Source organism: Lonchura striata, chromosome 3 (assembly GCF_046129695.1).
Source record: "Lonchura striata isolate bLonStr1 chromosome 3, bLonStr1.mat, whole genome shotgun sequence".
NCBI classification, from domain to species: domain Eukaryota; kingdom Metazoa; phylum Chordata; class Aves; order Passeriformes; family Estrildidae; genus Lonchura; species Lonchura striata.
Genome location: NC_134605.1, coordinates 62,170,655 through 62,459,012, shown reverse-complemented (window position 1 = coordinate 62,459,012; position 288,358 = coordinate 62,170,655). Strand labels below are relative to the sequence as shown.

General features: G+C 41.0%; 4 protein-coding genes, 2 long non-coding RNA genes and 1 other non-coding gene across 14 annotated transcripts; 4 read left to right on the top strand and 3 right to left on the bottom strand.

Annotated features, from left to right (window-relative positions):
- Positions 1 to 23,774: 23,774 nt before the first annotated feature.
- LOC116183478 (uncharacterized) lies at positions 23,775 to 25,105 on the bottom strand. Its single transcript, XR_004148113.2, has 3 exons — positions 25,020 to 25,105; positions 24,852 to 24,893; positions 23,775 to 24,044 (listed from the first exon to the last, which is right to left on the bottom strand). It is a non-coding gene; the product is annotated as an uncharacterized LOC116183478 (long non-coding RNA).
- Positions 25,106 to 105,670: 80,565 nt separating this feature from the next.
- Positions 105,671 to 117,022, top strand: HEY2 (hes related family bHLH transcription factor with YRPW motif 2). The gene is made up of 5 exons (XM_021547116.2): positions 105,671 to 105,906; positions 107,098 to 107,176; positions 107,280 to 107,363; positions 109,970 to 110,051; positions 114,815 to 117,022. Exons 1-5 carry the CDS (start codon positions 105,824 to 105,826, stop codon positions 115,495 to 115,497), a joined length of 1,011 nt encoding a protein of 336 aa, XP_021402791.1. The 5' UTR covers positions 105,671 to 105,823; the 3' UTR covers positions 115,498 to 117,022.
- Positions 117,023 to 128,332: 11,310 nt separating this feature from the next.
- On the bottom strand, positions 128,333 to 128,404 carry TRNAE-CUC (transfer RNA glutamic acid (anticodon CUC)). Its single transcript has one exon. It is a non-coding gene; the product is annotated as a tRNA-Glu (tRNA).
- Positions 128,405 to 128,728: 324 nt separating this feature from the next.
- NCOA7 (nuclear receptor coactivator 7) lies at positions 128,729 to 212,571 on the top strand. 6 transcript variants are annotated; one of them, XM_021547146.3, is made up of 16 exons: positions 128,729 to 128,752; positions 153,599 to 153,730; positions 172,088 to 172,341; positions 188,518 to 188,597; positions 189,378 to 189,485; positions 190,241 to 190,339; positions 191,361 to 191,486; positions 193,655 to 193,839; positions 195,272 to 196,305; positions 197,705 to 197,873; positions 204,244 to 204,391; positions 207,626 to 207,757; positions 207,891 to 208,043; positions 208,547 to 208,642; positions 209,345 to 209,418; positions 210,284 to 212,571. In XM_021547146.3, exons 2-16 carry the CDS (start codon positions 153,681 to 153,683, stop codon positions 210,417 to 210,419), a joined length of 2,844 nt encoding a protein of 947 aa, XP_021402821.2. In that variant the 5' UTR covers positions 128,729 to 128,752; positions 153,599 to 153,680; the 3' UTR covers positions 210,420 to 212,571. The 6 variants fall into 6 exon arrangements, with proteins under 6 accessions (XP_021402821.2, XP_021402820.2, XP_031360240.2 ...); XM_021547145.3 differs by lacking the exon at positions 128,729 to 128,752 and adding an exon at positions 130,812 to 131,046; XM_031504380.2 differs by lacking the exon at positions 128,729 to 128,752 and adding an exon at positions 130,812 to 131,050.
- A 2,089-nt stretch (positions 212,572 to 214,660) lies between these two features.
- HINT3 (histidine triad nucleotide binding protein 3) lies at positions 214,661 to 221,224 on the top strand. The gene is made up of 5 exons (XM_021547099.3): positions 214,661 to 214,833; positions 215,195 to 215,312; positions 216,587 to 216,656; positions 217,445 to 217,571; positions 219,499 to 221,224. The coding sequence occupies exons 1-5, from the start codon at positions 214,690 to 214,692 to the stop codon at positions 219,544 to 219,546; spliced, it is 507 nt and encodes a 168-aa protein (XP_021402774.1). The 5' UTR covers positions 214,661 to 214,689; the 3' UTR covers positions 219,547 to 221,224.
- A 1,132-nt stretch (positions 221,225 to 222,356) lies between these two features.
- LOC110479668 (uncharacterized) lies at positions 222,357 to 229,306 on the bottom strand. Of its 2 annotated transcripts, XR_002466968.3 has the most exons (4): positions 228,995 to 229,306; positions 228,439 to 228,652; positions 226,539 to 226,844; positions 222,357 to 226,258 (listed from the first exon to the last, which is right to left on the bottom strand). It is a non-coding gene; the product is annotated as an uncharacterized LOC110479668 (long non-coding RNA). The 2 variants fall into 2 exon arrangements; XR_013339722.1 differs by lacking the exon at positions 228,439 to 228,652.
- A 72-nt stretch (positions 229,307 to 229,378) lies between these two features.
- On the top strand, positions 229,379 to 253,680 carry TRMT11 (tRNA methyltransferase 11). 2 transcript variants are annotated; one of them, XM_077782231.1, is made up of 13 exons: positions 229,379 to 229,489; positions 230,874 to 230,939; positions 231,670 to 231,743; positions 232,944 to 233,025; positions 233,124 to 233,216; positions 234,276 to 234,410; positions 236,064 to 236,220; positions 240,803 to 240,883; positions 241,529 to 241,693; positions 243,043 to 243,112; positions 243,820 to 243,951; positions 247,746 to 247,866; positions 253,099 to 253,680. In XM_077782231.1, exons 1-13 carry the CDS (start codon positions 229,391 to 229,393, stop codon positions 253,228 to 253,230), a joined length of 1,407 nt encoding a protein of 468 aa, XP_077638357.1. In that variant the 5' UTR covers positions 229,379 to 229,390; the 3' UTR covers positions 253,231 to 253,680. The 2 variants fall into 2 exon arrangements, with proteins under 2 accessions (XP_077638357.1, XP_077638358.1); XM_077782232.1 differs by lacking the exons at positions 229,379 to 229,489; positions 230,874 to 230,939; positions 231,670 to 231,743; ... (1 more) ...; positions 233,124 to 233,216; positions 234,276 to 234,410 and adding an exon at positions 234,707 to 235,944.
- Positions 253,681 to 288,358: the final 34,678 nt, after the last annotated feature.

Genomic DNA, 288,358 nt, shown 5'->3' with positions numbered 1-288,358 from the left:
GTCACATTCCTACCTGGGCTGGCTCTCTGACAGAAGCGTGGCCTGAGGTCTGCAAGTGTCTTGAATACTGTGCATACCACCAACAAACTCTGAAAATGTTAATGCTCCAAGGGTTAGGAAGATTTTTTTTCCCCTTGGTTTTTTGGGGGTTTTTTATTTTTCTCTTTTTTTTCTTTTTTCTTTTTTTTTTTTTTTTGTTAGTATTACGCTTTGTAAATAAAATTTCAATCTTTGTAGTTAATATCCAAGGTTTAGGGTCACTTCTTTTGCCTGTAATTATAAGATGTCCAGGCTGGGAATATATTACTTGAGGAATGGGGGTGGGGTAAAATATCTGGTTTTTCCTTTAAATTCGTAATCAAGTTTCCTGTTGCTTAATGCTAAATACTGAGCAAGGTGGGAGCCAGTATCTTCTGTAGTTCGATAACAAGGAACTTTTCTCATGGTAAAAGTCGCCACAGCTTTCCCATGAAAGCAAGCAAGCTTCTTGTTATGGGTAAATGGGTGAAATTCCTCTCAAGTCAATGAAAATCTGTCTTTACAGAATTGGTTAGCGAGTGGCTCTTGTTTTGAGTATTTTCCTTTTTTAGACCATTTGTCACTACTGGTCAGTCAAACACTTCCAGCAAGCCAGGAACACTCTGTTACGGAGCCACAGATACAAGTACCCTTGTCCCAGCTAATGCAATATTAAATGCAAAAGAACTTTACAGTTCTGGGATATGTTTTCAAGTCTGAAAGAAGGCCATTTTTGTTAAGGAACATGCCAGGGGTCTGGAAACTGTTGTCATATGAAACTTAAAAATATGTTGTACAACAAGGATCTTGACTTTTCAGAGTTTGGGATGTTTTGGAGAGTGGCCTAGTACTTGCCTGGTTTTTTGTTTTGGGATCAACTACCCTTTGTTTAGTGGGCTTTCCTTCATTTCTAAAGCTACTTCCAGTTCCATAATTTTTTTCTTCAGATCTTCCCACGTTTCTAAGACCCCAAGATACATTATGTGCTCCTGACTAAATTTAGGATATATGTGTGGGGCCAAGCCTATTCTCTTATATGCTACTGTAAAAAAGTCAGCTTTTTGTCATTCACTTCTTCCTTTTCTTTTCTGTTTCTACATGAATCACTTCATTGGCAGGCTATAATTTGTAGTTTTCTCCCTGTAATATAAGGGCAAATGGTTCATTTTAATGACATAAATTATATGCAAAGGACATGCTTAAAGCTGATCGGGCTTACAAGCCTGCTCTTACAGCTTTAATTTGTACCTTATACAAGAAGAAAAATAATAAATTTAAAATCAATGGCATAAGGAAGTGTGACAATTAAAATGGGTGGGAAGAGAGAAGGGAGATCTCATTCTTGGAAACATTTTCCTTGGAAATGTGATTAACTCTAGATTAATCCCACACAAAATAATTTGTGATTTATCTCTCATTGTGTTAACTCTGTAATTTTGGTGAAATAGAAGAGAAATAAGTATATAGCCTTTAATAATTATATAACCACCCTTCTGGACATGAAATGAAAGAAGAGAAAAGAAAACCAGTCAAAAAACCCTAAACAAAAAGAAGTGGAGTTTATAAAATGAGAAGCACTGCGTATTGAAATTTGGGATAGGGAGCCAGCAGCAGTGCAGCAACATGTCTGGGTAAAGCAGGAAACCCCAAATCCAGTGAGCTGCTTTGTAATTTAAGATCTCGATCTCAGTGCCTGTAACACCAGTAATGTGTCATTTCTGGAAGCTAGGATGACACAAAACCTGTGTGGGAAGGAGGGAAAGCAACCTGCAGTGTGGGATTGTTTGCCTTTTAATGAAGGATAGCTGAGAAGTTAATTGCACCTACAGGTTTTTGATGAATGCAAGTAACCTGAGCCTGTGAAATCTGTGGATGAAGTTCACCCTCCAGCTTCCTGTGAAGCTTGGCATGGGGGCTGCTATTGTGCACAGAATCACAGGAGACACCAGTGCCTGGGAGGCAGCAGTCAGCCCTTGTTTGCTTTCATCAGTCAGTTCCAGAGCTGTGATTAGGGTTCTCCCCAAATCATTCATGCTTTCCATAGGAATAACCAGCATCACTACATGATACATCCTTCTGTTAGTAGACTAGCATTATTGAAATTCAATTATTTTATTTTAGGTATTGCTTGGAAACTTCAACTCATGTGCTTTAAGGAAAAGCAGCCACTGCATTCCTCTACCAAAATGAATGTACTGGTGTTAGATTTTGCTGTCTCCTTCAGTGACAATCTGAGTAACACCAGTAACATCAGTCCTCTTAGGACAAGGATCTTGGAGATCTTGGAGATCTGAGAATCATCACAGTGAAAAACACTAGGGACTACTTCTACCAAAAGCATAATTTGCTTGACAACATAATCTGGTTTTGTTTGTTTGTTTGGTTTTTTTTTGGTTTTTTGTTTGTTTGTTTGTTTGTGGGTTTTTTTGTTGTTTGTTTGTTTTGTTTGTTTTGGGGTTGTTGTTTTTTTTTGTAACCTGACTGATTCCTTAATTAACTTAAAAATACCTCTGGCAACTCCTTCCTGGGTATTTTAAAACAGGGAGAAAAATCTTAATTGTCTAGCATAGTATGTTTTCCAAACATCAAATTGGAAAGTAGTGGGTAATTTGAAAAATAACTACCTTGACAATAAGAAAGAAATTAGTGCTAATTATAAGCATTATATACAACAATTTTCTCTGAAATAATGCTCCCAAATATCTACTGGAAATCTAGCAGCTTCTCCAGTCATAATGGACTCAGGTGCTCCCTGGTGCTCATACCCTTCTATTCAGGTTGGTGGCCATGAGATTTATGACATGAAGGTACTCTGTCTTTTCCCATTATATCTCAGAACTAGGAAACTGCAGCAATGGAGAATATATTAAAAAAAGCACTCACATCAGAACCTGCCCACTTAGTTGCCAGAGTCAGAAAAACGCTCTCAGACCATCAGTTAGCACAGCATGTCTTGCAGCAGCCTGCATTTGAAAGACTACCATTAAATTGAGGAATCTGAAAAGGTTGACTTAAAGCTGTGGAAAACAAAGTCTTTTTTCTGCTCTTCAAGACTATACCTGTAGCACTATAGAAGCCAAATGGTGTTTCCTGTGAGCAGTTCCCTCCCAAGTGACCCCAGCCTTCTGACTGTGCCTGTTTTGCCCTAGAGCATGACGATGAAGCACAGTTTCTCTTTTCTGTAGAAACTCATTAAAATCCCACCTACTAATGCTGTTTAAACATGAAAACTGGACAGTTATTCTTCTGCAATTTCTAAAATTTCACAGTCCCAGCAACAGGTTCAACTCATCTGGGTTTCCAAAGGCTGGCTGACATTGGCGTGTCATGTCTATAAAGTAGATTATATAACTCCTGCTTAAAGGAGTAACTACCATTAAAATAGTAGGGATCTTCATCTTGTAATATCAGCACTGTAATGCTTTCCTTCATTTTTACTTCTGCAGCATGAATGAAGAAATTCCTGTGAATTTCTGATCTGTTTCAGAGCCACTGTAGACAGAACATCTGGATGAAATCTTGGACAGACCTCATCAGTAGAAAAACTCCCAAAACAGCACAATATTTAACTTAAGATCCTAGTTTCTATAATCTTATGAGCTCACTGTGGATGGAATATAGGTACTGTAGCTCTGAAGCCCTTTTGTCCTTTTTCAGTTTTGTTAGCATGGATCAAAGACAATCTTGACACAAGTTAGTTTTCTTTTGTCACCCATTGATCACTCATACCAGCACAATGATGTTGTGCTGTGAAGCCAAGGTCAAAAGGCAAAGAAGAATAAATTACAATCACTTATACTGTAAATTAATTCAAAAGCTCCTTTGTGACTCAGTGAGGTATACTGCTAAAGTTCACAGCCAACTTATTTTTTTAATTTTTTGAGATAATTCTATAAAAAGTAGCTTAAAATAGCTTTAAAAATTTCCAGCAAACAACCACATTCAAAGCACTGTTTTGGCTTAATATAATATTTTTAAAGGAAATTGAGATCTTTCCTTTACAAAAAATTTGAAGACAGTTTATTCAGGCTGAAACACAAATCTAGATTGAAGCTAACTGAACAAAAAAGATGAACTTAATAGAATCAGAGAGGGAGGATTCATACTGAAACAAGTTGACAACATAAATAATAATTCATTAAAGATCTTAGTTAACCTGAATGCACTTTTGTTTTAATCACAGATCATTGTTCGCTTCCATACTGATGTTTATATTCAGATTTATTTCAGTAGTCTCCATGGACAACTCCAAAAACAGCACGTTTCTTTTAGCCAAGGGTAGAATAACTGAGTGCAATCCTCTCTTGACTTACATGGAGCCACAACAGTGATGTTAGATTAAGTTAACTTGGAAATTTAACTTATTTAGTAGTGGTCAGCTATGTGCATTGCTCTGCTCCACTACACTGTTCATGATTCAAAGGAAATTTAAACCACTGGTTCAGTTGCATACTATTAAAAGATTAAGTTTCACCCTTCCTTCCACTAAACAAGTATTTTCAGTCAGTTCTTATTGGCAGTGAAATCATACCCTTTGCATTTTACCAAATAGCAAGTATTTTCAGTCAGTGTTTAATGTGCTTTCTGTTCTAACTGCTACAAACTGTCTCATTCAACCAGTCAAAAATAGCATTCAAATGATGCTATTTGCTTTCTCCAGTTAGCTCAGGAACTCTTTCTCATTATGGTGGGATGTTATGTGCAGCTACACCTACCCTTGTCACTTCTTAACATTGCCAGAGTAATAGCCAGGAACACAGGAAAGGACGTTCCAAGTAAAGCTTGTCCTACTGCCCTCTGGGAATGCCAGCCAGTGCTGGCTGTTAAAGCACAACCAGAAACACACCATGCCCATCCACTGGTGCTGGTCCCAGATTCCCACCAGAGCACACCTAAATGCACTCACATATGGCATTAAGTCTTCATGCCAACAGATCCAGTTCTTGGAACATGGGCAAGGCCACAAAACATACTGCTGATAGCTCTAGGCTGAAAACCTTCTCTTGTAACTGGGGTGCTCGTGGTCGTCCCAGTGCTCCACATGAAGAAGTCCCTCTAGGCTTCTGTGCTTTTGCAAATACACTCGTGACTCCCATGGCTTTCTTTCCATTCACATCACACTTTAAAGGTGAGAAAATTTCTTCCAGGAGTACCTCACATTATAATTTAACAGTTTAAAGACCACAGGTATGGCTCAGACCTGGACTTTGATTTTGATTTAATGTCTAGTGTGATCTTATCCCAAGACCAAAAATTGCCTGCCTCTGATAGTTATTTCTAATGTCATTTTACGTATATATGAAAAGTACTTGTTTATCTGAACCTACACCAAGCCAAATTCGCCCCACCACTGAAGTGGTGTCACATCCAAAAGCAAAAATCTCAGGGTATTATAGGGAAACTTTCTACTGACTTCATCCTGTGCTAGCCTGAGCCTTTATTTGGCAATTTTCCGGAATGATGAAAAAGGGACAAAAGGCATGTGTCTTCTCCTGGGAGACAGAAAGCATCTCGTCTGCTCTCATTCAAGGTTTCAAACAATAATTCTCCTTTATAACTATGTATTGTTTCTGGCAATAATTATGGATATAAAGCCAGATAAGTTTGGTGTAAATTAGCAGCACTCTGTGAAGTCACTGGACCTGTGCCAGTATATACCAATTGAAGGAATGGCACATAATGTGATGCTCTGGAGCTGTGCCAACATATACCAGCTAAAGGCATGGTCCATAATTCTCTACATCAGTATCTTTGTGCTGCACTCCTTTATCAACAGTTGCTACATATTCTAAAAACAGTGACTCCTGTCTCTCAAGGTTTGTGAAGCACAGGCAGTTTTCTTATTACAATTATTTTACAGGGTCTTTGAGAAACAGACACCATATGTGATTAAGATTTCTGGGCCCTTTCCCAGTGCACATTAAAAAAAAAATGCATTAGATCCATGCAGTGTTTTTGCATGTCAAAGGTGGTTTGGTCCAAGTGATCTGGTATCCTTCTAAATGCTAAAAGATGCAGACAGCTGCTCCCTTCAGTTCCTCATACACAGGCATTTGGTACACAGGGAGTTCTGACCATTGTACTGCACACAAAAGGCACAAGAATCTCCTACCCACATCTGAGGTCCACTTGAAGACAAGTGCTTGGGCATAAGGCATGCTTATATTTATTCAGGTATTAATATAATTTTGTATGTAAATGTTTGATGAATTTGTGTATGTATTAAGATGATTTAATGCGGTTTTTTTCTTGCTTAAAGGTAAACCACCAAATTTTAAGCTCCTGAAGGTATAATTAATAATATTTGCAGTCTGCAGTTATGGTGTTCTGCCCTGTATTCTAACACAGGACATGAGTTTTGCTCCAAGGTATTTGCAGCTTAATGTTGCAACAGGTAGTAAAATTTCCTTTTTTTTTTCTGTCCCTCATCTATTTTATTCTAGAGTCAGCTATATAGCTAAAGCCTATAGCTGCTACCCCCAGACTAGTACTTGAGCTAAACCACCTAAAAGCACTTCTCTTACACAAATACAAATGAGGACAATTGCTAAGGATCTGTGTTTCTCAGCAGACAATAGAGCCTTTGTTCAGTTGATATGTGCTTGGGTTTTGTTGGGTGGTTTTTTTTCACCAAAAGAGTGGTAGCAAAAGTACAGCCTTCCCATTTTTCCTTGGAGCCTGGGATCAGTAGACTGTTGAGTGCAATTTCTTGCCTTATCTAAACCTCTCAGTGATGGTCACTCGGGAGCAGACAGGCAATACAACAGACGTTCCCAGACAGGAAAAAGTGGCCCCAGAGGAAAAGATTGAGCAGGTCTCTGTTTAAATGGATGTGACAGCTTTGCTTAGGGAAAGATGTTTGTCCCTGTTTATGGACGTGTCCTTTTCCCCCGTTACGATTCCCAGGCCCGGCATTACATTTACTGTGTGTCTGACTGTCTGGTGTGGGAGCCGGAGGTCGTGTGTCCCACAGGCAGCGGGGATGGGTGAGAAATAAATCCACCAAGGCTGCTATTCGCAAGGGGCTTGAGTCTTTTCCATAACATTTCCACTATCCTATTTAAAATTTAATACCCCAGTGACGGAAATCTCTCTGTTCATGCCCGTGGAAGTACTGTCAGTGTCTGTCTTAACCTGCACATGTACATATATTTTCACACGAGCCCTGTATGTCAAAAATGTCAAAACCATTCTACTGGTATTTATGTTACAAAATGAAATCTATTGGTAACCAACTGTTTGTACTGATTCACAAATTTGTTTTTCCAAGCTGCATTTTATATTATTTTACTTGTCATATAAGATAAAGACTATTATTTTTAAACAAAAATATTCTATAGACTTTTTTTTTTTTGCTGTCAATATTTGCATTTTGAGGACATCTAACAGAAGTAAGAGAATCTTCAGCCAGAGTTTAATTTTAGAAAGGAAATATGGTATCATGCTTGAAGATTTTCTTAATCAGTCAGATTTGTCCTGACTTTCAACTTTAGATAAGAAAATGAACCATTTTGTCACAAGGTTTTAGTGTGTGTGAGGTTTAGTGCCAACCAAACATGGCTCCCAGTATCTTAGTTATTAAAGTCGCATTTGCTGGTGATTATAGCTATTTCCTGCATAAAATGAAGCTTCCACAAATACTTAATAAGTCAAAAGAAGTCAAATATATTACAGGCCTCTGGAAATATGAAATAAATTATTATTTTTCTGAGATTTGAATATCCCATCCACCAAGTTAAACATACACAGGAACTTACATTTATTCCTGATAATGTCTGAAACATCCTACATGCAATAAACTTCACCAAAGCATTGCTTTTATCTTCCAAGATGTTGAAGCTCTCTTTGTGCTCTTTCCTCTTTGGTGCAGAGGAGCCAGACACTCTCCACAACTAGACAGAGTTAAAAAATAGCCTTCTGCTGTGATCACAGTATGAACTCTGACCTTTCTTTAAAAACCCAGAGACTTTCATAATGTTTTCAGTTACTTTAGTCAGTGGTTTTGGTGAGATTTTTGCTAATAAACTTCGAGAGAAATATATGTATACATATATACATACATATATATATATATATCATAGGTAAGTTTTTTTAATGCTTCTCTAATAAGTTTTTTCTAAATTGTTATCTAAAAAGTACTATGTTTAATAATGTTGCTATTAATCAGAGAAATATGGCTACTGTAATATTATTGATATTGAATTCCATCCACATATTGAATGAATAATCTTTTGAAAGCACACTAGGCCAGTCAGAGATAAAAGGAACTTTAAAAAATGACAAAACAATACAAAACAAAGCAAAAAAAGTTGTTCCAATGCTTTTTCTCCTATTTCCCACAATCTTGTGTTTCTGAAATAATTGCCTGAGGAGCTTGATCCAAACCTCTCTGAAGATTAAGAGAAAATGTGCTGTGGAGCTTTTGTCTGAGCCCTGTAGGTGCTCCTGGTGCTCCAGGTTTCGCAGCCCACCGTGGCTGCCCACGCAGAGTGGCTACACTTGGTGTTTGCAAGGCATTGATTAGCACAGTGCATTGATTTGTGACCATTGGTCCTGATAGTCCTGTGCACTTCATCTTAAACTACTTCCATAAGCACAAAAGAGGGTGTCTTTCCTCTGACTTCAGTGAATGTGAGTAAAGTCAGATATAAGAAAAGTATTTTGAAATAGCCATAATGGCTGCCAAAGAAGGCACAAAATCTAGTAAGATGTGGCACCATTGCAGTTCACAGAATAACAGAGAATGGGAGGAAAGCCTAAAGTCCACAGTCAAAAAAATAAAAGTCTAATCCTTGATGCAGACAGAAATAATTATTTGCCTGTAGCTGTTCACTGGAAGGAGCCATGAACTTGTGAACACTGACAGCTCATGATCTATTTAGTCATTGGTGTACACACTCCACAAAATAATGGCAGGGTGCTAAACATATTCAACCATATACTAAGGTTCTAGTTAATTTTCAGCTCTGGAAAAGTGTCATGAAATTAATTAAAGGTAGAAACTGAAGGACTTGGTCTGTTTTAGCTTACAAGCAGGCCTCTACCACATAATTCTCTGGCCAAATGGGTTTGGGCAGCTGCAAATTAGAGTTTTGCTGGTTTGTTTTCCTTAATGAAAATCTCATTAAAAGCCCAGAGATACAAACTATTTTCAAAAGGCACCATAATCAAAGCCCTTAGTGTCCACCTGACTCATCTTTCACATCTGAAGTCTTTCTTCACAATTCAACCAAGCTTTCAGCAAATGCTACTGTACACAGTTCAGTTTGATGGTTACTCCCAGGAGTGCAACTAAACTGGACATCATCTTGTCTTGATGACAAGATGATGTCAAGATGATCACATGCTTGCCTTGAATATCAGTAGAAGGAATATAAAAGTTTCTTGTGGTCACCCCCAAATTCCAGCATTTTCACAGCTGCTTTCCTGCCCATATATAGTATCTTCACAGCACACATATCACTGCTTCTTGTTGACTGCAGGAAGAAGATAATGCCAGATGGATTTCCTGCACCAGGTTGCTCTCTACAGAGAATTCAGGGGTTGAGGGGGACTCCTAAAGAGTACAGGCAGGACTCTTTGCCCTTTGGCTACAGTTAACTTTTCAGCTGATCCAAGTATGATTCATCAGAAAACGCTGGACTACTAACTTTTTCCCTGACCTTTCATCCAGCAAATAATCTGAATGTTTGTCTCACGTTCACTCCTGGTGAAGAAATCCTGTATTTCTAAAATGCCTTGTACAAATGCAAACATACCTATTTGCAATGGTATCCTTCACCTCTGAAAATGGGAATGAGGCAGCTAAGCTCAGTTGCTCTCCTTTCTCCTCAGTGCAAGCCTTTGGACTATTGGGAAGGTAAGAGATCTTGAAGACCTCTGGCATTGTGACACTTACTCAGTTTCCCTCCTCGTTTGCTCACAAACATACCTTTAGGTTTCTGAATGGCATACCATTGCCTTCAGTGGGTGTTGGATTGGGCTTGCAGGTACAACTCCAAATCTATTCCCAGTGAGGGAGTGTTTCTGGCCCCTGTAAATTGGTAATTTGAGATTCTCTGCTTTTTTCCAAACCTAAGAGCTACAGCTATGGCAGACAAAGTGCTTGAGCCACACCAAGGAACCAACTAGAATAATTTTCTTCTTGAGAACTAATTAGGTTAAATTGGGTGCTCTGCTCTTAGGGATTCAATCACAGAGATGAGAGTGAGAGAAGCCTGGCGGGTTTGGCACAGGCGACACTAAGGGTTGTGATTGTGCTGGTCTGTGAGAAACCTGGGGCTGGCGAGCAGTTTTCATATGATGTCACCTTTCCCAGATATGTGAAAAGGTTGCAAGGACCTATGGCAATCCTCCCAGAAAGGCTCGGTCTCGTTGCTCCTGCATGCAGAGTGCGTGGCTGCCTGGGCACACACCTCATTAGGAAGATCCGTGAAAGGCAAACAAGCCCCACTCCAGAGGGTTTATCTCACGGCACAGAATGCCGCATGCCCCCGGATCAAAGCTGGTGGGAACAGATGCTGTTAGCAGAGCAGCAGCTGCACTCAGATCCTGTCCACACCCTTCCTGTTTGCAGTGGCCTACCCAGGGACTATTATGTTCCCAACAGGGCGATGATTGCCCCTCCTTCCCACCCCTGCTGCCACTCTCCAGGGAGGGTGTACTGGCGCTCGCCTCGCTGTCTGCCTTTGGGTTCTCATTGTTTCTCTCGGAAGGTGCAGATAGTGGGCTAGACACTCCTTGGCTGGTGCTCTGATAAGGGTCTGGAAATTGTTCTCATGTTCTGCACAGAAGCTCGCTTGAAAGAAGGAACTCTACCCAAAATAACAAAACTGACCTTAGGGCTCATTTTTTTTCTTTCAATTAAGGAGCTTGAGCCTGTCCAGACTGGAAAAAAAGAAAAGGTCAGTGTGGCCAGACTGTATCTTTGACTGGACTAAGTAAAGTGGCATGCAGTTAGTGATGTTACCATTCTTTCTTGCAAGTGCACTGGAGACTACATTCCAGCTCTGCATGCAAGGAAATCTCTATTTCCTCAATGCCCTGCAAAGACTTGATTGTTGTCCAAGTCATTTATATAAAATTCAGCTTAACCAAAAAAGCCCTAACTGTGAGCAGCAGTAGTGTAAGGGTTCTTCAGTAGGGTGGAGAGAGCTGCACTCACAGTAAAAGGAGGTGACTGGAAAGCAGAGCTTCACCAAGAGGACCTGGGCAAGAAGGGAGAATGTTCCTTTTCATTCTGGCTGTCCCAATAACCTCTGATCCATCCATTAGTTTATGATGGGTTCAACATGTAAAACACAGCAGATATGACTCTGATTTTCACTTGTGAAAAACAGGAATACTTGCTAAAGATAATAAATGGAATTTGGATTTTAAAATGCCTTCTGATTTGCATCTGTAGCAAAGAGACAAATCTTCTGTCAGCTTTGGTCTGGCATTGTCAAGTAGTAACACAAATATTCCTACAGGTAAAACAGTTCCTGTCTTGTGTCCAGTGAAGCCTAATTAGTTCAGAAGAGTCATCATCTTCAAAGACCATTTAAAATACACTGCTTGCAGGTACCATTTGTGGTTTATTTTTCTGTGGTGCTTGCAAGTTCAACAGCAAATCTGATACATGTGGATATAATCTAAAGCCATTTCTCTCAGAACAAATATGATTTTTCCCCTTTACTGAGCCATAGTGGGGTCACATTTGGTCTCAACAGTTCAAGAAAGACAAGGAGCTACTGGAGAGGATCCAATGGAAGGTCACAAAACAGAGGTCCATAAAGATGATTAGGGTTCTGGACCTTGTCTCTTACAAGTAGACACTGAGTGAAATGGACCTGTGTAGTCTGGAGAAGACTGGAAGAGGATCTTATCAATCCATATAAACATCTCAAAGGTAGGTGCCAGGAGGATGATGCCAGTCTCTTCAGTGGTGTGTAGCAACAGGATGAGGAGCAATGGCCATAAACTGAAACACAAGAACTTAACATAAGGAAGAACTTTGCATTGAGGGTAGCAGAACACTGAAACAGGCTGCCCAGGGATGTCAGAGAATCTCTCTCTCTGGAGAAATTCAAAACCCACCTGGACTCGCTCCTGCATAACCTGCTCTAAATAACCCTGCTTTGGCATGGGTGTTGGATTAGATGATCTCCTTCCAACTCTAACTATTCCGTAAATCTGTGATTATACAAAAAAAATTAGATTGCCCACTAACTTAACTTCTTGAGACATCTTTGTTTGCTGTCTTGCTACATCACAGAGGTGGAAAGAAAGCAGTACCCACACTAATGACAAAAAAATCAATTGCACTCTCATCAAAGAGAATCACAGGATGCTCCAACTGACCCAGCCAGTGAGTGAACAGACAAAATAATGATAAAAATACAATTAGCTGATAAATATTAAGATGTTTTGCATTTTAGGATCTCTTTAAGGAAGAGGAGATATGAACAACTCTTTAAAAACCTGATTTGTAAGGTAACTCATTCAGAATTACAGAATTACAGTAGAAAGTGACAGACACTTGTGCACTCTCAGAGCTTTATTGGTCTATGGGTCACCTATGCTCTTATAAGCTTGTCCAACCTCCTCTCAAAGTTCTGGCCTTTGCCTACTCTTTAGTACAGGATGTTGGATCAGAGAGAGAACTTTTGCCATTTCCCATGTCCCAAACATCTTTGCATCATACTTTTCCCAATTCAACTTCTGTCCTTGCAACCACCATCAAACCCTCTAGATGATGCTTCCAATGGGAGTGCAAAATGTACTGGCACCCATGACTGTATCTGTAATGACAAAACATGCTGAGATCTGGGAATGTATACTCAATCGTGAACATTTTTAACTTTCTGAAATGTTCCTGGCACAGTTTAGTCATGCCAATTAGCAATTCTCCCAAGGCATTCCTGGTCACAGCTCACATGGGGCCTGTTCCCAACAGGCAGCTTACCCTAGACACCCTGCTTTGGTGGTTAACAGAGTTCAATAACTACAGATGTGGCCAGGCTGTATCTCCAACTTTGGAGCCAGACAAAGGGCTGTTTAACTTACTGATATGGATGCAGCCAATGGCTTTAAAAAGCCTCTCAATGTTTCCCTGATTAACCTTTCCCTGAAATAATACTGCAGAGGGAAACTCCCCGCTTACAAATCCTAGATCAGGCTGTCTCTTTCCTGGGTGTTTTCTCTCAATTTGTTATGTTCCCTGACAGCTTATTTGTTTTCCCAGTTGTGCTTTCCTATCTGCCAATTTGTGCAAGTTGCACTGTCCTTTCCTACTTCCTCTGTCTCTGGTGTTTCGTCTCCCACCATCATTTTACACTATGGCACCTGTGGGAGGGGCTTTCCTGTCTTCTCATTGCAGTTCATAAGTGCTGAATTATGGCTCCACAAGTGGGAATGGGGAGGAAGGAAGGCAGCTCTGCCTGGTGTTTGGTGTTGGTCCCCCTCCTGTGCAAGGATTGTCCCATGATGCTGCCACACTTAAGATGGGATAGATTTTGATCTCTGCTGTCAGCCTTTTTCTGGCTTTGTGTTTTTTCATCCAAAGTCTCTGTAAGGCAAGAAGCGAGTCTCTGTCCTTCCTTACATAGTTTGCTCGTCTGCACAGTCACAGCATTAGCAGGGCAGTGCAAAATATCTCCTGGGCACAAACACAACAGGCTGCCAGGATGGTATGTCCAGTTTCAAATGCCTTGAATCCCTTCCCACTGTGGAATGAGTCCCCTGGTTTCTTTTCTCTGAGCAGTCTGAGTAAGAGGATCACTTGAGCAATAGAATTGTCAGATCTAATGCAGCAGAAGCCACAATGTGCCCATCTAATTTTGATCATAGGAAATGTCCCACAAAGGGACAGATTGTCTCTCCTCTCTGGAGGAAGACATCTTTGCAACCTTAACCTTGTCTCTGATAGCTGGAACTGGACAGGGTTTCCAATGCAATTCCACATTTTTTGTTTTCTATTAGCTGACCATAGATGGCTTTACAGTCAGGGTAGGCAGGACACTTTGCTAAAGCAATAGAGGGATGTAACTCTGACCTTCAGATTACATTCTGGGGGCCAAGTACACAATTTGTAGTTGTGTTGTCTTTTTCTTGGATCTAGCTCCAAACAGCTACTAACTGTGAAATACAATTCAGGGAGCTAAAAGTCACAGAAGGAAAGAAATAACACAGATATTAATGGAATTGCTGCCTTATGACTTCTGTCTCCACAGCTAGCCCAGGTCAAGAAACCAACAGGAAATAATGTGTTTACAATACAGCACAATCGAGCAGTAACATCAAGATATTTTGGAAGACAGGTGACCATTGTGTGCATGGCTGAACATGTATGCACAAGCAGCAACTACGGGCAGAAGAACACACACACTGCAGGAGGCATGAAGTGTCAGAGCACTGCAAAGTCCACCTGCAGAGAAGGTGCTTGGTTGTGTTTTCTGCCTAACAAATTTCTAAGTGGTTTGTTTTTTTTGGTTTTTGGGGTTTTTTTTTGGTATTATTGTTTTCTTAAATATCTTTCAGGGCCCCAGCATAAGCCAAGAGCCATTACATATATGTAACTGTGTGTTTCATCTTGCAAAAAGCTCTTCCTGGCAGCTTGGCAGAGAATACTAAGGTGTACAAGAGCTCCATATTGCTCTTTTTTTCTTTTTTTCTTTTTTTTTTTTTAACAGTAATTAAGTGTTTCTGGATAACATACAATACTGAAGAAGTTAAATTTTATCCTAGTTCATGGCTATGCTGGGACCAATTTCTCCTAGATTTCCTAAGAACCACTGCTGCTTAGTCCGTAGATTCCAGTAAGTTCTGTATCCAAGGAATAAAGAGTTGGATACAAAAAGCACCTGTGTTTACCAGTCACAGTATTACTATCATGGGAAGTGATGCTGAGAAACTCCAAGACTGAGCTGATATTTGAAGACATTTCTGTGCTACTACAGGATGAAATAACAAGGAAAGCGGACCACAAGGCTCTCTTCATGACAAGAGAGCTGGATGCTCAGGGACCTCACCTTCTGCTTATCTGGATCCTTGACCCTGCCTGCAGCATTTAATCCACATGCCTACGACTGCTGGAGACTTATCTCTCGCAGGAGGAATTTGCCTGTCCCTCATGCACCCATCTTACAGCCCACTTACAAAGTGGATTATGGGACTAACACTTCAACGCTCACAAGTGGGAAACCTGAGAGCAGGTCATGGTCTCCATCACAGGCGAGGTGTAACAGAGTCAAGTGGGAGGTCAAGCAGACCTAACTGGGTGAGGCTCAGCATGTTTCATGGATCTCCCCAGCCACAGAGGCTCTAGATGTTATCAGTGTAAAAGGAACAACAAAATAAAATTAGTAGCTAAATAATTACTTATTTCATTGAATGTAAGTAATTTTGTCCTCCTGATCTCTTTCCCAAATTTGATCTTTTGAAAATAATTTTATATAGGTAATGGAATATTCCTTCCCAGGGCATCCTACAGCAAGCAACACTGCTTGCACTAGGGAAACCAGGAAGAAAAGCCTTCTCCCAAAACACTGGCAAGTTGCAGATGAGGAGGGAAGGGACACAGTGTAAAACTACAAGCTGTTTGAGAGGAGACATGTCTTCCATCCTAAGAGGAAATATGAGCTAGATGATAATTTTTTTTGTTTGTCCAATACACTGTATTTTGGTCCAAAATTATTTAGTCTTCTTCCTCTCCCATACTGGTATATTAGTAATTTTCTGTATATTCTATATGTGGCAGTTGTAGAATGGTATTTAGGATACATTCATTTTTCAGAACACTTGTTGTACCTGAACATATTGATTCTTCCCACTGCCCCACTACACAGTATTCCATTATTCTAGGGAAAGCTGATAGCTTACTTTTGGTTATGACCTTCTGAGTTTTTTATGGAGCACACTTTCTTAAGGCTTGTGCTGGGCCAATTGTAACTTCCAGCCTCTTGGCGAACTGGCAGCCAGTGAATAACATTTCTTTAAAATGGTGGACTTTCCTGAGGAACTTCTCTAGCAACTTCTTGAGTCATTAAGTACTGCAGGGGAGAGAAGCAGGAGGCTGTGATCACTGCGAGCAAGCATTCGGTTTTGCCTGGTGACACATGGCTTTCTAAATTAGAGGGCTCTGAATAAAATAAAAAATATCAAAGCCATGTGTCTGCTTGTGGGTGCCACATTCTTTAGGATCACAGTGGCCGTCCTTCTGCACGAATGTCACAGAAACGGGTCGGTTTCATCCCACTTGAATGATGTGGCTATGTTGTGAAACAGAGTGGAAAAGTATCCCAAAAACCGTCAAGTGAAGAAGCTGCTGGAGAGCTGGAAAGCAGCTGTAGAGACCCAAGTGCTGTCACTTTAAAAGGGTGATCGGCCTGTGCGCCTTTGAAATCATTTATCACAGAAGCCGTAACATCTGCCACCATCTTGGATTCATTCGAGAAGTGCGTCTCAGTAGCCATTTTAAACATGTTTGTTTTCAATTCAAAACACATAATTAAATACAGGCTGGGGTAGAATATATGCCTTGAGCTGCTTTCTCTCACCCTGGTTCAAGCATGGCTTTTTCACAAATATGTGCTTTGAATTGAAAGCTTTTTAATTTTTTTTCCTTTTTTCTTTTTTTTTGGTTTTTTGTTGGGTTGTATGTTTGTTTTTGTTTTTTTTTTCCCTGCAGGGCCTGTTGTTTCTCAAGAATAAATTGAAAGTAAAGCTGCAGATTTAAAGGAGCCCATCTGATAGGAGTTGGAGCATCCTGAGGCCACAGGGGCTGCCTGGTCTCCTGTGGCACTAAGCAGCTCCCTCCTCCAGCATGGATGGACCTTGGCCATCACAAGCTGCAGCTGAAGCCTTGCTGTTAGAAGATTAAGCTATGCCTTGTGTTTAATTTAGCCATTCCACTTCTCAGACAAGGGACTCTCAGATGATCTGTTGTGATGGAAGGAATGAGCAACCTTGTTACAAGTCTCCAGAGAGGCTACCAAAAAGGTAGTTATGTCCTTAACATACTGTCCTTAATAAACGATTCACATGCCTTTTCCCAGACTATTAGGAGGCACTTCAGAGGGACAGCATGAAGACAGTACTTGGCTGTTAACATTGCATTCAGTTCAGCTGACTTTTGTCACCATCACTGACACGTTGCAAACAAGCCTGGGGAAAAGACGAGCAAAAGCTCAGGAATGAGCCACTCCAGACAGGCAGGGGATGGGTTGAACCTGCAGTTCTAATGTTATCTCCTAAAGAGACAGGAAGAAAAGCAAGTTGGTAATTCAGGAATGAGTCAGACATATAGGTAGTGCAATTCTTTGTCCACCCTCCCAAAGAAGAGGGTTTTGTGTGAGGCTGGGACAAATCCATCTATCTGAAAATTCAAGTCACATGAGTTTCCTGAATGACCAAGGTGCTCAGATATGTGCTGGTGCAACATCCCCTTTTCTCATTTCAGGCAGGCAAAAGAAAATAGGTGGGTACTTGGAGATTCTTAATAGAGACCTGCTCCCCACCTCTCTGCATACTGTGGTTCCTGCGTTGAGGAAAACCAGGTCTGAAAGTGAGCCAGGATGTGCAGCATGCTTTAACCACCAAATTTTGAACTGAGACGGCTTCTGAATGATGGGTGAACTGGGGCGTTGCAATGTATCATAGTAAGCAGGTATGTGCAGCTCACACTAAAGAAATACAGAAATAGATTTTCTCAGATTTCAGTAACTCCATGCTTTTGAACATGACACCTTAATTTTAAAACACAGTGTATCTGAGGCAGTTTTTCTTTCCTGAAGTTGCCTGTTAGTTCACCTGAATTCAGAACTATGCAATCAGAGAAGACCCTGTCATATGTCTGCAGTGAAACAAAGAAGCAGAGAGCATTTGCATAATTTATACTCCAAATTTCTATAGGAGATACCTATAACAAATATGTTCCTTGCATGATGAAATATATTCACTATTCTGTCAGTGTTTCAACTGAAAGAGAAAAAAAAATGGAGGAACAAAGAGGAAACTAATGAGATTACTACTAATAATAGAGTCCCTGCAAGAGACTTCTGTCTATGGTCACATTCTTGTACAAAGGAGATGGGATGCATCTGTGTTGAAAGTATCTGCTTGGTATGCACTTCTAGTGTGTGTTTGGGAATAGATTATAAATCTGATGTGGGGAAACTGAGAGCAGAAAAAGCAAGATACCTGCTGCTACTTGAAACTAGTGCTTCCGAAACATGAAGCCAAAGCATGCTTTTAATTTTCTACTACACCCATCTTTTTGAAGTGTCTCATATCCATACAAGAGGTGGTGTTGTTATAGATTTCAAGGAGGAGGGGATTTTCTTTCTTTTTTCTCACTAATCTGTTTCTCATGGGCTTTCTCCTTTGGGCATGCATTCCAGCAGTACAGATGAGTGCTGAAATTACAGGGGTGAGAATTCAGCCAGGAATGAGTAACATGCAGCCATACGCACAAAACAGAAAACATCCTCTTTGACTAGGTGATAATTAGAAAGGCTGCCACATTGCAGTGTACACAAACAAAGCTCATCCCCTTTGGGAATGTGTTTTCTTTCCTCTGATGTGAATTTTTTTTACTTGGTGAAGGACAGTTCTTCAGCCGCTCACTGACATACTTTTAAACATCTTGTTGCAGCAGCTGCTTCCACATTTACGCATATGACCACTACCTAAATGGGTCTAGCTGTGTGTTGGAGAACAGAGCTAGTGTCTGATTAGGAAGGGTTGATACCTTATCAGTGCACCGTGCTACCAGATGAAAGCCAATTAAAGGTATCTTGGGAATAAGCTATCGCCTCATCTTCAGCAGAAACACAAACTGATAACCCTGTAGCCACAGCTGGTGACTGACAGACTGAGCCAACTATGAGCAGCTGACTTTTTCTTCCACTAAAAGGCTCATCATCTTCTCCTAATCCACTTCCCTTGAATTCAGTCCAGAATGCAGGGGCTTTCCTCCAGATCTGACCCACCCTCTGCATTTCCTCATCATGGTCTGACTGTAACCCCAGCAGCCTAAAATGGCCTTCCCAGAAAAGCCATATCTCCCCATGCAAGCTAAAAATGAATAATTTATGAGTAGCAAACAGATGCAAACATGAACTTTTTGGACTAAAGGTATGACAGGCTTGGATATCTGCCAGTGACACATCACTGAAATCTTTCAGGGAAAGGAAGTAATATACTTTATCTGAAAAGGAGGGAGGGAGGGAGGGAGGGAGGGAGGAAGGAAGGAAGGAAGGAAGGAAGGAAGGAAGGAAGGAAGGAAGGAAGGAAGGAAGGAAGGAAGGAAGGAAGGAAGGAAGGAAGGAAGGAAGGAAGGAAGGAAGGAAGGAAGGAAGGAAGGAAGGAAGGAAGGAAGGAAGGAAGGAAGGAAGGACTGTTTTTAATAATATCCTTCCTGTTTGCATTGTCTGCTTGAAGAAGCATAACCACATTCAGAACCAGCCTCCTCTTGCCAGAGTGCCTCACAGGAAGGCTGATGATGTTGACCCTCTCCAGCTAAGCTTGGCTACTCTTCTGGTCTACATGGAGGCAAAAATATCACAACAACACTTACAGTGTCAGGGAAATAATATCTAAATTAAGCTAAGAGATGTGTAAATAGTTGCAGTTCTTTCTGGTGGATAATTATTTCAAGTTCTGTGTGATCTTCAGGAAAAAGGAGTCATGTGAATTCAAAGCATTACTCATTAATTAGCATACAAAGGTTCATACAGTGAGGAGGATATTAAGGTCAAAGCTGAAACTTGATTTAGGTTTTATGTTTTTATTAAGACTTACTAGACATTCTGCCTTGTATTCTACAAAGAAAAAGACATAGCCCCATAAAAGTTAACAAGTCTTCTTATGGTTGCTATGATCAACCAGGGAAGAAACTGCAAGATATAATTTGTTTTCAAAGTACTTTCAATATTTGGGTGTGATTTTGTATTCAACTAAAACCAAAATAAAAGATTGTTTGATGAAAAGGTTCAACAGAATTTAAATGCAAATTGTGTAAGAGAGCAAAATGTTTTCTGGCTTCCATGTACAGTGATAGCAGCAGGCCAATACTGATGTGTTTAAATGTATTCAAAATGTGTAAATTACATTTTTATTCAAAGTTTTAGAATATATACACACAGCTTTCAAAAGGGGTTTTTGAATGAGATTTGAGTACTCACAAAAGCCACTCCTAAATGAGCGCAGTTGAAGAACTAAAAAAAATTGTGCACACATTTCCAAAGTGGCTGTAAGGCTCTAAATGCCATTATGTTCCAATGCCATTGCATGTAAAAATATTCATGTAGGAAGCAGGTGGCATCTTTTAAGATATAAGAAGGTGAAATAGAGGTCAGGTTTCCAACAGGTTTTATACTTTATAATGCACATATATGGTATATGCAGCAGCACTTCATATTTCTGCAGTGAGACAGTTTCAGCACGATCAGGTCCTGGTTCAACAAAATCTGTGATAATATACCCGAATTTTGGTATCTGGCAGAACCCACCAAGTCAAACTTCAGTCACACCACACTCAGTAGGTCTCCACCATATATTTAGAGTCAAGCTCAGGCTAAAGTGATGTATGCAGGATCAGAGACCCTTCCTCACCTTGTATGGCTGGGGTTGGAACTACCTCCCTGCCTGCCTGGCCCAGCTCTGCTGGCTGATGTAAGTCCTCAGGCAAAGGGCTGGGACCTCCTTTGGCTCACCATGGAAGGCAGTCAGGAGCACAGGGCAGCCCATGCCCTCTGCAGAGGCTGTCAGAGGCCATGGGGCAGCAGGGCAGGGAAGGTTGCCCTGCCCCTCATGCAGCCCCTCCATCTCAGACCCAGCTGCAATTGGCTTTAAAGGGCTGCAAGAGCACAGCGTTTTCCATAGATAGACAGGAACAAGGGAAACAAAGCATATGGTTTCATCTGAGTCAGAGCAAAATATGCCACAAAAATGCCAGACCTCTTTCATCTTAAATGTGTGTAAGTAAATTTTGGCTGATATCTGTGTGTGAAATAGAGTTCTTCCCATAGTAATGCCCCACAGTGGTAGTTTTAAGTCATAGAGAATCCAAGGGCTTTCAGGAGTTAAAAAAAAAAAAAAATCAAACAACAAAATAGAGGCAAAGCTGTGTCACTGAGCTGAAATTCCTTTGACAGATGCAAAGGTCTTGATGACAGTTATTTTCCAGGTCTGCAGCTCGGCAGCCCTGCCCTGAATGGTTTCCCACATGAAGTGTTTGAAGAAGCGGTCGACGTGTGACTGATCTCCAAGGCCCATTGCCTGGTCTTCTTTAAGGATGGGGCAGGGACAGAAGGAAAGGTGATGCTGATAAGGGAATCTGAACCAAATGTTGTCACATGCTAGATGCGATTAGATGCCCTTGCTGTGACTTATTACACAATCTGAAAGTGGAAAGGAAAAACCTGGGGTGAAATGCAGCCACAAGAGGGGGAGATGATTTTTCAGCAAAGAGCAAAAGCCAAGAAATAAATTGTTGTAGATACCTAAACCAGGTCAGATATCAGTTTCTTCTGCTCTATGGGATAGATGTGATGCTGCAGTAAATTTTCCCCCAATCAGGCCTACTGTCATTTGCATTTTTACTTTCACAAGCTGCTGATTATATTTTTTAAAAAAGGCTTGTCTTTAATAAAGAACAGGACAATCCTAAAGGCCATTTTTGATAAATCTGGGTTATTTCAGGTGTTGGTTTTTACTTGCATGCTTGGACAAATTAAAGCTTTGAAGCCTAATATATGTAATAGAATTAAGAGACTTAAAATTGGAATGCTCTTTAAAATTCCAGAAAATGTTTGTATATTTTCTTCTAAGAAAATTTATTTTCCTTATATACTTTCATAAGTTTCACATTCTTAATATTTGTCATGGCCTGTGAAATAACTAAATTATACTCAATTTTTCCCGAAACATTTTTTATCAAATATCAAGGCTTTGAGGCAAGGATTCCAGGATTTAATATGTTATCACTATGCATTTTTAGGTACATATTATTTGTACATATGCACTGTTTGTAAATATATATTATTGTATATGTTGATAAAAGAAATTGTTGTGCAAGTACAAGGGAAAGTGCAAATTTTCCTAGTCTAAAGAAAAAACTGTCAATCTCCTTCTTAACCAAGTGACACACTTCTCTCCAGCCTCAATAGTTATCACATATAGCCTGTGTTTGTTCAACTTCTGAATGTGACATGGTGACTACTAATTGTTCCCCGGCTTATTATTTAATTGTTGAAATCCTGACTGAGGATGTGAGGGAGGATTTTGTCTAAACTGGATTTTAAGTCCTGTTGACACCTATCTGGTCTGGTTTCCCATGTTCAAAATAGGCCTGATACAACACAAGTCTGCCCTGCTTGGTGAGGTACCTGGCTGCCCCTGAAGTTGAAGAGTAATCTGAAGAACAGCCCAGGGCCAGAAAGACCTTGCAGGGGACACCAGCTGAGCAGGGACAGCAGCTCTGCTGTGACAGTCTCAGCATCCTGTTGTCTTTTCCTGATGTGTCTGAATAGCCATTTTAAATGCTAGCCTTTAACAGGCCTGCCTTTGCCTAAAGTAATATCCTGTGGTGATTCTAATGAACAGAAAAAGATTCATAGTCTGAGAAAGATTAAAGTATGGGCTCTTCCTTTTACCTCACTTTTATAGCTAAATAGGAGCCACGATGAGACTGAGGTCTTAACACAATGTAAATTATTGGTGTGGGTGTCCCAAAAAATGCATATCTGGAGGCAGCCAGGTGGTGAGCACTGCTTTGAAAGCAGCTGCAGGAGTGCTCTGTGGAGCTGAGTTCAGCAGGAGTTTGGGTCGGAAGCGTGGCTGTGGCAGAGAGACTCTGTGGCTCAAAGTTTCCCATCCCTCTGCCACATATTGTGACTCACTGTGTCAAGCAAGAGGTTGTAGGAAGGAAAAGAGCAACAAAGGGACAAAGAGAAAAAGAAATCCTTTCCCCCTGGTTCCTATCTCCCCCAGTGTTATACCTTAGCCATTTGAGAAATACATCTATTTTATCTCTTTCCTCGAGTTGTGGAATTTTAAAGGCTATCCATGTTCTACCTTCATACCTTCTTTTATTCTCCTATTTCCCTTCATCGCAAGCACTTGCCCTCAGATAACTCTGGCACATTTGTATTGCAGGCACTGGCAGAGGAGGACAGCTGCCTTCAGCATACCCTCATTTCATGCCCATTCTGCCCTTCACCAGGTCTTAACCCCTGCCTGACCATGTCTTTGCTGACAGTCTCACAGGGGTTTGAGTGTCTCATTGTTAACTTCAGGCCAAAATACACCTGGGACACAATGAAGGGTGCTGCCTTTTGTTTATTTTCTGTTCCATCAGTAATCAGGAGTCTTTACAATATAGCGTTGCAGCACAGATATTTAGTTTGCAAACTCTTGCCACATGTTCATAGAGTGTCTGCCAACTAAGAGTTCCAGATCATAATAATAACCATACCAAAGCCTGTATGGGCTTTTTCAAATATATCTAGATGCAGAATGAGAACACTGGACCTGCAGAAAATGTTATATTTCTTCAAAAGATGATTTGGGCAGCTTGCTTAGGTCTTTGTGTGATGAGAAGAGTGAGGCCCCTGTCCAGATGTCAGGAGGGCCTGGCCGAAGTCTGAGCCCAGCAAAAAGCTGAGAAGGACACAGCAACATGTGACAGCAGGGTGCTGCAAAAGCTCTGCTCATAAATGCACTATAAGTGGGGTTTACCCTCTTTCTCTCAGCTGCCAGCTCATTTAGGTACATGGCGTCATCCTGCTTTATTAAATCAAGGTTTCAATCTTGCTTTGCCAAGAAGACTAGCTCGGCCCTGTTTTCCTCCTCAGACATGATATCCAGTTGTCTTTCTGATTACTTGACATAGTCTCATTTCTACAGACACTCTGTTTAGCAAAGAAGTCTCAATCCCATTTTACAAGTGTGAATGTGATGCACAGACTGTGCTGAGAGACAACACCATGCAAGGAGCTTTCTTCTGTTTCACCAGCTCTCTTCCATCTGTTAGTTTGCTCTTCCTAAAAGCAAGAGGGAATGCTAAACTTAAACGGCAGTAGGCACAGGAGGAAGCAAGTAAAGAGGAGGGGGAAAAGGAAGATCTGGCATTGACTGAATGGTGATTTCTTGCCATGCTTTGCTGTATCTAAGCATAGGGGGAGCAGCTGAAGGTCCCAGTCCAGGCTGTCAGAAAGTGATGGAAAAGAGTACATGATAATCTACAAGGGGAAAAAAACTTGGTCGGGTCATTGGTGAAATCACCCCAAGTAAACACATATGGTCTGCTCCATATCCCCCACAATTTGTGCCATAAACAGGTGCAGAAGTTTTCCCACACAAAAATCCCTTCAGCAGAGATGGTGGACAGGGACAGGAGAAACTCTTTTGCCTCTCTCTGTCTCTTGCAGCTTCCTTTCCTTTTTTATGCAACTAGGTACACCTTGCTAAAGGGTTAGAGCCTGCTCTGCCCTTCCAGCTGCTGGTTCAAGCCTCACTTTTGGGGTCACCCTATGCTGTAGTCTGGTCTACCTATGGAGATTATTTTTACTTCCAAGCTTGCAAAAGGCATACAGAGTGAGAATGTCAACAGCTCCTCTGATTGTTGCTGAAAGATGAGCTACATGGCCCCACAGATGTCAAGGCTGGGGAGGAGTGGGGAGAGATGAAAGATGAAAAGGTGGGAGGGAAGATTTGCTGTGTCTGAGGAAACTAGGACTTTACTCAAATTCAGGTTTTTGCATCCCTGACCCGAGAGTGACCTGCTGACCTCTCCTCCCTGCCTACCTCCATCCCAGCTGTTTCTCCTGAAGGAAAGAGGCCAGACTCACCTCCTGCACTCTGCTTGACAGCATGTCCAGGCAGACTGCTTCCTGCCAGAGTAAACACATTTACAGAGTGTCATGCACAGGGTTCAAGCCACCTAATACCAAAGAAGTCAACAGGATAGGTGCCCCAGAAAGCCCCAAAGTGGTAGTGCCATCACAACAAGTAAATACCTGCACATGTGCAACTCTTCTAAGTTTGTTGATTGCGTAGGTAAGAATTGTTGACGTTGCTCATTCTCCACACAGATGTAAAAAACTGTAAAATAAAGGTGAAGCAACCCATGAGGTTATGCATACAGCTTACAAAATATGTTAATTAATCACTTTCCTAGTCAATAGACCCTAATAAAAAAAGCAGTGGCAGCATGAAGCATGAAGACTACACCATCATGAACTAGTAAAGAATCAAGAGATGTGTAGCTAGCTCCTGAGAGAAAAATTATGTGAGAGGAAGATGCAATATTTAAAAAGCAGTCGAGAAATAACCTAGTCTACAACCAGGACAAAGCAACTACAATTATGTGTGCTTGTAATAGGAAGGAGCAGTGATTCCATTACTAAACTCCTTCCTCAGGCAAGAGATCAAAGGAAATTACACCCGTAAGAAAAATTTCTACAATGCCTCGCTAATTAAACAGCAGTTGTTTCATGTAATATTGAAATCAAAAACCATGTAAACAAACCTTGGGACAGGTCTGAATATTTTCCATTCAGGCATGAGCCTGAACAAACTCTATCTTGCACTATTCCTGACTTTTGGAGAAGTTTGAATCCAGAGATGGATGGATTCAATTTTTGTGATCTGGACTCATCTTCACTTAATATTAACAAAAGTCGAATCCTTAGCAAGGAATATACAGTAGCTGGAAAGAAAATGCAGAACACAACCAATGACTGATAAGAAAATGTCAAATGTATCCAACTTCAGTAATGTTTCAAACCTAAAAATGAGCCTGATATGTCACATATTAGATGCAAGTAAGACATTCAGTAATTTTTAAGTGGTTAAGAAAAGGAAAATTACAGTAACAAAGTAGCAGCACCTTTCAGTATGACTGAGAAAGTTCTCAGGCTGGTGGCAAAGCAGCAACAAAGATCAGCAGCAGCCTTCTTTCACACTTCCCCTCTGAGTCTGTTTACCTCCTGTAAAGTATATGAGTGCTGCAATGTAGGTGGTGCTGAGCTGGTCAGAAAGGCACAGAATAATAACCAGAGTCCATCACAGCTTGTTTATACCAAAGTCTGTGAACCCTGGCTCTGTAGAACCTACAAATCAAACAGAAGTGTTTTGAAGGGGCTATCCCTACAACGGCACCTAAATTAAAAAACTGATACCTAAAACCAGACAGCTGTGGATTGACTGGCTCTCTTCCTTTCCATTACCATTTTCTTCTCATTGATTTAAGACTTATCTGCAACATTTCTGTCCATCAGAGTTCCAACTGGGAATACTGTGATTGTTTCTCCTCTTCATGACAGAGATCTGTCTTTTTCAAACTAGCTCCTGCATGCCAGTTTTTCTCTGGCTATGCCTGCTCCGGTGAATTCAGCAAGACAAGGCAAAAGGCTTAAGCACCAGCCCATGACTGCCTCTGACATTTGGCTGTCAGCAGGCTCCTGGGAGCCGTGCCCACAGCTGCCTCTGAGCCTGCTTGCATCGCTTGGGCATGGCTAGCAAATGCCAAGAACCATTTTCTCACACTAAAGGTAGCCCTGTAACCTCCCATCCCTCTAAGTCACTGCTCCTTCCCCATATTCAAGGACCACCGCACCTCATTCATGATCACTTTCACGTTAACACAGTGGTCTGTATAGGTCTGTACATATTCACACAGTGTAATACCACAGTCCACTGCTATTCCTGTTTTTTCCTTTGAATCATAACCCTGGAGCCCTGCAGCTCTAGGCAGCCAAGTTTCTTTCAGAAAGAAGATTTACAAAATGAGAATTTCCTTCTCAAGAGCTCATCTGTTTAGTCCCCACCTGCACTCCTAATCCTACCAGTGACATCAGTGGGAATGGGCAGACATTTGAATTTTCAGTAAAAGGCAAAAGTGAGTGGTCTTATATTCATTGTATCCACCCACACCCATTTGTTTTCAAAAAAAAAAAAAAAAAAAAAAGCAGAGAAAGAAGTTGTTAAAAAAGAGAATAAGTAGAAACAATAGCAAAAAGACATGCACACACAGAAAAATGGCAGAATCTAAAAGCAAACACTTCTGAATTTCCCGTAACAACAAACTGGATTCACAGTTCAAGCACCCTTTGGATGTGGTAACCAGGAGCTGGAACAAGCAGCCAAACGTTCAGTGCGGATGTGGCCTCTCGCCAAGGGCAGGGTAGGAGATTCACAAGAGCCACACTTTCTCTCTCTGAAGGCAGAGCACCAGGAACATCTCCCTCTTTGGGAGCCAGGGTGGCCACAGAGCTGGCCCAAGTTCATAGACAGCCTCAAAAATCCTCCAGTCCTTTATGTTTCTACAGAAAGGATATTCCTTTCCCAGCTCACCTATGCCAAGTGCTTCTCGGGGCAGATCAGAGCCCTGCTGCCTGCCACAGACATCTGCAGAGGCTCCTCTGCAAACAGCTACTTCCAAACAGCTTAACCCGGGCAGATTTTTGCTTTGCTAGGAAAGGACATCGCGTTTAACTGCGCATTTGAAAAGACCTTGCACACGCAGGGACCCTCACACATGCATTCACAAACGGTGGGGTTAACAGCTGCTGCCTGGGGAAAAGTACATTCAACACTGGCTTAAAGCATAAACCCACTGCATCCCCTCATTTGATGAAAAAGCTGAACAGTGAAATGTCTCAGGAGAAGAAGCCACAGGCCTGTTATAGCTTTAACAGAGCCCGAGTGCTTATCTCAAGCTGAGAGAGTGATTTCATGGCAATAATTTGTTTAAAGTGTTGCTGATTGCTTCCTATTTCTTCCCAGCAAATGACTTTTACACCTTTCTACTGTCGCTTTTTATACGAACTGCTATGGCAATTACGCTGCAGGAGGCTGTGTAAACATCACACAGACTCTTTTATCTTCCTACCAAAGGCCATAGAAGACACTCCTGAGACCAGATTAAAAGTATTTTCATACCTTTACTCCTTCCTTGAAAAAAAATATTGTTATTAAGTTGCTAACAGAGTTTTCTCTTATTCTTACAGAACCCGTTCAAATGTACTTCCAACAAGACTGCTAGATCCCTGTATGTAGTCCCTTTGAAGGGACATTAAACAAAGTAAAAAATAAAATTACTGAGAGTTCATGGGGGCAAGGAACCACCCTTTCTCTGCTAAAAGAAAAACACCTCTGATAAAATGATTTCAAATTGAATTGACTCTTTCAGAAGATCTGTGGCTATACAGGAAATGATCAGGACTAATCTGATCATCTGAGGAATCTTTCTCTGGTATCTCTGGTGCATCCTCCTATTCTCCAGTGCCAGCCCTAGGTGTTAGCTGTCTGTTTCTCTCAGCCCTGCAAGGAACAGGTTCATGCAATGACTTTTGGAATCTGGCAAAGGCACTTTGCATGTTTGACCCAAGCTTTAGCCCAAGGATATGGTTTGGCCCATTAAAGTTTTCCTCTCAATCCAAACTTCAAATTTTCTGCATTCTGTGGTCAACAGTGCTCAGAGATATGCACACCATCAGATCACCTGTGAAGCCCAAGCTCCATCCCCATCTCTGTCCAATTAAGCAGAGCTCACTACAGAGTCTGTACCAGTTTTAGGCCTTCTCCTGCCTGTTTTGTTCTGACTTTAAGAGGACTTAAAATAGCTGAACCAGCACAAAGTTAGAGCAGCACAGAAGACAATACAAGATCTGGCATAAATCCTCCTGGTGCACAGTTGGGTGGCCAGTGGGTTTTGGCACACTTATGCTGATGATGTGAATTTCTTCTTACTCGGTGTTTTACATCATGTGACCATAGTGGTAGGTTTTTTCTTGTCAAGAAAATCCTTATATTATCCATGAAGTATAAGAAAGACACCCTGATGGTAATGACAGAGAATGACAGAGAATTAAAGCTTACAGAATAATTAACTCAATAATTCCCTATTTTAGCTAGGATTGTAATGCAATTTCCATTTTAATGCTTAATTTTTAGTTGTGTGGGGGATTTGATAGTTTCACTGCCACTTATATAAAAAGAGTGATTGAAGTTCTACATGCTTAGCAATATATTATCTTCCTTTCTATGATTTAATGCAACATAGTCTAATATGATATTTCTTTTTCTGATATTCTGTGTGAATGAGATGCTTCAAATGTCTTATGGGTGAAGTTCCAAAATCAAAAGGAAAACTTTTAACAATTACACAATCTCTGAAGTTGTATGTACTTTGAGACAAGGTAAATTTGAAAGCAATCACATCAATTTACTTTTAAAAGCTGCCACTGCCATTGTCTCAGAGATGAAGAACATGTACAGTGTTGTGAGGGGTCACTCTTAGTTTCATCTAGTTGTATTCTTTACCTTTTCTGAATTATGGGTCATATTGGTCTTTCAGAGCATTCACTGCTCTGCTGGTCTCTGTGCTGCTCATCCACCCCTACTGATACAGGCTTCTTACATTAGCCTCCCACAGCAAGTTTTGGGTGGAATTTTTTCAGTGTTTAAAATGTGTCATCAATATTATTAGAGAACAGGACTCCAGTAGATAAATTCATTCAAGAAAGGGAATAAAGAGTATTATGCACAGCCTTACTTACAGACAGTTCACTTCTCATCTCTATTTGCACTTCTGGGCAGCAGAATAACTCATCAGCTTTAAGAAAAAAGCAGATACTCATCAATAGGCTCTACAACATCTGTTGAAAAACATGCTGTGTGCATCATGATGTCAAACAGGGGAGCATGAACTCATTAGGATAATAGGAAAGGAGTTTCCTTGCTCCTTGCACTGAAAGCCCATTGCTGTCTCCAGGTGGTAAAAACATTAAAATAAGACCAACTGTGAAACTCTGCTTATTTCACACAAGCATGAATTGGTCTGGTACAAGAACTGTCTGTCAAGTAAATGAAATGAGATAAGCAGGACTAACACAGTATTATGCCCTTGGCATAACAGTAACTCCTGTAACATTATCTAGATGGCTCCATAAATCGTTCTTAAGTACTCCAAGTGTTTTTACATACTTTTTTTTTTTCACAAACAGCCTTGGTAGTATTGTTCTTCCTGACCTTTGCACACCCCTGTACAATCCCCTTCAGCACTCAGAAAGGAGAACTCTAACTGTGTGAAACAAAAGCTGAAATGTTTATTTACAGCAGTACTAGTAGAAGTAAAGTCTTCTGAGATCTATTTGCTGCATATGCCCATGGTACATGAAAATTCAATGCAATACTGCCCCCTATTAAGTGAATATTCTTTTGCCCAACATGGAAAATCCTGGTTCAAGTCCCAAGATGTCTGCAAGAATACCACTTAGACCAAACAAAAAGGAAACTGCTGTACAGTATCTGATGATCTTTTACAAGCCAACACAGAGCTAACTAATTAGTTCCTTAATATTATCATATTCAGTCCAAAAGCCTGGATGATGGTTGGTGTGAATGGTGGCACTATTTCACCACAAGAACTTATTTCAGATTAAAATAATACAGTGGCTGTATCTAGTCAAAGTTGCTTCCCAAATACAGTCCCTTCAAGCCACTTTATACAAATGAGACTATTTCTAAGCTGTTTAAGTGGAACAGGAGGAGTACTCAGAAAAACTCCCACTTTCCCAGCTACCTTTAGCAACTTAAATGCCACCTGGCATGATTACAGAGCTCTGGGAGAGGTGCAGGGCCCCCAGGCTCCCTTACCCACTCTGGGTGTAAGGGACATTAGGGAGAAGATTTCTGTGAGGGATGCCCCTGGATGCCTGCCCACGAGCACAGAGAGATCTTGGAGTCCCCAGGACACTGAAGACAGAGTGGGAGGCAGGTGGGACCTGTGTGCTCTGGACCAGCAGTGTGAGCATTCCGGCTGTCACTGAACATCTTGTGCCATGCAGGAGGTCCCAGGGCAGTGTCTGGGCAGCATGGACAGGGACAAGAGGAAATGGCCTCAAGTTACCCCAGGGGAAGTTTAGATTAAATAGAAGGAAAAATTTCTTCACCAAAAAGTTCATCAAGCACTGGAACAGGCTCCCCAGGAAGGTGATTGAGTTACTAACTTCAAGGGCTGAAAGAAATCCCTGGTTCTTTTTGTTCACTGATGTAGGTGTAGCCCTGGGGGTTCATGAAGGCATTTCTTGAAGAACTTCACCCAAAGGGAGTGAAATAATAGATACCAAATTGTATCTTACTCTAATACACTAATGTAATTACAGCTTACTATAAAATAAATATCCAGATGTCAATTTTACAGCCTTCTTTAATCACATCTGACTAATCACAAATCTTGCCTTAAAACAGAAAAAGAAAGGAAAAAACAGAAAAAAAAAGAGCACACAGAGAATTCAATTTTGTCTAACATTTCTGTCTAAGATATTTCTAACAGTTCTCTGAGATGTTTAGGATTTTCTGTTCCTTGCTTGTCCCTCTCCAACTGTCCTTTCAGAAGCTCTGGGAATTGTGGGATGAAAACTCCTAACAGGTTATTGTCCCCAGGAACTCTCCACCCCTGCACTCAGACTCAGCTGCCATCTGCCTCACAGCCTAAACCAGTTCAGGTTAACAGGGTTGGCTGAGAGCAGCTAAAGAGGGGATTCTTCAGATTTCCTCACACCCCTGAAAGAAATGCAGTTGCTTGTTGCTTCTAACCCAAGGGTGGCCACAGGGAATGCTCATGGGACTTGGGCTCCTAAATCATTACTGTGAAGGCTTGACCCCAAATCTGGAGCATGATGTGTAGCCACTAACTGCACTGTGAAGAGACTTGGATCTCTCTATTCTTAGTGGTTTGACGGTGGTTCGTGCTGAAACAAACTTTGAAACAAACTTTTTAACAAATTTTTTCTGGAAGCCTTTGGATTTATTATCCTTGCAATGTTTGTTCTTAGAATGGCCTGTTGCAGGAAACAATATTTTGTTTTTTTTTTTTTTTTTATCTAGTAACGCACAGACTTTAGGCATGTAATTCTATTCTTTGGAGTAATTGCAGATCATTACATCTTCTTTCTCACTTCCATTTCTCTATTACTGCTCAGATAACAATTGTTATAACCCACAATTTGTGAGGTGAAGTGCAGATGACAACAGCAGAACCAGCAACATTGCTCCTCATGCATCCTTCTAGTCTGTGCTCCTCTTCCATTTGGAAAGAAGCAGCTAGTTTTTTATATAGGTTATTTTGTTAGCTCCACCCAAATGATGCAGTGATTGCCTACCACGTGTGAACACTTTCCTCTGAGACCCCATGGAACATATGGTCTCCAGAGAAGTTGTTCTAGGAGATATTTGCCTTACTGTCTACTTCTGCAGAAAACTACAAACCTGAGAATGGAAGAGGCAATAATGAACTGTATTCTTGTTTCCTGCTATCAAGAAAGATAGTCATGAATTCTCCAGTGTGGCAAATTATCCAACCTAAGAGCATCTCCTGTAACATTTTATATCACTTTCTACTAAGGTACTTTTCAATTTACTAGCTTCAATGCAAGGCTTTCTTTTCAGTTTAATAATAGAAATTTGCATGTAAATTTATTTCCTATTATGTAAGAATTTTTATAACTAAAGCTTATTATCACAGGGTCAAAGAATCATTTAAGCTGGAAAAGATCTATAAGATCATGAACCAAGCACTGCCTGGTCCACTAATAAACTCTGAACCTAAATGCCTCCTCTACTCCTCTCTTAAATACCTCCAGGGCTGGCAACTCAAAAACTTCCCTGAGCAGTCTGTCCCAGTGCTTGAACACCGTTTTCATGAAGAAATATTTCCTAATAGTCAATCCAAACTTTCTTGGCAAAACTTGAGGTTGTTTCCTTTTCACCTATCGATGGTTACCTGTGGAAGGAGATTGACATCCTTAGTGTAACTATCTTCATCCTGGAGTGATTCTTGACACTGCATATTTCTAGTCCTTGGAGGCAAATCTATTAGCTCCCTGTCATCTTTAGTCACTTGATTTCTCACCACATAAATGTATGGCACAGCTGTCAAAATGGGAGCATTTTCTGTATTTCTATATTTACTTACATTCTCCTGTCCCAGTTTTCTCAGGAATTAATATCATGCTATAAATCTTTATCTATTGAATATCTTGAAGTCATCACATGCTTTTAAACTGGATCACGGCAAATGAAAAGTATGTGTAGCACAGCACGGCCAAGTTAGTGGCATTTCTTGATGATGCCTCATTCTAACTTAGGAAAAGAAAACACTGGAAATTATCCAATCTGCTTATCAATGAATATGGTAACATAATTCTTACCTTTATTAAATGAAGAAACTTCCTAATTTTATATTCAGTGCTGTTACTCTGCAGATTGGAAATAGATATCAGTTGAGAAAAAAGTTTTCTTTTAAAGGCACAAGCTCTAGAGGATTCAGACAATTTGGCAGTATATAACACAACACCTATTGTTCTTAAACCTCTTTGAAAGTGAATGAAATCCAACAGAGAGTTAGCAGCTCGACTGATTTCTCTCATCATGAGTGGTATCATATAACCCAGCAGCAGTCAAAGTCTGAATCCTGCTCCTGGAAGGAAATGCCAGCTACCTCGAGGCAATTCCATTCCTAACAAAATGGAAAGCTCCCCCAGTTGCAGGGATGCAAGGTCACAGTGAGTGACTCTATGGAGAGCAGACAAAGACATTAGATCTTAACTGAAAGAAATGAAATAGGAATAAAGAAACAAAAAACAGGTGAAGGATTTCTTCTGCTACACAAGTTTCCCCTCATAGCTGCTGTTCTCCATGGAAAAAAAAGAGGTGGGGCTGAGCTGGGAGGGTTGGAAACCATATGTTAAGAATGAATGGATTATCAGCTTTGGCCAACACCTGACCAGCACAGTGATACTTATGGAATTGTTCTATCAGAGCAGACTGACTCTTGGCTGCTTTAAGTGACATCAGAAGCTGGAGTCTAAAGGCTTAGGGAAGCAGTAAGTTTCTGCAAAGCATCCTTGCATCCATGTTTGCTCTCTAACTCTTCAGGAACCCAGCTCAATCTATAGTTTTTTTGTCTACTTCAACATGTTCTGACACATTCTGACTCTTACTCCTCTGGCATATTCAAGCAGGAGATCACAGTTATCACAGTAGCATGTGTCATTTTGGGATGGATTCCATCTTCATAGATCTTATTAATTAAATTATAGGCCCTCATCTGTTCAGAGATCAATTTAGAAAACATTTTCCAAGTGCAGAAACATATTACATTACTCATTCCACATGATACAGCAACTTTAGCATCCTACAGTAAAAGTTTCTCAGAGATGATCCGCAACTTATTGCCCAGAACATTAACTAAATATTTATAATTTGTATTTTATCACTATCTAGCTTTCTTTTTCACCTTTCCCTTTTGTGTCTTATACTTTTGGTAACCTAGGCCAGTAACATAATACTGAACCTTATATGCAGAGGAGCCTCCAGCATCCTGTGTCTAAATTTGGATGGGAGCAGAACTGATTTGCAATACAGTCCAGTTACACTGCCTTCATGTGCAGCTGGGGAAAAACAGGGAAGTTACTCTTTAGCAAGGGATCTCTAAGAGTTCTTTGCTGGAGTTTACCACTGACATCAGTTTTTAGAGTGCAAGAGTCAGTATCTCACAGAAAAAAGGTGCCTTCTATTTTTTATATACTAGTATGGCATTTTCAAATGGGTTAATAACAAGTTACATCTGGCAGGACCTTCACCATAAGCTTTCTCTATGTTTCTGACTGCACAGCTCTGTTAATCAATTTTACACCACTAATGTGCCTGATCTACTACCCAAATGTGCCCTCAAGAGTTTCTGTGATCTGCTGTAAGTCTGATAGTATATTTTTTAAATTAGTTTGCCTTAGAGGAGAAAAGATTAAGGCCCTCTAGACCCTTGACTACCTACTTTTAGCTCTTTGCCAGAAGATGTATCTCTTTTATCTCTCTTGCAGAGAAAATTTCTCTGATTTTGTGTCACTGGAGGTAATACTTCAAAGCCACCCAGTATAAATTGAAGGACAGAAACCTGAATATCATTAGTTCATGGAAGCCATGTTATTGGCTCCAGGGGGGAGAACAAATTCTGATACAATCACAGGTGCAGCTTTTCTTTGCACTAAATCTGGGTTCGCCTCAGAGAATGTTTTTTAGTTACTTCCACTGCTATTACTTTTAGCATAATGTGCAACAGGTTTCATCTCCCAGAATGCTTAGTTATCTCTTTATCTCTGCCTTGAATTTTCAGTTTGCATGGAGATGCAAAATGCAAATGGTCACAGATATTTTCTATGGTCAATAAGTCAGAGAGAGCTCACAATGTATTGTGGTGCTTTCTGGAACAGGTTTTCTCCTGCAGGATAACCCCACTATTTTAAATAAATATTTCACTGAAGTCACATTAGCATAAAGAGATGCAAAGCAGAAGTCAGCATTTATTTGACTGTATTTGTGCATAAAGGTCCTCATTGTCTCTTTCTCTTGCAGCTTAATACCTAAGTTCTCTGCAGAACAGCAAGTATTTGTAATGCTTTTCATTGTACTGCTCTATTTTTTTCATTGAGTTCTCTGCTGCAGTTCTATTCATGTAAATCTCCATACAGGCACTTCAGAGAAAACAATTGTCTGCACACAAATGAAAACAAAACAAAAGCACTGATCAAGAACTGTTTTTTCTGTCTGCATGACTTGAAAAACAGAAGAGTTTATCTCAAATATGAAGTCAAAACTACATCTTTAGTCTTAATTCATCAACTATGCCAGGCTGTTAACAAATTTACTAACTGTGGAAGCTACAAACATACAATTTGGAAATAAATAAAATTCATTTTAAACCATATTTGCAACTACCACAGAGTAAGAAAACAACATAGCTTTTGAAGGTTGATACATTGTTCTATGATATTAATTTTAGATTTATATATATTTCTGGTTTAATTTTTTTTAGACGGGAATTTACCCTTTGTTAATGACATCAGAATTTCATCTCTTCTACCAGGATGCCAATTATTTCCAGAAAATCTATTGGAAAGCTGACCCATCATGACTTAAAAAACTCAAGTGAAAAGCAAGAGTCTACCCCGGTAATGGACAGCCTATGATGTACACCCATTACATGCCCCCAGATTGTCAAGTAATGAGATGGCACCCTGCAATTATTAGTGGAAATATTATCAGTATTGCCTTGCTAACAACTTGGGACACTGAGAAAGCGAGGCCAAAATTCTGTCTGATGCAGGTCGGGCATCCTCTTCTTTCTGTAGTTGTTCTGTATTTCTGTAGTGTTTCTTCATGATCTGTCATGAAAAAATACTCAGCTTGCAAGAATTAATATCATTAATTATTAACCCAAATAATTTAATGAAGCTTTCTAAAAAAAAAAATTATATATTCCATGCTCCATCTTATGTTCCTTTGAAATATCTATTATTATGAAGGAATTCCAGAATTCATCAATACATTATTATTCCACATTATATTTATTATTTCCCAGGGAAAAAAAACCAGGATTGATTGCATAAATTTTGCTGCACAAAACACTGGTAAGATATCAGAAAGCCTTTTGGAATTTTTTTCTCAAAACTGCCCTGTGCCAGACTGGATGAGACAGCTGAAGGAAGTAAACTTTGTTCTGCTCCTGGTATGCCACAGTGACCCAAGAGTATTGCAAGAGTGACCCAAAGCCTTCACTTCTGTGTTTGCCACAGGGGTAGCTGAGAGGCATTTCAGGAGGAGACAGCAGCCAAAATAGTTTTATTCAGGGCTATTGAAGACCGGGGAAAAAGCATGTTTATAAATTAAACCAGAACACTTTACCTATTGATCTGTTTACATTTAAACTGTTTCTGATCACATTTAAACTGTTTCTGTTCATAAGCAGCTGTCAAAAGAAGCTATGTCTTTCTACTTCTGATGTTTAGATTGTATTTTCACTACAAATTTGACCCTAATACTTATGTTTAGTATCAAGAGCTAAAAAAAAATCAATATATTCAAGAATATATGAGATTAGATGAAGCAAGTAAATGCTCCCAGGCTTAAAACTTATTATTTATTCTTAGATAATAACTTTTTTTTTTTATTTTACAGGTTCACCTTATATATATATACAAAATAGATATTGCTCTTCAATATTTTTCTAATCCTATACTTTGTTGGCATACAGCTCTTTTATCCAGAATTAGATGAGGATTTCTGGCATGCAGCTATAGTAAGTAAGTAGAACTGAAGATGCGGTTTTGTCCACTGAGACCACAGACTCACTTAGATCAGTGACAAAAATACAGCACAGATCTACAGAAAAGTATTTTCAGTGAAAGTTTAGATACAAGGTTTTAGACTTGGGAAAGGATTCCAAGAGCTTTTTGAATGATAGGCCTGACCAGCATAGGAAAGCTTTTGAGATTCACCACCGATATATGAATGTTTGGGAGCAGTATTCATTAGCAGATATTTATTAGTCAGGATTGAGTCATTCACTACCTTACACGAGCCTAACAAATACATAGATGAATAGGAGCTGTCTACCTTGTGCTTCTCAGGGAATAGAAACCACAGCCTACTGTCTTCTCATTAATATCTCTATACTGCAGGCTTACGAAATAAAGAAAACCTCATAAGCAAATGCCCAGCCCACTTCCAAGCTCTTTTAGCAATCTCTCCCAAACACATCTCAGCTCGCTTTTCTGCCCAGTGTTGCCAGAACCTGACCAGGAATTTCCCTAGAGAGAAACACAAAGCTCTATACTCTGCTTTTTAAGCTAATTGTGCTTACTCAAACCTGTCTCAAATATCAATAATATTTACAGAGCTACCAAGAAAACAGCTCGGGCTGGGGCCAGCGCCATGTCATGCATGTATCCCTCACTGCAGGATGAGGGTGCATCCTTTGCGAGCCAGCATTGGCTCAAGAGCACTTTGATTCTCCTTTACCATTTCCTTGTCTCAAATTTATCTACTCAGTTGCTCTCCTCACTGTGAAGTAGAAAGGAAGGAAAAAAACCATTTGCCCTTTTTCTCTATTCATTACAGTCATGGTTAATCTGTGTAATCTGTAGTGCTCCAGTGATCTACGAGGTTTTTAAGTGTAGAGGCTGAAGCATGACAGTATTAATGATGAGCAAAAGTCCTTCTCACCGTTCTCCCTGTGCCTACCAAGGTGGGAGACAGAGTAGTCTTTTTCTTTCCTTCCCAAAAGTTGTGTACTGGTAGGAGAGGAGAGGGAGGGAAGATGAAATGGACAGGGGGGAGGATAGAGCTAAATGGCAAGAGATAAACTGTGGAAGAGGGAGAAGGGCCTTGCATACCCTTAGGACTTGGTGCAGCCTAGTCACACTTTTTTCAGTTGCAAGCTTTGACAACTTGCTAGACCATTCAGAAAATGCTCCCACAAAAAAGGGAATTAAACTCCTAAAAACCTCTTATTTTTACTCTTGTTATACCCTGGTAATTTCTAGGATTTCTGGAATCCAGTTTCCATGGGAGACATAGAAAACCATATAAGAAATTATTAAAATAAGAACATATATAAGCAATTAATAAAACACTTGCTGTTTCCCCTCTTGCTTCCTCTGATAAAGGAGGTAATTAGCATCTTTCAGCTGAACAGCTTCCACCCAGTTCCTGTGTATGAGAGCACACATCGTAACCATGTCCACGTGAGACTGGTATGTTCCTCAAAACTCCCAAAGGACGCACAGTGCACCATTTGCTGGTACTGCAGGCTTCCAAGATTGCAGAGTGAAAACTAATTTTATGTAGTGAACAGTAAGCACACAATACAATAGTCTACATTATATAAATTAAATGGAAAAGTCCTGATCCTTTTTTGAAAAGAGAAGTCTACTCATTTCCCATGTATAAAACTCTACATCAAGAAAGTCGTGAGTCATGGATTAAAAATGGCACCTTTAAAATACTTCAATGCTTATGATTTGAGGACCTGTAGCCCACATCAAGCCACTAACATGTAGAAAAAATGCTTGTACCTCAACACTTGTATGGCACAGCCTCTAAAAATCAACCTCTGTCCTTCCTCGACAACATATTTTTTGTTTTTATAGAAATAAAAGCAAAGCCGTGCTGGATTGTCTTTCCTATTCCAGCCCCCTCCCCATCTTTATTGTTCTCAATTATTGGTTAAAACATTCATATCTCTTGATCCAGAGCTTTAAGCATAAAGAGAGTGAAGCAGAAGGGAAGTGAAGAAGGGCATGGGAAGCCCCAGTGAGCAGACATCATCTTCTGTAGTCTGTGAGTTCTGTGAAGAAAAAAGCAAAGATGGAGCCCAAGCACACCATGGCGTGCTCTCCCTGTTTACTCTAGAATATCCCCAATTTACTGACAGCACAAAGTAGTACCGTATTGTTTATAGTGTCATTTCTCAGGAATGCAATGTCCCACCCTCTCCCACTCAGCTTTAAACTTGTTTGATGAACACAGTTTTCCAGTAAAGACAACATGATATTTGGCCAGAGTGGTGGAATAAGAAACATGATTCTTTTCATGTTGGACACTTGTGTAATGTTTCTCAACATCCAAAGCTGGGTTTATGCAGGATTACAGCAATCCTTTTATTATTCATGAAAGATGACAGCATGCCGTGTGATAATGTTTAGGTTAGTCATCATGCAATTTTCAATAGCTTATGTGGAGGGAAATATGAAATTTTAGTTAGTAAAGTGAAATCTTTAATTAGTTTCATCTGTCCAACATTTGGTCTTTTATTTTTTTTATTCAAGCAGTAAATATCTTTCAAAAGATTCACAGAGCAGAGACTTGTCTTCCAGCAACAGTTAAGAAAAGTGCTTATTAATGCCCTGAGCCTGCCATGTATGACACAGCCAGGTTTGTCACACTGTGGATCTCAGACCTGTGTGAGAAAAACAGATTGCACACAACCCTTTGCTGCTCCTCCAGACCTGTGAAGGCTTGCATGTCCTATGCTGGAGAACAGCATTCCTCCAGTGGAAGAGGAAAGGAGACAACCCTCAGCCCATCACCACCACCTCCTCATGTAGGAATTGCTACTCCCTCCAACAGAGTAGGAGAGACATCTTTCCAGGAAGAGGTGAGGAAAAAGCAGGGAAAACCACATATGAGATTTGTTGAGATTAGCTTTTCCAAAAAGTCTCCATCTGACCCTCTGGGTGCTATCAGTAATGTTCATCGTAGATGATCTTCTAAAGGCAACGGTCTGAGGCATGGACGGCCTTTATTGCAGCACAGCCATAAATAATTAAAAACAATGTCATAAATGAACCTGTCAAAACCAGCTGGCATAAAGTTAGACTGACTAATCTGATCTGACTGCCAAAATCAGCACACAAGAAAATCTCCATCTGTGAGCTGAATGCCCAAGGTGCTCAGGGGGCCTATTGTGCATGCCTGTCTCAGCTACGCAGAGCGAAGATGATGCTCAGAGGTGCCCTGTGAGGACAGGCGGGTGTCCCATAGGACAGAGGAGTGGGAAGGACAGTACTTAATTGCTAGTGCACGTGTCATACACACAGCCTAGCACTGGATTGTTTTTTCTTTTTGAAGTAGGATAAAACACTTCAGGGAAAGCTGACCCTCCAGTGTAATCTTTTCTTGCATGTACGCACAATTTTACCTACATGAACTATATTAATAAAATGTCTCTGGTTGTGTGAAGATTTACTCAGAGCCAAGAAGTTAAAACTACACTCTTACAGAGAGGCTTGAGCATTTTTAAAATGTGACTTTTCTCCTCTTTTTATTGTGCTAAAAAAAAATTAGTAAAAAGGAAATTAATCTGCAGCTGACCAAAATGCACTTCAAAACACATGCATCATAAAAAAACTGGCATTTTTTGAAGATGACTGTTGGCCACACATTGGTGATGTTATTGGAGTTTTTCCTTTATGGTCAGACATTTAATCTAAGTATTATTAACACTTAAATAATTTGCCAATTTTTTTCCCTTACTAAGCTTTTTTTATTATGGTTATTTGGTTTGTTTCCTTTGAATTTGTGTTTCAAGTGTGATTTTTAATGTCATTTTAATAACAATATCCCTTTAAAGTGTCAAATACATTTTTGGGAAATGAAAAATATTTCAGAACAGAAACCTTACCATTTCAAATCAGCTTCTACACTTTCTATGCTGAACTCTCTTATTTATTGCTGACTGTCCATTTCATTGAAGCCAAAAAATCAGCCAGTGAGATACTTTTGCTGTGTCTGTACAAATATATATATATGTAAAAACATATATAAATACACACACACGTATACTATTTGTCCAAGGCCAATTCAGATAAACAAAAAGTCAGAAATGCCTGAAAATGATCAGGTGATCTCTGGTGGAATAACTCAGTAGCTACAATAAGTATCAATGTTACCAGGAGTTTGCTTTCTCCATCTAAGTGCAATTAACATGCTAGCAGGACCTGGAGATGTTGTTGTAAGTGCAATTATTTAGACTGGGACAATGATTTCTTGTTAGTCTCTTTGCTGGGGGAAACATAAACACTTTTTTAGTGTTTATTTATTTATTTGTTTGCAGTTCAGTATATTTTTGAGAGGATCCTCCACCCCATTACAAGACCAGAGCTAAAGGCAATGAAAAGCACTTCTGTGTTTGAATTTTTTTTGTTGTTGCTGTTGTTGACACACATCCTCGTCTGCATCTCTCTTCCACATCAGGACAATAAAGAGAAAGGGGATATTATCCTTGCACGTACTGATACAACATAAATATTTTGAATTTACTCGCATAGATAAGATAAAAATGTTGCTGTTTCTGCCTCCCTTTCTGCATCACATTTTGCCAACAGCTGCTTCATTGTCAGGCATGATGCACAAAAAAAAATGCGTATGCTCTGAGCGGAGCTTATGCCCGAGTGACGTTAGAGCAAAAAGCTGTCAGATCGGATGTGGGTACAGCGAAGCTGTGTCACTCTCTGCCACCCGAGGCCCTGCACGGAGTGCCGTCTAACCTTGCCGTGTAACCAGCGGCAGGAAGGCGTGCAGCCTTGCCTTAGAGCGGGCGCGGAGCAGGTGCCAGCCCACCGCCGCCGCCCTGCCCGCCTGGCGTGCTCCTAATCAGTCTTCCTGCAGGAGCGACGGGGCCGGGGCAGACGGCGGCACATTTTTGTGCTGGGTACCTGCCTCAGCGGAGGCCTTTCCCTTGGAATGGCAGCCCACAGGCAGCTGGCCAGAGTGGCGAAGGAGCTGTCGGGGCTCGGCGGGGAAGTCTGGGAGGAAGGCAGCCCCGTGCGGAGAATGGCAGGAAAGCCGGCCCGCTTCCCGGCGGCTCTGTCTGCTGGGAGGCAGCGCGGCGCCGGGAGCCCGCCCGCCCCGCAGGCGCGTCCCGGGATTTCCGAGCCGCAGCCGCGGCTCCTGCTAACAGCCAAATATTTCACTCTAGAGACATACTACACTTCCTGATATAGGATGCACTTGCATGTCTCCTGGTGACCTTAAACACTAATAAAGGAGTCATAATACGACCTAGACAGGCCTTGAGAGCCAGCCGACACACGGGTGACTGAACGGGAGGCTCGAGGGGTGGGAGCGCTTTTCTGCTCTTTGTTCGGCAGCTTTCGTGTCGTGTTCCTTCCCTTTTGATTATACAGAGGAAGGGATTTTAAAATACATTTGTGTTGCCCTTTTGCCAACAGCAGGAATTAATCCAATGTGCTGCGAGAAAAAAAGCTCCATGTGCTGATGGCTGGGGCTCTCCAGCGTCTCCCGGCAGTTTGCATCTGACCGAGGAACACTCTCGGCTCTTGCTGCCCCCAGCTGTGGCCCACCAAGGAAAAGGGCAACACAGTGCAAACCCTGATCCTCCTAAGGATCCTGCTCACTTATTTCTACTCCCTGGGCAGGCAAGAAACTGTCATGCCTGTGCATTGTGGACATTTTAAGGCTGCCTTGCAGTTGTAAACTCAGACATCCATCGCCTACCCAAATCACAGACCAAGGGAATGGTGAGGTTCTCAATGTTGTTGGGCAAGAATTTCTTCTGCTGACCACAGACTTACCTGAGTGGAGGATTTAACGCCTTCAGTGTAGGGAAATACAGAGGCTATTACACGCTGCCTCCTGCCGCATGTGGAGTTTTGTACTGCCTTGCCCTACAGCTCAGCAAAAATAAGCAAAGAGAGGTTAATTTTGGACCATGCTGGCAATACAGCTATCAACCATAAAATGTGCTCAGACTTGCTAAGTAATGAGTGAATGATGACTTTGTTACAGGCAAAATGGTACAGTGTCACAGTGTTACAGATCAAATGCAAGCAGGGGAGAAACAAGAGACCACCAGGATAAGAGGCAGACTTTCTCATCAGCAGAGAAAACTATTTTATGCTTTTAATAGCTCTAAAAATACTCTATTTGACCACGAACCTATGTTATTTAGATCTGTTTATTTGTAAAAGGAAGGATAACAGTCTTCAACTCTATATTACATAAGATCAGCTGACATTTGCTATGATATCATAAACCAACAAAATGAAATAACTTGCAGAGAAAATATTGACTTTCTTTGTCTGAATTTAAGCCAGCAGACAGAAGAGAGATGAATATAAAATGAAAAAATATTACAGCAGTCATATCCAAACTAAATTTAGGTACAAGTGATGCATGTCCTAATTTAGGAAAGTGCAAGAAAAGATCTTAAGCATTATTATCTCTAATATAAAAGCTTTAAGTTGCAGAAATCAATCCTCAATAATATCATCCCACAACAATTTCACAGAATTCACACTGATTTTGGCAGGACCTATGCACACATTTTGGAGGCAGGCCTTCAGCTGCGTGGAGAAATAGGAGGCTGAACCTGTACACATGGCAATCCATAATGGTCATTTTCGCTACACTCCCAGTGACTCAAAACACTTTAAGTATGCTCTCAGCTAAGAGACTAATCAAATAACCTCACATCTGACATGCCCTTAGAGTATCAGTCTGCCTTCAAGACTCTTTCCCAGGATCTGACTGACAAGCACAATTAATCAGGGCTGGGTCCACTGTAGCCAACAATGTGACATCACTGCAAAGTTGGTGAGAAGTCCACACCAGAGCTCTTTTTTTGCATCAACTTTGTTCTTAACATAGTGCTGTTGCTCACTGACACCTCATTTTTTAAAATAAATGCACATTTTTGAAGCGTCTGGTAGAATACATTTCTCGACTTGACTCAATTCAGTTAACTTTAACAGAAATTTCTACAAAATCCTATTCACTCACATTCCACTTTTTGCAAAGAGGAACGAAGCAGTCACGACTGTCTGAATGTCTGTCACAGAGAGTTTTCTAACATTTCTTCTGTACATTGAGAACAGTTTCCTGCATAAATTTTCTAGGGTCTGATATGCTCACTTGTTTTTTTGTAATTCACCTTCATGTGCATGGAAAATATTCTCCTGATTTTTTCCAAATTCTTCCGTTTCAATCCAATGCATCTAAAAAGCAACTCTCTCCCTAGTACTAGGCTTGGAGGGGATTAAATGTTGTCTCCTGTGTGCTCTAGGGTTTTAGGACAGCAGAAGCTTTAAATGTCAATCTTTCTTTAATATTTATAGGAATTGATTCATTAACTACATCCTTGCTACCGAGTTTACACTTGTGTTCATAAATCACTCCAGGTCAAGAGCTGTATTGAGGACCTCATCCATTCAGCATCTGGCCTTTATGTATCAAAATCAGATTTAGAAGACTTTGGAGACCTTGCCACTTCTTAGAGAATTCTGGTCTTTTGCATTACTTCTGTTTTCCTGTAGCCCCTTATTAAGCAATACTTCTATCTCCTGTTACCCCTTACCAGTTCTATTCTTGCAGGATTGTTAACATCCCCCTGCAATGCTAAAGGCTTCTCCACCTCTTTCCTTCTTCCTCTTGGCTTTTTGTCTGCTGTTTCCATCAAGAATTTCTGCACAGCATTTCAGTTTCTTTAAAGGCAACCCTATTGGTGCCTCAGCTGATCTCAATTTGTACGTTACACAAGAAAGAAAAAAAATAAAATAAAACCAGTCTGAAATCCCATTTGCTTTTTACTGCGTAAAATACACCATAAGTTCACCTCACGCCATGTGCGTGTTCCCGTTCTCCACATCAATTTTTCCATGGAAACTTGCACCAGCGTCACACAGGACAGGAACTCCCCACACTGGGCTTGCCCTTGGTGAAAGGAGGGCACTGCTGGGAAGGTGAGTGTGACTGACAGACAAAGGGCCCGAGGCTCTTTGGCACATGTGTTTCTCAAGCTCCAGTTGTGAGTTGACATGTTTACATTGCAAACCACTCACAGATTGCAGTGGGTGCAAACAGGCATCTTCAATTATCCGTGTGGCCTCTTCCCCATAAATAAAGTATTAAGAAAGAAAGAAAATTGTCTGCTAGCCTGTTTACTGCCAGGATTTCTCCCATCTTGTGGTACTCAAGTAGAGTGCCTGGGACAAACTCCTTGGCTGTTGTAGAAACAAGAAATTATGACACATGAGCCCAGACAATGGTCAGGTGAAGGGCACTGTGATGATGGGATGGCTCTGCAGCAAGGCAGAGGTCGGGGCCTGGCTGACATGCAGGCACACTTCAGCAATTCATCCCAGACCTGCTATCCCCCCGTGGCAGGGAGCTGTTGGCCACATCAGTCCTGCTTGCCCTGGAGGTGGAAGCAGCCCTCTCAGCCTCCCCAGCTGCTGAAAAACTGTTATGTCACCAGAGTTACATAACAGTTTAACACAGGTGGCATCTCTGTCACATCCAGCGCCTATGTACCTCAGCAGGAGTCCAAATCAATGCCAAGGGAGCTTCTTTCGGGCCATAATGCATGTTCATGTGTTCATTCAGACTTTTTTCCAACATGGTAACATGGCACAAACAAAACCACAGGCAGATATGATGTCCCTCAAGAATCTCATGTAGATGTAGGAATAGCTTTGGTTTTGGTATATTTCAAGTGGCATTTTTTTCTAAAGAACCTGTTTGAGTTATAATCTAAACACCATTTTTCAAAATGACCTTACGGCTTGCCTCTCTCTAGCTCTTTGTCAGGCTAACAGCTTCTCCATGCTGGCAACTGGATCACTTCACATGTGGTGGGGCTTTGCATGTCTCGATCCATGGATATTCCTCCTGTTTGGCACATGGCAATGAAGACAGGAACACAAGGTCACGGGTACTGCAGGGCACTGCCTGAGTCCTGTGTCACTGCCTGGCTCACAGGAGAAAATAAGAGCTTCAGTTCATGCTGGGCATATAAACAAAGAGTGCAGGATCAGTTTTGCCAGTATTTTATAACTAATGAAAAAGAAACTTATAAATAAATTAATTAATCGAAGCAGAGAAAATACACACATTTTGGAAAACCAGTCTCCAGCAACAATCTGTGAACAGTATGGTTCAGCAACACTTGGTTTCCTTTCCCACAATTTCCTAGGAGTCATATTCCTCCTGCCTTCAAGGATTGGTGCCCCTGCTTAATCAGATTTATAGTAAGCCTAATATTTAGGTTCTCAAGAACAATTTGAGATTTCCTTGCAGTGAACATTAGAAAATGATACTGTGATTAGCCATGATATCTCTCTGACTGGGACTGTTAAACAAAACAAGCAGTTGGCACAACTATTTGATTTGGGAAGAAAGAGAAGCAAGAGTAATGACAGCCAGTTTCCAGGTTTTTAATAGAGGAAATGTTTTTGATATAGAAGTCCCATCCCAGTTGTATTTAAGTTCACATATGAAGTAACACAAGTTGTTTTTCGAACATGGAAAAGTACAGAAAAGCTGATTAAAAATATTTATTACAGCCTTCTATTCACCTTTTTCTTTATGCAGTACCTGAAAGTTAAAAGAGTTATGGCATGTAGGATAACCAAAGGGTCAATCCTGCCCAAAAATATATTAGTCAGTTAAGACGAGCATTTTACTCAGCTTTGCCTTTAGACCATAAGGACTTTGTTAGCATAAAAAGAGACATTATTTTTCAGAGAAATATGATGTCAATGGAGCTCTTGAAGAATAAACAAAATCTTTTTCTTCATTGTGCATTACAATCCTAGAAAAATAGTGAACTGACTTTCTTCTCACACTTTTTACCATGAGTGTTACACAAGGCAGAAAAAAAACTTCTCAATAGATTCTGAAATTTCAAGCTGAACCTAAAATTCTTGGAAAAAAATTTTAGATTTAACCACTGTGACATTGAAACAAGTGGCAGACCAGAACGCTGCAACTTTACATTTTTGTTTTCTATGATTCAGTCTAATTCCTTCCACAAGCAGAAGACTATACAAGGCATTGACTAGAGAGCTGTTTCTTTTTCTTCAAATTTCAAAGTGCTTTTTTCCCTGGTCTGAATATGTCTTAAAAGTAAACATCTGTCTTTCATCTGCTGGATGGCAATTTAAGAACATCTACCATTAACCCCACAGGCACCTCTGCAGATTTGAGGTCCCTCATAGCAAGGGATGCTTGGGGCTCTTAGCAGTCCTTGGCTGCAGAGCAACCCAGAGCATCTATATCTCTTGCTGGGAAGAAAGAATACAGCATCAGGGATCCCTTTCTGCAATACAGCTGGGGCATATGTAAAAAAGTCATAAAAAGGTCCTAAAACAAAACATCACTTACCCTATATGTCTGTTCCTACTTGTGTTCCCAATAGTGTCTTCAAGATAGACCTGCTTAAAAAAAAATAAAAAAGAGAAAGATTAACACCTATTACAACTGAAAAAAAAATGCACCCTGTGGGATTTTTATGTCCAAAAACACAGTCTTTTGCTCTCAGCTTTAGCACCCAAGTCTATCTACTGCTCTCTTCTGGAGCAGCTTTAACAGTTCACCTCCTATCAAATACTTGTACACATCCAAGGTGCAGGTACTTGACACTCTAGAATATGTCTAATTTCTTAAATGGGAAGAAAATTCTTTGCCTCCTTTGTTTGATATGCCACCTAATATATTTCAGGAAATATGAAGTCAGATTAAGCCTGAAATGCCATATCTCACCCAGTGACTCCTAAGTGGCATTTCCCGGTGCTTGGGATAAGCATTGGATACCATTTCCTGATAGACAAGCTGAGCTTTATCCCATCCCAAACTGGCTACACCAGGACTTGGAACAGGCCTCCTGAAATTCAAACTGTCGTGTGCCAAATGGCTGCTTAGCCACCAGAGCAGTGCTAGTCTGTTCTGGAGCTCCTCAGCCAGGACCTCTTTGACCAGGGAGTAAGAAAAAAAGTGATGGTGGCTGGGCTGGGGGAGACCCAGGTGCTGTGGCACACTGCTAGAACATTGTGTGTGTTGCCTCCAGCATTTAACACAAAGCATAAGTATTCAAGGGACTAATGCCTAAATATCATTCAGCTATTCTGTTTTGTTTCATAGGGATTACTGTGCCTTGCATTTCACCACAGCCTCCAAGCAGTGTGCTTCCAGTGGTCTACAAGGCAGCCTACCACTAGACCTGTTTTTAAAAAATGGGATTTCACAAGACAGCTAGGCACTTTTGAAAATTACTCCCAGTCAGACTAAGCTCTTTGGGCTTCCCCCCAGAAAAGCTGCTGGGATGCCTGGGACCTACCAGCACAGAAGCAGTTAATTTCTATGAAGACTCTGAGGAAAAAAAAAGCCAGCCTAAGAACAGCCCTGTGTTGGGAGGAGAGCTGGAAAACGAAGCTGTTGCTGTTGTTTTCATTGTGTGCACTCTAATCAGAGAGAGTAAGAACAATAATGCATGTAATGCTGATTTTGGACCGTTTCCATGCAGCTTTTCCCAGGCTAGGCAGCCTTGGGAACCACTGATAGTGTGGCACACCAGGGGCACAGCCTCAATCACCAAGCACAGGGCAGGGCAGCCCTTTCTGCACATAAAATATGTGAGGGATGACAAGAATCTTCCCAGCATGGGAAGTGGCAATAACAAAAAAAAAAATATACAAGGGGCTAAAGCTGAGTGCAACATCCACTGCAGAGCGTGCCTGCAGGCAACACTCAGATTTGAAAGGTAGACTGCTATTTTTCATTTCCTCCCCCATTTTGTGCTTGTTTGTTTGTTTGTTTGTTTTCCCTTCTTTCATTAGATGCCCCCCTCCCCCTCTCAGCACCACTTTGAAGCCAAGATGAAAGAATTACTGTGGCTGCTGGCACAGAGCACACACAGGGAGACTGACTGAAGTGTGCTTTAGTTTAAGATGGCATGGCTTTTTTTTTTTTTTCCTCCTAAGTAGGGGAGGGGCAGGGGGAGGGGAGAAGACGAGAAGAAAGTTATTCAGCTAAAAACAATATATTACACTTCATTGAAAAGCATATTGTACAGCTTGGATTGAAACATGGTCCTAATTTTTCAAAGCTTTGCTCTTCAAGGACAGAGGGTTTTGGGTAGCTAAGATGTGGCATCCTCCCAGACAGCAACTGCCCATATTTTATTCATAAAACCTGCCACATCAGTATATGATGAGAATTGACACAACAAGCTGCATGACCTGTTTTGAATAAGTCGGTCAAATCAATGATGTTTGTCCCTTAGTAGCAGAAATTTATGTAGCCACTGAGGGGTGGAAAAAAGTCACTTGCTACCATTTTTGTTCATAAAACAAAGAGACGCTTTTGAACAGTAACAATAAAAGGATCAACTTGTTTTCTTTTCTTTTCTCTAGCAATTGATTTCTTCTGACATCCACTTTGAAAAAAGAAAAAAAGAAGAAAATTTGGCAGAAGAAGTGATAGAATTGACACACTTCTTTCTTGACACTGGAAGATGTGATTATCTGTGAGTGGCTGAAATATTCAGTTATTTGGGGAAATCCTGGTGTCAGTGACATCAGCAAGGGACTGTCAATGACTTCAGCACATCAACAAGTTCCAATCCCACCAAGTTCATCATGTGCTGTCCAAGCCTGCAAGGACAAGGCCCTTCCACCAACTCGGTTTTGTCCCGATGATGGGAAAGTTGTATAAAGATTCTGTAATATCCAGGGAAAAGGGAAGGTCACCATGGATGGTTGCAATATTTTCTCCTGCCTTCAACTCCCAGCCCTTGCCCCTATAAAAGTGTCATTCACCACCAAAATTTTATGCTTATTTAATATCTGTTAGTCACTGTTAAACTGCCAACAGCTAGCTAAATTCACACTAATGTTCTTTTAATATGCAGCAGTCCTACCATTTACAATCATTATGGAATTAAACTATAGAATTAAACTCTCAGGTCAAATACCTTAACATATATCTAAACCAACATTAATTAGCATGTCCAAGGATTTTTTGGAAGCCCTTGAAGAGAGCAATTACAGCAATTGGTGAATATCCTTTGAAGGGTGGATTGCATGCAGCTTAGCAAGTTAGAACTTCTGACTATTAATTTATTTTGAACTAATTCTGACCCTGCTTCTGTCTGCTAACTGCAAGCCAACTTTCAAAGGCCAAATATACTGGTGTACAAAGTAAGCCAAGTTTTGTGGAGAATAGAGAGCAGCAAGCCAGCTTCTCAGAGGGATGGGGCTGATTCCGGATCAAAGATTAATAGAGAGACAAAAGAATCACAAAATAGGTGTTATCATGACCTGTTACACAGAAAAATAATTTTATAGCAATATGTTTTGTATATGAACAATCCAGGGCTGGTGTCAGGAAACAGCACAGCTATTGAAAGAATTTCTTGTCACAGCATTAACAGAGGGGACTTGTTACAAACTAAACCGTTTCCAAGCAAGTAGCAAACAGGATTTTTTGACAGTGGTATCACAAGAGAATCATTAAGAGATCTTTAAACAACAGACTATAGGACTTGAAAATTTTTCTGACTTGGCTCCAAGGACAGATCAGTTATGCCTAAACTATTCCAGGCATGTTCATGGAATCTTGCCTTTCAGATCTCAAATGATGGAGATTCCTCAGTTTCCCCAGGTAACATAATTCAGTGCGTAGCTGACTGCACGTTAAAAATCATTCCTAAGATCTTCCCCAATCTCCTTTATTACTGTTTGGCATGCATGCATCACATTCTTCTGGAAGGCAAAATGCATTACAGTTCAGCATTTTCATTTGGTCTGCCTTTATCCTTATCATGAATATGTCCAGTCAGGTCCATCTTCCCTCCTAATGGCTCCAGGATGGTGAGATTAAAGCTGGAATATGCTTCATTACTCGCAGCATTTTGCCTAGCCAAATTCTAATTGTAAGACTCCCTTTTGTGAGTGCTGTGATACACTTCCTATCACTATTGTTTTAAAAGAAATAGCCCTTTCCAAAGGGCAAGCAGGAGGGAGTTGGAAAAGGAAATGTCCAAAATTTATTTCAATTGCAACAACGGTAACAAGACAGTGGACAATGAATTTTGCATATCAGATAACCACATGGATCTCTCTCAGTCTGAACTGACAGATCAATAATAATCACAAAAAATTAATTTTAACTGAAAAATCAAAATAATCAAATAGAACAATTCTGCATATGGTTATTCTCCTGGTACTATACAAATCCAGTTACAAATTAAAAACTGCAGAGTGAGGAAAAATCTAAGATCCATAAAGAGTTACTTTTCAATGTCTTGGTATTAACAATATTCTACAAAATTCTGTCTTCTCAAATCAGTGGATTTGATGTTTCCTTGAGATAATTGCAAAGTAGTGACACAGGAAAGGCAGAAAAAATTTTAATTCTTACCTAGCATTCAAGAAATGCAACACTTATTTTAATGACCAGAAAGAAGATTCAGGTAAATTTTGGAAGACTTCAGTAAAAGTATCCATTTGATATTCCCCACAGACAGAAAATTCAAACTGTTAGTGCTATGAAAAAGAAATTGGACACCTATGTGAAGAATAAAAATATAAGAGAAAATGCTGAAAAAATCCAAAGGAAACATTAAACCTTTTACTTTAGGATTTAGATGGCTTTGAATATTGGTGGTAAGGAATACATCTGAAGAGGGGGGACACAAATGTGTCTACCTGTGCAAGGCAAGGTTTTCTCACCAAGTGTCTACTGCTGACTGTGTTTTTTAAGGTAGAATATTGAACAGGATGAGCCACATACTGGTCTGAGGACAGCCATGACCCTAAAAGGAAAAGATATTAGAATAATTCTAAAATTAGCCTCAGGGTAGCATCTTTTGCCTTTTCAACATCACATCTGGAACAAAAATATTTAGCAGGGCTGATCACTGCCAATCTTATTAACTTATTCTTTTTACTAGCTGAGCTGCAACACTTCAGCACTATATTTCTGGCTTTGGATTTTAATGACAGCATCCAACTCCTACTACATCTGTGTGCTCCCAAACCATGAGATTTTCCTGGTCAAATCTCTGACTATACATGACTCTCTTTGCAGGATCCCTTAGAAAAAAAAAAAAATGCAGGACCCCTGCCTTTACCAATTCTAGGTAAACCACTACACTGTTCCCATAGTTACAGCAACCACAATTTCCTGGATCCTTGGGTTTTGTCTAGTTTATTTAGCCTAAAACACCATTTGTTCTGTCAGTGAACTGTGAGCTACATTTAGTATCCAGCAAATGTTTTTTTGTCTCTGCTCCATAACCAAGTCAGGAGCCAGACACAGCCCGCACACTTGTTCACTTGGGGATCACTCATTAATGAATACATGATTGAGTGTCTAAAAGGAAAATTTCAGTTGAAGACTTTTTTTTTTTTTGCATTAAATAATTAAATCTTTTTCCTGAGACACTAGGTTGACACTGACATACTAGGTTGATTTTTCAATCCTTATGAATGCCTTTGACAGGCATTACTGACTCCTGCAGTATAGGGCAGAGCCTTTTTGAAAGGTTACAGAGGAATCCTGATATTGGTTAACAAATTCATCCTCTCCCATGTGTGACTGGTATAATAAAGGGAAAATGTGCCATGAAATACCTGAAAGAAAAAGAGTAGGTGTGTTTCAAAGCACAAATAAATCTCTACCTTTGCAGTCTCTCAGCAGATCACAGCAGGCAGATCAAGGTTTTGTGTCACTACTGGTGGGCCGCATGTAACAGGCTTGAAAACTTACTACCCTGACATTAGTCCCAAGCTAAGGCTTATTAGCCAGACCAAAAGCAGCTGTGTTGCCATGACCCACAGCTTTTAAGGAAACAAAACAATTAGTATAGTTATAAATAACTGCTTTTGAAGAGCATAAGTCATATATTTCTGGTTTTCTTTTGTGTCCCTTATAAACAAACCCTTAAAATAATTGTGTTAAGAGCAAAGAAATGTGAGATATATGACTGTGACAAGTAATAACCTCTTACAAAAATCTGGATGTTTGGGGCTTTTACACTCCTAGAATAATAAAGAAGATCGTAAGAGTTTTTTTTAAGGACTGTAATGACATCTGAGAGGAGAGTTTCAATTGCCATTGACATTTGAATCTCTCAGTCAATTATGTGCAGACATATTTCAAAGTAATGGCTACACTATCTTCTGATTTTGCCAGGAGCAGAGAGAAGCTTGGAAAGCAGGGTGGCTCAGCCTCTGGCCTCCTGAAGACAGGGTTTTTACTTCCAGCACGGCAGGAACAGCAGCAAGCAGGGGCAGGGAACAATGTGGACCTGATCAGAAGGAAAAAAGGTAGTGCCACCAATTTGGTCAAGAGGTCACATCCTTGCAGTCTTTCCCAACTGCTTCCACTCACTGTAAATTTTCTCTTCTTGTATTTTTCTTGTGTTGTTTAATTAGACCTGCTACGTCAGATGGAGTACTTATCTAAATGAAGGCTGCAATGCTTTCTGTCATGCTACTCTTCTTTGTCTGAAGCTCCCACTAAAATCACTATGTTACTCTGGAGAAAGTAAGAGGTTTAATAAAGAAAAAAGGGCTTCTCTTACCCCTGAGTCACAACATGGGCGTGATAGAGGTAGAATAGTGGTGCAAGAGACCAGAGACCAGACCCTTTTCCAGCAGCAAAACAGCAAAGATACTGAAAGGTTTCTTGAAACTGGCATCAAAGAGTTCCCTACATGTGCCCCAGCATTACTGAGAGGGGTGCTGTGTAACACCAGGTTTCTAGAGAATGGAAAACTTTCTTTTGGCTCTTTGGGTTTGTTGACTATGGGAATGAGAGACTCCTGAGCAGGTACTAAAAGATTAACACTGTACTTTCCAACATAACCTTGTAATAAAACTTTGGGCCTCACCTTACCTGTAGATGACACTGCTGCTGTGGGAAGCGCCCCAATCATAATCCAATATCAATCACATTTTTCTCTCTTCGCTGGGTTACCGCTATGGATTCCAGCATGGTGTGAGGCAGGGATGTTTTTTTGGGTTCCAGAAGGTGATTAATCCAAAGTGCAAGGCAAAATGTAACATTCTTGCTGCTTGAAAGCCACCAGGGCAGAGATGTTAATTTTAACAATCTGTCACAGATGTTAGAGATTGCTAAACTAGGGACTTGGCTATGAAGTCTATTTTTCAGTTCACAGAAATAATTTAGTTAGCTCATACAGCACTAATCAGCCTACTGCTCCTCTCCTCAGGAAGAAAGCATAACAGGGCATAACAGTCTTAAACGTGGGGAGACATTTTCAGCTCCATCAGAGACATCTGCTCTGAATTTGAACAGAGCATTTGGATGTGTATTAGAATGACATGATGCTAAATATCTCAGCCCCCCAACCCAAGGCTGGTCATGAGATCAGTGACAAAAACATTTTGGGCCCAACTTTGCTCAAACATACGTTTCCCACTAGCTGTACATTCCCATTTCAGGGCAGCTGTAAACCCCTTGCAACCATGGCTAGCAGCCCTGGGAGGACTCAGCCAGGCTGGAGCCCTCTCTGCAAGACTAGAGGTGCCTTCTTCTGCTCAAGGGGCTGTTGGGATGATCCTAGGGTGATGTTAAACTGATCCATCCCCATGGCCTTTCATGTGGAAGGTGACAGGTTCTACGGCAGCACAGGAACATCCCAGCAGCAGCATAATGGACTGCTCTGCTTGGACCATGTAATCTGTCCCTCCTATGCTCCTCCTCAGATTCTTACATGGACGCAGCAATGACAGTAGGGACAGTGGCAGATCCTGCTTGGCTTGCTGTCAGTCTGAGAACAGACAAAGCTTGTCTAGTTTTATTACACCCTTTTGCCATAGTAGGTCATGGAACACATATGTGGAGTGGAAATTTTCATCCTAAAACTATACAGGCTATTGTCTTGCATAAGAGAACTCTGTTACTGCCTTTGCCTTCAGTTTGGACAGTCTCAAGAACAGGAGAGCATCCTCCTTTGCTGATGTGCTGGTGTGTGTTTAACTCTGTCTCCCTGGCATTCTTGCTATGAGCAAGAGAGACGGTGTAGGAGAGTCTGGGGCACAAAAGAGAAGAGGTTTTCTGATTCAGTGTCTCTGTGTCTGCCTTTGTTATCACACAGAGATTGAGTTACAGCAGTGCAAAGGAGGCTGTGAGAACATCTCCATCCACTGGCCATAGAACAGAGAGGCCCCTCCAACCAGAGCTGAAGTGATACAGATCAGCAAAGGAACCCTCTGCCTTTGCAAGCCCAGATAGGCTCTGTAGAAGCTGTTATACATGACATGCCATTAGTCCTGGCCTTCTTGCCTTCATGACCCTACCCCAGGAGATAAAAGTTTTGCCTTTTCTTCCTAATCTGGTTTCTCACATATCACTTCTTTCTGTGGCATGGCTTCAGTGGTCCACAGTTTTCTGGTATCTATGTCAAAATATATTAAAGTAGCCAGATTTTCAAGGAGGTTTTACTGAGGCCTGTCACTAGTGGTGTTCCTTAACGCTCAATACTAGGCCCAGTATTGTTTCATTTATTCATCAATGGCTTGGATGAAGGAGAGATGCCTCCTCAGCAAGTTTGATGATTACACTAATTTGGGAGGAGTGGCCAATCTCCCCAAGGGCTATGCAGCCCTTCAGAAGGACCACAACACGTCAGAGAGATGAGCTGCCTGAAATTCAACAAAGGTAAATGCAGGGTCCTGCACCTTAGGATGAATAATCCTGGGAACCTGTAGAGGCTGGGGACTGATCTGCTGGAAAACAATTCTGGAGAGAAGGACCTGTGGGTCCTGGGGACAGCAAGCATCTGTGAGTCAGCATTATGCCCTGGAGGCCAAGAAGGCCGGTGATATCCTGGCGTGCACTAAAAGAGCATTCCCAGCAGGTCGAGGGACATAATCCTGCCCCTCTACTCAGCCCTGGAAAAGGTTGCCCAGAGAGGTTGTGGAGTCTCCCTCACTGGATGCAATCCTGTGCCATGAGCTCTAGCATGAGTGTGCTTGAGCAGGGAGGCTGGACCAGGTGACCCACAGTGGTCCCTTTCCACCAGACCCATTCTGTGATTCTGTGATTTGCAGACTAAATAAATCAATTGCTTTTACATTTGTACTCAGTGTGTCAGGCAACCGTAAAAGCCAGACTGATGGCTAGTCTGGAAAAAGAGTGTATCTCAAACTCATAGGACCACTTCAGCAGAATGTAAACACCCTAAATTCCATTATGGTCACAACCTCAGAGGCATGTCTTCTGGATTCTATAGTGATCATGTAGCCAAAACAGAATAGGAGCCTGAGGGCTGTAGGTCCAGCAGCACTCTGTCCACCAGTGCTGAAAGTAGAGAAAGAGTGTATCTGATCCAGCCTTGGTGGTGCCTCGTGCTGGTAAGTAGTCCCGGAACATGGTGAGTTTTTAGGGTTAGACTGAAGAATACTTCAAGAGTTTGGGTATTTGGTAGTTCTACAGTCAAAAAACTATCAATTCACAAGGTTTTACATGGCAGTCCTATAACAAAAAACAAATACCAAACTAACAAAAAGAAGCAGTACTATAAAAACATAAACCATTTAGAAAGATGCTAGTTGTTCTTTTTTTTTTTTTTTTCAGTTCCCCTGTGATGAAAGGTCTGTCAGTTTGCAACCTGGCATAATATGCCTCTTGGCAGCTCTTACTCCTCTCACCTAGCTGCTCTGAATTCCTCCTACTTTTTCAATGTATGTGTTCTCCATTGGCTTCGTCATGGAGTCTCACCATCTGTATCAAGTCAGTAGCACTACAACCTTACAAACTGGAGAAAAGGCCTTTCTCCCAGCCTATAATTTCCTTACCCATTGCTAAGATTGCTTTTTTAAGACTCATTTAGGAAAACAAGAAAATAAAAGGGAAAAAAAGAAGAGAAGATGTGAGAGGAGGGGAGATAAGATAGGAGAGAAGAGCAAAAGGGAAATAAGTCCTTGTAGTATACCCATGAAACATATCTTCTGAGATCTGCTTATCTGTACATGTTACCAAGGGAAATTTCTCTCTGTGAACTTTGATGTATTGAAAAGAGGGGAAAAAAGAAAAGAGGAAAAGAAATAGGGGGGGAAAAAACCCTGTGGTGTAATCCCCATGAGAGGACCATGTCCAAGAGTGACATTCTTGAGGCTAATCTTCCCATATGTCCTCTCTAACAAGCACGGTAAGAAATAATTGCAACCATTCCTGCTCAAGTTGCATACGCTGGCAAAAATTATTTCACCAAAAGAGCATTCTTTTGTACAACTCCCCGAGTCCCTGCACGAGGCTTCAAGGCTCTTTCTCTCTCCCCCCAGCAGCATTCCTGCTCTCAAGAGTGTGGCATTCAAGTACGGTGCGGGTTGTGCTTTCGGGTATGGTGAGTAAAGGTGACTCTCACTGTTACTGTAAATTAACCTGTCAACACCAGCCTAAGAGCCGTGGCCAATAAAAATAATGGGCTTGTGAGTGAAGAGCTGTTGACACAGCATTTCAGAAAGACAAGTTCAGCACTTGGGGTTGCAAGGGCACCAAATGTTTTTGTTTTGGTTTTCGGTTTTTGTTTAGTTTTTTCCCCCCCAAGTTTGCTTGGAAAATACAGAAAAGTGGAGAGCATTCAGCATCATTTCCATACTGCTAGTGTAAAGGGATGATGTGGATATCCTGAGGATTTTCAGCCCTGGAGGCCACTTGAGACTGTACACTTAGCTTGAATATCTATATTGCATGAGAAAATTGGTAGCCAGAGGGTTAAATGTGTTACTAAATAATTTTCATCCTTGATGCTCCTTAAAGTGAGCTGAAAATATAAAATTGAGCCCTCAGATTTCTTGGCCTTTGTAAAATCATCATATATATTCACACCATGTCCCTTGGGAGAGGCACTCATGTATCTTCATAAAGAACACACTGATATCTTCCTTTTCTCTTAAAACTACCTTTGCTACAGATCAGAAATACAGGTAGACTTGAATGTGGAAGAGCATAAACACTTCTTTGTTCAGAGTGGTTTTTAAGTAGGCACTGGTCTTCAAAGCTGTTTGAGTTCCAGCAAATTGAGTTACAACTACTGTGAAGTGATTTTGTAAGCATTGTTTCCAGTACTCAGGAACAATTCATGCTGTGCTCCTTACCATTTTCAATTACACCAGTACATGCAGAGCTTGTCCCACCAGCTTGATCAGGGCAGTCCCTTAACCAAAGGGAGCAAGTACAAAGGAGCCTGTGAGCAAGCTGTGTGGTGGAGTGTGGGAGGGAGAGGAATAATCCCCTGTGCCCTGGTGGTTGGGACAGAAATTTTCTGTGGAGAGACTTTTCATTCAGTCATTCTTGCTATTCTGGTGTTCCTCCGAGTCTTCCTGACACATGGCTGCAAGTCAGAGCACTGATGCCCAGGTGCTTTAAACTCAGTCTCTGCCTCGGCTAGAGGCCAAGTGAAATGCTGGGTGAGACAAGAAATCTAACACAAGAGGAATGAAACCACCCGGTATCTGTGCTATTGTGTGTCATAGCTGTGGGTCCCCAGGCCAGGAGTGCCTCTTTCCCTACGTTTATGCAGTGCCTTCCCCAGGGACAGCATATCTGAAGGCTGTATGGGAGTCCAAAAAAAAAACAAAAACAGCCAGAGATATGCCCACATACAACTTACATATTTTGTCTTTTAACAATAACTGCTACCGAGCTCAGCACTATCACTGTGCTGCCATCCTCTCTGGACAATTGCTTGCTATGAGACAGCACTCTCTTGCTTCTTTTTGTTTGGTTTGGATTCCTTTGGTTTCCTCCACAGGAGTTTGGCAGACTCACTATCACAGGCAGAAGTACAGCTTTTTCCATAGGCCAGAAACATCCTCCACAACTCATTAAGGTTTTACAACTGTTTTACTGCAAAAGAGTTGCTCAGCACTCACGCAGAGCTCTACACCAGTGAGGTGCCACCTGTTGTAGAGAGAAATGAAGTAACATTATTTTCATTTCAGAGAACCTGCTAGCTCATCCTTCATACAGTGCTAACCCTTGCCTCTGCTAGCCTGTAGTACAGCTTCCTTGGAAATTATTTTAAATTCAATGTTTGACTCAGAGCTATTTTGACTTTTTTTTTCCCCAGAAGCATTATTTGATTTTAAAGGACTTTAACGTAAAGAAATTAGGAAATTTAAGGCTGGATTTACCAAACTAATTTAAAAATCTCGAGAACATGTTCCCTGAGCCTATATCCCTAATCAGCAAAGTTTTCTTGTTGCAGTATTTACCAAGGAGAAAAGAATTCAACACTCCTCCTTGTGACTCTACTGCAGAGAGCAACATGCTTCTATTTGGGCAGTTTACCTCTTAGGAACTTGTCTCAACACTCAGAAAAGGTGAACTGGAGTGCAGCTCACCCAGTATTCCTAACTGAAACTTCATACCAAATTATATAAAGCAATTAATTATCCACTCAGACAAGTGCTGTAAACACCAAAACATAGTTGCAAGGGAGGGATGTGCAACCTTCTCCCTCTTCTCTGCTAAATTGCTAAGTTGCCCCAAGGATCGAGCCTTCCAAAATTCAATGTTTCCTTCTGAAAATGTCAAAATGAACCAGTTGGGCATTTCCAGAACTAACTTTGTTCATTTTTGTTCAGCTGAAAGTAGCTGTCCTGCTTGACCCAGTGTCACAAGCCTGAACTTTTGGGTGATTGCTTGATTTATTGGGGAAAAGAGAACAATTGCAAAGTCCTGGTCTGTGGCAGTTCCTTCTAAGCCAGGTCGAGCAGCTGGGGAGCAGAGCCCATGCTCTGGGCACGGCGGGCAGCCTCTGACCGGCTGCAGGAGGTTAGCTACTTGTGTGGCAACATGTGGCATTTCTTTTTAATAAAAAAAGAAATCACCAAAGCAAAAACAGATGATAGAGAGTAGCCGTTGCTGAGATACTACAAATAAGTAAACAATCCTTGGGCTTTGTGCTGTTGTTATTTTTCTTTAATGAGGACTCTGGGTGGGAGGCCCTGGCACCTCTTCAGTGCACCCAGCCTAGAAAAAGAGCTCTCTCCTACCCTCATCAAGTTGACAATGCAACAGGAGTGGTACCTCCTGAGCAACTCAACCCACAGCTGGAGAGTAGTCCTCTACTTTGAAGGTTTCTGTTGCTGACATCAGAGTAAAATATGAAAACTCTGTCTCTTCCCCTTCATCAAATTGTGCAGTTCTGCTCCCACAAGAAGAAGCTGCTGTCAGGGACTTGGCAGGCTTCCCAAAGCTCAGTGGCTGAGTGACAAGGAACAGAGAAGGGCACTGTACCAGGGCTAGTTATGATTTTTTTTAGCTTATTATTAAGTATTAAAAACCATAGAGAAGATGTCCTCAGAGGTGCAAATCATCTCAATTGTAAGCTGATGGCAGAGTGCATAAAATCTCATTTTGAAGACAAACCAAACCGCACCACATCTGTCAAAAACCTTTTAGGCACACTTGCAAAATCTTTTTTTGCACTCTTCAAATATTATGTTTGTCCACAATGAGACATATTCATAAAAATATGAAGGTGCAAGTGGGCATGAGGTACAGGAGCTGTCCCTGGAAACATCTTCAGCCTTCAACTTCTATATTCAAGTATTCTCCTACTTCAAGAAAACTCATTCTATTTTTTTTTTTTGCCAAATGCAATTGCACTTACACATGGATTTAACAATTCTTCCCTCTCTGGACCTCTATGTCTACTTTTTTGCCACAAAACTGGCCCTGTTACTGGAAAAGAAAAATGAGATGGTTATTTGAGATTCCAGCTGGACACCGGATGGATTGTTCTTCTCCATGATACAAGCCCAGCCTCATGGGAGCCCACAAAAAAAAGAGGGCAGCATTTCTTTTTCATTCCTCCTGTACACTGGGGCACTGCTACTTCTTGTGTGTCTTTCTGCATGTATTGTTCTGATGTCTTATGGATTTTTTTCAAACTATCAATAATGCTGCTTACCCTCATGTGGTGAGAGACAGAGAATTTTGTGCCCCTTTCAGAAGAGGAACTGTGCTGTTTAAGACCTGCTTTCCTTGTCAAGCACGAGTTTGAATGTGAAGGTTTGTAGCTGCTCCTTTGGCATCCTGCATTACTTGCATTGATTTCTTCCTCTTCCTGATTTCTCAATAAAACCTGTTGCTGCTCTTATTCCTTTCCTAACAAGTAAATATACAAAAAGTACAAGCTGCAGACATTAATGAATAATGAATGTACCTTTATGTTCGAGGGAAAAGCAAGAACAATGTGGGCTGACCAGACCAGTCGGCTGCTCCCAGTCAGCTGCTGCCAAACAGGGGCAAGGGGAGAAAACTGAAGTGCCCACCAAATGCGTCACTCCAGGTGACAGCTCAAAGGGCACATGGTTTCCCACAGAATTCTATTTCAAAGCCAGTGTCCTGAGAGGAGTAAAGTTTCTTCTTTGGAAAACTCTGTCTCCAGCGGATTCTCAAGTGTCTACTAGAGCTGTGTTTCCCCAGCAGTGTTTCTCTCAGCTGGTGTTATGCAACAGGCCTGTGTGATTTCATGAAGCTTGCAGGAATGTCATTAACACCTTGTGATGCCTACCAACTTAAGCTGGCCAATTGCCAGCTGGTCTGAAAATTATCAAGGGGTATGAATATGAACAAACACATGCACGCCACATTGAGTGGTATGGTGGGAGCCTTATTTTCTAGAAGACCCATCTAGTAAATAAAGCAAAATCACAAGTAATGTTGTTGGCAGTAGTGTCATGGTGCTAAGGTCACCCACAGGCCTTACTGTTCCCAACAAGCCTCTCTCAGGACTACCCCTACCCTGCACACAGCCCAGGACTCCATTTCAGTTCAGCCTGGGATGGTCAGTCCCTGCCCCAGTGGTGCCACAGCAATGCTGCTTCCAGCCCCATCTCCTGAGAGCTCTAGACCTATGCCATAAATAGCCTGTCTCCTGGAAGTGCGTGGCAGCTTGTCTCCAGTCCTGTCTCTGGGTCTGGATGGATTTGGGAGCCATGCATTAGGCCAGTTCCATCTCCTCTTGCCTCTGACAGAAGTGTCTGGATGGTTCCTGGCCTTGTTTTGTCACTTGCCATGTTGGGGTCTGTTGATGGGTGCTGTCACAGCCTCCGGACCTGCCCACCATGATCAGACACTGGGACAGCACCCACTGGTGAGGACATGACCCACGCTGGGGTCCCCTTCACTCCTCAGCTCATCCACCTACAGGAGCCAACTCTCTGCACACTGATGTTACCCACCAAACAATAGGGCACAGGGTGAAGTTCTTAAAGTTATTGAAAGACTCACATTAATTAGGCACCATAAAGCATGCCTAAGAGATAAAACTCAAGACAGTGAGGTGTACAGGAGTCTCATCAAAACCATCAAGATTATAAAATTACAGGACATGTTATAGGAGATAGGGAAACCTGACCATCTCAAGCCAGGAGAAAGAGCTCCACCCATTCTGTCAAAGGAGATTTCTACAGAGCCAGATGACATCCTTACATGTCTAATGTGGAATATTTAGCCAATTAAAGGTAGATCTGTAATATCACCTCTTGGAAGTGTAAAACTTTATGAAGTACATATATACAACCACTCAGTAGGTAATTTGGGACTTACAGGTTTGAGACTAATGTCACAAGCTTTGGGTGGAGGAGATAGAGGGCAAAAATGAACAACGATATCTCTGCTTGCAAAGAATTTGACACTTCACATGTTCAAAAAGTACAAATACTTTATATGACCTTATACAACAAGCTGATATTCCTTGGGGCATCTTCCCTAGTGAGGAACTACTGAAATTGATTTGTGTGATGGGTAGGAGCCTTTAACACTAGGATCTCCTATGAAAAAGGCTAAATAGTTTACAAGTAAAGTAATGACTCTATTTATACAAGTATTATCAAATTAATTCATAAACAATGAAATATTTTAGCAGAAAAAAAATTCAATAAGAACTACAGCATTGTGGCATGTGTTAGCAAAATAATTACAATATTAAATAACTCCTACAAGGCTTAAGGTCATGTAATAATCATCTTCTTTGAAATGGAGGCATTTTAAATGTGTTCCTCCTGCTGCAAGCAAGATCACAAACCCTGGAGTATTCCCAAGAGTATGTTTATAGTTAACTGCCTATATGATGCTTTAGCTTGGCTATTTGGAGCCATGAAGAAAAGGAGGAAAAGCTGAAGTCTACAGTTGATAGCAAAGAAAATGAAAGGACAAGATCTCAAAATAATTGAGTATGGAAGGCAAAAGGTAACAAAGGATGTCATGAGGAAGTGTCAAGTGCCAGTGAGGAAGTATTTGATAATTCAGCCCTGTTATGAAAATTATGCAGAAGGACAAGTTGGAGCTCCAGTAGAAGTGTGCTTGGAAGTACAGTTCATAAGCTAAGATTCATAAGCTAAGGCTGCCACTACCCTGAGAAACCAGAGCAAGATTTTTTGCAAGGGTAAGAAACATGGTGTTCTTTATATGGTCAGAAGCCAAAATATGATGGGATCCTGCCGTGTGCTCATTCTCCAGTAAAGTGACAAACATCATATCCTATTTTGTTAAGACAAAATCAGTGAGTTAGTATTTGGTTTGTTTAATCATTGCACAAACATTTGCCTGAATGTCCTCAGTAGTGCTATTGTCATATTTTACTGTCTGTTCTTTGACATTTTGCAGACACATCCTTCAAAAACCCCTTGGTTTTGTTCTCTGCATCAAAACCCTCTGTAAGACCTATCAAGGTCACCTGTGGGGCAAGCTAGAGGGCAGCTGCTTTTTATGGCACCTTCTTTCCTGGGGACATTGGAGCTGTCAAGATCCACAAGTTCAAGCCTTGTGCCTGTCTAGCCTGCAACATCCAGGATTCAGCTGCAGCATGTGATTGTCAGCAACTGCAGAATGGCTCAAACATCAACATTCACACCTTTTGAGAAGAAAATGTAGAAATATGGTGCACCCTTAATACTACAGCTATTCAGAGCTCAGAATTAAAAACTCAAGAGAAAATTTCTCTAAAAAAACAGAGAACGAGAAAGATGCCGAAATCTCCTTCTGTTCTTGGGGGATTCTTTTACAAGTTGATGAGCTCTTCAAAACTTGAGATGAATAGCATAGTAAAAGAAGCCAGGAAATGACTGTCAGGTTATTTTCACAAAAACACAATCAGATCCTGCCCTTCTTTTTGAAAAAGAATTTCTGCTGTCATTAGCTATAGATGATGAAGAAAATCTGTTCTGCAAACCCGTGAAAAAGGCTAGAAACAGTGTCATATTCCTTACTTGACATAATAGACTAAATAATAAAAGTCAATTCAAGCATGCAGCTTGCATTTATCCAACCAGCCAGGTACCTCATAATATATATCTAGATAGATCTAGTCCTTGATTCAACTTTTCTTTTAGTGATCTCAAGCTGTAAAAGTTGAACAATCTCCTTCATGCAGCAGGACTATCACAGAGACCCAACATTGTGTTGAACAGGCAACTGAAACCAGTGCCTAATGTGTGAGCACCCTGCTCTCTTTCCTCCTGGTGTAGTGTTAAATGACAATTTCAAAGTACCTCTGGTTTATGCTGCAGAAACATTTTACCATTGTTCAGCCCAAATCAGTGCTTTATTGTGAATGTTTTTTTTGTCTTTTTCCAGCCAGAGCAAACTAGTGATGGCTTAAACCAGCTCTCTGTCCTGTAGAGTGTGGTGTGTCCTTTCAAACCAGCATGTCCGGAACATTAAATTAATTTGTGAAGCCTTCCACTCCAGTGCTTCTTCAGGTTTTTGGGGTTTTTTTATGTATGTGCTTGGCTATTGTCTGTGTAACATACAGGAACCATACATTCCAGTACTGCTTTGAGCAACCCATAGCCTTGAGACTGGAACTCTATAGGTACAATTGCAGCTCCCAGTTCAGGTCTAAGACCTGGTACTAAGGAAGGAAAGAATGCAATGATTGCTTTCAAATGTATGTACTCAAACACCCAGAGCAGCCAAACATGAATGCTTCAGCTTTCATGCTTTGCAGGCTTAAGCCACTCAGATCAGGACAGCATCTATGGATGTATTTAATTAGAAACACATGCTAGAAACATGGACATCAATTACACTAACTTCATTGCAACTTAATTGAAAATGTGCTTAAACATTTCCTGTTTGAGGCCTAAAAGAACAAGAACACAGCTCTTCAAAATACAGGACATTTCATTGTATGGAATTTTAAAGAACTCTATGTGCTGCATATGCTGGCAGTATTTACCCTGAAAAGCAGCTGTTTCTGAGGTGGAACATTTTGTGTGCTATGAGAACAAACAGCAACACTGCAACAATGATTATGTCATGCCCAATAAAACCAGTGTAGTAAAACAGACAACAAGAGCATAATATCTCAGTTTGAAATTTAGAGAAACTAAGTGTTACAAAAAGCTGTACTGAAGCTACATCAACAAGCGTGGAGATCTGGAACCCTGAGATTCATGCCAGGACACTGGCATTCCTCCCTTGCAGGGAAGAATGACCTCTTCCTTAATTAACTACCAGGAGAGTGTCATTCCTTATGTAGCATTTAGTCTTCCTGCAAGGGGCCCATGCCAAAAGCCATGCTTAGCTTGCAAAAATGTCACAGCCTGGCTATCTTGGACATAGGGAAAAGGCTGCCTAGCAGTCAGAAAATGTCATAAAAAGTTTTGTCACTGTTATTACTCCTGTTGTTGCCTTCCACTTAGGACACTTAATCCTTTGCACTTATTTTTAAAAGCCATTCTGTGCCATCACTTCTTCAACAGTGTTTTAAAATTGATAGCACGATATGTTTCACAGTTATGTGCTTAGCCTCACACACAGCATCTGTCTCATTTGCTTTCAGCAGCACACGCAGCAGCTGCACAGACACGCAGCCCGATGCATGTGAGAGGTTCCTGGAAATGCAAGGGGCACCGGCAGAACAAAGGACATGCGCTGCCTTCGTGCACACACAAGATACAGTACTTAAGCTGTTGTAGTTTGGTAAAACCTCCAGATACAACTCCATTAGCCAGAGAAGTATTTTTGGCAGTAGAACTTTCCTACATGGCTAGCATATGGTGATGTCAGTTGCCTTTATACTGCTTAGATATATATGCAGTAGATCCTGTATCACACCATTCATGTTATTTCTTTAAAGTCACTTTGTTAACTATCACCATACTGCAGTCCAAAAAATCACTTCTCTGAGATCTTTGGCTCAAAAAACCTGCTTGCATGATCACAACACAAATTTGTTCTGGAACATATATGCCAAAAAGTGTCAGTCTAGAAATATGGAAAAAATCTGTTAACACCATGTAATGTTAAGAAGAACCTAATTTCTTCTCAGTTCTGTCTCTGTTGTTTTTCTTCTTCTATTGCTTGATGCCCTCTTTGATGAGTGATACAAAAGACTTTTTAAAAGGACATTGGCAGAAGATTAGACTATGATGTGGATTAATCCCACTCTGTTGTTCGTAAAACATTCGTCATGTCAGAATTTACGAGGCAGCTATGCAATAATCATACAAAAGATTATTACATGGCTGAAATTACAATTCTACAGCATACACACACCAATAGACATAAAAGACAACAAAAATACATACTCCAGTTACATTATTAGTAAGAGGACATGAAAAGAGCTGGACTGCCATGCTGTGTGGAAGGAACTACATCATTTGACCACAAAAAGGCAAAGTATTGAACCTTTGCATCTTCCTTTGATTCAAATATTGGGTGCAATCAGGCAAATAACAAAAGCCACAACAGAATTCAGCTCTTAGGCTAAGAGCACAGCCCGATACTGGGTAGAGAATATTTAGAAAAGTTAGCTATTTAGTTTTGTTGTTTTCCAAATCAGCTTCCTAATTAATTTTATCCTCTGATATTTAAAGAATTAGCTGAAACTATCCTTGAACATCTACAAGGCTCAGATGGGCAAACACAGAATGGACATTCATGCCACCCAGTGAGGATCATCCAAAAGTCACACATCATTAACAACTTACATTGCACAGTCATTGGAGATAAACATCTTCTCCGGAATGCAATTTCCTCATCTTAAAATGGTTCCTAAAATGAGTCAATCGAGGCACTCATCTCTCCCATAATTGCAGAGGAATCCTTGACAACTATTTTAAACTGGACATTTTTAGATTGGACAGTATCCAGTGCTCCAATATCTCACATCATGTAACCTGAATTGCCTTTACACCTTCAGGAAATTGAAAAGTTATGGGATTGTAGGGAAATCACATTATCTTCATTGTAGGAAAACCACTAGAATGAAGAACCAAATAAGCTATCTGTGAGTCACTGCAGGGTAATGAGGAAAGGTGCACAGTCCATTTGGATTTCAAACCTATGCGGAGAGTACTGTGGCTGCTGGGTACAGCCTGCTGTGGGACAGGTTTTCTCAGCCCATCCTGGTATTACATCTATAGTAAGAGGCTAAGAACTATTATTTTCCACGTGCTCTAACTAAGGGCAATTTGTGAATGTAGCAGTGACAGCTGGATGTGCGAGCAGCCCTTGTGGTCCCAAGGACTCCCTGGTGTCTGCTTGAGCAGTCTTCTCTGTCCCCAGTGCCATACATTAGAGGTTAGGGGAAGATGGAGCAGTCAGCAGCTGGAGGGAGGACATTGCTGGTGGTCCTGGCTGCTGCAACACCTCCTCTCAGGCAGCCAGCTCTATTTCACCCCTGCTTGGTTTTTGGCTATAGAAATTTATCTCACTGTTTTGCTGTGTTGAGAGAGAGCTCAGGCACAGCAGTGGATGTGGCAAAGAGCTGAAAAAGAGGGAGTAAAAAGAGTGATGCTTCTGTCAGGGAACAGTATGAGTGGTGTCATAGGAAAGAAAAATTATACAGCAACCATACTGTCTCTTACTCAGACCTTTCTTGAGCAGCAGCTGCATTAAATGCCCATGATTGTTCACTTCATCCTAATGTTTTGATATGGTACCTATGTGAGCCACCTAATACTGTCATAGCTGTGTTAAAATTGCTCTGATAGTAGATAAAATTAGTGGCTGGCTTTATTTGACACCTTTTTTTCAAGCACTAACTTTGGAACTTAAATTACTTTTCTATTCCTTTTGCCTGTGCTTTCCAGATTATTTTATTTTCAGTCATATTTTGGCCAGGCATGCTGCTGTGCAGTTGCAAAAGAAAATACTCCAAGTACATCAGAAGCAACCTGCTTCCAGCATGTTGTGTATTTTAATTTAGTTTTTTAGATCTTCTGTAAACCACATAATTTTCCCACAAGGTGAAACAGATGTAATAAATTTTCAGCATTTGCCTTTATGAAGGGATTTCAATCTCTTACATTTTGTGCAGTGTCAGGTCAAATATTCCCCAGAGAAAACAGGGCATAGATTACATTTAAAGCTATGAAAGGCACATGCCGACATACCTCCAGCATTCATTTTGAATATACAACACCTTGAACTTCAAAGAAAAGATCCTTGCAACAGATACAAGAACATACAGGGTAGTGAAATACAGCATTTACTTTTCCAGTTGTTATGTAAAAAGCCATCAGTGTTTCCACCACTGTTTAGTGGTGGAATATTTTTACAATATGACTATTGTAAAAAGGAAGTTTTTGTACACTTATAGGTGGTAGAGAAGCATAGTTATATCTCATTATACTGAAGAATGGGATAGATAACTTTTTCTATTAGCTGTGGGTTTTCTTCTACTAGAAACTGAGACTTTCCTTTTCTTTCCCAGAAAGTGGTCAAGTTAAAAAATAAATAGATGAGCAAATACAGATGTGTGAATAATTTTATATTAAAAAATCAATATAGTATATATATTATATATACTTTATGTATGAACTTCTACTTTAGTACCTTGCCATCACTGGAGAGGTACTCTGTGCTTTTGTATTCCAACTAAACCCTTCCCAACATTCTTTCTGGTACTTTGATGGAGAAAGCCAGAGCTTATTGAGATAATGCGTGTTTATATCCCACAAGCTGTGTTTCCTGCCCATTCAAAACTCTGGTGAAAGCTTCTCATCTAAAACAACTAGATCTTGTCAGTTCACTAGTATCTCCCATTCTTGAAAGTACTGCAGAACATCTTGGGTTTAAAAGAGAGAATAATAATACTTTAAAAATATTTTTTCACGGTTCTAATAGGGAGGTAACAATGTGATTGTATTGTTGGCAAAGGATTTCACAAATAAAATGCTGTAAAGATAGCCCAAAAGGGGTAGGCAAAACCAACATAATGTGATTGGCACCAGGGATACAGGACATTGCACCAGTGAGACAAAAGATCCTTTAGAAGGGTATTTTAAGCCTCTAAGGTTGATTTAACAGAGACAAAGTTTACTGTGGCACAGAGAGCAGCCTTACTCCATGGAGGAAGCAGAAAGCAGTCATCAGGTCTCATCCGAGCTGCTGGTAGGAATGCAAGGAGAGGCAAAAACCAGAATCAGTATATTTCCTGAAATGCTCTCTCTTTCCACTTCTGGTCTTTAGTTAGTTTGTGAAGTTTCATGCCAAAATAAGACAATGATTTAGAAGAGCTGCACTAAGCCTGGTGTCGCCAGTCCCTGAGATAAGCCCAGGGAAGCTGTCTGGGGACCGTGCCACGCTGAACAGCCTGGGAAGGGAAAGAGATGCCTGAGCGATCCCCAGCTGCACTACTACCAGTCTGCAGCTGGCCACACTCAGGCTCCCATGAGCCCTTTAGATGTTGGCACTTGTGGGGAGTTCTCCTGATACTTGTAGGCTTGAACTAATCCATAAATATGGGGAAATAGAGTTTTCCTCCCTTAGGACTATTCCCCACATCAATTCTCACATTCCAGTACACAAAGACTTAGAAACAAAGTCCTAAGAAGGTTATGGGGAATAAAATCATGAACTCAGGCCAAGAAAAAAACCAAACAGGCACCATACTGAAATACAGCAAGTACTCTCATACCTTTCTTACCTTTTTAATGCCCTTGGTAAGAACTTCTCTGACTCCCTTTTCCCTTGAGTTGAATATTGTCCCACAGCCATACCAGGGTCACCATCTCTCACAGAACGTGTCAAGGCAGGGCAGCAGCCCAGGTTCCTCTTGTCAAGTCTGTCTCTAATCCTTGGAAGACCATCTTGCTTAGACTACTTCATGAGCATTACTCCTTTGCTCAGTGTCCCAGCTTCCCTGAGGGGTGGAAGAGGTGAGGAAGCCTGTTTGCTACATCCCTCTGCAAGGTGGTTCCATCACCTACCCATAGTTCAGTCCATTGCAACAGAGACCCCAGAAGTGGGATCTCTGAAGCAACCTTGAGCAGAATGTCTTAGAGCACAGAAATGAAGTCTTTGCTACAAGAATACACTTCTGTTAAATTCCAAGCACGTGTACAACTATGAACAGTTACCTCTCAAATTTCTCTTCTGCCAATGAAGCTGTGCATGACAGAACTTTGCCCTTTTCATAAATCTTTTTCCACCCTAAAATTTCTGGCCATGGGGTCATAGTTAGTTTACTGAAAGTAACATTATAGCAATCCCTAACACCACAATATAAAGATAGATTCTGACATGTCAATCAAACCTGAAATTATCTTATGTTGTGCATCTTGCCAATCCTTTCGTTCCTGGCTTGACCAAAAGCTGTACCAGTACAAGGATCACAAGGATCACAAAGCCAGAGGTAAAACCTGTGGAGGGAATCCAGTGTTCACAAAAGCCATAATTTTTGCTCAGCCCTTCACAGCATAGCTCATAAAGCATGACCTAACTTCTTCATTATGGAGCAGCAATATTTAAAAGCACTTGGTACCTATTTTGTCATCCTATAGCAAGGAGTACTACTTTCATTTCCATCAATTCTTTATACTTCCAGAGAAAAGGAAAAGTGTCCTTGTTTTCATTGATGAGAACTATGCAGCATCCTGAATTCAGTCATACTAAGATGGAGCTCTGTTAAAGAAGAATGCGATGAGCCACATGCTGTGGCTGTACAGACACTCTTAAGCATCACCAGAAGACACCCGGGTGTTTCTTACTGTGAATGATACATAAAAATCTCTGTCAAACCAATGGGTAGATCCCAAAGCCAGGCAGCCATGCAGACCATCAGGAAACACTGTCATCAGCTTCTTAATTCAAAACCTCATATTGGTGGGACAGTTCCATAGGCCAGCTCCAGACAACAAGTAGTCACACTTGGTTTGTAAATCACTGGAATAAGAAAAATGTTAGCCTCCTCAGTACTCATAGCTTTTGCATTCTTTATTTTTTAATCCCAGAGTTTTGAAGACAGAAACTCTGTGGGACTGTCCTCATTAAACAAAACCACCAGCAGGTCTCCCCATGCAGCCAAAAGAGTGGAGTTCAGAAGAAATTCCATCCTTAATTACAGTTCTGCACATACTTATCTGTGAGACAAAGAAACAGATCTGCATTCCTCAAAAAATATGGGTATTTCAATGCTTTGCTGCTCATGTACAAATGCAACTATAACCTTATGCTTTTATACTTCTTCTTATCAGTTGTATCTTTTTTAGTTTCCTAAGCATTGAAAATAAAATTCTTTGGTCACAATTTGTTGTCTTTATTGCAGCCAAATACTCTTTGAAATATGAGAGATCTGAAGCACATTCAAACTTATTTTGACATTGTTTTTCCAAGCATGGCCCAAACTTTGCCATGACTCAAGCGAAGTTTAAAACATACTGGTGCTGAACAAAAAATAAGGCATCATCCAAGAGTCTGAGGTAAATATGAATATATGAGGTAAATATGAAATTAGATAGTGCAGGGATCAGTAAGAAAGATACAACCATAGCCAAAGTTTTGAGAAACTGACAGAGACCATCAGAGTTTTGCAATGGGGAATAGTCATGTGGTTTTCAGTGGTGTCAGAGATTAAAGAAATTGTTATGATTTTCAGCTGTTAGTAGTGGAAGCCATTTCACAAACTTATATCAGCTCAGGAAAGGATACAAACCTGTGCCAAATTATTCCATACAAATCTTCCTATGCAGTCTGTACATCTCTATATGTGTCTACCAGAAGCACAATGAGAGATTATCAGACAGATGGTGATTGCCTTTGCCACAGAATATCAGACTCCCTGAATGTACTCTGTGTGTTTGGCCCAAACAGCCAAAGACAGTATTTAATTCTGAGGATTTTTCTGTCATAGATGGTAAACAAAGCTGATGACCTTCAGCTTGGAGATGGGTATGGGAGGGGTAAGTCAAAGCAAAACAAAAGGTTGTATTAAACTTCAAAATGTTAAAGACAAAATTTTCTAAATATGGGAGGGGAAAATGCTAAAGTCACATGTCAAATCAAGATTTTGCATTCAGATATGATTCTTATCAATACATGTTGTTAATGCTTTCTTCATCTTCATTAAATATGTCCTAATTTTCTTCCCTAAAGCTCAGTAGCACTGTTTCATGCTGGTGTTTCCTTTGTCTTGATAGTCCCAAAATTACTCCATCTCTGCAGCAAGCCTCTCCCACTCTACATTATCCAGTGTTAGTAGTAATCCAAACAACTCCTAGACTTCAAATATTTCTGAAAAATTGGAAGAGCATTCATAGCTCCATTCTGCAGTGGGAAGGACTGCAGAGAGATAAAATCATCTGTCCTTGGCAGGAAGCCACCTACAGAATACTTGCTTTTTGTTCGTTTTTTACTCCTGCCTTTATAATCCAGATGCTTCTTAGATATTTTTGCTATTTTGTCTTGCTAGTATTCCGTTTGATTTTCTCTTTTTTTAATCTACACGTCATTTATTGAGATGCCTGTATTTTTAATTACCTCTTCCTACAGGCTATTTTGTAAGAGAAAACCTCCCCCGGCTGCATAAGTCTCTACTGAAACATCCAGTGGGACCAAGACTAAGCATACTTTCCTCAACTTTTGTCCCACTTTTCTCTGTCCCTTGGATCCATTTATCCCTAGTTCTTTCCATTTTGCACTACACTTCTAACTCTCCCCCGCATTCCCTGCTGCCGCCTTCCTATTTTCCTTCTGTCTTTCTCTCCTCTTTTCCCACCAGCTGGACATAAAGGGACCAGGATTTGAAATACCAAACAATAGCTTTTCAGATCTTGGTATGTTTCCTAAGGACTTCACAGGACTGAAGTCTATGGGAGGGGGAATAGCCTTTAAAAAAATAAGTAGATGTTCCTAATCATTGCCAGGAGATGCACTAAGGGGAGCCTACAAGGACTCAGTCACAAAAAGGGAGTGGTATTTTCCTTGCCATGAGCCCAGGATTGTGCTAGCCAGCACTCTGAGTCACTGGGGGGAGCTTTGCTGGGAGAGGTCATGCAGGAAGTTCAATCCAAGAAATCAATCTCAGAACAGCCATTGCCCTGGTTTGGAGAATATCAAAATATCAATGCAGAATTTCAGGAAGGTTGTTCAAAGTAAAGTTCTTGTTGTGTTGGAAAAGTGTCAGCTATGCCAAAGCAGAACAGTCCCCCTTAACAGTACCTCTCTGATGTCCCTCTGATGGTCATTGTGACCCAGGGTCATCTGCACGCTAGTGATTAGTGGCATATGTTCAAAATGTCCATACATTCTTTTAAATAGTTCAACAAATATTTCCCTAATCACTGTGCATTTTGGAGATACCAAGTTGGTAGTTTATGTTAGTTCCTTCCACATCTTTCCCAGCTCACAGCTGTTGCTGTTATGTGTAACACAGCATAGTTTATCCATTTCCACTAAAATTTCCTAACAACAATCAGTTAAACAGAAATACTCCCAGGTATCTCTCTATATCCTGCAGCCTGTAGCAGTGACACAGTTGGAAGCTTGAGAAAATAATATTTTTCTCAGAATGCTCCCTTCCACAGAAATAGAAAATAAGAGGATTATAGAAAATTTTGGGAGGGCTTTTAGCAAACTGGCACAAAAACTAAGAAACAAACTATGGATGTTTTCTAGTCTCAGATGTCTATAATGGATTTCAAATCAAGCATTAACCATGGTGTATTTGTGTTGGAATAGATGTCCCACAGACATTTGAGACAGGTCCTTTGTTGCAAGAAATGCGGAAAATAAGAGCCAGCTTCCAAAAGACCTCTTTTATTTATATTTGTATATCTTGCATGGAAAATGAAATAATTTGGTACAGAGTCACCATTTGTCATTTAAAGTGTGATGTGCAAAGCAATTCACAGAAGAGTGACATAACAGTGACCATGGGCCAGCTTGTGACCTATTTACATAGGTATTGTTCCTCACTAGCCCTGCTAAAACATCACATTAGCTAATATATGTGATACAATGAGAAATAGCACAACAACCAAGGGCATCTTTTCATATGCCTAATCATGGTAAGAGTTTCTTTTTCTGAAATCCCTGTGTGGGTTTTCATCATGTAGCATGCAACATACAAAAATGAAGAGTGGGGAGACTGCATGCTTGGTCACACAAAGGAAAAAATATGGAAAAAAATCTCGATGTCAAATGTGACATTGATGAGTTCATTGCTTATCTGACTTTAATTCTAGATCTGGGGTTAAAGTTTCCTTAAGTCTTTCACCAGACCTGCTACAGTTTTGGGTAAAACAGCTGTTTTCTCTGTACTTCTGATGTTCCACCCTTAAAATGAACTGAACAAACTTAAACAAACAAATGATAAATTGACACTACCCACCGGTGAGAACTTGCATAGCACCAGGCTATGCTATTCGACCAGTCCCCCAGTACCAGCTCCATGCCTGAGGCAAGCCCACAGTTCTCACTCTGACTGTGGGGGCAGCCAAAACACGACTGAGAAACGGAGCCTCCTTTCCTCCCTCATGCCCCAAGTGCCAAGGTGAGGGAAGGCACATGCATTTGCACAAGACAGTTCCAGCATTTTCCAACAGATCCCATGTTTAATGAACTAGCAGACCGGGACAGAAAGGGAACAGAGATCATTCTGTACAGAGTCATCTCTCTCTTCAACAGTCATTTAAAAGAGACCACAAAAATGGCCCTATAATCCCATTGAAAAAAAAAAAAAAAATCTCAGAATCTTAAAAGAAGGACCAGTAAGCAACCAAGATGATCTGACAAAATGTAGATGTACCTGATCATATGGCCCTGGACAGAAAGGAGGAAGGCATTTGAAAACCTTTTGTTTAGGGAGTGTTGTGCCCTTTTGAAATATCTCAAAACCAGCCTTGTGCAGGCTTCACAATTAGTAAGGAAAAAAGAGGATTGTGGGGGAAAAAAAAAAGAAATTAAGGAAATGGAAGGAGAACACGAAGAGCATTTTAAGAGGTTGAAGGCAAACCCCCCACCACAGAGAGTGGGCAAAAAGAGATCTAAAAATAGGCAGCATGAGACAAGACTCTCCGAAAGAGAGCGGGAAGAACACTGTGTTCTGGAAACTAGTGCGACCAACCACAAACAAATGTGCCAAGACTCTTGTACATTTTGTTGGCATTTTGCTCAAGGCTGGCACATAATCCATACCAGGAAAGGTATCACCAAGTAGTCAGTGCCCTTCTCTGGGGTTATGCATTTCCAGTTCAAACTCCTCAGAGAGACAAATGGCTCATCAGCCTGTGACATAAAACTGATAAAATAATGACTTTTCTGAATTCTCCCTTATCACCAGAGGAATTGACAGAAGTGTATTTTTATGTATTTATCTAACTCCAGGGAAAAAAAAAGTTTGGCTTTTTTTTTTGCTACCTACTTACAGTAAGTTTATAGCCATTTGTTCTTATGCTTACATTGGTATTTAGTTTCTTTCTAAATTAGCTTTACTTAGCTTATCTTCTCCTCTCCCGTGTTTACAGAGAGTAACCATATCCCTCCCCACAAGCTAATACACCAGCCTCTGCTATTTTCTTATTGTATACAAGATTTTCTATTTTGTGATCATTCTCCTTTTACACTTCTGTATGTATTCTGGTCTATTCTAGTTTCTCTTGAAGTGGGGTAAACAGAGTGAGAATGAAACTTCAAATACTATCTCACAAACACCTTGCAAAATAATACTTCTCTACCTCTACTGGAGTTGACAGACCTGATAAAACCTGTGAGCATAAGCATTTTTCACTTCCAAATTACATTCATGTTTCTAATTTCTATTACCTCTACAGAGATCCAGCTTATAGTAGATGTTTCAATGACCTCCTAAATGCAATGATTATCTATTTGTACTATTAAATTTTATCTCATTTCTGCTCAAGTCATTGACAAAGTAGTCTTCAGAGTCATATTCATGTAATGGTCTGATTTTCATCTATATTGACATGCTTCTCTTTTTATTTTTCACTGGTAATTTTCATCAACTTATTCCTGTATTTTATTCCAAACTCACAAAACAAACATATTGAATGGCACCAGTGCCAAGACAGGGTCTCAAGACACCTCCTTGCAGCCTGACAGGTTTCTTTTCAGCACAGCATGTTGTTCTGTCCCTTTTATGTGCAACTCAGGTTTCTCATATTAATCTCCGTTGTTTCAAATCTCACAGTTTCTCATCTGGTACAATATAAAATATTTCAGTACAGACCAGGAATAATCAAACTGTCTGCCCAGGAAAGTGTTGGGATTCACAGCCCTGGAAGTATTCAAAAGATGTGGAGTATTTAAAAGATGTGGAGACACGATTTAGTGATGGGCTTGGCAGCACTGGGTTAACATTGGACTCAGTGATTTAAAGAGCTTCTCCAACCAAAACTATTCTGTGATTTCACTATATTTTCTTCAGTTAGAAAATCACTTATTTATCACAAAGAGACATTTTGTGATGCTTTATTAAAGATAATTTTTAATCATGCTTTCTATTTATCTCAATTTGCTTAATTATTCTGTTTGTCAGCAGTGTGCTGTGGTAAAAATCCTTGCTAATAGTACTAACACGTCTCCAACTGGTCTCACGGGTGAAGATTGTCCAGTGCCTTAACTGGAGTACATGGAGAGGCTTTGGAGACCACATGTTTCTCACTGTGTCTTCCAATCTGAGGAGCAGGAGATACGTTCGAAACAAACACAAGAATGTTGTACTTCAATCAAGCTGCAGGTAACCTCTGGAATTCCTTGTCATGAGATGTTGTGAATGGTTAAAGATAAAAACAGGGGAGGGGGTACATGAACAAGTAAATGAAAGAGGAAACGACTGAAGGACAGCACCTATGACCCTCCCCACGTTTACACCAGGTATGTGAGTCCCTGGGCTACAAACTGCAGGGGGCTCAGAAACAAATACTGTATTGGGAAGCATGGTGAGATGGATTTTCAAACAAACCCAGTAAACTGACCCATATATCTATGTAATGTACTGTATCTTATTTGACTGTCTTATTTCCTGACACTTTCTCTTTTCCTTATTTCCTGAGTCCTATTTCCACCACACTCACTCTATGATAACTACTCCCATTCACTTCCCTACTTTTTATCTCATGGCCAATATCATCACTATTGAGACAAAGTGTTTGTTTAGCTTTTACAGGATATACAGGTTATTGTAAACCTTGTAATATTCTTGGGGCACATTAGATAAACATTCTCTTTTTCTTGTTTTTTTCTTTACATTTTTTGCTTTAGCTGTCATCATTTTTTGTAATTTCTTTTTTTAAGAGTTCGATTTCTAGAAATTCTCACTTTGTCCCTACATTTTCTAAGATCAGTAAAAGGTTTATTTCACGATCAGTCTTTTTTCCATTCCTTTTAGCCCTCAAGTTTCATTCACAAGTTTTTGTTTGACACAACAAATCACTAGGCCACAAGTGGGACCCTTCCTGCAAGTTGCCCCTTGCCAAAGATTAAATAGGTTTTACATCTAGATTATATATGTTTTACACATAGATATAAGTATGACACCTCTGAATTGAGAAATTCCAGCCCTCTGCTGCCTCTCAATTCTTTGTGTTGTCTAAGCAATGAAAGTAAGGAGAGCAGCTCAGGAGAGAATGGAATGTAGATTTTGGCATCTGAGGCTCCTTTCAAGAATGTAAGGTACTTACCTTCAACAATTGCAGCCATCTAGTGGACAAATACCAGAAACAGTCCCCCGTCAGTACAAATGTGGTCTTCCCTTGCTTGCAATTGTTCATGGAGTGGATTGGTATTTGGTGTTTCATGGTTAAACAGGCAATACAAAGTAAGTGTCCCAAAATCACTTTATCATGAGCTTGTATTGCAGCACAGTTGTCCTGGCCACTCTGCTAAGACCTTAGGAATGAGCACACCTTGCTACCACAGAACATGATAGTCTAGGGAGTCCCTTGGGAATACAGATTTATTCTCTTGCATTTCCAATACCTAAAAAAGTTATGACTGTGGTACACTGATAGTGATTATGAATACATAACCAGAATGGTTTCTACAGTGGGACACACCACTGACTCACTTGGATACTTGACAAGTGAGTGTGGAGGCAGCTTTTTGTGTGTCAAGGCCTTACCCTACAGCAGGGATTCCCAGCCTGTGCTACACCTGCCTGACTGATGTATTGATGACTCTGCCAAGGGGAGCATCAGCAGCTGCTGATTATCCTGGGTGTAAATGTTTGCCTCCACAGGAGACTACTTAGACAATTACCACTTTTGCAAGCTCAATTAGCTCAGTCAGCTAAGTAATGGCAATCCAACAGCATCTGCCTTTTGAAGTGTGGGACTTAGGGAAGAATTTTTTTCACAGAAAGGGAGATTGGGCTTTGAAATGGCTGTTCAGGAAGGTGGTGGAGTCACCACCCCTGAAGGTGTTTAAGAGTGGTGTGCTACTTGGTGCCATGGTCTAATTGATAAGGTGATATAAAGTCATAGGCTGGATTTGATGATCTCAAAGGTCTTTTCCAACCTATCTGACTCTCTGATTCTGTGATAGGTCATCTTTTAAACTGCTGATAACTTTAGGGCAAAGCATGACTATTCCATTTTGTTCGCTAGGAACTCACCAAAATCTTGGTGACCACTGATACATATGTCTAAGGACCCTGAAGGAATGACTTGTTGGAAGCCTAGACATTTCATATTTTTTTAGGTATTGCCACAAAAACTTAATTGAACCCTAGCCAGTATTGCCAACAATGAACGCCTACCATTATTACCAATATACAGTGCAGGTACAATACAAAAATCCTGGCTTTTCCATATTCTGCACACATGCTGTGGGTGTTTCCAGGTGTCATCATTGTCATTGTATGTCTGTGGTATGCCTGGCTGTTAGGAATAAAAAATTGTAAACAGCATTTTTCTAGTGACATTTAGTTATTTTGCTTCCTGAAGATCACTGATGTGAAGCTGCATACAAAGGGAAGAGACAAGAAAGGAGAGGATCAGGCCACAGGAAATGCTATGGTCTACCCAGTCCTCCATTATGTTTAGCAAAGCTGCTGAAGATTGTGGAGCCAAACACTACAATAACTACCTGCCTGATTCAGCACCTGAGTTAAGCAAACTGTTTATAGCCAACACCATAACAATTCCAGCCATTTTTCCTATTCATAATTTAAGCTCTGCATTGTTTCTATTTTTTTTTCACTTGCAAGAAATTCACTGCAACACTTTATTGAGGAATATGCTATTTGTTTTATACCTAAGTCATAGGATATTATTTCTACAAGAAAATGAAACCATCCATCAATGGACAGTGGAACTGAAGCAGTCATTTCTAATTGAATCTTTGAGAAAAGACAGACTTACTCACACATACAAAAAACAGCAGCCAATTTGTGCATGGCCTAGGGCAGCAGTTTTCAGTACTGAAACCCAATGAGATAGGACACAAGAGATAGGAAAACAGATGTGCCATGAAACTCCCAGTATTAGCAGAGCATCCTCAGCTACACATTCTAATGATCAATTCACCTCAAAGGGCTGACGTCAAACTGGTGTTATATTTATTTCACATTCCAGAACAGCAGCAATAATCCTAAAATGCAAAGATCTACATTGGACTTTAGCACCTGACAGTCACTTGTCAGCTGCAGTCTTGCTCTTCATGCACTCAGTCCCTGCATGTTGCCTTTTGGAAAGATTTGGGCACTGGACGCCCCCTGAGAAAGCCATGGGAAATACATATTGGTCTTATGGTTAATTTAACAAAGCTCTTGATGTCATCATTATATAGTAGAAATGTAGTCAAACACTTACTAAGCAGCCGAAATTTAAATAAATTCCCATTTTTTTAAGTGGTCATTTGAGTGTTTGACATAAAATGTACATCTGTGTTTAAGACATGACATACACACATGAACTTACACATCACTGTGGGTTTTAACATGCTGAAACGATTTGCAAGTCTGCTTTTAAGTTATTGGCTTCCAAAACCAATGATAAGTAAAGTGAGATCTGGAACAAATTAATATATTTCCCAATAATCTGCGGGTTTCTTAGGGACAGCTCACAGTACTTAATCGCCAGCCAAGAGCTCCCCATGACAACAAAATGTAAAAGAAGAAAAATGCTATGAATATTGATAAGGTGCAAAGCCAGGTGCTTAAAATTTAGGAAGCATAAAACTATGATTCACCACACAATGCTGAGATTCTTGTATACATTTATTCTGATACAAACCTGATATTCAACTTTTTTCCACAGGATTTCTCTGTGGCTAGGGCAGACTGGCAAACCAGGAAGCAGAAGCAAAGTGCTGCTTTCCAAGCAGGACAGCTGGCTGTCAGCAAATGCCATGACAATGCCAGCTTCTCTGCCAGAGAAATAGAGGACTCCAGAGAAAATATAATGCCTGACCAAAGTGCCTGTGCTTGTGCAGAGGCATTGAGCATGCAGGAAACAAGTTACATCCTCTATTTCCCACCTCTTCGTTAGGCAGTTAGGAGCATATATAACCCAGCTGGGTTGCCCAAGAGAAGCAGTTTCACCCTGCTGCCTTCTTCTCTTCCCTCTAACACACAGCTGGATTTGTCACCCGAGTTGGGGGATAGACAGACCCATGCCTGAAGGGACTGCCAAGCAGTCCCTTGAAAACGGAGGCTAATCAGGAACAGATGGCCAGAATTGTTCCAGGAGTGCATACGTTTCCTTGGCCCTCATCTTCCCAGCCCAGGGATCTGTGGAGAAGTGCCAAGTTGACTGGGCTAGTTCTGCCCCCAGCTGCAGAACTGTGATGGGAAAGGAGCTGCTCTCAGCTGAGCTCTTCCCAGGAGCAAGGGTACAGACACAGGAAACGGGTATCCCAAGGCACAGCCTGCAGAGATCCTCAAAACACTTATAAGTTAGCTACTGCAGGGAGGGAGGTTTAGACTGGATATTAGGAAAAATTTCTTCATGGAAAGGGTTGTCAGGCACTGGCACAGGCTGCCCAGGGAAGGGTTTGAGTCAGCATCCCCAGAGGTACTTAAAAGACGTGTAGATATGGCACTTGCAGACATGGTTTAGTGATGGGGTTTGCAGTGCTGGGTAAATGGTTTGACTCTAAGATCTTAGAGGTCTTTCTTTTCCAGCCTAAATGATTCTATGATCTTATGATTAATGCCATACTGCACCCAGACTAATGAGCTCTACTTCTTAACCTTACAATTCCTTTCCCCTCCTGTTTTTCTCCATGTGTCTGTTATATATTGGCCTTTTTTTTTTACACCAATTTAAAATTGAGAGAAAAGGCTTTATAATTTGCACCTATTTTAGTCTTCTTTTTTTCTTCTTTACAGATGAACAAAAAACAAATGAAACCAAACAAAAATAAAAACCAACAAAAACTCCAACAAACAAGCCCCCCAAATCAAAACAAACAAATAAAACCCCAAACAAAACACATCAACAACAACAAAAAAGCCCAAACAAAACCACCCTCCAAACAAACAGGAAAAAACCCCCAAAGCCCAGCTCTGCCATTCAGTTTATCCAGTTTTGTACTTGGGCACTACAATGGCTCACATTTACAAGCGTAATATTTTTATTGGAGTTAACTGGAAGTTCAGAGACACTGAGCAACCTCTCCATGCAGGAATAAACCAAACCCTTTATTTCCAGCTTCCTATTGTAACAGCAAAGCTGCTCTCCCACACTTCCTACAGTTTACCAAAACTTGTCCCTTCTCTTTGAAATGTTTACTCCAAAATACCACAATGTGTTTTGGATTCCCACAAAGCTCAGAGCAGCAACACAACAGATCCCAAATCTGTCAACACAGCTTCACCTCAGTATTGTTGCTGTAGTTGAGATTTGGATTGAGGCACCTCAAGAATGAGGCACCACCTATATGGAGCACCCAGCCACTTGCAAAGGAGGCAACAGTTTGTTAGTTTGTTATGGATGACAAACTGGCATGTGGATTTAGGGACATGGGAGGACTAAGCTATAAAATCGCAACCTTGGGAGAGAAGAATGAAAAAAAAAAAATTGAAATTACCCCATACCTAAAATGTCAGAGTATTTCTTTCAGAGTCTCATTCAAACAATACTGCTGCTTATGATTCAAATTTTCCACAGCCTCCACATTCCTAAGTACTTATCTGACTTCAGTATTTTTTAATGTAAAGCCAGATCAAGACTTCTCAGCAGCATAGGCAAGAAGCAGTTTTGGAAATGGTGGTAGAATATGTCTAGGACAGAGAAGACAAAGAAAAAAAAAAAAAAAAAGGACTTTGATATATGCTGAACAGCAAACAGCAGAACAGCTGAACAAGAGCAAGCTTTTATTGCCCAGTGAGAAGTGTGAGTCAACTACTTTGAGTCTGCTCAGAGCCTGATGCCAGGAATGCCAGGAAAGCATTTTTAAAATCTTCCAGTTGCTGAAAAGGAAAGGCAGGATTTCTGCCTCTTGGAAGGGTGTACGTAAAAAGGGGTACAGAGAATGGTTCTCCATCTTGAAGAGGGTATTTGCCTAAGTGGGACTGGAGAGCACAGGTTTTAATCCCTTACTATGTTGAATTTCCTAGCCTTTTGCTAAAAGTGGCATCCAAGTAGCTGTGGCACACATCATCCCAATGCAGGGACAGTGTTGCCACTGCCCAGGATCCTCAGGGGTGACACGGGAGGCTCTGTCGCTCCAGCTTCTCACAGGGTAGGAAATGGAAGCTCTGCCTCTTGGGGGAAATGGCTCACCAGGGCCAAATCTGCAAAACCAGCAACTCCATAGAGTGCTCTTGAGCACTGCATTCTGGTCAGAATTTTGGCTTTGTGCTGCGGACGGTTTTCTGTGTTTTACAACAAAAGTTTTACAACTCAAATGAAATTATTTGGTTCACTTCATGAAAACTGCAAACTCAATTAATATTTGCTTGTAGTGGATATGCCTTGCCCTAGTGCCCCACCACTCATGTCCTGCCAAACATCATGTGGAAAGCAGGAAGGAACTTGGGCTCAAAGGCTGACTACTAGACCCTCTGCTGATACCCTAAGGGAGATTGCAGTGTCCCCTGGTTGGCAGAAAAAGTAAAGTTAGTCCATTTCCTTTGTCAAATGTGTTAGTAGTCCTTCTACTGCCCCAGGAAACTCAGTTTTCCAGGACTAGAAAGTGCTGAATGAATCATCACAGATCTACAAATCCATGGCTGCTTCTGAATAAAGGTGTCCTTCATGCATCGTGTGCATGGGGGACTCCTCCTCAAGAGGCTTATGCAACTCTCCAAGTAATTTGCTCATGTCACAGAGTTTCCATGAGGTTAAAAATCAGCTTTTGCATAGCACTAATACGAGCAAATATTTATCATTCTGAGCTGAACTAACATGTAACTGTGCCTACCCCAGTTCAACAAGGATTTTAACCTGCTGCCTGCTTAAGGTGAGACATAGGCTTAAACAGCTTGCTGAATAAAAGCCAAAAGGAAGATAGATTTAAAAATTAGGCAGACATATATGATTGCATAGAATTTTCAAGCAAACTTTAAAATTGTTTCCCCTTTAATTCTGATGTTTTATTGGTATTGCTTTCCTGGTAGAATTTCAGGGCAGCTCTCATAGTTACAATAGAAAAGAAAAAAAACTTAAACAAAATTATATTTTTCCATTTAACTGAGTGAGTACCTGTTTTTCATGGGTGGAGTCAGGTCCAAATACAGACTTTCTCAGACAGACTCTGATTTTTTTATTTAAAAATAAAAACCTTCAAGTTGTTCTGAAAATGTTTTACCTTGTAGTAATTAAATAAAAATCAATAATTTCAATATAATTCAAATGATACATGGAACATATAGGCTTATTGTAAACACAGAAGAACATTACAACATCTGTTATTATTAATGCTCTTTACTTTCTGCCAAGTTTCCTGTCAAGTGAGGAAATCCTTCTGCTGATGCAGGAATCAGGTGATCAGTTAGGCTCACCAGGGAAGAGAAGACACAAGGATTTTGGATGCATTTCAAAACAGTGTAAAGGTCTTGTTTATAGTCTTCTTATCAAAGTGTAAGAGTGAAGGAGGTGTTGCCTGTGAATATGACCAAAAGGACTGACTGCCATGTGAATCTCTTCACCAGCGTGTTGTGATCTCCTGGGTAGCCTTAACATTGGTGGATTTAATGTGATGCAGTGAATATTCATTAGTGATCCTCAGCGGCTTGTGAACAGAGGCAGTGTGTCCTGCATCACCCAGCTCCTGTTCATCCAAAATGCCACAATCACATATATTTATCCCAGAGACAGCACTGTTCAAGCACACTATCTATGATGATGCTTCAGACAAGAAAAGTATTTTTACAGTGTTGAATACCTGGAAGTGACAGGAACCAAATAAGGAATCATAGTAATGGTGCAAGATGAGACCAACAAGATATTTGCATGCCAGCATACAAAAAGCAGGGCTGTAACATGCCATGAAAATATCTACAGGAATGAACTGCAAGGTTTGAACCTCATGTTTCTGAAGGCTCAAATACATTTTCTGTAACATTGATAAAGATCAGAAGAAAAAAAATTGTCACTGAAATCTCCAGGAAAAATGCATTTAGTACACACACACACACACACACACACACAAATTTTGCACAGTCTAAATCGGTTCAGACCTATCCCAGAGGGAGCTCCTCATCCTTTCTGCCTATTTCCACCCCATTTGTTTTATGCCATCTCTTTCTAATACAACCAGGGAAACTGATCAAACACATTCTATACATACCACCCAGCCCACAGTCTCAGCATCCCAGCTGTATTCCTAACCTCACAAATCCACAGTGAAACCATCTCCAGGGTTTCAAAAGCATAGCAGCTTTCATGAAGGGAGGCAGTGGGAGCTCTCTTAATTAGCTCAGCTTCTTTGTGCGTTTCTAGACATGTCTCCCTCTTTGTTCACCTTTAAGAGTTTCATGTCAGGGTAGAAAGAGATTTGTCCTCCATAAAGTAGCATCACATTCTTCAGGGTCTTCTTCTTTTCCTTACAAAAGTTCTTACACTTAGAAAAACAGTCAACGTGGGGCCAAATATCTAAACAGAAAGAGGTGAATTTCAACCAGTTTGTGCATTTAATGAGGACTAACAGAGGAAAATCTAGAAACACAGACAGTTAGGTGAGTATTTCATTAACAAAAAGTCCTTCACATGCTGTCCCTGCAACTCTACAAAGCAAAATTTACACATGAAACTGTCACTAATGTAATTCAATCCTTTCTGGAAGTACAAGAAAAATAAAGTCAGACTTGATAGCTTTATTATTTTAATATTGCCACTGGATAAATAACTTACCAACCTGACAGTCATTTCTAGAATGCAGGGAAGGCAGCAGAACCATTAATTTTCTCACAAGTACTTCAAATAATAAGTTTATACAGAAAAGAGTGTTGAGGACAAAGCCATGGAAAGATGGGTTCCAACTTTACTGTGTCCCTGATTTCATTATTCAAGATTTGCAACAAGGAAATCACATGATTCTCTAGAACATTCAGCATGGTCTGAGAGGCCCTGGGACAGCAAACCACTCAAGAATGTGTCTAAACTACACACAGTGAGTTTTTCTAAGGAGATACCACATAGATCAAGTTAGATAATAATTTAAATTGTTGTTAGCATTCCTCTCTGGCTACTTAAAAAAGGTTTGAAAACTGAGATTCCCCATTAAAATCTGCATGAATTCCAAAATCTGAATTAGTACACAGCTTAATAAGACGTAGCAGTCAATTAAATTTGTATCTTCTGAGAATTGTTTTGTCTTACACACTGCAATATCTCTATTATTAGGGGACTGAAACAAAAAAATTTAAAATCTCAGTACTGTCTCATTTTTACGCATTACCATGATGGCTTAAAAGAAAATTGAAAACATTAATGAAATTGTGCCTTTAGAAGAACCCCAAAAATGCACCTCTTCCTGAAGTAAGGAGATTACATCATTTTGTCTCCAGAAGTTTACTCATTGCTATGAAGAGGCTATTCTTCCTACTAAGTAGGCTATAATTAAAGTATTTTGTACAAAACCACTTCAATATGAAGAAAAGTAAACTAATTCTAGTCTCAAAATAAATTTAAAAATAAATAAAGAATAAATAAAGAAAAAACCCTAACTCTACCTCAGTTCTACCTCTCCTTCAAACCTCCCTGGACTAATACAGGCAAAATATTCTGATCCATCTGACCAATATCCTCACCAATTTCCCTTTGAAGCTCTTGCAGATGTCTCCTGATAATTAAAACATTATTTTTCTGCAAAAGACGAGGCAATGATCTTACTAAAGACTACCTACCTTTTCAGTACATGCACATATGTACATTGTACCTGTGTACATTGTTCATCTTACTCCATCTTGTCCTCTGTTTTTCAGTGTAGTCTATCTCTTTTCTCAGAGTCAGCAAAGTTTAAAGGGGTGGGTGTTACCTAAAATTACATTAGAAAATACATCAGCATTGCTTAAAAAAACCTATATTAATAAATTACTTCAATGTCTGGAACCACTGTACAACTCTCACTGCAAGGTCTTTGGTGGTTTTATTTTTCCCGTGTAAAAAAGGTCCTAGTTTTATACAAAAAACTTAAACAAGAGTTAAGTGTAACTTGCATACTGTACACAATTCTACTGGTTTATAATTCTACCATTTCAAAAGAGGCATTTTGTCTGTTTGGAGCTTTAATGGTCAGCAAACCACCTTAACAACTAGAAATACATACAGTTAATGCACAAAGTGAAGCATATATAACATATTCATACTCATTGAACCCAAGGGCTCTGCTCACCATCAAGATACCTACTTTTACAAATCAGCATATTCATCCACATTTTAAAATCATTATAGTAAATATTTAGCTATTAGAATGTTGCTGCATGGAACAGGATGAGAAAACGTCCACAGGAATATATCCACAGTCAAGTTTAGGCCACTAATCACATCTGCTCTGCCTGGATTCTGCCATTCATGGTAACTGAACATAGTCCCAAACCTCATCTCGCAACCATTCTGTTGAACAAAGGCCACACACTGCATTCACCATGGAAAAAATAGGTTCAATTGACTATTTGGCCATCTATTCATCCTTATTTCTTTTCCATTTAATATCTAATATATATTTAACAAAAATTGAATTAATTAATACATTAGTCAATATACCAATATTGTTTGTTTATTAATTTCTTGGGATTTTTCCCCAGTCATAAAGTGATCAAACTAAATCTCAAGGATTTTTTTCAATTGCTTTACATTCTCAGTGATTTTTTTAAACTATAATTTTTTGTAGGTAGTTGGGTTAAAGTCTTCTGTAATTTTTTTTTTTTTTTTTTGGATGGTATCTTTTATGTATTCTTACTAGACCATTTCTGCTGTTTGAAGAGACTGTGACCATCCCTTCTATTGAAGGGCAGTACTCAAAGAAAACAATGAAAAACACAGTTCTACAACCACCATGTACAGACTTCTCTTTATTTGTCTGAATAGGGCTTGGTCTGTAGGATCCTGGAGGGTAATTTTATGACTTTTTGGACATAACTTCACTATCCTGCCTAAGCATAGCAGATTGTGGGGCACAGCTCAGCTACATTTGTGCTATCAGACAATGGCTCTGCTCCTGCTTCTAATGCAGTCACTGAGAATTTTGCCATGAACTCATATTACTATAATTCAGATGTGCTACTGAAATAAATGTGATGTATATTTTCCATGATATGATTACTGGATTCAGTTCTGGTCAATTAAAGCTGCCTGCCCAGGGCTATCAACAGGGTAATGATTAATGTCAATAAGCAACCCTTGCTCACATCTGCTGGCTGCCTATTAAAAAACCCAAAACAAACAAACCAACATTAAAAATGGGCAGTGACATTAATTTGTTGCCTTCAGCCACGTTTAGACTAAGAATACCCAGCTGCGTGGAACTGAAGCATTGTGTCCATAAAGAAACTGGCAGAGGGAACATGTATTGCTAGGAAAGTGTCAGACCTGAATGACACTGTCAGTGAGGCCCTGGTTCACGATGGAGAGTTCAGCTGCAGCACTGCCCACATCACCTGTGACAGGCCATGCAGCAGCCACTTCACAAGCTAGACAAACTAGATGAAAGCCTCACAGCACAGCAAGAACAGACACAAAATGTAACAGGAATAAAAGTTTCTCTGTGTGTGTGTGTCTCTGTGTGTGTATGTGTGTGTGTGAGTCTTTGAATGAGCACAATTACGGCAAAACACCCCCAGTGCCACCCAGGACTTTGGGGTGTGTGCAGCAGGCCCTGAGTTCCAGCCCCACAGAGGACAGCATAAGAGCAGCTGGGCTTGGTCCCTCCTATGGAGCTAGAAATTCAGAACAGAAAAGCTCCTGGTGAACTTTTTGCGGGTCCCTGGTCCTCTCTGCTCTCCTTCCAGAGAACCTGATACACTCACACTGACCCTCAATGCTCCAGACATGAGGGATCCTAGCTGAGTTTTCATCCCATGGGTTTCATCTCTCAAACAAAGACACATCCTCACACTCCAGCTCCTCTCCTAGTTCGTTCTCCCATGGTTTTAATGCCACCCTAGGGACTGGGCTAAGCAGTTCGGGGAGCAAAGATGGGCATCTCTCATGCTCCATTGTTTTGAAGCGGGAAATGGCTGCAGAAAAGCCTCTTCTCAGAGCACACAGGCTGATGACATAGGACTGGTGGGATCCCTTCTGGTCAGAATGTAACCCTCACTGGAACAATCAGCAATTTGGACATCCGAAAATTATTTTATTAAACAACAGTTGTTAATCAGTAGGAGGTCTTTTTCCACAGCCATTCTTTAAAGCTGAAACATTTCCATGTTTCCTGTAATACTTGTGCTTAGTCATATGTTGACAAATACAAGGAAAAAAACCCAGATCTGTATGACAGATTTTTGGAACTGCCAAAATAATCTCTGAATTCTGCAGCCCCTTGACAGCAGGAGTCCAGGAGGAGAGCATTGAAAGCAAAAACTTGTATTTATTCACTGAATTTTTCTCCCAGAACAGGATACCTATCATATTCTGCAAAAAAACGTTATCAAATGAACAGCCCACAGGCCCTGTTAAACTTTAAAACTTTCCAGGTGTACTTTTTGCTACCCATCCTGTAAGCCTGACAGGGATTGTACTTTACATTCCATGGGAATTAAACATGCTCAGCCAAAGGTTCTGCCAGAGGACATCTTCTGCAGAACATCCCACCATCTTGCAACTTGCATATTCAAATGTGCAAAAAGTCTGGCTGTGTCTGCTCTTCCCTGCTGTAATACATCAAAAGAAAAGAGATTCCTGGGTCAAAATTCCCTAAAATTTAAACACTTGAGAAGTATTAAGTACTCTAATTAAAAGTTATTACAATTACTTTCTAAATCCTGGAGAGGATGGATTGTGCTGGTTGGGCTCAAGGTCACAGTTCACTGCGTCATGAAATTTTCCTCCTCCATGCCACATGCCAGGCTGCTCTCATTCATGCTGTCCTTGCAAGACAAGGTCTGCTTTTATTTTTTTGGTCATCCCAAAAGGCCATTGCTTCAGTGGAAGTGCAACTGAATATCCTCTCCCACATCCATCAATTCTGAAGCATGGAAGGAACAAGCACTTCATCTCTAAGTAGATTTGTAGAGAAAGAGATAAGCCAGGGCTGGCTGCAGGACAGGGCTGGGGCTGCCATAAGCAGCTGAGAAGAGCCCTGGCCTGCAGAGGATGGCAGCACCTTGCTCTGCTCTGCTGGTGGCACGGGCCTGAGAAACTGGGTTTGCTCCTTTGCCTTGCATGACCAGCACCTGCTGCTGGGGCCCTTGCTCCTTACACCAGGTATCCACCCCTGAGCGAGAAGAGCAGGCTGGGCTCTATGGCAGTTCTCTGCCTCCTATTTGCACTTTCCTCCTCCTTCATCTTTTTCCGGGGCAAGCACAGACTCTCCATCACTCACCTCAGACCAGGCTGGCTGTGTTGTTGAAAACTTTGAACATGGGGTGGTTTGGGGTCTGCCTTGAAGGGAGAGCTTCAGTATGTGTCCCACAGCAGCCCAGCTTCAGTATGTGTCCCACAGGAGCCCATCACCAGAGATCCAGAAAGGCCTGGAGCATGGATATCCCCATGGTGTGTCCTCCTAGCCTGCTAAGCAACACGTACACATCCTTTACACCCACTGCACATGACACTGCACATGCCAGAGTGCAACTGCTGTTAGGGTGCTGTGCTCTCCCCATAACATGCTTGCATATTTTTGGGAGCCCAGTGCAAAGGCATGGGCTTTGCCAGCCAATGCTGAGAGCCAAAACTTCAGTATCCCATTGTGAATCTATTCCTAAGGCCGGCCCATGCCCAGCTGTGTAATACAAATAACATTTTGCACCACAGAAAACATTTCTGCGTCTTGGAGGCATACAGTAAATAAAAAGCACATTAAAATACTTAATGTGCTTAACTCTTTGTGTCTTTGGGGCCATTTTATTATGATGGAGTTATAGGTGCTATACAGAAATGAGAATCCCTGCTGATAATCTTCACAGTGTACTCTCAGGTGGCCTTCATACATTAAATTAAAAACAACCTTCTCCAACAAATACAGACTGAGAATTGAAACTTCACAAAATCTAATCACTAAAATCACAAATAATCTCTCACAATAAAGACAGTGTTGGTGCTAAAAACTGTGTTTTAAATTAATTTTAGCCAGGAGAACATAGTGCTGGCCACAAAGTATAAAGCCATGGAAAGAAATCTCCTGGAGATCAAATAACTAAATGTGCATGGTGGTGAAGCTGGGCACCACTGAGCTTTCATGGTGACCTCAGCAGGATGAGTAAGCTCATCCAGCATTTTCCATGAAGCGGAGAACAATATTTTTCACTTTGTAGCTTTCTTCTGAGGCTCCCAAGAGAGCGATTCTTTTTTCCAGGCTGCTTGCAACTGCCATAGAGCTTCCCCCCAAAATCCTGTGACTCCTGCTTTATCAATACAAAAAAAGGAAGAAAACATGATGTGTACAGACAGAGTGAGACGTTCAACCCTTTTTCTTCTTAACTAAAAATGTGGGAAATCGGTGGTGGTGGTAGTAGAAAGAGGTGAAAACACGTCAGTGTGGCAAGGTGACGTGTTTTTGCAAGCCTCCTGCGTCTCACTCCTCACCCTCTTCCATGGGCATAACCAACCATCAACACTGTGGCAGGTTCCCCAGCTCACCCCATTATATCTCCTGGTGGTCCTCTTGATGCAGACCCCTTTGATCAGCGATACAGGGAAGATTAGATCTGAGCTGATAAAGAGCTCATTGTGGGACAAGGCACACGTGGCTCCTGCCGGTCAGCGTTGTGACGTTCCGTGTCCACGGGGATGCTGCACGTACGTAAGAGTGGCCATGCTGACCTCCCGCCATGCACAACACTCATGTACTGAATTTTCTCTCTTTGCCTCCAGCCATCCCTCTTCTGCCTCTTGCTAAGTCAATTGATATCTACCACACCAGCAGTAAAGGGCCCTTGGGAAAAAGGAAACCAGGGAGTAGGCTGGTTGTTCCTGATCTAGGCGTGCTCTCTGCCAATGCAGCATATTTTCTAGTGTGTTTTACAATTCAGTTTAAATGACTCAGCTAAGGGGTTTTGTATAACTTCTAACCACAGCCTAACAGTTCTCACAGGAGGTAATATTTCCTAGTGTTTGGCATGAGCTTTCCTCCTTTTCATCTAAGCTCTTGGGCTCCTTCAGCAATCCTTACCCACTTCTATCCTGTCCTCATGCTTACAGGCTACAACTTTGTAAGGGATTACTGGATCCCTCTACTTCCACTAAGCCCTTCAACATGAAGCACTGTATACCACATCCATTACTGTTATGAAAGTATTTAGACAGGCAGACTTTATCTAGCTGTCCTAATCTTTCCCATTAACCAGTCTTTTAAGTCCAACAGTGGGTTGAGTTATTTTATGGGAATTCCCTCCCATTTGTCGACATCAATCTGCAAAGTTCTGATCTTTGAATCACTGGATTGTCGCAGTGCTGACAAGGCTCTTTTTTATAAGTTATCAACTGCTCATTTGTTGCATGTTACTAATTGCACTTAATTCTACCTCTGTTTTTTTCCCAGTTTCATTATACTCTCCATATTACAATGCTGTGGTAAGCAGCACCAGACACAACTGGATTCCTTAGCCTGTCAGCAGCAAAGGTAATTGACATAAATATTTAAAACACAGCAAACTGTGATATATGAAACAATTAAAACCCTTTCAGGAGCATCCTCTCTCTAACCTAGTATCCTGGTAAACTGAATTTAAGTGGCTGCAAAGCAAACAAACCAAAATATTGCCTTTCATTTCTATCAATGGGAAATATTCCTCCTCTCTGCTCTACATTCTTGTTCCTCACAGAGTGAGTAGATATTTGATTAGGTACAGATTTAAACACAAAAAAATTTTCCAAGCCTTGGATCCAGTTTCAAGCAATTACACATTGGCTGGGTCTAACTCAATGCAGGATCACCCAACCGGAGAGCAGAACAGAGAAGGCTCTCTACAAAGAAATAAAAATTATTCCAAGTGTTCCACCTCACACAGAATTCTTGAAAAATGTGTTTCTCCTCAGAGATCGGGGTTGTTTGTTTCATTTGAGGGTTGAGTATTTTCCTGTTGCTAGTAGATTGGCAAAGAAGTAGAGGGCTCAAGATGCAGGGTGAATGAAGAGCTGTCCTGAGCTGACACAAGAACTTCATGAGAACTCCTGAAGGCTGCACCTGTGCCACTGAATAGTGCTGTCTGCTGGACACTGGACCCTTGTGTATCACCTCAGCTATAGTAAGCAGGATGTACTCACCTGTCTGTTCTCCAGCAGCACTGGCAGCAAAATATCTCTGCAATCAGGGCAAAAGTCTCAGTCATGTGCCTCAGTCTGCCCCCAAAGCAGCCTTTCCAAAAGGCTACAGTTCTTAAAACTGGTAGTCTTCTGGTGATGCTGCAATGCTGTCTCTGAGGAGCTTACCTGAAAAGAATAAGAGCTGGTATTGGTCCTCTCAGTCTCAGATAAACAAGATTAAATGTGATTATTTTTTTAACACTAAAACCAAGTCTAGAACAAGAAACTAAGTAGCTCTGACTAGATGACACCAAGTGGTCACAGCAAAATTTGCATTTATTATTATTGGAACATTTTGCAAAGTTTTCACCCTTTGAACTGGAGTTTTGCAGCATTGCCATATGAACAATTTTATTTATTATATGGGAGCCATTAAGTCTGGATATTTTGAGTCTAGGAAGAGCACTCAATCTGTTAAAAAGTGCAAAGGAAAGTTCAACATTAATTGCTACCATACTTAAAAACTGACTTACTGTATATTGACAAGACACAGATTGTAAAGCACTAGTTATTCAGTTAATTAGTGATTGATGAAGTGATTAATAACTAGACTATGTCGTGGTGCTAATATAGAAACCAATGAAAATGTTCCTATTACCAAAATATCAGAGGTCTTTGTATAAGGCATTATATAGCCTTCTCAAACCTATTGAAATATAAAATAGCAACAGATTGTTTACACCAGTACTTCAGAACAAGTGTTCATCATGTCCTATGCTCTAAGGCTCATAATAGCTCTCACAAGAGGTATTTGAACATGTCTTTACTGAACAACATGCTTATTGATATAGGAAAAGAGATGCTAGTGCATTTTCTCATCCATTACAATTTTGTATGTGATGTAGGATTAGATAAGCAAGTACCAAAATATATTTTTAAAAGTTCGTCATCTGCTGGAATGTGTTCTGTTAGGATGTTTTCTTTTCTTCCTTAGATGACTCCGTGAAATACTTACCTAGTCATTTTGTCAGCAACCATGAAACACCAGCAAAATATCACAAATCCAGCCAACCTAAGACTGAAAAAATGGCTTCACTGAAAGTTAACTCAATAGGTTCTCCCATTGTTTTTGAAGGGCTTGAATTTTTCCCAACTAAAGAGTCTTAACCTCTGCAAGCACACATGGAAATGGAGATGGGTGTGATAGGAAAGCAAATGCTCTCCATGCCCACAGGGAAGGAGAAGGTGAGAAACAGCTGTGTGGACTCAGGTGTGTTGTGGACATGTGTACTTTGTACTACCCCTGACCCTAGCAATGAAATTCTGTGGTCTTTCTACACAGAGTTATCATTCCTCTAAATATCTCCTGTATTGACTCTGATATCTGCACAAAGCATATTCTGAATTGAAAAGTTGTGACTTGAACAAGAAGGCAAGGACATAATGAAACACACCAACAAGGGCAACCAGTGCCAATCTCCTTCTTCCTGAGCTTTCTGACTGGGCTAAATGACCTGTCTCTGACACGACGGCATCTGGCTGCACCAGGAGGATTTATTCCCCTGTGCAGGCCTGCTCCACAAGTGCACAGCCATTTCATCAGCTGAGCTACTTTATAGACTTGCTATGCTAAAAATACTCTGTGCCCTCCTGTTCACTGGAATGCACCACTCTTTCACACAATTCACCTTGCTTGGACTGTGTTTCCTGAGCTCCTCAGGTTGCTTTCTCTCATCCTCATGCCCTATCTGCTGTTGACAAATCTTCTACATTTTAAATAAATTTATATGCTCTATTTAGCATCAGTCCTGTAGTCTCCTTACTTCCCATTTAAGATCAATACAGGAGAAATCAATGAACTACACAACAATTCCCCCAGACACTCCTCTCTAGGCCATAATGCATTCCTGGCACCTCCTCTTTATAGCTGGTCTGTTAGCTGTCTTTCTCTTTTTAATGCAGTGCCTTTATCTGAGATTATTTTAATTAGAAAAAAGTTAAATTTCCTGAAGAAACTCTGCATGAAAGAATGGTCCTGGAAATCTAAATATGTGTTACTTGCAGTAGGTTATGCTTTACTGTGTGAAACAAATGAGAAGCTGTTTTGTTAATAACGCACCTCTTGGACTTTAGATGATGCCATGGACTTGCAGAATACAAGGACACTGGCCTTTCTGTAATCACAGCAAAAATCTCACTCAATATGAAACTGTGCCCTGAGCGCCTGAGCTCTGCAGGGTACCTGGTTTCAGAAGCAGAGCATACAAGTGACACAAGTGACACAGACCCATTGTGTGGGTACTTATCAAATTCAAATAGGCAGGTGCTTGGTAGTTGCCTCCAGCAGAGCAATTGCTCTGCATGACAATTCCCTCTTCTTACTCAATACCAGCAAGAACATTTTTCCTCCTTCTCCTCACTGTCAGACTCCCTCTTATGGCAGGAAGGTTTGTCCCCTCTGGCAGGAAGGGAGCAGCAGGGAGGTTTCTGTAGCTCATCCCTCTCACCTCTTTCTTCCCTGACAGAGCCAGTGGGCTGCTGTGCCAGCTTGGAATTCCCCTATCAGGGAAGAAAACTCCTCTCTGATTACAGGAACCCAAACCTCCCACAGAGATGGATGGGTGATGGAGTTTAAGTGCCACTGCTCTGACATGTCACCTCACAAAAAAAACTTCATGCATGCTGAAGTACATCAGTGTGCAGTCTCCAGACAGAAGGAGAACCAAGGCTGAGGGGAACATTTTGCCATTTTAGGGACATGGACATACCTAGTAATCCTGGGTGCACTTGGGGTTTACAGCACCCATGCTTAGGCCTAGGGACAATTTAAATGTAATACAGGAGACAAACTAGCAGTGCTATTGTAATATAACTTGGGAAAAAAATTGAGCTAATCTGTACTGGGGAGCACCTGCTGAGCCTGGAAAATCATTATGGTGAATCTGAGGATATGTCACAGACATTCACCTCAGCCCTCATGCTGGGAGCCCTGCACAGCCACTGCTAATCCTAAGTGTCTGGAAAACCCACCAAAAAGCTTCAGAGACTCTGCACACACAATATGGGGAAGGCAGGTAAATCTGGGTTGAGCAGACTACCAGAAGAAGGGAGAAGAGGATATGGTAAGAGAAAAGGCAGGGGCAAGGGAGGGCTGGAGAAGGGCAAAGATGTTAAAGGCAGGATGTCCCAGGCAGAGCAGGAATGAGTGGTCCTGAGGCAGTGACAGAAGCGATGTGGCCAGAGCTGTTAAACAGGAGGATGAACTGAACCACTTTTCCAAAAGCCCAGAAACACAGAGAGGAGATGTGCTTGGGAAGCTGGGCAGGAGCCTGAACAAAGTTTAGCCTACCTAGCAGAAACATCAGATTATCCTCTGCTTTTGCAGGCAGATCTGATTGCTGCACTTGGAAGCAACTTTCACATCTAAGCAAAAAAGAGAAGACACCAGCATTAAAAACCTTTCTCTCCAAGTCTGAGAGAACTGATGTCCTCAGCCTCATTCAAGGAAGTGGAGAAGATGAGCTTTAAGAAGGAGGAAGTTCAATACTGACTGTGCAAAGGACAAAGATAGGAGAAGAATATATGAAGAGGGAGAGTTTATCAAAAGAGATATCACATAAAAGTCATTTTGTGGCTGGGAAGTCATTGCTAGAAAGTTCTGTGAGCTGCAATCCAGAAGACATCATCAGGTTGTTCTCAGAGAAGGAGCTAGCAAAAAGGAAGGGAGCATGTCTCATGAAGAGCAGTAGAAAATAAAGGAACAGTCAGAAATAAAGCTAAGGAGAAAGTCTTGCAGAAGGTCAGGGCAGCTTTCCAAGTAGGAGCAATGGCCCCAAAGAAGAGAAAGTTTCAGAGACCTGAGATTTGGCTCAGAAAATGAAGCTAAAATCTTCAGTTAAAGAAGTGTTCCATGGTCAAAAACAAGACAACAATGGCTAAACTCGGGGCTGAAGGGAGGATACATTAAATAGCAGCATCTGGTTTTATCCTTTACACCAGGATAAAAACACCCAGGCACCTCATGGTGTTTTGGCAGGGGGGGGTGTCCATTTTCTGTCATTCCGGAAGAGTTACAAAACCACAGAAAGGATAAGGTCAGGCAGGACCACTGCATGTCATCTATTCCAACCCCCTGGCACAGGCAGGGTCCCCTGGGGCGCATTACTTAGGATTGTGTCTGTTTTTGAATATATCCAGGGAAGGAGACTTCCCAGGCTGAAGGCCTGAGGAAGTGCTGCCAGCCACCTCAGGCCCTGTGATGGAGCTTGAAAAAGGAACAGCATGGGTCCGAAAATGGCACCTCTGCTCCTTGCAAAGGTGAGCACCAGCACTCACACAGAACCAGCAAGTACCAAAAACAAAATGCTCTCACAGTAATTTTAAGTGTTCTTTGGTTAACATCTGTCATATGTGGTAAGCACTTTTTTTTTCCTCTTAGGATTTTTTATAGAAGTATACAGAGAGAAAGAAAAAGAAAACAAATTTTATTTCTACTTTGGTTTTTCTTATGTGGAATGTGTTTAGAGAATTGTTTACTTAAGGTGATTGCTTGATTAGATTCTGGTAAGAATTGTTTGAGCTTAATAGCTAATCAAATCTACGTGTGTCTAGACTCTCAAGAGAAGGTTACAAGTTGTGAGTTAAATATAATATGTAGAAAAGGTAGATAAGTAGTTTTAGTATCTTCCTTTCAACAGTATATTAATGTATTATAGTATCGTCATAATAAAGAAATTATTCAGCCTTCTGAACTAGAGTCAGACATCATCACTTTTTCCCACCAAGCTCACCTACATATACAATAGCCATAAAAAAAGGAAACACAAGGAAAAAAACCTACCAAGCAAAGGAAAACATTTAGCATTTTGGAAAGCCTTCAGTCTGCACAGAATTTTTAATCTCTTTTACCAGAAAGAACAGTGAACACTTTTTAAGTCACTGGCAATGAACACTTTTATAAGTCTCACACATCCTCAGAGCTGCAGAGCTTTCTTCTCAAAGTCTGATCTACCTTTGCTGTAATAAGACATATTTATTTTCAACTATGTGTTACAAAAAATATAAACTGAATAAAATTAATTAGAAATATGTTAAAATAAAATACTACCAAAGTAATATAACATTTTAAAGGAGAGAAAAATGTTTATCACTATAAATCAAAAATACCTTCATGAAATTGTTTTCTTTTCAAAGTAAGAAGAAAATTGGAATTAGACCCAGTTCCTGCAGAGAGAGCTTTTCAATTTCCTTCTTGAAGCAAAAGACATATCCAGTCAACACAGGTTTTCCTGATTAGGCTCAGCAGGATCAAACACGATACTAACTAAAGAATCATGAAAATACTTGTTTTAGCACAGGCAGTTGTAAGACACAAGACTCATCAGAATGGAACAGAGACAACTTCTCTCCCTTGGACAGCAGTCAACAAAAGGGAACTTCCTGTAGTTTAGATGAACTGTTCTCTACATGGACATATATTCATGACAGTATGTAAAACCTACAGTCTGGGGAAAAACTCTTTCTCTTTGGCTGAAAATTCTGATCCAGACTTGGGCAGTGTAAGACCCTGGCTCTTGTCTGAATTTATGCCTGTTTAATTTGTGTACAAATTCTACCAGTTAAGTATTCATGTTGACCCTACATGCTTTATTTCAGAGACTTGGAAGTTGTTTCCATTTAAAATTTTTTTATTTCCAGAGATCATAACTTCTTCTACTGACAAGCAGATGTTTAGTGTGTCCTTTTACTTACCTAGCTTTGGAGGATCTCTAGTTACAAAGTCCCTTCCAAGTGCCAATAAGGACTACTGTTACTGAGGAAGTTTGCAAAAATACCATGGATCTATCCAGAATATCTGGGGTTGTTTATTTCTATCACATGAACAGTTTATATAAAGGAGTATTTTTAGAGCATTAGGTGAAGTGCTTTATTATAACAGCTCGGTTTGAAGCCTGGAGATGGTACACTATTTTCTTTCACAAATAAATCTTGGATAAAACCTTAGCACTCCCTGAAAATTGGTTCCTTCTTAACTCTCTGGAAAGCATAGGGAGTTTTTATCTTAACAGAGCAACCAACAATAAAACTCAAATAATGACAATTCTCCAGTTTTTGGCATCCAGAAAGCAGAAATAAAAGTCCATTCAGTATGAAAAACATAAAAGAAATAAAGGAACATGCTGTAAAAAGCTTACAAGGAAGAAGGAACTGAGAAAAAGGGAAAAAAAAAAAAGAAGATAGAAGTGCTTTAGTTCAAAACTAAATAATGTTTTTATTAAAAAAAATCAAGAAGGTCCCTATTTCTGACACGGGGTGTGTTTATCTAGATTTGCCACAGTTACTAGTGGATTAAAGCATGCTTCACCATGGTGAAAATTTATTTCAACAGAAATTATTTTCAATGAGAAAACTGTGATTATGTGCTTATTTTTACAAGTACTCTATTTCCACTATAATAGGATAGTTTTATTCTTGATATAGATCTATGGATTTTAATAACACAAATGCTAAAATAGATTAAAGTTCATAATTCATGCTGCGCAAAAAACTGTGAGATTAGGTTCTGTATATTATTGTGAGGTAATTAAGTGGCCTGATTTCCACTAGAAAAGGAAGTGCCCTAGTTCCCTTTAAGACCATTGAAGCCGTTCATTAGGATGACTGAAGTTTGAGAGTTCTTAAATCTTGGCCCATAGTCTTCAAAGAAAACGGAGAGCCAAATCCCAGGAGATGTCCAGTGAAAGTCTAAAATCCACAATGATGCCCTAATTCTCCACTGCTGCATGTCTGCCCTGGTCATGTACAGCTGGGTACAGTTGTTGTAAAATATTACCTGGCAAGAACTTTGCACATGTATAGAAAATCAAGCCCTGGCTCATGTGTACTGAGTATCAGGCAAAATGCTGTCATTACCAAGATCCTTCACACAATGACTTTAAACTTTTGCAGGCAATTACTATTTCAATTTTAGTGATAGGAGCCTAAAATAGAGGCACAACGCAAACTAGCCTAGATGGAAATGCCCAGGAAAATCAACAGACTTAATATTTAGAGTGGATTAGTTAAACCACTAACAATTCTATGTAGACATCCATTTAAAATTAAAGCTGCTTTTATTCTATTCAATGTTATTTTATTCTGAAAGTGAGTTAATTTAAATCAAATTGCAGCCAGTTCTGTTGTGAATAAGAGCATGCAAACTGAGTTTCAATACAGTCCACAGACACTTTTAATTTACAACTTTTGTTAATTTAATTAATTGTCCTGAATGCCTGAGCTCACATAGGAAGTGTGCCAAGGTGCAAAGAGTTAAGGATGAGGCTCTCAACTACAGCATTTGTCCTCTCCAGCTGCCCTTCCTTGGGGTGCTGTTCAATCACCCTTGTTATCACCAGACAGTGGGAGCCAGAGGAGGTGTTCCTGTCTTTCTGTGTCACCTACAATGTAGTGACAGCTCTCAGGGAGAGCATTTCATGCTCTGGACAAACATGCAGCACCTATTGACTAGGGGCCAGGAGGAAGCACTCGACCCAGGAGGGTGCATTCATTGACCCCTGTAGGCACCGAAAACAGAGAAGTAGTATGACACACTACAGGAGATGCAGAGTTACATTTCTGTCATCAGCCTAAAATCCCAGTAATCAACTTCACTACTTGACCAAGATCAGATTTGTGGAGGTGTAGCTCAGTTATAAACATCATTAAAAGTTGTTACTTAGAAAGGTCTATAAATACCCACTGCATTTTCCTTCCTACTCTTTTCCTCCATCATCTTCAGCTTGAAATTCATTGTAGCAAGCTTTTCTGCGATTTTTATCCTTCCCAAAACTGAAGTGATCTACTGGAGTGATTGCATCCATCTCAGGGAATTGAAATTTTATCAGTATCTGTGGGGTTATTGTACTACCGCAGGAATCACCCACAGGTGATCAGGCCCTACTGTGATCCATTGGCAAAAATCCTACACCCCAGCTAATAGTCAAATACTCCTCCACAATACAGACCTGCATGGAATGTCATGCATGCACTTCCACCCGTGTGTAGCCACCGTCTAGGCAAAGCCACGTTTTAAAGGCTCTCCTTGTTTTGGGTTTTTTTTTGGTTTTGTTTTTTTTTTTTTTTTTTTTAGCATTATTTCCTTCAGCTGTCACACATGGTTTCCTCAGCTCTCTTCTCTTTCTTCAGTCTGTCAATCCCACCTTGGTATGAATATGGCCAGAAATAATTTTAAGCATTTATTTACAATCACATAAGAGGAAAAAAAAAAAATCAAGAAGGCTTTTTCTCTTGTTTTCCTGGCAGTTAGCAATGAGACCATCAAGGAAAAAAAAAACAACAACAACAAAAAAAAACAAACCCACAAAAAAAAACCCCAAAAAACAACCACACACACAAACCACACTAAAAAACCAAAACCAGCGTCCCAGTCTATGAATGGGATGTGCATTTCGCTCCTGTTCTTAAGAGATTTCTTTCCTAATAGAGAAAGTTAACTCAAAAGTAGAACAGCTATCCCCAAGAGGCTGTTTACTGAGCGAAGGATATGAGATGCAAATGGATTTTTAAGAAGGAGAGAGTAAGGTTAAAAAAAAAAAAAAAGCTCAAAGACTTAGAGTCTGAGTACCTACCATGTTCAGTAAAGAAACTCGGGACAATCTTGAGTCCCCTTGGAGCGAGCTGCTGAGCAAAACTTCAGCTCCTTCAGAAGGCCATACACATTTTTTACATAGTTTTTAAACTCTCTAAGTATTTAATGCTAAGTGGCTCACAACGACGTCAAAAACCCTGAAATCTCGGGGGACAGGAAATTTCATTCTAGGGGACGGAGCAGAAGAGAGTCGCTTCACGGGAGCCGGCTCTCTAGACGTAGCAATAAATGTACTGCTTTGCTTTTTTAGCAAGCGGGTTCTGGAGGCGCCCCACGGCTCAGCCGCGGGCGGCGGCGCGGGCGGCACCGCGTCCCGGAGCGCCGGGCTGGCCGCGTGGGACGCACCGGGCCCCGCGGCCACCGCGAGCACCGCGTTCGCCGAGAGTAAAAACAAACAAAACCCCCTAAACAACAAACCCACAACAAAGCAGAAAGGAGGGAGGGAGAGGGAGCTGCCTGGCCTCCCCCCGGCGCCCCCCGGCCGGGACAGGAAGCCTGCGGGCCGGGGAGCCTCCACCACGGAGCCGCCGCCCGCCCGCCGGCCGGGACTGCCTCTCCCGGGAAAACGCTGCTCGGGACTCCGGGGAGCGAGGGTCGCCCGCAGGGAGAGCTGCGTGGCGAGTGGCGTGGGTGGTGGGTGAAGGCTGCCCGACCCGGGGGCTGTCCCGGGGCCTCCAGTCCGACAGGCTTTTTTCCCTTTGGAGGGAAAAGCAAGGGGGAACGGCGAAAGATGTATTTCTCTGGGCTTCGACTGCGTGGCTGTCAGCGCTGCGCGCTGCCAGCTGAGCGGGCAATCCCGCCGCAGCAAGTATTGCCGGGATCCGCGCTGTATGGGGCCACTGGAGAAAGAGACACGTGTGCTGTACAGCCAGGACCAAAGCACAGCTAGAGGCTTGGCCCCTGGGTCGCGGTGCTGGTGCCGCGCCGCGGAGCCCCTGCCTGTCGCAGCGCACCTGTCGCCTGAGACCTGGCAGAGGTGCAAGGGCTTGCTTGCCTCGGTGCGACCCGGGAAAGGCCGTAATTTCTCACCCAAGGAGCAGGTAGATCTCTCAAAAACAATTAAAACAAAACAAAACAAAATTAATTTAGGCAAGATGAAAACAGAAGTTTCCCGGAGGAGGGCCTTTAGCGAGGCTGCCAAGAGGATTTAGCAGCCGGATCGACGAAAAACGACGCTGACATAAGCTCTACTCGGGGAGGTAACCATAAGATAGCTCAGATTTCTGTAGGAAAACAGCATGCGGGAGTTGTGCCCCAGGGGAAAAAAATACCATAAAGCAGCAGGAGCTATTTCCAGAGTGAGCAGAAATTACAAATCCAGCGGCAGCGACGCGTGACATGAAAGATTTCTGTGCAAAACCCCGAGACAGCTCGGAAACGCACCAACATCCCCGGGTGATTCGCGTGCTTTAGCGGGAATTCGGACACCCACGCTCGACCCTGTGCGCCCACACACACCCTCTTCCCCCCGTATTTGCAGGCGTCTCTCGAGCAGCTGCAGCCCAGGCCGAGTAACACGGACCTAAACTCAGACCTACCAAAACTCGCCCTGCTTTGAAAGGCGATGTCTATGGCAGGGCAGCGTTTCCCGGCCGCTCTCCGGGCACCCAGCACAAGGGTCCCGGACGGGAGCAGGCCTGGCTGTCTCAGGCCTCTCCGTGTCGTTACGGCACAGACAACGACAAATAATTTGGTGGTGTTTTTTTTTTTTTTGTTGTTGTTTTTGGTTTTTTTTGTTTATTGAGATTTTTCAAATATTCTGGAAACATCCACATCCAGCACAGAAACTACTGAGCCTAATCCCAGATTCCTAAAGCGTTTGTACTTCAAGTTGCAGTCGGGCGTCACAGGCTGCTCCTGCTAGTCTGCTTCGCCAGAGAGATCCCGATACTTTTTTGGGTTGTTTGTTCATGGGGATATTTTTCGTGGTTTTGGTTTTTGTTTCCTTTTTTTTTTTTTTTTTTTTTTCTGAGGGGGGTGGGCGTGAAGGGGAGTTTGTATTTTGGTTTGGTTTGGTTTTTTGTTCAGCTCAAAGGGGCTATTGTGGGGAATGCGTCCCAAGTTCCCTGGAGCTGTCTTCGCCATGCCCGGGGACGCTCGCTTCTGTTGTGAGTGAGCAGCCGCGGAGCTTTTAGTAACATTGCAAATACGGGCATGAAAAGGATGTCCCGGTAGGGCAATGAGGCATGAAATCCCGCTGTTCCTTTACATAGTAGCAACATCCACATGAAAGGGCAAACACCCGACGTGCCACCAAATATAATTGCAGAGATGGCGGATGTCGGCGTACAAAAGAGCTGGCGCCGGTTTCTCATTCGCAACGGCCCTTTGCCGCACGAACCAAACCACCTGTACCTTCCACGGGATTTAACCGAGTGGAAAACTGAGTCATTGGTACCGTCGGCTGCTAAATATAAAGCAGCCGGGGCAAACTCCGCCCGCAGGCAGAAGCGGCACCGGCGCTGCCGAGCGGGGCCGCGCCGGGAAGATGCCCGCTCCCTGCGGCCCATCGAGCTCGCAGCCTGCCCCGAAAGGAAAGCCGGAGTCATCGCCCCCCCGGCCCTTCTTTCGTCCCGACCCGCCGTGCCTCCCTCCCTCTGTCCGGAGCAGCATCGCGCTGTCGCCGCCTGGAAACCCGGAGAGGCGAGAGCAGTGCGGCCACGGTGAGGGTCGCGGGGCCACGCCGCGCTGAGCGGGAGACTCTTGGCCGCTCCGTCCTTTGCGGCGACGCCGGCAGCTGCTTCCCGCGTCTCTCTCCGGCAGGTGCTGCTTGCCGGAGACCGGGTCGGGCAGCCGCAGCCCGAGCGGCCAGGGGCGGCGAGGGCGCTGCCCCTGTCCCGACAAGGGACCGAGTCGTAGCAAGGGCAGCCCCCTCGCCGTGAGCCTTCAAGCCCTCCTGGCTGCTGAGCGACCGCGGCTCCGTGTGCCGCCGAGAGCCGGGATAAGGCGGAGGTGTCCAAGCTGGTGCCGAACCCTCCCCGCCCCGTCCCGGCCCCTCTCGGCCAGCGTCCGACAGCAGGGGCGGGAGAAAAGCTTTCCTAGGAAGGTGGCAAAGGGGATGGAGGGGGAACCGGCAGACAGGGGCAGTCACCACAGTTAAAAGATTAAATTTCTGCGGAGAACATACCACTCTCAATGTATTTTGTCAGGAATCCGGAATTTGGAAACACAAACAAACGAGGTGGGGAAATCCCAAACAAAAGCAAAATAAAACCCGCCTGGTACAGATCCTCCGGTAAGCGAGACGCTAAACTTCAAGTCGTTCCCAGCAGGGATTATCGCTGTGCTTGGCTCCCGGCCCGGCAAGCGCCCGCTAGCCATCGGCGCGCCCGCGGAGCCCAGCGGGACCGGGCGGCCGGGGACGCGCCCGGCCGGGAGGGATTTATACATTTCCCGAGATTTACACAACTCTCCAACGCACGCTCATGTGCCCGATAACACAACTCGCGGCACCGAAAGAAAGGAGACCGGGGCTGCTGCCACCGCCCGGGGCTCTGGAGCATTGGGCAGGGAGCTGATCTGGCTCGTGTGTTACGGGCGGAGGGGAGCAAGATCTTCCCAAATGCCCGGCGAGAGATGGACAGCGGAGCGACCCCGGCCACCCCTCTTCGTCCGACAGCATCGGAGGGCTGGGGATACAGAACTGCTCCGTCTCCCCGGAGGGCGAGCCCTGAGGAAGCCCGTATCCCTCCCTCCCCGGCCCAGCGCCGGCTCCGCTGCCCGCCTGCCGTGAGCCGAGGGCGGCGGGGCCCCCGCCGGGCGGCCGCCCGCTCCTCCGCGCTCCTCCGCACGCCTCCGCGCCCCGGCGGTGGGCGGCCCCCGCCCGTCACCCCCGGCAGGGCGGGCCTTGCCGGGGGCGGGCCGTCGGGCTTGAGGCTGTGCCGCGGCGTGGGAAAGCTCCTCAGAGAGGGTTTGCTCTGCTGGCGGTGCAGAGTCGTGCTGTGCCGTGCCTGGAGCAACCCCCCACGGATTTATTTATCTTTGCCCCCGCGCCGTGCACACGATGAAGCGACCTTGCGAGGAAACTACCTCAGACAGCGATATGGACGAGACGATAGACGTGGGTAGCGAGAACAACTACTCGGGGTAAGTGGGGCAGCCCCGGGGCCGCCGTCTCCGTCGGTGGAGCGGGCCGGGGTGCGCCCCGGGCTGGAGCAGGGCGAGGGGGAGACCCGGACACTCCCTTGGGATGGGGGGTGGGGGATGCGGCGGCCCCCCGAGGTCAGAGGTGTTATGTCCCCCTCCAGGTCAGCTGGCAGCTCGCTCATAGGCCCCCAAAAATTAGCCCCGCTCTTGGACTGCCCGAGCCTCGAAATTACGCGCAGCACTCCGGTAGCTTTATGAGCCACCGGGCTGCGGTTCATTAGCTCCGCTTGATTTGCCATTTGCTATCAGACCTTTTCCAAAATCGCTCCTGATCAGGCCAAACAACCTAAGGGAACCGGCGCCAGTGGGAAATGAGCCGTGGAAAGTAAGCAGGGATCCTCAGCAGCTGAACTTCAGCAAACCCGCCGTGTGAACTGGGGGCGAGCAATGGTGTTTGCCCAGGGAGGGTCAGGCTGGGCACGCTGAGGGGCTTCAGGGCTCCTCCTGCCAATTTAGAGGTTCATGCGCCAGAGCCCTATCTTGTTCTCATAATAGGTAAATAAGTATTAAAACATACTGGGTTTTTTGGGGTGTTTTTGCACGCTTATGATGAAATAAGAGCAACTTTGTACTCATGGGTAGTATAGTTTTAAAAGCAGATTTTGAATTCTGCTCCTGCTACTGTACAATGCAACAGAGCCAGGCAGAGCACCCGGCATCATACTTGACCATCTACTGACTGTGTAGCAATGGGCAGCAACGTCAAAACCCAGCAGGCCTGGCAGAGGTTTTGTCATCGGGTATGTCCACTTACCACTGCTGTTGCCATATCGAGATGGTTCGTGTTGATTTGGGCCTGGTTCTTCAGCCTGTACTTGGTAGGCTGTAGAAGGCGGGACTTTATATGCAAAGAAAATGAAATCTGTGCTGGATAGTGAACTGTCTACAGAAAAGGACTTTATTTCCAACAGAGTGTTGGAAAATTCAAAATGTCAATTCAAAATGTATGCTGGGGTATTCAAAACTGAAATGCATTGCTGTCTTCAAAAACACTGTGCAATGCAAGGCACATCTTAAAAGCATTGAAAATGGCATTAGAGGGGCTATGCATATGTAATGTGGTGACCTAAGGTGTCTTCAAAGAGTGGTGTCAAGTTGTGCAACACCTGACATACTTTTATTGTTTCACAGGCAAAGTAATAGTTCTGTCATTCGATCAAATTCCCCAACAACAACATCTCAGATCATGGCCAGAAAAAAAAGAAGAGGGGTATGTTTCATTTAATTATTTTTGCATCTGACAGTTTGCATATGTGCTGTGATTTTGCCCTTCATTATATAAACTTAATGTATTTTGGTTTTTTTGGGAATAGATTATAGAGAAAAGGCGCCGTGATCGTATAAATAACAGTTTATCAGAGCTGAGGCGGCTTGTGCCAACTGCTTTTGAAAAACAAGTAAGCTTTTTTTTTTTATATATCTATATAAATTCTATATCTCATCTGGCAATGTTAGTTCTCTTGTAAATCTCATTAAAATAATACTGTATGTGTCCTGATCTGGCACAAAGCAGACATTTCAATACAATGCTTTGTTGTGGCAAAACTTTTAGAAACATAATTCATTATAAGGCTGAAAAACATTTCCATTCTTTGGCTTGTTTTTCCCTTAAGGGTAACTGTGTTCATGTTGCTTCTGTTCTTTCGATGAATTCCAGTAGTGGTTTTGTTAAAAATGTGCTTTACTCCATATTAAATAAAAAAATAAAAATACACAAACCTAACACAATTCCCCAAACCTGCATGTAAATTAGCGTTCTGTCTAAATCTTTAAATATAATTTAATTTGCCGCTACTTTAACAGACCTTTTTTTTCCAATCTGTACTTTCTGTTGCAAGCAAATCAGTCCAGTTTCCTGAAAAGGGAGCAGACAGTATGGATTATTCATGTTTTAAGATTACTCCTCAGAACCAGTGCATTAGGAGGTGGAATAGGCCCGTATTTGTCAGCTAGCGAAGTCAGTGATATATGCAGACTTTCAGTGAAAAAGCATTTAGTAGGAAGTCTGGAAGGATCCAGTTAATTCTGGCTCCACTCCTTGGTCATGAAATTACAGACCAAGACCTTAGAATACAATGTTTTATTAAAAAAAAAAACTTAAAAAAAAAAAAAAGGCATTTTGGTTTTTTCCATTCAAATTAATTTTTTTCCATATCTTGAATTTTATTTTTTGGTCTTTGATTCAATATTCAGCCTCGCTCCTGTTTTGCTAGAAGTGTCTGAATATCTATGGATATGTGCAACTGACACTATGTTTCAATAAAAATGAAACATTTGACAATAAATAACATTAATGCCTTGTAATAGTAAAATAAAATATCCAGAAAGTAAAGCCTGAGAGTGGGATTGGGAGGTGCTGAATATAAGTGGTAACTAACGTGGCAAACACTGCAGCATGTTAGGCCTGTTTCATCCCTGGCCTGGGCAAAAGCTGGCTGAAAAATATAAATTCCAAGTACTGGTTGAGAGCATCATTTGTGTCACCTGCAGTATGATTTTTAGTAACTGGTATGTGTCACTGTGCCCTTCCATTCCTTCTGGCAAAACAGTGACAGGGATATTTTCAGCTAGATAAACAGGGGCAAGAGGCAACAGTTGTTTGTACCGTTTTATTGTTTATTTCTTGAAAACTACAAACATTATAAAACAAGTCCTACAGAGCCTTTGGAAATTACCCAGCACCATGCAGTTTTTAGCTATTAGTCACTCTCACTGAGATGGCTTGTACTGTGTCTATGGAAAAGATGAAGTCTGGGAAAACTACAGGATGTAGCTTCATGTAAAATGGGGAATTCTGACCAAAAATTCACACGCACATTAATGTTAATACGTTGAAAGAAATAAGCAGATTGAAAAAAAATGCACTGCCATAAAAATGAGCATGTGCTGTATTTGAATCAGAAAGTCCCACCATTTTCCCACGATATGCCAAGGACAAAGTCATCAGTCCTTGCCCAGCTCCTTGACATTCAGATCACTGGAGTTTCCAAGTTGGAGGTTTAGTTTCGCTTCCTCCCCAAGCCACCGTGCTGCTCCCAAGTGTGGCAGAGATGGGCGCTCTGAAGCACTGCTGCACAGCACCCAATTCAAAAATGTGCAACCTGGGTGAAGCCGGCCGAGACAGTGAGGTGGCCCAAATGATAACTGAGAGAAAAAAAAGTGGCTCAGAGGATGTGAGCCACTGGTGGCCGCAGCTTGCGTGGCCCTGATTTTAACTGATGGCAAGGGATGGTCTCTTGCACTGGAATAACATTTGTGTTGTTTGGGTGTGTTCCAGATATCCAAGGGAATGGTACCAAGCAAAATAGTTTTATTTATACATTGATATACTAATACTATCTTTTGAGTTCTATTTTGTACTTTTTCAAGTATCTCTTGTAGCTCTGTGAGCCACTCTTTGTTTCAGAAAAGATTTTAACTGACAGAGGAGCTACACTCTTTCACAGTATTTAGTCCTTGCAAAGTAGCCCTCTCACTAACATAAAATACTGCAGACTGTGTGGCATTTTTTTCAGTCAAAAAATGAGACTGGAATATTCAGCAACCAAATGATACATTGCAAAGTAGCAGGCCACGAAGAGAGGGACAGTGCTGGGTGTATGTCTGCAGGGACACCTACCGGTAATAGCACAAAAAGTAACATTGCAACAGGGTCCTAATCTGTGGCCACAAAGATCTGTCCTGCCAGTTCTCCACTTGTGTTTGTTGTTAAAAAGGAAGTCCAAAAAGTTATGTATTTCTCTCATTTCTTGAAGCTGTCATCTCTACACTACCTTCAAGGCCAGAGCTGTGCTGAGGTATAGCCCTAATAAAGGGAAATTAGAGAAACGGTATTAGTCCTTAAACCAAGTCTGGGAAGCAGATGCTCACGAAAGAATTAAGCAGAATATGTCCTAATGACAGGGGAAATTGAAACCATAAAGCTGAGCTCAGTGGAAAGTATATCAAATTAAAGTTTCTAGTACTTGTAAGCCTTTATTTATATGTGTCTCTTATCTGAAAGGGATCTGCCAAATTAGAAAAAGCGGAAATACTGCAAATGACAGTGGATCATCTGAAGATGCTGCAGGCAACAGGAGGGAAAGGTAAGGAGCCAACAGGTTTTTTTTCTCATATTTGGGGAAATCTCATAAAAAAGAGTGCTTTGAGGAGCTGTGATAGGCGTTTCCAGATTAAAGGAGTGGAAATCAATGCTAATGGCAGGATTGAACTCGTGGGAAAGAGCTACTGGGACAAAAGAAGCACTTGACCCTGGGCTTGTGTTTGCTTTCATAACACTGTGGGAGTAAAGGCTTCATTCACAGGCAGCCCAGTGAGAGATTTGTTTGGGGTTTCCAAAGAGCACTGAAATCTGCACAGGGAGACAAAACAAATACACAAACACCAAACATAAACAGGAGGTTTGTGGCAACAATTGTGTAGCAAAAAACTTGATGCTAAACCTCATTATTGAGCTGCTATACCAAAGGAAGTGAACAGAGAAGAACTTTAATTTATGTTTAAATATTTTCTTTGTTCTGGAAAGACTTTTCAGTTCCAGGTTAGACCATCTCATTCACCAGAACAAAACTCAGTCTTGCTCTATGCAGCTCCAGGTATCTGATAAAGCAAGTGGGCAGGCAATGCTCTCTGCACTCACATTTCTATGCTATATTTGTGTGTCAGAGGCCAGCATATCTCCCTGTTAATGGGTGCTGGCATGACGCAGTGGCTGCACTCGCTGACCCATTAGATCAGCCGAGCGCTGGGAGTCGAGTGTACCTCTCTTGTGCAAGCTGACAGTCCCAAGGCTGGAGGCCAAATGGTTTCAGCCACCCACGAGGTGTTCTGTGTAGTCATGATTTTGGAACTTATTTGGAGCTAAAAACTTGCTGGCATTCCATAAGCATGGTCCCATGTCCCATGCCATCAACAGTGATCATGCCTTGAATTGTTGTAATGGAAACCAGCTGATTCTTCACTCACCCACTATGCCATATAGGTAAAGGCTGGAAAATAAACTCCTGCTTTCTCTCTCTTATTTTTATTTTGACCAAAGTTTTTAGTGCATGACTGAATTATGCTCCTCTCAGTACCTTGCAGCAATTAAAAAACTCAGCTTAGAATCAGTGCATGCCTAACAGCAGCTTGCCATAGGAAAGCATGTTAAAAGCTGGTGTTTTGTAAAATGTGAAAATTAACCCCAAGCTGACATACCTTTTTTTTAAGTGTTAAGGAGTTTTTTCTAGGAGTCCATTTAGGCTTAAAATTTATGGGTAATTTGTTTGATAAGAGATGAAAAGAATTTTATTGCCCATCAGATAACAGACTTCTCTTGATTCCTCAGAAAATGTACAAAATTTTAAAAGAAAGTGAACATATATATATGTAAAAAGTCCTTGAGAAATCACTGTAGTTGCTAAAGATACACTCTTGAAGGTGAAACGCCAGAATTGATCATGGTTGTGCAGTCTGTATTCAGGTGATTCAAATCCTCTGTGTGTCTGAGTGATGGTGCCTTCTTTAAGAGTGTGGTTATGTGCTGGTGTTCCACAAGCTCTTTCTGCCTCGGTGCATGGAGCACACCGTGCTTGGCTGCTGAGGGAAATGGTGGCTGTTTTGCTTCATCCTCCCCACACAACGTGTGGCCCAGCCTGACCCCCACATTGTTCCATTGTTCCTCTGAGGAGCTGCAGCAGCTCCCACCCCTCCAATGTTTGCACCGACAGCAGAACGGCCAGGAGGTGAACCCAAATGGAGACCTAATTTATCAGGAAGCTTCCTTTCCCAGCTTCCCCGCCCAAAAAAAGTATGCAGGGGACTTTTTTAATAAATGGGTCAGGTCAGGTGGCCAAGTGGGGCAGGGGATGAAATGCCTGGGATGGGAGCTGTGGGACAGAGCTATATGTTGGTGGAGCCCAGTCGCTGGCTCCAGTTTGTGGAGAGCACGGCACCAGTTGGACAAACTAGATGTTGTTAGCAGTCCTATGTCTTGCAGTCTGTTGTTAGTCACTGCTGCTATGTTTCTCCTGCCCCAGCTGACACTAGCATGGCTGTGGCAGTGCAGGAAAGGATGAAGTGTTGTGGTGCGGGGAGAGGCAATGCAGGTTTATTCCTGCAACTTCCTTTTACACTATGATCCACAGTGGGTGGCCCATCACAATAATACCCGATCACAAATACTACAACTGTATCTGCTCCTTCGGTCCTAGAGATAAGAGTAATCTCAATGCACAGATTAAGAAACTGTAAGAAAAAGAGGTTTGAGAATTAGTACTGGGCAAAGTTTAAATCTGCATTTCCTGCTTGCTTTTATTTTGCAATTTAGCTAACAGTTTTAAATATAATTTCTTAGAGTATTTTTAAAGTAAATATTTGTTTTATTTGCATTTATTTCCCACTTTGTAATTAATCTTGTGAGACAGAGGGTTTTTTTGTATCAGAAAAAAAATGAGTTTAATAATTTTTACAAGGGGCAAACACTTATTACTGCAGAAAAGAGAAATGGGTCCTGAAACCCATATGCTCCCCTGCATTGAGGACTGTCCTCTTCCTCACACAGAAAGGAGGACATCTATGATGGGGAATGGGTGGGACTTGGCAAGTCAAGATGGGGTTGGCCACCACTCAGCACACTGATCCTGAAGCGGGCACTGCAGGGAAAGAAAACCGACACGGCTTCTGCCCCTTCTCTGCTTTTCAGAGCTGCCTCAGGCAGGCAGACGCCTCTCAGGTCCCGTGCAGACTCCGCGTTTCCACCACCCTGACGTAGGTGTGGATAGTGGTCGCCTGTTCACATTGAGTTATTATTTTGGCCTCAGGCCAGGGCTTTCTGCTGATGGTGCAAGCAAGCACAGGGGAGGAGTGATTTGTCAACAGTGAGTTGCTTGCAGAGAACTGAGTGTATTTTATTGCAGTTACAAATGTATCTTGAGTGAGTGACGCCTGGGTCGGTGCATGGGTTCATGTAGCTTAAGTGACCTGTGTGCATCACAAGTGGGTTACCAGGACAAATGAGGTAAAACCAAGAGTCCCTGTTCACTACAAAACACTGGCTCATGGTGGAGGATGTTCTTGAGTTGGGAAAGAATAAGAATCAACATTTTTCAGTCTCTCTCAGAAGGGGTAAAGGGAAAACCGGGAAAAGATAACCATCAAAAGGTAATGGAGCCTGGGAGTCCCAGATCTCATCTAGCCTCTGTTTTCATGTCTCGGCCACCATAGGAGACTGAAAGGGAGCCAGGATCACCAGGGCTTTGGGTTGGCTTGTCACAGAGCCAGCAACTCAGACTCAGGGGAAGCTGGTGACAACCACATCCCCCACATCTCTTCCAGTCCGGCGGGAGGGAGGCCGGGAAGCCCTGGCTTGAGCCGAGTGCTCTCAGGACTCCCAGGCTGGCTGATGCGTGGCCAGAGCTGGGAAGTGGTTCTGGCTCTGCGTCAGCCGCTCTGAAGCTGCTGGAGGTCCTGGAGCCTCCAGCACAGAAGCAGTCCCCACGCCAGGCTGACTGGCACCCGAGAAGGTGCCCTGCTATCTCACTGCTGGTGGCACGCCTGGCCTTTGTCTCTCAGGAGTTCACTCAAACCTTTGGTCACAGTGGACCTGGCAGGAAGAAAGCTGCGAAGAGTCAGCACTTATGGACAGGAGCCCTAAACTCCTCATGCTCATTGATCTGTTGGCTGAGCCAGAGTTTCACTCAGGTTCAGATGAGCAAGTAGGCCTGCAGCAAAAGTGCCATTGTGATTTGGCAAGCAGGCAGGGGATTTGGAGCAACATGGATAAATGTGCCTGAGTTAATTCTATAATGTGGGCATGTAGTGGTGGAAACACTTCTTTCTAGCCAGAAAATTGATTAAAATGAAAATAGCCATCTAAAGTGTGAGCATTTTTCAGAAAGGTCGAGATTATTTCATGACATGATACAAGGCATTGCTCCCACATTCCTCTAAAAGAAGGGCTCTTGATCATTATATACTGACACACATCACAGTCAAGCATACCTAAAAATTTTCATTGAAAGTGAGTGGAAAAACACCATGCCAGCTTGGGAGTGGATAGGATATTACTCCCCCAAGAGACAACATTTAGACTAAAACTGGAATAGGTTTTTGCAACTTAAACACAAGATTTTATGCTCAACCCTTTTAGAAAGGGAGTATCTTTTCATGTGCATTTAATAAAACTTTTTTTTCAAATGCTTTTTTGTCCCAAGCCTATGGAGCTCCAGTTGCTGTTTGTTGAAATACCTCATGGGCCATATGACTGTCAGTCTTCCATCTCCAAATTAGCGATGGCATTACATAAAACGTTTTCTCAGTAAAGCTTTTTATTGTGTGTGTGCAGAGTCATCACAAGATGGTTTTTGTTTGTAGTTAAGCAACATCATATGTCATATTGTCTTAATGACTCTGTGAAGTAGATGGGACCCCAGCAGCAGCTACAACTATCTCACAACGTGAAGAAATAGTTTGAAAGCATTAGGATGAATGCCAGTGTAGGGAAGAAAAGACAGGGTAGTACACGCAAGCTGTCTGATCTCCAGCCTGTTTCTTTGTGTGGATAAGCATCTCATTCACACGTACAAGGATCAACACTGCACTGTAGCAGCTTGCTGAGGAATTTCAGGAGAGGCATCACGTATCTTTTTAAGTGTCTTGTGGACTTATTTATTTTTATTTGTATACTGTCTGCATAAACAACTGAAGCCTATTACATTACAGGGATGGTCACAGAGATCATTTACAGACCAGAGAACAAATTTCTGTTGCACATCTTAACCAATAAATGGCAAACTGGAAAAGCAGTGGCTGAGCCAGGACTGGGCTGGCCAGCACCACATTCAACACGTATTTTGCCCTCCCCTTGCAGGTTATTTTGACGCTCATTCCCTGGCCATGGATTTCATGAGCATCGGCTTCCGGGAGTGCTTGACAGAAGTCGCGAGGTACCTGACTTCGGTGGAAGGTCTCGACACATCCGACCCCCTGCGCGTTAGACTCGTGTCTCACCTGAGCACCTGTGCCTCTCAGAGGGAAGCTGCTGCCATGACCTCCTCCATGGTCCACCACCACCACCACCCCTTGCACCCTCACCACTGGGCAGCCGCCTTCCACCACCTCCCGGCCGCTCTGCTGCAGCCGAATGGACTCCACGCCTCCGATGCTGCCCCGTGCAGACTCTCCTCGGACGTGCCCCCGCACGGCTCCGCCCTGCTCACGGCCACCTTCGCCCACGCCGATGCCGCCCTCAGAGTCCCCTCCGCTGGCAGCATCGCTCCCTGTGTCCCTCCTCTCTCCACCTCTCTCTTGTCCCTCTCGGCCACTGTTCACGCCGCGGCAGCAGCAGCCACAGCCGCAGCCCAGAGCTTCCCCCTCTCCTTCGGCGGCACCTTCCCCATGCTGCCCCCCAGCGCGGCCGCCGCCGCCGTCGCTGCGGCCACCGCCATCACCCCTCCGCTGGCCGTGTCAGCCACTGCCAGCCCTCAGCAGGCTGGCGCCGGGGGCGGCACGAAGCCCTACCGACCCTGGGGGACTGAAGTTGGAGCCTTTTAAGAAGTCTCCCCGCCACACACACCTCTTCCCTCTCCAGCTCCCTCCTGTCCCTCTCGGCACACGCGCATGTGCTCACTCCCCGAGCCCACACATCCCGCACCCACTCCAGCCCCCGGGATGGATGTCCTCCCTGCTCAGCCTTCACCCGAAGGGCCTGAGGGCTGCCGGCGAGCCCACCGAGGAGCGGCGCGATTATCCTCACTGCAGGCGTCGGAGAGGACATGGGGACACACCTTCTTCTCCGTTTGTCTTGCTGGAGGCACCTTGAGGGAGCAGCGATGGCTTTCATAACAGCGTGACCGTATCGCCATTTCCTACAACATACGTAGAAATGCGTAGACATTAGAACTATTAGTTCTCCAGCTATGCATCCTTGTTTGGCAGAGAGGTGAGGGATTGCATTCACGAGGTCTCCCCAGGCTAGAAAAGGAGTTCCAGTTTCATAAGTGCCTGACATTGAAAAAAATTAATAAATAAATATATATGTGTGTGTGTGTTCTGCTAAAACAAATAACATTGCACAGGTATGGAAATGGTATGGGAGAGAGGTGAAATTCTGCATTCAGCTTCAGAACTATGATACTTTTCCAGGGCAGATCGTGCTCTTGAAGGGGAGAGGTTTTTTTAGCCAAAAGATTGCCGAGGAAGAATGTTTAGTTTGACAGGCCTAGTTCTCGCTTAGTTCACTTTGTACAGACTTGCCAAATTGTGACGTCTAGCATAGCATTGGCAAAAGCAATTATCTTATCAGTGCTGGGATTAATGAACGTTTCAGCATTGCCTGTGAGCCCTGAGGCACCTATTTTTATGGCTTAAACATGGTGCTAGCTCCTATCTGCACAAACAGTGAATTTGTCATGCACCCAGAAGTAGCCACCTATTGAAAGTGTGCACACTTGGATACAGTTGATTCATGCCAATACAAGAGATTCAGTGTTGTAAAAGTTCAACTTAACTTATTTAGCTGTACTTGGACACTTACTTTTTGCCGATTCAGTGCAAGATCCCTCTTCTTTTCACTATCAAATTCTGGAAGAATGATCACTCTGGGTATGAATGAAGTTATGGTAGGACGATTTTTAAATTGGCTGTTAACATGCCAACATTGTAATGTGGGTTTGATTCCAAACCAAAATGAATGTATTAATGGGATGTGAGTAAATTATTTTGTCAATACCCAGATAACTAGTGCTGCATAAAATGGTTTGCTTTCATTTTTTATTACAGTGATTTAAAATAACCTAAGTATTTTAATACAACCAGTCAAGAACTAGAGATTTTATGTAAAAAAAAAAAAAAAATAAAACACAGCATGTATTATTATGCACTTGATTTCTCTGCTGTGTGGAGAAAGCAATAAGCATTGAAAATGTTAAACATTATGCAAAATATACTTTAAAATATTTGTTTTTAAAATACTGTTCCTTGTCGGTCTTTTATGCATTACTTTGTTAACCTTTTTTCTATGCAAAAGTCTTTACATATCACTAATTAAATGAAGTCCTTTTTGACTGCGTTTTATGGATGATTTGTTGCCGTATTTGTTTGCTTTTGAAGAATACTTGTGGACTCAGTTGTTTTCTACCCTGATAACAAGCCTGTTGGCTGCTCTGTACTCTTCTTCTCCCCTTGCTCATCCAGGAAACCCACCTTCTCCAGTGTGCTCGGGAATAGGCAGGGAAAAATAGAAAAGCAACATTGCTTTTCAGGCTTGCAAACTGGCTTATGCATTTATGGTATGCTTAAGCATATCTGTTCATCCTGGAGAGCCCCAAAAATCATTGAGGTTTCTAGTTTCAGCTTTCCATAGGGTTTAGAAGGTGAAAATGTTAACCCAATGACATCATTAATCCATAAATATATGGAATGAGAGGAGGTAGTTTTTACAAGTCTTGGTCTTCTAATTTGACAGTTCTCACTGAGGCAAGGGTTTGTTATTGTTTCATCAGACCTGCTAAGCCCCACTGTGGAAAGTGTGCAAAGCTCTGTTTATAAGGAAGAGGACAAAGTCTTACATGTCTGAATGCCGAAAAAACAGCTGTCAAGACTGAGGCACAGAAAAAGGGGATCCCACCACAGCCAGACAGACACTTCACCCATCATCAAAAGCCTCAGCAGCCTCAGCTCACTCTCCTATCATCCTTTCTCCCAAATATTAAACCTGGAACTCATCCCTGCCTCAGTTAGTTGGTCTCTGACACTTAAGTGAGGAGGGGTTGTCATTCACTAAAAAAATGGACAAAAGAGGGGTAAGAAGTCTTGTAACCCTAACACTGTTAATCAACCTTGATATTCTTTGAAATAGTGTTGTTTGGGGGGAATATGATTTTTTTTTTTGTTAAGGGCAGAAATGCTGTGCTGCTGTTCCGGCATATTTAGAAGCATACAGATGAGGTATCATTCACTTTCTAAATGTGCATTTTCAAGAAGAAAAAGGACATTAATGGGTAGTAGACAAAAAGTGGGGTTTATTTGCATGAAAGGGCAGGTTGCAGCCCTACTTCACTGTAAGTTATTAACTATTAACCTGCCCTCAAAGAGCCTGGTAGGAGGTCTCTCAGGCACGTATCACCTTAAAAATAGGCACCCACTGACTTGGTTCCGCCTAAGGTCCTCAATCTAATTGATGTACCTCAAAACACCATTTGTTTCCCAAAATACAATATTCTGCCTTGTTCTAAAAAAATGGCAGTTTTAAAAGACACTGATTAGGTACACACCACTGATAAACTTGTGCAGCCTGCTTGTGTTTACCCCTTTTCACTTTCAAAAACAGGCCAGATCCATCAGTTGCTGACGTACCCTCTATTGCTTGTTGTGTTGGCTTTTGATCTCCACTATTTCTTCTTGTGTTGTCTTCTGTATTGGTTTGGTTTGAATCAAACCACCTAGAGGAAATGAGGAGCTCATCCTTCAAGCCTGCTTATTTGTAGGCTGTTTGGAATGTTAGCTCTCTGAGAGTGGATGAAGATTTTCCAAGTGAGAAATTAATGACAGACATACACTTCACATGTGCTGTTGGAAAGACATGAGAGGGTAATAGCTTCTGGTGGCTTTGGCCGTAGCTGTGCTAACAGGTCAGAGCTGAAGGCATCTATGCAGTCTTTAAAACAGAGCAAGGGAAAGCTGTTTCCTTGGAATAACCAAGAAACAAAAGTTAGGATTCATGGCTGTGCATGTGCAGCCTTACTTCAGCTCTTTTCTATCTTTATTGTGCATTCAATGAGGAATGGACCTGGATAAAGAATAAAGTCAGTAATTTATATAATTTAAGAGTAGATCATGGCACATTCTACAAGAACACAAGTCAGGCTGCTTGTTCAACAGTTAGCAGCTGCCTTTGACTAACTTTTCAATGGGTGGGTTTACAACTTTAAATTCCAGTTATCAAGAGGATCAAAGCAGGTTATGCAATTTCTTAGAATGTTTTTCTTAAAAGGAAAAAACTAAAAACCAATTCTGTCAATCAGCATTAGCAGGCTTGAAACCTTAGCCCTCAGCAATGCAAATAAAAAGCACTTAGGCTGCTGAGAGAAGATTATTACCCTAGAGAGGAGACAGGCAACTGAGAGGCAGTGCTGTCTGTCCTCCTTCTCCTGTGATTGCAAGTGGAGGAAATCCGGCATTAGGTATTGCCTAGAAGAAAAACTGGCTACTGTGGCCGAGGGCTGAATGCATATATTCAAAGTAGAATAATCGGCTGTGACTACCTCTGCCTGAATAACTGCCAGGAGGTGCCAGCTTATGCTGCTGCCTCCTTAGTGTGAATCTTCAAAATGTTTGCAGCTGTTTTGAAAGATGGTACTTCAATCAGGATGCCATGAGATAGGCCTGGTATATGGATTTTGGCAAAGTCACAGGGCTATTGTAAACAAGAAATCTCTTCTTTACAATAGAAGAAGGTCACAAGCATCATTTAGTCAAAAGATACAACGTAAGAAAATACTGATATGTGAAGTGGACTTTTACCAGCTCTGTAGTCACCAGCCTCATTACTCATCTGCTTCTGTAGGCACAAATAGCCTGAGGTCATACAGCTGAGGACCTGAGGGATTGAATTGGTAGTTTTGCTCAACTTTGAGAAAAGATGAAGGAATTGGTATAGCTTTGTTTGCAAGCTTCATGTGTCCAAGCTTCATTTGTGTGAGGCCACTGCATGAACCTGAGTTAATTTTACTCGACGCTGAACTTTCTACTTGTGCTCTGTTTCTCTGCTTCATCATTTTACACAGCAAATACTTGGACACTGGCATGTAAAAATCTCAAAGAAATGAGTGCAGCAACACATCTGATCATAACCAGAAATTATAAGCAGAGAAGCACCAGGCAGGTGCTAGAAATACTGAGATCTCCACTCAAGGGTAAACCAAGCCTCTCCTGATTTATAAATGAAATAACATTTTGACAGATAATTGACAGATAATTTCCATAAAATACACAGGATTTCCTTTTTTGGGAGAAGATGTGATTGGCTTTGATTTGTTTTTCATCCTAATTGCTTTTACTGGAAGTTGTAAAGTGCTATGAATGTGCAAACACAATCAGTTAGTCATCATTCAGTTGTCTAAATGTTTGTCATGTCCTAAGTTGGGCTCCAACTATCACTTTGGACAGGGTAGGTCTCCCTTTTGTCCTGTGTCACCTCTTCCAGTCCTGTGCAGATGCCTGGGAAATCCAAGTTGCTTAAGAGGCACGATGTATATTAGGCCAGGCAAATGAATTTCTCCCTATCTTGCATCATCTTTGGAGATACAGAATTTGAAGCTTAATAATATTTTCACATATTATCTAAGATTTTCAAAGAATCAGACTCCTCACCAGAGGAAACAATAGAACAGTATCAAAATAATTTGGTGATAATGGATCATTTATCACTCCCATAGAACTAAGACCAGTCAACACCTCGATCAACACTAATTTTAGAAGTTTTCTTAATGCTCTTACTTCAGCAGTGGTGGTGATTATAAGATGACATCAATATAATTTGTTTTTAAATGGATATTTTTCTGCATTTATGGTGGCAATGTAAATCTGGGATATATTAATTAGTGTTGTACACTAGATACTCAAATGTCAGAAGCAAAAGGAAATGATTATGGGAAATAAGATGAAATATGTCTGGTTGAATTACTTTCAAGGTCTGAAGAGGCAGATTCCTTTTCCACAGATATACAACAGCCAATATTGAATTCAAGCAAAGCTAATTGTTTTAGACAATGTTTTAACAGTGCTATTACTTTTTCTGAGTTAGTGACTGAATTTTGCTTTCTACTCAGTTCATTTTCAGGATTTTTCTCTTCTAGAGAGGAAGTTTTCAGGATGAAAAAATACCTTGATGCAACACTGAAATTGTGGTTGCTAGGAAATTTTGAACACTGCCTATGTGAACTGCAAGACCTCTGCACCCACTCCAGGAAACAGTGTCTCAATGGAAGGTGTAAAGAAAACTGTTTTACCTATAAAGAATACCCATAGATATTACTATGTGGTTAGTGAAAATCTAACAAATGAATACAAGGCACTATATAAACCCAAGGAGACAAAACTGTAGTTATGTAAAGGTCTACACTTTTCCCCCCTTACTTTTGATTTAACTCAGAATGCTGTATTTTTTCATATCTCAGAGAGAAAAGTAACTTTAATTTTCTTGAGAAAAAGGACTTTCTCCCTCGACAAGTTTAAAACAAAAGTTAAACATTTAAGGTACTTTCACTTGATTAACAAGATTAACTTGATTAACAAGACAAGGTCTGTTGTGTGTGGATTGTTCCCATAGCTCTTAATGTCACTTTCCAGCACAACCCTTGGTTTTATTATACAAGTCCTAAAATAAAGTAACATTGTTTTTCTCCCCACCCCCTCTCCCTCTGTTGCTTTCTAAATGTATTTTGGTGGAGGATAAGGAAGTTTATTTTTCTTGGCTTTTCTGGGGCTTGTTTTTCTGAAGAGGCACCAGGGTGGCAAGGGGGAGCAGTGGAGGGCGCTGGCTCCTTGGGCACCAACAGCATCTCCTTCCCTCTGGGTAGGCAAAGCTGCTTCCTCTCATTTTCCCTCCCCTGCCTTCTTTTTGGGCAGCTGTCCCACTGGTTGTCCCCCTCCCTTCTTTCCCAGCAGAAAGGGGATGCAACCTTAGTGAACCAGGCAGCAACCCAGCAGGGGCTGGTGGCGAGGACCAACTGCCAGCCTGCACTTTCATGAGGCTGTATCAGTCCCTCTTACCACACACACTTTTTCACGTTTTCTGATAATTATCTCAGACCTTCAGCCACAATCTACTGTGACCAATGTCTGTCTGCTTCCCTCCTCATGTTATCAAGAATACAATACCTGCCCAGCTACAATGACTTTGACCCTTCAAATTATTATTTCAGTTACTGAATTAAAATGCTCCAAACAGGAATCTCAAAACAAAATAAATAAAACCATTCCTTGATACTGCTGAAAACTGACCTTCATGTGCCACCCTGTCCTCCTTCAAGGCCTGCTAAACCAACAAGAAAGATTCCCATTAGTAAATCACTATTGGATCATTAAACCTTTTTAAGGCAGTGTGCGCCTTACCAAGAGAATGAGGATTACGACACAACAGTGGCTGCTGCCCACCGACAATCATGGGAACCGACCTCAGTAATAAATCCATTAATTATCTGGCTCACTTTGACCGGTTCTCACGCCAGAGCCGCTCCTTTGATGTGACCGTCAAAATCCAAGGATGCCCAATAGCAGTAGCCACCAACAGAACAAAAGAGAAGTAATAATTCAATATAAATATGTAAGACCTGCTTGTGCATATGCCCAGGTTTTGCAGTAGAGTGTTTCTGTGCCTGTGGTTCAAACAGGAGGCAAAAAAAAGGGGAAATAAAGCTCTTTTTCTCCTGTATATAGCCTTTAAAGTGAAGAAGAACTAGGCATGTTAGAGATACTTTTTAGCTGTTGTTGACATGGGTGACTTTTTCAGTCCCTGTTGCTTTTCAAAATCAGTGTTATAGTTCAGCACCACTTAGAACTTGACCTGCAAAGGAACTAAGGATGTACTTCTGAGGGAAACAGAGGAACTATTCCTCTTCAGAGTGATTATTCATATAAACAAAATTCTTTATGCTTTTAAGCCCCCTGCAGGACCAAAACTTTAGAGGATGCATTTTTGTCTGATTTTTAAAAGTTTTGGGTGTCAAGCTACTTTTAAAGTGTTTAAATACATCAGAAATACAACTTGTTTTTTAATTTGCTTTTTGGCTACTCACCTGTAAAGTGGGAATAGCACTAATTACTACTTGTCCTTGGTCTTGTCTAATTAGACCACAGACCCCAGGGGAAAGATTAGTTCCTTACTCATCATCATCTTGGTAGCACTTTTTACTCAAGTTTCGATCCCCTACCATAAGCCTTTGGTTAATAGAAGATAGTAGTTCTCCTGAAGCCCAGATGCCGCTGAGGGAGGCAAATTTCTGATGGCATAATGGATTACATGGAAGGAAAGCCCCTTTGAATGTATGACCAGAAGAGAAGTAGAATTAATTAAATTACATTTAATAATTTGGCTTTTTTCTTTTAAAGGAGAATCAGCAAACTGTTATAAACAGCAGGTAAAGAGATTTTAAGCTATCTAGTTTATCTTTAAGATACCTGGATTTTGCCTTCATCCACAGCAGAACCACCAGCCACTCCTTTCTCACCAAAGACACACTTAGGGGGATCATGATGGTAAACCCAAGAGAGACCACTTCAGAACTGGGTTTGGCATGAGCACAGAGGCTCCCTGTGAGCCTTGTAGCAGGCAGGGGTGTCATGGTGATAGAAGCTCAGGAGCTCATATTTGTCTTCTCACATGGCTCACACTGCTTCAGCCTGGCTGCTTAAGGGAAGATGAGCACATTGTGGTAGGGGGGAGGAAAGCCTTGCAGGCTATGGCAAGGAGCTCCATTTCGATTGAACCAAGGCCACAGTCCCAACAAATCTGAAACTGAGACTTACTACCAGGCTTGGGGTAGAGAATGAACAAACTGCAAAACTTCATCCTGATAGAATTAGGCAGGTGGTTTCTTATCTGAGCAGACAGGAAGATCATTCCTGTTTTTTCATTTATTTTACTGCATCTCTTGGGCAGAATGGGAGCTTACACAATACAAATTATGCCAGTTATGGAATACAGAGTTGTAATTTCTGTAAAAAAAATCCCTTGCAAAAGATGCAGGGGCAGTTTGGGTGGACAGCCACAAAGGCACCCTGCTGTGGCTACCCTCCATCAGCCCAGCTGCCTTGTCCTTGTCTGGGTTGCTGCTATTCCCAGCTACGTGTAGCAGACAGCACTACCTGCCAGACCATGTGTGGTAATACCAATTTATAGTCTGTTATTATTTTCCTGCTTTGGGGTGAAAACTGGAATCTCCCAGCTCTGTTTTCCTGCTAGCAACACAAAAATTAGCTATAGCATAATAACATTGTCAATATAGTTTACTAAAGTGTGATTATTCAAAAGAGCACAAGGGAAGCAAAGCATGGAAAGGCAGAAGGTAATGATTGACTGTAGCCACAAGGCAAAGGGATCTAGAAAGCAGATTTGCAGCATGCAAGACAAAAATTCAGACTTTTAAAAGGATCAGAGCTTTCATAATTTCATGATCAGAGTACTTCTTAATAGGACACGGCAACTGCTCCTGTAAAAGGACTTGCTGGAAAATAGTCCTTGGAAAGTATTATCTAGATTTGTGAGTGGTAATTAGATCTGTATTGGACTTTCAATAACATTACCTTAAATAAACTGCCTTGGTTTGCATAAAATAATTTATCTTAAAACACAATTCAGAGTAAATTTTCCAACTGTAGTTCTCAAAGAACAGTCCTGGCAGGATACACAGTGAGGTTGTCATATATTTTTTATCTTATTGTCCAGAAAGTGTTTCATAGTGAATCTGTAGCTCAGGAAGAATTTTACATTTATGTTTTATGACATCAATATTATATAGAAAGAAAATTTGGATAGATAATAGGAGGGGTAAAAAAAGCCTGGAAAAAGGATTGTTTGCCTGAAAGCATCTTTTGGGTTTGTTTTTCCTTCCACCTCACCAGTTTAATAAACACTTTGCCTTGTTTGTGTCCTTTGACTGCCATGGTGACAGCAGTAATGCCATAGCACAGACTCCTCCCATGGCTCACCAGCCTTGTGAATCCATGCAGAAGGGAAGGGAATGAAACCAGACCTTATCTTGTGTCCTTGGGCAGCTGATGCTCTGGTATCCTGACCTGGGATGCAGAAATTGTGGCCCCCTTCTTCACCTTGGCAAAAACTTTCTGCACCTTTCACCTTCTTTCACTGTCAGGTGAAAAGCAGATGTGCTGTGGACCCCAACAGAGTGTCTGTGGGGTGAACATGTTCAGGGACACATGGTTCTTTGTCACTCTGGTAATAGTATGTGTCCTCATTGTATTAATGCCACAGACATGATGACGTGATAGAGTCTGAGTCACACTCCTGATTATACTTTGTGACTTTTTTTTATTTTTATTTTTTTAATGTTATATTAAGACAAGCTGTTTAAAGACAGCTTGTAAAGTTTCCATATACAGCGTTCAATTGAGAAGCTGTGCAGTGATTTACTTTAATAAAAGCTTCATTTGTACATGAAATTTGCTTTATCAGCAAATAACAAACCCTTCATTCCTCTATAGCTCATTGGAATGAAACGGGCACAACGTTAACTTAGGGAATTGAGTCTGAAACCTCCAGAGGAGGAGCTGCTCTGGGAACCGCGGGCGGGTGGTGGCAGACACAGGACCGGGATGCCACCTCGTGGCGTGTTCCCACAATAGTTATCAATAGGCAAAGGCTCGTTGCCTTGGGGAGGGTACCACGGAGTTGCACTTGTTTCTATGCACAATAAAACAGACAAAAAGGCGATAAGTGGCCAGGAGAATATCCTGGGAACAGAATAAATCTAACGACTTCACGACTCTAACCCCTTCAAACAGAAGTGAAATATGATGGCAATTAGAAAATATGTCTATTGAAAAAACAAATTGGCAACTTCCATTTTCTAAAGAATTGCTGGTTGTAAAACTCATGCAAAATTTTATGTTCAGTCACAACCAAGATACTTCTTATAAGATTGGAAAAAAACTTACAAAGTGAAACTAATGCAGGGCTATAACTTAAAGGAGGCAGCAAGAAAGAAAAATTGACTCAACTGCTGGTTTAAGTTGAACTACAGTTAAGGTATTGCCTTCCTTATCATTCTTACTTCTTCTGCAGCTCGTTTCCATACACCTTTGCTGTGACATGGAAAGCACTTGGTCACCCTTATAATGAAGAACAGAAATGAAAGTGAAAATACTTGTGAGCCAGTATCAACATCTACCACAGTGAGAAGATAATTCAGCTACACTTTGAAAATGTGTTATTAATAATCTTTTATTTGTTTGAAATACCTCTGCTCTAGCCAGATGACTTTTGTCATTTGCTTTTGATTGTACTACCAGTCCTGGGTAAAACAGCCCACCTTTTCTGGGGCTTCAGCATGCCAGCATCATGAGTTACTTTTTATGTAAACCAAAAATACCAACAAAAGCTCCAGGAAGGATAGTTCTTCTACCAGCTGAAAACAAGTACCCAGTTCATTCCTTCCATCACTAAGATCCAGGAACAAGGAATCAGAAACTGCTGTAGCACTGTTCAACACATGCTCAAGGTGAATATTGATCTGGGCTCTTTACATCCCAGACCAGGACATCCTTAGTGACAGTGGGATCTGAAGTGTAAGGACATCAAGCCAAGAGGACTGGTGCCTACTCCTTGTTGGGTGAATAATTGCTGTCTATGCAAGGGCAAGTTTCAAGTCTGGCATTGGACTGAAAAGGGATTTGGAAAGCCATTTGATAGCTTCTTCAGAGATTATGAAGCATTCCTAACAAAATATTGGAAACTACTCTTTCTTTGTGTGCAAGAGCTATTCTGGCATTTTTTACATGTTTCTGAAATCTTACATGTGATTTTTTTTTTTCTCAGGTGACTCTACAGCTGGACTTTGCTAAGAGCATGGAAATGTCCTACTACGAAATTAGTTAAAGCAAAAGGAAATGCTTATTTTGTTCCTATTCTGTAAAATCATATATATGCCTTTTCTGGGACGGTAGTCAACACCTGAAATTCATTTTAGCTGCTTCTAAAATCGCGCATAATTTTTTGACATAGAAAGCAGCAACTTCTTCCACCAAATTGGTAAGGCATTTCACTGAGATCAAAGAGGGGGAGAAGAATCTCAGAGCCCTACACAGTTCTAATTAAAAGGTAAACTGTTAATTATAGGGGAAAGTGCAGGATAAAATAATATAATTGTGACTTTCAGGATCTTAGGAGATCCATTGAGCCATTCCCCTTGCCCAGTCTGAGAGACTTGATAACTTGTCCAGCCCACTCTTAAGAACCTCCAGCCACAGGAATGCAATAATTCCTTGGGTGGCAACCTGTGGACCTGGTGTTTAACTATAATTTGGTGGCACCTTTTCTTTATATCTAAAGGGTGACAATAGCCCTTTTGACTGTTTGCTTTCTGCCTTAGAGCAGAGATGATCCCTTCCCTTTGAACCTCCTTGAATCTTCATTTTCATAAAAAATATAGTGGAGGACCTTTCCCAGGAGACACTCCTATCTGCAGTGGAGGGCAGCCTAGGCTCTGGCATGCCCTAGGAAGGGTAGCCAAAGCCATTATTTCCAGTTGTTCTTTTGCCTCAGGCACCACCAAGGAGACACTGGCACTATCCTCTAGGCACCTCACTTCAGGTACTTGTAGACATTGATGAGGTCTCCTCTCAGCTGACTCGTTCAAGGCTGAACAGGCCGTTTCCTCATCCTTTCCTCATAAGAGAGATGCTCCATCCCCTACTGGGTCCCTATTGCCGTTGTTCAAAGATTCATGATAGCACTAAGTGACCATTCATCTGTTGGAGGAAAAGGAAGTTGTGGGAGCACCCCAAGCTGTTAGAGAAGCCAAAAAACCAAAAAAAACCCCATACGTTCTTTCTAACTGCATGTAGCCCTCTAGGCAGTCCTCTACTGACTTCTAGAATCCCTGTGGGTGGGCATGGGCTGTCTATAGGCAGTGCTGTGACTGAAAGATTTCTAGACGGATGCTACACCTGGCGAAGCTTCCCCTGCCCACACTACCACCTTCTTTACACAACACTACAGGGACATAGTAAAAATGTCTTTGCACTTAAAAATAGAGAAAACTATGAATTTATAAAATTAAATGGTAAATACTTGGTGTGCTGCACCTAATATCAGATAAATACACAAATGTAAGACAGGGAACAACTGTCTAGATTCTAACATGAATTAGTTAGGGTTACAGTAAGTGACAATCTTAACAAATACCAGATCATATTGTATGGTTGCAGCATCATCTATGAGACCTGGTGGTCATCTTCAATACATGTTATTCCCGAGCTAGAAAACTGGGCAAGTTTGCACAGTATTTAAGGAAAGGTGTAAAGCAGATGGACAGACACCATCATAGAGCTACAAGAATTATCTTGAAAATCTCAGCACATGGCGCTGAGACGTTTTGCACCACCTTCATGCAGGATTTCTCCAAGGTCTCAGGTGCGTCTCACAACTCCTGCGCCTTGGGCTCGCAGAGCAGCCAGCCGATGGTCCAGAATTGTGAGAGCAGAAGTAGAGGGGCGGGGAGAATCCTAAAGTAAAAGAGATAAAAGAGGCAAACGTAGCCAGCAGAGCAGACGGCCGATGGTTCAGAATTGTGAGAGCAGAAATAGAGAGGGCCGGGGAGAATGCTGAAGCGAAACAGAAATAAAGGAGGTAAAGGTTAAAAAACAAGTCTTCCCTGACCGGGAATCGAACCCGGGCCGCGGCGGTGAGAGCGCCGAATCCTAACCACTAGACCACCAGGGATCCTTGCTACAGCGGCCCCTCTTCTTCGTAAAGAAGAAATGACAGAGCACGTCCCTTCTCTCTTTTGAAGGTGTTGGGCTGCTTTCTCCTTGTGCTCCCACTTTCCAGGCAGTACCAAGTCCTGGAAGCAGCTACGTGTGGAGAAGGACGTTGTATTCCACCCTACGGAAGAGACTAGCGGCAGCAGGCTGGGGAGGAGAGGGGGCCGCCCAGGCGAGGCTGGTGAAGGGCCCCCGCCGTGTGCGGGAGGCGGGATGGCGGTGGGGGGCTGGCAGGACTCGATCGGGAAGGAGCGGCCAGCCCGGCGGGGCCGCAGCGGGAGCGGGGGTGGCTCCGACGGCGCCACAGGCAAGAGCTGCGCGGCCGCGGCAGGGCCGGGGGGGCTCGCAGGAGGGCGCCGGGGCTCCCCCTCTGCTTCCGCCAGCGCGCTTCCCGCCGCCCCCAGAAGGCGCGGGCTTCGCGCGGTTGTTTCCCTTCGTGTCGCGTTGCCTTTACAAGCCGGTCTGACACCGTCGTCTCTGCACGGGGCGTCGCTGTCACGGCTGCAGGCGGGGCCTCGGCAGCTGAGCGCTCTGCCCGCACATCCCGGGCGGCCGCCGGAGCGGAGCAACGCGGCGCTTGCCCCGCGCCCTCTGCACGAGCAGCCTGTGGGAACAGCTCGGCTTGTCCGCGTCCCGGGGCCCGGGGCGAGAGCGGGTCCAAAGGCCTCTCTAAGGTGGAGCCAGGGGCTCCACAGAGGGGATCGAGGTCCGTGTTCCTGGCCTTGTGCTGCCGCGGCCTCCTCGCACGATAGATACTCGTTTGTGACCTTGTTTCTTTTGTAAGGTTTGTGTGAGCGGAACGAAAACGGCCAGTGCTGTGGATGACCTTTCTATAAAAGCTCTTTACTCTGGCATGTTGTTTTCCTGAGCATAGAAGGTCTGGGAGCTGTACTAGCAAAAATAATATTCCCTATTTAGGCAGTGTCCAATGATACAAGAGGGTTGGTTCTGCACAAGCAAATTTCCCTAGTTCTGAAGCCCTTCGCCTCTCTGTATTAAGATAGATAAGCTTCAGACTGTGTGCTTGTGCACTGTGCAAATACGGATTAGCTGATCTTCAAAAGCTTTAGAGTCTGAAAACAAACTTCAGGGAATAATTTTCTTCTGGGAGGAATAAGGAGGTTCAAGGTGTTTGGTTTCCATCTGTTAAGCTGATGGTTCATTTAATCACAAAACGTACTGTAGCAGTCTAGAACAAAATGTGTGTCTTGATTGTGATGAACCTTTCTTTGGTCTAGATTCAGCAATTTTACTGTGAGTGAGAGAGATAACAAAATATGAGGTAAAAATCAGCCCCTCTTAGATATGATCTAATGTCTTCTACATGCAGGAGCAGCTTTTCACATGTGTAGGATCGACAGCATCCCCTTTGGTAAGATGAAGGCATTTCGGGCCTCGAGGAGCCAAAGCTGTGTGTGGCTGTAGGCTGAGGTATCACTGTGGCCTGAGGCGACTGCAAAGGGGTGGGTCTGCTAAGGTGACAGAGGTCAGCTGGTCCCAGCTGGTAATCTGTGCTCATTGTTGAAGGGAAAGGCGAAGTTGGATGGACCTGGTTTCCTACAGAGTGGAACCTTCAAGGAACACCAGCTGGATATTGAGGCAGTTATACTGCAGAAACTGAGCTAGCCTTAAGAGTTTGTATACTCCACTAGGCCCACTGTGTTGTGTTTAATAGCATAGGCTTCTCCACTCTAGGTGCTTCTCAGATGAGCTTTGGAGGGGTACTTCTGTGGCTGTGATGTTTGCAGCGCTGGAGACATCTAGGTTAGAGCAAGGCTAGGCCCACAGCAGGTCCATTAACAGGATTGAAGATACATGTTACAGAATGGTCATTGCCACCCTTAAGAGTGTCTCTGTTATGTGACACCACAGAGGATGGCAGGGGTGGTCCCCTTAGTTCTTAAGCTTCCTCAGTGGTGGAGACAAAATACTCCCCCTGACAATTTCAGAAAAGTAGCTGAGCCTATGAAAAATCTGATGGCAGGGGGTGCAAATGTATTTTGTCCATACCCTAGGTAGCTGTTAGATGTAGAAGCAAGGCAATCCTGCTCTGTTGTGCTTGACAGTTAGCAAATCACTTTCCAAATGAGTAATATAGCTTACTAAATTTCTCTTGAGCAGTGAAAGGTTTGTTGATTACAACTACAGGAGCAGTGAAAACTAAGTTATGTACAAGAGAAATCTACTGAAATAGCGAATCTTTTCCTTGATGTTAACCTCAGAGGTGAGGGCTGACCACTAGACCACCAGGAAAATAACATTGAGAGTCATATGCTGCCTGGTTATTTTTAGAAATGGCTTTCTTTACTGCACAAGTCATGTGCACTGACAAAAGATTGTGCCTCTCCTCTGGCTTCCTGTATCCAATAGAGAAGTACATCAGTGAAACTGTCAGTGATTCAGCCTCCTGCCAGCACAGAAACAGCCAGTGCTTGTGCTTGCATCCCTGAGATGGTAGCTGGAGAAGAATGATCTTCCCAACAGCACCAGGAAAGGAATGTCAGAGGCCGATGTTTCTTTTAACTTCATGCTGGTATGCCTGTGAAACCAAGTGAGGAGCACTCAGTGTTAGAGATACGGGATCACGGCTGTCACAGTTTGGTAGGTAAGGCTGAATTTTGGAACCTGAAAAATCAGAGCGATTCCTTTAGATGCAAGCTGTACAGCAGCATGCAATTAACTTGTCTGTTCCATATGAATACATTGCATATTGTTATTACTTTGACATGCTGATTGATGTGTGACAGTAGGCTTAAGATGTAAAAATGAGTAAGAATAACAGCAAAGTAATATTCTAAGCTATGGAAAGTATATAATTTGAGTATGTATGTAATATATAATGGTAAGTACAAATTTTTTTTTAGTACCTGGGGTACATGCTTTGGCTCTAGTGAAAACCCTTGATCTGCACAGAAACTGCATTTATCGGTCCTCTCTTTCCTCAACTATATGTTCCATGTGGAAAGTCTTGGTATCGGATTTTCTTCTGTAAGTTCTCCTGACTTGTACATCATCCCAGTTTCAAGGAAGTGGAAAGAAGAGGGAAGGAAGAGATGATGCACAGTCTTTTGATATTTTATGTTTAATTTCCACATATGGTCAGATTGGTGACCTAACTGTTGGATTATAACAGTTTTCTGGGGAAAAATGCTACTGTACTTTGTACTTATTATATCTGTCTTAACTGCAGTAGTGCTTTGATGGAAATAATGTGAGGAAAACCTGAAGAGGCGTTGTCCAAACGTCGCAGCTGTTGCGGTAGTCCCAGCTCCAAGAGCACATTCCAGCTGTGCGGTGACTGGCTCCCTGTGCCTGCAGTGTGGCGCTCGCGGCGCCAGGGGACGCGACGCGGGGACAGCGCCACGGCTCGGGGCTGGCAGGCCGCGGCAGTCCCTGTCCTGGGGGATGGCGTAATGATCCTGAAGAACGAGACGGGGAGCAACCAGCAATAGTTTACAGTACTTACTTTACAGAAGTACTTTAACGCGTTCTTGTATTCTTTTTCTTCATCTTCTGTTCTTCCCCTGGCACTGCATTTGATATTGTAAAGCCCGGGCCAGCTTCATTTCCCTTTTAGTGTTAAAATGCTCATGATTCTGGGTTTTGGGATAAAGTGTGGCGTTGAGGTGCTTCATCCAGTGTCCACTGAGCTACCTTAGTTGAAACAAATAGGACTTTTTGGTCATCTCCTTTTGTATCGAGGCAAATTCCATTTCTTTTATAGTCTTTCTTCGGTTGAGCATTTTGGAAGCTACTTCTGGTTTGCTCTTCTAGACAGAGAAAAAGGTGCACAGAAACAGTTATTAAGGGAGAACTTATAAAAGTTTCAAGCTATGGTCGCTTTCTCATTTTGTAAAGCTTGTGGAAAATTTCAATATCTCAGTCACACTGAGTTATATCTAGACGATCAATTCAAAGCTAAAGGGTGAGTCGGGGACTCTGAAAATTCATCATTACATAAACTGAAGAAACCAGGCTAAGAATAGCCCTCAGTGCAGTAGGATCAAGCAGAGCCTCAATTATGTATGCATAAAAGTCTGTCTGTATGAAACCTATTTTTTGACTACTTCATGGTGAATAATGGTAGGAGTAATAGGCAAAAACAGAAGGCCTGATAATGGAAAAAAAAAGAGAAAGATTGGTGTCATCTTTATTCTTACATCTTTTCAAATCTGGACTGTTATAGCAGTCAAAGTTGTCAGTGTAATTCTTCATGGCAAGTTGTCTTTCTTAAGTAAATGAGCTGTAAGCTAACAATTACAGATGTAAAAAAAGAAAAACTACATGAACTACACGAGCAATACAGTATTTTTTTCTGCTATTAGTGTAAGCCATAAACATACTGTACAATTTTTTCTCTTGGATGTATGTAACTGTTAATGTACACTGAAGTGGAAGATCAAAACCCATTCAAATGTAGTGTTTCTGTATCCCAAATCTATTCTCTCTTTCATGTGTGGTTATACATGTGAGTTTGTGTGAGAAATACTTTTCTAGGATAAAAATGCACAATTTGGAAGTGATTAAAATAGCAAATTTAAATTTTGTCTCCATCAAAATAATGCAAACAGTGATAAAACAAATTTTCCCAATCCTGAAATCAACAAGCACCATGATTTTTTAAGATTTTCTCTGGTAAAGATATTCTAAGCATTGATACCACAAAGACAATTAATCAAATGATGTTAGAGCATTTGTATTCAAATGAATTGGCAAGAAACATATTGCCATGGGAAAGAGCAAACTATTCAGACTGTCTGCTATCCTCTATACTGTGGTGAGACTAAAACTAAATTTTATTTCAAAGGTGATGTGTGTCTAATCTACCTGTTGTCTGCCTATCTCATGTTCATCATTGCAACAGAAAGGCAGGCATTACTTAGTACTTCAGACTCAGTAAAATAAAGGGGTGTATGACGTCCCACTCACACAATGACTTCTTCCAATGACATGAAGTCTGTGGGTTGAGCCACAGGCAATAACCCACAGTGCTGTAACCAGAACTAGTACAGTGCTTCTATCCTAATCCTAGCCTGCTTATCCTGCTGCTCTGACAGGAATTTGAGAGATTTCTCCCCCATGCCAGCAGTCTAGAATATGTATTTTATATGCTTAGGGCAACAGAAGTACTGTAGAAATGCGTGGTTTCTTTGCTATATGGAGCTCATGCATTGTCTTCGTAGCACTGAACAATAGAGGTGACTGTGCTTGGAATGATGATGGACAGCAAAGTGGTACATTAGGACAGGGATAGCTTTTCTGGAGCTAAAATAAGGTGTTAGTCACTGTCATTGTTGTGCGAGTGCAGGTAAGAGATAAATAGGGTTTCCACCACTTTGATGGATGGCAAAGGAGGTTGGGTAAACAGTACTACTATTCTTTCTCTTTTTTTCCGAGTTTTGTTATCTAAGCACTTCTAGAAGAGTAACTGAGAGCAGGGTCCCTTTCTTCTATGTGGTGGTAGAGAACCCTTGTACCAATGAAGTCTTTGAGATTTTAACCAAAGTAACTTTGGGTTTGTCCATCTTTTGTTGGAAAATAATAAGATGTACTAACTTCAGTGTGTTATCAGAATATATCCTTTAAGCAACAGACTATGTTTTAGAGAAAATCTGTCCCTTGTAGAAGAAACTGTTTTGATTAAAAAAAAAAAAAAATCAGATGGAAACTTCAATTTTAGCTGAAAGTGCAGCAGCAAATTTAGTGGAGGAGTTGAGGCAGTTGCTGTTCCAGTAGTGACACTAAGCAATAGCAAACATATGCTACAAGTAGGATAATGGCAATGGTGAGAGATGGTGGTGATTGTACTGGAGATGCATTTGGTCCTGAAAATGACACATTTTTGAAATGAATCTTCTAAGCAGCTGTTAAATTTAAAAAATAAGCCTCTGACAAATATCTTACTTAAAATTAAAGGTCGTTGGATTCATAACATTGTAACTAGTAAAAATATTATTCTTGAGACACCTGTGCTCCATTTGTTATTTTGACACACTTTTTTAGCATCTCTCTACATGTACACTTTGTGTCACCTGTTCATTTATGCAAATATCTGTCTATCTTCGGGCTTGAGATTTTGTATTGCAGAATTTAGAACTTAATGGTGTTACAATGCCTTTGTTACAATGCCCGGCAGACTGAAATCAGTCTTTCAGAGCTGATACTAACCTAAGAAAGAAAAGAAGAAGCCAGATCTTGTTTAGGCTAGCCACAAACGTCTGGAAGGATTACCTGGAGTTATCTCGGGTAAGGGAGTGGAGTTTCTGGTAGATACACGAGTGTTGTTTTCTGGGGATTGGGTGAAGAAGCCTACTGGTGGACAGTGTAGAAACAACAGATGAGGTTTCTAGGCTTTTCAGTTTCCCACGGATCTAAAGGCTTTGGTTAACCTCAATTTCCAAAACGGGCTGTTTTGTTTTTAGCACCGCCCTTGAGAAAACTCTGCTCCAGAGGAAGACCCCGGCGCTTGGGCTTTATGACTCGTAGGACTTCTTGCTCCGCAGACCGACCCCTTTGCCCAGGACAGGGCTTGAAGCCCGTGAAGCGCCGTAGCAGCGCGGCCACCCCTCCGGCCCCGGGCTCACGGCGATCCGGCGGGGCCGGGGCGGCCGGGCGGGGCCGAGGGGAGGCGGGGCCGCCGGGCGGGCGGAGCGCGGGGCGCGGCGGGGCCGGCGCCGCTGTGGCCGAGCGGAGAGCGGCGGGCGCGGCGGAGGCAGCGGCGCTCCCGCGGAGCGCTCGGGGCGCAGCGCCGGGCCGGGCCCGCCATGCCGCCCGCCCGCAGGTCTGTGTGTGCGCCGGGCCGCGGGGCGGGCGGGGCTGCTCGGGCGCGGCCTTGTGTCCTGGCCAGGGGACGCGGAGCCCGGCGGGGCGGGGCCGCGGCCGCGGTGGCGGAGGAGCTCTTCGGCCGCTCGCCGGGCGCGGAGCCGGCCCGCCAGCGCAGCCCGGGATGCGCGGCGCGGCCCCGCGGGCGCGGTGTGTCCGTGCGGGCGCGGGCGGGGCGCGGGGCGGCTCCGGGGACCTGCCCGCCCGCCCCGGGTGCTGCTCCTGGGCAGCCGGGGTGTGCTCTGCTGCCGCCGCTACCCAGCCAGTGTAGCCGAGATGGCATTCGCGGCTTCGAACCTCATTTATTTCCTCCCGTCAGGGTCTTGGATGAATTACTGGAATGTTCCAGGCTTTCTCTCTCTGTATTAATTTGTTTAGCCTTTGGTGGGCATGATCGCGAAGTGCTGCCGGGTTCCAAAGGTGTGCCAGTAATTGATTTTTGTGTCTTTAATCAATGCAATGGACTTTCCTCTCTGTCCTTCATCATACACTGCTTCAGAGCTGGTTTACGGGTGGAGTGGCATACTTGTATCTTGGGTGATGTGTGTGCAATATCGTGGTGCTAAAGGATGCAGTAATTGTTTATCCCCGAGATGATGAACGCTTCGACTCAGTAACAGGCTTTTAGCATGTGTTTACTTTACATGCTACAATTACTGTTCTCCCATTAGGTAGTCATACATTTCTTGTATTAATGCGCAGTAGTGGGTATTAATGTGCAGTAGTGGACTTTTAAGATGGGTAGGTGCCCATTAATCGATTATGGTTTGCTTAAAATGCTATGACCCAGCCTACGGGCCTGTGCTTGTGTGATACTTAAAATGTGTGTTGATGAACTCTGCCAGCATATTGTATCAGCCAGTGTTTAAACGGTATGGAAATAATAATTTCCTGATATTGTTCCATCTGACACTTATGTGTACACAAACAGACTTTCAGAAAATTAATGGAGAAGGCAGCAGAAAATGCCAAGAATATATGTGTCAGTATGCATGAGTATATACTTTCTGAATGAAAATTATTTTATCAGGAATATATTTTTAAATGTAAGCCATGATAAAAAATATGTAAATTGCAGTGCATTTTAGACTGCCTTCTCTTTCATCTTTTTACCTGGAAAATGTCCATAAATATACAAAAATTATTTTAAGGACCTGAATAGTCAAGTTATGTTGATCCTTTGAAGAGTTGTATTGAAGTAGATGCTTGTAGCCAAAATGCTGTCTGATGGCTTTCTGTTTTTTTTTTTTGTTTGTTTGTTTGGTTTTTTTTGTTTGTTTTTTTGTTGTTGTTGTTGGTTTTTTTTTTTTTTTTTTAGTAGTGGATCAAAATCCTGGGCTTGGAGAGAAATTCTTGTTTTTTTTGTTTTTTTTTTTTTCTTTGTTACATATTATGTTATGGAAAAGAAACACTTCTGGAATACCTGATTTGTCCAAGTAGTTGATAAGGCAGTCTCTGGGTTTCATTCCTTGGCTTTGCCCAATGTCCTGTTCTCACTGCAGCAGTAGCTACACTCATATTTCGATGTGTCACATCTGCTGCTGAAATGATAAGTGATTCCCTTTGGACATAAAGTGAGTTAGAATTGATTGGAACAGTCCTTGTCTTATTAGGAATATGGCTTTGTTGCTTTGTGTAGCCATGATTTTGAAAGGAAAGCTTGAAATTACTAGAGCCAGCCTCCAACCAGATATTTGGCTACCTTATGATCCTGACTTCAGGGGACAGCTTGAAAATCTCTTTAAGTGTTACAGAATAAGCCCCTCTATTCAAACAGAAGTGAATTTGGATTGGAGGATAGCATGTCTTCAGAAAGTAATTTAAAAAATTGTGGTGATCCTATGGCTAGTTACTAGAGCCAGAGTGAGTCCCTGCAGTCAGCCATTTGAGCGGGTGTTTCAGAGGTGAGGACATAGTGTGAGCCTCTGCAGCGAGATCTGACACAAAAAAATTGCTGTTCCAGGCAGCTGGAGCTGCTCACAAACAATAATTATGGGAGTGAAGGACAAAGGGACTCAATTTCCCTTTGCTATTCAATAGGCATGAAAGGAAAGCTGGAACATGACCAATGCTGAGAAAAATGGTAAAGCTCTCTATCCAGCACCTGGTTCTCTATCCACACCTGCCCTGTGTGTCTCAGTAGGTGCCCAGTTCAGCAGCAGGCAGTCATGGTCCTCAGCTCATCTGGCAGAAGAAATTCAGTGTCACCACCCAAAAAGCAGCTGACTGATAAACCTCTTCCTCATCATGATCAATAAGCCAGAATAGTCAAAGGCTTTATATGTGTAGCTTTTGTTTTAGTGAGGTATTCTCACTTTAGTGAGGTGGAGTTATTGATGGTGGGGGGTGTTGTGGCTGCCTGCCACAAAGTTGGTGGCTTCTCACTCCCTCTTGTAAGTGATCTGCACCCTCATGGAAGAAAATGTCCAAGTCATGTTGCTGCCACTTCTGCTGTGAATTTGTTTTGGAGGTTAAACTTAATTTGCTTTCCCAAAAAGAAGAAATGTAATGCTACATTTGATGGGTGAAGTCAGCCATAAGAGTGCTCACTCAAGTGACCTCCTTTGACTAGGAAAGAAATCGGAGTAGGAGAAACAAGTCTTTAGTTCTCTTTTCCTTCTATTTTCCTTTTAAAAATCTTATTCCATTGTCATTTTTCCCTAGCCAGATTTATGAAACAATGAGTTAGTGACAAAATTCACAGCAGGCTAGAGGAATTATATTTCCCTCCCTAAACAAAATGTTTCAGATAGATATATTAAACACATACAGAGAAGTATTTTCTTTTTCTTCCTGCTTTTCTTTGCAACCCCTTCTACTGTAGATGGAAAGCTGTATGTCTTTGTTCCTGATCAAAATGTCAGATGGGTGTGAGTGATTGAGCTGGTACTGGAAGTTGAATGTTGGGAACTGTTTGTTCAGTTTTGGAGTGGGCAGCACTCTGCAGCCTTGCATGGGACCATGGCTGTGTATCTGAAGTTTCTCCCCAGTTGCCTGAAAGGGCAGAGTGCAGGCAGGCTTTGGGGTGTCTGCTGGTGCTTACCACTGGGTTGCAGTGCAGAAGGTTGTACTAAGTGCCCAAAACCAGGTTTGATGCTTTGCTCTTGTAATGCTTTGCTCTTGCACCTGTGGTGCTCCCAGTCCCTGACCAAACTGGAAGAAAGGGTACCAGTATTTCAGCTCAGTTCCATTTAATGTCCTCCTGACCTCCCTATACTTACCTGGGTATTAATGACTTGTCATGGAACCTCAGTTCTTCCTTTGAGAAGACTTCTGGATTAGGCTTGAATTTGTCAATGTGTTGAGTACTCATCATAATCTCAGTAAGCCTTTCTGATTGCTGTTTATTATAAGAGGTGAACTGTGCTTTCAGTTGCATGCGTCAAATTCCTGGTTTTGTGTGGTCCAGCTGTAATTAAGCATTTGGCCTTCTCTTTGCTATGCTCTATGTAGAGCCTACCAAGATACCGTTTCTTCCATGATGCTGCTTTTCTTATGGTTACTCTGTATGTTTTTCAGGGAATTCTTTCAACATCCTTCTTGAAATGTGGGTTGTATGAGTACCCATGTTTAAGTAATGGTAATATGAAACTGGTTTACAGGAACAGAAAACATGCAAGCTTAGCAGGAAAATTATACTTGTTTATACAGACAAGATATGTGTTTATATTTTGGTTACAATGTCAAAATAGTACTGTTTATGTTTAATTTTGTGTTCGATTTAGGATTTAAAAGCTTTTTGTTAGTATTATTTCTAGAAAGGAAATTTTCTTACTGTACTCCCACCCATTAGTGACTGTTTTTGGGATCTTCTCATAAGTCTCTGAAGACTACTGAGGGCCATTTCCTCAGAATCTAAGACACTGCAGGCAATGATTGCTTCTAGTGCACCAGATAGAGGAAATCACAGCTTTGTTTTAGAGAAGTTCACAGTGAGAGCTGTTGCTTCCTTGAACTCAGCCTTATCTTAAGAAAAGGTAATATATTCCCTGACTCATTTTTTTCAAATAGATGTAACCTTTTCTAGCAGCACTCTTTCTGCTGTTACTCCAGTCTATTTTTTTTCTGCTTTCTGCCCCACATGCCATCTGTCTTATTTTGTAGTTTGTTTACTTTTTAAGTATTCTAAGGTAATGCAGTGGATAAAAAAGAAGTATGAATATTCACAAAGAATCACTGCCATCTTGATTCAGAGGGGAAGAGGTGTGGATGGCTTTCTGCCAGATCAGGTGATGCTGTGATTGCAGAAAATCCTTGGGTCTGCCTAGGTTGTTACTTTGGAAGAGATGCTGTGTGGAACACCTTGATGTTGTCAGTGGCTTGGCACTGCTTCTGTGCTGTGTCAGTAGGCTTCTGCTGTAGTTAACTGTCTCATGGTTAAGTAGTCCCCCAGTCTGGTGGCAAGGGCTTTATTTTACTCTCAACTTAAGAAGTATCATTTTTAGAATGCATTTTAAGCAGCTGTACGGATGCCAAAGACCAGGTACTTGTGATAAAGCTGGTTTTAATCTGTATGCAGATTTTTGGTAGCTGCAACAAACTCAGCAAAACTTCATAGTCCAGAGAGTGTCTTGAATTCTTCCTTCATACTTTCTCATAAAGGTTCAGATAATTCAGGGAAGTATTGAAGTGTATAATAATTTTACGCATGAAGGTTTTTTGCATGATATTTAGAATTTATATTAAAAATAAATGATTTTCTTATATAAGCAGTGTTTTACATTTTGTACTCCCTTTTCCATCCTGGTTGCTGATCAAGCCTTTTGTAGTGAAGCTGCTGAAGACTCCTAAAGGTAGGAGCTATGGCAATCCATGACATAAAATCTGATCTGTACCTTCTGTCCCAGCTCCAAAAACTTCTGAAATGCAGGTATTGTGTGGTAGCTATGTGGTGTATGCAGTGATATCTTGGTAACAATAGGTGAAGAACCAAGGAGATGAAAATTTTACTTTGTTATGGAACAGTGTGCTGAAATGTGGCCAGGTATGTGGTGACAGATTGACTTTGCCTGCTGCGAGCCAGTCACTTGTGCAAATCTGGCCCAAATGATTAACAGCTGATGAAAGTCCTTTTGCCACCCAAATATGTGGGGTCAAGTCACAAACAGCCTGGGTCATGGTCAGGCCAGTTAGGAAACAAATTGAGAACCACAAAAGAATCACAAGGGTGGCTTTCTGCCAGTGCCATGAGTTGTTCTTCAGACCTTGTGGTTAGGTTTCATTTGATTTAGAGGTAATTTGGTTTTTGGTTTTGTTCTGTGGTACTGGGGTTTTTTTAGTGTATGGTGCTGAGCAGTACTGGTTAGGTGTGCCTTTTAGTTAGAGTGAATAGAGGGTAGTATCACATCAGTGTGCAGAGGCTAGGCAAGAATTTCCTGTGACATCTGCATTTGTGTCCTGCTGCAGTCATACTTACAGATAGAAAGGAAAATTTCCTTTGTTGGGGTTGTGCTGATGTGATTGCTCACATACACCACATCAAATGTCCATTTGTTATCTTCTATCAGGGATTCTAAATTCCTTAAAAATTGTCTCTGCTGCTAACTGATCCCTCAGTGGACAAATTTTTAAGTGGGTTGTTTGTTTTGAAAATTGGATTCTGTTTGTAGTGCATAATTTCTGTTAGTACAAGTAACACACTGGTTGTCATGAAAAGAGATTAAGAAGATGAAGGTTAGTTTTCTTTTCTCCTGCACTGTTGACATTGTGCACCTGACCCTATTGTGCGAGAAGGAAGTTTCAGTGTTTTGTCAACTAGTTGTGTCCTTCTAAGGCCTGTTCTGGTGGTTCCTAGGCTGAGCCTAGCATATAATAGGCAGGTTTTAGGGGTGGGGGACTTGAGACTGATCTTGAAACCAAAATGGTACAGCAATACCAAGAAATAATGAATCTTCTGCAGGGAGATTGGGAAGAGCAAAGAACGTGAACGAATGAACCAGACCTTTCACACTGGCATGTGTTGGAGGATTCTCCCGGCCTCTGTGGGTGCTGAGCTGTGGGATAACACTGCATCCAGGAGAGCAGTTCCTAGCCTTTCTGCTCAACTATGAACACAATTCAAGTTAAGTTTGAGAAGAGCAAGGCAAGTGCATTCATTTCTTTGTTTTCCTCCAGGGAAGGAGATGTAGACTCAGACCTGGCAGAGCAGGGCAATATGCTCCTTGCAGAATGGCACCTTGCTCCATTAGGAATGAGCTGTGATTGAAGGATTGTGTGAGTAGTGTGTGTAAATGCAAGCAGAAAGCCAAGGTGGTTTGCAAAAGGGAAGATGATGCCACTTGTAGTACCAAACCTGATTTTTAAGGTGCTTCTGAGGAGACATGTATTTCTTTTTGTCTGGTAACTGTTCAGTCTTCATTCTGTAGTGGACCAGTGTAGAGTTTGGGATGTAAAGGCTTCAAGTTACAAAATGCATTTCTTGGGACAAAACTGTCATCCTTTAGTAAAAGCCTCTTCTCTGGTTGTGTTTGGTTTGGTTTTTGTTTGGTTTTTTTTTTGACTGTTCGGTTTTCTGTTTGCTTTCTTTGTTGGGTTTTTGTTTGTTTGGGTTTGGTGGGGGTTTCTGTTTGTTTGCTGTTGTTTGGGTTTTTTTTTTTTACTCTAGAAGCTTTGTAAAGAATCAGACTTTCATGGATGTCACTGGAATCAGGACTTCACTGAGTAGTTTTCAAATCTTAACTGCTTTGGTGTCAGCATTATATTACAATTAAAATAAAAAATTCTACATTACTTTGTTTTACATCTATTGTTTAAGTTTTGATTTCTTCTTCATACCATGTACTGTTTTTTGTGAATTCTGTGATGAAAGACATGAGAGAGAGAATGATTTTCTCCCTGAAAGGCTCTAGGATGACAGTATCCCATGATAAAAATTGGAATGCACTTCCACTGGCCTTGAAACATATCTCTCTTCTTGCCTCTTTTCACTTATTTTTTTCCCCTTCTTTTTACGTCCCCGAATAGATATCTCAGAAAAGTAATTTTGACCTGCGGAAGCTAGACCTGTTGATGAGGTCAGCACAACCATGTGTTTGGGATTGGTTATATGAGTTTTAATCCTAGGTCCTGTCATAATTATTGGCAAGAACATGAGTAGGTTTATGATTGAACTTGATGACCTTAAAGGTCTTTTTCAACGTAAATGGTTCTATGAATGTAGCTCTGAGGTAATATCTTTTCACAGGTAATGTGTCAGTTCTTTTTAACTACAAATTACTAATGCACCCTGGTGGGTAGGTGCAAACTGCTTTTTGTATTATTTTTAAAGCATAAGCCTCTACCCAGTTTTAATAGATTCTCAAAGACAAATTTTAACACCAAAAATGGAAGGACTATGGCCCCTCAAAAATAGGTGCTTTAGCATGGAAAAAAGCAAGGCCAAATCCAAAACTTACTAATGCATTAACAAATTTGACTGACTTCAACTTGAGAAGGGGTGAGCAATTACATTGATGTAGCTGTAAACAAGTTTTGTTTGAAACATTAGCAGCTCTGTCAGGTATAACCTGTGGTGAACTGAAATTTGGCAGCTTTCATCTTTGGGCCCCATGTTTGCTTAGGTGTCACAAATATAATCTGTGAGTAGTCCCTCTGATTGCACTTGGTATGGGAGTAGAGAGCTCAGAGTCTCTGTTATGGCACCTGGTTGATGTGGCTGAGATGGATGGCTTTCCTGGAAATGTAGCACTGGAGGAATTGAAGCTATTTGTCATCCTTCTGGCTTATGGCGTTTGGTTACTCCCCCCATGCACCCCAAGCAAAGGAAATATCTAGCTTCAGAATGCTGAGTTTGTTGCTACTAAGAAGTTTGAATTTTAGTTTCAAAATTAGTCTGTTTTGTTCAACAGGAGAACCTCAGTTCTATAATAATGTTTAAAAAACTTGAATAATCTGAAAGTAAAATATATGCTGCTACTGCTTTGCCAGAAAACTTTTACTGTTTTGTCTTTTATGCAACAGGACTCAGGCTTAATTCAGGTGTATTTTTAACTTTTTTGTTGTTTAGTTAAGCCCTGGACCATTTCACTGGTTGAATGCATGCAGGATTGAGCAAGTAAAAGCCCACTTAGATATACTGAAGGAAGGATGGCATATGACAGTTTTGAATGAATCATAACACTGTTCTGTCTTTTCTGCGTACTAGACATAGCTAACTACATTTTACCTGAATAATTTTAAAGAGTTAGCTGTACACACATTGTTAGAACACAGAAAAATACAAAGAACTTTGCTGTTTCTGCTTCCGAAGAAAGAAGCAGCTCTTCAATAAGAGTTGCTCCCTAATTAGTAGGTAAATGTGATGTGCTCTGGTGTATAGTGAGGGGAATTCCATATGAGATGGGAGTTTTTGTACTGCATATAGTGCAGGGTGACTCGGTACAGCTACTGTGTGTAGTGTTTACAAGAATCTGGAGGTGGAGGAAGGAAAAAAGGTAAGATAATAGAAGTTTTCAGTATGTTTCGGAAGGACAAGACAACTAAATAATCTTGTGTTACACAATGCCTAAGGGGATTTTGCAAGGAAGAAGGAAATAATTAGAAACATTGCTGCTTTTAAAAACAGGATTCAGTCTATGCAGTGTAAGGAGAGTTTGATTTGTTGTTGATTATTGTAATTTCGATGCATCTTACACTGCCAGCATTGGAGCACCTATGAAGCTGCATATGTGTAATACAAGGTCACGCTCAACAGACTGCAATAAATTTTGCAGGTTAAGCAATTGAAAAGTAAATAGTGAAGGTTTCCAGTGTTAATTTTCATTACAAATGTACAGGATTTTGTGTTACAATTAAACTGTTCAATGTTACTTAATATACAGTGTAAGCATGTGGCGCAGTTCAGGTTGCTATGGAAACATGGCGTTTTGGTTCTGTTAACAGTGTTTCAGATAGGAAAAGATTTGCATGGCGTCACTGCTAGACTCCTTTCTGCCCCCACTCCTCAGCTTCTTTGCTTCTCAGCTGGGAGGTAGATGATAGAGAAGAAGCGATGACCTGGAATTTGTGTGAATCAGGGTCAATTATAAAAAGAGCTGTTGAGCTGAAACTTAAAAATAATAATTTTACATTCAAGTAGCTCTTGTTTCTAGTTGCTTTTTTGAAGTAATGAAGTGTTTTAATACTTACCTTTCACAATGTAGTGTCTCTGCATTGATTTGAGGTTCTTTTTCTAAACACCTGAAAATGATGGGGTACTTTTTAAAGAGACATTTCCAGTAATTTTCACGGCATGATTATGTATACTGCTCGAAATGTGCTTGACATAAAAAAGTGACCATTTCTAATGTTTTTTGTTAGATTGATGGATTTGTTTATCGTGGGTTTCTTGTTGCCTGGTCTTGTCCTTAACATTAAGAACATGTTAATTAAGTATCATTGAGTACAATAGGAATATTTACTATAAACCTTTGGGACCTAAACTAATTAATAATTGTAAACAGAAGAGGATTAATGGTACCTGTGATTGGCACAATAGATATTTGTGCCAAGCATCAAGCTTTGTGACTTAAGGATCTCCAAACACCAGTCTCTTTCTGCTCTACCTCAACTTTATTTACATTTCATATAAATGCCTTTCTTGTGTTGGTGAGGAAAGAGCTGAGAAGAGAGCAAGTTTGCTGTAAAGCTGAAATCAAGTGTGTTTGTCTTCTGTAGTCTGTCATCCTATAAATGCTGGCACTCATCTTTCCATGTGTGCTTGCTAATGCCCACAGAACAGAGTCACTGCTCATCACACTGATGGTTTTCTGCCCCAGCTTTCTGCTGCAGCTCTGTCTGATGTGAGGGTGTGCTTGTAGTTCAGCCGTGTGCAGCAAAGCCTGCTGGAAGGGGATGTGAGCTGATATGATGGGATATAAACTGAAATGCAGATACAGAGCCACTTCTGCTGAGTCTGCTGCGAGTCACTGGTGTGGTAATTTTGGGTGGAGGAGTGTTACCAAGCAGCTGAAGTGGGCTAAAGGGAGAAAGACAAAGGGCAATAATACTTGAAACTGGCAGCTGCTTGCTCCATGGACAGATTCTAACATCCTGAGACAAGGGAAAGCCCAAATTCTTTGGCTTGGCATTTTGACTAGCAGGGTCGCCTTAATCACCAAAGGATATTTGCTGTTCATCTATCTGCTGTGATGCTGCTGTTTTGCCAGTGCAGATCCCATTCTGTGGTCTGTATAAGCTAATTTCATAGAAGCAACTCTGGAGTGTGGCCAGGCCTGCGATATGTGACACTGTGGATTCAGTGGCCTTTAGCAGCATTCTGAGTGTGGGAAGAGGGGAATCTAAGGAGGACTTGATCATGGCCCCCTTATAAACCTGGTAGAGAACCTGTAATTAATTTGGTCTGAGTGTGATGTGGTTGCTGGTGATCTATCTTTCTTGACCTTATCAAAACAGATGTACAAGGCTTTCTTTGAAATACTAAACAGTTCATGAAATCAGTTGTTATGAGCAAGGAACATGATAGTGTCAACTAACAAAAGAGAAGGTACTGCTAAAGGGATTGTCTAATTGCTAATTGTTGTGTTGAATGTTCACCATTTTTTTGAATTTTAGAAAACTGCAAATACTTGGTGTTTTAGTTCAATGCTGGAGAGCACATACATTAAGTCTTTTGTGTATATGCCTTTTGTGTACATTCTCCAGGCAGAGATAAGGGAACAGTGATAGCCATCTTACCCTCTCTGGGTATGACAAACTTCATCCTTCTATGGTTCATATAACCACAGAATTGTTAAGGTTGGAAATGACCTCTAAGATCATCAAATCCAATCTTTGACTGAATCCATATTGTAAAGTGCTATGTGTGATCACTTTTTGAACACTTCCAGGGATGGTGACTCCACCACTTCCTTAGGGAGTACAATCCAATCCTTAACCACTATTCTAGAGAAGAAATATTTCCTAATATGTACCATGACCCTCCCCTGGCACAGTTTAAGTCCTTTCCTTGTGTCCCAATACAGTTGCCTGGAAGAAGAGACTGATTCCCCACCTCCTTCTTTCCAGTAGTTGTAGGGGGCAACACTGTATATACCTGTACAATGTGAGTGTGAAAAACCGTGGGGTCAGAGGGCTTTGACTTGATGTTTAATTGAATTGGGGTATGTTGAAAGAGAAGATACAGTAAGATGAAGGTACTAATTATTTTAAAGCATCTACAGCAATGTTCCTGTTGACCTAAAAATGAAAATCTTCCCAGGTGGCCTGATTTTCAACAGCACTGCACTTTAACATTTGGAATAGCATAGCACTCTGCCTGTTAATAGTTTATACTGTATTTTGTAACAAGTTCCTGTCTAGCACCTGAAGCTGAGTTAAACAGTAAAATGCATCGTTCTGTATGGAAAATGCATCTGGTCATGTTCAGCTGCCGATGAGGGAAGATTAAGTGTTGATGTTTTTGTCCCCTGACAACCTGACTGGTGATGTGGAATTCCTGGTAGCGCATTTTCTTCCTCTTACCCTGCGTGAAGCATGGCAGCCTGAGTTAGTGGGTTAAAGCCTCTTCCTGAGTAAAACAGGAATAATTTGTCTGGAGAATTATTTGGAGCTGAATCAAGTTTTGTTATTGTTCTGTTTCTGAATCAGAAATGTTTGTTATTTATTTTATTTGGACTTTGTTCATGTGGACAGACTGTTGGAAATCCAGTAGGGGCACTGAAAGTGATCTAAGCTTAGCATCTTCTTACTTCATTAGTAGGGAATGAAAATGCTTGAACTTTTAGTTTACTACACCACTGTAGGGGGGATAATTACCTCCTAAACATTGTATTCTGTTCCTCAAGAGCGAGGGTGTTTGTTTTCTTTGCCTGTCTTATCGCCAGATCTTATCTTCACTGTCCTTGAGAGCCCACATCATGCAAATAGCCACATTGAATATCTCTGTTTCTCTGTATTTGGGGACACAGAAATTGTGACTGTTCTGTGTTTAATACGAACAAGAAGTCTAGAAATTGCTTCTGCTTACTCACTTGTTTTTCCATCTCTTGTTTTGTATTTTTATTTGTATTTTTATTTTTGTGTATTTTAATACACACCCTTATCACAAGAAACATGGCAGACATAATGCTTCAAAGATGAAAGGTGTAAAGAAGGGCTATTCACCTGAGCAAGGGCTGAGTGAACCTCAGGTGGAGTAGCTCTCCTGGGTTAGTTTAGTGCCCTCCAGTTATGTGTCACGGACTGGAGCTTTTTTATTAGTGTTTTAGAATTAACAGTACACTATACACCATAGCTATAATGTAACTATGTAATTGTATCAAGGTAATTCCATACTTCAGATAGCTTTAGAATGAACATTCTTTTGTCCTTTGTATTAAGTTGGTGTTGTGTTTTACTTCGTTGTGCTAGGTAGTTTTCTGAAAGCTTCCAAACTCACTTTTTCCTAAGTTATTCTACCTAAAGACAAGACTTAAAAAATTGTAGCTTACTCTTCTCTTTGCTGACTGCTCATTTCTGTTATATTTAATCTTGAGATGCTGTAGTGTTTATACAGAAACTTTTATCTTTTCTATTACACCAAGTAACATATACTAGCTGAACCTAAAAGCAGTAGAACTCAGCCTGCTTAGTCCAGTCAGTGATGCTTTAATTAAATGTTGCAAAGTTTAGCATTTCTCATGAAGTGCAAGTGTGCATTCAGTCTCCTGGTTTTAAAAATGGGAGGTCTATGGAAATGAATGCAAGAGTTATTATTAGTGTTTTGGCTTGTGAAGCTTAATAATAGGCATTTATATGACCAGTAGCAACTTAAAACGTCTTCTGTTGCCTTATGTTTAAAGATGGTGTGTGGTTTTATTTATTTGTATCTGCACAGTGCTCTGGTAACTGCTTTGGGCTCATCAGAGGCTCAGCTAGCAACCCCCAAGGGTTCAATTTCAGCTCTAATACACTGAAACTCTTTCCCTTCTATCTGTGATTTGTTCTACAATTTATTACTCTTCCAACTTGAGATATATATTTTTATATTGCTCTTGAAGTATTACAAACATACCTTTTCTGGTTTGTTGTCTTAGTATTGGCTTATTGATGTAACCCTTGTCATCTCTCCTGCTGCATCTTTTAGGGGTCAGAATTGTCACATGTACCCAGAAGATTTATTATTCATAAGACAGTCTATTGCGGAGTTGCAGACCTAAACCAAATCATTAGTAATGCTTTGTGTCTGAATATGACCAGTTTTGAATGTTGGTATTCCAACAGGTGATAAGAAGTGTGCAGTGCTGTGAACAGATGTGTGTGGTGTTAGTAATCTCGGGGGCAGAGGTATAATAGAGAAGCAAAAATAAAAAATTACTGTTGTGTGGGTCACTGTACCAGAGAGCAAATGAGAGCTATGTGGTGTGTCTGGGCAGCATTCTGTTCCCTCAGCACAGTGGGGTCTCCCTGTTGCATCCATGCTATGGCCACATTTACTCGGCTGTCTCACTGGGAGTCTTGTACCTTCATCTGCTCTGCCTTCCAAACTAGAACATTTGCGTGTAGACCTTCCCTCCTTGTTATTCACAGTGTGATTGTCACCAGTGTCTCTTGCATTATGAGGGTCCTACTAAATTATGGAATACACTACCCTTGACTTGGTTTTCCTGAAGTCAGTTAATTGCTTCTTTTACATACTTGCTCCTTGCTGAAGGAGCTGAGTGAGCCTGGATCCTCAGAGGAGTTAGAGTTAGGCTTTTTACTTTCTTTTGTGGACCTGAACTATGATTCTTACATGTATGTCCACAGAGCCAGATAAAATTGAGACTGTGCTATTGGTTTCCAGAGTTAGTCGGTTTAAATTTCACAGAAAATAATAATTATGTCCTTGTCAAAGTAATCTTCTCCCATGTTCTCATTGTTAAGGCTGGATTAAAGCTTTTGGGAGGATATTTGCACATGTTGCTCTTCCGCTGTCATTTGAGCATGTGGAGGTCATTCTTAGAGTTCATTTCTCCATTTGCAAAGTAGGAAATTACATAATTTTCCTACCTCATGAGCAGTTGAGACATATTGACTCTACAGGATCATGAAAAATATGTCCAGAGAATTGCATGATCTTGAATGTTTCTTTTTCTTTGTATGTTTTTCCAGGACTTGCAGTGGGCACAGATGGCCAGAGAAAAGCTATCATCAAGTCTACTGAATGTTCTAAAAATAATCAGATGCTTCATTGGCTTCTGCATGTCTGTGCTGTTGGATGTACTGTTGTTCACGTGCAGAGTTTTGGAAAGTAATTCTCACAACTAAAGGATTGTTTGTTGATGCTTTAGAGTCTGCAGACAGGATTTCTGGGTGCTTACTCATGAGTACAGCAAGCAGGACTGTGAAACTACTGAAGCAGTTAATGAAAATGTGAACTACTTAAACTGCAAGTAGCAAGGTACATTATTCTTCATGCAAGAGAAGGGAAGGAAAAGGGAGAAGAAATCATTTTGAAAAATTGGTAAATTTATCAGTCTTTAAAGGGTGCTCTATTCACAAACTAAGTTATTTTTAATCTTGTTTTCTTTTTTTACCCTGCACTTAGAGCATTTTCTTCTGCTACTTGAATATACCAGTGCAGGAGGCTGCTGTCCTCCTGTGCCAGGTTGCAGGGAGGACAGCAGAACCTGGAAACTGGTTCTGGAGGTCTTTAAAGTGTGGTGACAGTAGAAGTGGCATGTATATCCATCCATGGTCAGGAGTTCAGTCTGTTCCTGTGATTATAACATTTTTTTTAAAGTTGGGGGTTTTTGGCCTTTTTAGAGCATTCCCATCCTAATTACAAATTTTCAGTAACACCCTCAGAACTCCCTGGCAGCAACACTAGATAAACAAAGCAAGTATCCCAGAAATGAGTAAATTTAGCAGTAGGCTAATTAAGGAAGACCGGTGTATGTTTATGTATTTTGTTCTTTTTTTTATGTAATTATCAGGTGCTGGCGCTGGCTAAATTTGGAGAGTGGCAAATTTTTAACAGGCTCCTAACTGAAATGCATTGTTTGGTTTGCCTTGAAAATGATTACTTAAAGAATTAGCACTGCTGTAGACATGTAATAGAAGCTTTTCACAGTCTATTTCTGTTTCAGTGTGTAGAAAAGGTTAAACTAAGCCTGAAATTTATATAAAAATCAGCTTTGTCATCCTTTGAGTTTGGACTGAACTCATGATATATGAGTAAGTTGTCTGTTTCTCAGCATATAAATATTCCCCCAAATACATACAGTATTCATCTGTACCAGAAAGGGGCTGCCAGGAAACCAAGATTAATTTTAATTATATAGCATTAATAACATTTTGAGCAGGTAATAAAGAATACCTTGATTTTTTTTTTTTCTTGTGAAATATCAAAGGACAAATAGGGGAGAAGTGTGGAGTAGATCTGCCTTTTTTGATGTAACTTTAAATTGTCAGTGACATCATGTAAAGTAAATGTGACTTTTGTGTTGTTACTGCTTAAAATTAAAAGGAACTCTCTGAAATACTAAATACTATATGTAGCAATTACTGCAGGCTGTGCTGTGTTCCTCCTAGCTGTCGGGTTTTCTCTTTTTTTCTCCCTTTAGGCAACTAGTTCCAAATTCCCAAAAATACAAGTAAACTCGGAAATTAGGAAGTCAGCATTCATAATCATTTTGCTATTTCTAGTATTATGTTTTCAAAGTATAATTTTCAGACTTTAATATGACTTTCTAGAACAATACTGTTGTTTCTTCTGAGAAGGTAAACTAAGTAAGTTTTAGGTCCATAGAGTGGGATCTGACATTAAATTATGCGGTTATAAAAATTTACTTTAATTGGTGACTGGATATTGTATTGATGTGTATTTTTATTAGTGAAAGAAAAAAAATTGCCTGAATACCTTTGCTGTGTCTGGTCTGTGGATAACATTCCAGTTTTCTGAGTGCCCATCTGTTATGAATACAATTATTTAATTTTTTGAATTCTTGATTTATTCTTCCTCACCATGTGAAAAGACTTGGAGTTGGATTTATTTGATGTAAGAAGAACAGGCTCCATACCCATGTTGGCATTGCTGGCTTTGTTTAGCACTGATGAAAGCAAACAGCAAACCTCACACTGGGGGAGCTGAGCAGTGCCTTGCTGGCTTGGTGCTGGCACCTCCTGCAGCATTTGTGGTTAGATCCAGGCTTAACCTCCTGTCTCCTTTTTTGTGGCACTTTTTGCTGAAGCAGGGGGTGGCTGCTCTGGCACTGGGCCTGACAGGGCTTTGGGCAGGCAGGGGTTTCTCCTCCTGGCTCCCTGGGTAGTAGTGCTCTCTTCATCTGCTAGCCTGGAGCGGGGCAGTTACTTCCCTGGCTGGGGATGTCAGACCATGGGAGAGAAGGAGAATGAATGGAAAAAGCATACCACTGACCCTGGCATGGGATTAAGCAGTGAGGAGAGGTCTCTCTTGCCTCTGTTCATCCCAACTGATCTTGTTTCAGTGAGGTGAAGGACTCTTCCCTCTTCCCATTCTCATGGGTCCTGCTGTCTTTGTGGTCATGGGTTTAACACTATATTAGTGCTTTGGGGTTATTTGATAGTTCTTGGTGTCAGTGTGAGACTCAGCTCTGGCCTGTCAGTGCCCTCATGCCACATCACGGTGTAGTGAAGGCAGAGCAGGTGAAGGGGGAAAAGTGGTTCCCCTTTCTTTGAACTCTTTTTGTAATTCGCTGTAGAGATTGTAGTTGTACACTCAGAAAGACTTACTGTAACTCTAAAGGCAGTGCTATTGAAGCCACCAGTTCTGAACCTCTGAAGATCTAAGAACCTTCCTCAACAGGGAAGATAAAGATGCATCAGAATTCTCAGGAAGTATGTGGCGTTTTCATACAGACTGAACATCTGAGCAGGCCAGTTTGTTCTAATGCTGCTGTTATGCTTCTGTCATGTAGGTTTCAGTATCCAGTTGTGTCCTACATCATGTGTTACCTTGCAGAGGTAAAATAGTGTTCTCTTCATAAAGCTAAAGATGTCAGATATTTGCCATTTAAAGAGTACCCATTCATGTAAGACTACCTAATGTGTAAAAATGAAAGCAATTTCATTCTTTGTGATGCACTGGATGAATTCAAAACTTACGAGTTAGGAAAAGTGCATTTTGAAACAATAGGCTTCATATGCTGTGGACTAATCATCCATCAATAAGGAGAGAAAATTGTGGCAAGTATTTCTAGTAGACTCTAGCATGATTTGTTCTTGGGCTTTTCAAGTAGATTAGTCTGTCTTTGCTGCATCATCTCTTTTGTTGACATCTGGCAGTTTGTAGCTTGTGATCTTTTAATGCAGGGGAAAATAATGGAAGCTGATTAGGTCCCAGAAGATTTTTTTTCTTGTTTTGCTATGAATCATAATTTATGTGTCTTCCATTTCTTTGTTATACAGCCCATTAGACTAAAATGTTTAGTAGTAACTTCTGGTTTGAGTTTATTAAAATACTGACAAAAAACTCTAAACTTAACTTACTTCTTGCATGTGCACAAGCCATCATGGTAAGTTAAATGTATGTTGAGAGGAAAATGATAAAACATCTTGGCAGGGATCTTGGACAGCAGTTTATGTGGCATGTTGTTAATTACAGTAATTATAAAGCAGTTTGGACATTCTCAGCTTCTGTTTTCCAAGTGCCTTGGTACAGCATTCTGCCAAGAGGTGATGATTTTCATGTCAAAAACCACTGTTACTGGTCTCCCTTTTTTTTTTTTTTTTTTTTTATCCTTTTCAGATAACCTAGATAACCTTCCCTAGTCCTACCTATTTCAAGGTGATTACACTTCATTGGGTGAGCCAGAGGTCCATCTTGTTTCTCTCTGTATGGTTGTTTGAGCTTGTATATTGGTCACAAAGTCAAACTTTGTACAGAATGTAGATCACTCTTTTTTCTTTCACAATGTTTTTAAAACTTTCAGATCTCTCACAATCTTACAGTATTTTTAGTAATTTAAAATTTAAATTCAGAGTAAGCATTGTGTGTCTTAGGGGTTATTCTGTTTATACTATGTATTTTGAAAGCTTCTCTTGATCTGCCTATGTGTTTCTTATATGTTTACTATCTGTTGATAAGAAACACGTAAGACCTGGAAGATGTTTTGGTATAAACTTGAAAGTAGTTGAATCTTTCCAGAGTTTTAAAACTTGATGCTGCCCTTTGGGTTACCTGCTTTGCAAAATGTCTCTTCCACTGCTGAGAAACTCGTCAGAGTGCATTAATTGATTTCTCTCATTGTATATTAAACGGACACTTCACGACAAACACTGGTTTTACTTTGCTTTGCAACTGGGTCAGTTGTATTTCCACAACCTGTTGGGTTTTGTAGGTGTTGGTGGCATGTTGATTTATGAGCTTCCTGTTTTTAACTGTTATATGCAGGAGACTCTGCCTGGTTATGAGGTGCTGACGGGAGAAGGAGCATTGTGCTTGGCTGCTCACCTTGCCCATTTGACTGTAAATAATGGAGGCCAAGGAGGAGAAGAAGGAACGGCGACAAGGCTATTTTGCTCGGTAAGCTTAAAGGGCTTTTTTCAATGTTGATTACAATACAGAACTCCTTATTCTGCCTTTTTGACAAGACTTTGTGGTTTTTCAAGTATGTATAAAAATGAAACCTATGCTGCAGTGTGTATCCAGAAAGTGCTTTCCTTGTGGTATACTTGATGTTTAAGTGGTTATTTTTTCTTTTGAATAGTAGAGGATACTTGAATTAGAATTCTAATTTGTAATATTAAGCTATTCTTGAGTATTCAGTTGCAAATTGCACTGCATTTGAGCTTCCAGCATCAAGTTCCTGGACAGTGTTGATGAAAATAAGCATATCTGAAACATATGTGTATCTAAACCAGAAGTTTATTTGTTTTCAAATAAAGCAAGATTTTTTCAAATAAAATACTTTAAAAAAATAAAATATTAAATAAAATTATTTTTTTTCAAATGAAACAAGCACAGATTTAGTAGTACTAACTCATAGGGTTGGAATAAGAAGAAAGAATAAGCTGGCTAAACCAAATCATCTTTGTAAATAAAGGCAATGTTTTTTCAGTCATTTTTATAATTTGAAATTCATGATTGGTGATTTTTAAGAAATAAATGACGTTGCTTTCCTAATAATGTGTCTTTGTTAATTTAACAAGTTTCTAATCATCTCTGAGCTCTCATGTACAAGAAGAATCAAAGCTCACTTACTCTTGGGAGGGGATAGGAAATAGGTTTAATAAACATCTTTGCCTCAAGGATGTTTTCTGTTCTGTTGAAGAGGAAAATTGTATCCCATCTCCACTCAGTACTAAATTACTGTAGCTTTAGTGCATTACAGGCTAGATCAAGGGACATGCCTGTCACAACATTTAGAAGTAGTGTGGGGAAGAGTTGCTGCTGCTTTATTGCTCTTTGGGTTCTATGTAATGGTGGCTAAAAACTGGAGGAAGTTTTGGTCATGTGTGTCTGGTGACTTGCTTTCTATTTGGAGAAATGCAGTTATGTTGATGTTGGCAGAATGTTGCAATTTGAGATTCTGAGAAGGGGAAATGGATAGTGGCACCTAAAACAGAGAAGGCATTATGAAGGATAAAGCAGAAGTAGCTAAAGGGATTGTACTAAGGAACAAGAAATTTTGTGTTAAAGAAGACTCAGGCTTTGAGACGGATGTCTGAGTAAGATGCTTTAGTGTTGAGAATGTTCTGTGTTCTTTCTAAGTGCTGTCTGCTCAAGAGGTTTTCAGGAAAGTCCTTGACAATTTTATTTAATCTGCTTTCCTCTGTCATCTTGTGAGTGTTCTGTTTTAAAAATTCACAGGGGCAGTATGTCTTGTATGGGCATAGGACATGAGCAAGGTTCAAAAAGATGGGAAATCGATTCAGGGTATTAGCACTTAGCTACTGTGTAACTCTGGGGAGGTTACTTGTCTCTTTCCCTCCCAGCTTGCATCTTTTTTCTTTATATAGGTTGCAGGCCTTGGCTCTTCTTGTACATCAGAGCTCAGAGATGATTAGAGACTTGCTAAATTAACAAAGATGAGTTATTAGGAAAACAACGTCACTTATTTCTTAAAAATCACCAGTCATAAATTCCAAATGATAAAAATGATTGAAAAAAACATTGCTTTTATTTACAAAGATGATACGGTTTAGCCAGCTTACTCTGTCTTAGCTAGGTAGGGGTGGTGCTCAGTGTCGGAGTGGTTGTGCTTGCAATTCTTGGAAGGGAAGCTTGAGAATCCCAAAATATATGCTGACAAACCGGCTCCTGAATTGCAAGATCAAGATGAACATGAAGTTGTCTGCATCTCTGTCCCCCAAATTTAGCATTATTTACACATTTAAAATATTTGAAATTGCTCTGTCGAAGACACCCACTCAGCCATCATATTTTTCCTGTACAGATACAGTGCCTCAGTTTTCCCAGGTCTTCCCTCCTCCCTGTGGCAAGTGAAGCTGAAATAAAACTTTCCCCATCCATTTTTGCTTCTTACCAAATGCAGTTTTACCCACTCTGTTTTTTGGTAAAGGGCTTCTTTTTTGCCTTGGTTGTCAGGAAACAAAAAAAGTTATTTTTTTCAAACTAAACAGAGATGTCTTCAGAACTTTTAAAAGAGTGATTTAGATTCCTTGTGTAGATAAAATGTTACGGCTCGTAGGAGTTTAACAGGCAAGAAGTGAAAGTATAAGAGTAACGTGAGCATAAATTTCTCTTATGCAATAGGTCCTTATTTAACTGTTACTCCTACTTAGACTATTCTGTGTAGTTAAGTTTTCTTGCCTCATTTTCCCAATCATGTTTTTAGGCTTTTCTTTTGCCTTCTGTGTCACTGTCTCCCAAATGGACCAATATCTGTGCTGATATTCAGCAAGTCCAAAAATAGATGGCACATAGACACATGTAATGGGTGTACAGAGGCACACCTGTGTATATTGACTCTACTGTGACATTTGGTGCTTTTTAATGTGATTATGTGCCCATGAGCCCAGATAAAACCTATTTCCCTCTGCCTGTGCATTTTCCCTCTCACAGAATGTAGAGCCTTGTTTTCCCTTGGCCATTGTGTAGGCTTGAGTTCAGGGGTATAATGAGTGGCCATTAAATTTTTAACTTAATTTAGAAAGAAACTACCAGAATGAGTGTTGTGTATCACATGGAAAGAATTGCCTTAGATATAAATTGGTAGTCTGGAAGGCTAAATGTACAGCTTGAAAGTGGAATTGGTTTGCATGTGCTGTTGTGTGCTGCTGGATATATTTTGCATATGCTGTTCTGTGATACTGGATATCTTTGGACAATCAGTTAAAGAATATGAGAAATCATAAGGGAAGAGTTTGAATACTTTTTTGAAAGAATGAGAACTCTTTCAGGTTCAAATTTTCTGAGCCTCAGCATTCATCACAGCAAGTTACTACTGAGCATTTTCCATGCTTTGTACAATCCTATGTTAATTAGCTCTCTGCTGCTGTCTTAGAGAAAAGAAATAAGTGCGCTTTATATGAAAAAATGCTGCTTTTCAACAAGTTGTCCAAAATACTTACATTAATTTTATTAATTGTTATGTCTTCAACTTTTGGTGACTTAATCTGATCAATCTGTGTGGAGATGAACTGTAAAAAACATACTTATGTTGAATGATTTCTTAATAGTTTCCAGGGGAATTATGAATTTTAGTTTTCAGTTTCTTTTTGGTCACCGCTGAGAGCCAGATTTCTGAAGCCAAAAATGAGGCACTTGTATTAGGGAAAATATTCTCACTGGGATTTGGATGTCTTTGTGTTTATTGAGTTTACATTGGTCTTGCTACCACCATTCTGTTGAGAAAACCACATAAATGTCTAGGACATACTCCAAAGGCCATCTCAGTAGGTAGAGACTCTCTTTAGCTCCAGGTTTTTAATACTTTTTCAGAACCTGAAGCTAGTTGTATAACTTAATGCTCACCTCCTGTTTCCTTATGATGCCAATATCTAAGAGAAATAAAGGAATTCACAGCATGTTTTAAGTTGATTTAGGTTCTTGGCTTAGATACCTAAATTTACATCCATAGATTAAGGTTTATACATTAAACCTAAGATTTAAAGAAGGTAAATGTTTACTGCGGTTTTGTTTACTTGTTACCAGCTCCAATTTACAAGGTTTTTTCCTTTCTAATTATTTTCAATACCTAAATAAAACCATACAAATAATGGTGTACAGCTTTTCAGTCCCATAGCTGTTTATGACATAGCTTTCCTTTTAAGTATTCACAACAATTTCAACAGTAAGAATCATTGATACATAACTACTGAGCTGTAAACAGCTAGATTCTGGGAAGCTTAGCTGGGGAAGGCATTATATGCAATTGTCATGTTGTTGTGGTTTTTCCCTGATCCCTTGGCAGCTGTTGGAGACAGGATGTTGGCTTGCACAGACCTTTGGTCTGACATGCTGAGGTCATTCCCTTAGTCAGTCTTTTGCATATTGCAAGCTGTCAGATTTGTAAGCATCTCATTTGGACTTTCCTTGTCTTCTGTTTTATTCCCATATTCAGTAATTGTGCACTTCATATGTTTTATTCCTGTGGTTATTAAGACATAGATGGTGAAATAAAAACACAGTAAGCACGGAGGGACTGTGTGGAAAAAAGGTGGCTAGGACAGAGGAAAACATATATAAGATATATATGCACAAAGTTACTTCCTTGAGGGCATCTCATGTATTTGAGACCTTTTCATAAGTTTTTCTGTTAGGTGCAGTTCTTCTTGGCCAGATTCATTATATCTGTAACAGACTTGAAGTGTTGGGTGCTCCTCAGCTCACTATTCCTCCAGCAGTTGTTTCCTTCCAATTGTTCTAATTCTGCTGAGCTAATGTGTTGATGTTTATTCAGGTTTCCTGTAGCACCCATACTTTATTTTTTGTTTTTCAGAGGAAAAGTTTTCCACACATTGTTTTTAAAACAAACCATCATGGAGGTTTATCTTGGGTGTGAAGAAAAGTCAAGCCAAGATCTTGGAGATGCTTAAATATTTTTTTAATGGCTCAAGGAAATAATACATCATTTCAGTTCATCTGTACAATGAAAATATCTTGACTCTGCTTCCAGATATATAAACATTACCTCATTATTGAGTTACTTAAACTGAGTAACGGTATTGCATTTTATTCATATTGTTTCAGGCAATAGCACATATGCCTGAGGCATTCAATTTTGTAAGAAAAGGGTGAATATATCATTACTTCAGCTTTATGGGGTGCAATGGTTATTATTAGCTCTGCTATTTAGGGCTTGTGTGTGTCTTGTAATTCTGTGGTGCAGGATAGAATTCAGCAAAAGGGCATGAATCAATATTTTCTGTTTAGTCTTTAAATCACAGAATTATTCCCAATGTGAGTGCTTCCTCTGGGAAACATAAACAAGATAGTGGTTTCTGCAGTCTTGTTTCTTTCCATTGCTTTCATCCTCAAGAGCAGTGGAGTAATTTAGGATTGAAGAAGAATTTTGTTACTGGTAACAGAATTAGTGAAAGTATTTAATGGGGCCCTGGACAGGAAGCATGGTTAACCTCCTCACCCATTCACTTCCCCCTGCATGTGAAGTGAGACTTGGGTAACAGTGTGGCCTCTGTATGAAGAGGCTTTTTTGGGACAGAGAAGAAAGGTGGAGTTTTGTGATGTTCTCGAATTCTTTGAGAGGAGACTAGGCAGAGAAAAGAGTTTAGTTAATTTTCGAATGTACTGTGTCACACCAGTAATTTCACAATTTTTCACCTTACAAGACTCTTGTAAGGTTGGATTGTTAGACAGAAGCATGCAATGACCTTAAATTTGCTTTTCCCAAAGGGACCTTTGGGTGTGTCTTATCAGCCTTTAAAAAGACACTTATTTAGCCTTCTTTATAGAACATAAATTGTTACACGATGGGCCTTTGTGCAGTTTGGATAAGAGTGGCTATTAACATCATTGCAACGTAATTTGTCTTCTACTTCCCTTCCCTGCAGCCTACAGCTGGGAATACCAGGCACTGAGGGGAGTGCTGTACATTCCTGGTGGGCCATGCCATTTTGTTCTTGGAGGGATTTAAAGACATATCTTAAATTATGAAAGTTGTAGGCTTCTCAGAGTGACTTTCTGGATAGGTGAGGTACAGATTTCTTCCTGTATCTGATATAATTACATTTTTAAATGGCACTGTTTCTGTAGTGTCTGCAGATATAGTCTTGTCTTTTCAGCCTCCCAGGTGTTGTCTTCTGTCCTTAGGCACTTATGTATCTATTGCATAAAATTCTGCTTAACCCCAGTGAACTGTTTTAAAATTAAGTCTCGCTTAAACACTAGTGAAAACGTAGCCTAATACTTGGCAGAAGTGTGGTTGCATGGTCGATTTTAAAGTGATGCTGTGTAAGATGCTACAGAAGGGAGGTGGTCACACTCAGCTTCTGGTTTTGCCGTGTCTCTTATGGATGACAGAGCTGTCATCACTGAGCTGCTCCAGCACGAAGGTGCCTTCCAGAAGCAGCCTAAAGAGATGCCTAATGGTACTGACTTTTAGGTGGTGCTGTTGATCATGCTCTGAGAAATAGCAACTGTTTTACGTCCTTTTGGCAGCAGTCCTGGTCAGCTCTCCTGTGCTTTGTACCACGGGTAGTAGGGAGTGGGCTGTACAGTATTTTGAGAAGAACAGTTGGCATTGTGAGCTATGTTAGAGTTTGCTGGATTGAAGAAGACACAGGTTGATAAGAAGTTAGGCATGCACCCTCAGGGAACATGTTTTCTGGCTCACAAATAAAATTGCCTGCCTTTGTATCTGCCATCATTTGAGGCTTTTGCCTGTATGGTTTTGCCATGTGCCATGCTACATTGTATAGTCTATTTCTGCTAAGGGTGCTGCATGTTTAAGGGGAAAGGTATGAATGATACCTGCAGGAACATGCTTTTGGAAAGGGGCAGTTTTCCCCCTCTGTCTGAGAGACTGGAAAGTACTATATACCTAACTAAGGGAATTCTACTGCTAAGAGAGGAAATACTGTGGGTCCTCTGTGGATACACTGGATACCTGTCTGCTTACACTGTATCTGAACTACTAGATGCACATTCTGTAGTTTTTGCTGCATACCTCTAGGCGCTGGGCTCCCCACCCTTGCCTCCCCAAGGAAAATGAAGCTTTTTGATTGTGCTCTGGGGCTTTGAGCAGGGTAAGAGGCTGCGTGCATGTTCCTGGTGGCCTTAGGCTCCCCATAGTAAACTCTCATGCCCTCAGTGTTAATCCAGCTTCCAGACTGTGTTTGGAAGGGATTTCTTCCACCCCACCCTGTGCCTGCCAATCTGATTATGTGGAGGTGAGTTTTAAGTGTAGGTTTTTGGTGTTTTTTTTCTGTCCTACTGTGTAGTCTGAGAAAGGAGTGTTTCCTAGGATCATCTGAAATTTGAAGATGTGTGTTACCTATGCTTTAAGATTCTCATGTTATTCCACTGACATCTGTGGGATTCCTCCTATTGATTTATGTGAGAGAAAATCCCAAGAAGAGCAGCAGGAGTGGTTAGGAATTTGGGGAGGAGGGAAATAATTGTCCTTATGCTGGAAAACCTTTGTAATGTAAATGAGCCATAAATCAGCTCTCTAGGTGCCTTAATACACTGAGTATTTTTCTGTGAGACAGCAGTTTTTGGAACAGAGAACTTGTCTTGTATAACACTTAATATAGTGCTAATAACTTCAGGCTTTTGCTGCTATTTTTCGGGACTGGCTATTTTTATTTCAGTAGGTGTAAGCTTAACAGCTAGCTAATCACTGGTAAGCTTAGTTTAAATTATATTATGGTTTTGGCATAGCAGTGCATTTCTGTAATGGATTTTTACTTTCAGTAATGCTTCTATAAATGGTTTGAAGGTGTCAATCACATGGTTCAATCAGACAATCTTTAAAAGTCAAATCTCCTCAAGCAGAAGATTTATCTGTATGTTCATTATCTGTTAGTGAACTAAATGTTAAGAAGATGATGCTGCTCTTTCCACCTGGACCACAGCAGGTGCTGTATATTGCAGTTCTTCTTGTGTGAAGCCAAGAAGGATTTTTTGTTGTTACTGCCAAAACTCTTTTCTTTCTGCTTATTTTTTCTATTTTTTCTTTTTTTTCTTTTTTCTTTTTTTTTTTTTTTTTGGCAATCCAAAACTACAGCATATGACTCTGGTCCCATGGACAGATGCATTTGAGCAATTTCATGCATGTGAAGAACCATACTGTTAGGTGTTACAGAACAGTGAAAGCTGCTTGTAGGAGCTGAGCTGTCCAGGCACGAGTGGTGGGAGCAGGTCCAAAGCAATGTGGCTGCAGGGAGAAGTGCCAGAGCACAAGAGGGGAGGGGAGGCCAGCAGCTCCCTACCCACCTGCCATAGCAGGGGTAGGACCCAGCATGCCAGGAAGCTTTTCTTCCCAGCCCAGAAAGGAATGGACTGGTGGGCAGAATGGCAGGCAGCAGGACAGGATGTCACAGAGCACCTCCCTTATCTGGCTTGGACTGGCTGGATTTGATAGGAGGTCGTTGTCCTTGAAAATACCAGGAGGCTGAAGATAGCTCCTGGCCTGCTCTGGGTGTGCAGGGAGGAGGCGGCAGCACTCAGCCTCCTCCAGGATGAGCCTCCGGGTGTGCTGCAGCCTGGGTGCTGCTGCAAGGAGCAGAAGGGCAGCCTCACAGCATTAAATTGAGGAGCACTGTAACTCCCTGGGTTCTTCACCTTCTTATTCTAGTTCAGCTACTGCCTCAAGTGCAGTGAGACCTCATGAAGTTACAGAGTCCAGAGAACATGGACATAGAGCAGAGCCTCTTGTGTCTTCCTATCTTCTATCACGTTGACAGAGGGCAAGGTTTAATTTTTGCTTTTTCATTTTCCCTCAAGTAATTGCTTCTTCCCCTTACAGCCATATATACATTTTGACTGCAGGTTAAAAGTTTCAGCTGAAGTGAAAATGAAAAAATGCAAACTATTCTTCAGGCAAAAATAAATCCATAAATAATATAATATTTGATATAAAACCCACAGAGGGGTTTTAAGAAGTAGCAATTAATACACATTTTATCTCTTATGAGTGTAGTTGAGGACCAACTACACTAATGTAATGGTATGGCTGGTGAAAAATACCAGACCATGTCAAATTCTCATTTTAAGGTATATGCTTCTCATGAGTTGCATTTGTTACATGCCTGCCATGTGACTGTCCCAGGCAGACAAACTCTCCCTATCTTGTCATCTTTATACCTGTGGTTAATGGTCTTTTCACTGCAGTATTAAAAAAGTGGTTTCATATTATTTTGTATAGAAGATGATGCAGACACCTGTTCTGGGTGTAGATTGATCATGATACTTATGAAATATCTGTTGTATGAGACAATATCAGCCATTATTCTAAATACTGAAACTACAGATTCCTTTTTATTCCTCCATGACAGCATGGCTGTGTGTCTTTTCAGAACATTAATTCACACAATAGTATCTTTAGTGAACTTGGACATTTCTTCTGTGCTTCATGCCAGTTCATGGGAAGTCTGTTAAGGAAAGCCATTTAACTGCTCAACATGCAAAATAGGTTGCAAGTTGTTTGAGGACAATGAATGCAAACACAGAAATGAGGTACACGGTTGGTTGAGTTTGTTTTTAGAAATTACTCTGAAATATTTTAAATAAAGCCTTGTTCTACTCATGTTGCAGTGCTTTTTGCTCTAAATTTGTTCCTGAATGGATAAGTTTCCAACCTGGTTGTAGGCCTGTGCACAGCATCTCTTATACTGTGATCTCCAGCTCTTACTAACAGAATCCTTGAAAAAGATGTGGTGACATTTGAATAATTTTGGTGTTAGGAAAAGTTAGCATTTAAAGCCATCGGTTTGGCTTCCATGTAGTGCCTTTTCTTAAAATAAAAAATCCTTGGCCTTGTCTATTAATAATATAAAGGAGAAAATGTGGGATTTTTTCTTTGTGTTTTTCTTTTTAAAACTACTTTTGTTTACAGCTGTATTAAATTGATAGTTTGCAATAGAGGTTGGTACAGTGATGCAGAGCACCGTGACATTTAAATGGCAATTTCAAAGTAAGTTTCTTAAGAAAAGCAAAAGCTAATGCAAAGACAGGTACTTTAAATCCAAGTTCCCTCCCTCTCTAAGATATCTCTATTATTGGTCATTTAAATAAGAAAACTGTTGAATTTTTGACTTTACTTTGGTCACTGACTTCTCAACCATAGCAACTTTTGGATCATCCCAAACCTTTTGGTCAGCAAACACTGATGGGTAACTTCACTTACTGATTTGTCAGCTTACTCAATATTAAGATCTTTTTTATGAAGAAACCAGCACTTTATTCTCTCTCTGCTGCTGTTGGGGAAGTAGAGTCAGTGCTTCCTTTTTGCAGCAGGGGAAGCTGCCCTTCTTCCAGCCTTCAGAGTGACAATGTTTATGAAAATTTCCCATCATCAAAGCACCTTTTCTGGATAAGTGGGAACAATCTGCCATGACCACTTCAGAGCTCCTGTCCAGAGGTCTGCTGGGCATGGTGTGGTGTGTGCCTGGCTTGGCTTTCTGCCATCCTCTTTTTACTGATCTCAAGGAACATAAGAGAGGCTGTTGCTCACAAACCCTTCCATCTCAGCAAAGTGCTTGCTTGGAGGAGCGGTCTTGCCTCTGCTTACGGCTGCCTCCTTTTGTGTTGACACAAGTGTTAGCACAGCCAAGTGGGATCTAATGGGGGAGTGATCAAATTTTAAAAAATTAATTCACATATTGGTATTTTTGCTGGGTTATCTTTAACCTACATAGTTTCCCAGATCTGGTCCCTGTGCAGGTGCAACAAATGGGTTTGTGCAAGAATGGGCACAGCTCCTGGGGCCAGGATCGGGGTGGTGAGCAGAGAGAGAGGTGGTGAGCTGACAGAAGAGGCTTAAAGATGCTTCTTTGAGCTACAGGCTTTGAAACAAGTCTCCTTTTCCTCAAATCCTGTTTAGCTCTGGAGGTTTGCTGTATTTTTTGCCTCGTTACTGTTGAATTCACCATTCTTGATTTCAGCTGGGGGCCAGGCACGGATGCTTAAGAATGAGGGGTGGGAAAAAGGGAGTGCCTGCAGGTATTCTTCAAGTCTGCCCACATGTGTACAGCCTTTTAACAGTTTGCCATGCAGATTTCTTCTGAGAAAAAAGCAAACAAGTCCCTAAAACCAAAACAAATGAACCAAATCACCAAAACTGAAAGACTGTATCCCTGTCACTGTGTTCTCCGCGGCCCTGCCATGATGATTTTTCATATTGGTTCTTTGTACCTTTTTAGATCTTTGGCAAACAACATGCCTAAGCTATTTATTTTTGTCTGCATTTCACTTTTATCTGAATGTAATTCTTGAAAGAATTTAATTTGGTATCTTTGGTACTTCTCATATAAGAAATACTAAGATAGCACCTCTTGAGGTGTTTTTTTCCCCTGGAGGTGGGTTCCAGCTACATTACTGCTGCATGATGTGTGGCACATTTCCTGTGGGTTTTGCTGTAAATGACCATTGATTTTCACCTACTGTTTTATTGCTTCCTTGCAGATGTTTATTGCCATTTGAGTCACTGTGCACTAAATTTCTTTCTGGTTTCAGCCAGTTTAATCAATACTAAAACTGTTTTCTCTTATCAGGAAGTTTTGTTACATAGATGATCTGAAAAAGTGGGTGTGGAGCAACCACTGTATGGAACAGCACACATCCCCTAGAGCTTTCCATATACTCTGTCTATGCCTTTGGGATTATTCTCAATTCTTGCATTTTGTTTCCCTATGTTAATTAACTATTAATTTTAAAGGGCCTTCCTCTTTTTTTCATGGAATTTGAGTTTCTTGAAGAGCATTCAGTTGAGGCAGGGAGTGAGTTTATCAGAGTTTTGGAGAAACTTGATATGTGTATCAGCCTGATGAGCTTATTGTCCTCATCAAAATAAAAAAAAACGTTTACTTGTGGTGTGACTCTTTCTGTGCAGCTTGTCTGTAGCATCCTCCCCGGCTGTGTAACTGCAGTTCCCTTTTTCTTGCCGTTTCACTCAGCAGATGTGGAGGGGAGGGGTGGCTCGAGGGGCTGGCATTAGGTGGGGGAGAGGCTGGGGGCCAGCACTGTCTGGAGGTGACAGGGCAGGGCCATCCCTCCCTTGCCAGGGCTTCAGTGCCGGGAGAATGCCCTGTTGAGCTGCTTTCAGAAGAATCCCTGGATGTGTAGGATCCCTTTGGTGTGATGAATGAACAGCACAGTAAGAGAGAGTATCTGGAACTGTCAGCAGAAGAAAGCAGGAGGAGCACGATGAGAGTGTTAAAAATCAAGTTGGTACTTGTGACAAAATAGTTCTGTGGTGCTGCTCTGACTGAATAAGCCTATTAAGTGAACTTCTGGCAAAGGGAAAGACTTCTTCATTTTGCCTTCTGCCTAAGGCTATTCTTTGAGAGCTTGCAGTAACTAAAGTTATAAGGGAGAGGATCAAATAGATGTCTAAAGCAAGCAAAATAGCTTTCCAGAATCCTTTTCCTATGGAAAAGATTTTATTAAATTGTTGTCATAGCCACCAAGTGCTGAATACATCATAACCTCTTTTCCAAGTAAACACAAAAGATGTGGATACTTTTGCTTTTGAAAATTGAAAGTTTGTTAAGGTGTGTGAGAACACTGTAGTCTTAAATTTAGGAAAACAAAAACTTTAGGAAAACAAAAACTGACCTCTTTGAGTTTTACCCAGGGAAATAAGGATTATTCCCAACCCTTAAATAAACATAAAAGATGTTATATGCGATATTTAAAATTCCCTGATCTAAGTTAGAAAACTGGGAAGGGGAGATTAACATATTTTACTTAATCTAAGAACTCATCAGAAAATGTAGTGTCTTTAAAATTCCAGAAGAACTTTACTACAAATCTGCCCCTCCACATTACAGATGATGAAAGAGATGTAGTGACTTGCTTTTAAGCTAATGGCAGTATTGGGAAGAAAATAGGCATACCCTGGATTGTCAGTACAGCACTTCATTCTGTGGAGCATGCCAGCTTTCTTGAGCATTGCTGCTGACTGACCATTGTGAAGCCTGGTGCTGGTACTTGCTGTCAATCAGTAACAGCTGCTCCAATAAAAGTGGAAATTTCCAGCTTTGACCTGTGCTAGTAACATCAGAGCTTTCAGGAGTTACGTTTTGTCCTTTGGAATAACCAGGTTATGGACACTTTTGAGTATCTGCAACACCATACATATCAAGGACAACACAGTTGTCCTTGATAACTTTTTCAGAATTGATTTTTTTTGGTAGTTTTTTCCTATCTGTGGAAGATGCAAAGATATAAATATATAAGATATAAAGAATATTCTTTAAATATCTGGCAAAAAATGTGTTCTCTCCCTTACATTTGCCTTAATAGTCTGTTTTAATAGTAAACATACAGCCTTGTGGCTTGCTTGTTTCCAAAACATGACACGTGCCAACCTGAAATGTCTGTGTTCCATGGAGTGTGCCTCCTTGTGGGGTGGATGCTGTTCAGTGTTAGGAAGATTTCTGAGGGTGAATGGCTTTGTATTTGTTTCTATGCTGAAGTGAAAGTAGTTGCACTGGGAAGGTCTGGGTTAAGTGTTATGGTCTGCCAAGTAGTCTGACTTCCTTTGGCTTTGCATGCAGCAGTAATTTATTTTGTCTGAGATGTGCTTATCCTTCAGGTTCCATGGGATGGGATGAGAGCAGGGCCATGCCTGGAGCTGGCTGAGTTGCGCTGGCACTCAGCTGGGTGAAGGGGAGAGGGGTGATCTGAGCAGGCTGGGAGAGAAGGACTGATTAAGATCAGACCAGTGGGTGACTGATGGAGATTTTTACTGTCAGATTTCTGTAGGTAGGTATAGGGTTTTTTTTTATGTGACATTTGATTTATTTAGCTCTTCTGGATGGGTGGAGAAAGGCATGGAAGATAGAAAGAAACTAGTATATATTATAATCAGTGCAGAGATTTAAATTAAGGTTAAAATTATTAATTCTGAAGTAAATAATTGGTGTGCATATCATTTTTATATAAAGGAATCTGAACAGGAACAAAAGAGATTAAGGTGTTTGAAGTGTTTTAAAAGGTTTCTTTTGTAATCTTATTTTATGCATGCATAAATAGATTTTAAAAATGGTATTTGAGGAACATGATCTGTTTGTGCTCTGCAGGATGTTAAGATGATTGTATGCCAGATATCAAGGCACATTTTAGAGGATGCACATTGTGGAAAATATCTAAAAAGGAAAACTTCAGCTTGTCAGCTGAAAGATAAAAAGATTTCTTCTCCCTTCCCCCTTCTTTTGTTTATATTTTTGGAGGGCCACTTTATTAGATGCTTTTGTTTCTAAAGCTAGAGTTTTTCATGGTGTATGATCTTTATTAATCTAATACATCGTAAGAAACACGCCTTACTATCAGGAGTTTTTTAGAACATCCTGTAATAAGGACCGAGTGCTCTTTGACTGTGATGTTATGTATTGAATGAGGTCCTATTGAATTGTCTGTTAGACATTGCTATTGAATAAATGTTAAGCAAAACAATATGAAATTTATAGGAAAAAAGTGACTGCCAGATTTCTATGTCTTTACTGTCTCAGTGTCAGAGTTGCTTTACTGGTTGCTTGTAGTTTCTAGTGGAAATTGGCAGATAAAATCACCCCTCTTTTCCCTGAGTAGTTTTCTTTTTACCCTAGCCACCTACCTTGTAAGTGTAATGGGAAATTCAGGCTGTTTTATTCTAAAAATTAGTTATTTGCCTTTCATAGCCAGTCAAATAGAGTTGGGTCTGGAAGATGAAGTAGGCCATTTCTTGGAATTTTCCTAGCTCTTTTCCTGTAAGTCAGTGCCCAAGGTATTAAACAGTCAGTTGCAAATTAATTTAAGTAAGCACTGCTAACCTTGCATTTTTCCCTGCCTATTGTGAGATTGTGTCCATTTCAGATCATTAGTATTTATTAAATGAAATTATATTTGTATAGCAGTAAGTTTTGCTTTTGCTGGCAAACTTTCTATTTGGACAAACTTAGAAAATGGCTTACTGGTTGTTGCTCAGAAAGCACTTGAGGGGCTGGAAACGGATCCCTCTGTATAAACATTTCTCAGAAGAAATGTTTGCCTGTCAGAATCAACTAGCTTGAAAAATGTTATCTGGTGTCTAAATGAAATTACAGATGTGTAAGACTTTATTCATAAACAGGAGTGTTTTTTGCAGATAAAATGATTGTTTATCCTGCTCTTTTCTTTCTTCTTTTTTCTTCCCCCAGCTGCTTTCTTCATGGAGCACAACATATCCATCAACTGATACTGAAAACCAAGCATTTTCTGTAGCAGCACTTTATTAATTCAGTGTATGCCTCTTGTTTTGCCTGAAAGGCTGATTTAATTGCAGAACAAGATCAAACTGAGAGGTTTATTTTTTTTTTTTTTGCTGCTAAGCTCCCTTTTACTTTCATAACTATTAGGACAAAATGGAATGTTAGATTTGTTCACAGAAATCCCCTTAGAAACTGAACAAACTCACTCAAAATCTTCCAAAGTAGTTGAAAAAAGAAATAATGCAACAAATTATGTTCTTAAAACCATTGTTCATAGCAGCTCTTGTTATGAAGTTTGGGAAATATCTGAGAGCAGAGAGAAGAGTAGATTAGACTTTCAGATCCTACCTTCTTTAGGAGGTGCTGGGTTTGAAATCTGAGTGGGAGAAAGACTGGCAGCTCGTGTGGGATATACAGGTCAGTGTGAGAGAAGGGTGAGTGGAGACTGAAGGAGATATCTCAAGGGAATGGAGTTTAAAATGCAGTAAACCCTTCAGCTGTGCTCTTCACAGCCTAGTCTCTGCTGCACTATACCAGTGTGCATTAATAATTAATTGCCTCATGTGTATAGAGGGCTTTGCTTTACTAAGAGGGTACATAATGTCAAAAAGCATAGTAGGTTTGGGGCTGCCGTTATGGCTTTAAATGCTGTTGAAGGCTTGTTTTGGTGTCTTGATAAATTACAGGCAAGGCTTTTCAGGAGTGTGAATTGGAGGGGTTTCAGTATTTTTTACCAGGCTTTAAAAACCTGAGGAAGAAGCATCTTACAAGCAGAGATCGTAACTCTAGACAGAGTTGCAGTTACTCCGAGTCCTGTCTGGAATGTCATGGATACTTGGTCTTAATTAGTCTTTTTTCCTAGTGCCAAGGTTAGCACTTTTGGAGTTGGATGGTCATGGCCTTGAAACAGAGCAGTGGGCAGGAGGAGTAAGCTTGGCACCAACTGAAATCTGATACCTACCGCAGCAATGGAGTAAAAATTATGGAGTGCCCAGATTTTTGATCACTTGTTCCTATAGTACCTGTGGCATTGTCCATTCACAGCAGCAGCAGCTGTGGCTGGGGATGCTGTACATTGTGTAATGAGCCCCCAGTGTGCTGTGGGAGTAGGAATGCAGCAGGATTAAACACTGAGGACAAGAACCAGTCAGTTTGCATTGCAGTGAGTCAGTTCAGACTCTCATTTCTGCTTTCCTTTTTTCTATTGCTAATGGGCCAGCTCTGTTTTAGCTCTTCAGTCTAAAAGTTGCCAGGGGCATCTTTGAAAACTCCAGTTCAAATGAAAATGTTTTAAGGAAAATACTGACAGAAGCTGTTAGTATTGTCACAAGGACTGTTGACCTCTACAGAGGTTTTACTGTTTATTCTTTTCTTCCCCCTGCCAGAAAGGGTTCTATGTTTCCACTAGTGGCTCTCCTGTTGTTTTGAGATACTACATTCATACTACAGAAAACTTACTAAACAGAGTTTGTGATCAAAACAAATAGACTGTGAATCTGAAGACAAGTCTCTGCTGCAGTGTGAGTAGAAATGGGGTGCCAGTGGATGCTTGCTTGTTATCTACTGAAGCAGATGATTTGGGTATCCTGTGATATGCACACACAAAGGAAGGTCATTGAGTCACTGGAGTCAAAAATCAGGAATGTAGCTCATTTAGAAGTCTGTAATTGGTTATAGCCATGTTAGGAATATGCCATTTCAGCATAGAGGGCTGTGTTGCCAAGATTTACACCAAAGCTAAATATACACATTGTACATGCAAAGTGTTTGTAATGTTTTGTGAGTGCTACAGCAGCCTTTTATAAGGGCTGTGGCTTTCTAGTTAAAAATAAGCCTCCTTTTCATATGCAAATTTTAATTAGTTTAGTGTAACAGTTTAAACACTTCATTTGTTATATAGATGTAGTCACTTTTATCTTTTCTAAATCCCTGTGTGGTGTTTTCATATGTAGTCAGGACTGAATCCATAAATTTCATGTGACTGTCTCTTGCTGGGCAGAGCATGAGCTATTACTGCTGGTTGTTTTACAGATCTGGGGGTTTGAATGAATAGGGAACACAGCATCCTCATTGGGTGGGCTGCAGGATGTGAATCTTCCTATTTTGGGAAGCATGAAAGAAATATGTATACATACATGTGTGATAGATACGATTTGTAACACAAACAATACTGTTGTATTTTGAAGTGTTTCACAGGAAAGTGTTGGTCACATGTAGACTGAGAAACTGACCCTTCTCAGTCTAAACATTCCAAACTTGGAAATGGTTTCTGTATTTTATTTTTTAAAAAAAGGCATATAGCCTGAAATTTGCAATTGCTCTGTGTATGTATTTTATGTGTAATCTAAAAGAATACATGAAAAGCATATAAACACGAAAGGTGGAAGAAAGAATCTCTGAAATTCTTGCATTATATTAATAATTTCATGTATTAAGTTTTCACTTACATAAATTACTACTGTGAGCTCATGTGACCTTTTCCCATTTGTGGTGACTCACTGATTGTCTGCATTTTCTATGTATAATTCTTCCTGTGCACAAAACAACCGTTTTTGGCATCAATAAGATAAGTATACTACTCACTCCCTTAGGTACCTTGTAACAAAGAAGTTAATGTACTGAAGAGAAGGAGCATTAGGTAGATTAGTTTTTCATTTTGGATGGTATGAGTCAGTGATTAACTGGGAGCTATTTTAGTGGCAGTGACCCTCAACCTCTAAAGTCAGTCTTGGCTCTCTCTAAGCAAACTCAGTGCTACAGATTTGAGCAGAAAATTCTGTGTTCTGATTCCTGAAGCATCTTTCTCACTTGATCTTGCTGTAAGGAGTCTCCTAAAAAGAAAATACTCTTGTTGCTATAGTAATAAGTTGGAAGATCTATAGGCAGCTCATTAAGATTTCTCTCAGAAGAAACCTAGGCAGCTGGAAAATGTTCTGGCACAAGCAGTTTGTGGCCATGTTGATAAGGCTGGGTGACACTTGGAATACCAGCCTAGTGTGGGTTGTGCCAGAACAGCTGTGGAGTAGCATGAATGGGCTCTAGGAGATAAGCTTGGACAAAATGGAAAAAAAAATTAACAAGTTTATATGAGAACAGATGGTTTTATAAAGCAGGAGCAGTGGACTGTGGAATTGTTGGCTGTTGTGTTGCAGTACATTGTGATCTGAGGTTTTATTTTATACCAAGCTTCATGCTGAAAACATGAATTCAGTGTCTTATTTTTACATTAAGATGTATCGTCCTTTTAAAAACCCCCAGCTTTTCGATGGTTTGTTTGTTTGTTTTTCCCTGTTCCTTCTCCTCAGTAAACAAGAGTAAAAACTTTACTACCTTTTTCATTACTCTTAAGAAGGTATCCTTGAGATTATGATATAATGGAAGAAAGAGTATAAGGTAGGATCATCTTAGTTACCAACTTACTGATGCCAAGTGTGTAATTTTTAAAGGGTTGTAAGGAATTCTGATATTAAATTAATTTTTAAAAAATTAATTTAGAAAGTGAGTTAACTTCTCAATAGAGGTTGGCTAAATCTTAATGTGGGTTTCTTTTCTTCATACACAGTTTGAAAAAGAAAAGACAAGTCAAACAAACCACTGAGACTGTCTCTGCCAATTCCCCTGGATCTCCTGTCTCCACAACACCTTCTGAGAAAGATGATGAAAGTAAAGTTATTTTGGAGCAAATCAGTTCCTCTGAAGACAACTGTAAATTTCCTGGGGAAAAGGAAACTGCTCCAGACAAGGATAAGAAAAAGAAAAAGTACAATCAACTGAAAGACATCAGACGCACAGAACTTAAAAGATACTATAGTACTGGTGAGTTAAATCAATCCTGTAGTATATTAAAATATATTTGTTTTGATAGCTTGCTAATGTATTTTTCTCATATTCTGTAGGCCTTCTTAAAAGGATCATTAACTTTGGATATCCTTCCTATAAAAGCAAATAGAATTATATGGTTCAAAATATCTGATACTAACTTAAACCTTGCATTCTTACAAAAAATAACTATATCTTTTTTCTCAGTTCTAAAACTCAGTGTTGCTATAGGCAGTAGTTAGTTTATTATTGCATTTTATTTTAGTTGTTTTTAAGATTAATCTTCAATGTTTTATGGGGTTCAGTTTTTTTGGCAGGGCTGTTTCTTTCATAAATTGATGTATACTGTTTAAGGCTTCGGTCTTAATTCATATTCATGTTGGTCTGTTGAAGTGCGAGTAAGTAAGTAAATTAACTATATATTTTTAAACAGGATGTCAAAGGGCTTGTGTGATAGCTTGTTTCCCCCTCACCCCCCACAGCTATCTAAGTAAATGAATTATAAATTCCTTTTTAGATGTTTTTGCAAGTACTTCAGAAAAAAAAATAATTATGCATTAATATGAGATGAGTCATATACACATCAGTTTGCAATCCTCCATTGTAATTTGTTGGATACTCTGAATTGATTTTGGATATGATTTATTAAATACTTCTCATTCCAGATTTTGTCTTGGCATTTTATTGGAATGAATTCTTAGATTTGGAGAACTTTGGTTCCATCTTGTAAGGAATCCTTTCCCAATGAGAAGGAATGGAACAGAAAACTGGCTATCCTCAAAGCAAACTTCTTTACTGTTCACAGTGTGTGCCTGGATGCTGACTCCTAAGGAGAAGTCCTCTTTAAGATAAAAAAAAGAAATCTACAGTGATAATGTTACATGTTGAGTGGTTGTGCAGACTAGCCCACAACTGAAGAGTGCCTTTTATGAGGCAGTATCCTTGCCATAAGGAAGATAAACCCTGGACTAATGCTTCCTGGCTAGCTCAATGATTTACAGTGATTTCCTGATAAGGTTGTAACTTTTAGCAGATTTGAATGTGATGAGATCAATAATTTGAAAACTAAAAGAACTTTTTCTCTCTGTCTGAAGTTCTGACCACCCTGTTCTGGAAATAAACTCTGAAAAAAGAAAACTGGAGAGCTGCTAATGAACAAACCTGAACATTCTTTCTGCTTTGGTAGTATGCTGATAAAAAAAACCCAAAAAAACTCTAAATACACACAAGTATAAACTTCTGCTTCATTCCTAGTAAAGTGCTTCTGCTAGAAGCACTTGTTGCTTTGTACCTAGAGGAATTTAGGGGTTTGTGAAGTAGCTGAATTTTATTTCTCAAGTTTTTCAGGAGTTAAACTAAAAATTCTGTAATAGTTGGCACTTGGGATGGTGAGATGAGGGGCAATGGGATCACTCCCTGTCACTGAAGAATGTGGCACTGTTAGCTAAGGAGAATGCAAAGATGTCTTTGGCTTGTGATCTAGCAGTCAGTACAATCTCAGGTTTTACTTACATCTGTTTTGTAAGTGTTCCTTGGTTTCATGTGGACTGGCATCATTACAAGGTGACTTGAAATGCTACTGATCATCATGTAGGTGTGCAGAGTTTCTGGGTTCTGCAGAAATATAGAATTTCTGTTGAGAAATAATTTCATGCTGCTGTTGAGCTGAGCACAGACCCAACTGGCAAAATCCAGAGAGATAAAGACCTTCTCCTTGTTAAAATGCCTTCTTTTTGGTTGTTCCTAAAGGCTTTTACCAACCAGAGCACCAAATTGCAGAAGTGAAAGTTTAAATAGAGGCAGAAAAGAGTTGATTGTGAAACAACTGCAGTAGCTCCATATGCAACTTTCAGAATGAAGTCTTTTCAGTAGAATTGTTAGTTGCCATGGCACTGGGTTACATGGCTTATACTGCCTTCACCCACTGCAGCTATAGCTCACACGGTTACCTGCTCAGCTGTTTGTTACTACAGAAAGCTGCCATCTTTGCCAACATCCTGAGTAGTTTCTGAGAGCTGTCAGCACACCCATAGCCGTCTGAAAGAACTGGCGTTGTTTAAGTAGTTTGCCTTTTACCTGCATATGGCATGGCAGAGGACAAACCCATCTGTCTCGCTGAACTGATTTCTGCCAGGTGTGCATTCAGCAATTCTCTGCTGGAAGATGTGTCAGCTGCAGTGGTGGGAATGTACTGCCAAATCTGAAAGGACTTTATCTTTTTATTGTTGATATACTTTCATATGAAAGTGTCTGAGAGGGATTATCCATGCATATACGTGTGTCTTAATTATTTAATGTCAGGGATACATATAACTCATTTCCCTCTCTCCCCTTCCCTGTCTTTTTTCCCCCTCTGACTTGTCCCATTATAGATGTTTTGGAAGTGCTCTGACTAAAAAGCATGCACTCTTTCTGCTAACCATTTTTCTATTCATGATTTCTGAAGGTTTTCGGAGTCTTGGTGTCCCTTTCTACCCAACTATACAGCTTTGACCAATGTCTAGAACACAGCAGGGGGCTTGGGGGCTAGATGATCTTTAAGGTCCCTTTCAATGGTTTCTATAATTCTAACTTAATGAAATTACTTCTTTTTCCCCTAAATGCTAAATTCCCTACAGGAATTACTTCTTTTTTTCCCTAAAGGCTTTGTAAAAAAGTTTAACTTCCTCAGAAGGAAAATTTATTAAATGTAGCAACAGCCTTGCATATTCCCATGATGCAACCAAGCTTTGTGGATTAATGGAGGATCTGTCATTAGATGATTTGAATCCAGAGGAGTTGTGTCTGTCAGTCTGACAGAATGAAGACCACTGTCTTCTGAATAATCTCCCTTTCATATTTTACAGGACAAGAAATCCTTCTTTATTTATTGTTCTAAAAGATGGGGGAAGGAACATAACATCTCATTATAACTCGTTCCTTGCACACCATGTCCCTTCATTAGAGGCTTGTGAATGTATTTGCCTTTTTGAATTTGCAAATGCAGTGACATCCTGACTCCCACTTTCAGTGCTGTGCTTTTTAATAGATTTTAATAGCTTTTTATTAGATTCTTACAGGCACCAATGCTGTCAGTAGGATTTTGTTGACTCAGTAAATTCCTCTTAACCGGTGGAAAGACTAACACAACTTCTGAAGGCTGTGCAGAACTGGAGGTGGTTATCCAGGCCAATCTTTGTATTAGAGATAGTGGTTAAAAGACTTGGATTATTTGAGGAAGGTGGAAGCGCAGCAGTGCAGCGAGGAGCTCCTCTCCTGCATCCAGGTGCGGCGTTGTGTTAATGCCGGCAGCCGGCGGGTGGCGCCGCCGAGCCGAGGAGGAGGCGGCGGTGCGACTGGGGCATCCTCTAGGAAGGGATCCTCCAGCATCCCTCTCCCAGCCAAGACTGTTCAGCACATCATATCGGCTGGCACTGTGATGGCACCCTTACAGATAACCTGATGGTATACAAGAATGAGCATTTTTCTTGAGGCACTGCTAAGTGCTGAATAGGTCCTACTGCCAGAAATTTTCTCCAGTGTAGCCTCATAGCTTCCTTTTCTCTTAGCACTTGCACTGTTCTTCAGTGGGTCTGTAGTTCTTTAACAGTTTGCAACATTCAGTCTCCAAATCTCATCCTATAAGACACTGCCTTGCAGACACAGCCCTTGTTCTCTTGCCTTGAAACAATGGAGATGCTAATACTTCTTGTTTTCCTGAAGATCAATGGAAATAACACTACTTTTTCTATATTTTTTGGCTTATGTGATAATCTGCTTTTTAACTTTGTCTCACTCTTTCTGCTGTCGTTGCTGCAGTAAACAGCTCTCAGACTTCCGAGGGTATGTCTCTCTGGCACAGTACAATGGTTGTGTAGGTGCTCTAAATGCTGTACTTGGTGCCCAGGATGCTCTCCCCTTCTTCTTGGGATAACCCAGCTGACCTGTTGTTTGCAGCTTGGCTTTATGGTTTTGACATGCTGTCTCTGGGAAGCCTGTTTTTATTGAAATATTAGGAAATCCCAATTCCTGTCAGGAGTTGCTGAACTGGATGAAAACATTTGTGTTGTACCACTGAAGACACTGAGGCAGGTAAAAGTGTGAGTTTCTGAAAGCAAGCAGTGTAACAGTGGTCAAAAAACACACTGAATTTCATCCATATATTTATTCCAGCATGATATAATGTGTGTTTCTATCAGATATACATAATATTCCTAGATTCCATTGATTTTGCTTGAAAACCTAAGCATGCAACATATGTGAGGAATTGGGCTCCATTAAAGAATCTGTAATAGAAAAGTTTGGTTTAGCTGGCTTGTCCCATATCACAGAGTTACTTTTGTAAATAACTCAACAACATAAAATCCAGTTGACTAGCTTATCATTCTGCTCTGTAATCATAAAGCCATTCACTGTGTGGTGTTCAATTTCTGCAGGAGTGGGAGGTGAGAGTAACAAAAGCCCCTCTTAGTGTAGCTCTGATTTACATCAAAACAAGCAGGACCCCTAAACACCACGAGAAGGAAAGTATTATATGTCCATTTAATGAGAGAGTATATCACATGTTGAGCAGGAGGTGCCAGAGTATCACCCTAGGGGCAGAAAGCAGATGCCTTTTTTTTGACTTGTCCTCCCTGCCATCCTTTGAGCAGGGAGTGATGCAGGAGCAGTGCAGCATGTGTGCTCCTCTGAATATCCTGGGTAAATGACCATTGGAAGTTACCAAGCCTCTGATTGTTCTGGGTAAATGACCAAGAACAAATTTTAGTAAGTAAACCAGAGAGGGCATAACAATTTTGATTACTCATTATGTGGTAAGATTGGCCCTGACTGGCACAAAAACAGCAGAGGCAGCTCCCGTGATACCAGAAGTACTTTGTTTCAAAGATAAAAGTTTCTTGCAATGCAGTGAAAATTAATAGAGAATTTAAATGTAATGAAATAGTGGGACATTTTCTGAACACACATCACATAATAGTTCGGTCATCTGCTAAGTAGGTTTAATCTGAAGTGGACTTTTCAATATATATTGAATTAAAAATGGAAACTTCCTTCTGCTTCTGAGTCCTGGTTTTGTCTTCTGTATTACCTGGTACAGAACAGCAAGATGCAGCTGAGGACCTAATTAAGGTGCTACTCATAAAAAAAGAAAAATAGTGCAAAAGAAAAAAAAAAAGAGAAAATCCATATAAATTTTTATTTGTAGCTAGCTAACTGTAATCAGCCCTAATCTCTGGGGGCTTGATTTGGTCAGCCCTATTCAGGTAGCAAAGTACTTTCTATTCTAAGTAATCCAACTGATTTACAAAGTGGGCTACTCTGTGTTGTGTTAAGTTGCTTAGTACAGGAGCTAGAACAAGGTCTAAATTTTCTCAGGTTCTGTGACCTTGCCTTAGTGTTATTGCTTCAGCCCAAAAATGACTGTGGATATAAGGAGGGGTGAAAATGCTAATAATAAGTTTCTTTCAGAATGAAGATCTCAAATAAAAATGAAGCATAGGAAGATGTCAATTTGGTTATAATTGCCTGTGTAGAATACTAAGGGGATTGGAATAACTTGCATATGAGGGTAAAATGAAGGTACTGACTAGGTGGTGGCTGGTTGGGAAGCTTCAGGAAGCTGGTTTATTAGCACTGGTTATAGAAACCATGTGGAAATAATAAAGTGGACAAATGACTGAAAGGCAGCTGTTTTCAGGTGACTTGTTTTGGAATGAGAACAAATGGTCTTGAATCCCAGAGGATCAATGTTAAGGCCACCAGGTTATATTGAAGCTGTGCTGTTAACATATGTTTGCTAGAAACAGTTGCTCAGAGAAGGGATTCCATGTCCATAGGCAGGAGAATTCAGTCTGAGAAGTAAGTGCCATTAATAATGTTGTTAGCATTTAAGTTCTGAAAATTTGTGTGGGCAAGCTCCCCACACATGGTGTACACTTCAAATTCTCATCTTGGTGGATAATCTTTTGTTTGTTGTTAAACTAAGTAAAAGATGCAAATAGATGAAACTTGATGTTTTGTATGTAATAGGTAGGTATTGCCCATCAACACAACCTTGGCATTATTAGCACCATACTCAAAGCAAATGAGCTAATCCCACCTAATCTTGAGACAGAAGACTGAGCTGTTTTTAAGTTAGCTGTTAGAAGGAAATGAAGCCATATGGATCTATAAAACAAGCTTGTAAACTCACCTGCTGATAGTCAGTAATCTAATGTATATTTCAAGTAGGAAGCAAGGGAATTGAATGGGAAAGTAAAGGACAGAACATGAACACTGTCCAGGAACGTAAAAAAATAAGAGATGTCTTACCTGTGTTAAAAATAAAAAAGAAACTAAAAATCATTTTAGTTCAGTATGTGACACTAGCAGTTGAATTTTCAGTAATTTTCTGGTACTTCTAACACCAAGGAAGATGAAAGGCCAGAGAAGGAAGATTGATCTATCTATATATTGTGGTGTGATTTTCTCTACTCAGTTAGAAATGGAGGTGAACAGTAGCTTAACAGACACATTTTTTTTTAATTGACAGAACTGTTTTTCACATAGGAGTCCTGACAGTTTATTGATGAATTTGTGGTAACTGATGTGGTTTTTTTTTTAGTAAGCCTTTAAAAAATGTTGATACAAAATTTTTATGTTCCTTATTTAATTTTTGAATAGTCAATCAAGGCAAATTGCATTTGTAAACATCACATTGCTGATGTCATGTACTAGTATTTTGTGAGCCCTTGAGTTTATATTCTAGAATGTCTCAAGTTTAAGGTTTGGATGGTAGGTCCCTCTGGTAGGATGACCAAGTGTGTTTAGCTCTGAAGGGGTCAGTAGCTTTCTGTGTGATTCAACACTTTATAGGTGAGGGAGGGAAAGTGCCCATCACAAGTTACCAATGCTGAGTTACGTTAATTGAGTGGTAATTTGAGTACAGCCAGATTACAGGGAGGTTGTAGAACAAAGCTTTCCAGGATGAATTGCTTGTTAACCATGAAAAATTACTTGGGGTACTTGATGTGCCTATTTACCTGACCATAAACTTGGAAAGCATCATTTTACAAGCAAAAAAATCCTACAGGTACTTGAAAGTTTTATGTGAGTAAAATGGCAGTATGACACTCTGACTGCTGCTGAACCGCTGTGTCCAAGCCTTGTGGTATGTCTGATTCCAGGGGGAAGAAGTGCTAGAGGGGCAGTAGGAAAGCCCATTTCAGACCAGAGCCAATTTAGTGTACCGTATGCTCTCCCGCAAGAGCCACACCTGGATGTCTGGAGAAGATTATGGCACTGCTGTCCTCTTCTGAGCTGCTCATAGTTCATGTATTTAGGGTGCTCTGGCATATACTTATCTTGCCTTTCCTTGGGCCTGTGCATGTTTCTGCAGTATCTTTTAGTGAAGATTGCACAGGTTTGCTGCTCTTTTCTTGAAGAGCAATTTGCTTCTGCTGGCTTTGTTGGGTGGCGATGGGTTCTTGTATAAGAAACTGAATTGTCAATCCCTACTCACCATCTCCAAGACTCCTATGATTTTTCTTGCGCGTTTCTTTGGTATTTCCTAGCTGGTTGGTTGAGTTTTTGTTTGTTCTTTTCTCTCTATAAAATATCCCTCTTCCATAGTTTCCTTTCAAGAGTGAAGATCTTCAGAATTCTTTACATGTCAGCTGTTTAATGGCTTTGCTTTGTCCTTATTAGCCTTCTCTGGACCTCCAGGATCCAGGATGCTGGAACAGGGTATGTTTCTACTCTTAATTTGGGTTCTCTGACTTGTTTTTCTGTGAGTTGTGTTTAGCACAGCTCAGGGAAGAAGGAAAATGTTGGAGGCTAGAGGGAGTTGTGAGAGACTACTTTGGTTATAACTCTTCTTGAGTGAGAAAAAACCCAAGAATATTATCCTAAGTTAATTGTGTAATTGAAATATCATGGCAAAAAGCTTTGACAGGCTCAGCAGACCAGGACATGGAGAGAAACAAGTGGAGATTAGAAATCAGGAATACCTTTTTAACAGTGGCATAAATTATTGAGGCAGAAAATTAAAAAGTGGTGTTTCTGTCATGGGGGAAAAAATATCAGGATTTGCTATTTTACAAAGTTACATTCCACTATAGCAATAATTCAAAATAAGATTTAAGGCAGTGACATCTTGTGATTTATTCTGGAAAGGTCAGATCAGGTTGTGTTTAGTTAGCTAAAACTGACCTCACTGCTGAAAGACCCAGGTGTGTTTCCAAGGGCTGCCTGTTTTCCCAAGGCCTAAATTTTCAGAAAGAGTGAGCACTTACGTTCTTTATGTATATTTAAGCTCAGATTCACTTAACATCTCTTAAAAGTGGTCCCAGAGGAAGAGAGGAAGGGTATGGAGTGATTGGTCTCCTAGCTCATGGTGAGACTGTGACAGGTGTGCCTGTGCAAGAGATGAAATGGAAGCGTGTTAGGAGAATTAATAAAAAGATTTGTCATATTTCTGCCAGGGATAATGAAGGGAAATATATCTTTGTGGTTAGTAAGTTCATCACTTCCAGGATCCACTGGCTCATCATGCCTGGGGTAGTCTGGCTTTCCTAGATTGTGCCAGCTGCCTGCTGAGTCTTGTGCTTGCTGAGTACTGGTGCCCTGTGACGTTAGTCTTGAGTTCCCGCAGGGCTCGTACAGCTCTTCAGAGGTTGTGCTGGGATAAAGAGTTGGACTCTCACTGGTCTTTCTCTTCCATGTTTCCTGGGAGGGCTATCAACCAGGCAGATTGGATCCTTTGCCTCCTCCCCTAGCCAGGCTTCCAAAATCTGTACCCTGAGAGCCTGTGGAGCAGTCCTCTGCAGCACCCCTATGTATCAGCTCTCTCCCATTCCCAGTGACTCACCATAGCTCTCTTGGGATTTCTGCCCTCAGAGAACAGGCAGAATATTCTCATCTTAGTTTCAGACATTCTTCTCTAAGACAGGAATATTCATAAGCCATTCATAAGTATGTAAGAAGCACAATATAATGCATTTGAAATCATGTTGCAGATCTTTTGGTCTCCAAGCAGAGGCATGAGGTAGTAATTTTTAGGGTGTATGCATAACTCAGACCTGGTATCCTTAAGGCAGGCTTTTAATTTCTCTTCTTCACCAAGTTCCAATATTGTGCTTGAAAAACACTGTTGAAAGTTAGTATAAGTGCTCTGAAAAACAGCACTTCCTTCATGTGCATTTAAATAATAATAAAAAGTTAAGCCACATTTTTTTGATTGTGTAACACCTTCACTCCCCACTTTCTCTACTGACATTTCCTAATATCTTCTCACTCTATTGCGATGTCTCTGTTGCAACTTGTTGGGTCACGCTTGGGCTCCAACAGTAGTAGCTTGTATAAACCGAGTTGCTCTTTTCTATGGCTTCTGTGGATCTGTGTGATAAAGTGATGACAGTCAGCAGCACATCAGATGCTGATGTCATCTCCAGACATGAAAACAGGGCATGTGTCCTGTATCTTTAGAATCTCTGTGATTTTTGTCTCTCCTTTCAGCCTATGACCTTATAAACACCAATCAGTAGACAGAATAGTGCAGTACTTGATTGTGGGAGACATTGTCCTGGTTGACTTACATGGCACAGCCTTCCCAGGCAAGCTGTGGTGTGTTCAAGCAGCAAAATAAATGAAGAAAACGAGCATGTGTAGTTTTAACAGTTTTCTAAAATGTCCATATTTTCTCTTGTGATGCCTGAGCATTCCTTCCCTCAGCCCTGATTTGTTGACAGGCTGATTTACCTCACTCTGTAATTGTCCTTGAATACCTAATGTACTGGATAGTCAGAAATTTCATGGTGATACTTTAGTGAAAGATGAGTTTAGATGCTGACATGTTCCTGAATAGGTTTCACAAGTAATGCTGTCAGACCACAAAGGAGCTAAAGCCACTTCTTGGGCATGAAGTAAGTAAAGAGGAAATTTAAGTTCCTTAAATATTTGCAGTTTTTTGTGTAGAAGCTGCAGTATGTGAATATTGCATGAATATCAGTAGTCAAATTTTTATTGAAGTGTGCCTAAAAATGCCTAATGGCAGAGGGAGTTACTACCTTCTGGTGATCTCTTTATTCCTTTGAAATACTTGCTTGGAAAATAATTAGTGGACAATCAGTTTTTATTGAAAATAATTAGTGGACAATCAGTTTTTATTGAAACTAGAGAAAAGTTGTTAAAGGCGCAGATATTTCAGAATCATATGTCTGGATTTTTACTGATCAGGGAATTGTGATGTTCCTGTGATAGGAGAAGTCTCACTAATGAAGGAGCACAAGTGTGGTTGTGATGGATGACAGCTGTCCTTTTGTTTCAAGTTTCTTCAGCAGTAGCAAAGGAGGAAGCCAACTGATAGGATTCAGTAGAGTAAAAATAGGGAGAAGTAAAGGTGAGGGCTTGTCTGTCAGGAGACTCTGGGGAAAGTGGGAAGCAGAAAAGAAAAACAGATGCCTGAGTGTCTGAGAAAGTCTAGTGATTTCTTTATTTCTCTTTTAACATGGTAGCAATACACTATCCAGATCTCAGTAGGGAGTGTTTCTGTCTAACTTGATGGTTTACTTCAGGGAAAGAGGTCTGATCAGATGTCCAAAAAACGTTTTTATACGCCCCCTAACTGCTGCAGCTGCAGCTGGCTAAAAGAGGGAATGGGGCTGGGGTGTCTTTCCCAGAGGCTGCTGCAGCTGAAACATCAGAGTGCGTAGAAGGTGTCCCAAACCAGGAATCTGGCCCCTGTGGTGGTGGGGTTCACACACACTTGACAGAAGCTGAAAGAAAGACTTTTTATTTAAAACTAGTAATTTTAATGTGAATGCTGTTCAGCTCATCACTTTGAGAGTCATGAGAAAAGCCAAAAAGATGCTTTAAATCACAATTACATCATCCTATACACAACTTTCCCCATAGCAGAATTGCTGAAAGTTACTAAAATGTCAGGGTAGAAAGTAGGAATGGAAAAAATTGTTCTGATAAACTGATTTGTCTTCCCCCTCTATTGTCCCAAGCAGGTCTTTCATATTCTTGAGATCTCTGTGTGTAGAATCACTTAAGTGATACTTACTGGACTCCATCTCTGTCACCATAATTGATATCAGGACTCATTCACTGATAAGGAAACTACCCCAGGAAGCCTTGTTTGTTTAATTTCTTATCAGTACCCTGATTAGGTTATTCTGAGGAATAACTGTTCTTCCCTGAATGTATTGTTTCAGATTCTTTTAAGCTACCTGTAGGTTTTCACTCCTTTGTCCTGGTGCTTGGCTAGACTGTAGTAATATAATTTTATTGCTTCTAACAAATCTGTAATAGCGATGTGGGACTGGAATGTCCTGAAACAGCAGTGACATACTGAGCAGTGTGGAAAAATGACTAGTATGTAATGTGGAAAAATGACTAGTATTATACATGTTTAAGGAAACCCTCTTTTCTGTCACCAGCAAGTGTTATTGTTTTTTTCATAACTTAAAATCTGTGTTTGGTTTCACTTCCTCCAACTCAAAAAGGATGTAGTAGGAGAAGAAAAGCTAGCAAGAAGGGCAGCCTGTGTGATCAGATAAATAGGAGAGTCGCAAGTATCAGTATCAGTATTAGTCAGTTGGAAAAAAAAGAAAAGATACTGGAAATCTGTGACATCATGAATGGTATGCAGAAGGTGACTATTTGTTCACCCTTAAAATGGCATTAATTAGGATGTTCAGTAAAGTATGAAGTACAAGAAGGGAAGCACTGCTTTATGAGCACATGTTAACGTGGGGTTCATTGGCATAGAAATGGTGCGGAGCTCTTGAAAGAACAGAACAGTTCAGTGAATGGTGTGTCTCTGGGAAATCTGTGGTTTTGGGGCTAATCAGGGGAAAGATTTCCCTACTGACATGTGGCCTAAATCTTTGGTAAGACAGAAATTAATGAGTAAAATGGACTTTTGCACCAAGTGTGCCATTGCCTCTACCCTCTCAGGCTACTGAGTTTGTTTGCCAGGTGTGGAAAGCAGTCAGTCCTTTGTCCCCTTATTTGCTTCTGCATTCCTGCTAGCACTGCCAGCCGTGAGGCTGATGGGTGGCTCGGGACCTGCCCGGTGGGTTCAGCTGTCACTGCCAGCACTGCCACATCTCACACTCGTCTGGGCTGGGCAGCAGTGGTGGTGATGGCATCATCCTGCAGTGGTGATGTCCTGTGCTCCATGTGGGCAGCCCAGGAGACTCCTGATGCTCCTTGACCTACTCTATCTACTTACAGAGCTATTTACACAGTTGCAGAGGTGTAATTCTCCTATCATGCGTCAAGGTCTTCTGGGTGATAAACTGACCTCTTTATCATACTCCTTCAGTAGTTGGTTTCCAAATTACTGTTAGGTAACTCTTTTTTATAAGGTTTCCTATAACACTGCTAAATGAAATGTCAAGAGTCTGCCAGGAAACTGAGATACAAATATATAATTACAGGAAGAAAAATTCCCATTCTAGACCTGTCTGTTTTCAGTAAGCCTGTATTTTCTTGCCTGTTCTCACCTGGCATTCTTCTTCTCACTCATTATTTTACTATTTTTACGTAATTCCCAATTTACAAGTTTCCCAAAACCACAGAGAGGTTCAGTCCACCCACTCTGCCTTTTGCCAAAAAATGCAGTGTGATCAAATTTGCATTAACACCTAGTCACTTCTCATGGATGTGCAATCCCATCTCCAATGTACATGCAGTGCAGGAAAATTTGGGAGGCAGAACCGTGAGTCATTTCACCACTAAGCAAAATGTTCAAGTTCAAAAAGTAGCCAAAGGCAGTTGTTTAAAGCCTGTGGAGCTCTTCATCTAGTTCTGAATGAAAGAAACGTGGTTCCTGAGGCTTCCATCATGCCTGTGTGTGCTGTGGGTGCCTTTGTGGCTATACAAGAGCTTCCTGCCTTCAGATCATGTCAGAAAACGTTTGGCTTCCTGGAGGAGAAATGGGAGATAAGGGGAACTGGAGAGACAGTACATTGTGGTGTGTTTACTTTGCCAGGCTTGCCAGTCACTCTGCTGTAAATCGTTCATGTAGAGCCCTGTTTGTGATCTCGGCCTCGCCACATGAGCGGTATGTGGGCTTAGCAGTTCCTGTCAGGTTTAATGGGCTCATGGTAATTTTTTCTTCTGAAGGTCTGAATTTTTAATTCATGATTTTAAGTCTTTATGTGCACAATTAAAAACATAGACTAGTTATGAATTCAAATAATAGCTATTCAAATAATTAGGATGTTGTTTTGAATTGCCCAAACCTGTCTAGTCATTAGGCATAATGTATGGATGGTGTTCTCAACCCTTTGTTGCTGGGATAGAAAAAAAAAAATGGACACATAGGAAGTAGAAGAAAAAAAGTATCCAAACACAAAATGTCAGATTTTGGTTTCAGGAGACAAATTCACAGACTGTGATTGCTTCTTTTAGCCTGCAGCTAAACAGACTAGACAACAGATATTCTTTCACATGGGTGTGAAAGAAAATTGTCTAATTGTTCAACTTATTTAGTATTTATTAACATTTATTGACAAAAACCCATGGTATTTTGTTTCCTCTAAACTGAGCTTGTCTATCAAACTTCTCTTTTTCTTGTTTTGCAGTTAGAGGTTTTCAACTATGTGTGCATAATTAGTTCACTCTTCTCTATTGTACCATGCTTGTGTTCAGGACCCTACTAAACAAACAAGTTCACAATTCTGTCAACCAAGAACAAAGCATATTATATGTCTCCTGTGAATACAGTATATATAGGTTATGAAAATCTTACACAGGTTATAGCATTTTCCTGGATAGTATTTCTTAATCTCCAAATTTAGCAGGCAATGCAATTAGGAGGATGTGGGAAGTACTGATATTTGACAGGGGGAGGCAAAGGCGTCCTACTCCCAGGTAGGAAGCTGCAGGAGAGAAAGTTGTCTATTTTGCTATTTTGTGGTCTTTTTGTGCCACAGTAGCATAGGGGTTGCTACTGTGGTCAACTCTTCACTTTTAAACACAAAACCTTGGAACAAAAAATGTTCAGCTAATAGCAAGTATTATAAGCTCTTCAGAGAAATTGCTTTTATTGCATATCATTGTTTCTCCCATCTACATGAAGACTTAAACTTTTTCCTATTTTGCAGGAGGAAAATATTTTTTTTGTCTCTACATATCTCTGGCCTACTTTATTTTTATTCCCATTGCTCCAAGGTCTTATTGGTGCATGTCTAGTTAGTGTGAGATTATTGCTCTTAACCATTTCCTACCTTGTGTACTGTTTCAGAGATAAGGGTAAAATATCTGAAAACTTGTCTACTTCTTTAAGCTACACCAAGTCTAGCTGAAAGGTCTACCTTTCTTGTGTTTCTCCAGGGAAAGGTCACAAAAAGTTCAGGTATTTTGCCTACATGTGTGATATGTAGTTGTAATTATAGTTGAAGTGGTATCTCCTGGTAGCACAAAACAGTGCGAAGTCAGTAGCTGGCAGGGTTGTGCCATATTGGCAGTTTTATTAAGGTAACGGATAAAGAAAACATCCAGTATTTGTCAGATTTTTTGTTTGTCATGTTGCCATTGTGTTTCTGATGGTTTGATACTGTGCCCTGCTGATGCTGCCATTACCTGTTTCTCTACACACCGCTTTCACTTTGATCAGCAGAAGGTGGTGTGACAATGGTGAATATACAAATGGTCAGAAAAACACAGTAGGAAGCTAATTAAAAATGTTTCAATGTGGGTGTGCAGTCCTAGACATGAAGTGTCTGAGATCACTGAGTGATGCTGTGTTTCAAAATGCTGTCAGGGAAAAGCCAGCATCATCCTGACCTTCCCTTTCCTCCCGCTGTCCTTCATACCATGTACATTATGTGCATGTACTTAAACTGTGTTTGGTTTCTACAGGCTTTCTGCCTCTGTTGCCCTATCTGTGGTGTCCCTAACCAATGCACTTCTCATGACTGCATCCCTGGCAGGTGGGGGTGACTTTTCCAGCAGTAACATCTGGATGTATATCCAGGGCTCTTGTGAGTCTCTTCTGACTGAGGGAGCAGCACACTGAGGCAGCCCCACAAGACTCATTTTGCTGCGGACATGAGCCATCAGAAGGCTCAGGTGCAGCACACTGGGCTGGCCCCTCCTTGTTTCTTGTGTACATTACAGTGTGGCAGGCGAGTCCTCGCCCTTCCTTTTGCTATGTGCCTCTTGCTCTCTGGAAATAGCAAAGGTTGCAGCAAAGCCTGAATGCAAGTCAGAAGCCCTGCGCTGCCATTTCTAGTCCTTTCCTCCCTGATCTTCCAGAGCTCTGGCTTGGACCAGGAGGAGTCCTCCCTGGACTGTGTGTGTTCCTGCTCCTGGCTGCTGGTTTTGCTGGGCCCAGCCTTGCCTTGTCTTCTTGCCTCTCCCCACTTCATCCAGGCTGCAGCATCCTGCTGGAAGCAGTGGGACCTTTCTAAGGGCTTGGAGGCAGTCAGGCGGGGAGAGCCATGAATTGCCTCCTGGCACCCCATCCCCACTCCTGGAGCTGGGGCTGCATGCTGCCCTCACCCCCCCCAGGTATGTGGGTCTGGGCTCTGGGTTTGGAGGGGAGCCTGGTGGGGCTGGGGCTGGCTGGGCAGCTCCATCCTTCCTGAGCCTTGGCTGTGCTCACCCACTGCTGTTGTAAGAATTGGAATTCTCTACCCTGCTCTGGTAGAGAGCTCTGGTGCTGACAGGTCACGAGTGCCTTTTGGGTTGTCCAAGTTTTCTGCAGCTGCAGTGAGTTCTGTGTATTGTAGCTGATAGAAAAAGTCTTCTGCACAAACTTTCTGCTTTCTCTGCCCAACTATACATGCATGCTTTGCAGGACCCTTGGCATACATTTACCTTCAGAGATTAAAGTAGTGTTTAAATATAAGGTACTTGTGAAGTGGTGACTAACCAGTGTTTGTTGTGGTTGTACCAAGGCAGTAGATATACATATATTCACCCGACAGTCCAAAGTACTTGTATCCAGAAGCTGAGCTGTGTAGGAATCACGGAAGAAACCACGTGTATTGCTATGGTATCATATATACATTACTCCTGCAGACTTCCGGAACAATTACTAAACCTGATGTACTTGATGAAGTTTTCTTCCCTTACAATTCAATCTTAAGGCCTAATAGGCATTTTAATATGTCCTCTTGTTCTTCACAGCTGCAATTTGCACATGCTGTAGTAATTTGCACATTCAAATTACTTGAATTTTTTTTTTCTCTTTAGATGACAATCAAAACAAAAGCAATGAAAAGAAAGAGAAGAAGATGGTTTCTCAGAAGCCGCATGGTACCATAGAATATACAGTAAGTGCTGGTGTGTTCATGCTTGCCTTTTGGAAGTGGAGTTGTTGAGGGTAGAGAGGGGGGGCAGCGGCACAAAACTGTAAGCACTAATTCTTTCTCAGTTTGCATTTATTTCATAGGGATTGCCCCCATTGATACCATTCTAATACTGCTGTATGTGGGGAGCTAGGGTCACATCCTGAATCTCTGTTCAACACAGGATTTCTGCCTCCTGCAGCTGCCAGTTCCATTTTTACTTTTGCCTTATGGCTCTCTAATCAAGAAGTGGTTTTGTTATTCTAAAAAATATTCGTATTCTGCAGTGTTGCTTAAGTCATCAAGCACGATAAGTTTGACCTGTGCTTGAGGAGATCTGTTTCTTTAAGCTGGAGCAGAGCAGCAATGTGCTAGCTCTGCTCTGTCCACGTGACCATACAGAGCTTCTGTGGAAGGTGGTATCCCAGCTGGGAACTGCACAAATGCCTGACATGCTGTGGCTGCTGGAGGTGTAGTGAACTTTGCAGTGTATGACCTTCCCCCCCTTGCCAGGCCAGTTGTAAATACAGATGTGCTGCTTTAAAGTTTTAAGAGAAAAGGAGAGGGACATCTGTAACACCTCTACATTTTCTCGACTATATTGTGAAAGAATATTTCTGTGCTTTCTTTTGATACTGGCTTATCACCTAAGCTATTAAATAGATGTCTACCAAGTCTATCCCTGCAAACAGTCTGTTAAATGGGTTTAGTTCATGTGTGGTGCTGTGTTCAATATGGTATCTTAGTCATCAACTCTTTCTGCAGGCTGGAAATCAGGACACCATAAACAGCATAGCATTAAAGTTCAACGTCACCCCAAACAAGCTTGTGGAGCTCAATAAGCTTTTCACGCAGACAATTGTGCCAGGCCAGGTAAATCTTTTATTTGTCTGGGTTTTTTTAAAATACCTGAAACATAATTATTTGCTATGTATTTAGAAGTTTTTTTACTACTTACATATATCTTTCAGGTACATGGATACAAGGATAATGGACAGTAATTTAAAGCCCTTCCTCAAAGTGAAACTCAGTAGATTATTACTTGGAATTGGTGTGATGGGAAAGCTTTGTAATTGCCATATCTGACTTGTAATTCATGTCCTGTCACTAAAACTTAAACATGACTCTGAATCTCAAGAAGATAATTCAGTTGTTCCAAGGGAGTTGGATTATTGGGAAGTCTGGATAAAGGCAATATGTAATGCATTAAACAATTAGAGACAGACAGAAACTGAAATGCCTTTGTGCCATTATGTTGGGTATGAGTCAGTCTCCTGTAAGATGAGAAATAAATGGAGAGAGACTTTTTAGGAGAGTCCTAAATCCTAAAATTTCCAAGACTGGAAATGCAAGTGTGGAGATTAACGCTTCATGGCCATGAGGAGGTTGAAGTGTCTTGATTTGCAGATAGGGAAACTGAGGCACAGAGAGATGGTGTGACTTGCCTAAGAATACCCAGCAGAAAAAAGCTGGAATAAGGAAGTAAGTTTCATTTTTCTCAATGTTTTTAAGGTGTACATTGCAGCTATGAGTGATCAGTATTGTGTTGTCTTTCTAATACAACATAGCTGTATTAGAAACTTTTAAAATTCTTGACTCAATGTTTTTAAATACCTATTTGTATTTAGATTCTCTTTGTGCCAGATACAAGTGCTGGAAGGCTGTCTTCTAGTCCTGGTGCTCCTGTTTCTCCTTCATCATCAGATGCTGAATATGATAAACTCCCTGTAAGTCAAACATGGTTCACTGGTCTTAAACTCTCAAAATATTTTCTGATTTTGAAGCTGAGAATCAAGGCTGTATACAGGCCTTGTTATAATGTCTTGTGTTAAATTAGCTTGCTGTACTACAAAATTTACCATTGTCTTAAAAATACTCCAAATTAAAGGAATTCTGAGTGTGGAAACCCATACAAGTTCAGTTGGGCCCTAAGTCCATTAAAACTACTAAAAATAATGTAGTGCATAATCTTTAAGGAATAGAAAGCTAAATATGAAAAATTTAGTGTTTCCTACTGAAGATTTTTGTGCTGCTCTGTAGTCCAGAGCCTTCATCCTGCACTGGCATCCTTGAGCAGGGAGGCTGTTAGTTTAGTCTGAGCAGTCAGTTCTTTCTAGTTAACTTGTGGTGGTACCCTTATACAGACTTGTCTTCAGACAAGACTGCTGGATTTAATCTTTGTGAAAGGCCTTGGCATAGCTGATCTTTCATTTTCTTTAGAAGGGTGACTGGCCATGATGATTTTTAGATAGCACCTTTAGGCAGTTTAGCTGCCTTTAACGTCTGCTGAGATTAAAGTAATTAGTCATTTCAGATACATCACTAATCAAAAGTGGAGAGGAGCTTGGAGTGAATAATTGTTTAACTTTACGCCTATGCCATCTGCATGGGGAGTCACACCAGTGCTCTGTGAGTAGAGGTCTTCAGTGTAGATGATGTGTCAGGGCAGGCCCTCTCCCTAATGAGAGTGCTTAATTGATTTTCGGTGAGTTGACCTGCCTTGGTGTTTTTTAATTTCTTGCCTGTTATTTGTATGGAGTTTCTTGTAAAGTTACAAGGATGGGTTTTTTTCCTTTTCAATAGAGGATACTGTGGGAAGTGTAAATATACACCTACATACATGACCATTGGTTTTCTTCCTCATGCAAATGGAAAATAATTGTTTGAAGCTGGCCTTTTAGTTTTCAAAAATCTGGAAGTATATGATTCTGGTCCTGTTGCTCTGCACTGAACTTTTTATTTTCTAAGGATGCTGATTTGGCAAGAAAGGCTTTCAAACCAGTGGAGAGAGTCTTGTCCTCTACTTCAGAAGAGGATGAGCCTGTGGTTGTCAAATTTTTAAAAATGAATTGCCGTTACTTCACAGATGGTAAGGTAGGTGGAATCTGATTTTTGGGTATTGTTTGAGATTCTCTTTTGATAAGTGAGAGATGAATACTGGGAGAATCAAACGTGCTTCATATTTTTAAAGAGTGTGAAAGATATGTTGGCTTTATCTATTACTATTGTGTTTGTTGGTATTGTGATAATATGCTGAATAATTTGTTCTTTTGCTTGTGTGTTGCTAGATATACAGAGAGAACTGTGCTTCAGAGTTATGACATGTCAGGATTAGTTTTCCAGTTCCATCAAATTGAGCAACAGCCTTATAAAATGAGTACATGCCAATGTGTTTCATTTATGACGTGAAGATAAATTTTAACTGTTTCCAGAGCAGTGTTTCCAAATATGTTTGTTGCTTCTGCACTTGCTAATCAATGTTGTGCAAGCCTAATAAAAGGATAAATATTGCATTATATAGTCTTTTCTTTCTGTTTCTTGTAACATGGGCCAGGACTGCAATACTAAATTACAGGAGGTGTTTTAGAAGTACAGAGCTTGGGTAGTATTTTAGCCCTTTCCTCAAGGTTTCAAGACACTGTCTTCCTGAACTGCCTACTTTGACATATCTGTCCTTGTTGACTCTGGCTTCAGCAAGCTGTCTGCATGTTCGGGTTTTCAAGTTCTCTGGAATTTATAACACTAGAATGCTAAACATTGTAGTTGCGACATTTTTTTTCCCTTAGTCCTGACTTTTGTAAGATGGATGTGTTTACACTTACAGTTTCTGGCTTCTTTTTGCATTGAGTGGATGTAGACTGTATTTGACAACTCTGCAGTTTTAATGTCTGCATTTTGTAGAACGTAATAGAGGACTACTTGATGTAAATTAGGACAGTACTGTCACTTGCTCTGTGATGCTTGTTAGGTGTAGAGGATACAGATTGCCAATTTTATGGCTGCAGGATGAAAAAAGTAATTTTCAGTCAGAGCAATCAAAAATGAAACGGCTTCTTTGCCCATGTAGCTGAATCCATTGTTGCCTGGCTTCCTGCAGTGGCTGGGTAGGAAGTACGTCCTACTGATGTATTGTATTCTGCCTTCTGGGAAAAGCCTCTGTATTTGTTTTCATTCTGTCACCCAAACACAAACCAAGCTTGAGGACTGAGTCATACAGGAGAAGCAAATGGGAAATACAAAGAGACTTTGCTTTATAAAGGAGCAGGCATTCCTGTGCTCATTTGCCAGTGCCAAGCCATCAGCTTGATAGCTTAACTGCTTTTTAAAAAAGCCTCATAGACCAAGCTTGTGGTCTTTTACCTGTGTATTTATGAGCCTTCCTTGGTTTGTGTTGTAGATGACCTCATATAATTAATAGTACCTGCAGCGTAGACCATTCCAGTTGATCTCTGTCTCTCATTTGTCAGATGTCATGATTTATGTACAGATTCTGAGTTAGTCTGGTGAATTTTGTAGTTCATCTGGAGGAGAAGGTGCAGAGGTGAGACAGTGAAAATATTCTTTTTAAACCTTGGAAAATGGTCAGTTGCCATGGATTGATGCTGAATAATGGCTGATGCAGCAGCCTTTTATCAAATCCATTTCTAGAGCACATTTTGAAGAATTAAATGAGTCCTCTGCAGATGTGCAGAATATGCTTGGACCAATCATAAGAGCTGTTTCTAAGTTGGGAAGAACATGTCTCATATCAGATCCCTGTGTGGAGAAGTTTTTTGCATGTACCTTTGGGAAAGTAGATCAAGGGACCTCTGATGTTAGCTTGGCATAGTAACCTGGATGTTACCATGAGTAAAACTGCATGCAGGTGTGCTGATTGCGTGTAAATTCATGGATCAAATGAAAGTAGATGCATCAATAATAAAGTGCTATGTAGTTTTTTAAAAAATAAATCCACTAATCTGTTTTGTCTGAGAGTAACAATCACATTTTTAGCTTGTAGCAGTCAGCACTGAAAATTGAATAGTTCAGATGTTCTTCCTTATCAGCCAGGAACTTGGATGCTTCTAAGAATTTTTTTTTCTCTCTTTATAATGTCTGACTTGATGCAATTGGAAAGCAAAGTATTTTGCTGGCAAACACTGCATGACACAGTATAAAGAGGCAAGAAAGTGGTTTTTCCTTTGAGGATAGTAGCCTAAAATCCAACACCCAATGATAACTTCCTACATGTGTTGTGCTGACTCTTTCTTCTCCTGTTTTAGGGTGTTGTTGGAGGAGTCATGATCGTAACTCCAAACAATATCATGTTTGACCCACATAAATCTGATCCTCTGGTAATTGAGAATGGCTGTGAAGAATATGGGCTCATCTGCCCCATGGAGGAGGTTGTCTCTATAGCTCTCTACAATGACATCTCTCACATGAAGATTAAAGATGCATTGCCATCGTAAGGAGTGTTCTTCCCTGAACTTACGTTTGCAGATTTTCAGTAAGGGTCATGGAAAAGGGGTGGGGAGTGGGGGAATGGAGGGGAAGAGTTTTAGTGCAACAGAGTAAAGTGCCAGCAAAGGAATGATTCACTTGTGTTGTTCTTCAGAACAACTTTCTCTTTAGAACACTGAAGTGGCATTAAACGCCAGTGGGTCATGAATGTGGGAGCCCAAGTCCAGAGGAGTAGAAACAGTAATTAATAAAAGTATTTGTAATATGCCATGGTAGGGCTCTTGCACTGACCTGTCTGTAGGGCTCTTTTAGTGAATGTGAGGAAGTTTTAGATTTTGACCATTATTGTGTTACCAGGACTGTTCTCAGAGGAGTATTTTGACACTTTTAAAGGTAACACCACCATAGCTGCCATCTTCAGGACTTACAGAAACACCAGACTGTGGAATACTTCTATCTCAGAACCAGAAATGCATTGATGGTTATAATCTGTAATACATTATAAACTTTCTGGGGTGGGCTGCTTTCATTTATGCACAGATCATACACTGCTTATCTATTTGTTCTAAGCAGGATTTTGTTCTTACAGGCAATACCTGTTTGAACAGTGAAATTCATTGAATTTCGCATTTCAAGAAAAACTCCAGATACTTGCTACACTCATTTCTGGAGTGTTTAATAACTTCTTATTAATTTTTGAGTGATGAGGATCTTGTTTCCTAATTCTCATCAGACCTTTAGCAGTAACAAAGAGCTCAAATTTTATGCTGATACGTTTATTCAGAATTTTTCATTTTGAAATGTTTTATGATTGTTTTGCTTTAAAAAGAAATATTTGGGGAAGCCTGCATTCAAACAGTATGTTTGAATAATGGAGACAAATAGAAGAAGAAAGCTACTAACTGTGTTGCCTGTTGCTGTTCTGCAGTAATCGTGTTCAAACAGGATACAGCTTATCTCTGATTTTTTTTTCTCAAAAATACATTTGTACTGACTAGGGAAGCATGGATGGTTGTAGATGTTGACTCATTGTCAGATGTGGGAAATTACAATATTAATATGATTTGAATTAAATTCCAGCAGCTAAATACATGTCCTGTGTTTTTTTGTTATGGAATTTCTGATGACTTGCACATTCTTACTACATGTGTTACATTTCTTTGCCCACGTAGCATATTCTGCCAAGTGGTTTACTTATCTTATTTTGATGTTATACTTTCAGCATTTTCCTCCATTGTCTTCGAAGTCACTTACTGCCAGTACTGTATGTTTATTTTGGAGAAAATTATTTTTTATGAGTTTCATGGTTTACATTAAGTTGATGTTTAGTTTTTATTTTCATTTTTTTTCCATTTCCATTTTGCTTTTAACATCGTCTGTACATCCATCATTTCCCCTGACAGTGACATACCAAAGGATCTTTGTCCTCTGTACAGGCCAGGAGAATGGGAAGACCTGTCCTCTGAGAAAGATATCAATCCTTTCAGCAAATTCAAATCCCTTAGCAAGGAAAAGAGGCAGCAGAATGGGGATGCATCTGTTGCTCTGGGTGCCAAACAGATAAAGCATTCAGATAAGGAAAAGTCTGCTGATTTTGAAGTTCTTCAGTCATCAGAGAGTATGGGCTCAATCAAATCAAAGTCTCTGGAGTTTCCCAACAACATCACTACCACTGAACATTTGGAAAAGTTTGATGCAGATGCAAGTACCAAGGACCCTTCCAGGGAAAAAAATGCTTCAGATACCAAAACCAAAGAAAAATCCTTTCTAGGAGAAGGAGAGGATGACTTCACTGAGCTGGAAAAGACATCATCTCATATGGATAGAGGGTTGGACAGGAAAATCTCAGTAATGGAAGGCTTGCTGGCTGACCCCAGGGACTTGGGGAGAACTAAGCAGCAGGTAACCAAACCTACTACAGAAGTCCAGGAGCACTTGACAGTTGATTCCTTGGAAAAAATGGACAGTGTTGAACCTAAAGCTGACTTAGACTTAGAGCTGTGTGAAAAGCAAGATGTTATTCCAGAAGTAAACAAATGTGTCAGTACTCCAACAGGTAAGGTGGAGACTGAATTGGACACTAAGAAAGAGCTAGAGAAAGATAAACTTATTGAATTTTACCTCAATAAAGATGGAAATGGGTCTCAGTCATCTGAAGATTTACACAAGGCTGAAATCCAGAAAGGGGAAAACAATAAAGCAATTGGCATAGACCTTACACTTAGCTGTTCAAAGTCCCAAGCTAATGAAGTCCATACAGTTAAAAGTATGGAGCTTGACTCCTGCTGTGTTGAAAGGAAAGCACCTTCATTAGAAATCAGCTCAGCAGCAGCAGAGGAAAAGGATCTGAAAGAGTCTGTGGACTCTTCATTAGTACCAGCTGTAGACAAGACCTGTCAAGAAACACAGTTAGACAATCAATCAGAAATCAGACTGTGGCTGCTGCAGAAAATACAAGTGCCAATTGAAGGTAGGTCTCTGGTTATCCTTGTTTCCTCTGAGACTTGGACAGCGTTATGATGGTAACCTTTGAATTGACAGCCTTCTCTAAATTTCTTCTTTCTGTAATACCTGGTCTCTTTTTTACTCCTTGTGTATTTTGATTTTATATTACCTGCTATCTTCAAATTCTCTAAACTTCTAGTTTGATAAATAGCTTGTGTGCTCTTTTCACATTCAGTGATTGCTGCTTATGTAATCTTTACCTCTGCTTGCTGGCTTCAAGAAGGATAGTGAAATGTCATCCAGTTTCAGTATTGGCAGGGACACTTCATGGCCTAGGAAATGTCACTCGGTATTGGTAACCACTGTTGCCTCATTGAAGTCTGTCAGTTTTTTTTCTAATAGTATTCAAGGTGGTAGAGCATTGCTGTGAAAGGGGGCACCAAAATATTCTTGACCATATTTGCATGTGTCTGGTGTCTCTCATGCTATGGAAACCCTTAAAGAAGTGGTAGGAATACATGTATAGTCCTACTGAGTGATCAGTTTTCTCCTGATTGGTCATTGCATTATCAGAAATAATTCAGGCTGTTCCAGGAAAGCAGATACCAGAATGCAATCTCTGTTCAGAGCATGTGCACACATACTGCCATTTTTATGGCAGCCCAGTGCCTCTAAGCAGTAGTCTGTCCTGGAGCATTGATGTGCCTCTCTGGGTATTTTAATGAACCAGTGGACATACCCTTGAGTCAAATCAGGTTGTGGGGGATGAGAAACTGGAAGTCTCTATTTTAAGAACAGTTGTTCTTAAAATGATTTTTTTTTTTCCCATAAGGGTTGGTATTTGGCTGTACATGTACTGCTAAAAGAAAGAAGGCAACTTCAGTGTGACTGAAGCTATAGTTTAATAAGCAAATTTTTTTTGTCACACTAGCAATTTAGGGAGCCTAAACTGCTTTTAGACTTGGCCTTGTCTTGTGCAGATAAAAGGTGCTTGTATGGCTGTGTGACCGACAAGAGTTGGGAAACTAAGCTTTTAGTGTGTGTACGTGTATGTGTGCATGCAGGATTGCCCTTCAGCCTGAGTGGGTTTTCTGGACCCTAACATGTCCCCTTTATTTGCCTGCTTTGTGTTGCAGGCAGCACCCAGCCACGTCATCTTACCTATTTATTTACAGAGCTGTTCTGTACACAGCTGTATGGCTGAGGGGGATACAGGCTGTGACAAAATGGGAATAAATGGCCTCAGTTTAGGATGAACATGGTTTTACTAAACCAGTTGTGCTGTTGAAGTCAGGTGTAATTCTGTGGAAGGATGCCTCTGAGTATTCCTTCACACAAGATTGTTAATCTTTGTCACAGCGTTTTATCAGCTGCAGTATTTTTACTTTCCTGTAAGCAGACTATTTCTCTTGTGTCTTGTTCAGATATGCTTCCTTCAAAAGAAGAGAAGAGCAAGACTCCTCCAATGTTTCTGTGCATTAAAGTAGGCAAGCCCATGAGAAAGTCCTTTGTGTCTCAGAGCACGACCATGTCTCAACAGTACAGTAAAAAGATAAAGCAACCAGAGTACTGGTTCGCTGTTCCTCGGGAAAGGTAAGCTGCACTCCTGTTAGCACAAAAATATCTGTGTGTTACTTTTTAAGTGTGAAGTTCTTTCTAGAGCTAAATCTTACATTACCTACATAGTCCAAGTTGTGCAGTGCAGCAGGGATGCTGAGGGGTGCCCTCATTTCATTGCATGCCATCAACTTAAAACAGTGTTTATTGTTGGTCTAATATGGCTCTCAGTGGGAAGGAAAAAGGGCTCAGATACCACTTGAAGATGGAAAAAGGGATATATGTGCAGCTAACATGTGATAAAAGAACTGGGAGATGATCAGGGTTTCAGCTGTAGTCTAGGAAGTGCGGGAAAGGAGAGCTGGAGGGGCATGGAATCTTCTGAGGTGTCAGAGCTAAAAAAAATAGGCGTTTCACATGAGCAAAGGGCATCATGTGGGAAAAGGGAGACACTCCTAACTAAACAGGTGTGAGGATTTCTCTGATTTATCTTTTGTCTTATTAAAAATAGTCCTTTTGCAGTAAAATTGAGGAACACAAATGTTTTCCTGTAGATGTGTAATAATGCATAAATAGTACTCTAGAAAAAAGCAAACCAACAAACTAGAGAAGTGGAAGTCTTTGATTTTCCTCGTAAATTACCCAAGAATTTTCACTGGCTGTGAAGAATCAAATATGTGATCCTTTTTTTTCGCAGAAGGCAACTAGATCAATTCTCTGGTCTGTTGATGAACCAAAATTGGTGATTCTTGTAAATTAGATGCCAGGAAGGAGGAATCTGAACTTGTGATCCATCTCAGAGATGCTCTTTCAGATGCAGTAAATTTTTTCAAAATAATTTTTATTTAATAATTTTAATTTAAAATGTGTAAATGTGTGTTGATTTAAGTGTTTCTATTTTTTTGTGGTTTGAAAAGGAGTGTTTTGATCATCTGTAGTAGTGTGGAAGTTGCTGTCTTGGAACAATTCCTGGAGGAGAGGGAGAGGTTTAATCCAGCTCGAATGTGGTCCTTGGGAGAATAGCTAGATAGCTTTTGGTTTGCTTGCTATCTGTGGATCCCAGTCCTTGGCTCCTCAGGGATTGCAAAAGGATGGGTTCAGAAAATTCTGGGTTGAAGTTTGAGTAAATACTTCAAGGAGTGGGAGTGATGAGTTGGAGTGATGCTGTAATACAACACAAAGTCAGGTAGTGCTTTGGGGATAGTGCATAATGAATAATGCTGCTGAGCTGCCTGAGATAATCTCTAATCATTGCTGTGTGTAACAGGTAAATCTATCAAGCTTCTAACCACAGACTTGGAAAACAGCTTTCCTGGTTGTCCTTTTATGAGCAGAAACTTTCTGAATGGTGCGCAGACCTGATATAAAGTGAAGTGTTGACAACTGGTTTCTACTTGAGTTTTTACAATGAGAAAAAAGTAACTTCTGCAATGAGCTGCTGTAGCAGCACCTGGCCATGCTGGCTGACATACCAGATCTTTGATGTCAGGGCTGCTGTTTGGATCTTGATCAAAAGTAATGGTGAATGACTGGTTGTAAGTTTCAGTCTTTTTAGTGCTATTCATGCCTGTTTTAACACCCCAGAATTGCATGACTGATAAAGTAGAACTTGGAGCAGAAATTAAATGTGAGACACATTTCTTTGTATTAATGCCAGGCATGTCTTGGCCTCTTGAACAAGAAGGTGTTTTCTCCAAGCTCTTGGATGCTTTCCCAAAGCAAAACACAACACTTACTACCTTCTGAGGATATTCTTGAATCAGTATTGTGTGGAATATAAACATAAGTGTTGCATCTTGAGAGTGACGTGAAAAGTAGGTTGTTTGGGATAGCTTTGCCATGTATTTTAGACAAAATATGAGATAATTCACTCAGTCTAATACCACTTGGAATGCAATTTATATTCATGTGTGAAAATATCAATAATAACACACTCATCTTGTTGGCCTCAAAGCAGCATAAATAAAACACTTTCTCCAGTCCAGTCACAGTAGCTTGTGCAGCATCTTAATTTTTTGTCATAATAAAAAACAACAACAACAACAACAAAAACCCAAAATAAAAATCAAAAAAAGTGTCCAAATTTGGAGTGAGATTGTGAAAAAATTGGTCTGCATGTCTATATTTAGTGTAAGTTAAATCTTCCTCTGATTTGCTTTTAGTTACATTTTTTCCATGATCATAGTGTTTGTTGTTAAAATAGCTTCTGTCATCAGTTATGAAAATGGCTCCAATTTCAGCCTGGTCCCATAACTCACAGCTCCTAGCAAAGCTGCTCTTCCATATGTAGGCTCCAGCTACTTTCTGGGCCCAGTAGTATTTTGACCTTTTTTTTTTTTTTTTTGGAAGCCTCTGGAAACTTTGTTAACACAGAAAGAATACTTTTAGGCTGATAGTCTTTATAAAGGCACTAAATCTTCTGTCTCACTTGCCTTTTGTGCCTGCTGGAGATGTTCTCTCTCCCTGCGTGGCCTCCCAGGCGCTGCGTGTGTCCCAGCACACGTCACCCCACGACCAGCACAGCGTGGCTGAGTTAATCAGTGACTGCAGCACTGCTTCGTGCTGCCTGCTTGGTCACTGCAGGGCTCACCTCAGCACACAGAAGGGGTGTTGGGCATCTTGAGTTGCCTTATATACAGATTACTCAGGCTAGGGCAGTTTCTTGCCAGGTTCAGCTGAGCAGAGGGGCACCCGTGCTTTTGGACACAAATAGAGATTGATTGTTTTGCTGGGAAGTTTTGCAATGGGTATAGCTTACAGTATTAGAGGGTAAGTCTGTGCTCTTACTATGTGGATTTATGTTTAAGTGGTATGTAGGTTTCCCACCTTAGTGAATTTTGAGTAGCAGTAGCTCAGTAATTAAGTCACGCATTTCCTGAAGACCTTTTACAAGAAAATGCCTTGCACGGAGACACAGATAGTAATGCAGAATTTCTTTGCTTGTAAGTAATAGCATTGACTAGGTCCTTAGTCAAGAAGTAAATCTCTTTAATTTTCCACAGTGTAAATTCTGCAAACATGTTCGGTTTATGAATGTATAATTTGCGCTGAAGTTGATGTAAAAGACACTGCACTGAGATTGTGCTGCTGAGAAGGCATCCGCTTTTTTACTAGATTTAGAATCCTTTTGAATTAGCCTTTTATAAGGAGAATACTCCTGGACTCCTGATAATAAGATATCAAACTGTACAGAGGAAATTTATGAAAACCTGTTTGTATCTATAGCATAATGTCTTATAATGAGGGCTCATAGAAGTCTCTATGAACTCATAAAAGCATATGAGGGCTTACAATACCTCAGCCGTCAAGATTTGTGAAGAATCATCATTTAGTCAAGCACATTTATAAGAAAGTCATAGGATCCTTCTGAATTAATGTCTTTCTCTGGGCCAGAAGCAGTGGTTGGACTTAGAGCCTTTTGAATATTTTCTTTCTGGAGTTATTGACTTCTATAGTTGTCTCTTTCCAAGTACTTCGCTTTTTATTGTCTCGCTTTTAGTGCATGCTACACTCATAAGCATGTGATCACCAAAACAGCTACTGAGTTCTAAGATAAATTTTTTCACAGCTGTCTAGTTGACTGTAGCAGTTCCTCAATGGTTTTTCAATTTAAAAATTGGATCACATGTTTTCAATTTGGTAGCTTGGAAATACTACTGTATCATAATGTTAGAAATTTATTAGCAGAGCATCCATTTTCAGAATGACATCACCTCTGTAATCACCTATTTCTATTTTATGTTGTTGCTTCTTAAATCTGGACTGTCTGGATCTATCAACCGTCCATGGCAGAGGAAAACTTAGTTATGTACTGCTTAAATAAACTGAGCATATACAAGTCCATGTGGTCTGACAGGAAATGTTCTGAGTATATTGAGGAAGTTGGCTGATGTTATTGCAAAACTGCTTTCTATCATCTTTTGAAAGGTTGTGTTCAGGGGGAGTGTTCCTTAATAATTGGAAAGAAAAATGCTGCAACCATTGTCAGAAAAATCAAGGAAGTATCTGTGGGAGCACAGGGCAGTCAGCTTCACCTCAGTCCCTAGGAAGCAAGTCCTTATAGACGCCATTTCCAAGCACACAGAGGGGAAGACGTGATGAGGATCAACTGTCATATATTTGCCAAGGGCAAATTGCTTTTCTACTGACCAAATAACTTTTCTGTTTGAGACTGCTAGCTCCTTGAGCAAAGAGAGAGCAAGGGATTGATACCATCACATTACTAAGGCTTTCAACACAATCTTCATAGTATCCCTGTGGCCAAATTGGAAAGATATGACCTGGACAGACAGGTTGCAGGTGTTTGTAAAATTGAATGGACCTCAATTGATCAGGCTCAAAGGGTTGGTAGTTGGTCTGAGTGGTGGTGAGGTGCAAACGGTATTCTTGGGGACTGATACTGCTTAATGCCTTCATTGATGACATGGACATTGAGACAGAGCATGCCTTTGTCATTTTGGGGAATGACACAAAATTTGGAGAGTGCTCATAATTGGAGGGCAGGGCTACTTCAGAGGGGCCTCAACACAACAGGCTGACAGAAATGTCAGGAAGTTCGGAAAAGGCAAATGCAAAGTTGTGCACCTGGGAAGGAGCAGTTCCTGCAGCAGTAGAGGGGAGCAGGCGACCTGGGGAGTAGCTCTGCCAAAAAGAAGTTGGGGAAGTTGAGAGCAAACTCAACATGTCAGCGATGTGTCCTTGCAGTAACAAAGGACACACCACTTCTTGCTGACTCAAGTAAGGAGATACAGCCAAACAACTTGGGTGGTCATTAATCCCCTCTTTCTTTTAGACACTTGGTTAAAAAATGGACAGGAGGGGACAAGAAACAGAAAATGTAGGATGGCACCAGACCCTTCTCAGATCACATGCTGCATTCTTCGGGGGGAAATGGTGATGAGATAAAAGAGAAACAAACCCCAGGAGACAGGCTATGCATGGAGAACTTGCAGAATCACTGTTGTAGATTTTCCAACTCAAATGGACAAGAATGTGCAACCTCGTCTAACTTGGAAGTTAGCTCTGTTATAAGCAAGAGCTGGCCAAGATGATTTCCAGAGGTAGCTTAAAACATAACTACATTCTGTGATTCTGATATACAAGTGTGCTATTCTCCTTCATCCACCTGCCTAAACATGCTTTCAAACTGATCTTACCCAGACATCAGAAACCACTACATTTGTCTTTTCTTAGGGATTTGTAAGAATTAAGTAGTTGCTTTTCCAGAGTAGGACTACTGTATATAAAATACACAGTGCTCAAGTCAGTTATCTTTTTCAGTTAAAGCTCAAATTAATCAGCAAAGAGCTAATCAGACTGCTTTTTCTGAAACCTCTGTGAGCAATGCTAATTTATTCCTTTTTCATTATTTCCATGATGAAGCAAAGTAAATTCTTTAGTCTTTTTGTAGACTCACTTGAAAAAAATCTGGACTTATACTAGTGACCCTAACAAATTTTAACAGTGCGGAAAGGGTATTTTAAGATTATTTGTGCATACATATAAATCCAAGTAACTTGATATATGGGGGGAGGGGGCAAGTGTCTGTATTTCTAAAAGGTGTTTTCTGTTGATCTAAGAGTTGCTGGATGTAACTTTCTGGTGAAAAGCTGGAGGAAGATCCAATATCATAAGCACTTACTATCTTTCTGGCCTCTTTACTGTGGGTCTGATTTTTTTGTTGGCAATTCAGCTTCTTGTAAGGTGGATCCACTGTTGTATTCCTGTTTGAAATTGCACGTGTTCATTTTAACTTAATACATACATTCCTTCTTCAGAAATTGTTTTGTGGCTTGTTATGGATGTTGTCAAGGAATATCTTTTAAAGACAGTGGCTGAGAGCTGATTACATTTATGGAAGAGCATGAGCTGCTGGTACTATATCCTTAGCCAAGCTGTCAGTAACAGCTTATTTTCATAATGCTAAGAGAATGAAAATTGTTTTGTGGCTAGCTGCTTTAACTTTTAAAGGGCAGCTAAAACTGTAGTGTAGGCTTTACTGGTGATCTCATTTGCTTGTGCTGGAGGTCAAACTAAATGGGTAAAGTGAATGTTTTACAGAGTTTACTTTTGTGTCTATGACCTAATATCAATCACTTTGACTTCTTAATATGAATTGTGTGGAACTGGACAAGCCATATTACTTTACCATGATGCTTTGGCTTTGCATATAGCAAAGGGAGGACAAAAATACATTGTGAGGAGTGAAAGCAGAGAAACCTTGAAGTGGTTCAAGCTGCCAGGTGGAGGGAGCTGTTGCCTTGTGTGGTATGAGAGGGTGGAGGTACATGATATGTCATGTTTGTGTAGTTGTCCCTGCTTTGGCACTGGGGAAAACCTCTGTGTTACATGACAGTGTTGGGTTCATGGACCACTGAACAATGGTTGTCTCCTCTTCTCTTCACAGGGTGGATCACTTGTACACATTTTTTGTTCAGTGGTCACCAGAAATATATGGAAAAGATGCCAAAGAGCAAGGTTTTGTTGTGGTAGAAAAGGAGGAGCTTGACATGATTGACAACTTTTTTAGTGAGCCCACTACTAAAAGCTGGGAGGTGAGTGCTTTCTGCCTTTACATGAAGCATGTGGGTATCAAGTGTGCATCCTCTGCTAAGAATCTCAGCAGTTGTTCTTTTGAGGATTTTATGGTGTTTTTTTATAACAGTTGCTGCTTCATATAGAGGATTCCTTTAGGCTTGTATATGTTTCACAAATGTATTAATCTTCCTTCAGTCTTCATTTCTTCTCTCCCTAGAAGGAGCATGTAAACAACTGGTAGCTCTCTGGTGTGCAACCAGCAGAAATTGTGTAAATATTTTGACCATTTGATATTAGTCTTTTGCAAAGTTATACAGGCATATGTGGTCAACATTGCTAAATTCCTCATATATTTCCTACTGTATTTATGTGCTACAAATAAATTCTTCAAAATGTATATATGTGTGTAAACATCAACCCAGACTTTTGTGTGCTGGTTGAAATGGATTGGTGTGTGGGGATATGCCAGACTCTTACTTCTCGGGTGCACACAGCAATACTGTTTGAATATTGGGTGCAAGTAGGATAAGTTTATCATTGGACTTTGGCTTTTTCATGTGTGGTCTTCTGCAATCTGTTTTAACCACTTGGCATGCCTGTGCTTGTTATCTCCTTCTTCTGCATACAAAGCCTAGTTTCTAAGGGAAATAAGCGTACACTCATTTTTAAAAAACATTATTTCTCACTGCTCAAACACTTTCTGTGCTAAGGATATGGGATAAATTAAACAGACAAATAAATTCCAAAGTGGGAAATATCTTGATGGTGATTTAAAAGTAATCTGATTGTTCATCTTAAACATAAACTTGTTTTCTTCAAATTCTACTACCCTCTCTTTTTTTGTTTGTTTATTTGAGCATTTTGATCTTCACAGTATGTTCTGTTGAAAAATGACAGGAAGTGGGACCTGTCATTTTAAGTGTAGCAACCTCTATTCCCAAGGAGCTAATATTTTTACAGTTCTGTAGCTTCTCAATGTTAGTGCTTTGTGAGCTGAAAGATAAAAAAAACCAAAACACCTTCCTTGTTTTGTTTAGAGCTGAGTGCAGTCATACATTGCTCTAGATTTTACTGTTCAGTTATTTGCATGCCATTTTCATAAAACCACAATGAAGAAGAGTCAGTGATCTAAAGACAGATGTAGGAGAGATCTGGCCACACTGAGAACTCGTCTCTCATTGTTTTATTTAGATATTTATTGAAAGGAAGAAAAGCTGGAAACTGCTTTTAAAGGTGTGTCTCTTTTTGTAATACGTTCTAGCTTCATCAATTTCAAGTAGGCTTGCCAGGAAATCTCTATTGAATAAAGTCCAAATTTGGGCATGACTGTGAAAGTTTCACTCTCCCTTGCGGGGAAACAGAAACTCTTAATTGTAGAGCAGTATATAAGCAATTTTATCACGGCGTGCCATGGCCAGTAGCTGTCTATCACTCTTGGGGCTGAGAACTCTTGCCACTAGAGCAGGGGTAGAGTAGTGGGTATTGAAAATAAACTGCTAGATGATGAAAAAGAGACAAATGCCTTTGAATATTCGAATTATTTACTGTGCCAGACCAGACCAGGAGGAACCTTTTGTGGAGGTATGTTGAATTGTTTCCCATTTGAACAGTGTGGATCTGATGATGGAACTTCTGTCCTAGTTATAAATGTGCTCTGTACTGAGGTGAGGGGAATTTCCACCTTAGGTGGCTTCCTTTCTCATCCCTATAAAATCTTTGAAAGACTTTGTAGATCTGGTTTCTGTAGTGATCAGTTCTTTTCATCCATTTCTGCTTTTGTGTGGTCTGTAAATCCCTGATCTTGCAGATGTCTCTTTCTGCAGTTGTTTACTGAACTTCATTCACATATCCAGTTCAGAGACTGAATAAATGTGTATGCAGAGAAGAGGTGGGGCTTCTCTGTCTCTGGGCCAATTTACAATTTACAACAGTGTTAATAGGTTTTCTCTGGTTGCCAAGGTGAGTTTGGTTGTATTTTGCTACAGATACTTCTTGGTTGATATGCTGTTGTCTGGTACTTCGCTCCACTCTTGGAGGGGAGACTATTCCTAAAAGAAGGTCCACAAAAGTGGGATTGTGTAGTTTTGATTTAATGTGTTAATTTAAAAATACACAGTAATGTTCTGGGAGATGAGGTAGGAAGGCAAACCAGTCAGAAGGTGAAAAAAGAACAATGATACAAGTAGAAAGATTGGGGTTTTTTGAACAGTTTGTTGTGAGCGTTTTTTTAATTTTTAATTACCCTAATTTTGCAGTGCAAACCTTTCCTGAAATTGACTATATGAAAAATTTTACAGCACAGGATTATCTGCAGTCTCAGAAGGAGAGGCTGGAGGGTCAGGATGAAGCTGTAGATCTCTTGCAGTATCATGGGCAAGAATATGTGTAACTGCTCAGGTGTGCAGGGACACATAGCAGTGTTTGTTCTGCAGGCTGGATTTTGCCTTGTGATCTCCCTTCCTCTCTTTTCCTGACCCTGCAGTGGAGTGCCAGTGCCCACGTGCCCTGCTCAGTTCCAGGCATCTGCAGGATGCAGATGGACTGGACATGAGTGCATGCAGCAGATGCATGGTTCTCATCCCACTGGGGATGCCTGGTGTGATGGAGAGTATTGGGGTTGTGAGAGTTCCTCACCAGCCCTGCTCCTCATGCAAAACTTCTGTGCATTGTTGTGTGGTTAAATGTACACCTGGAGTCAGTCTAGCACATTTGCCTTCTCGCCTGAGGGGTAGGTATGTGCAGGACCTCCAGGCTGTTGACAACTTCTGCAAGTTCCAGCAGTGATTGTGAAGGCGTGGAGGAATTATGCAAAACTTGATCGTGTGTAACATGAAAGCCATTTGGAAGCCTTATTGGCAGCGAGGTGCATAGCAGAGCACAGTGGACTCTGCAGCTGCATCCTGAAATTCCTGCTCCTAGATAAGACCACTGTGTGATACATTCATGGAAGGAAAAGACGGTTTAAGGTTTCCTGTTTGTTTTGTAGCTAGGCCTCATTGCTTCCCCTTCTCTTTCTCATCAGCTCCATTTCGGAGCTGTTGCTTGCAAAGTGCCATGGTGGCACTGAGCTCTAGCTAAAGATTTTCCCCTTTTGCTTAAGGGTACCTGTGCTTGATAAAATTATCCCATATGGTGTTTTTTCTCCAAACAGTGTAACAGCTGAGGAGTAAGTTTTAAGTGAATTGGCTTCAACAGAGGATTGATGGTGTAAGAGCTGTGCTTTAGGTTGGACACTTGTTCTCTTGCCACAGATCATTACTGTAGAAGAAGCTAAACGACGAAAGAGCGTTTGCAGTTACTATGAAGAAGAAGAAGAAGAAGATGATACTTTGCCTATCCTAAAGCATCACAGCGCTCTTCTGGAGAACATGCACATAGAGCAGGTATGGCTGAAAGCCCACAGGTTTCCTTCTTAAGTGTGGTACTGTCTCTGTTGAGTGTGAGAAAGAGAACAGGCTGGGGTACTGCCTGTGTTGCTTGTGTAACCATTTCCCTCATTCCCTGCTCCCTGCCCAGCTTGCCCGGCGCTTGCCCGCGCGGGTGCAGGGCTACCCATGGCGCCTGGCATACAGCACGCTGGAGCACGGGACCAGCCTGAAGACTCTGTACCGCAGATCGGCCGCTCTCGACAGCCCAGTTCTCCTTGTCATCAAGGATATGGACAACCAGGTAAGGAGCTCTGGTTCCACAGGGGTGGAGCAGAAAGGGCAGCATTTCATTAAATGATCATTTTTAAATGCTAGTCATACTATGAAGTCATGTCATACTAAAATAAAACATTGGTGTATTCTTTTATATTTTCTACTGCGTAGAGTTACCAGAGGAAAGTACTATGGCACTAATAAAAGCTTTAGAATTGCAGTGAGTGTAGTAGTGCCTTTCTTAAGTGTCTCAGTTAAGGAGCTGTCACAAGCAATACCTCTCTGGAGGTCTCATTCTTCAGTAGCTGCTAGAGTCAGCAATGCTGCTGCCATTGTTGCCATCTGGCTTTTAACTTGCAGGATACAGAAGATGTGGAGGAATACTTGCACATCTGATACACTTCACTAGTTGGTTCTTCTAATATGAAAATCAACTTGTTTGTAGAAAGTATTTTGATATGTCTGGGGGGGGGGGGTTCTCTTGAATTCTGCACTTTCCACAAAAGCAGTGTAAACATTTTATTCTAACAGATATTTGGAGCGTATGCTACTCATCCCTTCAGGTTTAGTGACCATTACTATGGCACTGGTGAAACATTCCTCTACACTTTCAGTCCACATTTCAAGGTAAGTGGGTGGCTGTCCACCTTCTGAAATAAGACTTTTTGGTTCCACTTCCAAATCATTTATGAGATTTTTATGAAAATAGCATGTTTGAGTGTAGAAAAAGTGCCAGATGTTGATGAATGCAGTTAATCATTCATTGCTTCAATGCTATTGCATTCAGAAAAAGTGTCACTTTAATTAATTACAGACACTTCAAGCAAAAGTGTCTGTAACTATCTGAAGAGAGGACAGTCTTTAAGGGTGAGGAGAGGGTTTTAAGTGAGTTGAAGGGGAGGACCTCAGGAGTGGAAGGACTTCAGGTGTGGACTTTCAAAGACTCAGCTGGAAAGGCAATGATATCAAGAACAGGATATAATCTCATGCATTCTTACGATCACAGTGACCCCAAACAGAGATAAGAGTGCTTCTCAAATACCCCTTGAAGCTCGTAGCTTATGCATTTTTTCGGCATTGAACACATTGTTCCTTTTTAAGAGGGTACTGCTTGATTTAGAGAGGGAAGCAGCATTTCAAATAAGGAGTAGGGTGCTTTGTTCATAGTTTTAAATATGTACTGATGTTTTACTTTCTACCTTACCTTTTCCTCTTCCAAGAAAAAGGTAAAAGATGACATACCTCTTAGCTGCCAAGTGTGGGTACCCAGTAGTTTGAGATTACAAGAATCCTCAGTCCAAGTATGTTCATGCTTTTTCCCCTCCTCAGGTATTTAAATGGAGTGGAGAAAACACCTACTTCATCAATGGAGACACTACCTCTCTGGAGCTTGGAGGTGGAGGGTGAGTGAGTGTTCGGTTTTCAAATCATATAGCCACCTTTTATTTTTTTAATTTAAAATGGAAATAGGGACAATGTAGGTGCAAGAAAAACTTAGCAGTAATGTGGCTGAACTTTGGTAAGCTGTTTAGCAGAGATACATCAGCAATCTAATTTCTGTTACAGACTGAGAGCGATTTTGTTTGCTTAGAGTGACGATGTTAGGAAAGGAGGGTATGTTGCAGAGTTAGGGTTGTTTTCAGCCAGGAAAAGAAACCAGATGTTTTGGGTAGATAGATCACTCATTGCTGAAGCGGTTTGTCACTGGAAGATAATCCCTAATGGTAATTTTGCCATCAGTTTCTAGGGTTTATCAAGTGGTCCTTACTATGTTGTTGTTTTTCTGTTGGTGCACAAAGCAAGGATACAGACAGGGCATAATCACGAGTTTCAAAGGTCAGTAGGTACAAAATCAAGGGCTAAGGCTGTACAACCAACTAAAGCTTTCTTGGAGGTTGCACCATGGGACAGCTGGGCATGGTTTGCATCGGGAGTGGATAACCAGAAGGTGCTCTGTCCACATCCAAACAGGGAAGGGACACCAAGGTCTGTGCCCTGGTGTAGCCACAGCTGGCAGTGAGAGCAGCCAGGTGGCCCAGGGCTGTGGGCACTCACAGGGTCTTACGCTCTGCCCCACTCACTGGTGCAAACAAAAGCAAGGGAACGGCTCCATGAGCTTCTTGGGGAGTGCTTTGCCAGTACTGAGCTCGTCACATTTGGCCTCAGAGTCACCTATATTCCTCTGTATTGCTTCTTTCATTGTTTATACAGCTTCCAGTGCTTTCACTGTGCTATGTAACACCAAATCTTTTGTGTATTTCCTTTTAGTGGCCGGTTTGGTTTATGGTTAGATGCAGATTTGTATCACGGGCGAAGCAACTCTTGCAGCACCTTCAATAATGACATCTTAACTAAAAAAGAAGATTTCATAATACAAGATGTAGAAGTATGGACATTTGAGTGAAACACTGACTGCCTTAAGGACTGGATCCATTAGGCACTTAAAAGGTATCCAGAAGGCGCAGGCTGCCTCACAATGTTACATGCTTTTTCCTCAAGTTTGTACCAGAGCATGACTACGCAAAAAAATCCAACCGAACAGCCCAAGAATAAAAGAATTGATTTTGAGAGGCAGTAAGAGACAGAACAGTAAGAGTTCACTCTGAAGTGCTTTTTACTTCCTCTTCAGTACTCTTCCATTGAAGATAGAATGCTTATGAAAATGTTCATGATGTATAAGTTGAAGACTTTTTATGTAAATGTGAAAAAGATCCTGTGGAAGAACTATAACTGTCTAGTACATTCCATGTGTATTTATGTTCAACATGCAGATACTGACCAAAAATAAAATATTACTTTACCAAAATCTACAGCATACTGTTTGCCATGGAAAAGAATCAGAAATAGGTGTACACAGCACTTAAGGGAACATGTTTTTAAAATTATTTTATTTATTGTTACTGTATAGTAGATTTTTTTTGTAAATGTATTAGCTGTGAGTTTTTTTGTTTAATGTTTCAAATCTCATTTTGATAATTACTATTGAGGTGGGTTTCTTATGCATTGGCATTTATTCTGAATGAATTTATTTGATTTCTGAAGTTAATTTTTATACTTTTCTTTTGTAAATGAGATTTGGTTTTCATTATACCCTAATTAGAGGGTTTGTTTTCCTGGGAGAAACACTTGAGTGCATAATTCTGTTTCATTTTCTTTTCCTGAAATAAGGGAGAAGGTGGCTAGTGCTTCTTCTTAACTTTGCTGTCACATTCCTGTTAATAGATAACTATTTTGGCAGTGTATGGAGACACTGGGCAACTTGCCCCCTGGTGTAGACTTTATCAGTTCTGTTGCAGTCCACAGAATTGGGATAGCATGCTCTGAGCACCTGCCTGAGTATTATTTGACTGATTATGAAGGAGATTTCTAAGAGAATTGTTGTTCTGTATCACCACCAAATGGTTCAAAATAAGCCACTCACTGTGCTTTGATGAGCACTTCTCTATAAATTGAAGAATTTGTTGAGGAGAAAATACAATTGAGATTTAGAGAAGAAAGTTCCTAACAGGCCAGGTTACGTTAGTGTAAAACTTGTTTTCCTAATAATTACACATATAATTTCCTTTAAAAGAATACTTCAAGCAGCAGTTAACTAAATATTCTTGTTTGTTTTTAATGAATTTATCAAATACTTCCCCCTCCCCCCTGCCAAAACTGAAAAGACTATATTACAAAATTTGTAAAATTTATTTTACGACTAAAATATATGACAAAATTATAGAACATTTGGTAAATGGGGAGAGTGTGAGAGAGGACTGGTAATCTTCATTGTTTGCTAAGGAATTCTGCATTGCCATTAAGCTGTGGTTTTGTTTACACAATCCAGGCCTAACTAATATTAGGATGCTGTCCTGCCTTTAGACTTGAATATTTCATTGTCCTGAGAAAGGCAGGTTTTAGAGGCAGTAGTGTGCATTAAAACAGTACAATCTAATGTTGGAATATTATTAACTGAGTAATACTGCTCTTTTCTTTTTGCATAGATTAAATAATAATTTTAAAAAGCCAATTGCTTTTCCTTCAAAAGCATTTCTCAATCTTTATCTTGCACAGAAGTTTCACAGTCTTAAAAAACAATGCTATACACAGTAAGCCTGTAACATGCTGCACATGAGCTTTTCATGCTTCCTTTCTTTGTGGTCTACTACAGCCATAAATAAAGTTCTTATTGGTAATGCTTTAAAATATTTTGGAAGTTGTTAACAGCATAATGCTTTGAAGATACCCAGAATATCTACCACTCTTTGCTATTTTAAATGGTGGCAGAAGACCACTTAATAGTTTAAAAAAACCCAACCAAACAAACACCCAACAAAAAAAATCCCCACAACAAACAAAATGAAACAAAGTTCAACATTTTGCATACATTTCACTCTTGCTACCTACAACTTAATCCATTATATTATCCTTGTCAAAGCATATTTAAATGCTGTGGTCTATATTCAAAACAGTGTTGTTCAATCAAAATTCTGTGACCCTTTAAACTATGAATATTGAATATATGTAATGCAGTGCTATCACAATATTTTCAATAAAGGAATTTATGCATTCAGAAACTTGTTACAGGTACTTTCTCTTTTATTCACAAACTTTAGAACATTTTAAAGATGAAAGGATGCAGCTTAAGTTACAGGTTATGCTGACAAATACCTGTGCTACCGCATAAAAAGAGAATTTCAGCAATTCTGTATTTTACAAACACAGATAAGGAGGTTGGAGATTTTGGTGAGGTTGGATTTGGGGTTTGGGTGTTTTGTATAAGTGTAGTATGTTGTGTCCGTAAAGAGACCTGTGTTTGGAATTCACTCTGAGACAGACTGTGACAAAGGGCTAAGAAATGCTAGTAAAGAGTTAGCAGTTTACCTGGTAGTTCTTGCTGCTACTCTCAGCTGCAGTGAATGACATGTATCCCCTTATCTTTTTGACCAACCTCTTCCCATAAATCAAAAGTCCATGCACACTTTTTGTATTTCCAGAGTATTCACAGATATTTTTATGTCCAGCCAAGCAAAGCAAAGATGTCTTAAAAGTACATAGTTCTTGGGTTTTATTGGTTTTCACTGTATACAGCAGTGGCATTAAAAGAAAACAAACTACAATTATGTGTGAAGCTGAACAAGTGTGCTATCCATGAGCCTTGCTCTGAGTGAAATGGCAGTAACAACTTTCCTAAAATAACTGGAAAATTATGGTCACTAGTAATTTTTCTCTCAGAGAAAACAAGATCTTGTTCTTGCAACATTAAATATGTGTTTCTTCAGTGGCACTTGGATACAGATTTTTGATACAGGACCGTGTTCAAACACAGACTCACAAATTAGGCTTGTCAGTGGCCAGGTAATTGCAGATGTTTTATTTGGTCCTGGTTTAAGTGCAGGTTTTGTGTTGGATGTTTTGCACAAAGGCTTGCTTTAGAGCAAAGGAAAATCTAGTTACATTTAGAACAGTCATCATTTGTAAACTAAAGATTTGATTTGCTTGTTTGTAACAGGGAAAAGGAGCAGGTTAGGTCATTGCAAAGGAACTGCCTAGCACTGCAGGTTGGCACATCTGGCAAGTTGAGCTGTCTCATGTAGAATAGGCAACTCTGTCCTGTTTGTACAGGCACAGCTTGCTGTTAAAAAAAGCATTTTTTAAAATTTTTTAAAGTCTTTTATCTCATTACCTTTTAAAACACTGTTGCCTGTCACCTGTGGGACAAGTACTTTGTGCCTTTTGAGCTGCATGAAAAATACATTTAAGTTTCAGGATCAGTGATTCTGCAGCTCTAGTCTAATGAAAAGTGCAAATGATTTAAAATAGAAACGATTATTTAGAACTTGAAGGCAAGCTACCCTTTATTAGCTTCAGAAGTAGTTGATGGGAGGAGGGTGGTGAGGCACTGGAACAGATTGCCCAGAGAAGTTGTGGACGCCCCATTCCAGGAAGTGTTCAAGGCCAGGCTGGAGGGAGCCTTGAGCAACCTGGTCTAGTGGAAGATGTCCCTGCCCATGGCAGGGGGAATTGTTGAAATGAGATGATCTTCAAGGTCCCTTCCAACCCAAACCATTCTGTGATTTTATGAAAAATCTTACTTAGACTTTGAATTTGCGTAGCTGTCATGAGCTGGCAACAATTTCAGGCTTATGCAGTTAGAACGAACATCAGATTTTAGCCCTCACTGCTGGGAGTGTAGAAGAAAAAATGTAGACTCAGTTGGAAAAATCTCTGGAATTCTATTAGCGACCCTAAACAAACTGCAACAGCGCTGACATGGTGTTTTAAGATTATTTGTGCATATATAAAAATCCAAGTAACTTGAACTATAGGGGCAAAATGTCTAAATTTTTCGAAGGTTTTTCTTGGTTTTGAATTGCTGGACATAACTTCCTGGTGAAGAACGAGAAAGATCCAGCGTCATAAGCGGTAATTATCCTTCTATCCGCCCTCTTCACTGCGTGTTTGATTTTTTTTTTTCCCTGCGGCAACTCGAATTTTAATGAACTCTGAATTCATTCACATGGCTTTAGTCCCCCCCATTTATATTTTTAAATGATTTTTTTGTTTTGGGTTTTTTTGGGAAAACTTCCCGGCGAGCGCCAGTCGCTGCGCGCGGCGGGCGGTGCCAGCGGGGCTGCGGGGCCGGGCGCTCCTCCTCCGGCGGGCGGGGCCGGAGCGGAGCCGGGAGCGGGGCCATGGCCGGGCCCGAGGCCGCGGGTGCCGCCGCCGCCGAGGGAAGCGGAGCCGGGAATGGCGGCCGCGATGGCTACGACGGGAAGTGCGTGTTCTGCAGGATCGCCCGCCGGGAGGAGCCGAGCACGGCGCTGCTGCCCTGCGAGGTGCGTGCGGCGCCGCCTTCCCCGCTCCGTCCCCGCTCCCTCACGGGCTGCCGGGGCCGCGGCGGCTCCCGGGGCCGCGGGCACCGCGGGGAACGCGCTCCCGCGACAGCGCCCTGCCTTCCGTCCGAGCCGGCCCAGCCCGAAGCCTCGAAGCTGGCGCCGAGGAATGCTGACTGCGGAAGGGCAGGGAAGGCAGGAATCCTGACTGCTGACCGCACCGCGCCTGGGGGCTGCCTCCAAAAAACCCGCAGCTTTTGCTGCTGTCGCGTCAGCTGTGACACCGGGGATATGGACAGTGTTACCTCCTCTGTGCCAGTACCCTCGTCCTAATACACTTTAAAATGTTTGCATCCTTTTTTAGGATGAAGACCTTGTCTGCTTTAGAGATATAAAACCTGGTGCTCCCCACCACTACCTGGTGGTGCCCGTGAAACATATGGGAAACTGCAAAACCCTGAAGACAGAGCACATACCTCTAGGTAAGGCTGCAAGTGCGTGCTTTACCTCAAGGAAAATCATTTTTCACAGCCTAAAATAGGGGGTTGTCAAGTAAATTACAATTTTGGACACGATTTGTAAACAGAAATAGCTGATGTGGGTGAGTAGATAGGCACTTACCCTTTCTGGGAACTTCTATGTGCTGGTCGAGAATGGCAATTCTTTTGTGCAGTTCTAGAAAAACATCGCAGTTTGTGTGGAGTATAGATGCTTCTGCATTTTGTTGGAAGTACAGCTTTATTTTTAAAGCATTTATATGCTGCTTCATTGCATTGTCTTAGATGTGCATATGAAATTCTAAAAGCTTACAGAAGTATTTTACAACATGAATACTTTCAGATAAGTGCTGCATTATTTGTCAGGAATAAAGGGAGAGGCAGATGAAAAAGGAAAATGATGTTTCAATTAACTTTAAAAAATTTTGAAAAATAAAATTCTTAAATGTTGAAGCCATTGTTTATTGTTCCTAGGCTTATTTTGGGTTTTTTTTTTTCCCTTTAAGAAAAGGGACAAAATTGCCCTGGAATTTGTTTCACAAGATATGGCTAGCTAAGTATGTTGAGTAACAGAAGAAACTGCAGCCATGAAGAAATTACACCTTAGGGAAATTACAGGTGATGCAAGAAAAGAGTTATAATTACATTTTGCAAATCTTGCATCGCTGTATTTCTCTTGTAAACATAGGGTGGTTTTCTCCAGAGGAAAAAAAAAACTTCTGTATGTGTTTGGTTCAAAGCAATTCCTCTGACTTCTGCCTTGAATTTTTGTATTGGGGTTACTGCATTGTTTAGTGATAATGAAACTATGTGCTAGTAATAAGAAATACTGACAATTTTATTTTAATTTGAATTTATGTACCATCTCAGAAATGTACTCCAGGCTTCACAGGTTCTGTAGATCAAAGTCCTGTAGCTGCGTAGAGATAGAACACTGGAGTTAGTGTAAAATCATTATTCTGACCAATCAGTACTTGCTGGGTTTTTTTAATAAGGGTGTGGTGATAGTATGGCTTTGGCCAAAGTTCTTATAATAATATCACTCTGGAAAGCATTGCAAGTCTGGAAGTTTGTATCAGTAGAAGTTTTCAAGGAAATCATTGCACACACTCTCTTGATTGTCTTTTCTTTGACTAGGAGTAGTTACAATGTTTAGATTTTGAAAAATCCATGTCCGTGATCTCAATGTAGATTAGTCTGTTGAAGTTAATATTCTAAAGAATACCTTTTTAAAATGAAATGTATTTGTGTTTTAACAGTGAAGAGAATGATGGAAGTGGGAAAAGCTGTTCTCCAGAAGAATAATTTTAGTGACTTGAATGATGTAAGGTATGTAATAGAAACCTTCCATCTTCTATTGAGTGTGCTTTTTACTTTTCTGAATGTTACTTTAGAGATGGTGGCAGAACCTGCAATGTGATTTATGGAAGAAAACAGGTCTACCTTTCACTTATTGCATGAATTCTCAATTAAAATCTGCTGGCATTGAATATAAACTTTTTTTTTCAGATAAGGTTCTGGCACAAATTGGGTTCCAGCTCTGAGATTCTTTCTCAAACACATCTTGAAGTAGGGAGGGCACTTCAAACAACTTACCAAAGAGGCTACTCTTTAATTATGTGCTGCAAATATGCTCTAAATCCTAGATGCTAGAAGAGAGGTAAACTTTGGCCTTTTGAAGCAGGACACCACATTGTGTTTCAGTCATAACAGAATTCACTGGATTTTGGTGCTGGATCCTTCAGTTTTAAGGCCCTTGATAGCTGAAATAAACTAACATAATTCGAGCACTGTAGAGGAATAGAGAGTCAGCTCTTCATGATGAAAATTGAGAGTTGGCTTTCCAGCTGAAAACTAGATAGGATACGTTTAAGATACTTTTTCTTTTAACTCCTTTTAAAAATGTGTCTTAAATACACATGTGAAGCAGGAGATTAATGACCTTTTGAAGAGCTTTTTGTGGTATAATTAAATGGCATGTTTTTGTTCTTGCTTCTGTGTATCTCATAAATGCAATGAGTTGTTAGTTCTGTGGATTGTGTTAAATAACCTGCGATGTTCCACTTTTTGTTGAATTAAAATTACCACTATCTTGTACTTCTTTTCATTTTCTGAAGGATGGGTTTTCACTGGCCACCGTTCTGCTCGATTGCCCATTTACATCTCCATGTCCTGGCCCCAGCCAGCCAGCTGGGGTTTTTATCCAGGATCTACTACAGAATCAATTCCTACTGGTTTATCACGGTAAGTGTAAGGCAGGTGAGCTTTGCCATAGGTTTTCAGTTGTGAGCTGAAAATGCCACTTCTTTCTAACCTTTTAACTGTCTAAAAATTCTCTGACTAAGTATTTTTGTTGATGCTTTAATTCTCAGTTATGTATCTTTTGTATTGACTGAGAAAAAATAAAGGCAAAAACCTTAATGTTTATACTTATAAACATTAAGGAATGGAGTGCTAATAACAGCAAACATTACAATAGTTTTGGATCTTGCCCAAGGCTCCGGCTCTGTGATGTGTTTCTGTGACACTTTGTAAATATTTGGGTTTTGATATAAAAGGCTATATTCAAATGTGATGGACTGTTTTGCACATAACCTGGTTAATCCCGTGTAGGTGAAAACAAATCTGCCTAATGACTGCATTTATCACTTCATGTGGTTTTTCTCATCCTGTCATCTTTAGACTAGATCTAGTGCCTGCTTTACAGAAACATTGTTACTGATTTATGTCAGTAGAGATTAGCAATGAAACTGAACTGACACTGACTAAAGCACTTTCACAATTGCTTTAGAGATCTAAACCTCACTCTCACTGATTTCATACAGCAAAGCACCTGTCCTTGCAAGGTAGCTGCAGCATCCTGGTACCATTGCACAACCCCAAATCAAAGTTGCTGAAAAAGGTCTGTCTCATCTAAAGAATATAGACAGCTTCTTAAAGAGAAGAAACATGGCTTCTTTACAGTGGGACCTTTCTGAATTTCACTCCTAGCTCAAAACCAGCAGATGTGTCTGCTGTGTTATTGAGAATCTTATAAATATTTGTCCCTCAAATACATATCACTGTGTAGTTTTGCTGCTTATTATCTTGGATTAGTTCAGGCAGATCCGTACTAAGTCTTATCCAGTATGGATGCACTTTGGTATTTTGCCCTGCTGTCAGGTTGGAAAATGTTCTTGGGTTGGTGATGGTTCTGGTTTTTTTAAATTACAGTGTCCTGAAAGTGGTACTTGTTTAAGAATGCAAAACAGGATTCAGATAATATAATTTTCAGTTGCTGCATGCTTTATGTAGCTTTATTTGTAAATAAACTGCAGTAATCACTGAAGTCGTGTTGAGTTGCTCCTACCTAAAGTATCTGATTGCATTTTTACTGTCTGCATTTATAAAATTTAAGCTTTTCGCCTTAATGTAGTTCCTTTGGAAATCTTAATAAAGGCTCAAGCACTAGATCAAATTAAAAGATTAATTCAGTAGGACTGGCAAAAAAGCAAAGGCTGACAGTAAACTGATCTGTTTCAGAAGTGCCCCTGTTAGCCTCCATGTGCCCAGTCTGGCTTGCTTGTTGGCAGACTTCCTCCTGCCCTGAGCCTTCCTGAGGGCTCTGTTGAGCTGGTGCTGTGACGTGTACAAAGTACAGCTGTCCCAGTTCTGCCCATGATGCATATATAGCCACACAACAAAAGTGTGTGTTGGTGCAGTGCTGTGACCAAAGGATAAGGTAGTAGCTCATGACAGGAGGCACACACTTGAACGCCCTCTGTCCCTCAGCAGCGTTCATGGCTGGTGGTGCAGCTGGGTGGGTGATGAGAGGTCACAACACACAGTTCTGGAGTGGCTCACAGAGAGTCCCAGGTCTCACCACTGGGCTGTTCTGAGCACGGCTGTCTTCTGAGGACTATGAAGTCAGTGCTTTAACAGATCTGCTGTTCATTTGTTCAAACCTCCTCTGACCTCCATAGGTTGTTTCCTCTTCTGATCACCTCATGAGTGTTTGGTGAAAACTGTGAGTCTGCTGTTGAAAGGAATTGTTGTATTCTGCTTCTCCTGTACACTTAATCTGTAAAAGGGAAAATCAATTTCTCTGTTAGTGTCACTATTTTTAACATGGAATTTTCAGTAAAATGAAGGCTCATGGTGTAGTTAATATATTGCTTTCTCTCTTTCATAGGCTGAACAACTGATTGAGAGACTGCAAAATGAAAATGCTGCCAGCTGAAAGCTTGTGTTGTCAGCCAGTTTGGTCTTTGAGCTGTGATTTAAGGTTGCGCAGTTTGATGTTGCCAATAGTATCCCAGGATAAAAAAAAGCTTTAGTTCCTTATGAGAAAATACACACAGAATTTGTAGCTGCTAACCTAATTCTTCCATTTGGATATGTCAGTCTGTATACTTCCCTGGCAATAGCATAATGTATTTTAGTTAAAATTTTAATTTAATTTGTGTAGATGCATACATTATACACACACATACAGGCAGAGAGCTCGTCTATTAAAAGGCAAAGTGTAGCAGCAGAATGTATTGCAACCAAGGAACAAGTTACAAGTAACAGCATATGAATAATACCAAAGTGAGTATTTACTGCAGAATCAAGCTTTCATTTTCAAGATGCATTGTTCTGGATTGCAGGTAACATTTCAAACATTTGTTCCCACCTGCATTTGTATGATGTGTTACTTATGCCTAGTGATGAGTAGGTACATTGCTGAAAGTACAGTACTGACTTTCTGGTACAAAACCACTTCAGTGTTACCTGACTTGCTTGCATCACAGTGACACATTAAACATGAATACAATATGTGCCCAAAATATGATAATGCTGTATAACACAGAATATAGTTTATGTGTAAATAGACCTAAAGATTTTCTTTCCCTCTTATGTGCACAATGTTTGAAATGAGTTACTGTATGTTAACAAAAATGTGAAGAGTGCAAAAGAATGGTTTTAATATACTGCTCTTCTGCATGGCAGTAGATAGAAAAGTCTAGATTTTCTGGTCTTATTCTTACTGCAAGTCCCTTGCAGATTACTAATGCCTTGGCTAAATTTGGATTCTAAATGAAGTCATAAGAGAAGCTAGTCTGAACTGCAGTGTGTGTGGCACACTTACATAAGAGCAATGTGATTTGACTTTGGGATAGCAGGGACTCAGCCCAAAATTGGAACATGCCAAGTTGCTTAAGGAACCCTGAACATTTGCCTTTGCTGCATGACTCTGATCAGGAATGCTAGCACTTGTTTTTCAGTACCATAATAAGGCAGACTGTTTGGCAAGTTAAAACACCAGAACACATGGAGTGGATTTTCTTTGTTCACAGAGCTTGTCTTGGTGCTGAACTAACCAAGTGCCCTTGCCTAATGCATTCAGATGCAGCTGAGGTGAGAACATCTGTTGCACCTGCAAGCTTCCCTGAACATAACAGTCTGGTATGTTTTCCATGGATCCAGCACCTGTTGCCTTAGTGATACAATGTGTTGTAATATTCTTACAGTACTTCAGAGAGTCTGCACCCTTCTGAAGAACTGCATTTTCTACCTGTCAGAGTTTACACCTCTCTGTCTGTAAGATCTTCCTAGTGTCTTGTTGTATATAATAGTGGGCACTTGCATGTTATTTGCAGCCCTTCAGGGTTTTAATTTGTTACATTTGGTAGGAAAAGTGTGACTTAAAGCCACCGAACTTTGTGCAATAGATGAAGCAGTTTGAGCTGGTTCCTAACTTAGTGAAATACCTGTACATTAAGGACTTTCAAGAGTTAATACTGTGTATGTGTTCTGATCTGTAATTAATTTATGTAAGTGTACTGAACTGTGACATGTAATATTTAAAATATCAACATGACCTGTTGTCAGAAAGGATTAATAAATGCTAATCTTGGGATGATTTTCCATTGCAATGGAATAGTTGACTGTGAAGGTTGACTCTAGATAGCCCTTTGCTCACTCTTCATCCCTTAACCCAGTGGGGTGGGAGAAAAGAAAGAACAAAATGAAAAAACTCATGGGTTGAGGTAAGGATAGTTTAATATGTGAAGGAAAGAGGAAGAAAGCAAAGGTAATCACTCATGACCTCCCAGAGGCCAGCCAGTAGCAGTGGCCCCTCACCCCTTCTGAAGAAAGAAGCCCTTTCTTCAGCTTTGATTCCAGACGTTATATATAATGGAATATCCCTGCTGGCCAGTCTGTCGGGTGTGCAGGTTGTGCTCTCTTCAAGCTTTTTGCCCACTGAGGGCAGGCAGAGCAGGAGAAAGAAAGCCCTGACATTGTCCATGCACTGCTCAGCAATCACCAGAACTGCTGTGTTACCAACACTTCCAGTCACACCCAAAATCTGGGATGCTCTGAAGGAAGTTACCTCCATCCCAGCCAGACTCTGTGTGTTGTCAAATGTATATGAAAGCACAAAGGCCAACTTTTATGTCTCAATTTTGGAGAAGGGCCCCACTAATGACAAGACTGGAAAGGTAAAAATTTGGATATAATGTCACTTCCAGAGTTTTGCTGATGAGAAAGATGGGGATATCCTGTGTTCTCTGACAGCAGCAGACAGGGCTCAGAACAGCTGAAACAGCAAAGCACTGAACAGAGGCACAATAATTACTGAGAGGAATGCTCGGCCTCTTGTTAGTGTTTTTCAGCACAGAACTGTGTTCTGTTTTCCTTCTGCATTGACAAGAATTCTTGGACTCTGAAGATAATTGTTTTAATTAGGTGAAGAAATACTTTCTGGAAAACCTAACCTAGTACTTCCAATATGTTACTGAATTACTGGCTAGCTCCTGGAAGAGACAGTGGGCAGATACTATTAACTTTGACACTATCTTCTATAGAAGTTTTTAGTAATTCTAAAACCAGAAATCATCTCTAGAGCTTTCTAAGGAGCAAAGATCAGTAGGGAGCATGAACTCAGCAGTTCTTATTCTCCAAGAGCTGGGAGAAGCCAAGCAAAGTGGTTTAGCCACTGTTGCTGGCTCTGTTCTTTGATCCAGTATTAGCAGCCTCGAGAAAAGCTGCTTTTTTGACCTCATGTTTAGGAATGACAAAGCTTTATTTGTACTGTTTTGCTCACTTGTTTTACATAAACTCCCAACCTAACACAAACCCAGAGAATAATGCTTTCATGGTGAAAGGATGAAACAGATACACATAAAATGCTGTTAAATATAAAAACAAATTGTGCTTAAACTGGTAATAATGGCTTAGACTACTCCAAAGTCTTTTTAAGTGTGAATTGTAAATAAAAATAGGAGAATGGGAGCAAACCAGTGAAGATGGTCTTTGAAATCTGAAAAACTTGTAAATAATAAAATGCTGCATAAAAACTCTTGTCATTTCAAACTAATGTGCAATATTTATTGAAATGGTGACAGTGCCTTCAGTGTTTGACAAAACAAACCACAGATAATCCCTATATGATATACAGTCCAAAACAGATGCAGAGTTTACAGACTTCAGGTGGAAGGAGGGCAAACACCACTGAGGTAATCTGTCACAAAGTGAAGTTTAGGAGAGATTTAAACAATTGAAAGATGCTTAGTAGGGCAAGAACACCTTTTAAAAAGGTTGGAGTTTACTTACTTCTCCAAATAATCTGTAATACTAAAATCTGTCACATGCTACAATTTTTGCAAAAACAATAAATTCTGTTCCATTTACTCTAATGGGAGCCTGCTGAAAAAAACAAACTGCATGTTGAAAAGTTTAAATTCGTATTTCATCTGTAGGTGTTAATCTAATCACAGATAAAGCATAATTTTGTAAAACTTGCAGCTAAACTGAGTCATGTGCGTTAGACATAATGCATTCATGACTATACAGGCTTCAGGAGTAATTTTTTATTCTAGTGTACCTGTGGGCAAGCTGACCAGTTCTATTATCGATCTTCTAGTCTTTTTTTTTGAAATACTGGCTATTGCTGGAAGCACAAGCCTGGATTTGTCAACCTGTGTGCTGAGCCAGTTTGGCAGCTCGGTGTTTATAATCATTACATGGGCACACAGAAAGATTTCGGTTCCATTTTCCAGAATGCTCATCTAAAGCTGGCAGGTTGGAAACATAGCTCTGTAACTGTTTAAAAAAAAATCCCTCTATAAATAATAGTTTTGTTATATAGTAATCCTTGGTTCTATTAAAAATAAAATAATAGAGCAAGCTTTTTTTTAGTTGCTTATAAAGTAGGTAAGACCATGTCATTAAGGGCTTGCTCTGCTTCTGTTTTGATCAGAGGTGTACTTAAAGTGCTTGTAGATGTGCTCAAGCATCTACCACTTACATGGCAGTGACAGCCTGGATTGCTGATATTTAACTATTTGAACCAGCCTTAATTAAAATGGAGTAAATCTATGTGAGCTGAACTTGCATCTTATGGTGCTCAGGCTATGTACTATCTCACATGTGTGTCATGCAATGAATTATTTGTACAATGTCCAACATTGGATTATTATTGTATTATTTTTCCTGATAGTGCCATTCCATTAGTCAATTGGTGACACTTGAAGTGCCTGATGCTGCTTCCTGCAAGTTATTGAGCTAACACTTCAGCAGAACTGAGAGAATTTCAGAATTGTTAGAACTAAACAAAATTCATTCCATATCTGCACTATAAAAAGCTCAATTTGTATTGAAATCTGAATGCATGTAAAGACTTCCTCTAACAGGAGCTGAAATACCCTGAGAGGTGTGCTCATATCATTTGGCAAGAAATGCTTTTCCAAAAAGAGCAAAGCATTTTAAATATGTTAAGGTCACAAACTACATGTCCTTTTTCATCTGCAAGATGTAGATCTGTTTAGAAAGAAGCAGTAGGTTTGAAACCTAAGGGAGCACACCAACAGTGCCTGGTGCAGCACATATTCCCCCTTTTCCTATGGGGTAAAATTATGTGGTGATTAAAATCCATTCTCTACCTGCATCTGACTGTCCTGTTCCCCAGATATACTTATTTCAGCACATTAATTAATTCATTTTTTTTCTTCTTTTCATTGTCCTTTCACCAGAAAAAGAAAAAAGGAGGCAGGAAAATAATGAAATCCTCAGCCAAAGACTTAGAGTCAAATCCCCATTGGATGAAAATATCAAAACAAAACCCCATTCTTTTAGGCTTTTTGCAACAGAAGTTCTTTTATATAAATAGCATAAAATTACACATCACTGTTATCAAGTTCCTAATTTATATTAAATTTTAATATCCTTTTTATGCAAGAACAGTATCTTAAAGACCCATCAAGTAGTATAGTTAATACCACATAGAATTTGCACTGCTAAAAATTAGAACTTTAGATTTCTAATGATACAGCTTTATTGGTGGGAACTATTGTAAATACAGCTTCAGATTACTTTTCATAGCACTATTACAACTATGTTATATAACCAATCCTTTATTTTTCTTTCTAAAGAGCTCACAGCTGTGCTCTGAAAGCAGGTAAATGAGGTATGGGACCGTGCTGCTATACTTTCATTTACACAGTTGGTACTGTAGTATCTCTACTCTCCCATTGTGAAAAACATTGCTACATTTTGGTGAAATAAGAGCCTTTTTTTTCCTTATGAATGCACAGGAGCCCCAATACAGAGTATATGCTGACTTTTGCATCTTTACATTGTGGCACTCCACCTTCTCTGAAGGGATATGGCTGAATTCACCAAAAAGAGCTTTGCAGAGCTTTGTGGACTTCTGAAGCATTAGAAGAACAGAAAAGGTAAAGATGGTGTGAAATAGAAAGCAAAAAGAACGAGAGACACAGAAGGTTTGGAGAAGATATGATTGTAAGATTAGGCTATTAAATACCAGAATCAGTGCAGCTGTCCAAAATCCAAGCAAGATGCAACTAATTTAGGACTAATGAAGTATCCTTGCTGTGATATTTTTGTAAGTTTGGGAATTACTATCTACTTCATGAAAATAACTTCCATTTATTCAGTTTAACCATGTGAAATTGAACCTAAAATTTTGCTATATACCAGGCTCTTTTTTTGAAGAAGTATATGAATTCCCTCAAGAGTTTTCAATTCCACATTCTACAAATCCCATTCTCCCACACAGTAAGTATTTCACAACCTGCAGCAATCAGTGGTGTAGGATAGCAAGTTAGTAATTTATACTTTCAGCAACGTAAAAGCAGCAGGCCAGCAGTTATTTGAAGAACTCGCATATACTTGCTAGTAGATGATAATAAGGACAATCCAATGTCAGCATGATGGAGTAGCTCATAATCTGTGATTTCTGTTCAAATCTCTACCATTTTTATAAAAATATCCTCGCCCATTTCCTCTCCTGCTTGTGTCCCAGTAGGTAGCTGAGTTGAAATTCTGTAACCAAAACCTGTGAAGATGGTGTCTAGATGTTTTTCCAAATGGAACCATTTGGCAAAGTTCATTCCAGGACAAAGCCTTATTGTAGTAAAGTGATGACCACATCATCATCTTTTCCTTGCCAAAGCATTTCACCTTCAAAATTAACCAGACCGTGTTTTCTGGCTCTTAACAAGATTCCCACTACTTTATTGGAAATAGTCACGTATGTTTCAAACAGCTGCCCGAATGTCACTCGCACGTGTCCGTCTTCTCCCACCTCTCCAGTTCTTCTGATGATCGAGCACAGCTCTTCTACTTCCTTACCCACGTGTGAGTGAGCATCTTTCCCTCTCTGCTCTGTCCGAGACCCTTCAGGGGGTCTCCCGTAGGTAGGATCTCCTCTGTGAGTATGTGCGGGTTTAGACGCAAGCCTGTCATCACTGCTGAATGGATTCTTCCTCTGATACTCAATGTGATCCTCTGCCCAGGTCTGCCAACTTTTCCTCAGGTCACCCACTGCACTGGTAGCTTTAGCAGTTTGACCCTTTTCTCCTTCCATTTCTGAAAATGTTTTATTGGCACTCAAGCAGCAAACGAATCAGTGACTGCCTGTAACTGGTTCCTGTGTGCACTGTCAGCTGCGAAGGAAGAACAACAAATCAGCCTGGTATTTTTTGGAAGAGTTTTGCCCGAGTGAGAGGCCAGGCTGCTGAAAAATAGGTTAAATATCTGAAAAATTTAAGTCCATTAATAATTCAACAGCAATGAAGAAAGTAGAAGTGATTCAGGTGAAATTCAGAAGTAATTTAGGAACACCGGGTAGTAAATTACGCTTACAGGATTACACGATGCTCCACTGATCCCGCAGTTACCGAACAAAACCCGCAGCCTCCGTGCAACACATAGTGCAGTACTCACTCCTCTTGCGGTGACGCCTTTCCAAGAACTTTATCCTGGTACCCGGCAGCCCCGCTGACTTCCCAAACAATCTGATGGAGAGCTGGCTGAGCTGCGGAGAGAGCAAACCATTCCCGAGCGGCAGCAGCGGCACGCCAACCCGTGCACAGGGGTGGGAAGCCGCCCTCCGGCCTGAACGCTGATTAAAGGTGGACAAATTCACGACAAGCTTCCCTCAGACTGTGCAAGTTATTATACACAGAAAATATTATCTGGAGCCGAAACGCCAATACATGGTGGGAGCAGGGGGATTTTCCTCATCAGGCACTGCACGGAGAAGTAAAAACCCAGTTAGCGAGGGCGTCTCTGTCTGCAGCACCCTATTTAGTGAAGGAGAAAGGCAGAATAGATTGTTCTCCCTTAAAAGGCTGTGCTGCAGGGCCATGGCTGCCGGCTACAGCCGCGGGCAGCCGAGGGGCAATGCCTCACCTGCCCCTTGATGGGCAGCTACGCGGGCTGCCCACCGCCTGTGGCAGTGCATGCGCTCGGGGTATGGCCTGACTGTGAAGAACATGGTTATTCGGGTGAATTAGAGACAAACTTTTATATCCCTACAGAGATCTGAAGGTGCTATAGCCATGTCTTTGCTGGGTCGTATGGTTCGCCTGTCGAAATACACAAGCCGGGGTTTCCAGGTAGCACATAAGTAGAGTTGATACTTCTACCGACATTTGAAGTTAAAACACAGGATTAGTGCTGGATTTTCTACGGGGAAGTGGACAGAAATGCAAATTCAGAACAGTTAACATCTGAATTACAGATTAGGTATTTCTGTATTTTGGAACTATTGTTGTTTTAAAAGTAAGTCTTCATGAGCATTTGCCCACGTACATATGTTGGTGCTGTTGCACGTGAACCCATGCACAGGGACAGGATTCTTTAAATTCCCCAGCAGAACCTCCAGATCAGTCAAAAACCACTTGTGTTGCCTCTGGGTCTAGAAGAGCACACAAGATGAACATAGAGTGGCAGCACAATCGCCAGAGAAGGGAATTGGGAATGATAAGCAACAGTGCACATGAAGTAATGGCTTTTCATTCATGGTCTCTCACTTTTTAAATTGAGACTCATGATTGTTGTATATTACCATTGTTATATTTTTTGTGAGAGGAAGGTGGTTAATTCTAGCTTCCTGGTTAAATTTCAAGTTGAGTAATTACACTTTGTATATATAAAATTCCCCTGAAGGCTAAAAAGTGTAATTTTTTTTCCTTTCCCTCCCTAGAAGAGTTAAGAGTTATGTAATGCTTTTAAGATCACTCCCCACATCCACACTAACAAACTGCTTGATTCTCCTCAGTGGCATTACAGGAACGTATGTTCTGTTTCCAAACACAGCATCTGAAAAGCATTTTGTTTTTATGTGAGAATCAAATACTCCGTAAATCTTAGTAATGTACATCCACTTTCAAACTAAGTAGAGCAATATGTATACACTGCCAGAGATTATGCATGGAAAAAGCAAGAAAAAACTAGGGCTTTTGTTAAAGTCTTCTGTAGGAAACAGTATCAGGTTTCACAGGTAACAGGTATTCACCTCGAGAGAACAGGCAACAATGCCCCGAAGGTAAAGCAGTGCAGATAAAGTAAGCAAAAGCCAGTTTCAAAGAGATTAAGCTTAAAAAAAATACTAACAACCCCTTCTAAGGAGTTTCTAAAATGGAAGCAATACAGCTAAGAAATTTAAAGTGAAACAGATTGGAAAAATAAAAGCGTACTTCTTCCACTAAAGCTCTCTCAGCAATTCCAAGATTTTGTAAGCAACCTCAGATCCGCAGGGTTTGTCAGCAGTTCAACAATGTGTTTATTGCTCTGTCTCAGTATTCAACTACTGAGGTGAACAAGCTGGACCCACATGTACCTCTTTTCTTTCTCTTCTAGGAAAGTTCACGTTTAGGTGACAGGTCACTTTAGATTACTTTCTTGTCAATCATCAGGGCTAAAGCTTCACCGTAAACTCAGTTTTGATTACTGCAGGAAGGGATAACTGGAGAAGCTGCAGGATGGGATTATGGAGATGCATCAAGAAGGTGTCCCGTGCAGTGCTCACAGGTCATGAGCAAAATCTTACCCATCTAGAAAAGAACCCAAAAAACTGGGGAAAAAAAAAAAAAAAAAGACCCAAAAAAACACACAAACCTAACAACATCAGCATATAAAACATAGAACGTGTTCAGTGCTGAGCTGGCCTGGTCCTAATAAACAGTTTACCAAAATCCGGCTAAGATGAACCTTTCAGATCAACACAACAGGAAGACCAGTGAGTATGGGATTACAATTATGAAAACTAGATATTAAAATAAAGCATAATCCGCAAGACAAACCCCTTTTTGCCCCTCTGCCGGACCGTCACACCTCTGCCCCTTTCCTGGGAATGTTTCTCTACCTGCTGCGACACCCACGCCGCCGGCACTGACCTCCTTCCCACGGAAAAAGGAATGCGACTCCTTTGGCATCTGTTAATTCTTAATGTTATTTAATGCTCCAGATCCTTAAATGTGGCCGGGAGAGGCCGCAGCGCGCCCCAGACAGTGAAACACCCCTGAGCGAGCGTGTCCCCAGTGTACACGAAGCTATTTATAAACCACACGCAGGCTGCAATGGCACGTGGCGTGCGTGATACAGCACAACCAAGATATAACTACAAGGAGCATGAGAAGGAGAGGAAATGAGCAGCGACTCCCGAAGAGTTCGCGCACGCCGCGCCCCGCTCCGGGAGCGCGGGGGTCTCTCCGTCACCCGCCCCTTCCCGGGCTCCTCCCGCCCAGCCCAGCCCAGCCCAGCCCAGCCCAGCCCAGCCCTGCCGGCGGCGCATGCGGGAGGCGGGGATGGCTGGACATGGCGCTGCCAGCGCCGCGCTACGGCGCTACTTGCTGCTGCTGGCGCAGGAGCACCTGGAGTTCCGCCTGCCGGTGAGCGCTGCGTGCGGCCGGGGCCGGCGGCGGGCCCGGGTGGGGCGCTGCCCTCCCCTCCCCTCCCCTCCGGGGTGCCCCCGACGGCGCGGCCCCGCCCGGGGTCCGCTCTGCCCGGGAGGGCGGCCGGCGCCTCTTCTCTGGCCGCTCCCCGTGTGCTGTGGGCAGGGCTCCCTGCTCCCCTCCTGCCCCAGGCTCTTGGAGAGCCTCCGCCTGGTGGCTGTAGGGCAGCGCTTTCCTAGCCGCTCGCTTTTCCAGAGCCTCTGGCGCTAGGAGAGGTTTGCCAGCACAGTACCCGCGGCTCCGTGTGAGGAGCGGAAGTTGGGGCTATAAAAATGCTTTCAAGGTTTTGGTGACTAATTTTAAAGTTTGTTTAAGTTATTCGTCAGCTCCCGGCTGCGTGCCCTGGGTGCAGCGGTGGCTGGTGCTGCCCTGGGCCCCTCTCGATGGACCGCCCAGGGATCACCGTCCCTGCAGGCGCTCAGGAGAGGGCTGGATGTGGCACTCAGTGCCATGGTCTGTGCCACAGGGTGATGCTCCCTTGTCGATTGGACTGTCACGTATTACAAAGTGCTTAATGTCTCTTGAAGTTTTTATTTTCATTGTTTTCATTAAGGTTCTCTTTCCTATTTGCTTTGTGGGACTAGAACCCGAGTTTCATTTATGATCAACCTGATTTTTCTTTAGGCAAGGTCATTGGATGAAGTAAACAGGAGATGATACATATGTTACACAGAGTTTTTCTTTATATCACCAAGGTTTTGACGACACTTGGTTGATACAGCTGCTGAAAGAAGCAGAGCCATTTCTCTTTTATTTTAGTGACTGCACAGCTTTTTTGGTTTTGTGATGAGCTATGCTGGGAACAAATTATGCTATCATGTTCCTAGCATAATTTGACATAATTCCTAGCATTACCTCAAAAACCTAATGGAGCAAGCAAGGACAGATTGCTTTTAGCCAGATGATCTGCTGGTCCTGACCCTGGGTCAGTGTTACTAGTGAAGCATCACTTTTATGTGAAATAGTTAGAAAAATATTTTAAGAAGAAAATGGATAATATTGTAAGAGGAATGTTGTTGTGACAGTGGAGGATTGAACAGTAAAGATTCTGATGAAGGAGAATATGCAAAATGGTGGGGTTTAATTACTGAAATTTTCCTGACATTCGCCGATGAATTTTGAGAAAACTGTTTTTAATAGCAGGGAAGTCTTAATTTTCAGTTCACGAATAGTACATACAATCTGAATTTACTTGTGAACTTCTGCCCTATCTACCATCTGCATTAGAATTTGTGTCATGCTGCTTCTCTTTTCTCTTTTTCCCCTTTTCCTCTTCTTCTTTATAAGATTCTAAAATCTGACCTGTATATTTTCACTTCAGGAAATAGCATCATTGCTCTCCCTTTGTGGTGGACAATTCAGTGGCGAGCAGGAAATTCGTGTAAATGTAAGTGAGGACCAAATATTTTACTTGTGTGTGTATGGTATGCAAGTATGTTCTTTATAGTATTTTTGTTAACTGTAGGCAGCTAAATAAATATTGAAATTTCTTAAGAAAATTGGGAATCTTACCCAAACTGAGGACTTCTCAATTTTAGTAAAGACTCAGAACATATGCACAAAATGCACCTCAGGTTGTCTTCATTTACCAGCATGAAAAGAAGCAGTGCCATCTGCTGGGAGGTTCTTCTTGCTTTTTAGGATAGCTAAACACTGAAAACACTCAGCAGCAGTTTGGAATTGGTGTTTGCCTCTAAATCACTGAGACAGAGCAGGAGTGCAGTTAGGAAGCCATATGATTCTGGTCTCAGTCCTTGAACAGAGAATGTTTTTGGGATTTAGTTACTGCTTGTGTGTAACGAGGTGTTTCCAGTCTTTAGAGGATGAATAATTGAGAGAAATACAAACAATATTTTACCAAGTCAATTATATTGGAAAAATTAAATACATAACAGAATTTCTCACACATTCAAGCTGAGTAAACAGTTTTGTCTCAGATTAATTATTTTATCCCCACATTCTCTGTATGATTAAAGGTAGTAGATGTATTTTTTTATTAATTTTTTAAATCTTCAGTATGCATTTTCTGTTTTTATAAAATAGAATTGTGTAGTTATGTAATTCATGTGACATTCTGCAGCTGGGTATTTGCATCACTTACCTTCTCTTTATTGCAGTCTCCCTTTTGGATTCTCAATATTCCCTCAGAAGAAATGGCAAGGGGACTAATGAAGCGGACAGTATGTGCAAAGTAAGAGATGAAAAATCTTGTAAATAATTACCTAAGCAGTGGAATTTTGTTCTATTATTGCAAATATAAATTTTGTATGGCGTCATAAAGAGTCTCCGATTCCCTCTAGAATTGGTAAGGTGTTGCTGGACCCTGTAGGACTGATTATGTAGCATGCCTGTCTGTCATCTTTACTCAGTGTATCACCAATTCAGGGTCTCAATGTGGTGTTCTTCACTTCAGAGACAGCACTTGTAGTGTCACTCATGTTTTATGTGCCTTGTATAATGTTGAGTTAGTGACTTTTTCTAAAATATGTATGGAATTGAAAGATACAACCAGTGATATGTGAAAACTGACAAGTATGGAAGGGAAAGTTTGAGTCACCCTCCCTCAGTCCTGGCATCCAAGCCTTCAGCCCTGACTGCTGCAGCAGAGGTCCCTTCTCGGAAATTCAAGAGCACAAGAATATGCTGGAGAGTGATTGTTCCAGCTGGTCCTTTTTAGTGGTGTCTGAATAACATGCTTCCTAGTGAGGTGCATGAGAGAGGCCTTGAAGTATGGCTCAGGATGAGAAGCAGCATAGGTGTGTTATGTCCCTCTGACCATATTAAGCTTGTGGTGTCTGTGCTTGTTCTTCAGAGCTTCTGGTCTCCTCTGCAAAATGTTGCCCAGTACCCATTGAGTACTTGTCTCAGGTATTCAGTTTTACCTACAATGACTTGGGCTCTCCACTCTTGCCTAAAGAATGGAGCACTGCACTTCAAAAAGCAGCTGCAGGCAACTAGGGGAGTAAAATGTGACAAAACAGCTTGCAGATGTTCTGCACACCATGCACTCTTAGCTAATGTTTGCTAATTCTATGTACAAAGCCTAACTAGCCCATGGCTTATTTTTCTGTCCTACTGCTGGTTGTGGGGAGATGTGTTAGTTTTAGAATAAGGTCACTGGAGTACCTCCGTTGCACTGCTAATCAATATGAAAAGGTCTGAAGCTTTTGGTATGTGTTACCAAACAAAGAAAAACATCAGTGAAATATCAGCCTGCAATTAAAATTACTTGTTACAAACAAAAACTAAAACATTTGTCTAGAATTAAATGCCAAATTTAATAATGAATAAAAGCCTAAATACATTGGCCAAGTAAGTTAAAAGGAGTCAGTGTCTGTAAGGCATTTTCCCTGCTCTGTGTGACTGACTCTAAAAAACTTTGTAATTTCAGGTCTATATTTGAACTGTGGGGCCATGGAAAATCTGCAGGGGAGCTCTATGCATCTTTGAAGAACTATCCAACAGACAAGATGGTATACATAAAAAGAATCTGGATACTATGGTTCCTTGAGCCCACTGAATAGCACTGCATCTCTACTAAAGTGTCTTTGCCTTTTCTTTTTTCTTCCAGCTTCCATATCTACAGTCAGACTCTACTTACAAAGTACACATTCATACATTTAATAAAACACTGACCCAAGCACAGAAAATAAAAAAGATTGATGTAAGTAGATGGTTAAGAAATCTTTGTTTAGTTTAATCTATTAATGTTATTCTTATTCCATGCTATCAGTGTATTTAAGTTTCTTCAAGATCTTAAGGAAGTTTATGGCTTATGTCTTATCAGGTCTAAATGAGATTTTTTTTGTCTGAATTAATATTCGCTCAAAATTCATGACTTTCCCCCCCCCCCCCCATAAACAGACTGTTTAAGGCTTATACAATACCAAACAAATATCACTGCTGATTTCAGCCCAGTGTGCTGGGGAAATTGAAGCTTACTGCTGAGAACTACAAGATTCAAATGGCAAGAGTTAGGTGCTAGATTTTTGGAAAATCTGTTACTTGATCTCCGTATTAGGCTTTTATTGTTGCAGAATGTGGAACAAGTGACTTCAGCTGCAAGCTGTGGATTGTGTGCTGATCTCCTGTTCTGTCATCATGTTCTTACCTGTACTTGTGCTCTCCTCCTAACTATCAGTATTTCATTTAGGAAATTTTTCCAACTTACTGTTTATTTCTGCTCTTTCACATTCTATTTTGGCACCTGTTTGTTCAATTTACTTCATTTACAGAGACTGAAATTATCTGTATAAGTCATAGCTTTTATCGCTGTTCAGTTTTTGTGTAAATGAAATAATGCTAAGTATGTAAACTGCTGTAGCTGCACATCACTGAAATTTCACATCCCATTATTAATCATCAGTGTTGTTTCTATAACTTGAAAATTGTATAATTAATATGCACAGTTAATTTTCTCTGAAGTTGAGCTCTGTTCAGTTAATAAAAAGTGTTATGGTTCCCAATTCCAAACCGTAATCATTTGAGCTATTTTTGTTAAGAAGAAAGTATTTTCAAAAAACCATTGAAAATTGAACTTGTTAATACTAGTATTAACAAGTTAATACTAGTATTAACAAGTGAAATTTCTCACAAGTGAAATTGTGGGTTTTTTACTGATTTTTTGGTTGGTTGGTTTTGTTTTTTTTTTCTTGGGGAGGATGGTACCTATTTAAAAAAAAAATGACCCTGTTTATTTTTGTATGTTTTCTTTATTGTATAGGCCCTTGAATTTCTGCCATTCAGAGGAAAAGTAAATTTAAAGAATCCAGAACACATATTTTGGATTTTGGAAGATTATGGAATGAACCCAAACGATGTTCCAGAAGAGCCTATTCATCTGTATTTTGGTAGATGGGTGCGTGAGCATGTTTGCTTCTGTTCTTGCAGGCTTGTATTTTCAGGAGAATGTACTTAAGTTTAAATGTAAAAAGTGTTTTGACTTTTAATAGAAGCAGGAAATAACCGTTGTCTGAATTCGTCTTTGCATAATACTCTGAAGCAAGTCTTGGGAGGTCTTACTGTGACTAGGAAAAAGTGGCTTTAATGAACAATTTAGAGGTGGAAAAAAATGAAGTTGTATGTAGAAAACACACCTTTGTTTTGCCATCCACTGAGAGAGCTTAGCACAGCAGTGACACTGAACAGCTGGGGTAGTGTGTTACATTTTTTTGGACCTAGGTGCAGCTGAAAGCCCCTGTTCCAAACACATAGAAAGATGTACAGAACTGTAAATGGCTTGTGGCCCTGCTGAGCGGCATCAGCCTCACCGGAGCATTCTGTAAGTGCTTCAAGTGATCCTGGCAGGGACATTCATGGAAAGGTACAGACTGATCCCTGAGGCTTTGGACATCAGTGAGTCAAGCCCACAGGCAGGTACCTGCCCCAGGGAACACCGACAGTGCAGAAGGAACCAAGTAAAAAAACTGTCTGGAGCCTCTCATCTGTGGTCTTCACTACAAATGTTCCTGCCTGCTGGCCATATGCACTCTAAACCTGCTGCATTATTAGGATACCCTGAGGAAATTTGATCTGGTCTTTTATGTTATTGTGAGGGAAGACTGGCTCCTCAAAGGATTTCCCAGAATGACACTAGCCACTGGTGGGAATATGTGCTTGCAGTGTTCTGGGTCAAGGGCAGCTGAAAGGAGGGAGGAGTACTGCAGAGGTTGTGTAGCTGTAGTCAGTGGCTTGTGTTACAGGGAAGTTACAGATTCAAGTGATCTGTTAGGACCTGTGAATATTCTCCATGCTGTGATGGATGTGTGAGCACCCTGTGTTGTGGTAATGCTGCAAAACATTGCAGCTGTTGTCCCATCTGCGCTGAATTCCTAAAGTGTTCAAAAATGAGTAAACCAACCTGGAAAAATAGGCAGGTGTATTTTGTTAACACAGTAAGACTGATGTTGAGAGAGGTGGGGGGATGGTATTGGGTAGTGTTTGAATGTGTTTTGTTTTGGATTGCTTTGGTCTCCTCCAACATACTTTGGAAGTCTGATGTAAAAATGCCAGCATTTGGTCTTTGTTTGCTTTTCCCTCAAATTCTCACCTGTCAACGTTATCCTAAATTTGGATTTTGAGTGGGACAGAAATTCCAGTGAAGAAAGAAATTCTGTCTGACCTTAAGCATCCATGTGTGTGCATGCATGTCTTAATGAGTGTGTCTAATCCGCATATTTTTGAAATCTTTTTAACTCTGAATTGCCAGGAATTGTTTTTCTGATGCTTAGAATAATAGCAAAGTTACTCTAATTGTAATTTCTTGAAATAATTTTCTCTCTAAAATGTTTGTACATTTTTAACCTCTGTCTTGAAGAACTCACCTAGGTGTTGAACCAAGATACCTGTTGCTTGGAAAGAAGTCTGTCATTTTTCAGATGTCAGAAAGCAAGGTGATGTGTTACGAAGTAAAGTTACCTGTTTTTGGATGGTGTCACTAAAGAAAGTCTGTTAGCGTGTCTGTTTATATCTTGTATCCAGGATCTGACAGGGGTTTTAAATGTTTCAACAGATTGCAGATGGCCAAAGAGAACTCATTGAATCCTACAGTGTAAAGAAGAGACACTTCATTGGAAATACAAGCATGGATGCCTGCCTCTCCTTCATCATGGCAAACCACGGGAGAGTAAAACCGAATGACATTGTATATGATCCATTTGTTGGAACAGGTATATGTTTGGTTTTTTTCAGCTAGTGGGAAGAGCTGTAAGATTGTGTTGGTGTTTGCACTACTCTTTTACCTGGTGTCTGACTTCTGGTGTTCAGCAGATATTTGAGATGATACCAAAGACAAAATGGTGTTTATAAAATTAATGGTTTGTTAACCTGAAAGGGATTTTGGAGGAAGGACACCAAATTCCAAAGATGTAAACAGTTTATATTGTGCTTTTAAAAGGTCTGTCTTCACTGGTGTGTTTTATGCCTACATGGCCTAAACGACCAATCCATGTGTGTCATGGACTGCTTAAGATCAAAGTGACCAAGAATTGGAATTTGGCTAAGCACTTGCTGCAGTCACTTCGAGGACATTACAAAGCAGCATTTTAGAGCTGGCTCTTTAGGGGAGTGCTGAGGGCATTTCTGGTCATACAGCACAACATAGCAATAGTGAGGTCATGGCAGCATTCCATGAGGAACACTTCGTTGTGCCATTAGAGCCTGTCTTCAGGATAATATTGCTCACACAAGTACCCTTCCCCGGCTGAGTTTATCTTATCTTAGCCAGGAGGGGGAGCTTTTATTCCACATATTGCTGTGCATGGCACAGAAGTACTTTTTGCCTTAGGGAAACTGCTATGCGTGAAATAGCTGACCTATTGTGTCGGCTTGTGCCATATAATTGTAAAGCACAGTATATTGTGTTAAGCTACCTATAGTAGTTTCTTCAAAAATGTAGCAAAGGCTTTGTTTCTGACCTAGAACTGAATCATAGAGTATCCTGAGTCGGAAAGAACCCAAAAGGATCATCAGAGTCCAACTCTTGGCCCTGCAAAGGGCACCCTAAGAGTCACACCTTGTGCCTGAGAGCATTGTCTAAATGTTTCTTGAACTCTCTCAGGCTGTGACCACTTCCCTTGGGAATCTGTTCTAGTGCCCAACCACCTCTGGGTATTATTTTTTTAATATCCAACCTAGAACTTCCCAGACACAGCTTCAGGCCATTCCCTTGGGTCCTGTCACTGGTCACCACAGAGAAGAGATCAATGCCTTCCTCTCCTCTTGCCCTAAAGAGGAAGCTGTAAATTGTACTGTGGGCTCCCCTCAGTCTCTCCTTCTCCAGGATGAACAGACCAAGTGACCTCAGATCTCAAGGCCCTTCACCATCTTTGTTGCCCTCCTTTGGACACTTTTGAATACTTTAATGTCTTTCATATTGTGGCATCCAGCACTGCCCCCAGCACTAGAGGTGAGGCTGCCCCAGCTCAGAGCACAGTGGGACAATCTCTTGCCCAGCTGCAGTGCTGAGCCTGATGCACCCCAGGACACACTTGGCGCTCCTGGCTGCCAGGGCACTGCTGACTCATGCTCAACTTGCTAAATTTTAATCAAGGTGACCCCATGTGAAATGCATAGATTTAAAAATACTTATATTAATGGGAAGATGAAGAAAAATCTCTGCAGAGAGGTTAGGGAGAGAGAAGACTACACTAGTAGGATAAATTCTTATTAGCATGTGTCTTCTCTGTGCCATAGAAAAAGAGCATGGATATTATATTTTCAGAAACAGAGGGGTTTAGTGAACTCTGTTTTTTGTCTTAAATTTGGTTTTTATAGGACCTGATTTTTTTCTTGCATACTAATATCTTAGGAAATTTTCTTCTCTTTCTTGTGCTTGTTCTATGAAAGGTTCAGGAAATCACTTTATTTACCTCTTAGCAGTTGGTTTCATTTTGATGTCTGTGGCATTTTGTCGTATTATAAAATCTGCTAACTTAAATCACAAAATAAAGTCTCTGAGAGCATTCTTTCTCTTGGGAGTGAAAATTGAAGAAAAATAAAAAGGAAGGGTAAAGACAGAAGAATGAAAGTCGCATAAAAATGATGAAGCTATAGAAATTAAAGATAAATGTTGTGTTTCGGTTCAAACATGTACATAATTTGTATACATGTGTATGAATTATGTATATGTTCATATACATCCATATATGTAACATACAAAATTCTCCCCAAATTGCTTAGTGGTTTGAATTACAATTTAAATTAGGTTTTTTTGTTAGGCATTTGTAATATAAAGGGTAGGGATTAAACGGGACACTGGAGATACTGGGTGGCATGCCATTTGTCAGCAGAGTGTATTTATGGCTAAATAATAGTGGCTTTTTCACCTACTTCTTTTGAGTAAACCCCAGAAATTTCAGTTGTCTTATGAGGACCTTCAGAAGATTTTCAAGCTTGTCAGTACAACAATGCCCTGTCACTGGAGTTTCTGGGAAGTGGTTTGGAGTTGGGAGTGATGAAGTAATTTTGAGCTGATGGGTTTGGAAATATATTTATTCAGAATCTGAGGAGTATTTTGAAGAACTGCAGTTCAGATTTCTTTATTAGTGTAGCTTTGTTACCTGGCTGTGTTTCTGCCTGTTTTTTTACACTGAAAAAGTGAATAGTACCAAACCAGAATGGCCTTGCAAAATGGTTCTCGCTAGTTGTAAACTAACTGGTTTTTGCTGCATAAGCCAAATAGTAAGTCTTTCACATTAGTATAAGAATGGACAGTTGGCATTTTTCCTTGGAATATAAAGTGCTCTTTGACCAGGCTGGCTTTTAAGAGACTTGATTCTCCTTTTTACTGTCAAGCAGAATTGGAATGACCAAGACTGTTTTTAACTTCCATCCATGTTTAGATAGTCTTTCCTCAGTGCTGGGCAGAAGGAAGCCTGGAAGCTTCTAGAAGAATAAATCACGTCTTTTACCTGAATATTTTGCGCTTCCTTGTAGACAGTCAGTTCAGGTTATCTCAGTAATCTTGTTTATTGTTCTTTTGGAAGATACTTGTGATACTGGATGGTTGTAAATGACAGGATGTTTTTCTTTGACATCCTGGAGGACCAGGATCTGTGCTGAAGAGGTGGAGGAATAGTGTATGATAGAAAGGGATGAAGGTCTGTGCCATCATCATTCTGCTACAGGTCACCAGGGACAGAGTGATTCCCTGATTAACCCTTTCATATACTGATCAAAGGGCTGGCCATGTAAGAGTATGTAAGTCTCTGTGCACCTTCTGCATGAACACAGTTGAACTAGTACAAGCTGAGATTTATTAAAAGCTGTAAATTCATTATTTCCAAGCTTCTTTTTTTTTGCCTGTGATTAAAAATAGATGGGCAAAGGACTCTCTTCTTACTTTTTTTGTAGGACTGGGTGGTATGCCATACTTGGGGTCAGGGCTAGCTAAATTTGTCTTGACCCTATGGATGTACTGCCCAATCTGTTCTGAGGGATTGCAGCCAAGAAGGGAAATGGGTGACTCCTTTGGGGTGAGTAACCTTGTTTATCCCTGATCCATTTCACAAGAAAAAGCAGAGGAATATTAAAAGTTTTTTTGTTCTTGCTCACCTTTGGTTTTGATAGAGTTCATTACCATATGGTGCAGAAGTTTTCTGGTGCACACAGGGCACATTAGGGATTTGCTGGTGTTCAGTGGGTGGCTCAGGACAGTGCAGCCACCTGAGATGCTTCTTTCCATGCTCCTGGTGAATGGGAGAACTGGTGTCACCCCCACAGCCAGCTTGCAAATTGTCAGCCATTCATCCTGCAGCAGTCATCCCCTTTATTTAGCAGGACTGTTGATATCAGTGGGGTTCACAGCCTTGTTCTCAGTTACTGTTCTGTTCTAAACCATTCTGGTAGCCACAGACCTCTTTATTAATAATTTGACCACACAGATATCTGTCCATCTCCTGCAGTCTGTTCATTGTTTCATTTGGAAGCTGTTAAATAATTAATGTAATTTATTCTTTTCTATGGGCTGTTCATCTGTTGTCAGTTTCAAGGAAAAATCACACTTTTTTTTTTAGTATGCTGTTCTTTTCTTTTTTAATTAGGAAGGCAATAGCAGCAATTAAAAAAACTGGTTTTATTAGAAAGTAACTACATTAGTAAAACTACTGACAAAGTAGGCAGCCTACTCACAGACAGATGTATTTGTACATAGTTTTCACACTTGAAAATTATTACAGAAATGTTTTTTATATTTATGTTTACATTGGAGATATTTACATTTGTAAGGGTCTTAACCATTGTTTCTTACAACATGGGAATAGCCCCCTAATAAAAGTTTGATTTTTAGACACTGTTAAAGAAACTGGCTTTGAGAACAGACACAGTGGAACTGCCATTTGTTCCGTGATGCTTTTTCCAATTGTTTGACAACAGTTTGAAATTCTGCTCCTTGCAAAATAGAATCAAAAGTTTTGTTTCATGATTAAAGGATCTTACTGCTTAAAATACAGAAAGCCATAAACAAAACTCCTGAACAATCTCCAGAGGAGTGACATAGGGCATTGCAAGATAAGGAAAATCATGTAGAGCGGACAAAGGACTTAGTGTTATTATGTCTGATTATAATTACATAGTGATTATAATTGGTTGATAGTTCTACTTATTTTTTTAGTATTTGTTTTATTTTTTTTTCTTTTCCTTGGGTGTAATGTGCTGCTGCTGTAGGCTCCTGAAGTTCCTGAGGAAAAAATACTAATGCAGGTGACATTTATGACAGAAGTTTATGCTTTGCCTTTTTTCTTCCCTGTGTAGGTGGCCTTCTAATCTCCTCAGCACATTTTGGGGCATATGTGTGTGGTACTGATATAGATTACAACACAATCCATGGACTAGGTATGTTACATATTTTGAAGCCACTGAAATCTTACCCTCTGGAATTTAAGAATACTGATGGTAGCAGATGATACTTAGTGGGTTTTAAAGCAGCATTAATCTTCACAAGATTTATTTGGCCATGCTTAGTTTTATTCAGCAATTTACATGTACGCTAGTTAAGATATTATCTTATTTTTAAGCAGGAAATGTTTTTGAAAAAGAATAATTAAGACCAAAACAAAGTTCCAAATAATCATTACCACCGCTATGTGCTCTTTTAACCCATGATGTGGGAAGCTCTTCAAAACCTAACCCAGGAACCCTAATCTTATTGCTACTTCTCTGCAAATATGCAAATTATATTTGACCCTAGTGGACAGGGTTGTGACTGGTGGCTGGAGAGAGCATCTTGCAAACCAGCATTTTTGTAAATGTGTTCTTTGACATGTTGTGCATATGATTCAGCAGAACTTATCTCATGTATTTTCATTTTTCCTTACTGCTTGTGAAGTTTATTGTGAGTACTTTTGACAGGTTTTTTTGGTGACATTTAATTATTTTCTTTTAATTTAAATGGTAGAGTATATGAAAGCTTTTCTTATATAATAGTTTCTTGTTGAGTATGCTTTTTTTTTTCCCTTTCCATTCCACTTCCCCTCCCAGGCAAGGCAAGCAGAAAGAACCAGAAATGGAGAGGGCCAGATGAAAATATCAGAGCTAGTCTCCGACAGTATGGTTTAGAGAAATACTACCTTGATGCACTTGTTGCTGATTTTTCAAGACCAATATGGAGAAAAGGGATATTGTTTGATGCAATCATTACAGACCGTAAGTTTGTTACTGCCTTTTTTTTCCCAATAACAGTGACTAAAACATTATTGCCCATGTACATTGATTAAATAGGTGCTTAGGTCTGCAGCTTCTGTATTTCCAAAGATTGTCGAGAGCAGCACTATGGAAATTGGATCTGCATTTGACATCTCTGCATTTGTTTTAAGGATAGTTATTAATGTGTAATGAAGCTGACAATGACACTTTCTTCTATGGAGAGAACGTTACATTCACTGGCAGAAATCTATATGGCTGAAAATCATCCTTTGAAGAAGTCTCCTTCAGTAAAAGCATAACATGATTGATGCATAGAGACTTCTTACCAGAATGGTCTGTGTTGCTGTTGGCAGCACATTGGAGTCTGCCATGCATCTCTGATGGACTTTGGGAGACTTGTGATAAGTGCTTAATGTAATGCTTCCAGAGAGAAATTTTAATGTGTTTCCAGTACACTTAGCTACTGGAAGCAGGAGCAGTTTGAAAGGATCCTCTGCTCTTTTAGAAACCTATTTACTAAACACTATTTGTCTTGTAAGAGATGAAAAATAAACCAAGAGGATAAATGAAGACCTTGATACAGCAATTTCTGATCTCAAGTGCTGGCTTTTGAAATGACACACTCATATTAATTTGGAGTGGGAAGTGTGACTTTTCTTTGTGGGTTGCCTGCTGGTTTTTATTTGGCCTGTTCAGCAATGAGACAATGTAGAATATTAGTATGGACTTAGAACTGAGTGTGAAACCATTTGTAAAACTTCTGCAGTGGTTACACTGGTGCTTTTGTGAAACACGTCTCACAAACTCAGGTTTTTTGAACATGAAGTAAGTATATTGTGCTATTACAGATGTGCAAAAAACGTGTGAGAAAAAACCTTCTCTGGTTCCTGTGTGTGAGAATTACCATTTGTGTAAAGTACTGACAAGAAATTTTTATATACTTAATTCGATTTTGTAAAAGGTTAGTTAAGTGCTGTAGGGGACATATTCATGTCTGTCAAACAAAAAAGGATGGGATTATTTATCACATATTGGAAATCTAAGAAATATATTTTAAGAAAAAACACAGCATTGTCCTTTGTCTTGTAGTAAACATGTAGGATGCTAGAAGCTCTTACAGCTGAAGGGATTTCCTTGAAACAATTTTAAAATAACTTTTTGGAGCAAGAAGCTTTCAACAGATCTTGAAGAAATTTCCCTTACTGACTTCTACTTTGTAAAAACATTCAATTTTTTTTACCCTGTATAAGCCACAGTTTGTGCACTATTGTGTATGTATGGTGTAAGTGTATGTTTTTTGGACAAAGGGTGAGGTTCTCATCTCTGCATTTTGCTTTTGCTTTGTCTAGCACCATATGGTATCAGAGAAGCACCTCGCAGAATGGGATCACAAAAGGAAACAGTTAAATCAGTTGAAAGGTGGGGAAACTGTCTTGTCTGTTATAGAATATAAATGTCTTAATGGAAAGCTAGTTGCAGTTTTAGAATATTTATTACTTCTTAGTTGGCTGTCAAAAGTTAAAAAATGTTAGCAATTATAATTAAAGAAGAAAAACCCTTTTGTTTCTGTTTGCAAAATTACTATGTCACTTCCTGAAACCTTCATGGTTTTGTTTTCTCTCATCCTTTGTGTGTGTTTAGATTTCAAATCCTATTTCTCACCACTTTGAACCACCATTAGCATGTATTTCCAGAAAAGTTCTCTTTGGTCCCTGCAGGCTGCAAAGTCACTCTAAAGTGGCATACCTGTAATTTTACCTTTAACATTTTTCTTTTGCATTTTCTACTGCTCCTTTCTTTACAGAGATACTGTATGACTTCTCCACTGCCTGGCCTTCCTTGCCTTCTGACTATAATTCCTTTAGAAAGATGCTGTGCAAAATAACTATTGCGGCATAACTGTAGTTCTTTAGACTTATCTTTAGTACATGTGGAAGTCAAAGAGAGAGTTGGGGGAACTTGAGAAGTTGTATTCCTCATAGTAGAAGTTGTACTCCTGGATTGTCTTAAGTAGCTTTGCAAAGCTCAGAAAGTGCTTTTGTATTGATTTTTTTAAAATTACTATTAAAAATTTAGAATTTATCTGTGCGCTTGTGTTTGTTTACACTTGTACTTTTTCTTTCCAGCACAGAAAATCACTTCTTCGTTTCATCCAGTTACCATCTAAGTGATATCTTTTTTGACCTCTTGAAGTTTGGGGCAGAACATCTGGTGATGGGAGGAAGATTGGTTTACTGGCTGCCTGTATACAGACCTGAGTATGTACTGTTGATTTCTGCTATGTTGTGTGTCAGAATGGATGCTGCATTCTCACTGTGCTTTCCTTTGGGACATAGGAGCTTCCATAGTACCAGCACTTAAGAGTAATGCCCTGACTTTATATTTTAAAATTTTATATGACGGGGACCACATTTTGTAACAGAGCTTTTGAATGGAGATAACGCCTGACTGTTACCAAACAGAAAATCCCTTTGCATATCATTGTAAATGCATGTCCAGTAGGTTGAGGTTTAAGCTTAAAAAGTTAGACTTTCAAGGTGCAGATAGTTTTCTAAGACAGTAGAAGCAAGGCTAGTATTAGTATGTGTTTCTGCTAAAGTAGTTGATAGAGGTTTGTGAAAATCATCCTTGGTTCTTTGGGGTTTGGCACTACTGATTTGTTGGAATCTGTGGTATTGATGATTCCAAGATTGTAAAAAGTCTCTGTCTTTCTGTCCTGTTGCCAAAGAAGTCATAATTCATCTGTGCTGTTTTCAAGGTTGTTTATTCTTGCTTATCTCTTACATGTTCTGCTGCCCTGCCGCAGGTCTGTCCTGCAGGGCAGAGTGTGGGGCTCTGCCCTCAGTGGGATGTTACAAACATTAAATACCAGAAACTACCTGTGCTGTATTTACAATAATGTGCCAATATCTATCATCTACGTTGAACAGTGTGTTCCCAGCCTAAACCAATAGAAAAATGTCAACACTACAGTGAAACATGGGAGGGCATGAAGAAGGAGAAAAAGGACAAAACACACCAAATTTTCTCCATCTTGTGCCCTTTGAACCCCTAATCTAGAATTCTAAAATGTTACTTTTGCAGCCATGCCACACTTAATTATTACTTATATCAAACACTCAGATCTTGTAATTCATCCTGTAAGATTGAAAACTCTTTTCCATGGACAGAGATCAGAGACAGTGTCTCTCGGGGCTCTGTACACGGGGGTTCCTGACCCCCGCCAGGGTCCCAGGCCTTCCAGCCAGAAGGAAGCCCTGGATTCCCACACTGATTTAGCTTTTTTCTGAGAAATAAAAGTCAAGTGACCAAGAGATGGCAGTGAGAGGCAGGAAGCATCCAAGAGCAGCCCTGTTAGGGACGAGAGAGGCCAGCAGAGACTGCGGGATCCTGACTGCTCAGGAGTGCAGCCTGGGATCAGAGCTGAGTGCGTAAGGAAAAACAGCTGTTTGCATGCCTTATTTCAGCATCTCTTAGGTTAGATTAGAGAGGGTTTTTTGTTTTGTTTTTGTAAAGATTTTTTACTGTAAAGTGAGGAGTTGATGTACAGGAGCCATTTCAAGGTGTCCTCCAGATACAGATGTGCTCTGAAGGTAGTTTCTACAGTGTCATATATTTCTATATACAGTCAAATTATACTGTTACATAAAGTGGTGGTTGTCCCTGGTTTCACTATGGAAATGGCTTGTGATAGTCCTATATATCTCATGCTGTTTTGCATATTTAGAAATCAAAAGGAGCCATTTTTGTTACATGCTTCTGTAACAGGAGAGTGCACTTAGTAGTTTGCACTTTTTATTAAATCATTAAATTTGTATTGTAGGCCTTTTTTCTCATAAGACAATTCACAGACAAAACAATGAATGCCATTCATAGTATTATAGCTAATTTTCATGTCAATGAAATCTCTTTGGAATTATTGAATTTATTTTGTTCATCAAGATACTGGTGTTTTTCTTTCTGCTCATTGAACTTTGGTAAAAGCATGCTTCCTCACTACAGCAGTGTAAAGTGTTTTACTTCATATTTGGGATCAACTTTAGCTGCTGTTTTGGGGAGGTCTAGTTGAGTTGACTTTTAAGAAGTGAATTTGTACATCATGCTATGACTTGAAATACTAAAGTTGCTAGAATTAGCATTGAAAAGTAGGATAATCACTTTATTTTAGCTGTAAAAATGAAAATGGGGCATTAAAGCAATTAAGAGGGGAGAAGATACTTTCTATTAACATGTTTCATTATCAAATATCCCTTGGCAACACCTGCATTGAGTTTCAGTTTTTGAGATCTTTGTATATTACCTGAAATTAAAGCCGAAACTATTGGATTGGATGTCTGTTAAAATCATTGCTTCTGTATTTCTTTCTTGACATGTTTCTGAGTTTTACCTGAAAGAATGTAGAAATACATTCATTAATGCAAACAGAAAAGGCTTTTTAACAAAGTGATAGTGATCTCTCCCTCGTCAAGATAGCATCTCACTCCAGAGTTTACTCTTTCAATCAGACATTGAAATCATTGTTGAGTCCAAATTCTTCTAATTCCATTAAAGTCAGCCTTCTGTATGATTATGGAGAGAAACTTTTAAGATGTTGTGGCAGGGTGCCTGCCTTTGTAAAAGAAAGTCAGTTTGGTGCTACTGGATGCATCAGAAGTCTTGTGTAATAGAAAAAGCAGTTGAGAATTAATTTGATTCTACTTTGCCAAAAGTATCTTCTGACTTTATCGAGCTGAAGCAGATAATTGTTTGTACACAAGAAGTGACTGAAAGGTAGTTTTATGGTTTGGAAATTTTGGAGTAAAGCAAAGAGGCAGTACTGTTTGGCTTTTTCTTATTTGCAGATCTGTATTTGGGATTGAGTTATTATTTAACAGCTGTTATCTTAATAAATGCAGGTTTTCCATCAGCACCTAGATAGATCCTATTTTAATCCAGACTAATACCTTTACTTTCATTCAGAAAATCTACCTCTTTATAGGAAAAATGTGAAGCTCCTCATTTGCACTTTTTAAATTCAAGCCATAGGTATTAAGTTGTTCAGTTCCATGTTTCAATGTCTGACTTCTGTTAACTCCCAAACACTGGAGAATCATAGGAGCAGGTGTTTTGTACATAATCATACCTAACAATACCAGAACCCATTTTCTCTGTTATCTTTTTGTATCTTTCGTATTACATGAAGGTTTATTACAAAATCTAGGAATAAATGACTGATCTATATTTTAGTATATAGGAAGGATATCTCATATTTATCATACTAGCTAGGTTAATACTTCTTGCTGCTGTAGTCCCCTACAAAGCTCTTAAATCTTTAAATTTCTCTTTCAGCATTTGGAGAAATAGAAGGATTGAAAGCAATTTAGAGAAAGCACTTTCTATATAGCAGCTAGTATGCTTATGAGGTGGGGCATTTAAAACACTGTAACTCTTGCTTCTGTAGATAGTAGTAACGTTGTCTTATAATTAAATCCTATCTAATGTTAAATGATGGTGGATTTTTATTTTGCCATTAGAAAAAGTAATTATAATGAGATAAATTTGTAATACCAAATTTTGAAGTTTGGGTATGTTGCTGTCTAATAAGAGCTGGTTTAATAAGATTTGAAATCAAAGTGCAATGATCTCCCTTTTAGGAAACCAGAGTCTCTCATTCCTGCAACTTCATATATGTTGACTCTGGAAAATATTTTTAAAATCACAGCTCTGACTGAATAAGTTATTATTCCTGGTTGGCTGAGATATTTTGTTCTTGAAATTATAAAGACAGGCCCGTGTGTACATACATTAACTTCATTTAAATACATGCAGTAAATGGGGAGAGTGTCTCTTTACTATGAGATTTTAATTTATTTTACACACTGCATGTCAAGATGATTGGAATATATGATGTCAGAAATTTGGAGCAGCAATATCTGAATTTATTTAATCAGGTTAAAGTGCATAAAAACTTTCAACTGTTAACCTTTTGGTGAAGTGTCTGTAAGAATTCTGTTTTAGATGCAGGTCTTCCACTTCATGAGCTTACAGCACTAAGAATGATTATTTCTTCCAGATACACAGAAGAGATTATTCCCCGCCATCCATGCCTGAAACTTATTAGCAACTGTGAGCAGCTGCTTTCCAGCCACACATCAAGGCGCCTCATAACCATGGAAAAGGTGAAAGAATTCAAGGTAAGCTTGAATTCTTGATCATATTGTGTAAAATAGTAGCTGTTGCGTTCGTGACAAGTTCGTGCTATTCAGCATTTGATCCTTGTTTCTGTCACACTTTGGTTTTTATGATCAGAGTTAGTGCTTTTGTAAAATTGAACAGTGATTTAAAGTACTGTTCTGGTTTTAGTTTCTTCCTTTTTATTCTCAGTTTTTGGTAAACTCTTCATCCTGAAAAACTCCCTTGATAGTGTGAAAAAGATCTTTGAACTTATGGTTACTTGTAAATCCTATCTACAGAGGCTTTGCCTTAATGCCCAAGTTTCCACTGATTTCAAAGTGTGTCTCAATGCCCAAGTAAATACTAAATATCTTTGTAGGTCTTGCAGTAGGTAAACCTTATTTAATTGTGTTACTTCATCTTTAAAGTGGTACATTTTAGCTTTTGGAATGATACCAAAGTTGTGACAAGTACAGCAAGCACACTGGCTCCTTTTTCTGTTTTTGTTTTGTAACACACTAAGTGCCTCTCCTGAGGCATTGAGACCAGGGAATATTGCATTCAGGTCTTCTTTCCATTCTTGCTACTTCTCTCACTTAATACTGTTAAAAGAAATGCTAAACACATGTGAGGTAGATGCTTAATGAAAATGCACTCGGTTAAGCAAGTGCTTTTAGTATATTCCTTGTCAGCTGGAAGAGCTGTTTCAGATAGCAGGAGATGCAGTCAGGCTGCTGTGTCTGTGTGGTGCTTGAACTACTGACACAGCAGGGCTTCAGTGCTGCCTTTATAATGCCTGTGGTGACTGCAGTTCTCAAGCAACACCTGATCTTCTATAAACACTCTGTGTGGAGTTCAGCCTCAGAGCTGCCAACTTCACCAGTAACAAACCAGGAGGGTAGATGATGAAAGTTTTTGCCATGTGCATCTTAGGGTGTTCAGGGAGGTTTTGGCAGCAGTTTTATTGCTATCAGTGCTGTCACGTAACGTATTCTAACCCAAAAAAATTATCAACCCTCTGCAAACAGCCTTGCATCATTTGTTACTCTCCTCTTGTGCATCACCTGTTCTTCAGTTCGTGGATTGGCAGGTTCATGTCTGGAAGTTCTTAGCTCTGAGCACCTGAGACTAATTGGCAGGCTTGCTGCTTAGATAAGACTGTGCAAGTGCTTACATTCAGTATTCCAGATGTCTTTTAGATAATTTAAAGATACCAGAACCCATGTGTGGTTTCTGATGATGCAAAACTTGTCTAGAGAACAAAATGCATCTTGAATCCTTAGCCACTACCTGCTTTGTTTAGGACTTTGTTTTGGTGTCTAAGATTTCCCCACCCCAATGTCCCTTACCTGGAACATGTTTTTTCTTCTATTAATATCCTGAACAACCTTTGAATTGGTTACTTCTGATTCACCAGATATGACCATAAAATTCAGTAGTTATACTTTTGTCTGCTTTGCTTTTTCCTAAGTGAAAGAATGAATTTTTATGGATATGCCTAACATTTACGTTTCCAGACTGTTCCTGTCTGCATTATTAAACTGGTTTGTAACAGCCTTCGATTGCCTTTTAATTCAGCTTAGTGCAGCACTTGCAAATGCATGAGAAATGTTACAAATCATGTTACTATTATTATGCAGTTCTTCAGTTTCCCCAGTGTTTGCCACCAATAAAAAATTGCAGATTTCAAAGCAAATTTTGATTTCATTATTAACACTTTAAATAAACTCTTAACTGTCTTAATTCAGTCAGTTGCTGAAATTGATGGTGCAATTTGATTGGAATTGTTTGTAATAAAACTGAGACCAAAGTGAAGGCAAAAAGTGAGTTTGTCTAGGTGAAGTATTGATCTGTCATTAGAAATCATAAGCATGGAGATCATATGTTGTATTAAAAATCTCACGAACCTGGTATATGTATAACTCACTGTCTTGTAAGCATCCAATCTGTTCTTTTGAAGTTTAAAGTGAAACTGTGCCAGCTGAAAAAGGTTTCTTCCTGAAATCAGTGTTGATATGAATATGCTCTTCCAGTATGTGCACAATATGAGCAGAAGAGTTTTGGGTTTTTTCATTACTGTTTCAGACAACTTTTGCCACTGTTCCTCCCAGCACAGCATTCACCCCAAAATGCACACTCCCCTCCTGCCTCCCCCACAGCACATCTGCACACTGTCCCCACAAAACCCAGGGTGGATGGGGCAGGGGCAACTGCAGCCTCAGCCCAGAGCCCTGTTTCTCCCTCCCTGTGAGGCATCCCACTTTTTTAGTGCCAAGAGAGATGCCTAGAAATTATGTAGTAAGATGTAACAGGAAACTTGACTGAAGGACAAACTCTGAGCATATGATTGTCTACGAAGGGACTGTGAAGGACCAGGCACACAAACCCACCCTGCTGAATGGGTCAAGCATTTCCAAGTCATGTGGTCACTCTGGAGTTGTTACTGGTGTAGAATTTTTCCTACTGAATTTAGTAGTGTCTGTTCCTGGGTGTATGACCCTGCTGTCTCTGGTTTGGTAACTGCTCCTTTTTGTTTATAACTCTATTAACATTAATACAAGTGGTTTCTATAGCTACTGTCCAGCACCAGATGTAGAGTGGTAGGAAGCAGTGATAAGGCTAGGAGGACTTTTTTTAAAACAAAAACTAAATGTGGCTAATTGCCTTGAAGCTGAACTGGGGCATGCTAGATGAATAAAAATTTTTAGAATGTCACTTAATATTTGCCAAGATCTAAACAACATTTTCTTGTTGTTTAACAAATAAATTGTTAAGGTTTTCTTTACAAGTTATTTTCTCTGTAGACTTTAAATGAAGCCTGTCCCTGGTGTTCAGATTGTACCCATTCAGCTCCTTGATACAAAATACTCTAAGTTAGCATTTGCTTGGAAATCCTAAGTCACTGAAATCCAAGAATTTCAGTTACTGTGATAAGTCCTCACACTGACTTTAAATCTTTAATTTGACTAATAAATCTCAACAGTGAGTTGTATCTCCAGGTAGTTCAGGATTTTTTATTTTCTTTTCCTTGTTTTAAGAAACAATTCCCATTCTTGTTGGTGTTTGGCGGGTTTTGGTTTTTTGTTGGTTTTTTTTGTTGTTTTTGTTTTTTTAAAGCAATTGCCATCTTTATTAGATAGTCGTGACTGTACAGGTGAGAGGTAGGCAATGGAACCTTTTAGACTGGAATTATTGTTATGTAGGCCAGAAACTCTCTTTGTAATCTCTCCTGTGAAATCTATACCTGACTGCAGACCTCTCATTTAGCAAGCAGTATTCGCAGAGCTCCTAGATTTTTGAGATGAGATTCTGCTGTGGAGTGGTGGGTGCATTACACCTGTATTCTACATGAAGTTTGTTCTTCTACACAGCACATCCTCTCTTTGCCCTAACCAGCTTGGAGGTATAGGAGAGGGTAGTTTACTCCTTCATCTCTTCTCACCAAATCAGCATTTTGTTTCCCAAGGAATCAAGATGAATGTTGTACACATGCGTGACCTCTTAGAGGTTGTGGGGATTAATTTTTATCTTAGAGTATCTTTGATCTGTGTATCATTAGACTTCAGGGTCAAATATCCCATCCATTTCTCAAAATAAGTGAATCAGCATTCTTGTAAAAACATCCCAATGATACAAAAGTATATGTTTATGTCCAAGAAGGATTTCTGACCTGGAATTTCAAGAGAAGAAAAAGCGCTCTTTTCCAAAGAGTGGCTGGAGAAACGGGTACAGGCTGGCTGTGAGAGGAGTATGTCTTAAATCCTTATTATTTCTTGTGTGTCCATAGCAATTTTGTAATTTTCAGTTCTTTCACAAACATGTTAAAAGCTTGTTGTTTATTAGCCTGAGAATAGTCATGGAGATGGCAGTCTCTCACAGATGACCAAAATAGTAGATAATACTGCCTGCATTGGGTTTCCTGAAGTAATTTTCTCCTGCTATTTTCCAACAGTGCAGTATTTAAATAGAGCTGCTGCTACTGGTGTACATGCTTTAAATAATAGATATCTACATGGCACTGAACATTTAGCAAGTTAATTTAAGCTGGTGTCACATTCCTGATGTCTGCTTTCATAGCAGGTGAGACCTTCTCCGAAGTAATATCTCATGGTGTCCAGAAGAGGGCCCTTCTACATGCGCACAAGCGTCTTGCTTTGTTGAAAAACCTTTTCTTTCACTCCTTTAGAATGCTCATTAAGATATCCGGAGCCAGGAGAGATGTTGATCTTGGTAGTTGAAAACCTGGAAAAGGCTGCAGAAGCTGAAGGGAGAGATTTTCCACTAGGATTGTGTTAATCCTTGCATTGTAATACTCTTGTAATGTGAAAATATTGACCAAAATCAACTTCCATGTTTCTACTGATGCTAAAACACTCCATAGTAACTTTATTTTCAAATATGAACAAATACCTAAATGTTTTAAGGTAGTGAACCAATGTCTATGTTACTGCATTGGTTAAAAAAAACTGAGAGGAAACACGTGGCAGAATAGAGGCTTGGCTCTGTTGTGTGCTTCTTTTTATTTTCTACTTGTGCCATTCAGTTGTTCTGTATGAGGCTGGTTGTCACTGTTTCTTCCTGCTTTTGAGCATAATGATAAACTGATATCACCCAGAAGCATAAAACTGTTTTTAGAAGTTGCCATCAGTTTTCTTTAACACTCAGATTAAAGTTTGATGTAATGTTTATCTTACAGCATTACTAATGTTAGCTGACAAGTATCTTAATTGTATAAAGCCACAGTACATGATGAACTAAACCTTTGTATATACAGTGGGCCAATTTTCTAAACTGTGTTTTTGGCTGGTGTCAAATAGGTATTATGTGTAGGGATTTACTGTGTCAACTTTAACTTTTAGAAATACATGAATGCTGCACAGATAAAAAAAAAATCTGTGAATGTGCTTCAGTAACTATAGGAACTCATTTTAGCCATTTGTGTTCGTCTTCTGTTTGTGCCTGCCTTCCACAGACCTCTGACTGACTGAATGCTCCTGAAAATATTTTTTCTGGAAAGTAACCTGTGTGGTGCATGGTACCTGTGCTCATTTGGTCATGTAAGGGTGGGATTCTGATGATGTCAGCTGAGATACCTTCAGCAGCTTAAGTGTGTGCTGTTGAACTGTAAAACAAAAACCTAACTACCTTACCCTTGCACGTAATGGTTTGAAAAAGTCTGGAGGCAGAGTGATGGCAATACGTGCTGAGCACGCTACCCTCAAATCTAATGTTTGTCTTTTGATGCCGTGCAGGATCAAGATGCGAACTCTTACTTGTTGGACGGTCAGTATATGCCATACAGGGGACACAATTCTTTCCGTGACAAGTATTTCAGTGGTGTGACAAAGAGGATTGCCAAGGAAGAAAAGGACAATCAGAAGTAAAATATTATATAAACAGCTTAAAAAAAGAGAAGATAATGAAGACCATATTTCTTCGTAAGGACGTCTGGATATGAACATTCATTTGGATGCTTCAGAAAAATAAATACTGCTTTTAATTTTAAAACAAGATGAAACCCACAACCCAGGTTGGGAGCAGTTCTTTTTAATTAGCTTTGTTTATAGCAGATTTTATTGTACAAGTTTTTTGAGTCTTATTTAATTTATATTTGTACTTTCAAGTACTAATGATGATTGACTAAAACCATTATTATTGTTCTTTCACCATTAACGTTTACAAGAAAGTAGTAGTATTATTTGGCTTCTTAAACTGTGAACATCTGGCTGTTTTAAAAACACATGGTGATGATCAGGCATTGCTGATTAAGAAGATCATTTTCATTTGTTTTGTTTTTTCTGTAAATGGTGTACAATAAACCAAGGTTGGCGTGAGTTTTTTTTTAATTCTTGCATGCAATAATTGCTCATATGAATTCTACTTGTTCTGGCTGAGGTCACAAGTGTTTAAAACAAACAACAAATGCAAAGAAACAACTGGGCTCATGCACACCCACAAAAAGAAAAGCCTCTGTGACCTGACAAACTCTGGAGAGCCTATTAAACCCTGTGAAACCTGTCCACATCTGAAGCTCATCTGTACCTTGGATTTGCTTTTGCATTCCTAAACCTTGACTCTTGGTAACGCCAACTGTCTTCAATTTTTGGTTCAGAAATCGATAGTTAAACCAGTAACAACAACAGCATAAAATCAGTAATGGTTCCCTAATGGTATTAAGCCTAATCAAATCTTTGAAACCAAAGCTGTATTTGTTAAAGGGCAGACTTTGCTGAATCCACACCACGTCCATCATGGAAATACCTCATTTGAAAACCACTAAGCCCATTAATTCAGGATGTTAATGGCTCTGCTCATTTTGGTGGTCAAATATGGTCATATATTCTTCTTGGTCTGTGTTCACCAAGCAGGACCTTTGTGAATGCATCTGTGCTCCAGCCAGAGGAATCTTGCTTCTCAGTTTGCTGCAGGTTGCTGACTGTGGTCATGTTAATGTCTTTGTAGATCATAATTTTTAAGTGGCTCTCCAAGGAAGGCACAGGACATTGTGTGTATCTGGCTGAGTTCTTTAACTGAATTTATTTTTCTGTGTGTTGTGGTCCTCAGCTGCAGCAGGAAATCTTACAAACTCAGTGACAACTTAGTCTGGCCTTCTGGCTCTAATCTGTGGTGTGTTAAAAAGTTCTCAAATAGTGATTTATTTTCTGTGTTTCCATTATAAATCACTTTGTTTTGACACTTTTAATGTCAGCCATATAATAGTCATTCTGGACTCAACTTGGAGTGAGATCAAAGCTCAGAAAATTTTTCAAAAGCAGAATTTGAATTGATCATTTGAAAATATTACATCAAAAACGGACTGCTTCTGAAAATGTGTCTGCATTTCAGCACTGCAATTTAGCATTTATCTTTTATTACTTAACAAATTAAAAATAATTTTAGTTCTTCATAGGCAAGGAATTTTTCTAGATGTATTTATTATGTACTTATAACTCCATTTTCTTGTAAGTTACCTTACACATGATCTAAGTGGTTGTACAAGAGGTAGAGTAGTGGCAAATCTGGCTCTGCCTGCTCAATGAGAATGATTTAGTTTATTTCTTCTTTGCCTGGTCCAACTTCTAGTTCCTTCAGCAGTGGAGTGGCCTTTGTTTAACAGTCCATACATCCCAGCTCTGTCATTACTGAATGATACCATTTTGAACAGAAACTATTGGTGTATTTGGGGTACTGCATCAACATTAGCTAACCAGAAATCATTTAGAATTGAAATCAGATGTTCAGTCTCTGCTGATCCCCAACTTTGAAGCTATCATTTGGAAATGTTCCTCGTCTTTAAATTTCTCCTTGCTTAGTGTGCACGCTCCAGCCTGTTGTGCTTGCAGACTTCCAGAGCACAGGCATTTATAGATCTAGTGCTGTGACACAGTCCTGGCTCTCTCCCTAGCGTAGGGCTGCCGGCTGGCTGGCTCATCCTTTCGGCAGGATTTGGCCATCGGTGGCCGCGGCTTCTGGCACTTCCTTTCACTCTGGTTCCATTCAGTCTCTTTCCATGAGGTTCCAGTTTCCTGTCCCTGGCGGGGAGTGTCAGTTCATGAGCCCACACTGAACTCATGCCGTTGTCATTCTCTCTTTTGGGGTGGTTTGTGCCATTTTCCAGTTTTTAAAAAGAAATGTTATTTTTGGAGTGCTTTGTTGTGTGCTGTGGCAAATTGGATGGAGGGAGGAGCTGAAAACGGCTGTGAGGTCCTATGGGCAGAAGCTGTCTCTTGCTGTAGAGGGCAATTTGTTGAAGCAGCAAAGGGAAAGAGCTCTCTCTTTTTACCTGGTGGTGGTGTTCTGACTGCAAGCCTACCACATATGTGTGGGGAGAGGAAGGGGAAGAGTAGTGGAAAATGTATTTACTGTGTATTTACTGTGTACCCTACCTTCCATCTCTCTCTAATACGTTTTATAATTGGTGGCCAATTTGACCGAGTTTAACAAAAGGTCAGGGTTTGATGATGTCTTATAGATAATGGAGCTTCACTTTTGTTGAAATAGGCAGAGGGAGTGAAGAAGAAGACAATCTCTTCTAAGGAAAAGGCTGTAATATGAGTTCAACTCTCATTAAACAGCAGAGAACCCACTTGGAAACAAGACCTGGACAAAAGCTCTAACCAATTTTTTTTGTTTCTGCTACTACAACCAGTGCTGGCATTGCTGCTTCTTGATCTTCTCGTTAAAACAAAGAGACACAGGTAAAAGCATACAAAACAGCTTTTTTAGTAGGAACATGAGGGTCTTGTCTGAACTTCCAACTTCTGCTCAAGCTATGAGGCAAACTTGCAGAAACTCAGACTCAGTAGTTTCTCGTTATCACTGGGTCAAGCAGATGTATCAGCTTGGTGAACTTCTCAAGGATAGTGCAGCTCTCCCTGTAAACCATCCTAAGAAACTGGTGTCTGGTAATGGGATGGCATCTGGATCCCCTACAGCATAGAGGCAATGTCCCCTCAATGGATATGGGCTTTCCAATAGCAACTCTTGATGGTTGGTTTTGGTGGACCCTTTATTCCTCTCTGCCTATTCTAGGGGCTCGGAAGGCTGTGGTGGAAGTCCTTAACAGTTCAGTGTCTCTTTCTATTAGACAAGCACTCTGTTCTGACTTAACAAGGGCATGGGTGTTCATATGCACCACAGTACCCAGAAGGCAGTCAGATATTTGTGAGTTGTCAGTCAAGGCTCACCAAAATTACTGAAAAACGGTGCTAGGAAGACATACCATGGGCTTTCAGGCTGTTTTGATATTGGTTAAATATAGAAATGTTATAAGGAGGAAATGGCCTTAATAATTCTGAATCTTTGCCTTCCTTCTATCTTTGCTTTTTAAGAATTCTTCTTAATGCTTTTTTTCCAATGTCTCCAGGACTATTCCACAACCATCAGCTGAAGAAGGGTATCCCAGAGTAGTGACCCTGAGGCTTTGCATTGTCCTCTGGCCACAAGTTTTCCAGAGACAAAAACGCCCACTTAGAGCAGGGAAGTGGGATGGGGATGTTACACAGGGGTTGCAGGTTTTCCTGTTGGCCAAGAAGAGCTCTGGGGTAAGTTGACAGGAGGTTCAGCTGCTGGCTCAGCTCCCATCACCACCATGTTTCTCTTTTCTGACTTTCCACCTCTTCATAGAAGCTGGGAAGAAAAATTTAATGTGCTCTGTCTTTGCTGTTTAGTTTGGTTTGCAGTTTAAACTGAGGCCCAAGTTGAACAAGGCTGTCATTTCAGTCTGGAAACTTTTTCCTAAAAAAATAGTATTGTGGGTACCCAGGAGAATGAAGAGACCGGTATCCCTCTCCACCTTTCTTTTTTGTTTGATATTTAAAAAAAAAAAAAGTATTTCTTTAACCTTATTCTCTCCTGTAATTGATTTTGGTGATCAATTTAAAATTTAAAAATGCAAAATATATCTTACCTGCCCCTGTGCTACCCTTTAAATATATTTCTCTAATGTTCTCTTACTGGCCCAGTGGGCTGTGAAAATCTGTGTATTCTCACAGCTGTTTTCATTACAGTTCTCTGTCCTGGATGCTGTTTCTTTGTACACTGTATTTTGTATTTTGTACTGCCTCTCACCAGTTCCAGCTTTCCCAAGCCTGTGAGTGGGGAGGACACCACTCCAACGAAGTGAAAGCTTTCTGTTAGCTAAAACACCTCATCAGAAACAAGGTCCGGGAGAATGGACATTCTGCCTGGCTGCACTGAGGGCACTGGTCTTCGAGACAGGTTTGCCAAGTAAGATCTTTTTGAACTCTTGTGGGTTGCATAAAGTGAGGTGGGCAGCTGAAAGGTAAAGTCCATTGTCAGGAGGAAAATCATGGTGTCTTTGCTGCAGCTCTTGGGATATTGGCTGACTGTGCACCCAGGAGGTGCTTCAGAGGCTGCTGAAAACCCTCAGCAAACCAAGGTGCAGGGGATTCCACTGAGTGTGTCAGGTTTGACAAGGAGCACTTTGAATAGTAGAGTAGGATCAGGATATTTTGCTTCATTTAAAACTCCCCATAAGTTAATTTTTTCTAAATTCAGTTTTTAGGTGCTGGAAAACGATGATTTTGTACAACGACATATTAATGATCATCTAAGATTCTAATCCAAATTTTTGTTGCCTTACATAAAAGAGGTGAAATTGAAAAACTCTAAACATGTTCAAAACAGCATAATATCAGTGTGGTAATTCTTTCCAAAAGGAAAAGTTTATTTGAAGTTATTTGATGTTATTTTTTTCCAATGAAAATGCCACTTGATGTATAAATTCTGTTTTAAAATTTGTTCTTCATGGATTAGTTCTCACAAATATTTCATTAATACAGCGTAAAATAACAGGTTATATTATTATATGTAATAGGATAAGTAGTTAACTATAATCAAATACATAACTCCTAAAAGCCTCATCTCTATAAGGTGATACCATTGGCAAAGTAGTCATAGTTGATTGCAATATTTCCTTCTCTGGAGTCTGTCCCAGAAGATGGGATGTCTCTGACTGATGTCTAGGGATGGATGTTCAGTGCCATGACTGGACAGCCCAGAGTGTCTTTGCTTTATTCTGAGACCAGAATGAAAGGTTTCCACTAAACACTGAGAATTATGCTGTGTATTTTGGAGGCAAAACTAATCCTTGTTCTATCTTTTCTTCTACTGATGTAGGCCTAGGGGAAATGCAATTGGGTAACTGCAGTACAGAATCAATTTAGTTATGAAAGTTCTTAACTAATAGCCAAGGTTCCTTAAATACTATGATTTTTGGCTAGACATGAAACACAGCTGTGTGGAGAAAATCCTTTGAGTAGTTGGATCTATTACAGAATCACAGAACATGCTGAGCTGGAAGGGACCCATCAGGATCATCAAGTGCATCTCCTGGCCCTGCAGAGAACATCCTCAAGAAATCAACGCCATGTGTCTGAGAGCAGTGTCCAGATGCAGCCTGAGCTCTGTCAGGCTTGGTGCTGTGACCACTTCTCTGGGGTCCAGTGCCCAACCACCCTCTGGGGGGAAGAACCTTTTCCTGATATCCAACCTAAAGCTCCCTCCTGATGTTTCCTTGGGTCATGCCACTGGTCACAAGAGTGAAGAGATCACTGCTTGCCCCTCCTCTTCCCCTCACAAGGATGCTGAAGACCACAATGAGGTGTCTCCTCAGCCATTTCCAGGCTGAAAAGACCCAAGTGACCTCAGCTGCTCCTCACAAGACTTCCCTTCCACACCCTTTACCTTCCTCATGATCCTCCTTTGGACATTCTTCAATAGCTTAATGTCTTTGTTATGTTGTGGCACCCTGAACTGCACGCAGGGTTCAAGGTGGGGCTCCCCCAGTGCAGGGGACAATCCCCTCCCTTGCCCAGCTGCAATGCTGTGCCTGATGCACCCCAGGACAGGCTTGGCCCTCCTGGCTGCCAGGGCACTGCTGGCTCGTGTTCAATTCTCTTTTGACCAGGACCCCCAGACCCCTTTCCACAACACTGCTTTCCAGCATCTCATTCCCCAGTCCAATTCCCCGGTCAAGCTCCTTACATTTACATACAGATGGTCTTCTCCCCTGAGTTGTTCATGGTTGTCTTCTTTGTGAGTGCATATGATGGGCAGAATTATGCCTCTGTGGTCACAATTCATGCCTTTATAAATCAGGTTTGTTTTGAGGCAGTTGGCTTGAAGCTTTGAGATCTGAGATCAGGAATGCTGGGCAGGTGCAATGGGTTTATTGCAATAACAGCTGTGAAAGAGACTGGGATAAAACCAGAATCACAAGCAGTACCATAGGACATAGGCTTCTGTCCTCAAGGGAACCTTGTGTCTCATTAATAAACAGACCCATAGCAATATAGAAGCACTTTGGGAAGTTCCTACTCTCTTCAAAATGCTTATGTGGCAGAGAGTACTTGTGTGCCCTTGCTCGAGCCTCATTCCTTAACACAACACTTCTTGGATAAATGAAATTACATGAGAAAAGGAGCTGGTTTGCTTAACAAGTACTTGTCAAAGTCAGCATTTGCAAAATGTCATGTTTTAGTCTCCACAGCTTGGAACAGGAACAGTCACAGAAGTGTGTGTGCGCCTCTGGTCCTGTCCCTGCTGAGGAGCTGGTCCCAGGCAGTGTGGACGTGCTGGTGCTCACTGGGTGAACACGCACAAGTGCCAGGCACCACCTGTGCTTGTGCTGCCTCCCTGCTCTGGTGTTCCCTCTGACAAGCTGCAGGCTGAACTCGTTAAACTACTGCTGTTTGCTACAAGGAATGACCTGCCAAAAATCTGCACAGCCCTGTGCCACTGGGGCCAGGGGAGCTGGCCCTCCCCGCTCACCCCCAGCTGCCCTGTCTCTTTACAAAGAAAATAAATTAATTCTATAATAATCCAGAATGGCATTTTTAGCCTTATGTAAAAATGTCGAGGAAGACAAAGATAAGGATTATTTCTTAATTAAATACGGATTTTATTTTGGTTTTTGTTTTTACTCTAAAAGCAAACCAAAACAAGTTTCTGCCAAGAGCTGTTATAGCCCACTCCCTTCCTATTTTTTTAAATTGTATTTTTATATGCCTGGCAGAATTAATGATGAAAATCTTTCCAGCTGTGACTTTGCCAGAATCCCTTTCTGAAGCTCCTACTAATTTGGATTAAAACTGGATGGATGAAAGCCTCAAACAGCAAATCCTGGCAATAGATTTGCTGAGGCCCCACAGCATATACTTTTCCAACTGTTCTTATCTTCTGAGGGGAAAAAAAAGAAAAGAAAAAAAAATTAAACATAATTTTGTAATTACACAGTTGTTAGTATTCTCCCTGCCTTTCCCTTCCCTGGGCTGGGACACAGGGTTCCACCACCTCAGCAGCCTGCTGGGGCTCCCCTTCTCCCCTTTTCAGGACAGACCCCTGGCTTTTGCAAGATAAGGTTTTAATTGCAGAATGGTGGAGTTATAAACACAATCTTCTACCAGCCACACTAAATGTTAACAGCCAGCCTGGATTTTAGAGAGAGTTGCCACCCTGGGATGTAACAATCCAGACTGGAAACGGTGTGTGTGCAAGCCTCTCACTGCAAGGGTGAGAAGCCACCAAGCTTCCTGAGTCCCGGCTGCTGGGTATTCACCTCACTTGTTTAATTCTAGCAGCATTGGCGCCGCGTTGTCTTACTGACCAGGCTTCCTGGAGCCAGCAGCTGCAAGCTTTCCTACTGCCACAGACAATTCAATTAATTTCTTTAAATTAGACAAATCGATCTCTGGCAAGTGGCCCATGTTCCTGCTCCTCTTCCCTCTCACCAGGAGAGTCTTCTGGAAACTTGTGAGCTCACTAAGCCCTCGCCCCGTGAGTTCCTCCCTTCATGGCCATGCTGAGGCCAAGAAAAGGCAGTGCTCTGAGCATGGGCAGTTCTGTGGGATGCTGAAAGCCTTGCCACAGGCTGCCCTTTTCACCAGCACAGCCCCTCCAGGTGTGAGGCTGCAGCTCACAAAGGCACCTAAAAGCTAATTGTGAGCATGATGTCTTAGACCCCAGTGCTTCCTGGAGGGAATGGCAGGAGCTGCTTACTGCAGATGCTTCAAGCACCTTGCTGGCCTGCCTGGAGCACCTCTTGCATGGAGAAGGAACATGAATATTACCAGTTATATTGATGGCATAGTCTGTTAATTATTAAGAACAATAGCAACTTTCACTACTTGCAATTTCTGGCAATTCTGAAGAATGTGAAGGAGGTGGCCGCTTCTAAAAGACTATGGGAGATAATGTAGGCACAGCAGCATCTCCAGGCTGTGCCTGCTGGCATGGAAAGATATGCAGCCCCTCTGTTCTTCTGTGGGAGACCTGCCCATTCCACTAATATCCAGTGGGCCAAAGGCTTTGTTTTTATGGGGTGTGCTCCTTGTCCCCATTAGCTGCTGTTTTGATACATCACTGTTCTGCAAGTATGAGCTGACAGGCTGTTTCCAGCTGCTTTGGGCTTTTCTTTCCTTCTCAGGATGCCTTGAGGTAGGCATGAATGTAGTCTCAAGGCACCTAGTCTCATGTCAGTGCCAAATTTCAAGCAGCTGTATTAGTGTCCTTGTAGTCAGTGGACAGGGCACTTGTCCATCTGCGCTTCTGCAGCTCTTGCATGTGCACAAGTCAGACTTGCTCATTTAGGAGCTACTCTAGTTGGTAATGTCTGTTTTTTTACTGAACTTTGTTTACATTGAAGCCAGTTAATACACCTTCATTTCATACATGCATATAAACAAGCCCCTGCTTCTGTTGCACTGGATGAGAATATTTATGAAATAGTTTTGCCCTCTTCATTTTCGTCTACTTTGTCCAGCCAATTTGGTTTTGATATACAAGAAAAAACAGTAATTCAAGAAACATCCAGGAGAGCAAACACCCAAAGATCAAAATCTCTCTTGCTCTCTTGGCAGTCACAGAATTTATTTCCTTTTGTTCTTTTGTCCATTTTATCAGGTTTGTGGCTCATAATTTCTATGAGCTGCTGCCTACTTCTCCTTTTATCGTGGGTTATCTAAATATTTGTGCAGCTAATTTTATTTCCCCTTTCACTAGATTGTTACTTTATATGTATGATGCTTTGGGGAGCTGATGGGTAAGATACAAATCCTGCTTGGGAGTACTGGGTTGCACTTCATGAAAGGTTCTGCAGATGAGTTATTGCTCCACAGCAAGTCCTCAGCCTGCGGTTTCACAAGCATGGATGCTAATGTGACAGTGCAGTGCTGCTGAAAGGAGTGGGGTTTGTGCCTTTTCCCTATTCCCTGGTCCTGGCTTTTCTCACCCTCTACTCAGCAGAGTTACACTTACACTGACCATGTTTCTTACTGGAGCATTTCTTGTGCCAGTTCAGCATACTAAACCAGCATAAAACTGGCTATTTTGCTGAAACAGATTATGCCAAGGAAATTAATTTCCACCTTCTGAGGTGAGCTGTTGGATCAGCTTGTGGTCATGAAGCTGTGGTCTCTGTCACATCACTCCTAGACCTCAGGCTGACTGTGGAGGCTGTGAACCTCTTTGCTGAATTGCCCAAGGATATTCTGGCAGAAGGAAAGGAAATGATGGTCTTTTGTGTGACAGAGACTGGCTTCATAACCACCATGAGCTGATCCAACAGCTCACCTCAGAAAAAGGAAATTCAGACCATGCCTTTGAGAAACGGGACAATACACTAAAACAGAAGGGCTGCCTTTGGGGGTTGTTTATTCACTTGAGACTTAATGCTTTATTACATTTTTCCCTTAACTGAAGAGCTGTGTTGTGGGTGCTAAAAGCTTTCTTTTCTTCTTGTGATCCAGGGGCAAGGTGTGCTAGAGTTAACACAGGAGCCATGAGGATCTGTAGTGGAGATACAAATGGTCCATGGGATTTTCCACCTTGGAGGAGCATAAAGAGATCTGCAGCCCTGCAGTATTTGCAGTCTCTCTTCAGATTTTGGAGGGTTTTAAGGTATGGAGAAGTCCAACCACAGTATATGCCACAGAGCAAAATTCACCTTTTTTGTGCATGTGTTTGTGGATATTTATTTATTCAGATGGTCTCTTTTAAAATGCCTCCTAATTACTACTTTTCTTTTCCTTTCAAAATCTCTCCAAGCTGATTTGGCTTGTAATAGTTTCCAACGCTGTGAAAGTGGCCCTTTTGGAATACAATGTTTCTGCTTTGGTCTTTGGCCTATTTGGAATTGCATCTCAGTGGCTACTGTTTTTGATTGAGAAATCAGTTCCTTCCTCTCAGTCTGTCGGCTGAGGGTTGTCCTGGGATTCCTTTCATTTGGATGCTGCAATGTATTAACCCAAGCATTTCAAGAGGATGCCTGGAATGAGGATGCTGGGCTGTTGATTTTTTTCTCTGTGTGGTTTAGTGAGACAGTCCTTGTCTGTGTGGGTAAGGTCTGAGTAGCAGGACCTAAGCCAGACTGAAGACATGAGATCACTGACTGGTTAATCCCACCCTGAATAATATGAGGGAGCAGCAGTGTTGTGTAGCAGGTTCTCACTTACCCACCAAACAGCAGCACACACAGGAGTTTTGGGAGTTGCCATGTCAGGATATTTTTACTAGATATGCTGAGATGATGAAGTGGTACAAGAGTGACAGAGCAGCAGCTGTGACTGCAGTGGGTAACCCAGAGTTTATATCCTGCCTGAAGCAGGAAGGTGGTTTCTGTATGAGAAATGAGGGAACACATTCATCTTGGGTCTAGGGAACATCTTTTTGTGTGGAACATCTGCCTTCAGGAAGGCAGGGTTAAGACTCTGCTGTGGCCCTTCCTTCTGCAAATTATATGGGAACCCAGAACTCCTTATCCTGCAATGTTTCCAAATACAGAACTTACAAAGTTACTTTTGTTGGAATCCTTGATGCTGAGAATGTTTGACTTCCTGTGCTGAAAGGCACAGACCACACAAGAAGATTGCATCTGACCTGAGGCTGTGGAGAAGAGTTTAAAAATTGATTGACAGTATGGGGATTACTGAGTATGTAGTTGGTTAGAAGTGTGTAATATCACAGGGTGAAAAACTTAGAGGTTGGGGTTTTAGAATATAGAAATAAATATGAAGCAAGATGGAGGTTTTAGGGTGGAGAGAGGTTGTTCTTTATCTTCTTCTTCTTCCTTCTCCATGGGTTTGGGTGATGTTTTGGGATTGGACAGAAAGGTCTGCATTGCGGGCTTTGAGGGATCAGTTATTGGGTAAAAGGGAAAATAATCTAGGTGTCATTTCTTAATTAGATACTTTACTTTTAAAAGACCTTGTAGCAAGAGTTAGCCATTTTGTGCCTTGCTAATGAAAAGCTGCCAAACTCATGGTTGTGAGACTATTTCACTGATAAGAAATAATAAACACCTGAGTCTGAACATGGAAAGCTGTCTCAAGTGCCTTCAATCCCGACCTTGAGAAACCAGTAACTTTGTGTATTTATGTAAACCACAAGTTCTCAGGCTCTCGAGATAAGAAAAAAAACATTGATTTGTTCAAACAGGTCTAGAGGAAGCCACAAAGATGATCAGAGGGCTGGAGCACCTCTCCTAGGATGACATACTGAGAGTTGAGGTTGTTCAGCAGAGAGACCTTCTGGCAGCCTTACAGTACTTAAAGGGGAACTACAGTAAAGATAAAGAGGGATTATTTATCAGGGAGTGTAGTGATAGGAAAAGGGGTAACAGTTTTAAAATGAAAGAGGGTAGGTTTACATTTGATATTAGGGAGAAATTCTTCCCTGCAAAGTTGTTGAGGCACTGAAACAGCTTTCCCAGAGAAACTGTGGATGCCCCATCCCTGGAAATGTTGAAGCCAGATTGGATGCAACCTGAGCTCTGAGCAACCTGGTTGAGTGGAAGGTGTCCCTGCCTATGGCAGGCGAGTTGGAAAGAGATGATTTCTAAGGCCTCTATGCTCCTATGGTTTCATAATTTGAGTGCCTTGCATTCTTGAATGCATTTGTACTCAGAAGATCCATATGAAATAGACATTTTTCCCATTTTAGAAATGGGACTTGCCCAAGGCCATACATGATGTCATGAAAATGACTCCTAAGTCTTAGGCCAGCTCCCAAACCACTCCATCAGCTTTTCTTCTAGGGCTGATCACTATCAGCTCACAAAGCTGTATATCCACTGGGATTTTTTTTCTGTGCTAGGAGATCAGGGAAGCAAAATGTTCTGGATCTGTAAATCTCAACCTGGATCTATCTGTAAAACTAGTAGTTTCATAGGTTCTGTTGTAGCATTTAATATTTTAGTGCTTGTAGGCACTATTTACATTAATTTGCATGCTAACTGGAAAGAACCAAAGAACCATAGGACTGTACTAAAAATAGATGAAAGAAAGAATGATTTAAAAATAAGTGGGGAAATTCATGGTGAAATATAAAGTAATTGTCCTCAACATGTTAAATGTTCTCTTGAACAAAACTTCCTAGTACCATGAGAAACAATGCAAGTGAATTTGTCACTTACTGTTCAATTTTTCTGGACAATTAGTACAATCTTAAAGTAAATCTTCAAAGGTTGTAATCTGCACAATTGGTTTCATTCACTTTGGCTTGTCAGTTGTAAGAAGGCTACTCTTTATTTTATACTAAACTACAGCAAACAGATCAAGACCTAGGAAACTGAGAAAATCAATCCTTTATTGTAGCAGTTATCTTCAAAGCTTGTCTGAAAGATTTCTTGCACAAAAGCCATCTGTGTTAGGATTTCAAAAGTAAAAAATTAATGCCTATGATTGCTAACATCAAGAAATAATAATTTATCTATGGAATATTGCTACTCTGTGAGCACTGATGGTGCTGGGACTGAAACACACTCATAGATTTTCATTAAAACTGGAATTGTTGCTTATCCTCCACATCTATACCAAGTGTCTGCCTTATTTAAATCAGCATTGGGCTGAGATACTCAGCATGAGAAACAACAAGAATAACATTTAATTTTTAAGAAAGCTTTCTGCTATTAATGGCAAATCTTCATGGGAGTCATATGAGAGCGGAGATGTCATTTAAAACTTACTGTTCTTCCATGTCACCTTCAGGCACATTTTGCCAGATCTGAAATCTATAGCAGTGTTGACACTATTCTCTCACTCCAGAGAGAATAGACCATTCAGTCCTCCTCCATCACTCAGCAGAGCTGTGACAAGGTGAAGAGAAAAACATCACAACATTTCAGAGAGGCTGTCTTAGCCTTCTTCACAGGATGCAGCACATCAGCACAAAGAAGAGGATGGCGTGGTGAGGTACTTCCAGCACATGCCCAGAAGATTCTTTTCAAAGTTTTATGTTTGTTCTTCTAGAAATGAATTCCCATTCTATGATGATGGATATTTTCAGTCTTAAAGGTAAGAAACCAGACTATCAGATTACTGGCTACCAGATATGGATAACTGAGCGTGTTGGCTGTTCCAGCAGCCTGTGATTTAATGTCTGTGCTTAACTCTGCCTTTCTAGCATTTACTGCTGCAGATGGATACTGGTCTGCTGTTCCTAAATGAAGTTGGAATAATATATTCTAGAGATGGAAAAATACCTAATGGTTCATTTCCCCATAGATGCCAAAAAGACGTTATTAAAAAAAAAAAAAAAACAACACAGGCAAATATCTTCCATGGCAATAATTTACAATGAAATATTACACCCTCTATATAGTTTGGGTGGAGAAAAGGAGACTTAGCAGCTCCTTGGCTTAAGGTTTTGACAGTCTGTAAGCTTGGTACCCAAGAGTCTTCTGGTACCATTCACATTTTGCTTTGCAGATTTGGAGCACCTGGGAAATCAGATAGGGCAGTTTGTAGTGTCCCACTAATGTGCTGTGCTAATACAAAAGTTCTGAAAAATATGTCCAGAACATTTGTTGAATCGCAAACGTGAAGCACCCAGTCCCACAAGTTGCTTTGTTCATAACAAAGCACAAGGGCTGTACCTTTGCAGGAGTCCCTGCCACAGCTGTAGGATGTGTTTGCAGCTACAGTGGTGTCCAGGTGTGCTTCACTTGGACTCACAGCTGCTCTAAATGGGGCAAAGAGGGTGCCTTTCTTCAAAAGGATCCCCATCTGCTGACCGTCCTATTGCACTGTTAGTTTTTGAGTTTCTTCAGAACTGATCTCAATATGTGACTCTATAAACCAGGAGTTTCAGCATTCAAAGACATGCATATTTGTGTGTTTTTGTAAATCTGGGCTATACAGAAGTAATTAAAATACCTCATTTAGGTTATTGAACCTATAATGGAAAAAACGTCCTGCAGGCACTACAGTGGTTTAATTTGCATTCAATTGCTTGTACTCTTTCAGGCTTTTAAATAAAAATATCAAAGAATGAACTGTAAAGCCAGATGTATATCTCCAGAGACTTAAATAGTCCAGTTTCCAGTGACGTGCTTTAATTCTCCTCCCACTTAGTAATTTTACATTGACGCAAGTTCTTTGGATAAGAAAGGGCAACTGACCCCTCTAAAATTACTCTTCTTGCATTGAGTTGGAAACAATGAGATCTCACAAAATATGTAATTGCATTAATTATTAGTGTATCTGCATTAATGTCTTGGAGGTGAGCCAGAGGGAGACTTCAGTCTATGCAGTTTTGCACATGCTTAGGTGCTTAGCCAGGTTTAGGAATTATTATAGGTACAGAATTATTGATGATCAAGCTTTTCCACTCCTTTCCCCATTCTTTCCCCACTCCTTTCCTTACTTAGATTTCAGTTAGTTCAGGTGCTCTCTGTCACATTAATGTTTGCCTGAAAAAAAATACCAAACCACAACAAAACCCAGCCCCAAAAAGACCCACACCAAAGTCTGGGTTTTGGTTCTGAATGCCTTAATTTCAGACAGACCTTGTCATAAGAGGGTCCTGCTACACATGGCTTTGAGGCAATGTACCAGCAGCCACTGTCAGGTCTCCTGTGAGCACTGCCCACATGGGCAGTCAGAGGGAAAGGTGATCTGTGCCCAGCTGCCTCAGGCCACCACAGACCCCCATTCTCCTAAAGTCCCCTTCTCCCCCCTGCAGTGGGAAGTCAGCTGCTTTATTTTGTGCTGTCAATACCTCTTCTTCAAAGCAGGGCATTGTGCTTTGTGGTGCAGGGCTTGGAAGGACCAAAGTGTGCCATGTCCTTGTCTCTAAAGGTGTCAGCTTAGTGTCAGTAAAGACACTCACCCATTAGCAGGAGCAGAGCAGCCAGTCTCTTGGGTTGAGTCCTCCTGGTGGCTGCAGTTCTAGAACACACTGGGCTTATCCAGTCAAGTGAATGGTCAGGGCCTCTATGTATAATGTGCAACCCAGCAATAAGGTGGTGTAGGGGTTTAAACCCAAAGGAAATAGCATCTCTTTATATGAATTAGAAGGGAGTTTGAAATGCCAAGGTCTTGTTCTGGTTTCTTTGTGGGTTCGCCTTCCTCTTTACAATTCATTTCTTATGACAGAATGAAGTTTATTGAGATCTTTCATTTTACTGACTCCTGCCCCAGAAGCAGAAACTCAGGATGAGGTAGGATCCATGCCAGCCTCAGTTTCTTTTCTCTTCTCCAACAGTTGTCATCTGATTATTAACAGCCTTGAAATGCATACAATAAGATATATATTGGAGAAACAGATACAAAGTATGGTTTCTACTAATGAAACCATATAATAATAATGATCAACTTATATATATTTATTATGGAAACCATGATCTTTCATGTTATCATTGGTTTAAAATATGACTAATTGTTTGGAGAGACCAGCAGTTTAGTTGGATGCTGGCTAAATACTGTAAGTTGCTTAAGAATGAAGTAGTTGATTCTGATGATAAAATATGCTCAAATATTATTACAGTTGTGTGTTTGCATGAAAACCAAGGGGAAAGGTTCAGGGTGGGTTTTTTTGTTTCTTTTTTTGGCTGATTTCTTGGTTTTCTTGGCCGACAAAATTGTTCCATGTCAATCTGATTTGCAAAGAAATTGTTCAATAGAGACCTGTAACAGCTTACTAGAGCTGTTAGGGTATTTTTTAACTCAGTGATGTTTTGTTAGAGACGGAGGACAGAAATTGTTTTAATTCAAGGGTCTTACTAATAGAATGAACCTAAACTTGTTATTAATTCTATGTGCAAGAGAAGAAATTGGGAAACCACAAAATACCAGGTTATTCATATATATTCAGCTCCATTTCTGTTGTAACAAGGATCTTGGGAGAGGCTGATATGTCTGTTTTAAGGTTCTAGTTTTCCTTTCTTAATATAACTTTGAAAATCATATGGCAGAGAACAGGGGGATTTGTAATATTATATGTCTTTGAATATTTTGGAAAAGGGTACTATTTCTCAACCTTTCTTTATTGAGGAAACATATAGTCTTATAAAATCTATGAACCTTTCTCTTTCCCTCTCTGTATTTGATAAAATGGTCAGTAATATGTTAGAAAATCTTTGGGAATCGAGTTAATCACGTTGCAAAATCCTAGCTTAATCTTGTAATCAGACAATTTGATTATATGTGTTGATAATAAAAATGTCTTTATGCCAGCCAATAGGTCCTCCCAACACATAAAACCTGATGGCTGAATGACTGGTTCCCACTGGTTTTCTCCAGCAGGTGGTGATGCTTCTCAGCAAACCTCCTTAAAAACTGTGGGTTTGCTTGAAACAAGGTGTAATAATTTTACCAGCCACCTCCTGGTATTGCAGAAACCCTGGTGCTCTGTGGACCTTCAACTGAGAAGCAGAGATGAAAGTGAGCAGAGCTCTGGCCTCTCACTTTTCTTGGTTTTCTCTCCTTTGTAAAGTTTCTGCTTTTCAGCTTCATCTGGATAAAGTGGGGATGCATTGATGTTGCTTCTTTACCAGGAATTGGGAAGCAAGTCCATTGTTTCCCAAAGAAAGAGAGGAGAACAATTCTAGAGCAGGAGAACAATCTCCTTTTCTGTATTTTACTTGGGAAGATGATGTGCCTGGGCCATGGGAAAAGGATGAAGAATCTTGGAGAGTGTTGAGAAGCATTTAGCATGCTGTTGTCCCCAGGCCATGGGGCTGGCTGCAGAAACGGAAGAAATGCAGATTAACTTGGTCTACAAACTAAAGACTTTCAGGCTGCCTATACTAGAACTCCAAGGTGCTTTTTCAGCTGTTGCCTGCAGTACTATTCAAATATCTCCTCTTGTAGACTAGAGCTGTGTTTAGAGGTCATGTGTTAGTAATCCACAGACACAGGGTTTATCCAGTCTTTGGCTGCCTTGATGAAATGATCTCCTTTCTGTGACTCTTCCTATTGAAAAATGAAGTCTAAGTTGTTGCCTTTGATGTGCTATAGATCTATAAGTAAAACTGGAGCTTTGAATGTGCATTTCTACCTATGTCCTGAACATAAGAAGAGCTAAGTCCTGCAAATGAAGTTTACTGCTGTCTCAGTGTCTAGTGGGGTTAAAAAGGAGGCATTACAGTAACCTACTATTTGGAGTCTGGCACTCTGAGTATACTCATCATTTCTTAATCTGTCCCTGGGTCTGGTTATAATTTGCATCTTGAGCAATCGTATTGCATTCTGTATTTGCATTTGTTTTTTCTTTTTCTATTGTTAAACCTGTTTTCATCTTACACGTTTTCCATTCTTTTGCAGCCCATAGCCAGTGACAGATGACAAGGTTCAAATGCAGAAGGTCAATTACATCATCCAGTGTCTGTCTCTGCCAGCACAGGACTATTGTTTTTGTGGTCTATTTGCTATTGTTTTGTCCAACCAATTGCTAAATAGGTCCTGTGTACTCGACAAAATTTTGCCACCAATAATACCCCACATACCCTTAATTATAACAAAGGAGTAGTCTGGGGTGCTGTTGAGAGGTAGGAGGTGGTCTCCTATGGTCAGAAAATTTGTCTATTTTCTGATTCTTTTCACTCAGACCAATTTGGGTACATCGTTCTGAAGAACATTCCATTAACTGGTAAGTCAGACTACATCAGCAGCACTGAATCCTGTTTATCTCAATCCCTTCAGTCTAGAATACTTAGCAGAAAACGAGGTGGCTGTTGGCATCCATCCTCATTAACTCAAAGGTTGTTTTGTTTATTCCGTGCCTGCATGTTTACAGTCATTCTGGGCAAAGAGGTTTGCAGCTTGCTTCCCTGTGGTTTCAAATTGCAGTGGTTTATCTAGCAGGGAAGCCTGTCTTAAGGAGCTAGATAAGACACTAATGAAAATTACTTGCCTGCAGAAGAAGGTTCACTGGCAGTACCAGAGAGAGAATTCTGCTGGATCTGAGACAGGGAGTGATGCCATACTGAAAATGAGTTAGTGTACATTTATCTTAAATTAAAAAAAAAATCCTTAATACAAATCTAAAGCATATATAATTCATGCCAGTTTCAAAATGTTGGTTGTTTTTTTGTTTTTCATATTAGACTGTCAAGATTATTCTTAATTGGATAATAAGAAGTATATTTTAACTATTTTAAAGCATGTTTCTCTAGTACCTGATGGTCAGCATACCAACCAAAATGGGTGGAGAGGTTGACTGCAAGCAGTATAAAGCTGTCATAATTATAATATTACCCAAATAGGTTCTGCTCATGCAGAAACATTTTACTCTTACCTGCATAAAATCTCATACATATTCTTTGGGATAGTTGTTCCTTTGAAATATCAGCTGGTTTCACATTAATATTACTCTTATACACTTAATAAGTGGCCATAAAGAGAAGGGTGATTTCTGGCAGGGTTCTGGTGCAAAAGAAATATACAGCTGCACTTTTCTTCCCCAGGAGAGCAGAGTCTTCATTCACAAGGTAGCAAACATAAGGGAATATGACAAGAATCTGTCAGTTTTCCATGCCTAATACAGGGGTGAGAAAATCCTGACAAAGAGCTGGCTTATAAAACTTCCTCACTGAGCTTTTACAAAGGTTATCTAGACCTGCACATTTCGCGTGGGTAATGCAGGCAGCTCAGGGACTGGTGTGTTAGTGTCAGCTGGGTGGATGTCTCAGGGCACCGAATTCCTGGTTTCTAGGCAGGCTGGAAAGGCCATGCTGTCCACCTCAGCTTCAGTCTGTTGTGTTTATGGCAGCTGCAGCCGGTCTTTTCAGAGGCGCAGTTACCTGGGAGTTTTTGCAAAGGGAGCGCACCTTCCCCCAGCTCAGCTCTTTGCTGGCCTGCACACGCATCCTCAGAGCGGGCTCTGCTCCTCTCGCACAGCTGCTGCTGAGCTGCGGTGAGCCTGCTTTGATGGGAGTGCTTGTGCAGCAGTCGGCACCGAGTCTTGCTGCACTTCAGGCATCATGGGGGTTTGAAGCAGGTTTTTCTTCTCTTTTAAGAGTGACCTAGCTACTGAGATACTGGATGAAATGAGAGGTGAAGAAAAAAGCAAAGAATCTTTCTGTGACAAAGACTTAACTGGGCTTCAACTCTTTTCCTTCAGGGGGAGATTTGGGCTGAGCAGAGAGATATTTTTGCTGTCTGTGGCTGTGGGCCCATTCTGTTCTTCTGTGGTTTCTCCAAGGCAGTGTGAATAACTTCATACTCAGTGTGCTGGTTTCTAGGAATACTCTTCTAAGGCACCTAATTCTCCCTGGAAAGTGTATCTTGACTGTCTAATTCTTGGCTGAGGAGTCTGCTAGGCAACAGGAAATCTGCAAATTAAAACATTGCAACATCTAAGTCCCTGGCTGTATCCCAGCTTTGCTGGAGGACCAGTTTTCATGTGTTTGCCTATGAAAAAATATACTCGGATGTATATAATTTCTCTTGCATCATTTAAATGATTCCTCATGTTTCCCACTGACTATTATTTTTATTACCCACATGCAGTCACTTTGCTGCTTATTTTGTTCATTGTTATGCAGACAGTAGCACTCTTGTTTCTTGATCCCCCAAAATGTGTGGTGAAAGTCCCACATTAGCAAAACCTGGTTGAAGTTAAGTGGGTGTAGCCCTGCAGCTTCTGCTGTTTTGTGGTAGGAGCTGGACCAACTCATTTACTCAATGCAGAGATGGATTGTCCATCCTGATTTACCGGCCTGGATGGCTTCTCCTGTTCCCTAGTCTTTTACTTTTCCTTATAAAGATGTGCTCTGAGTCACTTGCTGACAGCAATCAATATAATACTAGTCATCTTCACATCTTCTCCCATTTACTGATCACTCCAGGGTCATCTCGTTATCAATCTGAGAAATGCCTCTCTTCCTTCACTCACAATCTGAACCCACAGCTCACTGAAAGCAACACTACTCTGGTGTTAGGAGGGAGCTTTGCTGCTAGCTGCATACTCTGAGAAGACAGAATAATCTATGGTTCCATGGCCAGAGCCAATAAATTGCAATATTTATTCCTAGGGATACCTTTGAGTATGGCCACAAGTGTGTGTGCCCTGTCCTATTATTTGATATCTCTGTCCTTCCATAACAGCATGACACTCAGCACTAAACAAGATTTTCTTTCAGATGACACATAGGCAGAAATATGAGATATTCTTTCTCATTTTCTGATGTTGACACCATAACCCACATTGCTCTGGGGATCTTTCATTAGGCTTCCTCACCTGCATTTTAAAAGTCTTACCAGAAAGTCAGTGTTGATATGCAGGATTTTTTGGCAATATACTATTGAAACCCTGGAGCTGGGAGCAGAGCACATCTGCCTGAAGGTGTTTGGTCATCTGCTACACACAGAAATCAGTATTCAAAGACTGGCTGACTACCTCAGTTCTTACATTTGATGGTAAAGTAAGGCACACCCTGAAGGACTGAGAAGGTATTTTGTGGAATCACAGAATTGTTTGGGTTGAAAGGGACCCTAAATATCCTCTAGTTCTATCCCTCCTGCCATGGGCAGGGACACCTTTCACTAGACCAGGTTGTCAAATCTGCATCCAGCCTGCCCTTAAACACTTTCAGGGATGGGGCATTCACAGCTTCTTTGGGCAGCCTGTTCCAGTGTCTCACCACCTTCATGGCAAATAATTTCTTTTTCATATCAAATCTAAACCTACCCTCTTTCAGTTCCAGCTCTGCCTGCTTGTCCAGTCTTTGGGACACATGGTTTGAACACACACACCTTTACCAGGGAGAACCAGGGCTGTTTAACACATCTTGTAGGAGAAAATGGGTTAGAAAGCTTTGTGATTGTGGACTTTAGTCTCCCCATTGCAGCTGTCATCCTTGGGTTCAAGGATTTAATTACCGCGTTCAGAGGAAGCCAGGGAAGAGGCAAGGCTGTCTCCCTAGGTTGCAAGACCTCTCTGGTGACCATGGAGATGTAGTTCCCACTCTCCTGCTCGGTCAAATCTTTAAGACAAAGGCAGGAACTCACTTCTCCCTCTCCCAGGTGACTGTCACATAACACAAGAGAACATGTATGTAAGGGAATTCCCTACACAATGGAGGGAACACCGTGTTTTGGTGAGGAGGATGTGGGAAGGGAGGAGATGCTGAACTGAGAAGGTCAACATCTTGCAAGAGGAAGGGGAATCATGCCTGTTTATGCTAAAAATATATGCAGCCCATGCATACATACACAGTGTCACAGTCCAAAGATGGGCCTCTGGTCTGGGAGACAGATAAATTCTGAATTTAGAAGGACTTGTGATGAGCCACAGGAGAAAAAGCTTGTTTACAGTGCACATAGTAGGATTTACTGAGCATTGTCACTATTAATAGCATGAGCCTATGTAAGATTTTACTCCTTTCTAGATGACAGTTCCCTGGCCCAGGCTGAGAATCCTGGACTGTCATCAAGGACTCTGTTACGGATAACATCTTAACAGCATTGCTTCAGATGATTTCTGATTACAGCTCTCTCTTTGTTCTTTCCCAGTTTTCTTTTCCCAAGCCTGCTCATTTCCACTCTGCTTTCCCCTGTTCTTCTGGCTGTTCAGCTGCCAAGTTTCTAGTCTGAGTGTGTTCTGCCCCGTAATGTAAGCCCTGCACCCAGGGCCAGCCATGAGATCCCAAAGAAAGGCAAATGTTGGGTGCCACTTAGGTGGCACCACCAGGGTCCTCAAAGGGAAAGGGAGCCACTGCCTCTCCAGGCCAAGAGGGGAATGTCTGGCCCTGTATTTGTGTACCAGAGCTGCAGGTTCCTGCCTACTGTCACTGAGTGTTGAACCAACCAGGGGAGCTTTACAATATACATTGGCAGTCTGCTTCAGAAACTGTGTTAGATGTAAGGGTGTGGAAATTCCTTCATTATTGGAATTCCCCAAACTTCAGCAGTCAGCAGATTTCATATGCTAATAATATTTGTGACAACAGGGAACCTATGTGGAGATTAAAATAAGGCTGGAGGTAGAATTAACCCAAATTCCGGGCTTTTGTCAGTTACAAATAATGCTGCACTATTGAAGTTTTCATCTTAAGGATTTTAAGAATCACAGCACTATAGCCAAAGGTGATGGGAGCAGCCTTGCACTGCCCTACAAATTCAGCTGACTAAACTAGGAGGTCAAGCTACATAATTAGATTTAATCTTTTCACAGAGTGGTGTGTGAAGTGTATTAGGAGAAATGGTTTTATTTCAGATGCCATCTAAAGCAACTGATTTTAATAATTGAACAAGTGCTGAGCCAAAGGCCTGGATTTTTGGTTTATCAGCAGTTTTTTGCTACTTCATATGCAAATTTGATTATATTATGAGTGTTGAGACCTAGTTTGTCCTGGAGAATACATGCAGAGCTGGCTGACCCCAAGGACAGGAACAGGATACGTGCCTCCAAAGGCATCAGGGGACGCTTCATTTACTTTACATAAATCTCAGTCTTCAGCGACTCAAGAGAGAATGCTCAAATACTTAAATGAGCATTATTCTTGAACATGAAGTTTTAATAGTGTACCTTTTAAGTTCGTCATCAACCTGTATAAATTTATAGCAGATGAGAGTCTGTGCACAATGCGTTAACTGCTTTGAAGTGAAAGCCTGTTCCATGACTGAAGACTCCACCCTCAGTTCACTAGATCTCAGAGGAATCAACTTCCCAGCTACAACTTGCTGGGAGAAACTAATGATGAGCAGGATGGATAAAAGTATTCCTGCTGCAACTATCTGTATACACTTTAGGAGCAACAGCTTCAGCTTCCATGGTAATTTTGCTTTTAGCTTTCTGTCAGTATAATGAAGAAAGAAAAGTCTGCTTTTAACTACAGCATTAACTTTTTAGGCTAGATGTTAGTTGCGTGTCAAAACTGAAATCTTTGTTGCTGGAAGAGACATATTCACTGGACGCATTTGAAAGCCTTGGAATTCAAAACAATACAGAAATAATTTAACTATGTATGAAGTCAAATATACTTTCAATAGCATGACATGTGTAATAGAGCCACTTCTGGTTTGATTTCAAAACAGCCAGCTTTTATTTTCTGTCTGAAACCGCACACCGTTGTAGTTGGGTGACTTCCTCACAGGGTAGGATGGAAAGGAGCCATGGAAGCATAAAAACCTCCTTGCAGCCTCCTGTGAAACAGCCAGTAAAGGAAATCCAAGCATGGATGATCTTAGGTGCTTCTGCTGTCTGTGGTGGGACACCTGTGGGGCCAGCCGGGACTGGGAGCAGGGATGTGTCCCTGGAAATGCCTGTCTCTGAGTCACTGCAGCAGCTGAGCTGGGGCTAAATTGGAAACAGAAATACATTGTCATGTCACCCGGATGTTCTGCCTCCAGCCAAATAGTAGACGGAAAAAAATGCTACCAGATGTTCTTATGTTATTAATATTGTTATTATTGTTATTATAAATAATATTCCACATTGGCTGGCATTCAGTCCTAGCCCATCTGGAGTGCACATGCTTGGGAGGAGAGCCCCAGCCGCCTGTGGGTCCCCCAGTTCCCTGCACACCTGTAAAAGAGGCTGGGCAGGTCCCCCTCCCTGTGCTGCAGGATGGAGGGGCTGCCGTGTGACAGGGTGCTCCCTGCCCCACTCCCCTCCCTCTGCTAACTCTGCTGTCATTCCAGCAGTGACACCTCAGCCAGGCCTTTGTTCCACTTCCCTCTTTCCATCAGGGTGGGATTCTTTCCCCCACAGCTCTGTTTTGGGAGCTTTGTATCCATACGCAAGCCTGGGTTTATATGATAAAGTCAAGCTCTGCTGATGTTCTTCTCACTGGACATGTTGCAGTAGGAGGTGCCAGCCTGATATTCCCATGGTCTGAAGCACCTCTGGCCAAGGAGGCTAAGGTGCCATTTCAGTGAAAAGTTCTCTTGCTAAGCTTTCCTATCTAATATTAGACCAGAAACTCTTTAAAAATGTCTAACTGCTCCCACTCCATGTTAACAAAAAAAAAAAAAGGACTGACTCTGTAGGTGAATATGGAGAATATGGCATTACTCCAGTGTGGGTTTCACCATAAACTTTGGCATAATCTCTGCTTCAAGGGTTCAGCAGCTACCAAACTACTGCTGGAGTGGAAATGATCCCATTATACCCATTTAGGCCATCTGTCTAGGAATACAGGAATGAGAAAAAAATTACTGGATGAGGTGATGACAGTGGTTCATTAAAAAATCATAAAATGCTAGGATACTAGTAAGTGTGACATACTGGTATTTGTTTATATCTAAGCTTAGGAAAGGGAGATCCAGTATAAATAGATGGAACTTTATAAATGGACTTTTGTGGTCATACTAGTTGTGCAGTAAGACAGTGTATTTTTAATTATTACATTGTGGTGACATACAGAATTGGTAAAGCATTTCCCAGGGATACATGAAGATCTTGTGTCTGTCACTAGATGTTTACAGCCACCAAAATGTGAAGTACAATCCTCTGAAGGTCACATTTGCCTGAGAGGGCTGTACAGACAGAACATGTCCCTACATGTAGTTCTGTGCCTAGGCAGCCGAGGGCCCAGTGTGGCTCTCAGTCCCTCACCATGGGTCACAGTTCCCAGCTAGGGGAGCACAGACCCACCTGTGGTCCTTGTGGTTCCTTGGCTAGAAACAGGAGTGCAGATTCTGGCAAAGGGCCATGCTGACAGTGGCTGGAGAATCTCTTCCCAAAGGCAAACCTGGACCAGGGACACCCTGGCTGAAACAGCCAGCTGTGTTCTGGGTGAAATCTCAGCTGTTCTGCACAGAGGAGCTAGCTACAGCCACCACAAAACCAGTCATCACATCTGGATTCAGTTGGTTTGGGTCTGTATTGAAGCAATTCCTTCCTTCAGTAATGATCATCAGTCTTTGTCTCAGAGCAATGCAGTGAGAGAGAGAGCAATGTCTCATCCTATGCAGTGAGATGTCCACACAATCACATTTTCTGGAGAGCATCTCCTTTTCTGGCTGAAAGATTTGTCTGACCAGAAGAGTTTTATTACACTGGCCAGGGGTTTTCTGTCCATGACTACATGGAGATGTTTGGGCTTCTAAAAATACAAAAATTGTAGGGAAAAGGCTGGGGGCATGCAGAGCCTCTCCATACACACCATGAACTTCCCAAGCAGGTCATGCAGGTGCTGCCAGCCAGAAATCCTCCTGGGAGCAGCAGAGGTCCTTGCAGGTCTGTGGCTGCAGACTAAAACCTTCATTCCTCTACAGACTAGCTTGGTATTTCTTCTTTCCTCCCACGCCCCTCCTTTTCCCTTTGCACCCCTGGGGAACAGAATCAACCAAGGATGTATTAGTGGAAGTGGCTTTTTCAGACACCTTGCATTCCCTCAGCATGCCGCTGGAAAACAAAACTGGTGCTAGTCTGAATCTATAATGAAACAGCAGGAAACCTTTTCTCTATGAAATCAACAAGGCATTGCCACCGATGTGAATAAGTCACAGACTTCATGCTTGACACCTGAGACATCCACTTATCCTAGGGAAAAGAGAGAAGCAATTAGTCTAAATTCTGGGCAAATGAAAAGATAAGGATGTTTCCCCTCTCTTTCTTTCCCCACTATTATAGAAACCAGTAGTTTTCTACCCTAAGTGGAAAATAAGGATCGTTTCTGTATTCAGCCTTTTCTTTTTTTTTTTTTTTAGACACTTATAAATCTTGCTAATTAGCTGTAGAAATCATAAGAGCTCAGCATAATGTTTTAATCATAAGCTCCTGAGGACAGTGATGTTTGTGGATCCTCATTTCCATGTACAAATTACTGTGCCCATTACACTTTGGCAGCTTGTCTCTCATGCCAAGGATATTTTCAACAGAATTATTATTTCAGTAACTAAGCCACAAGCTTACACCTGCAAAAATAAAAATAAGAGAATAGCAACATGCAGTGGAAGGTCCCTCCTCCTTGTACTGGTGGAATATTAAAGCTTCTTCAAAGTAATTAAACACAAGTTTCAAGTATTAAGCCTGGCTGACTAATCAGTTAAACAATTGTCTTGTTTCCAAGAAGCTAAAGAAAAGTTCCCCAGTCAGCAGCTGAGGAGGATAGGAATCAATAAGCAGCACACTTAGATACTGGAAATTTCTGGGGCAATACAACAGGTCCAAGGCATCATGGACACAGCTGTGAAACCAAACCTCGCTTGAATTCTTATCCCAATCACCATAAACGATGTCAGCATCTGCTAAGACACTGGATAATAATAGCTTGCTTAATTATACATTTTGCCAGTAATTTATTCCAGATCAGCTTTTCTAGTGGCAATGAAGGAGGGTGTTTTCCAGTTCTTTTATGTTCCTGTGATTAGTGAATAATGCCCTTGGTGTATGTGCATGCATCTAATTTTCACTTTTGACTTTAATGCAATTTAACATCATCAAAATAAATATTATTCTTCACTTTTCCAAATTTTGTTTCAGCGCTTGTAAAGTAAATATTTTGCTTAAGAATGTGGAAAGCCTGTGCCTGCTTACTGAAGCTCTCTCTAAGGGAGAGAAGGAGCCAATCTCTCTATCTTAGCAGCTCAAGATCACTCAACAGATGATGGTGCTTCTTTCAAGGTGGAAAAAACTTTCCTAACCTGTGGCAGAAGAGCAAGGTTGATGTTCAGGAATACCGGCTTTAGCCACTCTACCAAATTTACATTAGATTCAGCTCAAATAGTAAAGGATGAAGGGATTAATGGGATAAAAGCTTTTTTTTTTTTTTTTTTTTGTTCCTTTACATGAATTGTCAAACTACATTCATCTTTGAACCACAAGACGTCAGTCACATTCCTTTACTCTCTTCGTGCTGACAATGTCAGTCAAATTTCTGAGCAGCTCAGAGCTCCTGTACTGGGCATGGCTGCAGAAAACTGAGCTGAGCCAAGCTTGACTTTTGGCATCCCCCACCTCTGCAGTGGCATGGCTGAGGTGCCACAGGCCTATAGTGGTTATTTGTCATACACCTAAGACTGTTTGCTGGCAGTGAACATCACAGTTGAGAATATCTTGGTTTGCAGCTGCAATGGAAATATGGAAGTAATGGGAATATGGAAAGCACATAGGACGTGGTCTTCTCTGAGTGTGTGACTCCAGCCAATGCAGGAAGCTCTGTGACTGCTCCCATGGTCAAACAAAAACACCCCTCAAGATAGATGAGTTATATTTGCTAAAAAATTGGATGAAAATGTCACTGATCATGAGTTTCTGGTTAAGTCTTATTTTCTGAGCTGTTTTCAAGCAAAAGTGAAAATTGAAAATTGGCAAACCTACAAGATCAATAGGTTTTACTTAAATGACTCACCAATTAGCATGTCTGTGGCTTTTAGTAACATTGTATTCTTGCCAATCACACTGGTTTAAACTTTCCCTCATATATAAATTACACACCCAGATTCATGACTCCTCTCCTCTCCTCTCCTCTCCTCTCCTCTCCTCTCCTCTCCTCTCCTCTCCTCTCCTCTCCTCTCCTCTCCTCTCCTCTCCTCTCCTCTCCTCTCCTCTCCTCTCCTCTCCTCTCCTCTCCTCTCCTCTCCTCTCCTCTCCTCTCCTCTCCTCTCCTCTCCTCTCCTCTCCTCTCCTCTCCTCTCCTCTCCTCTCCTCTCCTCTCCTCTCCTCTCCTCTCCTCTCCTCTCCTCTCCTCTCCTCTCCTCTCCTCTCCTCTCCTCTCCTCTCCTCTCCTCTCCTCTCCTCTCCTCTCCTCTCCTCTCCTCTCCTCTCCTCTCCTCTCCTCTCTCTCCTCTCCTCTCCTCTCCCTCTCCTCTTTTCTCATTTTTTCTTTTCTTTCTTTTACTTTTTTTTTCTTCTCTTCCTCTCATCTGCTCTCATCTTCTCTTGTCTCCTCTTCTCTCCACTGAATTTTCTGTCTGATAAATCTCCACTGAAATTTTTTTAACCATTACCTCCAGGGAAGTCTATCTGTCCAACAGGTGAGAAGTGTGTTTTGGGGGCAGGTGCCCTGCAGCACTGGTTGCATAAGGACTGAAACAGAGATCAAGGCGAAATCACCAATCTCCCTATGAGCCGTGTAACCAGTATTTCTTATTTCAAGTTCAGTGGTCTGCAGGGACTAAAGGGTCTTAATAAATGCATTTTTTAAAGGATCAAGTGAGAGTGTGGACAACACTGCTCTTCTGAGTCTGACTGGCAGAGCAAGCTGTCACTGTTTTGGAGTTAGCCCTAGCTGCTGTCATCCGTGCCTTGTCCCCTTGTGGCTCGCAGGAGCTGGGGAGGAAAAGGCGCAGAGAGCGGCCGGCCTCGCCACCGGCGTGGCTGGGCTGGGGTCGGCGGACCGGCCGTGCGCAGATTAACTTGCACAGAGCCTCAGGTCGAGTGTAAATTCCCCAGACTGAGCTGAAACATCTGCAAATAGCTCGGAGCTTGCGTGCTGTGGAGGCCTGTCCCTGTTCCCGACTCCTTGCGCGTTCATCCATTCCATTTGACTCCGCTACCGGGAGAACGAGCTGCGGGCGCGGGGTCCTGCAGGAAGCTCCCGCTGCTTTCCCGTCGGCAGCCGAGGCTCGCAGCCGCCTTGCCCTGGCTTGCGGCAGGGGATGCGGCCGCCACAGGCAGTGCCGGTGCTGCGGGCCTGCGGCTGGAGCGGGGTGCAGCCCCGGCTAGAGCGGGGTTCAGCCCCGGCTAGAGCGGGGTTCAGCCCCGGCTGGAGTGGGGGATACAGCCCCGGCTGGAGTGGGGGATACAGCCCCGGCTGAAGCGGGGGATACAGCCCCGGCTGGAGCGGGGGATACAGCCCCGGCTGGAGCGGGGGATACAGCCCCGGCTGGGAGCGGTGACGCAGCCCCGGCTAGAGTGGGGTTCAGCCCCGGCTGAAGCGGGGGATACAGCCCCGGCTGGAGCGGGGTTCAGTCCCCGCTGGAGCGGGGGATACAGCCCCGGCTGGAGCGGGGTTCAGTCCCCGCTGGAGCGGGGGATACAGCCCCGGCTAGAGTGGGGTTCAGCCCCGGCTGAAGCGGGGGATACAGCCCCGGCTGGAGCGGGGTTCAGTCCCCGCTGGAGCGGGGGATACAGCCCCGGCTGGAGCGGGGTTCAGTCCCCGCTGGAGCGGGGGATACAGCCCCGGCTGGAGCGGGGTTCAGCCCCCGCTGGAGCAGGGGTTCAGTCCCCGCTGGAGCGGGGGATACAGCCCCGGCTGGAGCGGGGTTCAGTCCCCGCTGGAGCGGGGTGCAGCCCCGGCTGGAGCGGGGTTCAGCCCCGGCTGGAGCGGGGTGCAGCCCCGGCTGGAGCGGGGTGCAGCCCGGCCGAGCCCGGCCCGGCCGCGCCCGCGGGGCCGCCGGCAGCTCCGCACGGCGGGGAAGCCGATCTGGTGTCTGAGCCCTCGCTCAGCCCCAGCACGCCCGATTTGTTGACCTTACACTGCAAACCACATTACTCCTCATAGGCTTTTGCAGAGGTTATGAGCCTGGGGAGCATGTGGTTAAAAGGGAACTAGGCCATGTATCTACATGGGTTTATTTTATTCTTTTCCTCTACTGATGCAGCACATTATATTATTTGCTACAAAATTGCCTTTGGCAATTCGATGGATGCTTTTCTGCGTGTGAGAAATCTAAAGAAATTAAAAGTCTTTGAGGGGCTTAAACACCATCTTGTGTTTGGCTAAGATGAAGCTTAACAACAACCCGGACTAAGATGAGTTTATACACAGGCATATAAAGCTCCAGGGTGGTCTTAGTGGGTCTGCTGAATCCGCCCTTCATCTGCAGTGCTCCAGCCGTGTTTCCTGCCGTGAGTTTGCACAGGTGTCTGCATAACTTGGCTCCCAGTGTACTTATTTCTTGTGATGAGACACCAGACTGAAAAAAATCACATTACACCAGCTTAGCCTGAGATCAGTCTGCTGGACTGACGGTCAGGGGAGAACATTTGGTGAACTGTGCACATCTGACACAAGAGTGGGCAGATTGTCAGGCTTTGGACCCCTCAGGACCATTTTTAGAGATGTGCTTTCCAGGCCTGACCTGCCCCGAGCATGACATAAGGGAGCCCACACAGTGAGTCAGTGTTAGAACCGAATTCCTGGCGCTCAGTCCTCTGCTCACTCTGCTAAACCACATTGAGATTAAACCAACAGAGGCAAAGAGGGAGCCTGGATATAAGGGAATTTAGCAGGAACCTGCCTTGACTTATTAATGGAAACTTCTGAAAACAGGCAGCAGCAGTAATTTTATTATATTTTTCCCATGCTGAAACAATTTGTGTGTAGTACAGTCATTCCCTGGAAAAACATTTCTTTAATTTATCTTCTTTAATTATCACTCATCTTTAGCAGCATCTGTTTCTGATATTTTATTAGAAAGTTTGCATGTTTAAACCAGGCCTGGGTGGTATTTCATTTTTTCTTGTTTCCATTTTCTACTCTGCTGGTACTTCTCGTGGTGGGAAGAGATTGGCTTTGCTTTATTTCACAAGGTACAATAAATCATAAAGCCATTCTATTTAACATCATTATTACCATGTAAGCATGCTCAGAGACATATCCTCTAGATTATGTGGTGTATTTACTTGAGGTTAGGATGCCAAGCATTACAAATAGCAGACTGGGTTCCTGTTGTGAAGAGATGCATGCTGCTTATGGCAAGATGTACTTTCTACCCAAGATCTTAGCATTTGACTGGTGGTGCTGAACAGCTTATGATGTCCAAAACAAAGACTGGTTTTTGAGAGGACTCCTTAAAACTGGACCCCCGTAATATTTCTCAAGTTGTGCTTCCAAAGCATGAGGTACTCGACATCCAGCTCTCTGCTGAGATTTTAAGCTGTAGTTTCCATGAGAGATTGTAGACAGAAGAAGAAAGATTGATGCTCTTGTGGGCCAATTCTTCCTTTGTTAGTAGTGCTTTTTGAGACTTGGTCCCTGCTAAGGGACAAGGTGCTGCTCAGGCTATCTAAGATTCACAAACATCTTGTTTGTGCTGCTGATTCTTTCTTTAGTTAAATGACATTTTATGATCATATATGACCTTCTCTAAAGTAACTCCACAGTGTTGCTGGTGGATTGGTGAGAAATCATCAATCGAAGATTAATTCAACTGTAACAAGAAGGTACCTGTTTTTCAGAACAGGAGAAAAATGTCTGTAAGAGAATTGCAGATAGAAGCTATCACCACTTTCCTGGAAAGAATTAAAATGGGATCATGATATCAGGTATTAAAGGAAAATTTTAGACAGAAATAAAGAAGAGGAGATGTCAGTTCAAGGTTTTTAGCACCTACCTTTATATTGCATTTTCCTTCCTGTGACATCTGCTTACTTAACATGTGGTGTATACTTAGTTTGTGGTCTGCCTGTTTTCCCTATCATGCAGTGTATTCTTCTGGTTAGACAGAATTATGGTCTGTGTGGAAAGGGGAAATTAAATATGACCTAGCAGTCACTTATCCTCTTATACATAAGCCAGTGACTCTTTGCTGTTGTCCAGCCTCTGTCCTCTCTTACTGGTGCACAGCTATAATGCCCACAGAAGCCTTGATGAAATTTCATCTAAACTAGCAGTTTGTTTTTTGGAAGACAAGAACTGCTGGTTTTGAAAGGCAACATGGACAAGGCAATGCAGTGCAGACATGGCTCACATGATCATGAGCAGGGCATGCATAAGTACTTGTTACTGCCCTGGAACTGGAAGACAGGAGCTGAGCAGACCTGGCACATACTCTATTGCAATGTAATGCAAAATCACTAATATGCTGATAGGATAAGTGTCAGTTTAGGTGACTTAAACAAGCCCAGTTTATGTATTTGCAGAAAAGCAGAGGATACTAGGCCTGGCAAAGAGCATTACCATTTTCAGCACCAAAAGGCAGTGCTTTTTCCAGGTGGCAAAAGCTGCCCCATTGTGTCTATTCAAACCCTCAGACAGCAGGACTGGCAGCACTTCTGCCCCTCTGGTATCTGATGGGCCACAAAGCCCACAAGAGAAAAGGACAGGTTGGCTCAGACACCAGGTACTGTCTGATACTCTCGTTGGCATGAGACATAGGGTGGAGACAACTGCTAGAGTCTAAACTGTGGAGTTCACATCCATAGTTTCAGCAGAGTTTTTTTCTTGAAATGGGATCTTGGCCTCACCTTGGCCATCTGGGGTACATTTCAAGAGTCTGGGTCTCAACTTTCCTTGAGTTGCCACGGATTGTAATACAGGGAGGAAAGGTTTCACCAAAAGCCATGTTTGGATGCTTGTGGACTTTTCCTCAAGGACAGTGTGACAAATCATGCCCACAAAATGTCAAAACCACTCTCTCAAAACTATAGTATTGTTTCCTTTCCAAAAAGCATTTACAAAACAAGCAGTTCTTCCCCATCCTCCAAATTATCCATAGCTCTGCCCCTTTGGCAACTGAGGCAGATCTCTGCTTCTACAGACACTACAGCGAGTGCCTGTGTCTTGGTCTGGTGCCCCTGAACAGCTCCCCAAGATCTCCTTGGCTCTGAAAAGAGAGTCCTGCTGATGCAGCCAGAGTTCATTTGTGCTTCTCGCTTGTCAGACTTTTGGAACCAGACTCCTGGGAGCCCATGACTTTCCCATTGTCATGTGTTAACTGCAGGGCTGGCTGAGTTCAAGCCATTTTTCTTCCTTTCTGATTGTTTTCCTTACAGTATGCTATTAAGCATAACCCAAATATTTGTGCAATAAACAGTTATTAGGCCAGTGCATACTGTTAAAATTATTGTGGGATAGCTCTGTGCCTATCACCCCATACACTACCCAGCTAAATAGGCCAACAGGAGGCTCCTTGTCCATCACAAATGCACATGACCCCAGGACATCAACCTGTGATGCAGCACCATGAACGTAGAATGACACCTGCCCTGACACCTGTGCTCTTCTGGTCAGACTAAGCAAACTACAACTTCAGGGATGTCTCCTAAAAGGTTTTATTATGAAGATTTGAACTGAGGCCATGTGGCAACACTAAGGTTTGGTCATGGCTGGTTTTATCTTGTTTCATTGATTTTGGAATAACAGTGAAGAGATCACCCAGCTCCGAGGTCGAGTATGAACAGGCAGCAGCTCAGTTTAATCAAGGGTATACCACAAAGGTAGTGGAAGATTGTCTTCATTTATCCAATGGACTCTATTAGACAGATGACGTCCAAGTGTCATTGCAGTGACCAAAGAGTGTAACCATTTTATCCAGGTAAGGAGAAAAACACATCTCCAGACTCTTAGCTGGATCTTAACAGGTAACTGAAAAAAGAAAATGCACATGGAGACTAATGTGCTCTTCATCTTTAGTTGAATCCCATCCTTGCTTCCTTCTGGGAGGGTGGTCCCTTTTTTTGTGGAGATAGTTTTATGGGGAATGTGGAGACAGGAAGGCATTATGGAGAGAATAGCAATCCCAGTCAGGCTGAAAACAACCTGGCCTCTGACCTAGAGGGGACAAGAACAGTTCCAAGAAAGACAAGTCCTTTCTGTCCCAGCTACCTCATCTTGGGGACGAACAGACTTCATCTTCCTAGGATACAGAAAAATAAAAAGTTCTTGCATGGATAAAGCCACTGAAATAGAAAGGAAAAAAGCCTCCCTCAGAAAGGTGTAAAATCATCATGCAATTATCAAGCTGTATTTCTTTTTTTCTGTGCTGTGTTCTTTGTCTGTCATGGATGTAAACTTGGCCTTGTGGTTGAAATGGCAACAGCTGTAAACTTCAAAGAATAAATTCCTCCACACTTTTTTAATAAGCGTCTACCCTCATCAGCAGACAATCTGCATGGTTCAGCTGAGTTTCTAATTGTCCAGTACTTTCATGCACGAAGTACAAGCTATGGTTTCCCAGGCTTGTTTTAAGGCACAGCACTCACCCATTAGAGGGAAATTTTTCCATATTGCTCACTGACAGGATATGGATGGAGTGAATATTTTGCTGGAAAGACCTGGGGTTATTCCCTAACAAATTGAGTGTGGTATCTGTGGTTTGGCATGAACATCAGCACTGATTTATCTCACTGTAGCCCAGAATCACCATGGGCTATCTGACTGCTTCAGCCAACACATAGGAAGGTTAATGCACTACTTCCAGGTATTTTTTCTCTTTTGTTCTATTGATTAATTCCCAGGTGTATCCTAGAACTGACCCTTAGTAAAACACACAGTCCTTTCTTGCTCTGCTTTTCTTTTCAGCCATTTTTAGCTTTTTTATGTCTGAAATGAGGTGGAGAAAGGAGTAAGTTAGGCCAGAGGTCCCTGGCTCACTTATTTGGCAAGCACCTGTTTTTACTGTTGAACTTTCCTTTCATTTTAATAATTTTTCTCTCTTAAGCCCAAGTGATTGGGTGCTGCTGAATCCTTATTGTATTGCATTTGGGTCTTGAATCACACCTTCACAAAATTTGGGAAGAGCCTTCTATGCTGTGGGCTTCCAGGAGCAATAACAAACAAAAATAACTTTTGCATTAAATATGAATGATGTAACTTCAGGATCATAATTTGTTTCTAATCAGTTTCATGGTCTGTGATTTTGTGAAGTTTCTGAATACACTGAAAAGCCATCAGGATCCAGCTGCCAAGCCATTGATGTACTGAGATATTTGTGTCATTAACAGTGGATTTCTTTTTCAAAGGGGCCACTTCCCAGTTCTTGCTTATCCTCTTCTGACTATTCTGGACAAAACAAAGGCACCAGCTTTAGCACTGGGCATCTGATCCCAACAACCAGTACTTCTCTTTTTAACTGATAATAGAAATACAGTTTATTGCTTCAATAAAGCATCTTTGCAGATGATATGTAGGTGAGCTTGAGGAAACCAGCCATTTGG

Excerpts from the sequence above, each read along its gene's own strand:
- TRMT11 (XM_077782231.1), top strand. The coding sequence starts at position 229,391 with ATGCGGGAGGCGGGGATGGCTGGACATGGCGCTGCCAGCGCCGCGCTA. Across the intron at positions 236,221-240,802 it reads TGATCCATTTGTTGGAACAG|GTGGCCTTCTAATCTCCTCA; the intron begins GTATATGTTTGG and ends TTCCCTGTGTAG. Across the intron at positions 243,113-243,819 it reads ACAGTTAAATCAGTTGAAAG|CACAGAAAATCACTTCTTCG; the intron begins GTGGGGAAACTG and ends TTTTCTTTCCAG.
- NCOA7 (XM_021547146.3), top strand. The coding sequence starts at position 153,681 with ATGGAGGCCAAGGAGGAGAAGAAGGAACGGCGACAAGGCTATTTTGCT. Across the intron at positions 172,342-188,517 it reads TAAAAGATACTATAGTACTG|ATGACAATCAAAACAAAAGC; the intron begins GTGAGTTAAATC and ends TTTTCTCTTTAG. Across the intron at positions 208,044-208,546 it reads TCAAGGATATGGACAACCAG|ATATTTGGAGCGTATGCTAC; the intron begins GTAAGGAGCTCT and ends TTATTCTAACAG.
- HINT3 (XM_021547099.3), top strand. The coding sequence starts at position 214,690 with ATGGCCGGGCCCGAGGCCGCGGGTGCCGCCGCCGCCGAGGGAAGCGGA. Across the intron at positions 214,834-215,194 it reads CGGCGCTGCTGCCCTGCGAG|GATGAAGACCTTGTCTGCTT; the intron begins GTGCGTGCGGCG and ends ATCCTTTTTTAG. Across the intron at positions 217,572-219,498 it reads ATTCCTACTGGTTTATCACG|GCTGAACAACTGATTGAGAG; the intron begins GTAAGTGTAAGG and ends TCTCTTTCATAG.
- HEY2 (XM_021547116.2), top strand. The coding sequence starts at position 105,824 with ATGAAGCGACCTTGCGAGGAAACTACCTCAGACAGCGATATGGACGAG. Across the intron at positions 107,177-107,279 it reads CCAGAAAAAAAAGAAGAGGG|ATTATAGAGAAAAGGCGCCG; the intron begins GTATGTTTCATT and ends TTTTGGGAATAG. Across the intron at positions 110,052-114,814 it reads GCAGGCAACAGGAGGGAAAG|GTTATTTTGACGCTCATTCC; the intron begins GTAAGGAGCCAA and ends CTCCCCTTGCAG.